Here is a 288,358-nt window from a genome sequence, read left to right as displayed (position 1 = left end):
CGCAGTAACGCAGCGTTCCTACGGGAAAGTAACGGTAATCTAATTACCGTTTTTGCAATAGTAATCCCTTACTTTACTCGTTACTCGAAAAAGTAATCGGATTACCCATCTCTGGATATAATCACAGTCTGCATTTTCACCAAGTTGTGTTGCTAGACTTTTGACTTTTTTTAAGAGCCTTTGTTTTTCTATGGTCCCGGGTCATTTGACCCAAATTACATTTTCCAAACTCCCACTGTAAATATGTTCCTGCGTGAAACTGTTCACATTTACACGCTGCATAATCTTGTGGTATAAAATGGTGTTACATTAAGCTCTCATCCCTCTGCAGTTAATATCTCTTTATAACAACACTGACATAAGAACATAAACATAATAAGTAACAGTTTCTTTGCTTTCTGCTTATGGCTTTGAGTTCATTTGGAAAAGTTTTAAACATTTTTCTAAAGTTCTAACTCGTATTTACAAAAAATATTCATAAGATAAAGATCAGACTTGAACATTAAAGAGGTCAGAAGCGTTGTTATGCAGTTGCTAGTTAGTAAAACATTTTGACCAATCACTGACCAGAGGGAGACTTAAACTGAACCACCTGATGAATGTAGAAATATATAAACTGAATAAAGAAATAAAAAAACTTGTAGTGCAGTTTCTACTTCAGTTTTAGCTCCATCCAACCTCCACCTACACTCTGCTTCCTCATCCAACACAAACAAACAGAAACAGTCTTGTGTCTCGTATCGCACCACAAATTAATTATCTCCGGGCACATATGCGCTCTCATATATACATCAATACACTGCTGTGTGTATACTGGTAAAGGCAGACATGTTCACACACATCCTCTCATTACCTCGGAGGTTTGTGCTGATGCTTGTCTGTTCCAGCTATTACACCTCGGTGTTAATTTCTTCAGGTGTTTGACAAGCCTCGGAGCTACAGCTTGCTCTTTGTGTAAGTGCTTTTTCTGAACTTCTCCCTATCTCTGCAGATTAGTCAGGGAGCAAATTACCTGCCTGGACAAAAAAAGCGCAGTCCTACACATTTTGCTGTGCTTGGTGCACAGATCTCCCTTTGAAGACGGGCCATGTTATTTCCCCTCTCCCTGCAGCAGTCCTGGCATGCAAATCATCACAAAATTACATTAAAAAAAACCTGCGCATGTACTGCGGGTGCTCTTATCAGCGTCTGCACAAACTGCATACAAATCAGGCCAGAATCACACATCACAGCAAAGGTCTCCACTTAAAAGGCTGGCTAATTGCTAATTGAGTAGCAAGGTCTAAAGTGGGCTTGCCTAACAAGAATTAAAATGCGGGGGCGCCTCATGCCTGTGAAGTGTCTCCGGCTTCCTGGTGACATGCCCCAGAGCACAAACACACTGACAAATGCCACTGCCGCAGCAGTAGAGGCTGACGCTTCTTTAGAGCTGTTTAAAAACATTGCCTATATATCACATAATGGATACAACAGGTGAAATGATTTCTGCTTTGCAGCGACGCTGGCACGCAGTCGTTTCACTGTGGTGTGCATGGACAGGCGCATTTATTGTTAGCTGCATTTACACAACCATGTTTACAACAGACATTTCTTTTCCTACATGAAGCCCCCACCCGTCTACATCTTGGAATTAAGCATCTGTTTTATATCCAACTGCTTTAGCACAGGGCGAGATAATGAGACAGTGGGCCCCTGGGCACAGAGATGTAAAACACACCAATCCGCTCCACTTGCAGCTGTTACATGACTTTTTGTCCCTACTATAATAAAATTACTGAATTATGCAGAATATGCAAAGTAAAACAATAAAGACCTCTGCGATATTTCTTGCAATATTTAATCAAAATTTAATTATGTTTTCACAATAATAAATTGGGGTGTTTTAAAGTGCTGTGAAAAAGTATTTGCTCCTTTTGAATATTTGTCCCACTGACATGTTTCAGATAATCAAGCAAATTTTAATATTAAACAAGATAACCTGAGTAAATACAGAAAAGACGTTTTTAAATGAAAGCGATTAAAACCTACACTGCCCTAAAAGGAATTGCCCCCTAAACCCAGTAACTGGTTGAGCCACCTTTGATGGCATTAACTGCCAGTGAGTCTTCCAGACCTCCTTTGTGTTAATTCAGCAGATGCTGTGGGTTTCCAACTTTAAGGTCATGCTAAATCATCTAAATTGGATTCGAGACTAGGCCATCCTAAAACCTTAAGTTTGCTTGTTGAGCCAATCAGAGGACTTGCTGGTATGTTTTAGGACATGGCCTTGCTGCATCACTCAAGTGCACTTGAGCATCAGTTCACCCAGCTGAATATTAGCAGCTGAATATTTTCCTTCTGGATTTTCTGGTACAGAGATTTCGTAGTTCCATCAATTATGTCAAATCGTTCAGGTCCTGAAGAAGTCAAACAGGCCATCACACTGCCACATGTCTCACTGCTGGTATGATGTTCTTTTTATGAAGTGCTGCTTTCATTTTATGCCCGATGTAAACTTGTTGCTGTTGTCTCATTAGTCCCCAAAAGTCTTGGGGATCATCAAGATGTTTTTTGCATTTGTGAGACGAGCCTTTGTGCTCTTTGTGTCCAGCAGGGTTTTCTCCTTGGAACACTTTAGTGGATGCTGATCGTCTTTCTTGTTGTTGAATCATGAACACTGATCATAACTGAAGAGAGTGAGGGCTGCAGCTCATGAGATCATTTCTGGCTTCTTTTTGTGACTTCCTGGATGCGTTGTTGAAGCCTCATTCTAAATGAAATCCTCTCCAGACCGAAATATCTCAATGACTGTTTCTTGAGTTTCTTTGGGTCCTGATGAGATTTGTTGGTTTATTAAACCTATTTAGGCATCTTTACTTTGTCTGACAGACAGTAACGGGTCTGGCAGTGGCCTGAGTGTGGCTACTGAAACTAAACTTGGCTTTCCAACAAAATGTGATCACAGTTGAGTTAACAAGAGAGGGCCACTACTGTTCTACTCATGTACGTTTTAGCTTTCTTCACTTAATACATTAAATCATCATTTCAAAAGCACATTTTATATTTACTCAATTTAACTTGTATAATATAATAATAGGAATCTGATATATCTGCTTTTTTGTTTGTTCTTTTAATTTGTTACTTAATAACAATAAGTATCTGATTAACAATAATTATCAACTAACAGACAAGAATGAGTTTGTGTAAAGTTTATAACTAGCTAGCATTAGTAGCATTAGCACTTCACTAAAAAAAATAATTGTCATTAAAGATTGTCATTATTATTGATACACAATCTATTTCCAAATGCAAGAATGCTAACTGCTGAATTTAAAAGGCTGACGATTAGGGAGCTGATTATTTAGGCCTAGAGACCAGTTCCTAAACGGTTTGTGGCATTAGCTGGGAAATCAATTGCTAAACCCCAAATTAAACAAACCTAGAGACTGCTCAGTGACCACCTGACGATGGGGAAAAGTGTGCACACTTTTGGAGAGTGGTTGCTGGAGATTGCCAGCAGTTGCTAGCTTGAAATTGGTTGCAAAGATAAATATACAGTGCGGCACCCAAAATCTCTTTAGAACTGATCAGATCATTAGCAGGTTTTTGTATTTATCCAGTGGAAGTGTAAGAAGTACGACCCAAACCAGAAGCACAGAGTGTTTGGCCTTAAAGTAAAAACAGCGTCTTTTGAAATGTGTTGGTTACAGAACAACATTTACGTAGAAGGCCAGTGTTCTCAGTTTGCGGTTTATGTCACACGAGTTTCATTACCGATTGAAGAGCAAATGGCAAGTGTTTGCAGACAAGTTGGAGGCTTTCATCCAAATAACAGGCAACTGCAGCAACCACATCAGCCTCTTTGCAACTGATATCACCTGGTGACAGCCAGCAACCACTTGCCAATCAGTCAGGGACAACATGATTTATCCTGCTAAATGAGCTGTCTCTTCATTTCAAAGACTGTGATGTTGTGAGTAGTTGTAGGGAAACAGTTATTTCAACGGTAGCTTGTGTGAGTTGTGTGGTTTATGGTAATCCCACACACCGCACGATTAAGTTGAATTATACATTGTAAAGTCCACTCACTGGAGTTCACAGTGAGTGGACTTTACAATGATTTGTTGATTAAAAATGAAGCGCTTTGTTTGCGTGGTCGATGTGCAGTTGTGTTTTGTAATATTGTTGACACACATTTTCATGGGAATTTGAATGAATTCAAAGTTTTGTTTTTTCGATTACACTCTAAAGAATATTTTATGATCGCCGCCACTCTTTCTGTCACAGGAGCAGCAAGCTCTGTAGTTTAATATGAGATAATAATTGATGTAATCCCAACAGTAATGAGAGCAGTACATGGGGTGCAGACTGTATATCAAGGTCATGTTTGCCCAGGGGAGGAACCAGTGCTCTTAGCTCGGAGCAGGCATAGAGCATGATGGGATGCTATATTAAGAAGCTGCTAAAATAACTGCTAACATAACTGTGCATCAGAAAGGGAGTCTGAGACGAAAAGATCAATGCTGCATTCTTCCATCAACGAGCCCAGAAAAAATGCAAATAAACAAGCAGAGCGATGGTAGGTGTGTGGTAGGGTCACTATGACTGCAAACTAAAGCAATTTCACCTAAATCCTTTTGGGTCAAATGGTTCATAATGATAAGTGGGACATGTTAAAGTGCAAATGCATTAATTCAGTACAATACTTCCTTTTAGGTTGGGGGACTTCAAGGTTACCTCTGGCTCTTGGTACTGACATTTAATGCACTTAATGGCTTAATTTATAAAATGTACGTTAACATGTTGCAACAATAAGAAATGTAAAAGAGCTGCATTAACACACAGACAGCGAAAAACCACCACTTTTACCCAGAAGACAGATTTCAGGGACCGCTACTTGTATTTTTATATTTTACTTTTATTTTCAGCCTCTGTGTTGGTTTGGGCACTAAAGCTGTTGGTTAGGTTTAAGAATATATCCTCACCTCAGCACCTGTGTCGGCTGATTTGCTGAAACAGGCCGCCATCACATTAAAGGACAATATGTTGTAGAGTTGTGCATGCATGCAGTGCATCAATTCTTCTAACTGTGAGGAAGAGGAGGAGGTAACTCTCATTTAAAAAAAACTACAGACGCCTTGCATTGTAATATAATGGGGTTGCCTTGTCATGGTCCTGCGCCACGTTGGCCCAGTATTCTTAGTTTTCGTGTGTTTTGTATTTTGTTCTTTATTTATGCCGTGGTTCCTGGGTTCTGTTAAGATGCTCCTTATTTGATTACCCTCTGTGTATCTGTGAGCCCTCGTCTCTCCTTGAGTTTTATTCCATGTGTTCCCCAGCCCATTATGTCTGTGCTCTCTCTCTCTCCTCCTGTCTGAACCTCTGTGTACTTCCTGTTTTACTTTGACAGTCTCCCGTCAGTGTTGCGTTACTCCTGCCGTGTCTTGTTATGATTATCTGTGTCAGCTGTGTTCCCCGTGTGCTCCCACTTCCCTCGTTAACCCTCTGTGTATTTATGTCTGCGTCTCCCTCAGTTCTGTGTCGTGTTCTCCCGCATTCATGGCCGTGTGTTTCTCTGTGCAATATGTTATAGTTTCCGGTTTAGTTTGTATGGTTTTTCTGTCCAGCAATAAAGCTGTGTTTTGAGTTCAATCCTGCCTCCGTGAGCGCTGCACACAGCCACAACCATGACATGCCTTCACCCAACAAAAGAGTCAAATTGTATAAAAGTATGAGAAAATGATCCTACTGCTCACTTCATTTGTGACCTCAATAAACACTTTCCTGATGAGTTTATGGCCTCAATATTTTCAAGTCATTTTGAATACATGTTTATTTTGTCAATTTTATACACGTTTGTCACGTCACTACCACACTGAGCACGCAGCATCCCTCAGTTTCTGAAGCATATGTCCAGAGTTTCTAAGCTCACCTTGAGGTTTCACAAACAGGATTTTTCTTTCAGTCTGTGTTCGATCAACATCGTTTTAAAATATGAACATGACTTTAACAGTAGCAGCAACACAGCCTGTAATCCATACAGTTTGCAACCACTGAACATAATGATATGAATGAAAGGCCCAAAGGTCCAGGTGCTTCTCTTTTAGATCTGAATGTCCCTCAACAATTACCAATGTTGTTCATGCAAAAAGCACAAAAATCCCAGTGCACATATTCAAGAAATGCTCAGATCAGTTTGATTTATTAGCTCAGTTCTACAGTTTCTGTGGCTTAAAGATGGGTCTCTGTATTGTTGTTGATAAATTTGCTGCTCCGTTCTCCTGTCTGTACTGCTTCCTATCCCTTGTGTTGATGCCACTTTATTACAATCACAGTAACAGTAATTTTATTTTTCAGCAGTTGAAATGATAAGCTTAGGCAACCCCATTATATTACAATGCAAGGCTTCTGTAGTTGAAATGATAAACTTTAGGGGTGCAAGTTCCCTAAAATACAAAACATAAACAACATGGGCTTTTCCAACTACTGCTGATGTCCACTTTCCCCACGTGAGTCATGTGCCACGTTTTCTAAATTGTGATTACCTCTGATTGAATATTTTGACACCCATCTGCGTGCATCGCCCCTTCCTGCCTTAATGTTGCGTGCATTGGTGGTCCAAAGCAAGAAAGAGACTCTGACCTTTCATGTCACAGATATACCTGGATGTTCTCTACATTGCAACAATAAAAATACACAAATGATATTGAATTTTCACTGAGCTGCAGTTCTGGGTTTCTTTTTAACCGTGTTAACTCCACTGGACTACATCATGTGCATTTTTGCTTGTTTCACGTGCTTGTATCACGACCTTACTTTCTTTTTATAAGGCACCAACTGGACTCTGTGACTGGTGCAGCAAACACACGAGCACCTAAGCTATCCACGCGTGTACGTAACTAAAACAAGCTGCGTGATATTTATTGTTGCTTTTCTTTCATTCTTGGCTGCCTTCCGTTAATTTTCCGGTTAAGTATCAAACTGCTTCTAAAGTAAAAAGATATTTGGATACTGGCGGTGGCACTACTGCAGTCTTGCCATTTTCCTCATCAGTGCTCGTGCTGCTGGTCCAATATTCAGTCCAATACTGCAGCCTTTCTGGCAGGGAGCGCGCCTCCAAATTTACCCTCCCGCTGCGCTCGCTCCCCGTACCTTAAAAAACGCGTGCACGGCTGAAGGTCACTTAAACACAAAAGGCTTTCAGCGCTGCGGTCCAATATAGCGCATGCGCGCTGCCGGAGGACTGCTTCACAGACCGCAATATGGCGAGAATGCCTGGCAGCGGAGACACGGAGCAGGAGCAGATGAGCTGCCCCGAGAGGAGCAGGGATGAGGAGGAGGAGGAGGAGGAGGAAGATGAAGATGAGATTCAGGAGGTCCAGATCACCGGGGAGGAGGAGGACGAGGAGTCCGACAGAGATGGAGTGGAGTGGGAGTCAGGGAGCACAGTGCTGGACTCCAGCGGTTCCGCCGCGCAGACACAAGCGGTCGTTATGCGGAGTATGGACCGAAGGGAGGAGGGGGAGGCGGACCCACTCGGCAGCAGCATCCCCTCCGGGCGCGAGTCTCACCCGGAGGGAGAACTTCAGCGGTCAGAGCGAAACAAGCTGAGCGAGAACACCCGCCTGGCCACCAGGTACGCCGTGAGGATCTTCAGGGAGTACCTCAGCGAGAAAGCCCAAAGTCCAGACTTTGAAACTCTGGACAAGGATGCGCTCTGCGCTGTGCTGCGCTCCTTTTACGCCGAGGCGCGCTCCAAAAGTGGACAACTGTACAGCAAGTCCTCCCTCATCAGCATCCGGAGCTCTCTCAATCGGTACTTGAACGAGCCGCCCTACTGCCGCACCTTGGACCTCACCAAGGACCCAGAGCTGCGCAGCGCCAACCTGACCCTGGCCGCGGTCATACGGAGGCTGGAGGAGCAGGGTGCCGGTCCGGTGGTGCAGAAACAAGCCATCACGCGCTCGGACCTGCGGAAACTGTACGAGTCCTCTGTGTTCAACACCGACACCCCGTTTGGGCTTCTGAACAAAGTCTGGTTTGAGACCTGCATGTATTTCTGCACCAGGGGAAGAGAGAACCAGCGGGAGCTGGAGGAGGACTCGTTCGGCCTGGCCGTGGACGAGGACGGAAGAAAGTTTGTGTATTTTAAAGCTCTCGGACCCTATCACAAGTCCCGCTCCGCCGCCTGGACCAAGAAGCGCCCGGACGCAGACGAGGACACGCTGCCGCGCATGTACGAGACGGGCACGGAGCAGTGTCCGTACGCCAGCTTCGTCCGGTACGTGTCCAAACGGAACCCGCTGTGCAGGGCGTTCTTCCAGCGGCCCCGGGACCACTGCTGCGCGAGCGACGTGACGTGGTACGAGAACAAAGCCATCGGGAAGAACCTGTTGGGCACGAGAATGCAGATGTTGTCGCGCGCTGCCAAGCTCTCGAAAACCTACACCAACCACTGCATCGGTGCCGTCTCCATAGCAACCCTCAACAGCATCGTGGGGGCCGCGGGCTTCAAGCCCTCGACGACGCTTTACGTTGCCTCGGAAACGGTCAATGGTCACGCGCAGTCCCACCTCCAGCTCGTGATCCCGTACCTGCGCAGGGTCAGCGACGCTGCGGATCTGAATCAGCAGCAAAGCACAGAAGCAGAGACGTCGAACACATCGCCTACATCAGCAGCAGCAGCAGCAGCGAGGAGGGAGAGCAACGAGGACGACCCGGGAGCTCCCTCTGCCAAGAAGCGCTGTGTGCGCCCCGGGACGCGCGCCGAGTCGCCCGCAGAGCCGAATGAGAGAGAGTCGGTGCCTGCCACAGCCACGGAGTCCCGTCTCGCACAGTCCGGCGCCCGGTCCCCTGTGCCCACAGAGGTAACCCGGAACATGTTGGTCCGTTTTCATCTGTTGGAGCTTCAAGCCTCCCGTGTTAAACCCGACAGCCAGTCAGTCCCGTACCGATGTGACGCCCATCTTTAGGAGGAGAGTTAGTTAAGAGCGCAATAAAATATTAAACTAGTAGGTGTTTAAGGTGGGCTGTAATCTATGAAAAACTTTATTTGAACTGCTTTATTAGGGGCTTAAAGTAAAATTAAAATAAACAGACGCTCAGGAAAAGCATACCTATTCGAGTTGGCTACCTTAGTAAGCACTCTGACTTTATTTCTCTTCTCGGGCAAATACAACGTGATGCCTTTAAGAAGTACATCAGTATCAGGGTGAACTTCCTGTTACAGGGACATCTGGGATCAGATCAGCCTAATAAATACAGAGAAATAAATAAAAACAAAATACAGATGCCGAACCATTGCACCCTTCATTTACAAAGCAATTCATCACTTTTGTGTTATTTTCACGTCGTATAATCTTGAACATGACATAAAACATCTGTAATCATGTAGTTTACTTCAGTGGTGCCACAGTGTGAAAATCGATGCACATAAAGACCTACAAACACTAACCTGGAAGCCTAATTAAGCGTTCAGTTCTTTAGATCTGTTGTAATTGGATACCAAAACATTACACGTGCTCAGTTTTTCAGTGAAATAATAGAATTTAGCTTAAAGTCCTGTACCAGAGTTTGTGCACCCTTTATTCTGAATTACAAACATATAAAACCATTTGCACAACATCAGCTCTAGTGCTTGGTACGAGGGAAAATCATTACTTTGTAGTCACAAATGTTTATCACTAAGGGCTGCACAGAAATATGTACATGCATTTGTCTGTGAAGGTTCTCAGTCATGCAGGTCATCATAGTCTAAGGAGCTTGGAAAGAAAAGCGTCTGGACTCGTTTAAGTTGCTTGAAGATGTTTCTCCTCTCACCCAAAAAGCTTCTTCAGTTCAGTTCCCCCAGATGTACATGCATTTGTTTGTTTTTAAATCAGTAGTAAGTGGATAAAAAATGATCTGATTGTACATTTTTATATTTTTGTTACTTAAGTTGCTCTGACGTAAACATAATGCAGAATTACAGAATCTCACCCTGTAGGAAACTGTGTTGTCCATGTGGCCCAATCATGTGAGGAGAAGCAGTGATTTGTCTTTGGGAGTGTCCCTCTGTTGCCAAGGGTAACTATACCTGCTGATGAATTTATCCACCATGCATTAGTGCCATAGCTGCAGGGTACAGACTGCTTGTTGGGCAGTCACAACACGCACACACGCGCACGCACACGCACACGCGCACACACACGCACACATGGATTATATAGATGTGATAATCTGTACCTGCTATACATCGTGTGAGGCCGGTGTCTCAGCTGTTTGTTTGCCCTTCATGGTGCTTACTCTGATATTTATTCATATGTAATTTGATCATATGTCATATGTACATACAAGCAAAGAATTAAGCAAAATGTTAAAATTATGAATTAGACAGTTGAACTGTTTGCGCTCTCTGAGGTTATAAAATTAAGGTCAAGGGAGACGAGGCAGGAATGTGAAAGGTCACAGCAGAAATCCTTTAACGGCACCGAGTCATTCAGGAGGAGCTCGGAGTAGAGAGACTCGTCCTCCACATTAAAAACTACCAGCTGAGGTGTTTTGGGGATTTATCTAAGATGCCTCTTGGATGCCGTCTAGATGAGGTGGTTCCTGTATGCTCTTCTGTAAGGAGACCCTGGGAAAGCCCCAGAACAAGCCAGAGAAGAGTTTGTCTACTGTCTGGCTTGGAAACACCTCAGTGTCCTCTTCAGAGAGCTGGAAGCACTGGCAGGAAGAGGAAGGTCTGCTTATCTCTGCTTAAACCGCTGCTTACACTCTTACACTGCTGTTTTCTTTAGCAGTGCCGGTCGTTGATTACTTAGCAAGTTAATCCCTTACATATTCATCTGTAGCCCTTATTGTAGAATTGCTCCATATTATCATAACATATAAACTGGCACAGTGCTACAGCTTATGTAGCCAGTAACAGCAAATGTTCAGGGCATATCCTCACTGCAGACCATTCACATTTAGTGTTCAGTGTAGTTGAACTGACATGAACACCATCGTTTGGAGCAGAACAGGTTTGAAAGGAGCCGTTGGAACAGAATGAAAGGAAACGGCGGATCAGTCTAGAAGAGCAGAGTGAAAGCCCAGAGGACGTGTGTTCCCAGCCTGTCAGCCACTGGCCTCCTACCAGGCTGCCAATTGTTTCTTTCAGAGCTTAATGATTTGTTTCGTGCCAGACACCTGGCACTATAACGTAGCCTACAAGGCAGTCAGGAATAGCTCTGACCGAGCCGTATCTGTGAGCCTGACAGGATGTCCTTGTGCTTCTTAGCTTCCTGTCAGGCTCCTGGCTTTACCTGACAGTCCCGAGTCTGCCTGGCAGGAACTGTTCTAAGCAACCAGCTCCTCTGTAAAACTGTTCAGGTCAGGTTTGCCAGCCTGCTTGCAGGTTTTTATACAAACATCGACGAGACCCAGTTTGGCTTCAAGCGCAAAACATCTTTCAGGAGCTGCAGATAGATGCATTTATTATGGAGCATGACTTCATGACAACACGCAGAGATTTCTCTAGTTTAACCTGCAGCAACCAGCTGTTCACATAAAGGTTGAGGGTGCTGCACTTTGGGTTGCAGAGGTGGTTGTGCAGTTCGCCTTGTTGTCTCCAGCCTGTCCAGCTCGGTGGCAGAGAGAGGTTTGCAAATAATTGCTGCATAATTTATAAACACAGATTGCCAACATGTTGCAATCAGTTACATTTGCTCTGCAAGCGGTCGCAAGTTAATACATAACTCGTGGGCGGCGATGAAAATGAGTGTGCTGAAGGGGACAAATCTCCCCTCTTTGCTATATTTCCTGCCTCTCCTCAATCATTTTGATTTATCACAGATTGCACGTAAACGAAAACTTGATCCAAACTGATAGCAGGCTGCCTTGTTGCTGCCTTGTTGCTGCCTTGTTGCTAAATTGTTGTTTAAACAGACACATAGCAGTTCCATGACTTGGTGATAAATATGTTCCAATGTATTAACTGTAAAGATAACCTATGTCCATGGATGTGGAGATATTCATGGCTATGTTTGGTCTTTTTTTCATATACTGGCACCACCATCACTGCAGCGTGTATTTGTGTCCCAGGACAGACGTAGCAGCGGCAGCTGCAGCAGCATGTCGAGTCAGAAGCTGGCTTCTTGGTCTCCGATGTCTCCCCCGTGTACCACGGGAATCCCAGCACCAGCTCAGCTCACCAAAACCAACGCACCAGTCCACATTGATGTAGGAGGACACATGTACACCAGCAGCCTGCCCACACTCACCAGGTACCCCGAGTCAAGGTGAGGCACACATCCAAGCTTTTAAAGTACATTCCCCCCATTAAAATACACAGGATGGCTGGTGGACGTATGAGTAAAGCTAAGGCTGTAATCCACCTCAACACCTCAATATCAAAAGCTCTTAATCAACAAATTAGTTCAACATTACTGATTATTTTGAATATCTGCTACCTTAATTATCACATTTCAATACAAATGGATATTTTTCCTATGATTCAGGAAACAGAATTTTAGTATATTGAGTTGGTTTTAATGGCTTCTCTGCAAAATATAGAAAGAGTTTGCTTTTCAGTTATTTGTTCAGAAAGTTTAAATCTGTGAATAGTTTAACAGGCAGCGGTGATCTACTTCCTGCTTCATGGGGAAAAGGTGGCCTGCTGTCCACACATTAAGGAAAATGCAGATATCTCAACTCATCAAACAGCGAAGATTTGATTAAAAAAGCCTCATAATCTCGATCACTGTACACTGTTACAATAAACTTGATCATCTTTGAACCTACTTTTTAAAATTAACTTAGCATTTACCCTTCAGTGAGCTAGGAAATGATTTAGCTGCAACATGTACATTTAAATTTAGCCACAGCTGAGTGTAGAAACCTGTTTCCTTCTCTTTGGGCAGAATCGGGCGTCTGTTCGACGGCACAGAGCCCATCGTGTTGGACAGTCTAAAGCAGCACTACTTCATCGATCGGGACGGGGACATGTTCCGCTACATACTCAACTTCCTGCGAACCTCCAAGCTCCTCCTGCCTGATGACTTCAAAGTGAGTGCCTGATCAGGTACTTCCACAGTTCACCGCTGCTGCTGCGTGACCTAAAGCAGGGAAACAAATGTCAAAAGAAAGACTTGAACCCCTGTCAGAGTCTCACACGAGCCTGTCGCTTACAGTACTGAGACTTCTTTGAGTGACTCTGTTGCCCTTTTCTGTATTTTCTGTCATATTCTCTCAAACATCATAAAAATGACCAATAGATAAATTGCAGTAAAATAAATGAGTATTTGTTCCATTACTCTAGGAAGGCAACATGTTATGGCAGCAAAATGACCCCAGATCTCAAAACTGATTAATGCATGGAAGGATTTATAGTAGCAGTGGCTTAATGTTTGCATCAGGGAAATTACCTGTTATCAACATTGTGAGACTTCAGGCGAGAAACAGGCAGCAAGTCCGTGCCAAAGACACATTCATTCTCTTCATTAATTCTTCATCACAATTATGACAGCCCAAACAGAAACTGCCTGCAGCCAGCGTGTGCAAACTTCTTCATTGGCTTGTAGCAGCTTTCAAATGAATCAGAAGGTTTTGTATGTGATTTGTTTATAGAATAAATGAAAACGAGAGTCTTCCTTCGGTTAGTGTGTTAGCAGCAGAGCAGCTGCTACCAAGGCTTTAGTACACCTTTAGTACTAAAGTACTGAACGAGCGTTTATATGTGTTAATGCATTTTTTAAACTTTGTTTTTTGCAAGAAAACGTGGAGTTTTCTGCATTTTTTGGTGGGTGTTGTGTACTCATCTGCATGTGTGTGTATTTGTGTGCATTGTGCGTGTTCTTTTGGCCTGTGTAAGTCTGCACTTATGCTTCTGAGAGTGTTTTCTTGTTTCTGCTGTGTGTGTGTTTGCAGGAGTACTCCCTGCTCTACGAAGAGGCTACTTTCTTCCAGCTGGCACCTCTAAAGACCGAGCTGGAGCGCTGGAGGGCTGAGCAGGAGCGCCGGGACGTTTCTCGAGACTGCGAGTGCGTCGTGGTCCGCGTGACGCCGGAGCTCGGTGAGAGGATCAGTGTGAGTGCATCCCGGGCGCTGATGGAGGAGATTTTCCCTGAGGTGACTGATATCGTCTACAGTTCTATGAACGCCAGCTGGAACCAGGACCCCACACACGTGCTCCGCTTCCCGCTCAACGGCTACTGCCACCTCACCTCAGTTCAGGTACATAACATCCTCTGAGCCACACTGGTTTATATTCTCTCAACATGTCAGATGCTGGAGTGAGCAACTCAAAGCATTTAAGTATGTAGACACAGTCAAGACAGCCTGCAGAAGTTCACAGAGTATCGTGGTTGTTGGTGGCAGACGGGCAGCTCAGAGTGTTCCAGAAACTGCTCATCTTACATGGAATGGTTGGAAAAGTCAAAAATATCCAGTTTTTGAGTCAAAATGCCTCGTTAATACCAGACCACAGCTGACAGGAAGAAAACAGGGACTCGAATAACAGCTTGTTACAACCAAAGTGTGCAGGAGAGTGTTTCTGAATGCACAACATGTCAGACCTCGAAGCGGATGGGCTACAGCAGCAAGAGCCCACAGCTGCTGCTGTCAGCTAAAAACAGGAAACTGGTGGTACAGCTCACCTACTTTAGACAATGGGAGACTGAAAAACATCGCCTGCTCTGATGAGCCTTGATTTCTGCTGCAATGTCGGATGGAAGGTCATAATTTGACGTAATCAACATGAAAGCTTATATTCATCCTGTCGTAGGTTGTTTATACACCACAGCGTCTGGACTGTTGCTTCTGTCCATCCTTCATAAAGATGGACGTGTTACACGGGACCTGGAATTTAGAAGTTCACCGTCCAGACACCCAGTGTGAGAGAGTCAAGCTAAACAGCCGCCGCTGTGATAGCTGTGTTCAATGCACCGTCTCAAGCTGCAGCTTAACTAAAGGAGTCAAGATGATATCTGGGACTCTAAAATGTGCCGTCGCCTGTTATCTGTCAGCTCCGTCTTTGGCAGATGCCACCCTTCCACCATCCATCAAAGCCTGATGTGTTTTTATGTGATGTTAGCATACTCTGAATGCTGACAGTCGGTTTGTAACAGCGCTGTGTTGAGGCGGGTGACACATTTCATCACCTGAAGGTCTGCCTTTGTCTCCCGGGGGAGATCTCAGTAAGACAGACCAGCAGCACAGAGAGCAGAAGCCTCCAGAGGGCAAACTGAGATAATGTCACCGCGTTCACCTCAGGAGGAAACGCTCAGAGAGGGGAACTAATGGACTACTTCTGAAGTGTTTGTGTTTCAGGCCAGATAGGCTGATGGGTTTCTTGAGATGGAGAGTGACCCTGGGTCCTGAGGCTCACATGTTGTTAGCAACACATTTAAACGCAAACACAAAAGAAGTGCAGAGAATAACCGTAAATCAGAAAGACACAGATTCGCTGCTTGCTTTCCTTTGTTGTCATACTTACTGAACACAAAAACATCTGGTTTGTGTCAAACACTCTTTCTAATGAAAATGCAATGATTTGACCATTTCATAATAAGTCAGGGGAAAGAACAAAAACAGAGCTCAGACATTAAGTGTTTACGGGAGGTTTATAAAGTAAAGTTAGCCATCATGACTGACCTGAAAACAGTTGGATTGAGGTACTTCACGTGGTCTGGTAAAGGCCTAACAATAATAGAGCAAAAACCCTAACAATCAGATGACCCCGTATGAGCAAGCGCTTGGTGACACTGGCAGGATGAACTTCTGTGGAACAACCAGGCTCAGGGAGGGGCAGCCATCTCCAGAAACTGTACTGAAGAGAGCCAGAGTTTAAAAACAGCTAATAATTAAATGCAGTGTTGGTTATAAACGCATAGAGAGTAAATCCAAACTGGGAGTTGGTACCACAGGAAAGATTGGATTCTGGATTTACCATTGTGTAAAGCACAGTGGCTCCAGCACACAGCCCTGTGGAGCGCCATATTAGCCTTAGTGTGTGAAGAAGACTCCCCATTTACACGAACTGAGTTTATTAGATATTATTCAAACCCCTGTAGAGCTGTACTGTTAACACTACTAGTGTGTTCTGATATCTACAGTAAGTTACTGTGATTATCATAATTAGGGTTGAAGCACTAATTAATAGCTGAACTTCGCCCCAGCCTGCAGGTTTCTTCCACAGGAATGTGTCTTTCTGTGGCAGCAAGCATCTGTAACCCAGTGGGCTATTTATCCCCTTTTACCTACTTTTCCACATAGAGACTTGATGCTTTGATTAAATACTGACTATATCTACAATATCTAACGAGCTGCCCAAGGAAATCAGGTCAGATGAGTTGAAGGCAGCTTACACTGCCTCGTAAACCATACTTTACTGCAGAGGCTTCAATTTCAGAGTCTATTTCTAAACTGTTTAAATGCCTTTGTGTATTGGGGTGGTTATTATGTGCTCTGGTGCGTAAGTATTGATACCAGGGAGTATTTGGTAAAGGTGTGATAAGATATTTGGTTTGTGTCTGACTGCAGGTGCTGGAACGGCTACAGCAGAAAGGTTTCTTTATCACAGGGTCGTGTGGCGGCGGAGTGGATTCCTCCCTGTTTAGTGAATACGTCCTGCGACGGGAGATCCAAGGCAGACGCCCCCTGATCCTCAAAGCAATAAAACAGGAACTCCTGCATTAAATTCAGAAGACCTGATTGCACATCTGTTCTGTGCAAGTGCGTGGACAGTTTGTCACATGACACAGACTCCCTCACTGCAGCAGAACAGTGAAACAAAGCGGGACGTGCAAAACGTGGTCTAATCTTCAAACGTGAACGTAAGGTAGCACCTGAATTAAAAGACAACACGGCCATCCTTTCACCAATTTATTTCATCACATTGATGCAAGATATGTTTTCCTTCCTGTGATCCCCAAAATTGTCCACATTAACTGTCAGTCTGTGTCACGCTACCAGAGTGAAATCCAGCCATTACAGTAAATAAAGATTTTTCAAAGAATAAATGTTTTTAATAAGTTGTGATGAAATAAAAACACGTAAGAGTTGTTTTTTTAGATTTGTTGGAAATCAAGAACTCGATTCTCGCCTTTAAAGGTATTCAGACCTTTAACTCTGCGCTTTGTGAATGCGTCTTTGGCAGCAGTGACAGCCTCAGGTCTTCCTGTCTGCTCTTCTCGAGCTTAGATTGGATGAAAGCATCAGTTCTGTAGTCCCGCACACGCGTGCGTTATATGTAACCAATGCTCATTTTCTCCTTTAATGCACACATATGTAACCATGTGGGCCTCACATCAAATCTGTACACAAACATTTGCATTTCAGATGTGAGGCAGTGGCCCACAGATCGTCAGAAACAGGTTTTCACAGCTGATGCTGGTTTCTGTGCTTTCAACAGTTGCATTGAACAGTGTAAATATGAAGGCATGAGCCTTGCCTGCATGAACCTTTACATTCATATTTAATACTTGCGAAGACCATCAGTTACTTTTACCTGATGCAAGCGTGACAGGTTTATTTTTGGTACGGCAAAAACACAAAAACGTGTAACAAACCGAGCTTCTCAGTTATATTTTTAAGCCTTAATTTCATTTATGGCATGCAACGTTTTTACTGTAGAAGCACAATTTTTCTCCTCATGCTTTGAGAACTTACAAGAATCTACAAAAAAGAAATGAATGCATTTTGTATTTGGTTTTTCAAACGTGTTTTAAGGGACAGCGAATCAGTCCCACATTGTATATTCACGTCATCTTTTGTTTTGCATAATTACCTGTAAGATCATTTTATGAATGAAGAACTGAGACTCTTTAAAAGGCTAAATGCACAAATCTGTCATGAATTTTATTTTGAAGGCAAAACTTTGATTCTTCATTTGTTAGTGGCATCGTGCACTTTGAACAGCTCAGACATTTGGAAAATGTGCTTGTCTGACATTAAGAGGACAGATCGACCTCATATTCATGTACAAAGGTGAACAAACGTTAAATAGAAATCTCCTGCCGCTGTGCAAACGGTTAACTAACACGAGTAGCCATCAATCAGATCACAACAAGAAAACAAAGGAGCACATTTTCCAAACGTTGAGCTAATCATGTAAAAATATTAGGAAAACTGGTTTGATGCTGCTTTCTGGCACTTCCATGATGACACCGGAGTGCAGGGAGGCTTCACGCCAAACAATTATGTAAGAAACCACAAAATGCTCGAGAGGACCTGGTTCAATAAAAGACATTTGCCACATTTCATGTTACTCTTTATTACCTGCTGTGCTTTAACTCTAACAGCGTCTGATGTTGGGATGCTAAGTTCAGCTAAACCAGAGTTTGCAGTTTTACATTTAACCGAACCAACACTGCGTGTGTGTAAATGACATCCTTAAACATGCGTCCACAGCTATAATCACTGCGTCTCCATAATCGACTGCAGTGTTGATCTGTGGTCATGGGCACAGCTGCCTCGTGTGCCACATGTTGGCCTTCAACTAATATTACTGAGAGAAAACGTTGAAACAGATCTATAAAAACAAAGCAGTGGGATTTAAATATGTCATTCTTCATCCATCAGACATGTTTATAACCCTACTTGTCTTTTCTTGTTAGTCACAGCATAGATCTAAAATGGAGTAAGAGCGGGGCGATCGTGGCTCAAGAGTTGGGAGTTCGCCTTGTATTCGGAAGGTTGCCGGTTCGAGCCCCGGCTCGGACAGTCTCGGTCGTTGTGTCCTTGGGCAAGACACTTCACCCGTTGCCTACTGGTGGTGGTCAGAGGGCCCGGTGGCGCCAGTGTCCGGCAGCCTCGCCTCTGTCAGTGCGCCCCAGGGTGGCTGTGGCTACAGTGTAGCTGCCATCACCAGTGTGTGGATGTGTGTGTGACTGGATATGTAAAGCGCCTTGGGGTCCTCAGGGACTAGTAAAGCGCTATATAAATACAGGCCATTTACCATATAAGAGGTGTCAGAAGGAAAACTAAAAGACTCGACGCCAACAAAGAGCAAAGAAATCCCTGCTGTTAGGCTGCTGATGATCCGAGATGTGATTCCACATTTATGTGAACCAGAGAACATTTTCACATTTGTCCTTCACTCTGGGCTCATGTACAAACACCTGTAAGCACTGAACTGGACTCTGCAGTGTAACAAGCAGCAGGATCAGTGCTGGGATCAGCTGTACGTGAAAATAGCCCCGCTGCTTGATCCATTAATCTCAGTCAATGCTTTTGTGATGGAGTTTATGGTCTTTTTAATCTTACAGACCTATTTGTTGCACCACTTTGTTCACTTTCTCAGTTATGGTCTCGTTAGCGTCATAATGGAGACGAGTCGACCGTGGCCACGGTGACACTCGTGTGGTAAAATTCATCTTTTATAGAGTCTATTGTTGTCTTACTGCGGAGGCTGCAGTTAAATATTGACAAGTCATTAGCTAATGAACGTTACGTAGTGTGTTTCTGAGTAGGGCTGCCACAAACGATTATTTTGATAGTCGACTAGTCACCGATTATTTTTGTGATTAGTCGACTAATCAGATCATCATCCATTAGACGTAAAACGTACAGCTTATTGCACCAGCAGCATCTGCTCTTATATAACTATCATTAGCTTACAGCTTTAAGTGTTTAAGGTCTGTGCTAACTAAAAATAAAGACAAGAAGATAGTTTATTGAATTTTAATGAAATTTGCAGATTGTTTCGGTGAAGATTAATAAACTCCTTGCTTTCTAAAATATAACAGGACACCGGAGTAAATTCTCCAGCATCTCACACTTCTGATAATCAGCTGTCTGCTTGACGTTTATTCAGCTGTGTAAAAACTATAACTTTAATCTCAGCCAAACCGATTTACTCAGGAACAAATAAAATACTAAAAAAAGCCAAACAATAACATTTGTAAGTTATCTAAGTGACTCATATATATTTAACCTGAGTAGTGAAAGACGGCGGTGGGTTTGAAAACGATCTGCCGGGAGTCCGGTGTTCTCACGGCGCTAGTGAGCCTAGCCCCCGGCTAGCTAACGAGCTAGTGGGTAACAGATGTCTCTGAAAACGTCGGAGCGCTTTTGAAAATATGTGGTGTCCTGATAAACTGAGCAGATATTTGAGGTTTGCACAGCTACATTCTCGCCTGAAAATATGTTAAACGTTTATTTTGTGACCCAGAAAGAATAATAAGAGTAACATTAAAACTAACTAGCTGCCACCATTGTTGGAAACTGAGCTGGGCCGCGCTATGAATTCTGGGACACAGCTGCTTCTTCTTCTTCTTCGGGGTTTAACGGTAGCTGGCATCCTTGTACATGCAGTGCTGCCATCTTCTGTTTCAGTCCGTTATTACACTCTTAAATCCTGCTACTTATTTCTGCGTCTTTTGGGATCTTACAAAGCTTCAAACGACGCGTCGACTATTAAATCAGTCGTCGACGATTTTGATAGTCGACGTAATCGTGACTAGTCGACAAATCGTGGCAGCCCTATTTCTGAGTCTAATGGAGATTCTGTTTGACAAAAACTTAAAGTTGTATTCAGTGACTGAGCATACAAAGTCATTAGGAGCCAATCGCAGGAAAGCTCAGATTTTTGGCATCTGACTTAATTTTCTGAAGTTTTGTAAGACTAGAAATGTCAGGTTTGTGGGCGCTTCCAGCGGGATGGTGCTTCTTCATGCTACCTGAAAACATCTTGCTAAGGTTATTTAAGATTGTTCCCTGGCTGTTGGTGTGGATGCAAGCGACAGGCCAGAACTGCACCGCATCACTGAGTTCAGCTACGCTTAATTACAGCAATGAGCTATCCGACTGACAGCATCGTGCCAACAGCCCATATTACAAATCAAGTCTTTAAGGAATTGTAGCACTGACCAGCTACACTTACCCTCACATCAAGCAGTCACACAGCTGATCACCTACTCAACTCAGGGTTTCCCAGTTTAGCCAGGTTCATGGACAGGTATCCTGGCAGTAGATCGTATATTTTACAAACTATGAGAAAAATCATGTCATGGTCTCACAACTTGCAGTGAAGAAGAGAAAAAAGTAAGAAGTGAAGAATGTCCTTAATTTCTTTCCTTAATAAGTGCAAGTGAATATTTAGTTGGGCTGCTTCAAGCTACTGACTCCGATTTATTATTTTTTTGAACCTTCATGACCCTAAAAACTCAGAGGTAAAACTACAGTTTCCTGGTTAAGCAACAAAACTTCCTTTGCACTACAGTCTTCTGTCGCAGAGGAAAGAATCTGCAACTGTAGGTAAGAAACAAAGACACAGTGAGATGTGCAATTTCAACATGTTTTTAATCGTGGAAAAAACCCAACAATCCAGCAGGAAACCACAGTCACTTTACTTTTTCCACACAGCTCACGGACACACAGCTGTGCTCACTTTCACATTTAGTTTTTCCAACAGAACAACAGCAAAACCAAAACTGACTGCGATTCAAATGCAGCTGAACCCGACCGTGACAAAAAGCAAAACAGAATATCACAAAACGAGGACTCCAACAAATTATTTTAGATCAACTGCAGGAAGACAATCAGCTGATCAAAGCATGGCTTTGTAGAGGGTGAGAGAGTGACGCAGAAAGGGTTCCTCCTCCATACACACCAGCAGATCCTTCAGGATCAGCCGGGTCACTCTGTGAACACCTGGTCTGGGCAGCACACACACCTGACACACAGACAGTTTCTGTGTTACCCTCCCTGCATGAACCTGCTGGTTGTGTTGCGACATAAACACATGCTCCTGCTCTTCAGCTCGCTTGGCTGCTACAGATTTAATTTAATCTGATCTCTTAAAACAAAGCAGCCCAGAGGTGATGATCCATCCACCAGCAAGAGTACGGAGAGGACGTCTCCCTCGTTCAGTTTTATGCTCGTAATTATCCTGACATAATAAAAATAATCTCATTGGCAGGTTTTAAAACAGCATCTTTCCTGTTAGGTAGCTAATATGTTGCTTTAGGTTTCAAATATTCTCCGCGATCACACTTAAATCAGTCTCATTTCAAACCATGTCTAAAACATTTTAAAATGAAGGGGAAAGGCTTCTTCTGGTTACTGATAACATAACTGATGTGTGATCTGAGCACTAACTCGATATTGAAAAAGAACATCTGTGCAAAGATGGCGCTCTCTCCATCACTACTCCATGCTTCCTGTCAATGTTTGCTGAACTAGCTGAGGTAAAGTCTGTACAGACGTGGAGGAAGGCCTGCAGCAGCGAGAGGAAACAGAGGCGGCACGCAGTCTTTTCCTCTGGGTAATGGAGTTCAAAGGCAGCGGGTAGAGTGTGCAGCTAACAGAGCGTCCCCATCTATAAACCTACAGCCTGAAGTGCTGCGACTTAAACACACAAAGAATTAAAGACTCAATGAGCTAAACTAACAGTCTTATACAGGCTAACTGCAGCAGGTTCTAGATTTGCTGTGTCTTCATCAGCTGAGGAGGGCAGCAGTTTTACAGCAGCAGGTTAAACATTCACAGATATCAAATTAGAAAAGATGTTTCTGAAATGATCCATTCAGACCACAAAAGAATAGAAAACAAAACTTTGTGCACCCACCTGGCTGTCGGCCTGATCCAGGGGTCTCTTCCTGCGAGGGCCAATGGCAGCCAGAGCAGCGAGGTTGGCCTCCCTCTGCTGCAGCTGAGCTTCCTCTATTTGTTGCAACTGAAAAGAGAAGACAACGAATTCGTAAACATTTATGTTTTCACACATATTTTCTGTATGCATACGTGGACACACTGTCATTGTTTTATACATGCAATATATAAGCCAGGGTTTAGAGGCAAATGCACGTTGCTTGATGAGGCAGCTGTAGCTAAATATATATGACAAATTATGGCAAAGATTTGTTAATCAAATCCACACCAACTTTGTTAAGTGCGTGTCACTAAAGGCACGATATTCACCAGTGGGAATCCTTTCAGTTTGTACCTACTCATACTCTCAGTACTTGTGTAGGTACAGACTTGGCAAAGTGCTAGCTTGTGTGCAGTGCAGAGGTTGAGTGTGTGTGTGGGGGTGGGAGGGCATGTAAATGAACAGATTGTGTTGCTGTGGAGAAGCCTCTGGGGGCGTGATGGCTGCGAGCTACACAGCTACAGCTAAACACGCCATGTGTGGCGTTTCCGCCTCCTTAAATAGCCGCAGTGCTACCGCTGCCTTTCATCTTCCTCACACTACTCCGTCTCCTGCCAGCCAAAAACATCACACACACCATCGTATTATTAAACGAACAATTAGCATGAAAAGTAGCAGGGACTTACAGAGTTTGACTTCCTGATGCTGAAATGAAGCCAGCGATAAAATACGAACTGCCGTTCCCACAATGACCCAGATTTCCAGCAGAATAGAGAAGCTTATGGCCTGGAACATGAATGACTGTGGGCTGCATCTCTCCTTCACTACAACTGACAGACTAAATCTTATCAAGGCTTCAGAATTAACAGAGGTGTGGCTACTTCGACTGACACAGGCCTGCTCGAGTCTTCTAGACTTCATCTCCGTGATGATGCACTGCTAGTCTGTGGGACGGGAACAGCAGGTCACCTCGGCCACTCTTACTGCTGTTACTTCGCCTGTCCTTCCCTTTCAGCTGATCTGTATTCAGCCCACATGTAGCATTGTTCAGTTAAGGTTTACAATCCCTCCCTCTGTGAAGTCAAACAGTCTATGGATGATGCGTACTAACCAGTAGTGTTACCTGACACCCTCCTGATAATTTTAAGTTGACTTTTATCTGAAAAGTGGTCACATGTGGCTCAAAAAACAATCAAGCCTTTAAATTTGGACTTATAGTGGCAATGTTCATGTTATATACATGTTCTTTCTTCACAGTTCCAACCTGCAGTCAGAACAACAGTTTCTGCCTCCCAGAGTAAACAGAGCTCACAAACGCCAACATAAACGGGGGCAGGTGGAAGAATGACTCCTGTGGAGGTTTTAGAGAAGGAAACGCACCTCTTTGGCTTTTTGCTTGAGCTGCTGATACTCTGGATCTTCAGTGTGAGAGCGACTCTGTGATCACAACCAGACATGTAATCCAGGATTTAATGCACAAACTCTTCTCAGTAGTTGTTTTCAAAGACACATTGAATCTAAAAACACTAATCGTGTTAGAGTTGTAAAATTCTCGTTTGATAAGAGTGCAGCCTTATTCTGGCTTCACCTACTCTGGCAAAACGCAGCAATCTCTCCCTCTCCTCCTCATCTCTCTTCTTCTTCTGCAAGGTCTCAATTTCCTCCAGGAAGCGAAGCTGAGAACGAACGTCACTGACTTGCGTGTGCCACGAGTTCTGCTGTTGAAAGACAAATTTAACACAAAGGGACCACATGTTGCATTAGTTTGCCACAGGTTCACGGTCCTTTGCAGGCCATGTCTCCATATAAAGTATATGATAGTGCTTCAAAATAACATCTTGTTAACAACATCTTAACAAGTGCCAAGCACCAGGAATGCCACAGTAAACTAGATGGACATTACCTCAGCTGGGTTTTTCAGATGAGCGGCTGATGCATGTATTAACACCTCGTGGCGTTAGTAGATGCATCCCTGCTCGGGTCTTATTCATGCCTGTGTTTTACATCTTTACCTTCAGGGCTGTCTTGCGGTGTTCTGCCATTACAGTGAGTTTCTCCAGCAGCCCACGAAGAAACTCCTGAGTAGCATGAGAAACCAAAGCAACCACATCTGGACCAACATCGGTTACTCCCAGAGCCTGTCCTAACAGAGGGTGCATGACAATATCACATCCTGGGAGTCTCAGAGACTAGTCTGAGACAGTGTCTGTAATAAACATGTGTCTCAGTGTGGATCTTGTACCTGTGTGAAGGATTCTGCTGAGCACCGGGTGAGTGGACAGGAACAGCTGATCCTGACACGACTGCACCACAGCACCAACCGTGCTGGTCAAGATCTGTGCGTTCTCCTCTCTCAGGTTGACTCCAGCCATGGAGGTGACGTCATTAATATCATCATCTTCTCTGGGACACAACACACATTTGTGCTGAGGACGTTTGTGATTAAATGTTGCTGCTGCAGTTAGACTGCTGCTTAATATTCTCTCATCATGCAACATTAGGTGACTGTTGGATCTCAGATGTCACACAACCACCTGCCACAGATGAAGACACCCCCTCTCTGTGACGGCGGATTGTGCATATGAAGGGTGCGAGCTGTGTGAACCAGCACAGCTCCACTTTGAAGGACAAACAGCTGGATGTAGGGCTGCTTTTACACACTTCCTTTCATCCACCCCATAGTGCACCGATTCCAACCACCACAAAATTCCTATTAAAGTCTCAAATGTGTGAACTTTATATCTTACTTGTAAGATCCTGAACTGTCTCTGAATGCAAATTTGGTAGAATTAGGTGGCTCACGAGGGAAGGGCTGCTTTACCGAAAAACCTCCTATAAAACAGCAAAATGCATAAAGAGTGAGAGCACGCCAGGGTCATGCAAGCGTCTCTTGGTGTCATATGGTCTGTACATGTAATTCCACTACACTTTTGAATTTCTAAAGCCTAAAAAACACATTTAGGTCTCCTGAAACATTGTGAGGACACACTGAAGCACCCTGACTGTGTACAATTATTAAAAAAACAAAACAACACCCTCACAATGAAATAAACAACTAGAGGAACAAAAATGAGCTGATTGATCAGTTCTGTGTTCACCTCGACGTGGCTCCAAATCTAAATTTTAACAAAGTTTACCTGAGAAGTTTTTTCCCGAGTATCCCACTATGGGCCGAGTGGTGGGTTTCTTAGATATGCAATTTCTGGACTGGACTAATGTCGTCAGGCCAGGTCTCAGAGCCACTCCTCGAGGCTGGAAAACCTGCATTTTAAAAAAAGGTCATCATCATAAATCCAACACTATGATCATAAAAATGACTCCAGCTGTAAGTTTCTATGCCATCTAAATATCTCATACACATTTGTATTAATACAATAAAAAAGGCTCTTAATATCTTAACTATAATTTCAAATGTTGGACAACAACACCTCTGATTTTTTGTGTGTTTTTCTTTTGTGTGTTTTTGTATAGTAAGATACAACCTGGTTCTCAATTTTTCTAGTAGAACAAGGACAAGGTGTATTTTCATAGTGAGACCTTAGCCGCCACAGGGAAGATAGAGTGGTGATGGCGAAGTCTTTGCAGGGGAACGTTTACACCCTGCTGTGCAGTGGACACTTGCAAGTTTTGTTTTCAGGGGTTTCCAGGTCCAGTTTATGTCGTTCCATGTGTATTTGTATTGTCCGGTGTAGGGATGGGTACCAGTATCTGGTGCCATGATGGCACCGGTTCTGACATAAACGGTAGTAACCAGACCGAAAAGCAGCGCACATTTCGGTGCTTTTTTTTCCTGAGCTGTGATACACTTCTAGCCAATCATTTTACGTTTCCGAGGACAGTAGGCGGGTCCAGGTACATAGGTTCTTTTAGAGCAGAGCTACAGATTAAAAATGTCCAAGGCGAAGCGGTCAAAGTCTGGCTGTACTTCACAGCAAAAGATGCAAACTCAGCAGCAACAAGTGCTTTAAGCTGATACTGTGATACTGTCAAAGGAGGTAACACCTCGAATCTGATGAAACACCTGGCGACGCATAGAGTTTTTTTTTTAAAAGCCCAGAAATGCGCCGTATTTGAGAGCTTGCTGCGAGACCTCACACCGAGCACATCTACTGCGGGTGTGGTGCCTGTTATCGGACCCGGAGTTAGCAACATCCCCCAAAAACCCGAAGAGGAGAGTCCTGGCCCCTAGCCCTGCCAGTGTAGCAGAAATGATGAGGATGATGATGCAGCAGCAGCTGTTCTTCTCTGCGTGAGTAGCTTCATGTTGTTCGTGTGTAATTTACGTTGAGTAGGCTAACCACGTTATTACATTAATGCATGTAAGGTGAACTAGCAAACATCATCATAGCTACATGCGGCTGTCTTCTTGTTTGATGGCAGATGCTCCCTTCACCCTGGCCAAAAAGGCTAAAATGACCAAAGAAAAAGTGGAAAACAGTTAAACATGAGAGGTTTTTGGACAAAGTTTGTGTTTTTTCCATTGTTTAAGCACTGCTTCCAGCCAAGAGTGATACCATATATGCCCCATAGCTGCAGAAAAGGCTAACATTAATAATAATAATAATAATAATAATAATGGATACTTTATTGATCCCCATGGGGAAATTACTTGTTTTTCTCTGCATTTGACCCATTCACTCAGTGAAGCAGTGGGCAGCCCACTAAGCAGGCGCCCGGGGAGCAGTGTGTAGGGACGGTACCTTGCTCAGGGGTACCTCAGGGTAGCCGTTAAGTGGATTCGAACCGCCGACCTTCCGATCATGGGGCGACCACTTTACCTACTGAGCTATCCCTGCCCTGCCTAACATTGTTATCTTTTTACAAAAAAACAGCTGAACATGAGAGGTTTTTGAACCAATTTTGTGTTCTCCATTTTTTAGGCACCGGTTCGAGCACCCTTTCAAAAGTACCGGTTTGGTACTGGTATCGGATACAACCTAAACGATACCCATCCCTAGTCCGGTGTTTTGTTCTTTTTCCTTCCTGTTCACAGTCTATTACCTCAAGTACAGACAGCAGTCTTCCCTCGGCCACTGTCAACTTAGCCAAGTCAACAAATCATAGACCCGTCTGACTACAGTAAGGTATGTTGAACACAATCAGTGGTCTTAGAATCGTCTCCTGGGATGTGAGGGGTGCAGGAAATGCAACCAAAACTAACAAAGTCATGGCGCATTTACAGCAGTTGAAAGGAGATGTGTTTTTTCTTCAAGAGGCGCGTCTCTGCAACAAAGAAGTGAGGCGACTCAAGAGAAACTGGATCGGGACTTATATATCACTCCAAATTTAACGGCAAGGCTAGAGGGACAGCCATACTTATTCGTAATAATATTCTGTTTGAGCAACATAAAGTTATTGCGGACCCAGATTTGTGTCAGGAAACTCGCAGGGCTCACTTGTGTTACTGGCAGCGTGTACGGGCCGACTGGGACGATGAATCTTTTATAGCTAAACTTTTCTCTTCACTCCCAAACTTGGAAAACTATCATCTCATTACTGGAGGTGAGTTTAACTTGGTTCAGGACGCTCTGCTGGATAGATCGTCAACTAAGGTCTGTTCCCTGAGTAAATCTGCTGAAACCCCAGAATCTGTCAAAACTCAGCTGTGGATCCATGGCGACATGCGAATCCTAAGACAAAGGCATTTTCCCGTTTCTCTCATCCCCACCACACATATACACGCATAGACTTTTCCTTATCAATATTAGGTTTCTCTGTAAAATTAGCCACTGGGAGTATCGTGCTATCCCCATTTCAGATCACTCACCAGTTTCTTTTGATGCGTTATTAGCGACCCCGTCTCGACCCATTAAACACTGGAGATTCAACTCTAGCCTGTTGATAAGGGATGACTACACAAAATGTTTCAGATCACAGCTTTCACGTTTCCTTGAATTGAATGATTCCACTGAAGTGTCGAGAGGTGTACTATGAGAAACGTCGAAAGCCTACATGAGAGGCCAGCTTATAGCTTTGTTTCAGCTTTCTTACACGCCCAGTGTGTTGAATAAGATCAAAGATCTAGATGGCAGATATGCATCGAACCCAGATCCTAACCTCTATACAGAACGTGTGAAACTTCAAGCCAGTCTCAATTTAACCACCACCGCAACAGCTATGGTTCAATTAATTAAGACAAAGCAACGCTTTTTTGAATCCGGTGATAAGGCTGGGAAACGTCTGGCTCCGACATAATATCGGACCCAGAGGGAATTAATTAGAGCTGGGCGATAGAACGATAACGATATGTATCGCGATATAACTTTTACTCGATAGAGAAATTAAGCTATCGCGATAGACCTCGGCTCTTGTCCTCTTAAAAAAAAATAAAAAAAAATAAAAAAAGGTCAGCCAATCCAAATTAAGTAGCGCAGAGCCGAACCAATCACAGCCGCAGCATCACGTCGCGTGACTTGTTACGTACAGCACAAGTGCCAAGCCGCACGTGTGTTTGTTTGGGAAGCAGCCAGCCACCGTACCGCCGGGTAATGAAGGAAATGAGTGTGCCGACTAGAGAAATCAACCGAGCGTGACCGAAGAGAAAACAGATGATGGTTCCAACGCCGGAGAGATTGTCGAACGGAAGAGCCATAGAAGCTCCGTAGTGTGAAGGTATTTCGGCTATTTCAAGTCTGACAAAAAACAGAGTAGCGTGCACTGTAAATGTGCCGAAAGCAAGTCTGGAAATACAATAAACTAGTGCATGCATCACACTGTGCGCCACGTTATTGTTTCGGTGAAATGAATTTCTACAATACTGTTAATTCTACTCTCTGCAGTGTTTAAATGCTTACATATACACACAGTTACTGTCCCTCCACACATACGACTCGGTTCTGCTTCTATGCCCCAGCTTTGTTTACTTTTTCCCACCGAGGCTTCTAGACTTCTGATTGGCCAACATTTCTGCACGGTTAGGAATCTAGCGCCACCTGCTGCTTTGGCATGTTCATAGCAGCGTTTTCCTTCATTTCTGCCTTTATGTGTGGACGGGATTATTTTTTAAAACGAAAACGGAAAATCTCCGTTTTCAAAAATACCCGTGTACGTGTGGACGTAGCCTCAGTCTCTGACTGGAAGCGCTAATTCGTCATTCGGCTTTTGTCAGACTGAAGTAACTGTTAAAACTGTTTGAAAAGCTAAGCTATACAACAAGGAGAGATTGAGAATTTCCTTTTAGTTCTCAGTTTATTTGATATTGACAAAAGTTAGTCAGTTTTGTCTGTTCTTCTGTAAAACAAACTAAGATTTATTTTTAGAATTAATATTTTGTTTCTAAGTGGAATTGACAATTTAGTCTGTTTCGTTTGTTCTATTTTGAAACTTAAACGCTTTAGCGGCTGCCTTTTGTGTAGTTTGCAATATTTGCCTTTATTTATCTGAAAAAGTCTCATGTTCCTTAAGTACATCTACCCTGTTGAACTTATTATGGGAAATAAATATTTACATAAAAACAAGCTGCTGATTATTTCACATTTTACTTGTGCGCAACGGCACATTTAAATCTTACAAATATAGTTATTTGGCTTATATCGTGATAGATATCGTTATCGCCTGAAATGAAAAAAACATATCGTGATATGAAAAAATCTCATATCGCCCAGCTCTAGAATTAATGAAGTATTTGTTTGTTTCTATTTCGATCTGTACACTTCAAGCTCTCCACCTCTATCAGAAGAAACTCTCCAAAATATACATTTTCCAAGAATAGATAGAGATCTGACGAAGGGATTAGGGGGACCAATTACTGTAGCAGAGGTGCAAGAAGCCATTAAATCCTCAAACACGGGTAAATTGCCGGGCCCTGACGGCTACTCTGCAGAATACTATGAAGCCAATGCTGATCTTATGGCACCATTGTTGAAAGATATGTATAATGAAGCCTTTTCAAAATGTCAATTACCCAAGACTTTGTCCGAAGCTACTATTTGTTTAATCTTGAGAAAAGACAAGGATCCTCTGTTGTGCAGCAGTTATGGACCAATTCCTCTTTTAAATATTGATTTTAAAATACTTTCTAAATTTTCGCACTTTGGCTACAACGTGTTCTGCCACAAATCATCTCCTTCGATCAGACGGGGTTCACGGCCGGCAGGCACTCATATCATTATTCAAGACGCCTCTTGAATATTATCCAGACATCGTGCAATTCAATTCCAGAGGTTGTGGTATCTCATGACTCAGAGAAAGCTTTCGACCGCGTCGAGTGGAGCTTCCTCTACGAGGTGATGGATAGCTTTGGCTTGGGGGCTGACTTTATTCTCTGGGTTAAGTTACTGTTACTTATTATCTGCCGTTACTCATCATCATCAATACTCAGCTCACCACTCCCTTTCTCTCCGACCCTTGTTGGGGAGAATCCAATAGCTAAGGAAACGGTAACTATTTGGCGACAGTTCAGAAAATACGTTGGGCTACGTGGGCCGTCTTTGCTAACACCTTTACTAAAGAATTGCAATTTTGCACCTTCAAACACTGATGCGGCCTTTAGCAGTTGGAAAGATAAATGACAGGGCTGTTAAGGACTTGTACAGTCAGGACACCTTTCTATCTTTTGCTGACCTATCGTCTAAATACAACCTGCCTGATTCCAACTTTTTTGTTATCTTCAGGCTAGATTTTGTAAAAAAGCAGTTCCCTCACTTTCTCCAATCGGCCTCCAGAAACAAATCTGGATATGATCCTGCAGACGAACCCTCATCAAAACAGACTGATACCAGCCTTGTATAAAATACTAGATGCTTTGGTCCCCAAACCAATTTCTCCTACTAAGCTGAGATGGGAGGAAGAGCTGCCAGAACAGCAGTGGGATTCTGCTTTGAAACTCATTCACTCATCCTCAATTTGTGCCCGTCATGCTTTGATTCAGTGCAAGGTGGTCTGTAAAGCACATTATACAAACACAAAATTATCTAAGATCTATCCAACCATTACTGATGCCTGTAGCAGATCACCTGCCAACCATGTCCACGTGTTTTGGTCTTGTTCTAAACCGAGTGCATTTTGGAGGACTGTCCCTCCTAACCCACTCTCCGCAATGTTTGGCATCCCCCCCAGTTTACAGTAATCTGGCCCCCTTAAAAAGGCCTTGGCCTTTACCACTTTACTGGCTCGGAGGCTTATTCTGTTGAAGTGGAAGCTTCCCCATCCCCAACTCATGACCATTGGGTGAGGGACGTACTCTTTAACTTAAAGTTAGAAAAACTTAGATTCTCTCTAAAAGGTTCAATTAGGAAATTTAACAAAACCTGGAAATCATTTCTCTTACTGGTGGACACTATTACTTTACTTCCTGAGACTGAAGTGAACTGAGCGAGGCGACATTATGAAGTTTCTGGTTTTTTTGGTTATGCTTGTTACTCACTTTCTTTTGTGTGTGTGGGTGTGTGACTGGGTGATGTGGCTTGAGATATTTTTATGTGTGGAGACTGGATCTCTGCCGTGTCTTGTTTAGTGTGGACCTGGAAGAGGAAGAATCCAGGATTGGGGGGTGTTGGAGGGTATAATGGACATACATTGTTCTGAAATCAAAATCGACTTTGCTGTTGCTAACTGTGTGTGTCATGGCTGAAATCAATAAAACAAAGGTGGAATAATTTCAAATGTCTTACTTCAGGTTGCATCATGTTAAGTTCTTCAGTGTAATCAGGTAATTGGAGCACACGCACACGCACGCACGCACACGCACGCACGCACGCACGCACACGCACGCACACACACGCACACGCACGCACACACCATTAATGTGGGATGCTTAATGTAACATGAGGATGTTCCTAAGAAGAAATATTTTTACTGTCAGTCCTGCAAATACAAGACGACCAAAGTCAGGTCCACATTTTAATGCATTTAAAACAGCACGATTCCTCCTCAGTATACCATCTCTGATTTCTGTTTTGACTATATATTCTTGTGCCGACTGCACAGCTGGATTTTTCTTTTTGCATTTCAAGTCAGTGAATTTCACTTTTGTTAAACTGTGAACCTCCATGGATGCTGCAAATACAACAGTGCTGCTCAGCAATGCCTTTAATCACGTCAACATCCATGAATAAGATCACAGATCAGACATGGTTTATGTTTGGTACAATTAATGTCAAATTCCCCCCCATAAAATATTGCATCTGGTTACCTGCTGCCTGTTCTGGAGGGTTTTTCCTATCTCAGTGTTGGACTGCTTTATGCTGGAGGACGGTGTTGAGGGAGGGGGTGTGGAAGCTGAAGCTTTCTGGATGAATAACTGGGGGTCTGCAGTAAGGCAACGCACCGCAGGAAGACTTTTCTGGTGGCAATGAGGAAACAGAAATGTCATCAGCTAAATATGTAACAGTCTAGCTATGATCAATGTGATTCACATCCTTTCAGCAAAGTGTAACGCAGTCTACACAAATGCAAAAAGGTTTTTATTTTTAAATCAATCACAGACATCTGGAGATGAGGAAGCAACAGAATCAGAATCAGAAAGGGTTTTATTGCCAAATGTTGAGCAGGTTTACAACATTAGGAAATTGCTGCTTGCGGCTTTACTTCTCAATACCTTGAGAAAAGGCACCAAGCAGGGTTGTGGAGTCGACTTCAACGTGTCATAGAGCTGCTCCGTAAACGCTTCTGCTTCCAGTTTTCCTTCCTGCAGGTAAAAAAATTCATCAATAAATAAATAAATAAGCTGGTAATTTAATAATGAACTTCATGATAAGAATTAAAAATTACAAACGTGTAGCACAAGAATACAACAACTTATTAACTCTTACCAACAAGCCTCTTTCAGTCTGCCTAGTAACAATACTTTTTGTAAACAAGGTTAAAAACAACAGGAGAAACAAAGTGTCTTCAGAGATGTACCAGCAGACTCCTGACCAGCGCTTGGACATTGTTAGCCACGTTCACAGATCTGGAGTCACTGGAGGCCAGCTTGATCAGCGTTACCAAGAAGTTCTTGCACTTCTTCACACTTTCCAGCGTCTCCTGTTGGTGAAATATTTAGTAATCACATCTCATCTGTTATCTCAGCTGTTATCATCTACTCTAAAAACTCAATTTGTGGCTGCTTTTTGTCGTGTGTTTCGTGAGAGGATATCCCTCATATGGATTCCTGCACTCCTAACTCAAACTCTGTTCTGACTGGCTGTCCCTGACAAAGTTGGTTTAAAGAGGAAGAACTAAGCGGCTACACCAGTATAAGATTACAAAAATTAGTCTGAACTGGAAACTGTGTGAAAAGATTTCCTCTTTGACAGTACAACAAATCCTTGGATTTTATAAACAGTATCAGTAAAAATCTAAATAAAAACTCATTTGATGGCTTCTTGCTGAGCCAGGTCAAGCTGAGTGTGCAGGTGGGAGCTGGGCCTGGTCGCACTCACCTTGCTAAACGTGGGCGCTGATTCCTTTTTAGCGCCTGCTGCCTGAGTGCCAGCATGGCTGCCTCGCTCAGACACCACGTTCACCGTGTGGACAAGAGCTGGTTTGGGGGCAACACCAATGACCTGAACACAAAGTCACCAAAAACTAAAACCAGGAACAGCAAAGAAAAGCCAGCATCACAGCAGCAGGAGCCTCTCTGGTGTTTGTTGCTCATTATTTTTTATGTTTCATTGGAGAGCTCTGCTTTTACTCAACTCGGGATCTTATCAAACTGCAACTTTCCAGCATCATTCTGTTTTCATTAGTGTTACTGATTAAAGATGACATATTGTTATTAACACAAAGTTCAAGCACCGTCACTAAATGACATTTTTTATACTTCAAATGAAAACAAATGTGTCCATCAGTCGTGTAATTATTGCATCGATTTTTTGGATTTTCTTTCTATACCTAAAAGAACAAACTAACTGTCAGAGGTGCACACAGTCATACACTGCATAACATGCAATCAGTGACTGTGAGCTGCAAACAGACTCCTGTAATTTTACCACAGCAGTCTTCTGGACTGGTGCTGCTTGCTGGAAACTGGAAGTAGGCGTCATCTTGATCACTGTTACATTCTCATTCCTTTTACTTTCAGCTGCTGCACACACCTGAACAGCAGACATGCAGCTGACATCACAGGTGCAATCACACATCTGTCATTATTAAATAACATAGAAAAGCAGCCACGCACATGCACCCACCTGCGGTGCAAGTATCCTGGTGGGTTGACCACTGATAAGTCTTTGTCCCTGCTGAGCCTGAACCAAAGCCTGCTGAGATACTAGCATCAGCTGCCCACTGTCACTGCGGATCAGCATCATACCTGCCATAAATGTGGCCCAAACACTACAATAAACTGATGAATTATCCTTGCAGGTGACACGTCTAACTGAAGTGTTTATTAGCAAATTATAGACAGCACATGTCCAACAAGGTTTTGGAATATAATAAAGGAGGATCTGTAATGGGATTACAGTGTAGACTACAGTCAGCGGGTTGTGCAGCTCACCTGGAGGTATCTGGATATTGGCTGGGAGATGTGGGGAGGTGGCCTGTGGCAGTCGAGGAGTGACTGGCTGTGCAGTTGCTGATCTGGGAACAGTTATCAACACCGTCCTTCCTGTGGTTGTAACCTGTTTCACGGAGGCCACCTGGTTCTGAGGCTGTTTCGTTGTCTGTTGGTTACCTGCACTCACGCCTGCATTTGCAACCACCACAACAGGAGGTGAGGTGCGAGGCCCTGACACTGCACAGGTTGAAGGCTGGCCACTCGGGACGACTTTAGGCGGGGCTGAGACAGAGTCACTCTGTGACATGCTTGCAGCTGTGACAGCGACTTGTATCCTGACTTGAACAGAAGCGTCTCCATCCCCGGGTGCTGCCTGGGGTTCCAGCCTGTTAGCTTCAGTAACCACGTTGTTTGTGGCCATGACTGCAGCTGAACGAAAGAAGGGTTCAAAGCAAAAGCATAGTTAAATACAACAAAGGAGTTTTTCAAACGCGCCGTGGTTTGCTAGACTCAATGTCACCCGCATCGTGCCAAAGTGTGTCTAATATCTCAACCTGTTAGCAAACACCTGTCTCGACATGGAGTAGCTAAAGTTTCATGTATTTGCAAACAAATATGAAACCGGCTCATGTTAACCACAGATCTTACCTGAGACACAACCAACCCCCCCACTCGAAAAACAATTAACACGAAAAGAAGGACACCGGAAGTGCGAAAGTACTCGTTTATTCCAGGTTTTAGGACATTTCTGTGAATTTGTATTTCAGCTGGATCTGACCCATGTATGCTTCGGAAAATTAAGACTCCTTGGGCCTGAATCCAAGATCATTTCGGCCAGTTTTGGTGAAAGATTTCTGAATCCAATCAAGCGAAACTGGGAGCCAACCGGTGAAAATGGCGGCTGTGGCAAAATGTAATGCTAATAATTACAAGACGATTTTATCATTTTCAGCTATAATAAATTCAGGACAGCTACATGTAGAACGGTTTCGTTTTTAAAATGTATGCATGTGTTAAACACCAGGAGCATCCGAGGGTAAACCCCGTTTCCTGCCGGGCTCACATACAGGCTGCGCTAAAGGTTTAAAGCGGGAAAAGGTTTATTTGGTCCTACACGTTTCCCCATCCAAGTCATGCTTACCTAACAGTGACACAAAGCGTTACCTGTGTGCTAAATCTCCCACACACCGAGGTTCAGTCACATAAACCAAAGGGTCCAATTCCATTTCTGAGAGCTGCTGTCCTGCAGCTTTTACATGCATCCTTGTTCCGACACAGCTGAACCAAATGAATGGCTTGTTACCAGGCTTCTGCCAAACTCGGTTTCATGCTAAAGAGGTCATCTAACCATTAGATTAACGCTGTGTTGGAGTAAAGATGCATCTAAAAGCTGCAGGACAGCAGCTCTCGAGGACGAGTTGGACACTCGTGACATAAACGTTGGAGGAACGAGGCCTGGCGCACGAGCTCACCTGTGGTAGCTTCGAGAACGGTGTGACGTTCACGGGCTGTCCTATGCTGCATTCAAGGGCTGCAGCTAAGATGACCCAGCCCGAACTTTATTAACAAATCACCGCGAGTTATTTCTTATCGATCTATTCTGAATTTCACTTTAAAGGTAAAATAGATGTACTCTTTGGTTTCTGTTTTATGTAGATTTAGGGCCGTGCAGTATTTAGAGCACTTGCCCTCCTTCTCCATAAAAGAAACAGGTAATTAGGGGTCGATCTTCTAAATTTTATCCCCAAAATATAATTTTAAAGTATTTCATTACTCGAAGCTTTTCAACACAGTCCTCTCTGGTGACATCTGGTGGCCAAAAATATGAAGAGCAGCTTGAATCCACAAAATAAAACCAACTGCTTCATAATGATTGCCCACTCGACAGAGTGGAATTCTGTCTGATATTGGGCCGCCGTTGTGTTGCTTTGAACGTGTATTTTTGGGGGGTTAAAAAATGTGGTTTATTTGTTTAATAAACTCTCCTTGTTTAAACATGCACCGTTGTGTGGTCTTCCTTTGCTTGTGACTTCTTGATGTTGGTAAATAGAATAATTGAAAAATACCACATTACATATAATAAATACATATAATAATGTACAACACATTATGGAGTAGGCTTCTGCTCTGAGGTCCTGCCTCCATGCACTTATGCAATTAACCGCTAGACAGGTATATTTATAAATAATATTACATTAGGGAAATTTTCCCAGACATATTTTTGACCTGGGGGTTAGAACTGATTGTGAACTGGAAAGAGAAAATGCTTATGAACTTGCAAATTAAAAATATGTATTTAAGGTAACCCTTTTTCATTTTTATTTAAAAAGAAAATGTATTCCACTGTGCGATGGCCGAACCTGTTCCTTTTCGTGGAGATAATTTCTCCTGCCTTAAGGGAAATCCCTTCACATGGCACAGAGGAGGCTGGAGTGCAGAGAAACTGGTAGAGATGCAGTTATACAGTCTACCACACAAACTATCAGCTAAAGAGAATAAATACATTCAACTGCTGCACATTTGGCAGACTAACATTTTCAGATTAATTAAACAATAAAATATATATTTTTACAACATTACATGTAAAGAATCAAGTGGAAGTTTTTCTAAAGTTATTTAATGATATTTATATTATGGAAGCAGATTATTGACATTTTTCCCTTTTCCTGTTTTCAGATATAATAAACACGCACAAACAAAATCAAAGGGCCAGAACACAAAGCTGGAAAACCCACCCGATCGACCAAAATCAACTCAAAATTCTCCCACACAACAGAACCTCCTCTCTTCCTCGCTGCCTCCAAATCTCCCAGTGGAATGATCACTGGTTCTCTATCTGTCACCATCAAAACGCGAATGATTCACCTGCTTATAAACCAGGGAATCAGACACCGAAGCAGTTAGGCTCTAAATGAAGCTTCGGACGTCACTGATCACGTGACTCTGGCCAAACAAATCAAGCTTCGACACAGAGCTTCTGAAGCACCGGAGCGTCAGCTTCAAGCGGGCCATCACTACCTTACAGTATAAAGTGCATCAATGCAACTAAAGTTGTGATTTGGCAGTATTTGAATAAAATGTAAATGTATTCAGCAGACCTCAGCGATCTAGATGTATGGTTGTAGTAACTCACTGATGCTGCTATTCATACTGTCATTATATTAATGCTGCTATCCTGTATATATGTATATACATGTTTGAGTACTTACGATTGTTTTTTTTGTACTTTTTATATTTTACATTTATATTTATTATTGAAACTTGCACCAAGGGAGTGGCACTCCAATTTCATTGTACTCTGTACAATGACAATAAAGGCTATTCTATTCTATTCTATTCTGATGTCATTGGGTGAGAACATGGATTGTCATTTTCAAAGGTGATAGTTTCAGGTTAACAAAGAAATAAAATTAATCCACAAATTTGTTCAGAAACTTTTACACATACCAACCCTTCTGAAAGCAGCTGGCTTCCTTTTGTCCTCAGGTGTGTGTTTGGAAAGGCCCGAGACTGGGGGTAACAAGACCTTGATTATACTTCCCTAACCTTTCCCTTCGGTTTGCTCCAGGAGCTCCTTTTACTTTCACACATGGTAAGGAGAAGACAACTAGGTGAATATTGCTAATGTCTAAATTAACATCCACTCACAGTAAACTAAAAACATTTAGGTTTATAAGATAAATAAATATAAGTTGTTAACAGTTCTAAGGTTTTATTTCCAACACAGGCTGGCCCGTCCTCCTGTTTCTTCACCTTCAGCATAAACTGTCAGCTAAATATTACTCTGTAAACTCAGTAAAGGCTCCTTAAACAATAGTTTGTGCTGTTTCATTTAGCGTACAACATTAATCACTCAAACTGTTAAAATATAGGTTAAGCATCATAAATATAATTAAAATCACCCCCAGCTGCAACATTAAAGACTCAATAATTACGATTAAATATGACATGTATGATTCTCCATAATAGGTACATATGAGTTAAATACATTGTCAAGTGTTTAAACATGTAGAAATTCAGATGTTATTTTAGAGCAGTCAAACCAAATTATTGCATGTTGATAGAATAAAATAAAAGACGATTGCTTCATATTTGAATAAGAATCTGAAAGGATTTTTGAGTCTATTGCATGAATTGCTTTGTACGGGGAAATGTAGTGGAACAAAGCTAATTTGTTTTAAATCTACATTTGCACTTTTCCAATCAAGTCTCTTTTGTTCTTGCTCTGCATCACCCGGCCTCATTCTCAACACATAACAGCCCAAACACGTGCATAACCAAGGAGCTGCCGATCACTGAGATGAGCAGCTACTGGGTCACTTTAGCTCCACCTGCTGGACACATGTTGGACATGCAGGGTGTAGCGTCGCATCTGTGGAGCAAAATAAGTGGGAAATCTCAATGTAAATCAATCTGACTGTAATCCTGACATTCTTAATTTTTCACAGAAGTACATGTTTGTGAAAAACAGGCACACACCGAGAGAAGCACTTCAGCTGACTTTAGAGCAGGCTGATCCATCCAGGTCACTAGAATTCACTTGAAATTCCTGGAAATTTACCCCTAAAGTCCTTAAAGTTCAAACCAATGACAAGAAAACTTCAATGATTACAAATATTTTAATAGCATAACTCAATAATCAGACAAGTCAAAGTTGTGACTCTCAGACATGAAATTATATTCATGGATCAAGAAGAAGAAGAGGCCACGATTCCAGGGGTGAGCCAGGGAGCCACAGGGAACATCGGTGCATTAACTAAGCTGTTTAGTCCTTTTGGAGAAACACAGCTCCCCATGGATGCCAAACAGGCACCGCTTGTCCTCATCAGCAGCTCTGGCATCGTGGAGCTAACCTGTTCACATTTAACAGTGGACAGTGATTGAAAACGATCACCCCTCAGATACTAATGTGGGCATCAGAAAACAACTTCCTGTTTGGTTTTCAGTTGAAAAGTCACAGACTACCTTCCAGAAACGGTTTTATCCCACTATGAGTGCAATAACACAATGACCTAGTCTTAACCTCAGCAGCCTAATGGCCATTTTAGCCACTTGGGGAAAAGTAGAACAACAGTTTAAACATAATACATGTAAAATAAAGATGCACTCATTGTCCCTCTGCAGGACCTTCAGTAATGTTGCTGTCTCAAGCTTTATTGAGACTGACCAACCCCGAGCTCGTGTTTAAAGTCTGAAAGTCTGCATTACAAACTGGAATTGACTGTTTTACAGAGAAAGTTACACATTAATGGCACACCGCCATCTTTCTTCTGTTTTGAACAGCTGGGTCACAACTTCTGCCTCAAAGTGAGCTTTTATTTTTTGCTAATGTGCTCTAACATGACTGACTGGTGCTTCACTCTAGGAGCATGTTTGGCTCGTCTCTTTGCTATGACTCTGTTCTTGTGTAAGCCAATCAGGACGGGGCAACATTTAGCAGTGTTTCTTTCACACCCAATGGGATCAGTCCTGATAACGTTTGATGGCAGTTTCTGATTGGAAGCCTCTGGACTGAACAGTCACCTGCACGTTTGCACTGCAGAGTAAAACACTGGTCAGCTTGAGTACTCCTCATTAGAACTGACGGAACCGTTCTGTTCTCTTTGGGTCATCTACCTTCGCCCACCCAGCAACTGTAAGACTAACTCCTCATCCTCTGCCAAAGAGAGACCAGTGTCCAGAGCTGTGTGCTCATCATCTTCATCGCTCACTTTCCTCCTCTTTCCTGCTGTATGCTTCTCATCCTCCTCTTCGCTGTCCTCCTCCTCTTCCTCTTCACTGCTGTGCTGCCGTTTAGACGACCCCATTTCCATCTCGTCCTCCTCATCCTCTGACGACGAAGAAGACGACGAGTGCACTTTGTCGGGATCTGGCAGGGCACTGGGGTCAAACTCGTCTTCGCTGTCATTGGCCAGGTAGGCCACGACCTCGTCCTCCTCGTCCTGGTCCCGCTTGCTTGCCTCCTTCCTGGCAGCCCTCTCCTTCAGCCGCTTCTCTCGGTGTTTGGCTTTCACCTTGCGGCTGTACTCCTGCTTATCAAACTCTTGATCTTCCCGCTTCAGCCTCTCCCGAGCCTTTTCCACATTGATTCCCGAAACGTCCTCCTCTTCTTGCTCCCCCTCATCCTCAGCAGTCACTGCTTGCTGGACTGGTGGCCAAAGCTGCACAGCCTCACCTTCTTCATTGAAAGTCACTTTGGTGTTTACCTGAAACTTTCTCTTGAGGATCTTTTTAGCTTCTTTGTACTTTGTCTCTTTCTCAGTTTTCTTTTCTGGGTCATTTTCAGGATCCTCTGGACTCTGCTGATCCTCCGTCAGATTAAAGACATCCTTTCGTTTGACTGTCAGCAGGTCCAAGTCTCGTAGATCATCATCGTCATCAGCGTCACCTGCACTCGGGGTTAATGTCTTGGACGTATCCAAACCTCCTTCATCACCACCGTCCTCATCCTCACTGGACTCGTCTGACTCCGAGTTTTGCCGCTCCTCACGAGAAACCTCTCCTTTCAGCTGGGCCTTAAATCTCCTCAGCTCTTCTTCTTCCTCAGACTCCTCCTCCTGCACTTCTTTCTCTACTTTCTGTGCCTGAGCTTTACTTAGGAACCGAACCCTTGGGGCCACAGCGAGGCCGAGGGACAAAGCGTACTCGTGAAGCTTGATCTTAAAGGCATCAAACACCTCTTTGTTCTTCATGAGGTACACCGAGCGCAGGTAGGAAACAAAACACCTCTGGGCTCGCTCCTTCTGCTCCTTCTCCTGAGCGAGGAAGGCCTCCAGCTTCTGCTGCACGTTCTGCAGTTTGTCTGGGTTCACCTGGAAGTAGCCAAACAATTAAGTTAATCAGATCTTATGTAATGTTTTGTGACTACACTTAAATCTGCCTGTTTGAAACCACATATAAATGTATATTAAATAAATGAACTATAATAAATATATTCTGAGGAGGTTTCTAAGACTAGTACAGCTCTGGGTGACGAGATGTGCGGACAAAGGTTTTTTATTTTGCAATATTTGAAATATAAGTACCACATTAAGCTGTATCAGCAGTATTGGGTTTAGCATAATCATATTATATCTGCCTGTACTTGTTCCTAAATTTGAGTTGCTGTCACCACTGTGAGTCTTTTCACCAACTTTTCTGTCAGATTTGTAGTGATACTTAAAGTTATTTGACGTGTGCACACCTCGTTAGGACGGCAGTTTGTGCAGATATTAACAGTGTTATACTAACGTGTAGTGCCTACACTACTAAGCTGTAGTGCCTCTGCACCTCACTGTACAATACCTTGTGCAATACTTTTTGTAAATAGTCAACAGTGCAATAGACTCAATACTTGAAATGTGCAATTCACTTGTATTTTTATTTTTATTCCTATTTATTCTATTTATCCTCTTTGTATATTTTATTTATATTTGTCTCTGTATTTATATATATGTGTGTGTGTGTGTGTGTGTGTGTGTGTGTGTGTGTGTGTGTGTGTGTGTGTATATATATATATATATAACAATTCTGTAACTTCGGTCGTTGCTGTGCTTTTTTTTGGAAGTCGAATTTCCCAGAGGAACCCACCCGAGGGATTAATAAAGTTCTATCTTATCTTAATTCCTGAGGAGTAATGCAAAGTACTGTACCGAGGGTTTGAAATATCTCCTTCTAAATGGAGTAAAAACATCAAACAGTTATTTTACTGTTTTACATAAACCTACTGAACAGTGTGTGTGTGTGTGTGTGTGTGTGTGTGTGTGTGTGTGTGTGTAATGGGTAGATGATGTCTCACTTGTATCTTGTTGATGGGAACTTTCTTCTCCTCCAGCTGCTTCACCATGCCTTTCTCCTCCGAGGGCAGCAGCAGCAGCAGGGCCTCTCCACCCTCCTTGTACCTGGCCGTCCGGCCCACCCTGTGGATGTATGTGTCGGCGTCCTCTGGACAGTCAAACTGCAGCACCCAGTGGACGGCAGGGAAGTCCAGGCCTCTGGCAGCTATGTCGGTGGCAAAAAGCACAGCGTTTTGCTTCTTGAGGAAGTCGTTGTACACCTCCACCCTCTTCATTTGCTGCTGTTTTCCATGCAGCGCCAGGATGGGCATGCCTGGCCGGAGACGGCAGAAAGCTCGGAACAGGTACTGCACCTCCTTGCAGCAGGCGAAGAAGACTATGATCTTCTTCTTTAGGTGGCTTCTAATGAATGAGTAGAGCATGTTGACCTTCTGGTGGAGCTCACACACGATGTAGTTCTGCTCCAGCGTGGCTGGCGTGCTGAACTTGGCTTTTTCGTGCACCCACACATACTCCGGATCTTTGAGACTGAGCCGGCCCAGGTCTTTGACTGATTTGGTTTGCGTGGCAGAAAACAGCAGAGTCTGCCGGGACTTGGGGAGATTCTCCACGATGGCATTGAGCGTATCTGCAAAGCCCATGTCCAGAATGCGGTCTGCCTCATCCAGGACCAGCATGTGGAGGTCGGACGCGTGGAAGGTGGCCGTTTCATCCATGTGCTGGAGGAGTCGGCCCGGGGTGCAGATGACAATGTTGGTACGGTGAATCCTCTCACACTCGCTTTTCAGGTCTTTTCCGCCGATGATGAGCCCTGCAGAAAACTCGTGGTTCCTGCCCACCTTGCGCAGGACTTCAAAGGTCTGGTAGGCGAGCTCTCGGGTGGGAGAGATGATGAGAGCACCGAGGCCGTCCATGGAGCTCCATTGCTGGCGGTAGAGACACTCCAGGACCGGTATGAGAAAGGCTAAAGTCTTACCGGAGCCAGTTTTAGCCGCACCGAGAACATCTTTCCCCTGCAGAGCGAAGCCGATGGTCTGCCGCTGGATCTCCGTAGGCTGCCGATACTGAGCCTCCTGCAGGCCCAGCAAGGTCTTCTTAGAAATGGGGAAGTCGGAGAACTTGACAACCTCCTTGAGGTTGATTTCTCCATACCTGCTCACCAGCTTATCGATGTACTCTCGTTCTACCTGCCACTCGGGCTTCTTCTTCTGCGCCCTCTCTTGCTTCACTCGTGCTTTGGTCCGGTTGTACTTTTTCTTCCATTTCTCGAAGTTTCTGACGGGGTCGACGCTCGCTTTCATCTTTTGGGGTTTCGGTTTTTTCCCAACAGGATTTGGGCCTTTTTTCTCCATGACTAAAGACGAGAATCGCAGCAAGATCGAGTCAAAAACACACACGCTGGACTCTAGATAAACAGCATGGAGAAGCCTGCTCGCCGTCGCGTGTTGAATGACGTAGTCATCCCGCGACTCAAATCTTTAACATGGGGAAGCTTTGCCCTGAACTTCATTTGACAGGCAGAACTGCAAAATATTTATTTATGTATTTAAATGTATTCACAGCGCTGTGTAAAGACAACGGGCGAATAACAAAGACAGAAGTGGGTGCAAAGGTCAGCATAATTCCGCAGTGTTGAATATTTTTACCGTCAAAGGTGGCAGCTGCCTTGGCCAGCTTCAGCCATCCTTCAGAAAACGTGTAAAAACAACAGTTGTGGTTGTCATTCTCACAGAGGACTCACGTATTCACATCCAAATTAAACCACGATGTTGAGTTGTGTAAATCTCATTTCGCTGCTTCTTTTGAATCTTCTTTCACTTTAGGGGTTTAGGAGGTGGAAACATACTTTCTCCTTATTATTTAACATCCTCGACACCAAATTCCTTCAGAATATAATTCAACTTTTTGGGTTAACATATATTTCAGTGATTTGACTGCTGCAAATCAGAATTCCCACTATATGTCTAAAAAAATCCCCTAACCTTCGCATTTGACCAGGTCCTCACCTTTCGCTATAGAAATATTGTTTGTAGCACAACACATGGAGTTTGCGTGTTTTCCACATATTTTCCTAGGTCCTCCCACAGATATGCGTGATTGACTCTATAGTCTTGAATGGTAGTATATCTCTATGTTTAAGACCCATGACAGTTGGCAGCCTTTCCAGGGTTTACCTTCTCTCTCACTCTATGATATCTTGTTACCCTTCAGCCCACCAGCTACCCTGAACTGGACAAGTGGAAGAAAGTGGATGGACAGAAAGATAGCCCAATTTAAAATCAAAATGTTTAATAAAGCAGGGTATGGTGTAGGGTAGGTCTGCCTTGGGACCGTAGTTGCTGTTGTATGGGTGTGCAGTGGTTCTTGGTGTCACAATTACATGAACTTATTATGTCAGTGTTTGTGTCACTGAAGTAGCATCAAAACTCTGAGTCTTCACAGCAGGACCTCACCTGAGTGCATCACAGTGACTCTGTGGTTTAGCCCTGTGGCAGACTGGCAACCTGTACAGGGTGTATTCTGCCACTTGCCCTGTGGGATCTGGGATAATGTTCAATGTTCACAGCTAGAGTGGAAAAAACAACTCAAAGAGTGCGAGAAGCAGAAAATATTGTCTTCAATCCATCATTTGTTTTCAACAGACATGATATACAACAGACCTAACGAGCACTAACAGTCTGCTTCTCTATTCACATTTCAAAAACTCCTTCAAAAACTTTTTTGCATATAAGTATCAACTGCTTTTTATTCAGCTTTCACAGCCATCTTATCTACCTCCAATTATTCATAAAGAGCATGCCACAGGCAAAATATGGCAGCAGTAACAGTTCCGCTATAATTTCTTTATTAAAATCATGAAAATCAATTCTGTGTCAGAGAAAATCTAAGAATGATGTTATTGCTGGAGATAGTCCTCGTTTATAAAGTTTGTAAAATGCCCCATTAGTGCTGTGCCATACTGCAGATTTTATTTGGTATCACTCTGATACCAAGCAGGGCCAGTATTGCTGATACCAGTACAGATAGTGGTACTTTGAACTTATAAAGGCAGCTCGTGTTGTGGAGAACAGTTTGTGAGCTTTTTATGTATTTTCAAACTTCTATGAAGACCTGCAATGTAAATGTGCCTGTCTTTAAAGGACTTTGTGTTTGTAGCCTGTAGCACATTTATAAGACAGAAGTCCTATAAATGTGCTACAGGCTACAAACAGCATAGACCTGAGAGTCAAAAAAACATCATATGTCACAGTGCATGTTTGATGTTTATTTTTTTAATTTCTAAAAAATAATTCATTTAACACATGTAAATATTTATATGTATAAATCTTATCACTCTTTCTAGTATTGATCCGATACCAACACCAGCATCGACACTATCGTTTCGACCCGGTCACCTGTAGGTCCCGCTACAGCCCAGCAGGTGGCGGTAAGACCGCAGAGTTTGGACGTCAACTGCGCGAAAACAAGAAGACGAAGAAGAACATGTCGACGCTGGTACCGCTCTACAAGCACCTGATCAGAAGAGAAGACAGATGATAAACAAGTACTAATACAGACCACTTTGCACAACACAGAGTGGATATCCGTCGGCCGAGCCTCGCCGACACCCTGCAGCTCTTATGCTAAACACGGCATGGCAGAGAGACCGGACAATGAGGTAACAGTCAGGGTAGCACTGGTTAGTAAAACATGCCACATTTTAACTTCGTGCTCTTAACACCCAGAAGTCGTTAAAGTCCCTTTTAAAGTGAAACATGAATTTAAATAATCCACAACAGAGAGGCAGAGCTGTTACGTGACGTCTGCAGACGAGGAGAAACTTGTGATAGCTGCACAGCTACACGACTACAGGAAGCTAGCAGCAACTGACAAACTGGAAGTAAACACGAGTCACATTAGTCAGAAGGTTTAAGTTAATTTTGCTGAGTTTCTGGCCTGTTAGCAACTCGGCGATACGTGCCTGCAGATTACAGAGCCAAATAAAACTTTCCTTCAGCATTAAAATAGGCAAAAGGGTTAACGCTCCGCGTGTGTTCGTTAGGAAACAGCTAAAAACATTTAGCCCACATTATGTATTTACAATAAATACAAATGCAGTTTTATGAAGTGAAATTTTAACATGAAAGTCCAGTATCTCAAAATACCAGCTAGCTAAAAGATTGACTATTATATGTTATTTAAAGGCAAGCTGTACATTTGTACTGTTGGACTCTGCAGGAGGAAAGGTGGAGAAGAGCCTGCAGGCAGAGTGCAGCGGGTGGGGACGAGTGTCACGGGTGATTTTTGACAGATGGATAGCAGCAAGAGATAAAGGGAAGATTCCTAAGATGTTAGTTAGACCTGCTATTATGCACTGACAGAAAGACGTGAGGCCGACCTGGAGGTGGCAGAGCTGAAGATGCTACTGAAGATTTTTGTTGGGAGCGACCAGAATGGACACAGAATGGACACAGGGACAGCTCATGAGTGGTTTGGAGTAAAGTTAATGAGGCAGAGCTGAGATGGTGCAGAGGAGGGAGAGTGCATGTGGAAGGATGTTGAAGATGCAGCTGCCAGGCAGGAGGAAAACCAGAGATGATTCATTGACGTAGTGAAGGAGGATATGCAGAGGACTGGTGTGACTGAAGACGATGCTGTTGAATTATAATTACTTCTTATTTTATTTGTATATAAGTAATGTGGAAGCTACAGCTAATGTTGATCAATATACTGCTGAGTGTTGTAATCTATAACTATGTGTAATGATGCACAAATATGTAGGCTAACATTGTTATTATGGACCCTGCTGACTGCCAGTCAGCAAAAAAGCTCACACTTACTCTGGCCTATGTTTAGCTGTTACATCAGTTTAGCATTGGCAAAATGTTGAATTGTGGTGTAATAAAAAGCTGAAGCAGAACAAAAGAACATCAGCACAAAACGTGGTATCAGCCAGATGGTGTTTTAAACAAAGGTAATGATGTCAAACTTGGTGAAGCTTTTATTTGGATTATTTAAATGATAATACTAAAGATTTTACGGTACATTGAAGCACAACAAAACTGATGAAAATGATGCACAACAGCCAGCAAAGCAAATAGGAAAAATGACATCAAATTAAATGCAAAATTAAAATATAGTTAAAAATGAGAGTCGGTGCTGTTCACAGAATCACACCTGTTAACAATTAAAGCTAAAACTGAAAAGGTGAGTTTTTAGTTTCGATTTGAAATCTGTTGCTCTGGAGTTTCTGCGCTGGGACCTCTGAAACATGGAGTGAAAGTTGTGACCCTACTGCTCTCCTGAACTGTGATATTGGTAAATACTTTCATATTACCTTTATAGCCACTCTTGCTAGTTTAAATAGAATAGATCACATAGATCTGTTCTACATGGACATGCTTATATTAGAAAATATGGTCTTTATTATTCCTGAATAATGCTGCCATCCAGTGGGGTTGGGCATCCTCAAACCCTCTCTCGCTCATACAGATGTGTGAACATCCCACATTTATGATTGTGCATGTTGTTGTTAAGGTGGAGGAGGCTGACCACATCTACCTGCTCATGAAAGAGGACTACCGGATCTCTAGGAATGTGCGACTGGCGTGGTTTCTTAGTAAACTTAACCAAATCATCTGTCCGGCTTCAAAGCCTGAAGTGGTGAGTTTCCTCTCCTGTCCTCATGATGGCCCAGCAGCACCAAGATCAAGATTGGCACCCTTCTATTATTATCCTTGTATATGCCACCGATGATTAGATGGTGGCTGCACTGTGACAAATTAAAGGAAAAATGGAGAGCTATTTTAACATTGTAACTGCTGTTCTGATTGGTCTCTAAAAGCTACTGCAAATCATATTTCCTCCCACTTCCTGTTGTAGCTGCACTCTGAAAATGAACTGGACCTGCTTAGCATCTTACCTAAAGGATGGCAGCCAGATATCTCCCCAACTTCACACCCATGCATACTGATGCCTTCCACCCGGGCCACCTTCCTGGCCCGGAGGTACCGCTTCATCATCGAGCTGGACCTGAGTCCCTCCACAGGGATTGTGGTAAGTCTTAAATGCACTGTCTCCTGAATGAGTTCAAACAATATTAAAAAGTGCTTAGTGCAAGAATAGATGTAATATTTAAGTTTGTTATGATTATTTGCTGTGTAAATTATTCATAGTGGACAATCCATTTGTCTGCTTGTCTTATATCAAGTACATCACGTCTCTTTCTGGCTCCTGAGTGTCTCAGTGTGTTTCCATTTGTAGTCAAGAAGGCTTTTAATTTATTCAGACGCTGTTAGAAGAGCAAAAAAATTTAAATTTTGTGAATGAATTTTGCAAATGGTAAATATTTGATCACTTAAAGTGCTTTTTCTTACTCCAGCTGCCTCTTTATTTAACATTGGGGACAACCTGGGGTTCAGTATGTTGCTCAAGGATACTGCAGATGACCCGCTCTGCCTTCTGAGCTCACAATCATTTGCTGCTCTGACTCGCAGACGAAGCACCTCATTAAGATTTAGATTGTTCACTTTTAGTTGGTTGAATGTGAATCGTGCTCGAGCTGTTGCTCAGTGGGATGTTGCTACTCCGTACTGAAACCTCTCACAGAAAACTGGATGCATGGCCATCCATGCATGTGAAGCAGCACTGCATGGTGATCCAATTAACTCTTACCAAGTGCAATCACAAGGATAGAATTAAAGTCTGAAAGCACAGAACTGAGACTGTTGTTGTGCTGCTGAATGTGTTCCTCAGTCTTCACATTTGACCCTTTTTATATGAGACAGCACAGAGTATTCTGTAAATGCACACGCTGCACTGTTGAACCATATCGTTGCATAAGAGAAGGAGCTCATGCAGTTCAGAGGTTTCAGGTCCGCTTCTCTCAGCATGTCTGGTAACATATGGACAACGGATGGACTTATTTGCTTCTTTGTTAGCATGAAGCCCATATCTGGAAAACTGTTAAGCAGTTACCTACAGATAAGAGATATCCTTATATGGTGTAAAATAAGAACTTATTTTTAAGTGCCTTAAACCTGCACGACTTCAAATTGGAACCTCGGGTTGCAAAAAGTATTAATTCCTTTAAATTACAACCTCAGTAAGAGATTTTTCATAAATTTATGTAGTTTATAAATTCACCTAATGTTAAAGGTCCCTATTCCCATGTTGACGTCCAACATAACAGTTTGTCAAATCAAAGTTGCAGACCTGTCTGCTGTGGTGAACCCTGCTGATTAAGAGCAGCTAGAAGAAGCTTTAGGGGCCGTGTGTGTTCTCTTTGGGGATTGTGGCTTCATCCAACAGTCCAAAGACATGCGTAGGGTTAAATTAAATGGGTTGAATGTAAGTGTGACTGGTGGTCTGTCTCTATATGTTAGTCCTGTGACAGACTGGCAACCTGTGCAGGGTCATGACAGCTAGGATAGCCTCCAACATCCACTACTCTCAGCTGGATAAGCAAGTGAGTAAGTAAGTAGATGGATGGATCTTCTAGAGTCAGAAAGCTGAATAAAGGAGGGTTTGCTTTAGTGTGGGCGTGGCTTGTGACTGAAGTTGTATGAGTGCCATGTTTCTTTGTTTCACAGTTACATCAGTGCTGTTTGTTACGTCAGCAGTTTGCTAAAGTAGTGCCAACACAGATGTTCCAGTCTTCACAGCACAATGTCATCTAACATGTGAGTGACATCACAGTGATGTCATCACAGTGATGTCACTCACATGTTGCCTTTAAAAAACAGTTAAGATAAGGCCTTCCTGCAAAGCCTCATCCTGAACTTCCACATCAGCCTGATGTTAATGTTAAAACTGTTATTCAGTGTGGTGAAAATCCATCAGACCGGCTCTTCAGTCTGCACAGCAGAGCTTCTGTGCACAGAGCACCACTGGTTGAGTCAGCTCCACTAGTAACAGACTTTAATTCAAGTTTAACGTTTTTTTGACGTAGACCTGGGCTCTCACAGTGGCTTCATTGATGCATGTAAAGAACATGTGTTCAGTTCAATATAAAACCTCTGCCTAAACTGGGCAGGTATGAATGTCATAGACTGAGGGAAACAGCTCACACTGAGCCCTGCCTCTGGTGTACAATATGCCAGATCATTTGGTGTCTCTGTGTTACACGTTGGTTTTGTGTCCTGCAGGATGACAGCACAGGCGAGATGATCTTTGATGAGGTCTTCCACGCCTTGTCCAGGTGTCTGGCTGGTCTGGTTCAACCATTCAGAGTCCCTGGAACAGATCGATTTTTCAAGCCTAAGATCTTCATCACCATCCTTGCATATTCCTCCATCATTGGCCTCCCTTCACATCAGGTAATGACTGTAATTTACTTTAGTCATAAAAATGAATGAAACAAATGTCTTCGAGAGTAACTTAACGCCAAGAAAAGCAGAGTTTCTCTCTCCAGCACGTGTTTATTGCCCAGCCCACATTGGTGTGGAGTGCTTCACGCTTACTTTAATCTCTGTCTTTACTATGTTTGACTACATTTCAGCCACCAAAGCACACGTTGGGTTAGTTTCTGTGGGAGATGTTAGGCTGCTGTAGATGTTTGTGCAGTTCTCTGACGGTCTTTAATCTTTTGTTCCCTGCAGGTTTTGGTCCAAGGATGCCAGCTTGATAAAACAGACCTGGATGAGTTCTTGCATCACATCTACCAGCAGCTCAGAGCGTTGGAGAGTAGCATCGCAGAAGTCCTGCATCAGCAGCACGAACAGGCAAGTGCACACTAGCAGAAATGACACTGTGCTAGCAAGAATGCTGTAACTATTAGAGAAACACTGCAAGTGTAAAAGCTCTCACCAGCACCCTGTAAAGCTCCACCGTGCCTTACAAGCAAAAATAAAACAACATCCTACTTTATCAGACTAGATTAGCATCGCTCTTCAGTTTGACCCCGAACATCCTCTCCACGATTGGCTTCCAACCACAAGCACCTGTTGTATCCATGGTTACCAAAAACAGCATGGGTGTGATACTTTAGCCAACTGCGGCAGGTTTGTTACGCCCATGGGATTCACTTGTGACTAGGGATGGGTATCGTTTAGGTTTTATCCGATACCGGTGCCAAATCGGTACTTTTGAAACGGTGCCGGTGCTTAAAGAATGGAGAACACAAAATTGGTTCAAAAACCTCTCATGTTCAGCTGTTTTTTTGTAAAAAGATAACAATGTTAGCCTTTTCTGCAGCTATGGGGCATATATGGTATCACTCTTGGCTGGAAGCAGTGCTTAAACAATGGAAAAAACAAACTTTGTCCAAAAACCTCTCATGTTTAGTAGGGCTGAACGATTATGGAAAATAATCTAATTGCGATTTTTTGCCCCAATATTGCGATGCGATATGCGATTATTTTTTAAGGTCTTTGTCTTCTGTATTATTAAACAAAGACAAGCAATACATCATATAGTATGGCCAATACTATATTACATTAATTTTAAACTGTTCTTTCCTGGAAGACAGACCTCTGTTATGATGACATGAGGTGATGCATGAATTGATGACTGACATTTTTATTTAACTTCTTCAATCACAACAGTATATTTGAACATACACAATAGTTTATTTTTAGCTTACAAACATCTGAGCATAAAGTGCTGACAAGGAACCCTGGTGTAAACATTAAAATGAAAGTCAGTACAATGTGCAGATTGCAGAAATATACATAAACAAAATCAGTGGCTTTACCACACTCAGTTTTTCGACATCTGTGAACTACTAGACAGTCATTCAATTACAAAATAATATTAAATAAATAAAACTAATAAATAAAAAATACACACATCTTACTGATCTCTGCAGTCAGTAACATTACACATAAAGTGCAAACATAATAGCAATTGTATAAACACACACACAAACACGCCTTTAAAGTTTAAAGGCGTGAAATTGGACGGTCTAGTTCTGATTAGCGTCACCGCTGTCTCGGTGGAGTTTAATAAACTCAGCCGTCTGCTTCTTGCTGTCTAAAATATAACAGGACACTGGAGTAAATTCTCGACTGTCTCATACTTCTGTTTAATAAGTTTTCTGTTTGACGTTTAGTCAGCTGTGTGAAAACCAAGGAGGAACCCACCCGGGGGATTAATAAAGTTTTATTTTATCTAATCTAATAACTTTAATCTCAGCCAAACCGATTTACTCACGAACAAACAAAACACTGAAAAAAGCCCAACAATAACATTTGTAGGTTGTCTAAGTGACTTATATATTACGTTTAACCCGAGCAGCGAAACTCCGCGGTGATCTGAAAATGATGTGCCGGGAGTTGTGCCGTTCTCGGCCGCATCAGTAACCCTCGAGCTCCCGGCTAGCTGTCGAGCTGGTGGGTAGCAGACGCCTCTGAAAACGTCGAAGCACTTTTGCAAATATGGGATATCTTGATAAACCGAGCAGATATTTGATGTTTACACAACTACTTTCTCGCCTGAAAATATTTTAAAAGTTTATTTTGTGACCCAGAAAGATTAGTATGAGTAATTTTAAAATTTAGTAGCGGCCGCCATTGTTGGAAACTGGAGTTTGGCTGGGCCGCGCTATGAATTCTGGGATATGGTAGTAATTTGGACAGCCTTCGGCGCGTCGCTGTGACGTAATCGGTCTACAAATGCGGCCTCAGGAGGATGCAGCCCATGAATTTGGACATGTCCAGAGTATAATCGCAGCCTTTGCGGTTAGAAAATTGCACTTGATCATGTCACGATATTATCGCAAATGCGATATATCGTTCAGCCCTAATGTTTAGCTGTTTTCCACTTTTTCTTTGGTCATTTTAGCCTTTTTGTCCAGGGTGAAGGGAGCATGTGCCATCAAACAAGAAGACAGCCGCATGTAGCTATGATGGTGTTTGCTAGTTCACCTTACATGCATTAATGTAATAACGTGGTTAGCCTACTCAACGTAAATTACACACGAACAACATGAAGCTACTCACGCAGAGAAGAACGGCTGCTGCTGCATCATCATCCTCATCATTTCTGCTACACTGGCAGGGCTAGGGGCCAGGACTCTCCTCTTCGGGTTTTTGGGGGATGTTGCTAACTCCGGGTCCGATAACAGGCACCACACCCGCAGTAGATGTGCTTGGTGTGAGGTCTCGCAGCAAGCTATCAAATACGGCGCATTTCTCGGCTTTTAACAAAACGCTATGCGTCGCCAGGTGTTTCATCAGATTCTTGGTGTTACCTCCTTTGACAGTATCACAGTATCAGCTTAAAGCACTTGTTGCTGCTGAGTTTGCATCTTTTGCTGTGAAGTACAGCCAGACTTTGACCGCTTCGCCTTGGGCATTTTTAATCTGTAGCTCTGCTCTAAAAGAACGTACGTACCTGGGCCCGCCTACTATCCTCGGAAACGTAAAATGATTGGCTAGAAGTGAAAAAAAAGCACCGAAATAAAGCACCGAAATGTGCGCTGCTTTTCGGTCTGGTTACTACCGTTTATGTCAGAACCGGTGCCATCATGGGACCGGACACCGGTACCCATCCCTACTTGTGACCCCTGTTTGTAGCAGGTCATTGTTTTTAAGAAAAAGATCTTCTGTCAAAGATCTTTATTGAATGGTTCATTTTGGGAAGAAGGGCCAGACTTTCAACAGCTATGTCTGAGTCTTTTTGTGGGTCGACTGATTATGCAGGTCAGTAAAATATCGTCTCTCATCACACGGCTGATGATCCCAGGGGAGCGAGTAGCTGATATCCTGATATGTTAACAAACACACAATTCCCTGCTGACATTATTCACTGTTATTTGCTAGAAAACAAACAGGGGCAGACTTTGCACTGCATTCAGTGCGTCACCTTGTCCACCTATGAAAGCACATGTTGTAACTGCCCTCAGCAAAGTGAACTAAAAGCTCCTCCACCTGGGGGCAGCTTGTGAGTCTACATCAAAGCGTGTCACAGTTTAATGCTGCTTTATAAAGAATGAGTGTGGCATTAAATCCTGCCTTTTAAATGTGTCCTAACACATTTATATTTCCTTTGCTTCTTAGTGCGTGGAGCCGTCACAGAACTCAAGTGACCAGAGCAGCGGCTTGGACGAGCACCCCCACCGGACGCAAAGTGTTTCCATGGTGTCAGCTGAAATGGGGCTGGTCAGCATGGTACGCCAGGGCATCCTGGCCCTTCAGCTGCTCCCTCCCAACTCCAGTGCAGGTTGGTGAAGTTACACTTCAAGTATCAGAGGTGTTATTTAGCAGTTTCTCTTTCGTTGTCGTGCCTTATTTAAAAAACGTCTCTTCTAAGAACAAATCTGTTTTTATGCAGATGATTTTGCACTTGACATCCACAGATCAAGAGAACTGTTTCCTCAGAGCCCAAAAGGTTGATTCTGTTCATCTGCACGTTTTCAGTGGGGGAGGAGTTTCGTCACTAATCTCAGCTGACTGCAGGTTTCAACCTTATAAACAGCACATTTCTGTGAAAAGGGAACGACCACCTCTGAAGCAGAGGGTGCATCTGTCTCCATCTTACATGCTGTGATTGCAGCCGTTCCCCACCTCTCTGTGAATGGGACTCATGGACATTGATCAGTGGTGATGAGGATTTGCATAATTATGATGAAGGTGACCTCCCAGCCCATTGTTCCTTCAGTGGGCTGGTTTCAGTCATTATGCAAATGTCCTGTTTATAAGATTGAAACCTGCAGTCAGCTGAGACTGAAGACGTGAAAACGCTGATGAAGAGTATCAGCCTTTTGGGATCTTCTTACCTGGATGATTGTTTCCTCAGAAATAACCGTTAACATCTGAAAGCACACAGTACTCCATCAGATATTACTGATGTTGTTTTCCTGCTGTATGGGTCAACTTATTGATCTGATGTGAACCACTGAAGTCACACATCTGGGACTTTGTCATGGCTTCCTTTATTCTGCAAGCCAAGAAACTGTTGTTTTTATTGAGTTTATGACATGATTGATGGAGGAAGAGTGCACACTCTCAGACAGGTTAAATCACTGATGCACTCAGTTTCTCTTCTGTAAAATGACAGGTGTACTTATGAGAGAAATAAAAATAGAGAGGTTGAAACTCTGCGTGCATTTGTTTTTTAACGTTAAGTTTCATTGATGAACAAGTAAATGCAGTCGCATAAAGCACACATAAGCTTCCTGTAACTTTTAAAGGTTTTTAATGAATGGTTTTGTACCACATGACAGTCATTTATGTGACGATCCTGGAGCGATGGATATGAAGTTGCCGACTCCTTTCTTTACTTGTCTTTCTGTCAAAGGCATCATTATAATCACGGACGGGGTCACGAGTGTTCCTGATGTGGCCATGTGTGAAACCCTGCTGAACCAGCTCCGGAGTGGAACCATCTCCTGCTCCTTTGTACAAGTAAAGACAAGAATCTAACTCTGTATTCTGAATATACATTTTTGTGTGCAAGAACTGTTATCTAAAGCAGTCACAACAATCGTTTTCCACAATAGAAGTGATGATGATTATTATTTAAAGATATTTAGGGGATTCTCCAGCTGCTCGTCTCTGAGTCCTGTTTTTGCATGCACAGGTTGGCGGGGCGTACTCCTACGACTGCAGCTTTGGCTATATCCCCAACGTCGAGCTGATGAAGTTCATCTCATTAGCCACTTTTGGCTCCTACCTGCCCAGCTGTCCTGAAGTGGACCTAAACAGCGAGGAGATGAATGCCTACCACAAAGCATTTCTAACATACTCCTTCCTCAAGAGCCCCGAGTCCATGAACTCAGAGTATTTCTGTGGTGAGACAACGATGTACAAGTCTGATGCTAGTTTTTTCATCAGTCCTGTGAGCACTGGTTCAGTGACAGGATGCAACACAAATGAGCTCTGACAGTTTTTAAAACGGTGCAGAATCTAAATATTTATTCTTTGTTTTGAAACACAAAAGCTGTGTTTTTTATTGTTAACGTTTTTTTGAATCCTCAGTCTCAATGACTCATTTTACATGAATATATGAGCGTTCCCCCATCAGGCCTCACAGGACAGCACTCTGGTTGACACCACTGGTACCAAACGACCGGTACCGGTGCGTGAGTCGTTTGGTACCGGGCTGCGAGACTTGAGGCTCCGGTGTGAAGTTTATGGTTTTCAGGGTTTTTATTGTTAGCTCTGGTTCCCTGGGTCTTTCCTGTGTTGTAGTTGTGTCTTATTTTGAAAGAAATATTTACGCGTTACCATAGTGACCAGAGAGCATTAAGGGGCAGAGAGGAGGATGTTACTCTCATGTTGTTGGTGCGTTTCAGGAGGACGCTGCTAATAAAGTTACACAGTGAATTAATATTTATTCTTATATTTACAAAACACCACAGTTTTTGTCTCGGTCGCATCATTTTATTTTGTTGTATTTATCCACAACACCTTAAAAATATTGTCTGACATGAAACCGTCTGTGGAGCAAAAAAGGTTGAGGAGCGCTGATTTACACCAAGCCTTTTTTACATTTTACTGTCAGTTTTTACAGAAAAGCAGCTGCTGAATTATAATATTAATCTTAAGCGTATCACAAATACAAGATATGTTGAATTCTCTTAGTTCCATAGATTGTTAACAGTTACTTACCTGGGATCTCTTTAGCTACATTATATGAAAAACCAGTTATATTTCAGGTCATATGAAGGAATACATAGAATTACAAAAATGTCCGAGTAGTTCAAACACTGCTGCATTTATCGCTAGTCCTCTTGCTCTTCATTGTCAGCTTATTAGCGTTTGTAGGCCATAATCTCTTTATTGTTAGTGATGAAGACGATAGTGATGGTTCTAATCATCATGACACATACTAACTGCTTCTGTTTTTTGCAGTTTCCCAGCACAAGCTGTTCAACGAGCACCTGGTGTCGGCCAGTGGAAACCCTGCTCTGGTCATGAGGAGGAAGAAGCACACGGAGAAGGAGGTCCATGCTCATCTAATCAGCGTGCTGTCTGTGAGACTGAGAGAGGGCTACACCATCACTGACATCAGCCTCACTAAAGGTAAACGGCTGTGTGTCTTTACTAACATCTCACACCAAGTCAGGAAAACTGAATGTTTGTGTTGAGACTGAAGCTGCTGGTGACATTAGGTGGGACTCAGCTGGAGGTGAAGCTCGTGCTCTTATGGAAACACAACATGCACATTGAGTATCTCGCGGCTGCCTCCTGGCCACTGGACCCCTCCAAGAGAACCACCAGAGTGGAGGTGACGATGGAGGGGAGCTACGACATCTTGCACGACATCAGCTGCACCCAGAGGAAACCCATCACCAGCCAGTACCGCACCTCTGTCATCCGGCGCTTTTGGAACACACTGCAGAGGTACGACATGAGGACTGGAATCTGGTTTCCAGTTAGAGACTCTGTGCGATCCCACCATCATGTAGCCATATTGATATGAAAATCCATGTGCTGTTTGTCCTTTCCAGCATCAACCAAACTGATCAGATGTTGGTGCACCTGCAGTCGTTTAACTCGATGCCTGAGAACTACATGATTCCTGAGAGCACCAAAAATGGAGTTCCCCTGTTCTACATCCCTCCTGGCTCCACCACTCCGGTCAGCCTTGTTGCTATACTTCACACTATGTTGGGAACTTACCAACTCTTATGATCTGTGTTGGTGCAAGGTTTAAAAACTCTGTGTGTCACAAAGTGTTGCTTTTGCGTAGTTGCATTTTTTCTTGGGAAACTTTCATCCCGAATGCTCCTAAATCCTGCAGATTTATGAAGCAAGACACCAGAATGGACCTAAATATTCACAAATCGTTCTTATTGTTCCCGCTGTGTGGGACCTACTAACATGTAGTGTTTGTAGAGACCAGCTCTGTTTATCTGTTTGTCTCTTAACGCTGTCGTGTCTCTCCTCCTCCTCCAGGTCTTGTCTCTGCAGCACAGTGGATCCAAAGATTCCTCTCAGTCCCAGTTTGCATCATACTGGAAGCCCATCCTCTCCATGGACGCCAACTTCTGGCAGAGATGGCTACACATGCATCGCATTGTCATCATCCTTGAGCATGATATGTAAGAATAATGAATCTCCAAAAGTTGATTCTGTTTATCTGGACGTAGCGTTTTGTGGGAGAAACGTTTCGTCATCATCAGGTGACGTCTTCAGTCTCAGCTGACTGCAGGTTTCAATCTTATAAACAGCACATTTGCACAGTGACTGAAACCAGCCCACTGAGGGAACAATGGGCTGGGAGGGCAGTTCCTTCATCTTAATTATGCAAATCCTCATGACCACTGATCAACAACCACTGAGATTTCCTTACCTGGATGATTGAGCTTGCATTAAGAATAATGAAGCTCTTGTATTCTTTTTATCAGCCATATTTGTTTATATCAGCTTGTTTTTCTTTGCCAGTCTTTCATTGCTACCACAATACTTTGACCTTTGCAGGCCTGTCCCCAAACATCTGCACACACCTGGGAACAACGGGCGCTACAGCACCATCCAGTGTCGCATCTCCCACTCGGCCCTCACGTCACTGCTGAGGGACTGCAGCAGCTTCGTGCTGGTGGAGGGTTACTCGTATGTAAAACTCATATACAGGTGAGACGACAGGTGGTGTTGGCTGATGATGTTTAAGACTCACTGCTTCTGCCTCAACGCTCTTTGTTTTTTCTCAGCAGCTCTTCTGATCAGCCTCCCACCTCCTTCTACTTGGTGCGTGTCATCTCAAAGACCCCCTGCATGGTCCTGCGTCTGGGTTTCCCCATCGGCACACCGGCCCACATTAGGAACAAGGTACTCAGTCAAAAAACATGGGGCCAATACAATATCAGTGTTATGATCCATAGCTGTTAGTAGATGACAGTATTGTATTTTTCGTGCACTGTTTTTATAAAATGTGGTTCTCCGTTTCTTTTATGAGCAGTTTTGTAAAAACATGAAAGGAGGTTATAGGACACATGTATGCTCGGGGAACAAACTGCCCCACTTGTAACTCTCTGTGAGACTCGTGTTGTGCTTTGTTTTCTAAAATCAGATTGTGGATGAGCTGCGAGAGCAGATCCTCAAGCTTCGCTTCCCTCATCGTGTTCAGAACAAAGAGGCAACACCCAAAACCAAGAGGAAGGCTGTGGGCCACCCGTCTCCATCCAAGTCTCCCTCCATCCCTGCTCCCAAGCCTGCGCTCTCTGACAGACCCTGTGTGGTGGTGGTCAGTAAGCCTCTGGAAAAGCTGCTAATCAGGTCGGTCCATGTCATAGTAGGCCACCAGAGGAAGGTCATGTAATCTAATAATAAATAAATAAATGCATAACCACTTAAAAGTACTGGTTACACAGTTTGCTGTTGCTACCAACAGCAACTGAATGGAGACTAACTGCTGATCCTGTGCAGGTATGACAAGCTTCCTCTAGACTTCAGGACTCCCTTCATCTTCAACATGGAGACCTTCCCACTGCCCTCCAACACCGCTGCACCCCTCAGCGTGGCAGCAAACCGCACAGCCTCCTCGACGCTGGCCTCTCTGTCACGTTACTTCCTGCACCAGCGTTGGGTGTGGGCCGTGCAGAGCAGCCAGGGACCGGCTGTAGCCATGCAGGCTGTTGCCCATATCCTGTCCGTGCTCTCGGAGTAAGTTCAAACTATTAAATGTGATCTATTTAAAAATACCACAGCTACGAATATAAATGAGCCAGAGGAAAAAATGCACGCATTTGAGCAGCAGTTTTTCACCGTGGTTTTGATGGTATCTACTCTGTGGTTATGCAGCTCTCCCATAAATCAAACTGGAACAAACAAAGATGATTCTGATCTAAATTCAGGATTCTTTAAGTGCCGTGTCTCTCTTTACAAATTTCTTCTCTTTGAGATGCAAAACCTTAAAATTGTCCTGATGTCTGCAGGATTCGCCTGTCAGAAGGCTTCAACTTTGCTGCCAGTGGCGAGGGCATTATAAACCTGGTGATCGAGCTGCCAATGAAGGTAAAGAACAGCAGGACAAACTGCTCTCCCAAAGTGATTCTCTGTGATCCTGATTTGGTTTTATTTGTGTCTTCAGGGAACATCAGGAGACGTGGACAGAGAGAGTCACTCTTGCATTGTTCAGTATATCCTGTTTCCCCCTCACTCTACCTCAACGAAGGACAGGTAAGCCTGGCAGTACCCATAGTTTAGACCAGGACACGCTGTTAGGACGCAGCTTTTATTAAAAGCAACAGGAATGTTTGTCACTTGGTTTGAGTTCAGCGTGATCAAAGTCTACGTTTACTTCACCTGTTTATTAAAGCTACAAATAAGCAACAGAAACCAGAAACGGTGGATTTCATTTGAACCTCAGAACCTCTTAAAAAACAGTAACATGTACATAATGCAGCATTTTACATCCAGGCTCAGTTTGACTGATTTATTCATGTTTATTGCAAAGCTGCAGCTGGTCAGCGTGTGGTATCGACAGTGATGAGGAAGAAGCTGTGTGACTGACATGTTTATGTTCCGCCAGCAGCGTGTCGTTGTCATTTAATCTGAGATACCCTGATGCTGTGTCGATGTCTGCAAAGTATTAATCTAACACGAAGCCCTTTAACACAGTTCAAAATGTTTGTGCAGCTCAGCTGAACTCTTCAATTTTCAGCATTTTGTTTTGTCTTTCGTGGAGTTCTAGCTTCTCCACCGACGACGACAATGACACCGAGGTGGAGGCAGTCGACCTGGACACGGAGCTGAACCTCGTGACCGAATGCTGGGTGGAACCGCAGTGCGGCACGGTGAACTGCACGGATCAGCACCGCTCCTTTCAGGGCCTTAAGTACCAGGAGCTCCCTCGAGCAGTACGAAAAGCTGGCTTATACAAGCTGCTCTCAAACTAGAGCTCAGTTTGCTCCGTTTGTGTACGTGAAGCTTTGCTCGTCAAAAGCAGCAGGTTTGGTTTACGCATCCCTGTTGTGTTGCAGATCTTCCCGAGGGACTTGGCCTGCATGTCCACCATGATGACCTTTGAATATCTGAGCCAGCTGTGTCAGAATAAGGATCAGGTCTGCTCTCTGCCAGCTGGACTCAAGGATGCACAAGGTAACAAACGTAGCTTTTAATCAGCGTTAGCAAAACGTCTCACATCACAGAAACGCCTGCAAGAGTCGTGCCACGCTGAAGTGTTAGCACTCAGTCTGCCGTTGTTAGACGTTTGTTGAGCTCATTCTAGTCAAACATTAAACTAAAGCTGAATACATTAAAGCCTTGATGGCTCAGCGGATGCGATTCTCCGGTTTTTGCTTGTTTGAAAATGTGATGATTTTCCATTATGTGTGCGTGCAGGAGAACATCTGGTCTCTGAGGAGAGCATCCACATGGTCCCTTTCCAGTTTGACCTCATTAAGCTGCTCCCAAAATGCCAGCAGGTTGAGCTGTTTTTCGTCACATTCAGCACAGGTATGTACAGCACGTTTTACGTCAACCTGCTTTAGACAGAGTAGCGTACTGTATATGAGGGCTCGCTGATCTTAATGCATCTCACTTCCATCTGTGTCCTACAACATGCATCTATACGCTTAGAAATGATAATAAATAAATATAATAAATCGATTTGAGCGCGTTTCCCTTTTTGTGCTCAGCGACGGGGAGTGAGGAGCAGATGAACAGCTCCCACTGCCTGCCCAATGAGCTCCTGCTCAGCCTCTTCCACACCAGCCTGGAGAACGAGCTGAGTGACAGAGAGATCCCGTTAGCTGACGGGGACCACGTCGCCTTCATGCATCACATCTTGGAGCGGGAACGAGACGGCCACGTCGCTCCTTTCTCCCTGCCGGTTATTAAAGGTCTGTACGAGTCTGTGTCCAAGTGGACGTGAATCTAGCCAGAGTATCTCCTGGAGGTAGATGATCCCATTATAATTGGAAAAGAATGATAGGAGAGTAACAAAATATGAGTGTTTTGTTCTCTGTTTTATCAGTTTCTCTGTCGTCTCGGTTTCTTTAGAGGAGTGCGTCAAGCCTGCAGAGAAACAGGACACGGTGACGTCATTCTACACGGCCGGCAGCAGCAGAGAGGTGATGGGGTCAACCAGCACTTTACAGGTGATCTCCAACATTGGCACAAAACCAAACCTTTTTTATTTATGTTGTTATAATGCAGCTAGTGATGATCTGTTGAAGCCTTTGAAAATGTTTGAATCCTTACAGCCGTTGGTGCCTTTAGGCCACACACGTCTGTGATACTTGTATTGTTTTCTTTCAGTCTGCTGTTTCTAGTTAAATGTACTAAAGTAAATCATGGGATAGGAATGCAAACATTTCTCTAATAAATTGAAATAGTCCTTTTGAGCTCTCTGACTGTTTCTGTGGGTAATGAGGCCACAACCACACTGGAAATCTGCAGTGGGAGCTGCTTCAGGTCCCTCGTTGGTCTTTCCTGTATTCGTGACAAATGTCTGTTGTGTTTGGCAGAGTTTCAGCAATGCAGACCTTGTGGATGAAGAGCCCCTGTTGTTGGAGAGCAGCTGCTCTGCGCCACAGTGGAGATGTTATGCCAAGTGCATCAGCTCCCAGCATCTAATCCTCACCTTCCTTCCTGCTACCTTCACAGGTGAGTCTGGAGTTTGTTGGCTGTGGTGCTTCTAGCGCGCTCTCATGATGTTTGTTATGTTGCAGATGTTCTGATGTTGATGGCTTCAGGAGAGACCGAGCCTCGGAGTAATGTGAGCACACAGGAGGACGACGCTTTGACCCCCAGCAACAAATCTCAGGCTGACTCTTTGTCTGGATCCACTGGTGGCTTTGAAGGGTCCGAGTCTGGACTCAGCCTGCGCTCTAGTCGGCGACTGAGCTCCAGCACCGCCAGGTCCCCTGTGCTCTCATCTCCATCTGATGGCCAGACTGGAGCTGCTGACTCCCAGACCCTGGAGCAGAACAGCTGGGACAGCAGAGGCTCAGAGATGGAGAGTTGGATGCCGGGCTCAGGTGAGCCTAAAACCGCACGTCTGCAGGGTTTGAATTGTTCAAACATTTTGCACAAAGATTTACGTTTTTCTGATGTTTCCAGATGCTGCAGAAAAAGAAGGAGTCCACTTCTCTGAGCCACACAAGTCAGACTTCCATATCAGCCTCAGCAGACAGCTTTCCCAGCAGAGCACTGGTGACAGCAGCCAGCTGAAGTGTCCAGTTTACGTCTACAACTGTTCACTGGAGAATCTGAAAGAGCAGCTGGTTCACCCAAACTCCAGCCGCCAACCCAGGGACGTCTTCTTCAGGTACTGAGGGAAAAACAAGCAAGCATTGAAATCCTGAAAGACAAGGAAGGTTTTACAGTTGTGTTGCCAGTTACAATTATAAAATGATAAGAAGGTCTTATAGAATTATTGTATATATTTGGGTCTCTTTGTAACCTTGGCTATCTCATAATAATGACACTGTTATTGCCTGGAACACAAAAACCGTCACCAAATACTGAATATGGATCATCTAACCCAGTCTTAGAAGTACTAGACGAAGAGGAGCCGTGTTGTAATTAGGCTTTGTCATGATTGTGTGACGCACTGCGAGCCTTGGATTGTTGCAGTGGAGATGTTAACGTGTGTCTCTGGTTGTCTTCACGGGGGAGAATAGAGCCCGAGATGCAGAGTCCTGGGAGATGTGTCAGCAGATGAAGTTCAGGTAGCACACTGTCTGTCTGTCTGCTCTCCTTCTGTCTGCTGAGGGGCTGCTCAGCTTTCTCTGGACACTTCTGGCAACTTGGGGATGCGCTTGTAGAGCGGGACAGTGTGGCTTTCCTAAAACTAGGCTGGTAAAAGCATCTACTCCCCGGGCCTGTCTGTGCTTCCTCCTGTTGCTGCAAACATCAGAGAAAACCACAGACACTCATCAAAGGGTCACATTTCTTCTTCTGTTGCTTATTTGGAGCTCTGACATTGTTGAAGTCTCTTAAAACTGTGGCCTTGCCTTCATGCCTGCTGTCCTGTCCTACTGAATAAGACATAAAAATGATGTTTGGTATCATAAATACCAAGACGTTTTTTTTTTTTTTTTTTTGAGGTTGTAAATCAAAATTGCCTCAGACACTTCCTGTGGGATGGGGGAAGGACTGCAGGTTTAAGACACTTCCAGTTTAGACTGATATTTAAACCTGGGATCTACATCCATGTTTTATATACAAGGTTTTTATCCACGAACATGAATTATGAAAGTCTCAGCGGGATGCTGGCCTCGCTGTATTTATATGTATTAACACTGATACTATCACAGGCTGCAGTTTTGTCTGCTGCTCTTCAGCTTTGTAATTTGTTTTAGTGGAGAACCAGCCTCACTGCTGATGAGCCAAGGATTACACATGAACTATAGTTTTAATTCAAAGAGATGATGTGGACAGATCAAACTTTCTGTTTACATTATTTGTGCTGGTGCGACTGAGTAATGCAATAATTCAGTTTTCTGTGTGAAACAGCACTCACTGCATGCTTGAAGCTGACAGCAATAGTTTAAAATAGTTGGCAGTATTTACTGGTACACCTCAGAAACACTGAATGTGGATTGTAGTGATATTTGAAGCCAAACTCTGTTGGGTCGGCAGGATATTTGTCAGGGATGATTATTGATACCTGTTATTCTATATAAGAGTGTCACACAGACACTGCACTCTGAACAGTGCAGATCAGCCTATTTAACACCACATGCAGTTTACACGAGACAGTTTTATTTCTTATATGAATGTTATTTATTTTAACTGTCATGAACAGGATGTGACACGTCATAATAATAACAACTGTGCTGCATTAAAACAGCAGGTGGGATAGCCAATCGTTAAGTGATGACGTCTGAACAAACTGCTCCGTGTTTATTAAGGCTGCTGTGTTTTTAACATGTTTTAATACTTTGTACCTTGTTCTAATCTCAACAAGCCCATAAAAACAGTCAGTGATCACTGTCGGCCTCTCACTGTTCATTTTACAGCTCAGTGTTTAAACCCTTACGATGTAGCTGCAGCCCAGCAGCAGTATGTTAATGACTAACCTCGTATTGTGGATGGATTATCTCAGTTGTTCTCCTGCTGCAGTTTGGTACGTTTACAGCATCCTGCCATGCCATTACATTTGTCTCTAACCATCAGGAATCCTCAGGTTAACTTTTATCCAGTGGAAGAAAGTTAGCTTCATCCTCCAGCTTCACTGTGTTTATGCTAACATAGCTGTGTGGCTAGCGATCACGTAGCACATCATTATATAGCAGCTAGCCCAACTTCAGTAACCCTACAAACGTCACTGCTGTTTAGTTTTCTGTCTTCATTTATGCTGGAAGTGACAGCAGAGCCGTACGTTTGAACCAGAACGTGCCAGATATCATTTAATCTGGAGACTTCCCACGTACCACTAGATGGAGCCAAAGTACCACCAGTGGTACGCGTACCACAGTTTGCGAACCACTGATGTAGCGGGAATGCAGAGACTGGTGATGCTTAAACTGACAGCATGGGGCCATGACATATTTGTAAACATGTAAAGTTATGCTGATGTTTATAAACAGAAGCATACTGGAGTCTATCCTAATACTTAGAATGGGTTAACTGGGAAACAATAAAAGACTTCCTGTGCTTAACTAACAGTTAACTCTGGGTGTCAATACTGAATTAAGACTGTTGTTTAGATGTTTGTGTCTTATTTTAAGTTTAAACTACAAACCTATAAACACACACAAATAATTTCTACACTTAGGTTAAAAATAGAAATATTGTTAAATGACTCGTCTCTCCCTGACTTTGACCTGATAAATCATGTTTGCTCCTCCCCTAATTCAGCGCTTCAGATGCTTGCTGTGGAGGTTCAGCTGTCCCTCACAGGCTTATTGGCTCCTTTGATGATGCTTAATCCCCAGTCCCAGTCACATAAGCATAGAGACCAGTCAACAACCACTGGTTAACATGGAAACATTCAAATTTATTTGCTTTGGGAAATGCATGTCGGTCATTTAGCAGTCGGTCAGAAGGATTTTGGCTTGTGAGGGTTTCATCGACTGGTCTCTCGGCCTTGTGCCTGGGCTTGTACTGTGGTGCAGATATGGGTTCATGTAAGTGCTTATGCAAAACTAGGTGCAGTGGAACTGTCTGTATTTTAACCAGCACTGTTTTCTACATGTGTGAAATTGAGGTTTTATGTACTAACGTAATCTATCCTTGTGGGTTCAACTGATCCTTCATCATCCTGTCAGACCCGGGTTCCTCTTCTCAGTGTCTTTTCTGTGCTGTTGTTCCCCAGCAGGTCTCTATCTCAGGATCGCAGCAGTCAGTCTCCTTGGACCGACCTCCTGTCTCAGCCTCACAAACACAAGGAGCTGGCCAACTACTGCAGCATGCTGCAGGAGCATTACCACCAGAGCTACGTCAAAGGTGATCTGTGTCCACCAACACGAATGCTTCAAGCTTAACTGAGTAGTCAAAAAGAAAAATCCTTACTCCACCAAAACACACACACAACTGAGGATCTAAGGTTAAGTCCATCACAGCAGTGCAACATGTCACAGTCATCCATGATTTCACAGGTGTTAAAATACAGTGACTGAAACTCGTCCGAGCGTCGTTTGGTCACGTGTCCATGTTCTTGTCAGGTGTATACCGCAGCCTGCAGCAGTCCTACAACATCAGCTCCCAGGACGTCCTGATGGCGATGGACTACTGTGAAGAATCGCTGCAGGAGATCGACATCACCTCCTTCCTGCAGACGCTATGTGGACACATCAGGGTCTTCAGGGAACACGGCAAGACTCCAGGATGGGGAGGAGGGCCTCTGAAAGCTTCAAGGAGCCCTGCCACGTTTATCCTTGGTGAAGCTGAGGGGGAGCAACTCGATGATAAAGTGGCCTCTTCATGCAGGTGAAGCCAATCATCAGAATCAGACACATGCCAGTCTTTGAGAAACGAGTTGCTTCTATTTAACAAAGTTAAGTTACAGCTTATCACCTTCTTATATTTAGCTTTACATAAAACATCTCAGCATAGGGGGTAACCCATGTTTCTGCCCATCTGTCTGTGGATCTGTTTATCTGGGGCTAGTGGCATGCAAACCATCAGCATACAGTTTAGTCATTTGGTAATGATTTAAACTGTCCAGCAGGTGGTGCTGTCTGAGCTGGTGAATTCACATCCACAGAGGCCTACGTCAGGGTTTTCTTCACATGTGCTGATGTTGGTGTGACTCAAACATACTTTGATTCGTTTGTTATATTAATGAACTTTATTTATTCTCCACTTTTCTGTAAAAAGAGGGTTTAGTTCTATTATAAACAAATCTTTGTTTCTTGTAGTCACACTTCTAAGCACTCGTCTTCTCACTGTGCTTTACATGGTCAGGGAAAGACTTAGTAAACTGCAGTAAAAACTATAACATTAGACCTCCAGACCAGCCCCTGCAAGCAAGCGAGCGTGCGGAAGAAGAGCTCCAGTTTACCAGGATGAGATCTCTGACAGGAGCCGAAAGAACGAACACAGCACAAAACTATGATACAACTAAGCAGAGTTTTAGTGTCATTTAGCTTCATGAAAATGTTTGTAATGTAAGAAGTATAGATGGTGTCTGTTTCCTAAATGCAGTCTGCCACCGGTGGGCCTGTGCTCCCACAGTGGGCTGCTCTGTTGGAATAATGTGGCGCTCTGAGACCTCCAGGATGCCAGAGCTGTTTGAGACGTGATAAATGCATGTTTCCCTTTCACCAGTCATCATTCAAATAAAGCAACAAACCACCACACCATGTTGCTAATTGTCCTTTGATGAATCACATCTGTTAACACGTTCCAGTTCATAAGTTTGCTGTCAGTGTGTTGGCTTTTCCCTTCCAAAGCACTTTTATAACGACTGTTTTAAGGTCAGTCTGCAATAAGATTCATGTTAACTGACACAGTTATTAATTGTGTGGTATTTCTGGCTGCAGTACTGAAGTGGAGGACACCAGTGAGGCTGAATCCAGAGGAGTTCCTGATTCCTCTGCTCCTACATCTCCACCGATCAAGGAAGAGCCCAAGAAAGGAGCGATAGCAGAATTCCCTCTGACGCTGCTGCAGACACAACCCGCGTGTGACGTGTATCCAGATCTGCACAAAATAATACAGGTAGTGTCTGAAGGGGGATCCCGTACTCTTCAGTTCCTTAAAGCTGATTCTTGGACCAGAAAGCTAACGGCTTTAAATAATTATCATTTCAATTTTAAACTGTTGTCAGGATAAATTCATGGAGATCCTTTCTCAGTATTTCAAAAGTGTTCCCTCCAACCCACACTACTTCTACTACTCTCCACCTTCATCCAAGAAAGAGGTGAGTTTGCTGTAAATTTGCTACAATATCATGCGTCACATAGCAGGTTAGATGTTATAAAGAGGGATGGATGTCATCAAGGATTTGGACAAATCAGATGTTGGGGGGGAAACTAAAAACTGTTTATTTCAGAGAAGCAAACCGAAGAGAGGTGAGTCTGTATCTCTATATCTGAGCATGAACCTTGCTGCTCTGATTTTCCTTCACAGGAGTCGGAGGACGGCGAGATGAAAAGACGGGCGAGTGAAGAGCTGCTGTCAGAAGCTGAGCCCGCCACTGAAGACGGTAAAGGCCGTTCTGAAACGTTTGCCTTTAGTTTGGGTTTGTTGTTAGTCTCCCGTCAGCACTGTGGTCACACATTCAGTTGTTCAGTGTTCAGCAGTAACAAATGTTAAAGGTGGAGGACCTTTCATGTTTCGTCCTTCATTAAGCACAAGTTGTTATACTGCTAAGCTTCCCTGAAGCTTCTGTGCAGGAGTATCGTAGCTTTTTTGTGTTTGTTGTTTCTTTTCTTCCTCCTGTAGCTGTTGATAACCTGTAGCCAAAAGGCTGATAGTGGAATCATCGAAATTACTGTGAAAACGTGACTCAACAAAAGGGCTGTTGTTGTTGGAGGAGGCTACAAAAGATAAAATGTGAGACTGATAGAAAGGGAAAATAAAACGAGTGAATTTTCAGCAGTCGTCCATCCTGTGCTCTGAGCACAGATATTTCTCTCCAGTCAATAACAGCACCTGCCTGCTCGTGAGCGTTACACAAGTGGCTTTTTATAATGGAAAGCAATCGTTATGGTGACTTCAGCGTCTGGGAGAAAGGTGTAGAAGAACTCAAAGCAGGGTGAAGATGAGGAAGACTCTGAGGCCGAGCCCAGTTAAACTGATCATTTTAGTACGGCTCATTTCACATTTAATATCCAGTTAGTGCTTCATCAGTTAGTTTTTAATCAGCCGTCGTTATTTCAGCGACTTCTGTTTCATGCTTTAGAAACGCGAGACACATCGCCTCCTTTTGAGGTGTCCCAACTTCAATAAATGTGGAGCAATGAAACAAACAGCAGAGGCCCAGAAGAGTGAGGTCCAACGCACACAGGAGAAGAAGTCTGCAGCATCACATCAGCACACGTCTCCTGCTAAGAACACACTTGAAAATGCTTTTATAACATCGGGGTTAACGCCCCTTCTCACGTCGATTGCAGATCAAATACATCGATTGCAGTAAATGGTACATCTTAGATGGCTAAAAACAGACACAGAAGTTCCTCTTTCTATAACAGCTTCCATACATGGCAGTAAATTTCCAGCCTAGACGGTCCCTGAGGGCTTGTCCTTTTCTTGACTTGTCTTCTGTCATCTGTTACCAAGCAAACTGAAATGCAGTTAGAAGCTAAATGAATTTCGGGCTTTTGGCCTGGCAGGATTATGTGTTTGTAAGCGTGTGCGCTGTTTATCCTTCTGTGCTCCAAGTCACCTACACTATAGATTGTGAGGACATAGCGCTTCACAAAGCTTAAAACCTTCTTTAAGAGACTGAGCATCAACTCTGAATGAGCACAAACATGCAATGTGTATAAAATAATTATAGCTGCACCTGTAAAAAAAGGTTAACATGGTGGCAATAACTTTAATAAGCATCTCTAATGCAACATCAGTGCTGTGGGATATATTACTAATACAATGTTAATAATGCAGGTTATATTGTAGCAGTAAATGATCTCTGTACAGGTGTCTGATACTCGTCTGTGTATTCATATACAGTTATATGCCTTTACTGTTAGACACTGACACAAACACATAAGTTATAACTCAGTGAGTAACCTTCAGGGATTCCAGACGTTCATGTGGAGTCCTTTATTTCCTGGAACGCCCAATGCAGTCCTGCGTTATCGAGAGAACAACGTCAAGACAGGGGTCGCTTTTCCCGTAGTCGGCATGTAGCCCACATATGCACAACAATGCATAACAGGCAGGATCCACGTGGTCCCTGCGGGTCAATAAAAAGCCTGAAAGTAAAATAAAGTCTTTCCTAAAACCTTATTTAACCAAAGACGTGAAACAACAAAAAGAGTTTGCAGAGTTTATGATTCTTAGGACTACTTTAAAGTTGTCTTGCTACACTTGCAGAAAATGTGCCGTCTTCCTGCATAATGACGGAGAGCGACACCGATCTGGTGGTGGAGTATGAGGAGCACCCAGGCAGCAGCTCCCAGGGAGAGGGTGAGGACCAGTCCCTGTCTGACTCCAACACTGTGAACCAGGACCAGGACTCGTTCAGCATCCTGGAGGGAGAGTCCCTGCTGGAGAACGAGGCCCCACAGCTGGACATGCCACCACTGTTTGTTCACATCACCTGCTCTGTCAACATGAAGAGCTGCCATGGCTCCGTGCCCATGCAGACGCTGCCCACGTGCCTGGGTGAGTACAGCTGACTGCTTTCCACCTAAGTGGCTTCTTTCTGTGCAAGGAAGCATATCTGAAGCTGTGTTACTCTTTTGCTTCTATAAATCACCACTTTGGACAAAGAGCTTCTTCTTCACACTGTTAATTTTGTTCCCGAGCTTACTTCACAGTTGTGTTTGCAGGTGAGGTCATTTCCTGCCTGGAGAATGCTGAGGCGGTGCAGTCTGTAGATCTGAACGAACTCTCGGTCACGCTGGATATTTTTGTTCTGACGCTGCCTCTGGAGATCGAAGCCATGGCGGACTTCCATCATAACAGGTCGTGTGCAAAATCCAGTTTTTTTAATCTCAATTTTACATCCTGATCGATTGCAGTAAAGATCCTTTGTAGGAGCGTTGGTAGGATTTTAATGAAATCACACTTTTTAAAAGCGGTGACACGGAGCAGAAATAAAGACAGAAACTGGTGACGTTGCTTATTCTGCAGTGAATTTCTCAAATGGCCTTTAAAGAGTTATTGATGCCTCTTTGGGCAGGACGTTACTCACTTTCCTGGATTTGACCACAAAAAGCAAACAGAATGAAAGGAAAGCTGAACATGAACCAAAAACAGACCCTTTCAGAGAACAAAGGATCTTTCTGCACTGCTCTCTGAATTAAAGTGGCTCCAGCACAGATGAACCAGGAACACCTTTGAAAGAGAAACACGACAAACTGGACCACAGTTTGTCAGCGTTTATGTTACCCAGTCCTAGTGCTCGTTAGCTCTGCTGGTGACCTGTCCAAGGTGTACACCGCCTCTCAACCTGTGATAGTCGCAGCCAGATGAAGAGATGAATAAATGTCAGGCAGATGAAACTCAATGAGAGCATTTTAGCAAATCACAAGCTTTGAAAGTAAAAAACAGCTCTGTGAGATGGAGGCGGAGCTTCATTTTAGACACACCCCACTCAGGACCCTGGACCTCTATCTGCCTGTATATAATCATCCATAATGCACATCTAAGAAAACACTGCAGCATCAGTCTGGATCTCACTGACAGTTATAGAAAAGGCTGAACTGACAGTTGGTAGATGGACTCCAACAAGCCTTAGAAAAGCAAAGCAACAGTTGTGGCTGTGTCGGTATTTCACTGATGACTACACCAGCACATCTGGAATATCACTCCATTCATTTTACTACAATTAAACACGTGCTGTTTCCTTTTATTTATTTCATTTTTTTAAGTTGAATTAATTGATTATTTTATCCACAGAAAATATCTTATTTCAGTCATTTTTCATTCAAAGACTGCTAATTTCCTGCTACCAAGTTATTATTGTTTCTATCATCGTGTAAACCTAAAAACCGAGGTGACAAAAATAATCAATTGTAATTTTTGTCTTCATGTTCAGTAGTTATTGCTTATTTTAGATTAAATTGACGGGATTGGAAGTGATGATTAGCAGCAGCACCAGAGTGAAGCTGTTGGCAGGAGACCCATGCACGCACTGCGTCTTTGAGTCAGTCTGAGTGTGGACTCCATGATGTTCACGTCAGCTGTCTCCGTGTGTAGGTACACCTCAGAGAGCAGCATGAATCGTTCACCAGGGCAGCCCTCCTCCTATCGCTCTGACGAGGAGCTGATGGCCGTGCTGGACAGTCTGAGGGGAGGAGGTGTCAACGGCATCTCTGGTGACCCCTTATCCAAACTCCCACTTCCCCACAAGTTGGCAATCCTGGCCACAATGGACGAGGTGAGTCCTCCCACACGTGACAGGTGGGCAGCTTTTCCACATTACTGAAGCGTGCAGCGTTCGTACACTTCACAAGAGCATTTCTAATAGTCTTTGTGAAAGATTCACTGAACAGATATCTGTGCTTCCTGCTGTTCCTGCACACACACACACACACACTAGCAGTGCTGCTCTTATCCTGGTTTCTCTCGGTGTGATTCAGATCCGCTGGCTGCTGGAGGATGAGATCGTCTCTGCTCTGCGTCACTCTCGGGTCATCGGCCCGGCCACGCTGCAGAAAGTGGCGGAGCACGTTTTACGCTCCAGCGGTCGACCGCACTGTCACTGTGAGGAAGTCCCGCTTCAGTTTGTCTTTGGGCCTGAACAGTCGCTGGAAAAATTCAAAGAGGCAAGAAGAACAAACAGGATTTAAACTTGAGACACAAAGTTTCTCCAGGAATGTTCTACAAAAACATGTCTGCACATATTTGTATGAGAACATGATAGGAGTTAATTAATGAATCTTTAATTTTGTTCTTGCATATGTGCCTACAGGCTGATTCACAGGCATGCACAGAGGTTTGTTACTTCTGTATAGATGGACGTATGAATATAAAGTACAACGTTTGTTTATCTTGCAGGAGTTTCGTAGGATGTCTTTCTCTGGCTATGTGTTAAATGGAGAACAGGCCGGCTTCTACTATATGTCTCTGAGCAGACTGCACCCTCAGAGGATCCGAGAGACCGAGAGGCTGTCTGAGAGCACTGCATCCCCCCCACAACAGCCTGCTGCCGCCACCATATCCTGCAGTGCTGCAGCTCAGGCGGAGACCACGACGCTCGAGAGCGAAGCAGGAGCTCAGGCCGACAGTGAGGTTAGATACATCAGTGACTGTGATGTGCAGAGGAGGGAAAATACATCAGATCAGCCTTCATCTGTCCAGCTGTGCATTCAGTTTGTTTTTATGTTATTATTGACATCAGCATAAATCCATGATCGGAAATAAATCAGGTTAAATTTTAAGACGTATAGTTGGTAGAGTTTATCTGCAGGAGTTTATCAGACAGAATGACTCTAACTTTTACTTGAACTCTGTGCAGAGTGAGGACAGGAAGCCAGTCAGTGACACGACTCCGGACGCTGGTGAATCAGTTGCAGCCTTGAAGCCTGAAGCAGATGACTCTGTTAGCATGGTTGGGGACAGAGGTCAGCCCAGTACCCCCCAGCTGCAGGCAGAGAGCTGCACAGAGGCCAGCTCACCCCCAAAGACCCCCTCGAGTGTCAGCCTGGCTGAGTCCGTGCAGTCGGCCTCTCACAGTGAGTTTCACATTCATACCTGTTTAGGTTTGCTTGTTTCACTGTTTTGTTGCACGTGTGTCATCATCATGTCCAGTGATGATGACACACCTTACATTTGTACTTTATTCATTCCAGAAGTTGGTCAGTAAAAAAAGAAACTTCATATAAAAAGATAAATATAATGCATAATAAATCTTAATAAATACAAGTATTAAAAAAATAAAGTCCGTGTAAAAGTAAAATGTGAAGATATTGTAACAGTAACCGATTCTTTCAGCGTGGTGCACCGTTCGGGTTTCAGCTCTGTAGTTTAACCTGCGTAGAACAGAGACGCGCTCCTCTATCACTTCTTGTTTTCTCTCCTCAGGTGGCGGCAAACTCAGGCCGAGTCGAGTCCAGAGTGTCGTCTCCAGCCAAGGCAGCCTGGACTCAGACATGCAGGGTAAGTGCTGCACAAAGCTGAGTGAGAGGCTCCCTGTGGGGGAGAGTCATAGAAACACCTGAAAGGTTCAAAGTGTCTGCTTTACAGAGTCTTAATTCTTATGTTATAGACGGTTCATGTCAATGCGTCTTCAGAAGAATGGTGGAAACATGTTAAATACAGACGTAATGCTGTGTTGACAGGTTATGATGGTGGCAGCAGCGACTCTGAGTGTGAGAGCTCCACCCTGGATGAACAGGAGTGCCAGGCCCGGCTTATGCCAGACTTCTGGCTCATTGTTAAGATCCACCAGGACAGAGTGACGGTGTACTCCCACTCCAGGTCAGAGTCATTTAGTGATTCCCATTTTTCATTCATTTAGTAACAAGTGACCTAAAAACAACTATACAGGTTTTAATTGAAGCAACTGTAACAAGTTTTCAAAGAAGCCCCTGTTTAAGGACCCGTTTTTATTTTTATAGACATGAAAAATCAGAACCGTTTAAAGCAGGGTGTCGGACTCCAGGCCTCGAGGGCCGGTGTCCTGCAGGTTTTAGATCTCACCCCGGGTCAGCACACCTGGATCACATGATGAGTTCATTACCAGGCCTCTGGGGAACGTCACGACCAGGGCTCTAGAGTGCCACCAATTTGGTTGCAAATGCGAGCAAATTTTTCAGTGGTGCGACTAAAAAAAAATATTTGGTTGCACCTGTGCGACCAACTGTTCAGGTAGCAAAAAAAAAAATCTGCAACCTTCCCTGTGGTCAACAACAGACACACATTTTGTCCCTATCGTGGACTGAACCAATCAGAGATAGTCAGGGGCGGGACCTCTCTGATTGGCCGTGGTCCAGTTGAAAGTGCAGGTGGAAGTGGGAGGTGAGTAGCTTGAATAAAGCGATATTATTCATTAAATCCTGACTTTTAAATATAACTGTGTTTTGCCAGAAACGCCAGATTCTCAGATTAAAGCTCACAAAACCATTTCAACAACAACCAAACAGCAGATGAGAGCAGGTACACGGACTCCACACAAAGACGTAAACACAGACCCGACGCATCAGAATCAGCTTTGTCTTTCTCGGCTTTCTCGCCCGACGGCCCGCAGACGGACACGCTGTCGGAGCTCAGCGATCCTGATGCGTCCGGTCCGCGCTGTGTTTACGTCTTTTTGCGCTGATTCTGAGCTGCAGGTTTTGTCTCTCCAGCCAAAATCCACCGAGCCAGCAGCAAAAGAAGCAGCAAACTGCGCTTCACATCTGATCAATGTCGTCATGAATTTTGCTGTTTTGCTTCCACGACTATTAAAGTCACACTCCATGCACAGCTAGCTCTCTCTCTCTCTCTCTCTGTACTTCAAGAACAGTTTCCGTCTCCAATCTCTGTTTTCTGTATTATTCATTGGCTTATTACCCACCAGTCTACCGTTGTTCACAGCGCTGTGGCTGCTGTCTTTTTCTTTTTCACTTAAATGTCCTCGGACAAGAAAGCCTGTTTTTTCTGTTGTTCAATACTGAAGAAATTTAAACTTTATATGCAGAACGTTGTAGAATATTTTTAAGGTTATCTGCTATAAAAAGCCAGACCAGGAAAATCTCCTTCATGTTTTTCTGTGTTTTATTCTCAGTTACTTTCACACAAAGGCCTCTGCTGTGATGTTCACAATTCTGATGAAGTCAGTGCTGATAAATGATCAGAATTATAATATTTCTGACTGTCTGAGGCTAAGTTGAATCGAATCGGGACTTTGAAAACCTGAATCGAATGGATTATAGAAATCAGTGATGATACCCAGCCCTAGTGAGCAGCCTAGGCCCGACAGAAGTGGATGTAGCTGTAATAGGAAAAGAACTATTGCTAACTTTTCTGTTAAGGCCGGATCCTTCTGAAATTCATAGCCAGTGCTCTGACACGGTGTCATCAGTCTTTGAATGCTGAAAAACCACATTATATAAATTATTATAAAATTTGTGTGCGCCTAACTTTTGTGCCGGTACGCCTAACTTTAAAAAGTTAGGCGTACCGGTACGCCCATGGCAAAAAGTTAGTCTAGAGCCCTGACGACATGCTGAGGAAGTAATTTAGCCGTTTAAATCAGCTGTGATGGATCACATCTAAAACCTGCAGGACGCCGGCCCTCGAGGCCTGGAGCTGGACAGTCCTGACTTGCAGAGAGGTAGACGTTGATAAGTCAGATTGGACTTCTCTTTTTTCACATTTGTGCACTCAGATATTAAATGCATTATTCATTTGCAACACAATTTTCACTACACAAGCTTCTCATTTTTCGTTTTTAGTGGTAATAGTTTTTTGACCTGGCTGCTCAAAGATTTGCTTTAAACCTCTCTGAGAAGCGGAGATATTAAACTCATGTAATATTTTTCATGGTTTATAAACATGAACTCTGTGAATAGCTTTGCTCTGACTTTCTGTGACTTCTTCCAGACTAAGTCCAGACTGGTAACCAGTTATTCTTAATTGAAACACTTACTACATACCTTATTATTGCATGTTGTTACTGTAACTTCTAGTATGTGCTTCGTGACCATGAAAGGATTTGATCCATGAAACATCACAGTGCTAAAAGATTTACTTCCAGTTATTTGAAGTTCTTATTATTTAACAGTACAGTCTGTTTGTAGGTCATGTTGTCAGGTGTAATGGTATTTCTGGATGGCTCCCAGTTATCAGCTCTGTAGCTCTTGTAACCCTTGTGGCTCTTCCGGTTTCTGTCATATCAAAGTCGAGTTTGGATCAGAAGTTAGTGATGGCGGTCTCGGTCGATGCATGTACGCTTGGAAAAACAGTCGACTGATATATACTACGGTGTCAAACTCGCCATTAATGGGAGGTCGCCAGATGTTATCTTTATGAGGGAAAGTCTATCAAATACAAATGTTGTTTTCCTTTGACTCTTTCTTATTTTTCATTTTTCTTTTAGTCAAACGTTTTTCCTTTCTGACACTAGAGGCACTAAAAACAAGTCTGAGCTTACTTTCATAACTTTGATCACGGCTGTTCATCCTTTGGGTGTGTTGTGTCGTTACAGATGCTTCAGTGAGGGAAAAGAGGTCGGCACCGAGGAGCTGGAGAAGAAGGAGGAAGAGCAGGAGTTGCCTGAATGCTTACAGCTGCATCAAATGGTGGTCAGGAAGATCGGAGAAATGTGCAGAGTTGTGAATCAGGTAGTTACCTCAGCACCCCAAGCTGCGTCTCTTTCATTGTTTGTAGCAGCATAATGTCCTCGTAAGTGGACATCAGGCCCTTGTAGAGCAAAATTGAGTATTTTAGTCTAAATAACCCAAAATGTGATGTCCACATATGTGGATGCAGGTCCTAGGAGGTTAATTGCTGGATCATTTTCAGACATTTAAGAGGATTGAAACTTGCATTTTCAGTCTACTGCTCGGTGTTTGCACACTCTGTGCTTTTGTAGCGTATGCTGCTCCAGGACCTGCACGACAGCCATCTGTGTAACAAGCTGCTGGTGGCTGAGAGTGAGGAAGACATCTGGAAGAGTGAGCCTCACTGCAGGCAGAGGCTCAACACCGCTGATGGTGAGTGAGAACAAGCTGCAGGTAGTTTTACAGTGTTTTATATTAACGCTGGGATTCCTCACAAAGGGTTTCAGAGCCTATAAGACATTTGCAGTCTTCTGTCATGTTGCACTCTGCAGTTAGTCCTCTGCAAATAAAGTTGTAAATATTGGTATTTCTCTAACCACAGACTACAGCACAGAGGAGAGCTACCAGGCCAGAGATTATCTGGCTGCTACCATGCAGTTTATCCCAGGGCACTTTGCCTGCGATGTGGTTTGGCGCACAATCATCCACATTCACCCCCGCCTCAAGATGGGACCCAACATGGGAGTGGCCAGAGGTGAGAGGAACGTCCGGGTGCTCGGCTTTAAACGCGTGCAGTCATTTCAGTTCAGTGTATGATAAATCTCTTCTTACTCCGAGGAGTCGCTGTGTAGGATTTAAATGGCTCCAAAGCAAAAACAGGATTTGTAATTCTGTTATTAAATGTGCACCCGTAGCTATGAATCCATGCGTTTTAATTAGCTTTAACTGGGAACATGTGGACTCTTTTTCATGGCTCACTGCCATATTTTCGCTCAGGTTATGATCCAACTTTTTCAATTCCAGTATGATACTGAGGGCTGGACTAATCTTTGATACAGAGAGCTGAAGAAATAAGTGCTTGTGACTGAGCAGTGACTCGAGTCACAGCAGCGACTGCTGTAACGTCCTGTTGGACGCTGGTTGTTGCAGTGGGCTGCAGTTGGGACTGTGGTTGTACTGAGTGTGTACTTGATGTGCAGTTCTCATATTTACATCAATTATGTGCTTATTAGAATCTTTCTCTGTTTCAATCCAGCGAAGATGATGTTCCTAAATCAGTGGATTTGTTCTGTAAACGTGGATGTTTCTGTCTTCCTGTCGCAGCGATCCAGGCCCTGCGCTCTGTGTTGAATGCCTTCTGCGTGGTCAACAGGAAGAACATGTTTGTCTACCAGGAGCGTTCCACTAAATCAGTCTTCTACCTCAGGTTTGACTCTCTGTTACTTCTTTTCTTCTCCAGTGGGTCCAGTTTTGTCCCCAAAGTATTTTTCAGCATTTCGCCCCCGATGCTTAAAGAAAGCTCCCAGTATAAACTTCCCAGTATAAACTTTCCTCTATATTGCGAGAGCTTTGTGAAGATTGTTGTGACACGGCTCTCCTTGACTTTTTTCCATCTCGTTTGCTGGAAGCAAAAATCCACCCACAGATGTTCTTACAACAGCAGTGTGGTGGAGGAGAAATCCGACTTCCTGGTAATTGAACTGCTGTCAAACAGGACATCGCAAGGAAACAATTTTGTGATGTTTGTGCCAGATGGAGGAGCTTCCAAATCGCAGTGTTCACTCTGAGGCTGGAGCCAGCGTTTCCTCTCATGCTTGCTGACGCAGTTCCCCGTTCACAGTGAAACACAGTCAGTTAACTTACTGTGTTGTGTTTAACTAAAGATTTGCTGGAGTTGAACACAACACTTTGTGTGCGTGTTTGTTTGATTCATAAGGTGGAGTCCACGGCATTGAAATGTGGGTTTTTGATGTATTTGGAAAAGAAAATATTTTATTTGCATAAGAACCGTCGTCAAATGTTATAAATCGGCCTGACAGGCATGCAGTCATTGTTCTTTACAAACCAGCAGTGTGTCATCCCAACATTAGCATCGAATCTTTTCTATTTAGTTTCTTTGTTTATTTAAGTCGCACATCCTCAGCAATCGCTCTCCTTAGAACGCACCTGCAGCAGACGGTCTTTGGTTTGAAGGGTTTGTCACTGGAGAAATAGCTGAGACGGTCACGATGGTTCCATTTCAGTTGTTATTCAGGACGTCTCTGGATGTGGTGCAGAGGGAAAGCACGAAGCATGTGCTGCTGCTGCACACAGGTGATCAGCTGATGATCGTATCAGCTGTTTCATTGTGTGTTGTTCTGCAGGAAAAGCGCTAAAATCCCTTGTTTGAGAATAAAACAGGAAACAAACAACAGAATACGGAGTTTCATGTAAATCAGTCTGTGTGTGAATGTGTGTATTTATATAGATTATTGAGGTGACGTAGTGACGATAAAAACAGCGGCGAGACGTATGTAATGTTACACCTCAGCAGCATCTTTGCTCCGACATGAATTTGTGATGAGGATTCAAGCGTACGTATTGATTGGAGCGTGAGTGATTAGAGCAGTTTATCTACACTCAAAGTGGCAGCACATCGACGTTTCTCTGCACAGGCAAAGCAGAAAGTAAGTATTGTAATTTACCTCTAATGTGTTTCAGATATGCAGCATTTCTTTAACATCACTGAGAGTGAGTTTCAGAATAGCCTGAGAAGCAGCAACAAATTGTGTGACATTTGTCGTAATGGTGCGGGCAGAGATGGTTCTCTCTTCTTAAATACATGATTATTACCAGCTCATCCAGAAAAACATCAACTTACCTCCTCGTGCTCTTTCCAGACTCTGTGAAACGTCACTAACAGGGAAGTACTCCGACATGGACGGGAACCTCCACGTGCCTCGCTGCATCGGGCTCGCCAGGAGTCAAGAGCCTTCGATGTCCGAGGACTCTGTAGTAAGTGACCAAGTCTGTTCACCACTGACTGCAACCAGTAACAGACCATTTCACTGTGAGATGTGGGGACTGTGTGATGATGTAAGCCAGGATAGGCAAAGTTAGATGCAGGTTCCACACAAACGTCTACATTCTGAAACATTTAGAGTTTTTGTGTATATAAAACTCAAAGATGACGATAAGGTTTTTGTTCAGAGTCTTAGTCGGTTTGAGAGGTGCAGGCATGGGTGGAGAGTGGGCAGACAGGTAAGTATCAAGAGAGGCAAGGATCCAGAAATGAGGCTGACAGTTTGCTGGCAGCCACACGGGGGGAAATTTACTGAACAAGGAAAATCTCCGATAATTGACTGGGAGCATAATTTGAGCCTAAATTGCTTTGACGACTGTAACGTTCTGGCAGAGTCGGTGTATGAGCTGGTCCTTAAATACTGCAGGGTGATGAGGTGGTAAAGCACAGGTGTGCCAAACCTGCCCACAGGCATGAACCTGAGCTGCAGAAGGAGAGAGGCAGAGTATGTGCCAGGCTGGGAAGGCTGGGACGGATCAAACGTATGAGACTGTTCAGCTTGATTTGAATCCCATTTTTCACAGTTTATCTGCAGCACTATTCCTTTAATCTTATCAACGTGTCATTTTATCATGTGTTTCTGTTGGTTGGTGGACTTATGTTAAAACAGCAATTATGCCATTAAGATGATCTCGCTGGAATTTGTTCTCTCTGAGGGCCACAGGCTTAGTTTCCCCGACATGGATTAAGTCTACTCTCGGACTAAGATCTGCTCTTAGAGTAAAAGTTTCACTTGTCAGACCACTAAAGCTGGACCATAGGTGCATCTACTGAAAATCTCGGATGAGTTTGAATCTCAGTGGTCAGGGTTCGAGCTTCATCAAAATGCAGTTGAGAAGAAGGTGAGATAGGCTTTTGAAATTGATACCATAGTTGTATCTACTGGGAGGCTGAAGGGTAGCACTGGTGGAGACCAGTATCTTCCTTTAATTTCCCACTCTTCTGTGAAATGCTTCAAGGACTTCCTCCCGATAATAAACCACAGTGTGCACATGAAGGTTTGCTGCTTAATTGGATTAATAAAACAGGGATTTTAAGTCTTCTGGAAGTTTCCTGTAGTCAAAGGTCAGAGAATTCAGGCAAGTTTTAGTTCAGTGACTGTAATTCCAGGTCCGGTGGTTCTGTGCACCTTATCTGATGTTCTGAAAGGGAGATTATACCCGAGCCTGTCAGTCACTGGGTGCAGTCGATAAGGCAGGAAAGCAAGACGCTTTCAGCTGCGTTCCCTCAGATTCACTCACGGAACGGCTGATGGACAGTTTTGGAAAGCACTTACATTAAGCAGCAGAAGTAAATCTCATCTTCCTCTCAGCATATTTCCAGAGGATCCTGTGCCCATGGAACGGGCAGAAAGGACAACGTGAAGCGAAGTATGAAGGACTGAATATTTGTCAGCATAAGCAGAGAGAGCAAACAGATGTCTATCATAATATGAACATGCACACTGTTTACCAGATTAAGCACGGGGGAGGGTTTTGGTACATTGGCAGGAGGCATGAGCACATTTGATGCCAAGTCCATGTACATATACCTCCCACAGAGATGCTCTGTCACACACAAATTAAAGGATACCAGTGTAATCTGCATTGAGGTTTGAAATCAGAGTACTGTTGCCAAATCTTTGATGTGTCTTTCAGGGCTCCAGGTCTTCTTTGGAGGGCTCTCGGCCAGTTGGACAAGTAGATAAGCACATCCTGCTGCTGGTGCATGGAGTGGGAAGTGCAGGTGAGAACTGGGAAACATCAGGGCTTGAGAATCATTTCCAAGTTGTAATAGTGCGTTCCAAATGAAGTCAGAATTATTTTCCCAGGCGGAAACGCCCTCTCAGCTCAGAAAGTTGGAGCAGCTCCACCAACACGAGTTAATAAAGTAAAAAGGCGGCAATGAACGTAAACATCAGTAAAACTGTGAAACTTTTAATCTGTACAGTTCTTCACATCACAGGCTCTATCCACTAATGTGCTGTTTTATAGTAAGGAAAAGTATTGTGCTGTATTGATCGTAATGTACAAATTGCTCTACCTCGCTAGCAAGCCAAACAAATTCTGTTTTTCTTTGATTTTCTGATTTGGCCACGATAATGAAGCCAATTTGGGAGTGATGTCACTATGAGTAGCTGAGATTTTCATATTTTCCAGGTGAGAAATAAAAGCGCTCATGTGCTAGATTGGACTAAAATGATCAGATGTCCACCGGACAGAGAATATGCTCGATGCAAATCTAAAGTAGTTTTCACCGAAGGTTTTTAATGCATAAAAAAAGCAGAAATCATCCATGTGATGGAGAATGCATATGGTTCAAAGGCTGCCTGCAGTAGTAATAGTGTCCTTTGCTGCAGCCTTTGTGGTTCATTGTCAAACATTTCATTTTAATATTTGTGAAGAAGCAAGCCCAGCACAATATCACCTCCTGTAGAATAATGTCATTAAAAGGCAGCAGCTTAATCTGCTCATCTTCATGTTTGTCTTAAAGACTAAAGCACTGAAACACAATCACCTCCTGATGGTGAACACAACTCCTGCACTGGTTTTAGTGGGACAATATTTAAATAACCATTACTTGAAAAGTATGAGGGGAAAAGCAAACCACAGAATCGAAGCAGCTGATGTCAAAGCATATTCAGCTTTTACACCAATTAAATTACAAATTGGTGACTTAAAGCCTGACCTGCAGATCGCTGCTTCTCACACTATAGACACAGATGCTGCATCCAGACTCGTGAAATGGTAAACGGACGGTATTTCTATTTTCTCTTTTCTATACTTTTCGTCTTTGCTGAGAACTGAAAGCACTTCCTTACAACAAGACACACACACACAAACACTCGGTGCTTTATTTTGTCCACTTTAGGTGCTTTTTACCTGATGCGTGCACACACCCATCACACTCTGATGGTTGCATCAGGAGCAATTTGGGGTTTAGTATCTTGCCAAAAGGCCCAAAGGACTCTTTGTCATGTGGGTTCAGCTCGAACCTCCTCATCTTTAAGCAGAACGTAAGGATGCATTTGTAATGGTATTTCTAAATATATATATTTTATGCAACTATGTTGTAAACATAAGATAACATAAGGGTACACCACATACCCTGTGTCATAAACAATGTTCCCTCTAATGTTTCACGTGTCTGAGCGAACACACAAACTCCCTGAGCCGACACTTGGACCACTGTGAGCAACAGCAGACGTGAGCACTGTGGTCACGCCAGCATCCAAGTTACATGGTTATTAAAATAATCGAATTACAGCGTTTATGTTAGACTACTTTTAATTAACTGCTTCAGCTCACTTACAATGAAATTTAAAGAAGATCTTGTTGATGACCTGTGCAGCATGTTAACACTATTGGAAGGAAAAATAACTTTAACTTTTTATATATTTATAAAGCTCTGACTTGTATTGTGAGTCTGTGGTCTGGGAGAGAGTCTGTAACTCTGTCTGTAAAATACAGTAAATAATGACCAATGTTGGGCAATTAATTATATAGTTACTTCTTCAAAAAAGTAACTGAGTTATGCAAACAAGTGTTTTTGCAGCTGTTTACCTAAAAATGCAGCCAAGGCTTTTTTAAACAAACATTTCAAACTATTTACAGAACAATCAGCTGTTCTGCATCAAATCTGATGCCACACAAATTATTTGTGCCGCTCCAAAAATAATTTGTGTCCACTATGAGATGAAGGAGAACATCAGCCTGATACCTGCAGGCCTGACAGCAGCAGATGTGTCACTGCTGTAACACCTGTAACACTCAGCAGGCGCCTCATTGTTCTGACACACAACAACACTACTAACTACACACTAACTACACACTAACTACACACTGACTACACACTGACTACACACTAACTACACTACACACTGACTACACACTGACTACACTACACTCTGACTACACACTGACTACACTACACACTGACTACACACTGACTACACTCTCACTACACTCTCACTACACACTGACTACACTCTCACTACACTCTCACTACACACTAACTACACACTGACTACACACTCACTACACACTGACTACACACTGACTACACACTGACTACACACTGACTACACTCTCACTACACTCTCACTACACACTGACTACACTCTCACTACACTCTCACTACACACTAACTACACACTGACTACACACTGACTACACACTCACTACACTCTCACTACACACTGACTACACACTGACTACACACTGACTACACACTGACTACACACTGACTACACACTGACTACACGCTGACTACACTCTCACTACACACTGACTACAGTCTCACTACACACTGACTACACGTTGACTACACGCTGACTACACGTTGACTACACTCTGACTACACGCTGACTACACGCTGACTACACGCTGACTACACGCTGACTACACGCTGACTACACACTAACTACACACTAACTACACACTAACTACACACTAACTACACGCTGACTACACGCTGACTACACTCTCACTACACACTGACTACAGTCTCACTACACTCTGACTACACGTTGACTACACGCTGACTACACGTTGACTACACGCTGACTACACTCTGACTACACGCTGACTACACGCTGACTACACACTGACTACACACTAACTACACACTGACTACACACTAACTACACACTAACTACACACTAACTACACACTAACTACACACTGACTACACACTCACTACACACTGACTACACACTCACTACACGCTGACTACACGCTGACTACACTCTCACTACACACTGACTACAGTCTCACTACACTCTGACTACACGTTGACTACACGTTGACTACACGCTGACTACACGCTGACTACACACTGACTACACTCTGACTACACGCTGACTACACTCTGACTACACTCTGACTACACGTTGACTACACTCTGACTACACACTCACTACACACTCACTACACGCTGACTACACGCTGACTACACTCTCACTACACACTGACTACAGTCTCACTACAGTCTCACTACACTCTGACTACACGTTGACTACACGCTGACTACACGCTGACTACACGCTGACTACACTCTGACTACACGCTGACTACACTCTGACTACACGCTGACTACACTCTGACTACACTCTGACTACACGCTGACTACACTCTGACTACACACTGACTACAGTCTCACTACACTCTGACTACACGCTGACTACACGCTGACTACACGCTGACTACACGCTGACTACACTCTGACTACACGCTGACTACACGCTGACTACACAAGATTTGTGCTAAACGTCTCAAATCTCTCACATCTCAAACACGCCGTCACTCCTAAAACTTCCCCCTCCCTAAACAACTAAAGGCCATGTTGCCATATCGTTTTTTGATTGGTCCACATGGTAATTTTTCCACCAATAGGAAAGGCTGGGGGTGTTTTTGTCTTTGCTCACAGGTTTTCGAGCGTTTTCCTTATAAAACGCCGTTTTTACCGTTTCTTCCTGCAGTAAATAGAAACAACGACAGTATTCAGGAAGAAAACCAAACATTGCAGATATTTTATCATAACTCTGGTTTTACGTGGCCGATCAACACAATTTAAAAACTGCTATAAAGTCCACACTTTGTCCGTCAGTTGTTCGTCTGTCCTGCTCACATCTCCAATGGTTGTACACGTTGTCATTAACGTGGCTTCACTCCACATCAGCCGCTTTGCTAAAACACCGGCACATAAGGACGCTGTCATAGCCTGTCAACCACGTTGATTAGCTGCGTATATACGAATGTGAATCGCATCATTGGCTGGACTTTGGGATAAGGTGGCATCGTTCTGATCCCATACGGGAGCAGCCAGTCACTGACTCACACTGCAAAACTGAATCGTTAAAGTTTTCATTTTAATTTCAATTCAGGTTAAATTTGTTTTTTTTGTTTGTTTTTTTTGTGCGCAATGCAGATTTTCTGTGCGCAGAGACCGAGCCAGCAGTGCACAATTGCGCACGTGCGCAGCTTAGTGGGAACATTGGTCATAAATATAACTTGAAAATTCATATTTTTACCCCTCAGTACGGAAGAGGATTAGGGCCACTGGGAAAAAAAAGTGGGCACGTCTTTTTTTTTTCTCCTTTTCCTGAAGTCAGAATTCTGACTTTAATCTCAGATTATTATTGTTTCCAGTGGCCCTAATCCTCTTCCGTACCTCAGCCATAAAAGGCTGATGGGATATTGTTGTCACCCCACTGTGGGGGGTGGGGGTGGGGGGGGTCAGCAGCATGAACATCTAAGTTTGTGAATAACTGGGAACGAGGCAACGTAGGAGCTTCAAATTGATGCCATTGGTGTTCAGATCTTAGTGACTTTGAGGGTTCTGCCAATCTTGTGAATGGCATGTCTGCTGGAGGGCAGCTTCTAGTGTTTTGAGTGGTGTAGAGCCCTCAAACTCCGTAGATGTCCATGCATTAGTAAGCTACTGAAAAACATGGTGACTGCATTGATGCATTGTTTCAATTAATGGCAGCAATGCAGCAACAACTTAACCTGCAGCAGTTAGTTATGTTATCCTGGTGTTAATAATGGGCTGTGACATACATGTGGCAACATTTCCACATATGAACTTTGATTTCTTAAGGATAGTTGGGTCAAATGTTTTTTATAGATGTTCATGTTTCCTGCAGCCTAAGATGTAATGCGCTGTTATCTGTGACCATTGTCAGGCGCAGATTTTGCACAAAGCAGTTCTCAGTTTCTGAGGAGGCTTTTTAGTGCTGCATAGCATTATGAAGGGCTTTGAGTGCTCAGGTCCATTTACCAGGAAACATAAATGAAGGCTTGTTGCACTGTGTGGCACCCCTCAGTGCAACAAGCCGGTGGCTGATGCTGCTCCGCTGCACACACAGTGGTGAGGGGTGGAAACCTGCAGACAGTTTTGCTAACACCCTTCACTGCTCCTCTTCTCTCACTGAGTGTGACTTGGGGCGCTGACAGAGAAGGCAGTTGTCACCTACCTTGTTTACACATCTTTTGGGGAACAAGGGTTCTGTAGTCGAGGGGTGTGACTCCCAAATTGGACTCAATTTAGAGAGAAATGTTTTTCAGCCCTGCACACAACACAAACCCAACTACTGTGTGCACCTTAGTTTCATCACACTGAATAATCCCACTGTGTGTGTGCTTTAAACACGTCTTCCTTCAGCTAACTCATGTTAAAAATAGAAAGTCGAGACGTTTGGGTGTGAAGAGTTTCTGCTGCCCGGTGCTGTTCCTCCTGCGGACATGTTGATGGGGCTGTTGCACTGGGAATCTGTCTCAGGCAGACACGCTGGCCTCACTTCATGGTTTCTCAAAGCATAACTCATTAAAATCCTCCTCTGCTTCTTCCACTCATCATAGTCTGAAATGATCTTTATTCTGCAGTATCACTGGATGGCTGTATTAAAGTCTCCTCCATGTGTTTGTGTGATTAGTTTTCTTTTGTCAGCAGAAGAGCTGCTTTATTAAAGCAGACCCAACATTACTCCTTTACATGTTTTTTCTTATATAGAGTGCCACAGTAGTATCATGGTAATAGTTTCCAATATTGAGGTTAACGTATGTTTAAGCTGTGCGCCAGAGATGACCATATTAGGAATGTCCCCTCTCTGTGACATCATACAGAGCCGAAAGTAGAAAAAATGCCTCTGTGTTTAGAGCAACCACAGGGATTGATTGTGGATAACCTGACCTTGTTATTTGAAACCAAGGCCATGTTCAATATCAACATTCACCTTGGAAAGTATAAATATGTCTTTGAGAAACAAAGACGAGGTTCCCTTGAAATGCTCAGCAGAAGCAAACAAGAATAAAAATGTTTCCGTCTGGATTTGAAAATTCGTTTTCGAGACGTTCCTGAAACTATCATGTTTTTTATGCTGCATTATATGTGAAAGCTGCTTCCCCATACTTTGGTTTTGCCCTTGGCACCACAGGCAGTCCACTCCCCATCGATCCAAGGCGTCTCACTCACATCAGCAACGGGCCCATCTTAGCATCTTTAAGCAAAGACTGATATTTTTTCCCCTTGTTTTCGATTTCTTCTTTCTTTTCTCATTTGTTTCTATACAGCCAGATCCAAGCAAGGTGCTGTATCCTTACTTTATACTGGGTTTCTAGGTTCATACAATATTAGTGAGACAACCATCCTGTGGCAGAACCAGTGTCTGCAGGGTGGTGCAGTCATGTGCTTCCATCACAGGATGGTGAACACAAAAACATCGGGCTATAGACGTGACGTTGGCATGTTATTAGAGATCAATATCACATAGCTGGAGACTTTCTAAACATCTCGCACAGCTTGAAAGTTTCTGAACTTCACAAACAAGGACAGTCTTAAACCACTTGGACGGTCCCTTTGTAGGCAGAACCTTTGGATTATTTGACTTTGTCACAGGGGAGCAGTTTGCCTCATGCACTCGATCCTCTGAAGACTTTAATCGCTAACTTTCCGTCCTGTTTCTAATGCACTGGCAGAAGAGGTGAGGGTGACACAGGGCTCTTTTATCACCGTTTGTTCAGGTCCAGAGATCACAGACGAGCTGGTGAAGGTGCTGCGTAAGCGCCTGGATGAAACCACCTTGGACATCATCACTGTCATGCTTGTCAGGAACTGCAAGCTGACGCCAGCTGATGTGGAGGTACATTATGATTTTCACTTTTTAGGGGAACGTTGCTTTTGTGTTTCTGTGTGTGTGGTGTTCTTCTGTAGTTCTGTGTGCAGCGACTTGTACAGTGAAATGAGTAAACTGTGTCCTGCGTCTGGGTTGTATCCACCCTGGGGAATGCAGAAAGCACTTGTTTGCACTCAGACTACTGAAAATTGCTTCAGATAAAAGCCTTCACCAAATGTTGTCTGGTCAGTTCATCCAGCCGTCAGGATCTCCAGCCACTGAGGTGATGACCTTCAGCCTCCCCCAGTACTGTCTGCCCTGGCTGTCCGCTGTGGCTCACTACCTCAAACAGAACCTCCTCATCTTCCTGCACGTGCCCAAGTACACGGACATGAACACAGCACATCACTTCAAGGTACAACCTAACATTTCCCCTCATGCGTTCACTTTAATATTAGTCTTTAAATCTTTAATAATACCTGGAATCAGCATGGTGTTAGTCAGGTGAGCAGAAAGAAATCTCGTTTGTTTCCAAAGGTTTTCAACCACAGTGACACTCTGTGATAAAACGCCAGCCTGTGGTGGAGAGTAATTACAAAAGACCTTTAATGATGGCTGCCTGTCATTACATTTCTATGTGAGCTGTGACGGTGCACCAGTATGCGCAAAAACAGAACACCCTTTAAGTGGAGTTGAGCCTTCATTAAAACGCGAGTCCTCTGACACGTCAAAGTGTCGGCTGTGCAAGTGATCGTCTTTGTAGTTCTGGCTCTTGGCAGTTCTGTCACTTTCAATAACTGTTTACACCCCAAATGAAAGGCTGAGTTCAGGCAACACTGTGACATTGTTACAATAAAGTCTGATGGCGTGAAAAAAGCAGTCGGATCAGAAAGCTTGTTGTTACTTTATCGTTCACTCGGTCTGCTTGTTTGTATCTCTGTTTATTGGTTCTTTAGGCTTATTGAACATTGGGACTTATTACAGTGTTTTCTTTACTAATAATTATAGACTGTGTGTAAAATAGATTATTATGTTAATATTTGGTATCAAGTTACACATGAATAAACTACTTGAATGCTCTTGTATGGGCCATTAGTCCAGTTACCTCCCACAGCAAACAGTGTTAGTTCTCAGATAATTAAAAGGGACCCCAACACATTGCTGTGGATGTGCAGGTTAAAGACAGTTCACAGGAATTTGGAGGCAACACAGAAAACTTGAAGAAACTGTCAGGAACTAAAGTCAGGTTTGAAATTCTGGAAGTTGCCTGAAAAGCTCTGCAGTTTATCCCTGTGGGCCTCGAGGAGGCTGTGACGTGAACCACAGACATGAAGAATAGAAAGGGACCACCAGACATTCTAGTGAAAGAAACCCGCTTTGATAAAATAAATAAAAGGGTAATGTAAATATGTCCTAGCATGTCTACTAAGATCGTTCTGTTTGAATAGATTAGCCTTTATTTTACTGGTAAATCTCACTGAGATCAAAAATGTATTTCATAAGAGACACGTGTCCAAGGAAGCAGCTAAACAGGCTCACAACACATAAAGATACACGAGCGATAAACAAGTGTTCACTGGTCCACTGCAGGACACCAGCTGCCTCCCAGTAAGAATAAGAAGCAGGCACTGTTACTGGTTACCTGAGCATCTGATCGATGTAACCCAGCTTCCTGTAGTGTGTACCTGTTCAGGTCTTATCTCCACACTGTGTGTTTAATTTACAGGATTTGTTTTGTTCTTAAGAAAAGAGAAAAGTCAGCAGATTGTGTGGTTACTCATTCAGCAGCTCTCTAATCACTCACCATGAGATCGTTTCTGACAGTTTAACATAATCCAAGAAACTACTGCTGCTTGATTAAACACCTGAGTAAACAGACTTTTTTGTGTCCTCCGAATACTTTGAAAGATTTGTTGACTTGTAAAAAATAGGTCCGTGCTCCCTGCAAACTGAGGAAGGCCTGCCTGCATTGATAGATGACAGGCCGACATGCGAGTGCACTACAAACAGCACTGTTTAAAGTGATCGGGATTAAAAATGAATAAATCCTAGATATGGGAGGCTCTGCACAACTGAGGCAGACACTAAAATCATTTTGACAAGTCTCATTGTGGTGTATGAAATAAATGCTGACTTGTGTGGTTTGAGCTTCCAGGGACTGATTTGCTCTCCTGTTCTGTCTGCAGCACTACTTTCATTTGAGCAGTGACACGGCTGACGGTGATATCTACCTCTACAATAAGCCCGGAGGCCAGGGGACGGGAGGCAAAGGTAATCACATTCTCCCAGCCCAGCACGTCAGTGCCACCAGGCCTCAGTTACTCTGTGTTTGAGGGGAAGGTAATCCTACAAAGACAGTCAACAGCACAGTAACCTCAAACCTGTCACCTGTGAATACCGATAGCCTAACCTTATCCAGGTGGGCTGCACTACTGTGTTCAGGAAAATCCAGCTTTGACACATGACCAGAGCCGGCGGTGTCTCTTATTGAGGCTGTTTGCCACAGCCTGTCTCTCTGATAGTGATGCAGGAGTCTACATGTAGGTTATTGCTGCTGTGGTGCTGGTTGCACCTGCTGGAAACCTGTAAGTACCTGGAGTCTGTATACTTACTGAGCACTGCTGATGTTCATTCCTGGTAGCCAGGACTAAGTCTCAGCACCTGGCAGCCATCTCGGCAACACCAAAAGGATGTCAGGTGATGTGAGACTGAGCGCCTGAACAAAAAAGAGGAGAAGCATAGACTCAGTTTCATTTGTCACAGAGACAAGAAATGTTGCAGCCTTGCCTCAAAATAAGGTTTAAAAACCTTTATTCTCTGATCAGACAACATTATGGCCCCATTAGTGTTCAGACACGTAGCTTCTCCCAGCTGAAAGCTGAACCCAGCTGTGGGCTGATACGTTTCTCAGTTTTTAAGCAGATCTTCAGTGCAGTGCGTCACCTTTGGCATTACGTGACACGTCTCTGTCCTCGTACGGGGTTTGGTGGAACCTGTGACACTAAGGTTAGAGTTGGTTTTGTCCACTGAAGTAAAAAAGGTTTTGTGTCTAACTGAAGGTGCAGGCCACCTTTTCTTCTGATTGGCTGTCCCTCAAAACAAGAAGCTTTGAACTGCAGGTGGGCGTGTACACAGCTTCCTACCTCAGATGCCTGCACGTTGCATGTTTGCACTTGTGGACGCTCAGAGTAGAAAAAGCAGTATGAAACTAAAAAGTGTTGAAAACAATGAAGCCTGAGCTTCGGCTCACAGGGTGACCTTTCAGTCCTCTGTCCTCATTATTCGAAACCTTAGGCCTTAAGTGGGCATCCACTGCCGTGACCACATATATGTGAGAGGAAGCAGAAAATGGCCTGTTTAAACACGGATCCATTTTCATAAACTGCTTTACAGCACTGACAAGTTCTCCTTGTTTACTGTGAACAAATAATGACTTGGAAACTTTGCTGTAACCTCAGCTCTTGGCTCCGTTTCCTTTGTTAAGCTGCAGATGTGGAGTCAGTGTGATATCGTCAAATTCGCTGACATTCTCTGTTTTTTGTCCTATTTATAACTCCCACATTAAATTCAGGAGACATTTCCCTGTCCCTGTCTGGCATAACAGAGACCATCACACTCGTCCTCCCTTTGCTGCACACTCTTAATTTCTGTGATGAGAATCAGCACATTTGTTTTCCTGAGGCGGCTCTCTTTTCCCCCTCCTTAACATGCACCTGAAACTTGTGTTTGTGTGTGTCTGTGTGTGTGTGTGTGCGTGCACGTGCATTAAGCTGGGAGCCTAACTTGCTCTTTAACCAGCGGTGACCTGCCTGTTGCAGGAAAGCTTCTCAGCTGTCCTGCTCGTTATGTGGATTGTTGTGAGCGGCACAAACCTTGAGGTAGCAGCTTGTACAGTGTGCTTTATGCACTCATGAATGTAATTTCACACTTGTGTAGAAATTGGTTTGCTTCATGTCAACGGTGCCTCATTTAGCTGTGCTCCTTCATTCAAATCGAGCTGAAGTTCTGCAAAGTTTTTCCACTTTGCTGTCATGCTTTCTCCTGCAGAACTGATCAGTTCCATTTCACATTGCAATACTTTCTTGTTTATCAATATGCTAATGTCATCTACTGGCATTTGAAGCCAGTTAAAGGGGAGTGCTGCTGCTTTGTAACTGAAAGGTTAGCTAGTTCACTGCGAGAAAGCGAATGTATAACTCTCCAACCAAAGGGCAGCTAATTATCAATGTAAATGATGAGTTTACTGAATTGAAGCGCTTATGTATAATTACTGTTTCTGTGACACGTTCCCTGCCATTGTCAATACAACTCAACGTTTGGCTGTTAATTACACTGCTTCATTTTCATTTGTAGAATCATTGTGCCGCCCAAAGTACACTTCCTGTATTAACCAATAACAAAGATATTGTATATAATCAGACCTTTGGTTGCAAGTATTAAAAAGCAAAAGCACATCAAATGAAGAGGTGGCCAAGGAGACGGCCTGGAAGGGGAAAGTGGCCAAATTTACATCAGGTGTGGTTTTTGGTTTTGTAGAGTTTTGCACCAAATATTGGATCAGTATCAAACCAAGATCAGCAACAACTTCTCCTGGCATATCAGCTTCTTTAAAAATAAAAAAGCCAAGATTTATTTGTTTTGTTTTGGTACCAAGTAACTTTCCAGTGAACAGACACAGCGCTGCTTCCAGCTGCAGAGCAGCGAGAGCTCTGGAGATGGCCTCCTCGAGTCTCTTTCAAACTGACCTCTGCGCGCCTGTCGAATCTAAACATCAAGGCTGATGTGAAGAGTTTGTCCCTCGCTCCTACATTCGCTCCACTTGCCGTCTAACTACTTTTTAATTGCTATGCAGGAAAGCTCTGACTGAATCTCATTAGTCTTAGCAGCTGTGGAACGAGGTCCTCAAGTTATATGATGATATCCAAGCCCCCACTCACTGTGTGAAATAACTCCCGAGTGTCAGACAGCTCGAAAAGTTGCAAAGTGAGAGATACCCTGACTCTCACCTGTGTTGCCTGACTGCTAATTAATGAAATGTTCTCTGATGACTCTTTGCTGCTCAGTCGTTTATCGTCTGAATCCCAGCTGACTAAATTAGGATCGGCTTCCAAACTAGCTGTGAGGTAACAGCTTCTGTTGTAGCTTCAGATTTTATTTGCACTTAAATGTCACGGGCCTTATCAACACTTGTTAATAGATAACATCCTTATAAAGCGCTTATTAACACACACTAGCTGTTAATAATATGCAAATGTGGCATCAGATATCACACAAGGGTTTATTACATGTTATAGACCCATTAAGACTCTAAATAGATTCTTATGCTTAATAGTGATGATACTTTATTATTTATTTATTGTGTTTAACAACTAACTCTGCCTTCATATTCTAAATCAACAATAATACCTTATTAAGAAGTCCTGTTAACATGTAAATTATGTCAGCAAGCATCTTATAAAGACCTTTTTCTAACTTCCAGTCAGGTCATTTTGGTTTGCATCGACCGATTTGTGGTTACATTTCTCAGGAAGTGCACGTCAGGTTACGTGGGAGGTTGCAGCGTAGGGTTAAGTAGGGTTTTGGTTGGGGTGTAATTTACGGCGTAGATTTGACGCAGCAGTAAAACTCGCGTGCTGAGTCCTGTTCTTGGAAACAAGCTGCCTGCTAACCTGCTCAGTTACAAACAAACTGAAAACCTTTTTCTTCACACAGGCTTAGACTTCACAGGTGCTGTTGCTTTGTTTTATTTCACCTCTCAGTGCAGTGAAAGCCTGCACAGCTTCTTCTTTTTTCAATATATTTTTATTGATTTTATAATTGAGCCGTATACAACAATCACCTTCAAAAGAACACAATAGAAGGTGGACGGCAAGTCAACGAGGTGGTAATGCAGCACACATAAATGTTAAGACAGAGCACATTTCACTTAAATTTATCCATCAGGCTAATGACTGGTTGCCAAATCTTATAAAACACTCTCTCTCGGTTAGACAAGGTAAACCTGATTTTCTCCAGGTGGAGTACATTTCCAAATTCTCTCAACCACATTTCGAAGGTAGGAGGTTTATCAGACTTGCAGCTTTCTTGCTGCAAGTGTGGTCATTGACACAACCTGCGTCTCTGTCTTGTCCCTTGCCCATCCCGGGTCAGACACCCCGAACAATGCTGCAAAGGGGAACATGGGACCTCCCTGCCAAAGGCTTTGGTCAGAAAATCAAACGGATGATTCCAAAAAAGTTAGTTTTTGGCATTGAAAGAAACGGTGAGGTAAAGTTCCTCGACCACTTGAACACTTAAGACAGAGGGCTGAAACGTTCTTGTATATTTTTTCCACTTTAGTGGGAGAAAAAAATACCTTAAATTGGCTCAGACTATGTCTAGCATTTACAGAACTACAATATGTATTCTTAATGCACTCTTGCCAAACATCATCAGTAACATCCAACCTGCCACTGCTCCCTAAAAGTATCAGATGAAGCACTGTATGTATCTAGTAAGGCGTGTAGGGCTCAGCTGACACGGAGCTGTCAACTGCACAGCTTTTTATGCTTTTTCATATGTGTTCAACACACTGAGTTTACCTGTAATGAAATGTAAATGAAGTTAAAGTTCAAATGTCTGTGAGAGGTCACACTCAGCAGGGCTTTAAACATACATTAGATAAAACTTATATATATATTTAAACTGCAGTTTAAACAGGTGCTTGTGTCAATACTTTAAAAACTAAACTATACCCACAAATGACTCTGTTGGTTGCCTCCGAGAGAAGCTCTTGGATTTTCTCAAATCCACACAATTCCCACTCCCGAGTGTCTTGCCTGAGTGCCTCTCCTTTGCTCGTGTCTTTGTCGGTTCTCAGTCCTCTTAAATGCTTAAATAGACGGCAGCTGGACTTCAGTAGGTTTGTGAAAAGCTTCTGCCTCTCATCCAAGAGGCTTATTCAGTTCAACTGTCAGCTATGAGGCACCTACAATGCAGCCTCCAGATCCTCTTTAAACCCCACGCTCACTCCTGGCCTGAGTTGACCTCGACAGCTCACATGAGGGTGGAAATGGGGCGATGTCTTCACACTTTGGCCCCAGTGATGCTCACCTTCTATCACACCGTGGCTCATGTGTATATTATTAACAGTAGGTGTACGAACATCCGGCCCCCGTACAAGGGGTCAGCCCCACCAGGGGATCTATACCTGTGGCTTGGTAACAGTTTGAGAACTGCAGAAGCCTCTTGGATGAGAAGCATCTCCATGAACCTAAAAACATGTAGCTCCCCTCTTTTTAAGCACCCAGGAGACTGTTTTGCTCCCAGCATCAGGACTAAGCAACGATAGTTAATGGTAGCTTAGAAATGCAGTAACCAGCACAAACTCCAACACACAAACACAACAAAGCAACAAGTTTTATTGGTAATGACATAAGCAAGCTATGGTTAGACAGCTGGCTGCTGGGTTGGGCATTAAACAACATGGCAGGCTGTTTTGGTTTGGTGGATCAAATCTGACTCACAACCCTCTTTCTTTAAGCTAATGTTGGCTAATGCTAGTGTGCCTACAAACACAGAAAACTGTCTCATGAAGCCAGATACTGAGAATAAGGCTGGATGACTCCCTGGGCTGATCTGGCTATGTATAAATGAGTTTATCACCGAAACATCAGCAGACAGTGAAGTTGCAGCTAGCTGGCTAATCATGTTTTGCTTGCAAATATTACTGCAAGCAAAATCCCGCCAGTGGGTCGGCTTTACTAGTGTGGTGCCCAACAACTGCCACCCCCTCTTGGAGTTTCCTGGTGTTAAATTGGATAAAAATAAAATGTTATTGGTTTTGCATCCCTAATACTCTCTGTTCTCTGGGTCTTTTTAATGTTGACCCAGGTACCATGTTGGAGCTGGTTCAGCATCTCTTCCCACCTTCTCAGTTTAAAGGTACCTGCCCGTTTCACTCCTGCTGGTTGTGTCGACTGAAGCCTGCGCTGCTGCTGCTGCTCGTGGCCTTTTATTTATTTTCTTTGTAGTGCCCTAACACTGTTCGGCCTTTGTTAGGCTTCCATCAGCATATACATCGTTGTTGTTGTTGTTGTTATTATTATTATTGTTAGCTGCATCCATCTTTTAGTTGGCTTAAGATTTGGCATGGACTTGCAGGGTGCATGAAATGCGGTGTTCCCAGGGTCTCTTCTGCTTACGGACATTAGTAAGAGTTCAACACAACCACAATGAAATGGACCTGAAATATAAGAACATACACTTTAAGTATGACACTGTGTAAAATGTAAACAGAAATGAAACGATTTGCAAATTTCATAAACCATTTTTTTCCACAACAGAACAAAAAAACCATTTTAAAATGTTGAGAAATGAAAAAGTTGTAACAGGGTCATGCTCATTAAGCTTCCCAGCTTTTATAGAACTGTTAGTCAGTCAGGACCGCTTTAGTTAAACACATGTATAGTTCCCGTAAATGTCTGAGGACGCTGGTTGCTGGATTTTTGTGGGAGGAATGTCTGATGGAGGATTCTAGATGCTCGACAGTCCTGTGTTTCTGTCGTCCCTTTCACTTAATTTCACTGCGGGCCAGTTCAGACTTTTGTATTATGAAGCTATGCTACTATATAATAGATGCAGTGTGGGGTTTAACATTATCATGTTGAAATGTGCAAGTCCTTCCCTGAAGAAGTGTCATATGTAAGGCAGCGTACGCTGCTCTAAACACGGTCTCTAACTGTGCCCTTTAATGGCGCCTGATCCCTGGGCACTGATGCACTCCCGTCGCACCAGCAGCAGGCTTTCATCTGAGCGCTGAAAACACGCCCAGTGGTCTCTGCAGGCCAGAGGATCCAGTGTGCATGTTGCGCATAAAGAATTTCAAATTTGGATTTGTTTGACCTCACAGCATTTTTCCACTTGGCCTCAGTCTGTCTTTTGGATCATTTTTCTGCCTCGTGTTCACATTGAGCTTCATTATTGCATGATACGGCCCATTTTTATTCTTTTGAAAAACATTATTCTAAATTTGTTGCACAGTGTTTTGCAGTTTTTTTGCACACTGGTGAACTTCTGCTGTTAAATCAGAAGAAAACAAATTCAGTGTAAATATGTAAATGTTTTCTGTGTTCTGCTGTGAAGGAAATATGGGTTTATGGGATTTTACTTTTGTCTCGTCCTGGGGAGCATTTTATGATTTCGTTTTTATTTGTTGTGTCAAGCTCACCAACCAGTGTCAGTGTTGATAGACTGTGCAGAGGACGGCCATGTGCCCTGAGAATGGAGCCTGAAGTCACTCTGTGGCTGCCCATTAGACACACAGGCCTCATTTCCCAGCTTGATCGTTCGCTCACCATCATGAAGAGCCAGTTACAGGAAGCTTATATCAGTAACTGGCTAATGCAGCATGCTCGGCTGCATGCACATTGCAATGAATAGTCAAATATGAGATGCAGATTCACTTTGATAAGCAGTAAAATTAGCAATTTAAATTGTTTAAAAAATAAGAGTCATCTCGCCCATGGAGATTTTCCTATTTCTCTGAGCAGGGTCCAGTATCTCCCAGTACAGAACAGAGCGGGCACAGGTGGCAGCAGACATGATATTAAATAAGGCGGAGGTGGAGGGTGGAGGTAGGGCTGCAGAGTAGCTTGCAGTTTAAAGGAGCTTAGTTGGAGATTCGCAGTGACGGCTCGGCTGGTACCTGTACTGCTGCGCGAGGGTTTCAGTTGTTGCCGTCTTAGTTTAGTAGCGTGAGCTTTGTTGTCGTCTTTGTTGACTTTGACCCTCGTGTTGACCCAACATAGGCCACTAACACGGAAACACGCTCACAGACAAAAACGGGCCAATACTTGAATAACCTGCTTGATCTAACAACACATGTGAGTTTGGTTTCTTCTTACTGCCTTGGAATAATTACTGCTACATGTGATTGCGTAAGTTTTCATTTACTAAACACCGTGGTAGAAAGAACGCAGCCGCGGATGCCCTCACTCATCCTTCCTTAAGCTTCACAGTATTTCTCAGGGAGTGTCAGCTTGTATGGGTTCAGCTCACTCCCAGTACTTTATTGAATTTATAAAGTGTACATACGTGGTGGTTATGTAGCTGTGTGTTAGCTCAGGAGCTTTCTTTGATAACTAGTATAACATCCTCAGACATGTGGTGGCAGCTATACTTCTGATGAAGCTTGTGCACAACTGTGATGCGTCAGGAAGTATGAGATGATCAATAATGAGGCCTGAAAACCTCAAAGTTGCTGGGAAATTTCAAATAAACATGAAATGAGGAGACTATGAATTGAAAACTAATGAGCGACCCAGACTTTGGTGATTTGAAGTTGGTCGTTTGAACACGTTCCCTGCTCTTTCAGGTATCGCCTGCATCGCCCTCTCCTTTGTCGATGCCCACGGTCGGCCCCTTCAAGTTCCAGCTCAGGGCGGTGCCGCCCTGCAGAAGTCCGAGAACTGCTCCGTCCCCCTGCACCCGGATCGCTTTAATGAGCTGACCGCTGTCGTCAAAGTGGAGTCCATCATTAGCGGCTCAGGTAATCAAAAAGAAATCGCAGTCATTTGTAAATGTTGTATCGATATTTTAGTCACAGCAGAACAAAGGAAACACGTGTTTATCAGAAGGAAAGAATTTGCCATTTTAATAAAAATATTAGCAGCAATGTTGATGACAGGTCGACAAGATTCGTGCAGCAGGAAACGGCTGTGAGTGGTGTTTGGTGCTCGGTGGGTCCATAAATAAGCTTTATTGAAGAGATGCTGGAAACAAGAATTCATCAACACAACAGTGCTGGTTTGGCCTCTGAGGAAGACGAACTGATTTACAATGAAAATGAAAAAATGCCTGCTTGTGTTCCTCAGAAATGAATTTTATTGCTCCTATAAAAGCTTAAATTGACCACCGAGTGAAATGCCCCGAGGAGAGAGGGAAAAGAAATGTATAAATATTCAGTTACTTTGCTCCTTTTTGAAACTTTCAGTGATGTAAAGTATCTGTTGAATGTAACCTGCAGCCGCGCATGTACGTGACGACTCACAAGCTGCAGATTTGCAGCCTGTAAACAGCTGATGCAGCCTGTAAACAGCTGATGCAGCCTGTAAACAGCTGATGCAGCCTGTAAACAGCTGATGCAGCCTGTAAACAGCTGATGCAGCCTGTAAACAGCTGATGCAGCTGTCACTGTCATAGCTGCACTTTTATTTTTCATTTGCTGCAGTTCTAAAAATCTCCATATTGTGAAGCTGCCTTTCTGGTGAACCTGAACTGTGTCTTTGCAGAAGCTGTCCACACACAGTGACTCGAGATCACAGGCCTTTGTATTTCTGCAGTTCAATAAGCGTCTGTGTTATCTGAGCTTTGCTGATATTTTATTGAAAACCCAGCAGCCAATCAGAGCTGCAGACTGTAAACAAATTTGTATCTCAGGTGAAGCTTGATATTGACAGGGAGCCACTTTGATGTGCAGGATGTAGACTAGAGCCTCTTTCAGTCTGACATTATTAAAGGAGGTGATGAGAGGTTTGTAGCAATGCACAACTCTCTTAAAGGTGTGCTGAGTTTATGTTGATGCAGCTTGAGACAGAAGATGTGGCTCTGGGTGATCTTTCTCTTCATCTGCTCCAGAGCATATTTTAATATTAGGTATCACTGAGATCCAGATGTCCAAGCCCAAACTGAGGTAATGACCTGGTCTCCAGATGTTTTCATAGTCTGCGTAGATTAAGCACGACTTGAATTTAACATGTGAAAATCAGTGCAGCCCACTTTTACAATGCCAAACTAATGTTTCCAGCAGAGACTGGGCTCATTGGTTTTCACATTATTCTTCACCCTCTGGAGAATCGTTTCACTGCTGGATTTGTTTATGCAACAAGGTTACAGCACGTCCCAGGAGGCATGTAAACGCCACTCATTTTAAAATGGATTAATTGCAAACATAAACATCAAACTGTGCTGGGGTTAACAGTACAGCCATTAAATTTAGTGTCCAAATATGAAATGCCCCTAAATCGGAACAAGTAAATCTGCCGGTTAATGAATACGAGTCTATTACGGAGCCACTTACGGAAGCTAAATTTGTCAGTGTGACACTGCAGCACACGGCCATAAATCAAAACGAAATCTCATATTTGGGGCTTGTTGTTATATAAAGTGTTAGTCACACTCTGCTGCTGGGATTGGTGAAATATGGGGGAAATAATAACCAAGCTGTTTTAGGCATTAAAAATAGTCATCGTCAGTGCTGTAGGTTTAACTGTGTAGTATAACCTTCACATTACATGGTTTCTATATAGTTTCATGACATGTTCAGTGAATTCTGCTGAAATATGAAGTGTGTGTGAAGCAGTGAACAGAGGCCACAGAGTTCATATGATGTGTCCCTAACAAGCATCTGAACATAACGGGCCATCGTCCCTCTGAGCAGGTGCTTTTTATTCTTCATCACCTTCTGCAATTAGGTTGAATAGATGTGTAGAAGTGACAGAGAGGGATGTGTTAGCTAATCGTTAATGCAATGTAATTTAAACTGTGCGCTACCATGAGCTGTTTTTAACATCGATATATCACAGACAGTTTAATCATGATCCTTGTGAGAGAAATGACACCATGGTGCAGATGATTAATGGCCCTTATCTGAGTCCGACATGGTGCCACAGCTGACCTGATATTAAGACCACATCTCTAAGAAACGTGTGCTGATTACTTCTGAAAGCTTAAGTGTTGGTACTTTTATCTCTACCTGGATTATAAGGAGCAACCCTTTCTGTGTAGGAACCCCTAAGATTTAAAATGACAGAAGCCTCGTGGAAATTACTGAGAGACGAGGGGCTTGGTGTCTACGCAAAACATCTAAACAGGCTTTACAGTTTTGTCACTCCAGTAAACACCTCATGCATGAGATGCAGGTGTTACCATTTCAAACTGAAGTCTCTCCATATAAGTAGCTTGTGCATGTAAATGAAGTATTTAGATATCTGGGCCCTATTTCAGGAAGCCGGTTTAGAAAACTCAGAGTGAAAAACGATACTCAGGGTTGAGTAACCCCGAACTGTCCAACTCGGAATATTCGGTTTCAGAAAGGCTGATAACAATTAGTTCAATCAACGTGGAGTTGCTTTAACCCCAAGTTAAGCGCGCGCACGAGGATACATAAAGCCCTGATTAGTGGAGCACAGATTAAGCGAGTCACCATGGAGACGGAGGGAAAGAAGGCGCGGTCAATGTATCTTACAGCGCTTGAGGCCGAAATTCTGATGGCAGTATAGGGCTTTGGAGCGTGATGTCACGGGGGTGGGCGATAACATGCAAATTTTGCGGAAAAAAAGTAACACAGCCTCAGCTACAAAAGAAAGGGAGCATGCATGGCAAAACATAGCCGACAGAGTCAATGCGTGAGTGTTAATTTAAACATTGATCGAGGGATTTCCACCCATTTAACACGTTATTTTATTATATTTTATTTTATTTTTTATTTCATATATTTTATTTTGTGATGTGATGTGAGCGCAGGTGCAACCCAACAGGCCCCAAACGTTCCTGGCAGCAAGTAAAAATGAAATATAAAAATATAGTCCAAACAGGTAAGGTGTAATTGTATTATGAGCCATAGTGCTTGGTCTGTTTGTCCCATGTAAATCAATTGCAGTTAGAGGCTACATTAATTTCCCCTCTGTAAGCACTTATTGAAATTATCTGAGCACATTACAAGTACATATTTGCTTACTCTGTATGCTCAAATGTGACCCGTTATAGCCAACAGAAAAACAGGTGGGGGTCCTCCACCACCACCACTCACAGAGGCTGAGCAGTTGGCTTCCACATTTGTGATAATGTTGGCAGCATCACATATGATCTTCACAGTGCAGAGAACACAAATTAGCATCCATTACTATAATGAAATAATTTGTTAGTTTGACATGCTACAGGGAACTATGTACCTGTACATTAATGCTGTGGAAAGACTTCCTGTTCACATAGTCTCCTTCATTTACTGAAGGAGCAATGATTGGAATGTGAGTGCCATCTATACAGCCAATCACGCCTGGGAACCGTGAGAATAAATGTAAAATTTAAGTAGTAGTCCAAGTATCACCACATCATGAATTAAGTTTTGTTCATCCTGATACCTGCAATTTTGTGGCATCCCTCTTTGATAAATCTTGTGGGTCTGTGACCGGGGAACACCACAAACGAGTACAGGAGACGTTTCAGTGCAACTGTAACATTCCTGACTGCCCGACAGACGGTAGCCTTGGAAACGTGCTCAGCGTCACCAATATTATACAGAAAGCTCCCGTTTGCAAAAAACTGAAGTGCAATACACCTTGTTCCCATTTTCTTCCATTTTTCAGTGACAAAGTTTCTACTGCAGCTTTAAAAGCGAAGCACAAGCTCACCTCTCCTCTCACTGCCCCTTACTTAGGTGACAAAGCTCAGTCGACCGTTACAGCCACTGCCTGGGAAGCATAAGCTTACATTAAAAGAACAGCAACTGGTATTTTGTCCTACCTGCAAACTGCACCTCACTGCTGCCCTGTGAAAATAACCAGTACTGTGAGTAAATACAAATTATATGATTCATTTTCTTTTCAGTTTGGATTGGTTGAGACTACTTGTTTAGGTTAAGACACTAAAATGTATCTAGTTAGCTTTGGGCACAAACACACTATTGGTTACTTAAGACAGTAAAAACAGAAAGCTCCCGTTTGCAAAAAACCGAAGTGCAATACAAATAATATGTACAGAACTGAGAGCATGTCTGCGATGTGTCACATGAGCAATATTAGGCCTGAGGATGTTATTCAAATAAATTATAGATTGTGCTGAAAAACGGTAACGTTCACACAGGAAATCATCAGGAAATGATAAAATGTCCGAACGCGCTCTAATCACTCTCTCCCGGCGGAGAGCTCTGCGGAGAATTTGGGCTTCAACATCTACTGGCTCTTCAAGGAAGGGACACGCCATGTCTGACACTTCCTACAGTCAGGTTTCCGACAAAGAGGCGGAGAAAGTCAGGGTTAGTTGAAGTAAACCTGCTAGGGGGCAGGTTAGCTTCACGGAGATTTTGGTATCATTATGAGACCCTGAAACTGTGTGCTGGAGGAAAACTCATAGTTTTGGATGTTTGTCCACATCACAGGTGATCACATATCAAAAAGCATGAACGATGGGACAGCTGGTGTCTGCAGTGCTTCCTTTTCATTGGCCGTAACATTTGATGTCACTTAACAACAAAGATGTTTGTTGTTATGACTTCTCTGCAGCAGAGCAGCTCATCCACTCATTGAAAGGTTGATGGTTCGATCCCTGGATGTAATAAATTTACAGTTTACTAACAATAATCCCAAAATGCTCTTTGATATCAGAGTATGAATGTGTGTGAATGTTAGACGGACAGTGCTTGAATAAATGAATGTGAATGGGTGAATGATGTATAGAGTACTTTGAGGGCTTCAATAGAGTAGAGAGTGCCGTATAAGAACCGGTCCATTCACCATTTACATCCTACAGCTACTGAATTTTACTGAAGCCAGTTCTGCATTGGCTTCAGCTACAGTTGAAGCCAATGCAGAACTGGGGGATAAAAAGTCCGACTGCACATGATTAGAAATGAATAGGAAAACAACCTTATTGCTGGCTAACTCGATGACCTCAGTAAATACTTTCTGATTATTTTAGGATCTATTAAAAATGTTTATATTAAATATATTGGACCTGATTAACCTTTAGAAAGAAAAGTATGCTTTATGGCGGGCCTGTCCTGTGGTTGATGATCCCTCAGTGTCACAGTCAGACCTGCCCTGTGCTTTTCATGCATGGGTGACATGAGGCCAAGCCAATGAAAGGGCTCAGTCTTAGGCTTTGCAAACCAGTGGGTGATATCACAGTGGATACAGACACCTTTGATACAGGGGTTAAGCTAAAGGACACACAGCACAGGCATTAAGAGCAGCCTCATTATCAGTTGTTTTACATACTTGTAACACAACGTCCGCTGATGACAGCATTAAATGCTGCCATGAGGCTGTGGCCCTTAAAGGGAAAATAATGATATCTCAGTTTCATTTTGCCACCCATCCATCCATCCATCCGTCCGTCCGTCCATCCGTCCGTCCATCCATCCATCCATCCATGCACCCGTCCATCCATGCACCCACCCACCCATCCACCCACCCATCCATCCATCCGTCCGTCCGTCCGTCCATGCATCCATGCATCCATGCATCCATGCGTCCATCCATCCATGCATCCATGCACCCGTCCATCCATGCATCCATGCACCCGTCCATCCATGCACCCACCCACCCATCCATCCATCCATCCATGCACCCACCCATCCATCCATCCATCCATCCATCCATCCACCCACCCATCCATGCACCCACCCATCCATCCATCCATCCATCCACCCATCCATGCACCCACCCATCCATCCATCCATGCACCCACCCACCCACCCATCCATCCATCCATGCACCCACCCATCCATCCATCCGTCCGTCCGTCCGTCCGTCCATCCATCCATGCATCCATGCACCCGTCCATCCATCCATGCATCCATGCACCCGTCCATCCATGCACCCACCCATGCACCCGTCCATCCATCCATGCACCCACCCATGCACCCGTCCATCCATCCATGCACCCACCCATCCATCCATCCATCCATTCGTCCGTCCATCCATGCACCCGTCCATCCATGCACCCACCCACCCATCCACCCACCCACCCACCCGTCCATCCATGCACCCACCCACCCACCCATCCATCCATCCATGCACCCACCCATCCACCCATCCGTCCGTCCGTCCATCCATCCATGAGATGTTATGCTCAACAAAATATCACAGATTGATGTCAGATATCTTTCTGGCTCTGTGGGATGTGTGTGTTGTGGTGTGAGTCAACAAAATGTTCCTTTTTATTGCTTTTTTCCCTTTTTTCACTTATTTGTCTGTTTTGCTTCTAACAGAAGCACAGCTGTATGTCCGCTTCGACATCTGGGAGCAAGGCAACATTAGCCCCTTACAGCTGAGTGACAAACTGCAGGGGGCACTGCGCCACGCACTGTGTGATGTTGTCATGGAGCTGAGAGTATTGCCAAACCCTCTTTGTGTCGGGGTCCTCTGCCCAGCAACGAAAGCTCAGAAAGAAGAGGCAAAAGGTGAGCTCATTACTGCATCTGTATGCTGGGTCTGTTGTGTCTGCACCTATTTGCAATCAGATTGTACCAAGCAGTCCAATAAAAACAATGCTTTACAGTGTAATATCATTCACCACACTTCTGACACTGTGTCAACAAAAACACTGATGTCATGGCTTATGTTCGAGGAGCAGCAGAGATAATTGGCTCTGTCTACGTCCTAAAAGTTTGATAATGTTTTTGTCTTTAGCAAATCAAATAACAAACGTTCACTGCAAGACAAAACTACAAGCAGATGAACCAGAAGGTTGATTCTGTTCATCTGGACGTCGCCTTCTCATCCTTCAGGTTTCCACAAACTTACAGTCAGTACATTCACATAATGACTGAAAGTAGCACCACTGACTAACAGTGGGTCGTGAGGTCAGTTTCATTATCATTGAACTGTCATGATCATTGATCAGTGGCCATGAGTGGCGTTCACAGAGAGTCGGGGGCTGGCTGCAATCACAGCATTGTAAGATGGCGACAGAGAAGCAGCGGTGCTACAGCCAGGTGTAGGTGTACTCTATATTTGTGCTTTCTTGACCCGCAGACAGTCCTGTTCCTAAACGCGAGTCTCTTTCGGAGTAGTAGGCGACTATGCCATGGGTTTTTTTTTCCCCCATCATTTGTTTTTCAGTTTTTAGTTTAGTGCTTGAATCTTGAGCTGGTACAACTCAGCGGATAATTACACAACCCAAATGGTGTTTGAGTAGGTCTCAAAAATGGATGCAGCTGTCCCTCCAGGACTGCTCTCTGGTATCAAAGGGACATCCTGCTAACCTTTTAACTACAAAGCCACAAATTTAGCTGAGCCTACATTATCAATGCCGTCCTCAGAGCGAGGCGAAGAATTCTGTTTGCTGACAGATTTTCTGTTTGTTACCAACATGGAGTGTACTGCTGGCCTTTGTACATATTCAGTGAGATGGTTTACCTGCTGCTGCATAATGGCCCGTTTGGCCGGATTAATCCAATATTCATGCTGCTTCATCTGTTTGTGGCCTTCCACACTGATATCATGACACAGATCAGAGGTTTAATGATGGTGATGGTGAAAATTGGCAAGTTGTCCTCTGAGCTGATAATATCAGCACAAGCAGACTTAGACCGATGGGTCACAAAGGACTCCAGATTACCCCACACTTTGGAATTTGTCAGATACCCCACAAGCATGGAATCTGTTTTTGGTTAACCCAACATCAGAGGATGACATGGAGGAGACGCAGCAGCACACACTGAAGCTGCAGGGCCTTTGTGGAAAGGTAAAGTTTTAACACGTTGGTACGACAGACTGATTTCCTTTTCCTGTTTGAATGTAGTAAAGCTCCCTCCCATGTTATGTTTGACCCTCATGTAATTGGTCATGAAAGCACTCTATTATCAGGCTTATTTGCCTCACAGACTAAACGAATAATCTAGAAGCGTGTGGGATATTTGGATGCGGGCGTTCGTGACACCCGGTGGCAGAAAGCAGAACAGCATGGAGGATCTCACTGCAGCCATCCTTGGGAAACGTTTAAGACTTTAATTGAAGTTTGATTGTGAAATGTTCTTCAGGGCTGCTGATTCCTTTGGCTGAGGCGAGAGAAGTGAAGGACAGCCCCAGGCAGCGCAGTGGCTCAAGGGTTTTTAAAACCAGTCCATCTCCGATCAGCTTAATCCAAGCTGTAGGAGGCGCCCCCACGACAGGAAGTAGCACACCCGAGTCCACCACGCCTACTGGCAAAAGCACTCGCCGCAGCTTCTGGGACATACTGGTCAGTTACTGGCTTTCTACGTCAGCATTTTGTGATCATTTAAAAAACAATCGTTCCTTTTTTGCACAGTTCCCAGTGCTTATTGACTGTTCGTCTAGTTTCGACAGATCAGACGTGTCGTCACAGACACGTATGAAAGTAAGCATGTTTCTTTCCCTCCATCAGAGTAAGCCAGACTCGGCCGAGCTCGGGAGCCCCAAGACGACAGACGACATTGTGCAGGAGAAAGGCGAGGAGGGCCGAGCAGCGCGCCGCAGACACAAGACGGAGAATGTAAAGCAGCAGTGGAGCCAGGACAAGACGGTGGCTGTGGAGCTAGAGCAGACCCAGAGGTGGGACTCACTGAAGCCACTTTGAGTTATTATACTGAACACTAACTGCATCAGGGAGCTAGAAATCACACAAAGTTGAACCCTTATGCAGTCCTTGGAGAGAATACGGACACAGCGTGGGCTGTGCAGTTCCTCCTTCTACTTCATGTAAGAGTGTGATATCGCAGGAAAAGACCAATTATTACGAATGAAAGCTACATGACACATCATATATGCAGCATTTTTCCTGTGTGGCCCTCAATCATATATTGGCCCCTTGGGTTAACACTTGGACATTAATGCTTTGAGAGCCGCTTGTCTAAAGCGCATTAAAACTTTATATCGAGAGGAAAGCAAGAAGAGCTGAAATCATTCTGGTATGGTTTAGAAGATGGTCACGGTCTTTGGTGCCAAATTTAACCTCCTAAGACACGAACTCCTTCATGGCGTTTTTAATTTCTCTTTGCTGTTTAGGCTGATTGGATGTAAAAGCAAAGAATGATCTTTTTACCTGATGTAGTGTCTGAGAAAAATGAGATCCACATATGAGGACATTCGTTCTATATCTCGATAGAACAGTGGTGAATAATTGTGGTCTAGACAACCCAAAATGTGAAGTCCACATATGTGGACGCCAGGTCCTAGCAGGTGGGTCTGCACTATGTATGGAGAAAGCTGATAGGTGTAAGCTGCTGCACAGTCTTGCTGGTGGCTCTTCAGTCTCAGACTGTACATAGATGCACACAGCTGCTGCATCGTCACCATTTAGCTTCATTGGCATTTTGATGCCTGTTAGATCATTGGCTGCTGCTGTGGTTGCCTTTTGGACTCACCAGTGACTGTATTTACAGATGAAAGACACCAGCTAATACTTGCAAGACTGGTTAGCAAGTTGCTGTGACTGACAGGCTGTTAGCTGGTTAGTGTGCGGTGTCCTTGGTTTCACATCAGATGTCTTCCAGCGCGATCACGATGCCTGGTTTCAGAAAAGGCTAAGACAGCATGATGCTTGAGTGGGTGGAGTCACAGTGCCAGTACTGTCCATTTCATATTTAAAGATTAAATATTTTACCATGTATGGTAGTATTGTCATTTCTGTCTTAGATATGGAGCTGAGAAAGCAGAAATCTTGCCTGACCACCACTGCATCACTGATGGCAGGCAACAAGCCTTTAAACCACCAAAACAGGTTTTCTCTCTGCTGTGAGTCCCATAGAAATGTGGTTTAATGACGTGTGGGGGGTTTGTGGCTGTGCAGGAGGAAGCTGTCTCAGTTTGAGGAGGGAGATGCAGGCACTCTGGACCCCATTTACCAAGATATCTGCCAGCCGTGGATAACTTTCATGGCCAAACTTGGTAAGTTTTATCTCTACATTCATCCAGAATCTGAAAACTTATTTGAGAAGTTGGGGGTTTATATTCTGCGAGCTCTCACACTCTGTGTTACTCGCAGGTTGCCCCTCCATTCAGCAGTGTACCACTAAAACGGCCTCACACTTCCTGCTGCCTTCCATCTTGGCAGAGATTGTCAGTTTGGTCAGTTCGCTGGCCGCCGACACAACAGTGAAGACATTTCGAAAGACGAGGTGAGTTTTTACATCGTGTTTTTCTTGGTAATCGATCATCACTCTTACCTTCCTGATGTTGAGAGCAATAAAAAGTAACACTGAGTTGTGATATTTTTTGTTGCCGAGGTACATGAAAGCTGTTGTTGTGCTCTGACATTCAAAAACACCTCAGCTGAGACTCTTCAGCTTCAGCTCAAATGTCGATTGTTGCTTCCAATGCAAATGACATTTCCACAGCTTTCATTCACTTTCATCTCTGCAGCTGATCTTCCAACTGCTGTCTGCACTTCATCAAATGGCATTCCAGCTACTTTCAGCCTCCTCATGCTTTGAGTCATTTTGACTCTTCAGCTGAAATTTGAATGACTTTTATTGGTTATAAGTCCAACTTGCTGTCATCTCTTTCAGTGCAGACCCCTGAAAGCGAACAAATTGTTCTCGCAGACTTCTTAGCAGCCTGCTCGTTAGAAAACACTGTGAATAAGAAGTGTGCGCTCTCTGGAGCCAGACAACTTCTTCGTTCCTGATTGTTGCCACACAGATACCGAGTCACTGTTGTGATCGCACTCGAAAATCAGTTCTCCTTTAGACTTCTCAGACATATAATCAACGAACACGACTATAGACACACAGTTTTACCTTATAGAAGTTAGGCGCTGTTTTTGGGTTACCACCCCCAGTTCATCCTCTGTCAGCCATGAGGCCTTTTATTTCTCTCCCTTTACTGCAGCATTTATTGTGATTGGCTGCCCCTCACAAACTAAAGGTTTGACGAGCAGGTCGCGTTGGTGACGTTTCAAAAATAGAAAAAAATGTTAAACTGAGGATTTTGAGCAAACAGCTGCAGCTTCGGGTCACACTCAGAAACACTTAGACTGAGCTCAGGGGGCCGAGCAGGTCATCCACTAATCAGAAGCCTGGCTGCTCCAGTCTACATGCCAAATGTCTGTGCACAAGATACTGACCCCAGGTTTCTCTCAGCTTCATCCACTGGAATGCATCCAATGCACTTAGCCATAGAAAGCAGTGCTTCTATGACTGGGACTGAAACATTAAGACATGTTGCATGAAGCACTTTGAGAGCTCAGAGAGTAGAAAGGCATATTTTTGGAAACTGTTAACAGGATATATACCATACCTGGTGGGCGCCCTCTGACTGCACACTGCCATTAAAGTCGTTCAGCTCTATAATATTGCACCTGTATTATACTTTTTGCAGCTGCCCCACATCTGGAGACCATTTTGTGCCGCTCCCTCTTGGCCAGAACCTCAGCCAACCACCGGACGCTGTGAGGAGCTTCATTCTCATCGGCCGCAACTTCCATCAGTGGCACTACAGCACAGAGCAAGGTAACCGCTGCAATACCAGCCGTTCACATTAGCCCCTTACTACCTTACCCTCTGCACAGGCTATGCATCACTACCTCAGCTCCAGTGTGTTTTAAACAGCCTGTTATGGTTGTTTCCTTTTTCTCCAATTCATCAGGAAATCAGAATATTTGATTAGAAATGAATGCCGTTCATAGATTTGTGCAGCCCTGATATAGATGTAGTAAGTGATGAGTCTTTCTGTAAGAGTCCATGTTTGGAATTGAACAGCCGTTCAAGTACGAGTACATCGGTGTCATCCATCAGTTTTCCAAAGCCGACCCCAGCTGACCTTTAGGTGCGAGGTGGGGCGCACTGTGGACAGGCCACCATACTTGCATAGAGAGACGTTCACACATTCATTCACACCTACAACCAATTTAGAAACACCAGTTAACCTAACATACGTGTCTTTGTTCACGGAGAGCCACACAGGCACACGGAGAACATGCAAACTCCCGCTGACCCCAGCTGGCCCCCAGCTTTAAACCCAGTGACGGCGACCACCACATTATATTATTGGATGGCGATATGTTCAAATGACACATTGTTAGATTTATATTTTATCATCTACAAAGTACCAGAGTTTTTAGAATAAAAGTTAATTACTTTGTCTCCCTCCTGCTTAATTACCAAACAGTCAGTTGACAGATGAGCAGAATCAAGGCCAAACAAAACAAGATGAAGGTAACGGTGAGAACGAGCTGCAACAAGACTGCACAATGCAAAACACAGAATAAATGTCAACAACAGAATAAAAGCATTTAATGAGAAATGATCAAGAATAATTGAAAACAATAAACAGGCTTATAAAGACAATGAGAGCGAAAAAGCATCACATAAAAACAAGTCCATGTAAAGTGTTGTTGCTGGTCCTGTGAGCCTGTTATGTGCTCGAGTCATTCGTTGCTTCTAATGAGCAACAGATGACCCCATAATAAAGTAAAATAGAAGTCCAATAAACACATTATCCTGTGATGTTCTTTTGTTTCCTCATTATTGTAATCAATCACATTTCAGTCTGTAGTTCGTCTCATGCAAGTAAGTGCAGTTCAAAGAGCTTCACAGACGACTGAGAAGCCGACGATGAGACAAAGCGAACTGAAACCAAACAGAAGGTGGAATAAAAGGACGTTAAATACAAGCGCGCTCAGAGTTCAGCACATCAATGAGGATTAGCCCCAAGTCCAGTGTTGTGGTTCTACGGTGGAACAGGAAGGAACGTGCGCTCCGAGTGTGGAGGAATTTAAGTTCATGTTAACGTCTTGTTCATGAGTGGAGTGGGAGACTAACGTATAGTCAGACCGTCCATCCTGGTGAGAAAGAGCCGAGTGTGGAATCAATGCTCTCAGCTTCCTGGTCTGTCTACGGTCCTACTCATGGGTGAGGCTACCATAGAAAACACAAGTAGTGGAAATGAAGGGTGTGTGTCTGTCTCACCCTCAGAGTGGGGTGAGTAACTTGGCCATGGGGTAAAGACCAGCAGCTGTTTGATATCGAGGTTGTTTAGGCATCTGACCTGGATGCCTGCTGGGTGAGGAGTTTGTGGTTGACTCGGTAAATGAAAGCTGTGTTTGGTTGCACCGAACATTATGTCAAACATTTCCACTATAAGCAGCAGAGGATGGAAACACAACAAAATGACACGAACAAAAAAGAAACCTCTGAAAAGTTGATTAAACAACATATAGTTGAATAAAATGCTACATTATAAACTATAGTAAATAATTACCAAAAACTAAAAAGAATCAACATGAATAAAACTATAATTTACATATAACAAAGTCAACAAACATGATGGCTATAAAACATAAATACAGTTTAATTTGAGATATTAATGTCTAACTGTAGTGTAGTTTATATCTTATGGCACAACATATGAGTCCTTTCAGGTGTCCAGTGAGTGAAGTCTGCTTTTGTCTCGTGCAGAGCTTCTGTTTCTAGTTTTTTCTCATTTATTCGACTGCTGCAAAATAAAGTTCGGCCTCATTTCTGTTGCTTTTGTGTCGCAGCAGCTAATCACACACTGCTAGTCTAGTGAGGATATTCTTGAGGTAAAGCTGTTCGGTATATTAGGCTGGCATAGACCTGTCTGCAGCATGTTGCTAACACTTGTTTTAACACCATGAGTAGTGTGGAGGAGACGCTCCACGTGTTTCCTGTTGAAGCTTTGAACGTGCTCTGTCCTCGCCACCGCCGCCGCTGCTCTTTGATTCTGTGTTTCTCTGTCCGTGCTCGCTGCTCTCTAACATCTGTCTTATTTTTGTTTTGCTTACATCGGTTTGTGTCGAGCTGTGTTTCACTGTCCACGCCGCCTTGCTGTTTGTACCTCCTCTGTTTACCCACAGAAGACAGTTCAGATGAGGAAAACAGCCCAGTGCTAAATAGGTTCACACGTAAGTTTGCTCCTCAGCTTACCAACAACTTTCATGGTAATAGGATTTTCTTTATGGCTGCGTTTTGTCAATATATTGGTTTGTTTGTTTGTTTTTCTATATTCTCAACAGCTGAAATATATGTAAGCGAGCTTTCACAGAGAACAGCAGAATACTTCACATGTTGACATGAAAGTCTTAGAGAGTCAGTGTGATAAAAAGATGTGAGTGTGTTCGCCTCTTCAGTTAAACTGAATTTTTACTGGTTCTTTAAGACCTGCAGTTTTTTAAGATCCATGATCTGAATTTAAGGCATTAAAATGTCTTAAATTCATTTTTAATGGGTCTCAAACTTAGTTGGATTTATGAAATTTGTTTTACATTATAAATAAAAGACGACTGAAGTTGCATTAACTTCAGTCGTGTTTTTAATTGTATCGATCACCCTGTAACAAAGCTACAGAACGGAGCCATCATAAAACGATAACCACGAATGCTAACTATGTCGCCTCGCCACTTTAAAACACATCAGTTAATCAGACTAATTGTTATGCTGTGATAGCAAAGTTTTTAATGTGGACTGTATAGAAAACATGGATCTATTCATGTGACGTCCTCTTGTTCATCCTCGAGCTACGACTGTGAAAGCCGCGGGATACTCGATGCTCATTGGCTAACAGCTCGATCACAATTTAGAAAATAAATGTATTTTTACTTTTGACTTCTTTACAATCAGACTTATTTCTGCAGTTAGTCCCCTGCACTGGAACCCATGTCCGGTTCTTATTACACTACATGGCTTCATGATGTTAGCAGTTCTCTTCTTGAATAGTTTCTCCATAGCTTCATAGTTTGGGGCTGAATATTACTAATTTATACTTTGAGGTAACAAATAAATAACTAAACCTGCCACAAACCAAAGTGAAGTAAAAGCAGCCCCGTGACGTTGTGTCTCACACTGACGAGAAGAATTAAACGCACACATTGAGAGAATAGCACTCATGAGCTTTTATAAAGCTGCAGCACCAATACGTTTTGTTTAAGCGCACCTTAAATCATCTTGAAGCTGAAATGCTGTTTGACCTTTCTGTGGTAATGATATTACTTCATCATTCTCTGCTTCCTTTCTGCGGGGATATCACGACCGCCGCTCGCAAACAGGTTTACATCGGTTTTAAAAAATAACCACGTTTCTTCACTCCTGATAATCAAGCCAACACTGTTTTTGTGGTCCATCGAACGCTGTGATTTCAGAAGCAGCATCACAGTAAAGCTTTCGCTCTCGTCAGTCAAACCTCAGAAACCCCAAAACCTCCCAGGAAGTGAAAAACCTGCGAAGCAGCTGCCCAGTACGTTTGTATTTAAAACTCAGTTATGTTCATCTGACAGTTCAGTAAAGATTGTGATCAGAGTCAGCTGGGACTCTTTGTTGAAGGACATAGCACAGCCTGCTGGGCAGCTTGGACTCGTATTGCTTTGCTGTTGCACTGACTTTCTGTCTTTTCTGTCCAGCTCATAAAGGCTTCCAGCGCTTCGATGCTCTGGAGCAGAGCGATTCGGTCGGTCCGAGCCAGGCTGGGGTGGGAATGGCTCCTCGCCAGAGGTTCCTCTTTATCAGCATCCTGGACAAAGAGGTGATTTGGGATACGGAGGCCTCTGTACACTCTGTATATCCCTCAGGCCGGGCAGAGAACAAGATCCCAAAGGGTCCCATTTGTAATGGCTTTCAAATACATGAACTTGTCCTTAGATGTATTTTTGTCAGTGGGTGCTTGAGCAAATAAAGATGGTGCTCTGACAGCGCATGTGTATAAGCTGCCCACAATAATGAAAATGTGTGACATATAAGCCTACGTGGTAGCCAGGTTACTAGCCCAAAGATCTTTAATCCTCTGGGTTTTTTACCTTTATTAGTGTGTTTTTGAAGCCAAATGCTGTCATTTCTCTGTAAAGCAAATTTCTCTGATATCTTTTCAAAAAGGTAGCACACATATCCTCATTGTGCTTCATAATTAAGCTGTGGGATTATGTTTCTAAGTACAAGTGTGCTCTTTAAAACATGATTGTAATACTTCACCGTTGGTTCTTCAGGTGACGCTGTACAGCTACAACTGGTCCGTGGATCTGGGCGCCTCTCTGAATCGCGAGCTGGTGCGTCTGGTGAAGTGGCAGAATGCGAGGGCTCACGTCGTCCACTGCCTGTTCAATCAGAAGATGGGTCTCTTCCATCACTACTGCTTTTCCGATGCTCCCATCCATGAAATAGACTCCAAGCAGGTGAAAACACTCTGGTGTATTGTAAGCAGGCCAACAGCAGTACAGGAAGAAAAGCATCATGGGATCACTTCATTGTTAGTTATTTGTGAGGGACGTTTTGTGCTGAGTCAGAGAGAGCACACAGAGGGTTTAAGCACTGAAGCACCATTTAGTACATAAACTGTACCTCAAAGATGGCCTTAACTGGTTGCTGAATGCCCGTTTTAAAAGCAGGACAGCCTCACTGTGTCTTAGGTTTTAGGTTATGAGCAAGTTGTCGTCTTATAAGTAATCAGGTAATCAGACTTGGCAGTCAGACCCACAAATGAAAGCTTACTACATTGTTTTTTTCTGTGTATAAACAATGTAAAATACTTTTTGGTGACTGTTTTGTTTACATACACGTTACCAAAGTCCGTCTCTGAGGATACTTCAGTCTCCTCTGATATTTACAGGTGCCCAAACAGTCCTGTTGTTGTCTGCGCCACCCCAACATGCTTTGCTGGGTAGATTGCACTGCATGACTGGAGCGCAGCATCAAACTGTTAAACTGTACAGTTGCACACTTCCTACAAAATCCAGCAAAATGTAGTTTACGGTCCAGTTACCCCAGCAGGTGTCTAGCAGCTTAGTCTGCCCTCACCTGTCAGTCAAAGCTTTCGATTCTTAAAAATAGAGATCAACGCATTTTTGATACAAATCTGTTGATGTGCTTTTTGGCCGTTAAGCACCGACTTCATTTTTTAGCCCTGGAGTTTTCTTTTGGGTTCAATATCGCATACTTTATTCTAACGTCATTTGTGTGTGTGTGTGTGTGTGTGTGTGTGTGTGTGTGTGTGTGTGTGTGTACATACATACATACATACATACATACACACACACACACACACACACACACACACACACACACACACACACAAATGAAGTCAGTGCTTAATGGCCAAAAAGCATATCAACAGATTTGTATCAAAAATGCATTGATCTCTATGTATGTGTGCATACATATATATTCATATATGTATGCAAGGCAGTCAAAGCAGTCAAAGTTGAAGGTACAGTGCTCTGACAGAGGAATCAGTTCCAGCTCCAGTAATGCTGACTTTATGAGAGAAGCTGCAGTATGGACTGAAAGTAGTATTCGAGTATTTGATTTGGAACCCAGGGCGTATTTTTTATTCATGGTATTTCAGCAGCTGCTGAGTCACCAGCAGCTCTCACAGTCAGTGCTGTGCTTGTCCTGCATTAGAGAAAGAAAGGAGGCAGCTGACTACGATCGGCCATCATGTGTTCACATGTGGTGACAGCAAATGACCAGTGTCAAACTCACTGCAGAGGTTATGTGGCATCAGCACTGTGGCAGTCACCGCGTGCTTCCTGTAATGACACGCTGTATTAACTGAGTTCTGCAATGACAGGCTGTGCCGCTCAGTTATTGTGCAACTGTGGAATATGATCTGCACAGGGGTGTTTTTCATATAAAAGCAGGACGATTAATGCTGCTTAACATGTCTGGGAGAATAATCACAGCCTTCTTTCTTTTTATAACAGCAATATAAAAAATGACATCAGAAAAACCTCGGCAGCATTTTCAGGCTCCCCCTTAGACCTCAGACTTGCCTCTAAAAAGCACGGCTGCACCTTCTGTTTCTGCTGCTCTGCTGCATCTGGTGGGGAGCTGGTGAGGAGAACAGGATGCTAGCTCAGGTGGAATCAGCCTGGGAGGGTAGCATCTGCACTCGCGCTGTCACAGGAGGCAGCAGCTCCCGGAGCACACTTCATGCAGCTGTTGTGTCCCGAGGACGAATTTGTGTGACTCCCACATGGATGGTGATGTCATTACTTGATCCAGCCTGTTAGCGGTCCTCGTGCTATTTATGAGTTTCAGTGACGATGTGTCACAGTAATGTGTTTTCATCTTGTACTATGATACAATAGTTGTATAGAGAGCTGCAGGGCTGCATCTCTGTGGTTCCTCTTACAAAAAGCTGAAATCGTCGCGGCTTATTACAGTAAATAAGCATCGTTTATCATTTTTGCAACATGCACACAAAATGCTAATGTTAGGCTATGACAGTTGTAGCCGTGGGACTATAACCACCTCTTAGCATGTACGTAATTAGCCCGAGAGGTTTGGGATTTATCTGAGTGTGAGTGTCATTTTTAAATGAGCATTTCTTGCTTTTGCATCAGAACCATTTCTGCTTTGCTCCGTTTGTCCTCCTGCAGCATTTTCTGTACGATCACTGTAAAGTTTGGCTTTTTAGATACAAGAGGTGTTTTTTAACTTTGGTCTGCTACTAGTCGCCCCTACTACACTTATCTCGTGTAAAATATTCAATATTTGGGAGATGCTGCAGTGTGCAAACTGTTTTCAGTTCAGTCGATTGACATCCTGTGTAAATATTGGCAGGCAAAGACTGTCACTGAAGCCTCTTCCATATTTATGCCACTTGCAGCTTCATCAAAGCTCGCTGTGGCTCGATTCAGCTTTGTTTTCTGTTTTGCGTGTCTCAGCAAAAACTGCTGGACACCCTTTATTAAATATGGAGTTTTGGATCAATATGCAGTTGATGGTGTTGGCAGCAGAAACCAAAACAAGATTTTTCAGCCACACGACTAAGCATTTTTATTCTCCTTGATTATTACCCTTCTCTATCTGCTGTCTTCTTATGTTGTCCGGATCACATCCTGGAAATATAACCCTGTCACATCAGCGGCCTTGTTTTCCAAAATGGAGGACTTAACCACCTCAGTGCAGTTTAGCCTCTGTCAGTTTCCATTCATCCTCCTCGATTATTTATGATCCTCTCTCACACAGAGGGCTTTGGGTTGTAGGTTTCTGTAGTCTGCTGTGCCGCCTGTTTAATAACTGCTTGCAAAGCATCTTTTACATCCCATCTTCCCTCCCACTCAGCTGTCACATCAGCTTCGCTGCTCTGAGGACAGCAGTGCAAGAAGGCTCCACTTCTACAGCTACTGATTGATTTTACAATCGTTTTTCCTGGTGAGATGAAGGGGGTGTCATACGTGATAGTGTACTACAGATGGCTTGAGAATTGGGCGACTAAAAAGGCTTCTGTGTTGGAACATCTGGAAAAATGTAGGCAGAGAAAGCAGAGTGACGGCATCAGCGACTGCTGCTAAAATACAAGAGACATCATGCAAATGATAAAGCCATCAAGCCACAGAGCTTTTCAAAAATCGATTAAAACTAGCTTGCATCGTGCAGCATTGGCGTAGATCAGGGGTGCTCAATCCCAGTCCTCGAGAGCTACTGTCCTGCAGCTTTTAGATGCATCCTTGTTCCGACACAGCTGAATCAAATGAATGGCTTGTTATCAGGCCTTTTCCAAACTTGATGGCATGCTGAACAGGTAATCAAACATTTGATTCAGCTGTGTTGGAGTAGGGATGCATCTAAAAGCTGCAGGACAGTAGCTCTCGAGGACTGGGATTGAGCACCCCTGGCGTAGATGGAACATTGATTTGTAACCTGTGATTCAATTCAATTCAATTTTATTTATATAGCGCCAAATCACAACATAAGTCGCCTCAAGGTGCTTCATAGATACAGAGAGAAAAACCCAACAATCATATGACCCCCTATGAGCAGCACTTTGGCGACAGTGGGAAGGAAAAACTCCCTTTTAACAGGAAGAAACCTCCAGCAGAACCAGGCTCAGGGAGGGGCGGGGCCATCTGCTGTGATTGGTTGGGGTGAGAGAAGGAAGACAGGATGAAGACATGCTGTGGAAGAGAGACAGAGGTTAATAACAGATATGATTCAATGCAGAGAGGTCTGTTAACACATAGTGAGTGAGAAAACAGTGATGTGAGGACACTGCAGTTTATCAAGTTTAGTTTGTTTACAGATGTGAACCTCACAGATGTGCAAGACTACTGTATAAACATGAAAAAGGATTTGAAGAGACATGAAAAACGAGGCACAGTCAAAAACTTTTATTTAAATATGGTCTAATCCGGCGGTCCCCAACCGGTTTAATGTCAGACGGTATTTTCACAGACCGGCCTTTAAGGTGTGGCGGATAAATACAGCAACATAAAATAAAACCCGAGCCTCAACTCTCGTGGCCCGGTACCAAACGACCAGTGCCGGTCCACGGCCCGGGGGTTGGGGACCGCTGGTCTAACCTTGTGACGAATGGATTCAGAAACCCTCTCATATTATTGAAGGAGTGATTATTTAAAAAGCTGCCACCTCATGTTGCACAGCCATGTTTTTCATGTCTTCTTTTCAGAACAAGAACTTTTGAATTGTTTCGTTTAGGGGACATCTGTAAACTGTAAAACAAAAACCTCTGTGAACAGGCCCCCTGCTGGTGGTGGTAGATGTGAGGAAGAGTCCTAATCTGAGCCAAAGCGCTGTCCACGCAGACTAGCCAAAGGCCCAGCTACAGTGGGGAGCGAGTATTTTGGGATCGTTCGATTGGAGGAAAACTCCTGGAGTAGATGCGTCTGTAGAACACACTAAGGGACGAGGTCTTTGGTGACTGTTCGGCTCTTCTGGCTCAGATCGGAGATCACTGGTTGGATAATCAGCATACAGTACTTTTCCAGTATGGAGAAGTATACCGAGAGCAAAGAGTGCCACCCTTCCCCACCATGTCAAGCTGACCATGGTGTTGTTTAAATAAATCATGTAATGCTGTTTTAGTTTGAATGAAAGTTCAGTAAAATCCAGCAAAATGTCATGCACAGTGTGAGCAAAACAGACGGACGAAGGGACTTATTAGACCCCGTTTTGCAGCCGAGAATGACACCAAATGCCCTTTCAGTCTTCTCCCTGTGGCCAACAACAAAACAAGCGCAAAGAATAGAAAGAAGCAAACTTTTCCTTTCCCTCCGATGGCCTCGCTCTTCATCACGGCATTACTAATGAGTGCGGACAGAAGGCAGAGTCAGAGCAGCAGAAAATTTGCCTGAACAGAACTTCATCTGTCAAGGTCCTGATGAGAAGCAGAGGGAGCACCAGTGCACGGTTTGACCCCCCAGCCTGTGGGCATGGTGCAGCCAGCACTGCCACACGAGGGGCATCTGGGCCCTGAGCTGCTCCGCTGAGCAAACTCACCCAAAAGCTCCTGTCAACAGCAAAAAGAGAAGAACAGACAAAACTAATATGCAGCGCGGTGACTGCAGCACGTCGCTGCGTCATGTGATAGAAGAATGCAAATGTGCTTCCTGTCTGTGGTGTCCAAGGCTTGAGCATCCTCAGGTTAAGGCAGAATTAATCACCTGATGAACACAGACTAAGATTTCACGTATTAAACTCTTTTAAGATGAGTTTTAATGGACCATACAAAAACAAGACCTTTCCAGATTATTGAGTTCCCTCTTGCTGCTTGTGAAATGACTTCTTGTGAAGGACTTGGGCCCAGACTTCTCTTCTGCTGTGAGCAGCACTGTCTGAGCGATGACACCCAGCAGTCACCACCACAAACATCAAACCCTCCAACACAAGCTTCTCATACAGAAACGCCAACCTGTGGCTTCAGACAGTGTTTTAGTGGTGACTTTAAAAGCTGCTGTGCTGTGCTTGGCTCAGATATAAGCTAGCATTTGCTAACAGTAGCCCGGTGAAAGCCTGCTTGGCCAGACAGGAAACTGCGATTCACTCGACAACTATGTAATAAGAGTGGTTTCCTGAGGTTACTCAGGAGGTATTTAGCTGCTAAGTGAGGTGATGGCGTCATTAATTGTCGAGGTATTTGATTTATTCTCTATCTTGATCAGGATCCCAACCCATTCCTCGGTCCCTCCATGGAGCCTGATGCATTGCTGCGTAGCGCAGTCCCTCCTCTGCCCAGTAAAGAGCAGGGCAGACTGGGAAACTCTGGTCGAAGTCTTGCTCCCCTCCACTTTCCCTCCGAGTTGCTTCCCTTTGATGAAGCTCTGAGGGACGTCTGCACCATTCGGCCTTTGATGGACGGAGATGTGGTGGCTCGACATGGCAGCCAGCTGTTGGAGATCAAAGCTGCTGAGCGGAGAGGTGAATAGTTTGACCTGTACATTAAACATGATGTCAGTTTGAAAAATTAATGGCTTTGTTTTTATTCTTACAGAATTAGAGAAGCAGATGAAGATAGAGAACCTGTTCGTGACCTGGCAGCAGAGGTCAGCACAGTCCAACATGCCCATTTCAGTAAGTATTTTCAACAGTGTTTAACCCTTTAGAGCCGGTCGCTGGGGTCACACAGGCACCTGCAATGTTTTTATTAAACATCTGTAATTCCCATAACTCCTGAAGCAGTTGCTCAATTGAAAGAATTCCCACGCTTCCTGAAAGCAGCGGCTCAGCAGGGTCAACGTAAGTAAATGTAGCCTTAAAGACAGCTGTTCTTATAATGGAGCCTGTGGAGTGTGAGGAATGCAAAACAAAAGAAAGTTAAAAGAAAAGCAGCACACGTGTCGTTATACTTTCTGAAAAGCCTGCCCCCTGGTGGTGATAGTTTTAGTTAACGTTCATAAAGGGGAATCACAAAATGCACCTTTAAGTTCATAATGATGATGGATATTTAAAACATAAACAGCAAATTGTATTTGACCAGTAAATTCTTCCACTGTGCAAGCAGCATAATCTCAGATGGAGCTAATTGCACTCGACTAACCCGGGGGAACAGCGTCTCACTGCTTCATGTCTTTGAGGGGCTTCAGTTACAGCTCACTCCTCGGGGAAATCATTTTGCATCGCCTTGTTTCAAAGTGGGGAATATCCGAGCTAATTAAAAAGGTTTCTATCTGACACCGTGACATCTCGAGAGGTTACACGGTGGCATTAAATTTACAAATTTGATATTTCAGCAGTCGCCCACATGGTGCTCTTACTGAAGCACATCCAGCAGGAGGTCTGCAGCCTGAGCTGAGTCTGTCGGGGCCAGGACCCGTGTCCAGTGCAATAAACAAGCTAAATTACCTGTTGGCTGTAGTTTGAATGCTGATCTGCTGCTAAACGTTCAGCCTGGTGTCATCTTTGATGTTGCTGTGGTCTTTTATGTCATCCCACTTGCAGTTTCATACTTTTACCATTTCAGTAAGAGTTACCTTGGCTGTCTCTGCAGGGGACAGATTTGGAGACTCTGAAGCAGTCGTCCCGACTGGTCCACTACTGTGCCACCCCTCTGCTCTTTGACCCCGTCTTCCGCAAGCAGATCCAAGAGGAACAGATTATTCAGCCTCTAGAAAAGGTTTGTTTTCCATGCAGCTAAAGGCAAAGTTACTGGCAGATTCATTTTTCACTTTAGACATTTTATTCATATGAAGACCGAATATAAATACAGTCTTCAATTTCTGATCCTGTGTTTAATGTTCCTCTCTTACTTCATGGTAAACGCAGTGACTCCAGGTTAGGAATCCTCTGTTTTACATTCATGCTTGATTTGAGATGTTCTTTTACAAAAGGATTTGCTTTAACGACGACACAGAAAACACATCAAATATTTAGACTGAGAAAATGGATCATTTTGGTCCAGAAGAGTCATTTTCAATTCAACGGCAGGAAAAATGTTTACAAAACTGGAGCAGGGCGACGTGTAAACAGTGTAGCATCGCCCCTTCTTTTAACAACAGTCCATAAATAGACTTGGAGCTGAGGACACCAGTTGCTGGGCTTTTGGAAACAAATGCTGTCGTTTATTTTGGTCCCTTTTTTTAACTTTCCCTACGCACAGCATTATACATCTGTAAAGACCAGAAAAGGGCTGAGTGAGGATGGGCAACTCTCCGTTTAATCCATTTATTGTGCACAGATAAGACATCTGAGAGCATCATATCACAAAAGGCTATTCATATCATCAAGTATTTCCAACACTGAGATCCAGTTTGTTCTTTCTATGAAAAGGCCTCAAATACTCCAAACGAGTGAGCGGGTAACCCTTTAGCTGAGGAGAAAACATGCTTTCATATTAGTCCTGTTAGTCATTTGTTGGATATAAACCTTTAAGGGCCAGAAGATATTTTCACTGAGACGAGATCCTGAATGCAAACTCCTACTGCTTCCCAGAATGCATTTATTCGAACACACTGCTAATTATTTCCACATTAAAGCATAAATGAAGCTATTCTTTGCTCTGGTGCTCCGTAGGTTCATGTCAACCAATTATTTTTGCAGTAGCCTAAAACATGCGTTGAATGTGTTTTTGAATGAGCCTTGGATGCCTTCCTCCACTCTTCCTGGGAATATCGTCGTGTTAGTCCTCTGCAGTGTTTTTACAGAAGACTCAGAGGACTCGTCTGCTAATAAGTGATATAGTTTACATATCAACCCCTTCCCAGAAGACTAGTTTTTCTATTATGGTCAAAGAGGGAATAGATAGTGACTGATGAAGTTAGTTAATTGTAAGTATTTAAAGCCTTTTTATTGTTATTTAACTCATTCACTGCCAGCCATTGGCAGTGAATGAGTTAACAACACAATGAAGGTTTTAGAGGAATTTATTTCAGAGCCTGATGTTTCCTAAAGTATCTCAGTCTGGCCCCAAAGTGTGTGACTAGATTTGCTTAAGTCTTTAACAACGACAGTATCATCTGTGCAGTGTTCGATGTGGCGTTCAGGCTGCTGAGCTGTACATCCTGTTTCATTACCCACCAAATGTGTTCAGTTGACGAAAGGTCTGCAGACACTTCAGTTCAGCATACTAAGTGTTTGCTTGGGCGCGTGTGTTGCTCTAAAACCTGCATATGCTTTCCAGCATTGACGGTACCTTTGCAGAAGTGCAAGCCACCAGTTCCAGCACCTTCTGAACTGATAACTAGCAGATGGTCCCTCTCCTCGTTAGTCCAGAGGAACAAGAATTTCAAATTTTGCTTCATCTGATCACAAAACAGTTTTCCATTTTGCCTCAGTTCATTTTAAATGAGCTTTGCTTAGTTGAAGATCATCTTCTGTGCCTCTCTACATCTTACTCACCTGTATTAAAGGAACCCAGTTAGCTGCAAAATGCTCCTCCGGCTGGTTTACCCCACCAGCCTCGTGTTGTTGTCATGCTGACAGATGAGGAGGGGGCTGTGGACACCCGACTTCCTCAACATGAGCTCAGCTGCAAAACGAGAAATGGTTTTTCATGAAAGAGTAAAATGTCTCAACATTTGATATGTTTTCTGTGTTCTGTTGTGAAAGGAGTATTGATTTACACAGCACTCCAGCATGTTTTATGTTAGTGTTGTAAATTTATTCCCTGGAAGTTCCTTTCAAACCTCAGGAGGAAGTTTTGTAGGATTCCAGCTTCTTTCATCTGAAAAATCTCACAATCGGAGTCACTTTGGTCATTTTCAGTACAGGAACATGTTGTATGTATGGAGCACTTTGTGGTCGACAGGCTTCAGACAGATTCTGGGATGTGGATCAGTTTGTGACGTGTATTTCCACATGTGAGCCCCGGTGCTCCTGCTTCCTGTCAGAGCTGACAGCAGCCCCCTGTCTTTCTGCCTGTGTGCTCTAACTCTGCACATGTCGCTCTTTTCAAGTTAAACAGGCCTTCATCAAAGTTCAAATGCTCTTTCCATTAGTGGTGCATTGATCTGGATTATTCTTCCACGGCTCAGACGTATGGCTTCTTTGTTTCATCAGGCTCAAAATGAAAGTTGTGATTTTCAGTCATCTTTTAGAATTTTGTATTCAAACATGGTTCATTTCTTTGATATGTATTCAGGCCATGTGCACTGTACTATAAATTCTTCTGAAACTGTGTGTGTCAGAAAAGGCATCGCTCCAGTGATTCCACGGCATCAGGTCGGGACCGCAGCTACAGCACAGACTCAGCTGACATGCTGCCCGGCCGACTGAAGGAAGAGTCCTGGCTGCTTGAAATTTCCAGCACCTTCCTTCAGCAGTATGTCCAATACCTGCAGAGCATGGGCTTCATTTTGGTGCAGGTCCGGCCTCAGTCTCCAGCTCGCAGGTGTGTTGGATGTGTGCTTTTCAGCTGTTGCTTCCTTCTAATGTACCCTCAACCCTTTCAGCACCTGTGCGTCCCCCTCCATGAGCTCAGACGTGTTAATCAGAACTTTACGTTGAATCCGGGCTGCTTGTTCTCAGAGATTTCTCTTTAATGCCCCCATTTAAATTCAAATTGTATTTGTCACATACACAGTGAAGTGCTTAGACAATGTTGCGAGATCGATCAACTTTAGACCAGACAACAAACGATGGAGGCTCCGGAAAAGTGCAATCAAACGATGAGTTTTATTATCACAGGAGAACAACCAACCGTCAGCATACGGATTGTTTTGCTCTGACAAGAATACACTGGGTTCTGGTTTTATAGGACAAGATAGCACACCTACGTCAATACAGTTCAAAAATACATGGTGACAGACGGACAAAAGTTCAACTCGTACAGACAAGGGTACATCACGTACATATAACCTTACACCGACATATAACTTCTCCTTTCTACATTACTTGCCTTTTAAGGTAATAACTTCAGGTCTTAGCATCTCTGAGAGCTAATAATGGACCCTCGTCATTAATTACTAAGTAGAGTACTTTGCAGCCAGTCTCAAACTGAAGTAGAAGACGCTTAGGCCTTCACTCAAACCTGCTACTAGATTAATATGTGTATCGTAAGCGTGCATGCAATTAACCTGCTATGTTCTCATCTCCCCTCAGCATGTATCATCTGGACACTCTCACCAGTGAAGCTTAAAACCTTCTAGAATGGAACATCAACTCTAACCAAGCACATTTATGCATTGTGTATAAAATGAACTCAACCTGTAAAAATAGAAAGGTCAATGTGATGACAGACATATTCAATGCAATTTTATAAACCCTGCAGGAAATATTACTGATAAATGATACTGTGAAACATGTTATTAATACATTCTTCATAAGGCAGATTATATGGTAGCAATAAAAGAATCTCTGAATCCCCACAACAACTGCTCGTGACCTAAAATAAACGACTATGAATAGGATAGGAAATAAATATGAAAATAAAGGGTAAATTTAACTAGGAAAGAATAAAGTAAAATATAAAAATTAAAGTTAAAAATAAAATAACTGTACAACAAAATACACAATATAGAAAATATATAAGAGAATATGAAGAAATATGGAACAAAAGCAGCTGTACGAGTATTAAATGGTAATGAAAGAAATGTAATGTCCAGGGTTGGGCACATGTTTAAGTGTCTTGTGAGTGATTGCATCTAAACTGGGGCATGTCTAATGGCAGCAGTTAAAATAAAGGCTTTCATGTGTAAGTCCATATTTATGTTTATTAGATAAGAATAAACACGTTTCATAAACTGTTTAATTAGTAAACGGGTGTTTAAATGTAAGACAATCAGGAATCATTAACCTCCAGTCTTCTCTCGCACTGTCGTGTGTCATACTTGTCTATTAGTCATCTAATCGCATATGTTTTGATTCTCCTCTGACCTTTGACCTCCATCCACTGAGGCAGGAAGCCTGAGCGTCCTGCCTGCTGTCACTTTCTCAGTCTGTGTGTGACTCGCACTGAATTGTCTTCCTGCTTGGATATTTGCTGCTGGCTCTCTATGAGCCTTTGTTGGGTTTTTTATAGTTTAAGCAGATCTTTACTGACCCCTGTCCCCCACTCCACCCCCACCCCCTGTCCTGCAGCATCGCCCGCGCTCGTGCTGCCATGTTGAACTCTATGTCATCAGAAGGCAGGATGTCTTTTTCTTATGTGAAGCAGAAGAGCGAGGACAGCCCTAAGGTTAGTGTTCACCTTGAAAATGCTCTTTTATTCACAAAACTTGGGGATAAAGTCAGACTGTGCTGTGGGAAAACGGGTCCAGTGAATTTCTAATGTGTCAGTAAAACTAAAGTCTCCAGCATCTCCAGAGACGGGTATTTCCTCTACGTCTGATTTAAACTTTTTTTATCAGATTTGACTGAAGAGCTGCCACAGCCATGGTTTGAGCTGTGGTGAGGCAAACTCGAGGAAGACTCATGTACTCATGCACGCTGAGAAGTTGACAGTTTTAGATCTTTCTGTATTTTTAAAAAACAGATGCGAGTTCCCAAAGACGGTGTAAACATGTGTGTAATGATGCAACAATGGAAAAAGACTGCAGCGCTGCTTCAGGGGGTCAAGAAGCTGTTTTGTTTGTACTCAGGCAGTGGTAACCTTTTCATTGCTGCTAACTTTAATGAGTTATGGCGTGTAAAAAGTTCCTCTGTGGCACAACTTCAGCACCTGGCAAATATGGACGCTCTCCTCGATTTAACGGAACATCAGCCTGATTTAAAGTAGGAAACAAAATGTGACGCAGGTTTAAATGTTGTCCTTTCATTGTGTGTATTTATTGTAAATAATCACACTGTTTAGGCACCAGCAGCTGCACATAATCAGACACAGTAACGTCTTATTGGGCAAATATAAACCTGTTTACCTGCTGGGTGAGACTAACATGCACACCTGCATCCTGAAACAGGCCACAGTGAGAAATCACAAAATTCAGTTTCATCACTTGTGATCCTGCAACAGCAGGCGGAAAATCCGGATCCCTTCTGTCCCAGCTTTTAATGACGTCACCTTCTATGTCGTTGCTATTTGAACATGAAAACCACAGCCAGCTACGTAAAAAGAGAAATGAAAAAGATTCGCAGTGGCAGATTTTACAATATCAGCCACAAGCCTGATCATCTGTCTCTTATTTACAAAGCTGAGGTCTGAATTGCTCTTATGCACTGGACCTTTCACGTGCTGCAGTTAGAAAGTTACCTGCATGGTTTGTTGGCTTTGCAGCCACACAAAGATCAACCTGACCTTCACTCACTGCATCAGTCAGGAGTTTCAAATCTGTGCCGTGATGCTGTCCAACACAGAGCTTTGGACTCGTTTGCATATTTATTGACTCGTCGCCCCCCTCCATGTCTGCAGATTTACAGAGATGCTAAAACAAAACTTTGCTTTTAGATTAGAAATTAAGACCTTTAAGTGTCTCCTTGTGAGTGATGTCACAACATCAGGCCATGAAAGTTTATTTGCTTTGTTTATGTCTGAGCTAATCCACGGCAGGGACGTCTGACTGGATAATGATCGAATCCAACACCGGTGGGTTTTTGTCAAACAAAAACATAATGCGGAGTGAAGGTGTGCCTCCTGTGACATCGCATGCTTCTTGCAGCAAGCACGTTGGCTCCACTGGGGCAGCATGAACCTGACGGACGTCTCTACAGGTTAGATGAGCCTTCTGTGAAACAGCGGAGAGACGGGCAGATGGCTTCAAACCTGTGGGAAGCAAGAGCACAATAATCATGTTCGTCAGCTTCGAGGAGCTCGGTAGCATAGCTACGTTTGGTGCTGCCCCCCCCTCCACTGAATGCTTTGTTTGGATGCGCCCTGGTGTTTCGGAGACCATGAAAGCCTCTGTGCACAGATGGAGGTCCACACCACATATGTGCATAAATAAGACCTAAATCCCATTAGGCTGAGATGACAGCCCTCGCTTTGATATCAGTCCTTCCCTTTGCTTTCCAAACCTGCACAGCAGTCAGTCCACACAGCGGGAACAGTTTGCTTTAGAAACAATATTGTGTTACAATAAAGAATATCTACCATTATAACATTAGTGTTGATGAGGGTGCTGGAGTAGTACTATGCTACACATAAAGGTGGTGTGCATTTAAAATGTTACAGTTACAAACTGTGACTGTTGTGACCTTCAGACTGCGGCGTCTGGGACCACCGCATATCACCTGCAGAGGGCGCTGCCAGGAGGAATCGTGTTGATGGAACTGGCTTTTCAGGTGAGAAGCGCTGTCCTCACTAATAGTATGTGCTAAAATCACAGTGGTATGATTCTTTCAGTTCTTTGAGACAGGCGAACAGTTTAGTTTAGATAATGATTAAAAATCTAATGTGATGGTTAAATGTTAAATAGTTAAAGGGATGATGGGTCACAGCGATCAGCGGCCAACTGGCTGTTCAGACGAGGTCCATGTGACGCTGATGGGGATCGTTTCCAAAGTTCACAGTTATTCTGTTCATCCTGGAGAGATCCGGTCTGAACGCCAGCATTTCTAACACTTTGTTTCTGGTCGTGTTGGTTCTGCTGCAGTGTTGAAAGATGCTAAAAAAGGCAGCAGTGAGAAGAGAAGAGGTGCTGAGCAAGTCGAAAAGTGTTCAACTTCAGATAAAAACGCTGAGCTTGGTGTCACTTTTCACCTTGCTGTCAAATTCCTGCGAAGGAGAGCGCGACACACTGACCAACAGCCACATCCTACTGGTAGCACTCAACAGTAATGACCTGCTTAAAGCCCCAAACTCTTACAGTAGTGAAAGGGAAATAATGCTTGGAGGAACTTTTTGTTTGCAGTGCGTCTACAGCAGGCAGTTGGTGTCAGGTACTTCTGTATCATAGGAGTGTGTCAGACAGTGAAACGCTGTGCTGCCAGAGTGCTCTCGAGCATCCCCAGTAAAGCATTTGTACCTGTGGTCAGTGTCTCAGTGTCAGCAGCGCTGCCACTGCAAACACTCAGAGTGAATCAGTATCAGCCTGCATCGTGGGTCCCACTGAGTAACTGGTGTTTCCCACACTAGCATCTTTCGTTAGGCCTTCAGTCGTGTTCAGCTAAGGTCTTCCTCCCAGGTTGTTATGGCAACCTTTTTGTTTACTGTGTCCCACACTTAACGTACAACGAGACAGAACACAACTGGTGTGAGACGAGTGAAATAAGCCACAGTGTTTGCCAAAACCTATTACTGAGAGTGGGAGGAGTGGGTAATCACTGCTGTGATGTTGTCGTCGCAGCGCTGTGCGTTTGGCCCCGTGCTGTGTGTGTGGTCTGATATCCTGGCACTATGTGTTTGTTTTTGCCGTTTGCTCATCCTTAGCTACACGTGAAACGTTTTGACCTTTCGACATATTGTTTGTTGTGATGGTGAGGATAGATTTTTTCCACATACAAGCCTTCAGCTCTCCTGAAAAACAGCACATTGACTCCCTGTGTGCAGTCTTACAGATTATTTTACTCTGGTGTTGAGTAACCTTGTGGTCTTTGTGTCACTCCACCAGGGCTGTTACTTTTGTGTGAAGCAGTATGCACTGGAGTGTTCCCGTATTCCCATGGGCCAGACCGTCAACTCGCAGGTAAATGCTTGACACTGATCTGCACTGCTGTGTGGACACACAACACTGAGCTCCGTGTCCTCAACAAGAACATAAAAGAGCGAAAAGGAAACACAAACCAGAACACAAATGATCACAGTGGGAGGGCAGGAGTGCCGATCTGTGTGCATCATGTAGGTTTGGGGTTCTGACTGGTGTTGGGCTGCTGGGCTCTTTATGATCATGGGCTCAGTCAAATTTAAATCCTTAAATCTTTGTTTAAATCAGTTTTTGTAGGAACTGATATACTTGAAATTAAAGCCGTTTTTAAAACACCTAAACTCTTTCAATATAAATGCTGAATAAATTCCTTGTAGTCTGAGTTGTTTAAAAACCACATTTTTTGAAGCCCTTCACACCATTAGTGCCTCACGTGAGTCGACATGTAGACTTTATCACTCTGACTACATTTTCCCAGCTGTTAGCAGTAAAGCAAAATAAAAAATAAGATAAAATAATCATTTGAAGCAGCCAGTTCCTGACAGCATGATGGGAAGAGGTGAACCACACGTAGCTTTTATGCTAGCTTTACTGTAGTTTAGTGTTATTTTGCCTCTTCTGTTCGTGCTGCAGTTGAATATTATTATTGCTCTGATGCAGTTTAAGAGCCACGTGGTCAACAGCAGCTGTTCAGTCTGGTTTACAGCGTGTTCGCCCATTTCTTTACTTCTCGTCCGATGTAATTTCCACCCTTTGTCTGTTTATCCACCGCGAGCAGAAACACACTTATTAATAAATAAGAAGCAGATACAGATTTGAAAATAATCCTCTGGCTGAGACAGAATAACCTCCACTGTTAATTCACATCTACTAGTCATGTCAGGTCCAACTAGGGTAAATTTGTCATCATAAGGTGGCGCAACTTAAAAGTGTCGGCCGTAACCATCTATGAGAAACTACACTGCAGTGACCAAACAGGCTACAGCTATTCAAACACTCGTTGTTGGAGCCAAAGCTGCTCTCTGACATCACTTCTCTTCATAGCTTTCATGGACAGAAGCTGCAGGTTGAAGAGCATCTATCTATGCTAGCTTTTAGCAGATGACCTGCTTATCTTGGTTTCATTGACCTCTAAGTGGGAGGATCCTAGGATTGGAAATTTAGCACTTTCAAGTCTGAGGCCTCAGACTTGAAAGTGCTAAATTTCCAATCCCTTTTATGGTACAGGATTTGTGGCAGTAGTAGGTATCTGTGTATGCAGAGCTTAATCATGGCGGTAAGTAACAAATGCAGGCATGCTGGCTTCCAATGACCCAACAGTATGTAGCCTGATGTGGATGATGACGTGTGTAGATTCAATGCTGGTTTCATGGGAAATGTGCTGGAACAAAAAATGAGTGTCAGTGCAGCAGTACAACAAAAACACCTAAGATTTAAAAAACCTACAGCAGGAGAAGCTCACACGGGAGACTGCAGGGGGCACGTTTCTCTTGGTGACAGTAAACAACTACAGCATGTAGGCAATAATGTCTGTCTGCAGGCTGGGTGGAGGACCGCTGCATCATTCAGCCATCAGCTGGAAGCAGGTAGAGCCCACTCAGAAGGTTGCTGCACCTGTGAAGGAGATGTAGTATTTCAAGGCCTTCACATAGTAGAGTAGAGTAGAACCGTACCCTGTGGTAAAGACAGAGTATGAAGGCAGAACTGTAGATTTGTATGGCAGTCAGCATCACACCTTCGCCTATGGCCACGAGCAAAATAATGCGAGTCTGCGAAAAAGCACGACACAAGCTTCCTCCAGAGGATGTGTGGACACAAGAACCAAAGTAGAATGTCAGCAAAAACAGCAACAGGTCAGTGAAAGTGGCATTTATTCAAAACACAGTACAGTAGCAAGGACATCAGCCAGTTCAGGAAGTGATCCTGTCGAGCACTTCTGACCAATCAGTCTGGTTGTTTTAGACTCTCTGTGGAAGTCCCACTATTTCCTGTGTAAGCAGCAGTCTCTCAACTTTAAATTGAGTTGAGTGGACAAATTTGTGTTGTAGTGTTAAGTAAAAATGGTGCCGCTGTCTGTGCTGTCACAGGACAACCACAGGCAGTCTCAGCTGCAGGGACAGCATCATGGAGCACAGTGAAATGAGAAACATGTTCCTGGACTCGCCTAACCCACCTTTAGGCTCGTGAAACTAAACTAAACTTCTCAGCCACAGAGGGAGGAAACAAGAAACTGCTCCAAATGTTCCAGTTCTGCAGACTCGTGCACCTCCAAGCTTATCGACTCCTTTTATCAGTGCTGGCATGTTATGTTCTGATATTTGCATAAAAATGGCATCAAGCTGGTGTCGGAGAAGCAGCAACAATGAAGCTTTTTTTCTTTCTGTTGAGACTCAGATAATGAAACATGAATCTGGAAATATTGAGGCGATCGATAAAGAATCGGACCTAATAACAGCATTCGTGTCTTACAAGTCCCGAGCTTTAGTCTTGTCTTCGTTTTAAATGTGTTTTATTTATGAACAGACAGAGCGGCTGTAAAATTCTGAAACAGGATTCAATCACAAATGATTTTTAAAAATATATCCGCATTTTCTTGATCTGCACATAAAAGCTAACAGCTGTTTGTTGTTTCCATCCATAGGTGTGTATATTTTCTGTTTTGAGTTCACATGTTTTGAGTAACTGCCTGTGAAGATGAAATCCTGACGCTGTCCAGCAGCGACTGTTCATCTGGAAAGAAAATCACTTTGCTCCAGTACTTTCACCATCCAGGGTGTTTTTCACACTGTGTCACTTTTCAGATTTCATTGGGTCTGCCGCTCCGTGCTGTTTCATGCTGTGCATCCCGAACATGTATTACTGCAAGGAGGAAAAGTATTTTAGAACAGGCACACATGGCCTGCCTGCTTTTAGCGACAAAGTGAAGTGGAACTTTTTAAAAGCCCATTTCAATCTAAGTGGGTGTTAATTCAACTGTTTGCAGAGCTGTTTAGTTCTGCAAACAGTCAGCTGGTTTTTATTTATTTCTATTTTTATTTAAATTTGCCTCCAGTTTCAGACCCGCTGTTTCTAACAGTTGCTGATGTTTAGCTGAAGGGAGAAATAAGTCCAAGTTCTCCTCTCTGTGAGGTCTCCTCCGATCATGCACGAGTGACAGTTGCTGCCATCAATCTGGACGCCAAATATGTTAAAGCAAATTCAACATTGGTGGACTGTTTCTGACAATGTGTGGCTTTAGCCTGCAGCTCGGCCCCCTGACAGTATTTTACTATCAGCCATGTTGCACTTCCCATCTCATTTCACCTCGTCTGTTAGAGCATACTCCACGTGGTTTAATCTAAAGATGCATTATTTATCAAATGTATTATTGTCTGATGCATAAAATAATATGCTTACAACACAGCCTGAAGAAACCAGAGTCAAAGTAACAACAAAAGTACTTTGGAAATAATTCAGGTGGAACCTTTTCCAAGTTTTAGGAACAAAAGGATGATCAAACAGCCTTTTGATCCTCTCATCATTAGTTGTTGTACTGGTCCAGCGTCAGAGGAGCATCCTTTTAGTTTTTGGCAGCTTCACTATAAATCATTCAAACATACAAAAGTTACTAAACTCAAAGGATGAATCAGCGTTGTTTGTTTGACATATCACATAAACAGCTGTGCAGATGACACACAAATATATATCACAATGTCACCAGGAGACCGAGGCCCTGTACAGGCTCTTGGTAAATGCATTGAGGAAATCAATGACTGGTTGTGCCACAATTTTCTCCAGCTAAACAAAAACAAAACTGAGGTAATAGTCTTTGGCGCCAAAGAAAAACGATTACAGGTCACCAGAGAACTTCAATCTATACATCTAAAAACCACAAACCAGGCGAGAAATTTGGGTGTAGTGATGGATGCAGACCTAAACTTAGAAAAACACATTAAGACAATAACAAAGTCAGCTTACTATCACCTCAAGAATATATCAAGGATAAAAGATCTGATGTCTCAACAGGACCTGGAAAAACTAGTCCATGCATTCATCTTTAGTAGGCTTGATTACTGTAACAGCATCTTTACAGGTCTACCTAAAAAATCAGTCAGACAACTACAGCTCATTCAGAACTCTGCTGCTCGAGTCCTCACTAAGACCAAAAAAGTGGACCACATCAGTCCAGCTCTGAGGTCCTTACACTGGCTGCCTGTCCGTCAGAGGATAGACTTTAAAGTTCTGATGCTGGCCTATAAAGCTCTGAATGGTTTAGGACCAAAATACATCAGTGACCTCCTGACCCAGTATGAACCTTCCAGATCCCTCAGGTCATCTGGATCCGGTCTTTTATCAGTTCCCAGAGTCAGAACCAGACACGGAGAAGCTGCATTCAGCTTTTATGCTCCTCATATCTGGAACAAACTCCCAGAAAGCCTCAGATCAGCTGAAACACTCAGTTTATTTAAATCCAGGTTGAAGACTCACCTGTTCTCAGCTGCATTTGAATAAAGCACCAAATCCACACTTTAAGCTTAAATTTCAAAACTTACATTTTTTTCATGCTTTTTATTTGTTTTTGTTTTTTAATGTCTCTGTAAAGCGCTTTGAATCACCTTGCTGTAAATAAACTTGCCTTACACTTGTACAGCTGTTACTGCAGCTGAATCTGTGCAACATGTGGGGTTTGTTCCAAAAATGGATTTCCAAAGAGCTGTTAGCTGCATACGAATGCATTTATTACATAATAACAAACACTGTGATAAAATCAAAAAATGCAAATATTTTAGAAATTTATCAAAGTTTAAAACCAAACAATTATGTTATTTTTTAAGGCAGATAACAACTGGCACACTGGACTTCTTTATGGTTATTTAATCAAGTATTTATCTGTAATTTGGCGTCTTATAAAGATCATAATATACTTCACTATTTTTTTCTGTTTTTTGGTGAAAAATGATCATTTAGATGAAAGAACTTGCACATAGTGGTGGACTAACTATTACAGAAATATGTCAAAAAGGATTTTAATGAGCAATACTGCTGTTTTAGAGCAGCTGCAGCTTAAACCGCACACTGGGGTGGTGCCTGGCATGGTGTGCAGTGTGTTCTTAAAAATACTGAGGAAATTAGATAAATGGAGGATTCAAGACTACATGATCAGAAATGGTGTCAGTGGAAAATTTAACTGTGAAGGAGACAGGAGCAGGAAAACATGAAGAAAAGGTAACCAGCGGCAACCAGAGATAAAAAAATAAATAAATGAAAATCCTACAAGAATACTTCTGGGTGGAGTCATGAATCAAACCATCAGTTTTTATATCGAGTAACAGGACGTGTAAACATGAAGGGAAATAATGAGACCTGCATTAATCTGCCTTGTAGCTTAGGCATGAATTTTAAAGCCAAGTTAGACGCAGCAATATTCAATAAAAAAAGACAACATAAGCTAATCGCCATTAGTTCTGCTAAACTTTGTTTATATGGACTTGTTAAATGAAATGTCCTCTATCTTGTATAAATGCCATTTCTACTTTAGGATGGCTCACAGGAAGTACCAAAGTACAACTTCATGGTGTTCCCTTGTGCACAAAGCTGCGATTGTTTGTTCTGTGCATGAGCAGAGGTGCTTTTTCACTTCTGTTTATGGATTTTTGAAGAATTTCCGACCTTGAAGATTCAGCTCTTATCCCGAGTGCCAGCAGCTTCGGTCCTTGTTCTGCTTCTATATTAGGTGAACATCTCTCCCACTTGTGACTGATCCATTTTCAGATTAGGGGGTCGGTGCACTTTGATGTGACGAAGGCAGAGAAAGATGTTTTGAAAGATGTCATGCTGTTTGTTTCCCTCCCGGTGGTGTCAGGATGTCTACAAAGTGATGTGAGAGGTTGACTGTGTTGAAAGAGCCTGTGCCTCTAAGCACAGTGGGGAGGCCAAAGGGTTTAAGTGTTGAGAAAGGAAGAAAGGTGCATTCGCTGCAGCTATTGTGAATTAAAGATGTCCATAAATCCTCAACAAAAAGCTTGACATTGAGTAAATTAAGCGTAAACAATGTGTTTTATGTTTAAAATGAATTATCTCTGTAAAGCCCAGAGATGTGTTCCCTGTGTTAGAGAGGGAGTCATAACTGCAGTCAGTATTTACAGGTGAGAGCACGTTCTGAAGTGGCTCTTCACATTGGCCCAAACATTATACACAAAAGCAATGAATTGCTTCCTAATTAATAGATAATTTTAAACAGTTTAGAATATGATTTACATTTAAATGACGATGTTGCTGAAACACTTTAAACAGGAGACTTGTTGACATGTGAGAAACACACAGATATAAAAAGAATGAATGTTCATGCTGGCCACATTAAAGGGGACCCGTTTATTTCCAGCCTTTGTCCTTTGGCTCTGTTACAGTAGCTTTGCATGATTTGCAGAATAAGCCTTGTTAATATCAATAATATCAGTGCAACCCCTCAGTTCATCATCCGTCTGACAAAACCTCCCATCTTTCTCCTCATTGGATGTCCCTCATAAGCAAAAAGATTTGATTGGAAGGTGGGCTTGATCTGTGCCTGAGACAATAATATCAGAGTAAATAGTTTCATTCTTTTTATTCAGATCTAAGAGGTGAAAAATGCGTCTGGAACAGTGTTTCAATACGCCATCATAATAGGCTGCATGCAGAAACGAACTCTTCCCCGTGTTTTTCCTAAATGTGAAAATACTGTGGGATCTTTTCCATTTTAAGATGCAGATTTTTTTCTACTTTAATTTGTTCAAATATTGTTTCTCGTGTTCCTCTGATCATCAGTGAATTTAATTGCCCAGTACACATGCAAAGTTTCAGGCGGTGTTCAGGACGAGGACTGTGGTAATTCATTCGTTAGCACTTGTTAGTGCTGTCAGTATAAAATGTCTTTATAAATAAACACAAATTAGTTGCATTAGTATTTGGGGTTTACAGCAGCGTGCATTAAACTTAATGTGTTACTGCTTTGACAGTGTTCTGGTAAATACTGAGAAATAGGCAGGCAGCTTGTTAGTGAAGTGACACCAACTTAATGAATGAAGCGTAAAGTTTGCTAACAGCTATGGATCAGCCCAACATTAGAACCACATATCATGTGATTATTATAAGTCCAAGCCCAGGTCGTTGAGCTGGCCTCCTAACACGCCTATCCCAGTCTGACGGTGCATCTGTGGGAACTAACCTGATCCTGAGGCCAACAGAAGGATGTGCAGCTTAACCACAGGATGGTGGTTTTAATGTTGGGGCTGATCGATGGATATATCAGTCTTATGATGCTTTACTGAAGTCGTATTATCCACAAGTAGTTTCCTACTAACCAAGATGCATATTACTGTGACTATCAGCTAGTCAGATTAGCTGAGTGTTTAGCTGGTTAGTGTCACACTAAAAACAATAAACACATCCAAGTCCACAGTTCTAGAGTGTGTATGTAATGTGGATATTTGTAGTCTGAAATGGTTTTATTTGATCTCTTAGCACATCTTCAGTCTTCCTTTCCATCCATCTGTCTGTGTCTCTGTGTCTGCCTAGTCCCACCTCATGTCATCTCTCCATCAGGGCAGCCTCCTCACCAAACCTCGTTGCAAGCCGTTTCCAGATGCCACACCAGTATCTGACTGTGCGGTATGTCCCAGCCATTCTCAAGGGAGGGGTGTCTCACTACAATCAGGCTCCACCCCTCTTCGCCACTCTATGCTTGCTCTCATCAGTCCTGGTCTCTTTCCTTTCAAGTTTACCTGCCTGTCTCTGTGGGAATGATTGGGTTTAATGTTAAATCAAGTGCACTGTGGGAGCTACTGTTGCTGCAAACTACAGCTTGACTGTAAAAACGCATCTTTAGCTTAAGGCAGGGACTCAGACTTAAGTTATGCAATAAAAATGATGCATTTATACCTGATTGTGTTGAGGATCAGGTGAGGGCCAAGCACCTCTATGATTTTCTTTTCCTTTTCTGTTTTCAACAGGCTGTCTTCTCTGTGGTTGTTGGTTTGGTGTTTTGGGTGTTGGAGCTAATTTTTTATGCAACCATGTTTTTCTTTTGCCCTTCCTCTTCTTCCTCTTCTTTAGTAGCCAGGTGGTGATTGGAGCTAGGGTCTGTGTTCGTGTGTGAAGGTTCAGTCTTTGAATTACACAGAATGTAAACTGCTGCTTCTGCTGCTCCGCTGCTACAGATACAATACTGGAAAATTCTGTATAATTTCTATTATACAGAATTTATACAGAACTATTAATTCATTTAAATTGTTAGTGACCACTGGGTGTTTATAACTGTATGTCTGAGTAAGTATATGTTGTTCCCCAAGGCTCAGTTATTGGGCCACTTCTGCTTAAATGCTGCATGTTTAGCAGCGTGATGGTAGCTACAATTGAATCATGCCATCAATGACTCATTTCATTGATTTTTCTTCTAATATTTTCAGACTATTTTGATATATTTTCTTTGTAATGTAAAGCTAAATGAGCTTGAGTCGAGTATTAATTAACAGTATAATGGTAGGTTGCAAAGTGCAGGCTGTGAGGGTGCGGCCACAAGGAGTTTGTTTAAATATTATATTCTAGATTTTAAAACAATCATTAAAAAAAAGTTTATAGGAGAAAAAGGTCAAAGGATGAAAATAAATCACTGAAAGTGCACAAACTTTACAAGCTTGTGTGGTCATCCAGATTGTGATTATTAGGTTATCGTGAGCTGAAAAAGATTTTTTTAGATTTTGAAATGATCTGTCTTAAGTTTGAGTATTTGATAATTATTAGTATCCATCCATCCATCTTCATCCGCTTTATCCGAGGCCGGGTCGCGGGGGCAGCAGCCTGAGCAGAGAGGCCCAAACCTCCCTCTCCCCAGCCACCTCCTCCGGCTTATCCGGGGGAACACCAAGGCGTTCCCAGGCCAGCCGAGAGATAATCTCTCCAGCGTGTCCTGGGTCTGCCCCGGGGCCTCCTCCCGGTGGGACATGCTGGAATCGACTGGTAAATTGAGAGCTTTTACACTCAGCTCCCTCTTCACCACGACGGACCGGTGCAGCGTCCGCATTACTGCAGCTGCAGCCCCAATCAGTCTGTCGATCTCCGGCTCCCTTCTCCCATCACTCGCAAACAAGAACCCGAGATACTTGAACTCCTCCACTTGGGGCAGGAACCGATGAAGCCAACAGAACCACATCATCCGCAAAAATCAGAGATGAGATTCTGAGGCCACCAAAGCGAAAGCCCTCCGCCACTTGGCTGCGCCTAGAAATCCTGTCCATAAAAATTATGAACAGAACCGGTGAAGCCCATCACCCACCAGGAACAAATCCGACTTATTGCCGGCAATGCAAACCAAGCTCTTGCAATGGTTGTATAGGGATCGAATGGCCCGTAGCAATGGGCCAGACACCCCATACTCCCGCAACACCTCCCACAGGACACCCCGAGGGACACGGTCGAATGCCTTCTCCAAGTCCATAAAACACATGTAGACTGGTTGGGCAAACTCCCATGCGCCCTTGAGTATCCTTGAGAGGATAAAGAGGCTGGTCCAGTGTTCCGCGACCAGGACGAAAACCACATTGTTCCCCCTGTATCCGAGGTTCGACTAGCGGACGAACTCTCCTTTCCAGCACCCTGGCATAGACTTTCCCAGGGAGGCTGAGGAGTGTGATCCCCTTGTATTTGGAACACACCCTCCGGTCTCCCTTCTTAAAGATGGGGACCACCACCCCAGTTTGCCAGTTCAGGAGTACTGCCCCTGATCTCCACGCAACATTGTAGAGGCGTGTCAACCAGGACAGCCCTACAACGTCCAGAGCCTTCAGGAACTCGGGGCGGACCTCATCCACACCAGGGGCTCTGCCACCAAGGAGTTGTTTAACTGCCTCAGTGACCTCGCCCCCGGAAATTGGCGGGTCATTCCTCTCATCCCCAGACTCTGCTTCCTCCTCGGAAGACGTGTCAGTGGGATTAAGGAGGTCCTCAAAGTATTCCTTCCACCGCCTGACAATTTTCTCAGTCGACGTCAGCAGCGCTCCGCCAGCACTATACACAGTGCAGGTAGAGCACCTCTTTCCCATCCTGACGGTTTGCCAGAATCTCTTCGAGGCAGTCCGAAAGTCTTTTTCCATGCCCTCTCCGAACTCCTCCCACACCCGAGTTTTTGCTTCAGCCACTGCCCGAGCCGCATTCCGCTTGGCCTGTAAATACCTGTCGGCTGCCTCCGGAGTCCCACAGGCTAACCAAGCCTGGTAGGACTCCTTCTTCAGCCTGGTGGCTCCCTTCACCTCTGGTGTCCACCATTTGGTTCGGGGATTACCACCACGGCAGGCACCAACCACTTTGCGGCCGCAGCTCAATGCAGCAGCTTCGGCAATGGAGACGCTGAACATGGTCCATTCGGACTCAATGTCCCCAGTCTCCCTCGGAATGCTGTTGAAGCTCTGCCGGAGGTGTGCGTTGAAGATCTCGCGGACTGGGGCCTCTGCTAGACGTTCCCAGCACACCCTCACTACGCGTTTAGGTGCACCAGGTCTGTCCAGCGTCCTCCCCCGCCACCTGATCCAACTCACCACCAGGTGGTGATCAGTTGACAGCTCAGCCCCTCTCTTTACCCGAGTGTCCAGAACATATGGTTGCAGGTCTGGTGATACGATTACAAAATCGATCATCAACCTGCGGCCTAGAGCGTCCTGGTGCCATGTGCACTTATGGACAAACTCTTATGTTCGAACAAGGTGTTCGTTATGGCCAAACTGTGATTTGCACAGAAGTCCAATAACAAAACACCGCTTGGGGTCAGATCAGGGAGGCCATTCCTCCCAATCACGCCCCTCCAGGTCTCGATGTCGTTACCCACGTGAGCATTGAAGTCTCCCAGCAGGACAACAGAGTCTCCAGGTGGAGCACCTTCCAGCACCCCACCCAGGGACTCTAAGAAGGCTGGGTACTCTGAACTGCCACTCGGCGCATAAGCGCAGATGACAGTCAGGCCCGTTCCCCGACCCTAAGGAGCAGGGAACAAACCCTCTCATCCACCGGGAAAAACCCCAACGTACCGGCAGCAAGCCGAGGGGATATTAGAATACCCACCCCAGCCTGTTGCCTCTCACCATGGGCAACTCCAGACTGAGACAGAGTCCAGCCCCTCTCCAGGAGACTGGTTCCAGAGCCCAAGCCATGCGTAGAGGTGAGCCCGACTATATCTAGCCGGTACCTCTCAACCTCACGCACTAACTCAGGCTCCTTCCCCACCAGAGAGGTGACATTCCATGTCCTTATTGCCAGTCTTGGCAGCCGGGGATCAGTCCGCCAGGGCCTCCCCTCCTGGCCGCCACCCGGCACACAATGCACCCGACCCCTATGGCGCCTCCTGCGGGTGGTGGGCCTGCGGGAGGATGGGCCCATGTCTCCTCTTCGGGCTGTGCCCGGCCGGGCCCCATGGACTAAGGCCCGGCCACCATAGGCTCGCCCTCGGGCACCCTCCCCAGGCCTGGCTCCAGGGCGGGGCCCCGGTAACCCTATCCCGGGCAGGGTAAACTGTTCCCTCGATGTTCTCTTCATAAGGGTCTTCTGAATTATTAGTAATGTATGTAATTATTCTGTGCCTAAACCTGACCAAGCAGCCAGAGAAAGCAAACGTACTGCAACACTCACACTAACATATCCTCAGGGTGTTACGGTTAAGAAAATCAGGTACTAAATACATAAGCAGAGAATCAGACACTCACCAGCCACTTTATTAGAGACACCAACACTGCAAATACTAATGGGCCAATCACATGGCAGCAACTCAATGCATGTAGACATGTAGGCATAGTCAAGAAGACCCGAAGTTCAATCCGAGCATCAGCAAATGTTATTTAAGTGATGAATGTGCGATTTTTCAACACAGACACTTGTAGGCTTTACAGAGGATGGTCCAGTAAATGCCAGTGGTCAGAGGAGATTGGCCAAGCTCCTGTTAGCTGATGGGAAGCCAACAATAACTCGGTCAATTGCTCATTACAACCAAGGTATGCAGAACAGCATCCCTGAAAACACCAAGTGAGAAGCTCTACAGCAGCAGAAGACCACACAGAGTGCTGCTGCGTGCAGGTAAAACCAGGAGACCACGGCTTACGATTTCCACAGCCTCGCCAATAGTGGACAGTTTGGAAGCTTATCTGCTCTGATGAATCTCCTCCATGTACCCGTCTTCCAGCTGGAGAGCATGGCACGTCAGGAAACTCTCATGATCTGAAACTGGATTCTTGAACCTGATTCTGCTGTAATCAAAGGTTCAAAGTGTTGATCCCACACAGCACCTTTAGGATGTGATGTAACAGGAGACTTCAAATCTACAGCATGCGTGTGACACTATCATGTCAGTGTGAACCACGAGGAATGGTGCCAGCACCTTGTCGAATCTGTGCCACAAAGCACTACGGCAGTGCTGAAGGGGGAAAGGTGTACCTGGTAAAGTGGCTGTGAGTGTATATTTGCAGTTGTAATACACACATCACAGCTGGATAACTGCTGTTACTCCTGTTGGGTTTCAGATCACTGCATTGTGATAGTACCACTGCAGAAATGTGAGTCTTTTTTCCAGGAGTGAAAATGCAGAGCCTCACAGGGACGCATCGATGGATGTCACAGTCTGAGAGCTTTCCTCTCGTCGCTCTGCTTGTTTTTCTTTCAATCAGCTTGCTTTGTATTCTCTTCTTTTTCTTCTTCTTGTATGACCTCGCTGATTGCAGCTTCTCCCGTCAATGCAGCCGCTGTCATTAATTTCACTTCCACCGAGTGCCGCTGACAGGAGACGAGCTGCAGCCCCACGACTCAAACTGGCAATTTGTTCTTGTCAAAGTTACACGGAGTGTTTAATTAACTAGAACATGAACCATTTGGGATTACAGGTTAGGAAATAATAAATGTTAGCGTGATAGCAAGGAGGACACACACACACACAGGAACTACCTATGAACTGAGGAGAGCCGCGCAGTCCCATTGGCTTCCAGGCTCCATAGATAACAGGCCAGGAGGTCACACTTAATTTGTCTGCCAGACTGCAGGAACACCGCTGGGGAGAGAAAAGTTAATATTCATCTTTTCATTCCTGTGTGCAAAAGAATATTCTTCCTCATTCTTATCTCTGCGGTGAGGGTGTTGATGAAAGTCTTCTGCCCTTTTGCCAGTTTCTGGACAAGTGTCGAGGCAGGAAAAGGTTCCAGACGGCGAAGAGATGAAAGTCTGTAGCTACAGAACGCTGTGCAGTCTTTTCTTGGCTCTTTGATATAATGAAGCTGCTTTTGTGCACGTTCCAGGCAAATGGTCCAGATCAAAGTAAAAGCAGGAGTAGCAATTAGAGCTCCTTGTAAACTCTTATTGTGCTGTAATTAACTGCACAGCACAGCCTCTCACTGCAGCCATTTGCATTTGCAATTATTGCTTTTGTCAGCTCCCTTTTGATGTTGATTTAATTAAAAAGGATATTATTATGAATCTGATTGATATCAAAGTTGCTTACAAAAGCTTCTCAGTAAGGAGCGATGGGAGTCACAGTGCAGCAGGGCCTTAAGGTGTGCTGTACAAAGCAGTCTCTGTTGGAGTGGCTAGAACAGCAGGTCCTTCCCCTTCAGATGCAAAACAGTTTCATACATGGCTGATCGCACAGATAGACATTCAGAGTTAGCGCTGTCTGCCAGATCAGTTTTGCAGAGGTATTCAGACTGACTGAGTTTGGAGTTAGAGTACCTCCTTCTTTTCCCGTCTGTGTCAGTGAGTCATGCTGTCCTGGTGATGACCGTCTCACAACCTTCTGTTGCAGCTCTCCATGCTCTTCACTGAGGAGTGTGATAAAGTCAGGGACACCATGCACGTTCACTCCTTCAGCTACGACTTCCACCTGCGAGTGGTTCACCAGTACCTGGTCGGCTGCCACATGACGCTACGGCAAGGCTACCAGCTCACCGACTTCCTGGACGACTTCATCTCCCATCACCCGGACATCCCCAAGTTCGGCCGCAACCACGTCTTTCAAGGTGATTCTGGTGTTGCTGACTGCATCGAATCCCATGTGATGATGATGATAATGTTTTTTTGATTCTGCCATGATTTCTAGCTTTTCAACATTTACAGCAGCCGCCAGAGCAGCCAGTGAAAGTAAACAAAAGATGGCAACACAGTGAACGGTGTACAGAGCATTTACTAAAGGGAACAAAACTCGAATTCACCAGAAACAAAGACCAGAAAAAAACAAACTGACAAATGAAAAATAGGCCCAAAAATCATCATGTGATTAGAAGCATTTGGACTGTGGGTCAGTGCCCACACAAACACACACTGGTTCTGATGGGAAATACAAACTAAGGATCCAGTTATATCCACCATATAGCTGCACGTCCTCACTAAAGTGCGAATGGCATTCCCCATTTTTATGGTGCGATTAGGTTTATCCAACCTTAAAAAGTGCAAGGTTATAACTTTAATTTGTATTCTTTGCCTCCGGCTTTCAACTTCCCCCTTTTACCTAATGGTCCCTGATACATGAGATGAAGTCTTTCCACCAGCTTCATTTAACAAAGACTTGCATCTGAAAATGTGTCCGTGTGCTGTGACTTCACTGAAGTTATTCGCAGCACGTTTATGGAAGTTGTGGTCATTTTAAAAAACAAACTCTGCTGTCTTGGCTTAAACTATGCAGACGTGCAGAAAAAAATAAGTGCACCGAGACCTTTGGGAGGAAGTGGTCTGGATTAAATTCCAAACTCCAAACAAAGTTTGGGTTAAACTCCTGTAGCTAAACAGGTAAATCTGAATCATCCACAGTGATGGTTCATGAATTTTTTTTTTTTGTTCTGAAATAAACAACTTTAGCTCACCTCTTACACCCCCCCACCCCTGTGGTTGATTTAGCACAGAGTTTATTCGCTAACCTCTGCTAGCACGAGTACTGGAAGTCTACTCAGGTGAATTTGTGTTCATGTTTAGCGTCTTCTCCAGCTCCCTCTGGTGGTCAGTGCAAACCAACTGAAATGATATTCAGAGTAAATATTTGAAATTGTTTCACTGAAAGACGAGTTCAGTCCCTCTGTGTCCCGCCTCCGTTCGGGCGTCACCAGCAGCGCTCTCTGAGCCGTTCTGGATCGATGAGCAGATATTTGTTTTTCCATCAGAGCTTCTCGGGCTCTGTGTGTGCACAGGAACAACTGTGTTTGTCCTTCTGAGCGTCTGTCATTCTTGTGTAAATCAGGGAGCTTCTCCATCTCCACGGGGATGATAACGGCTCACCAGCTCTACAACTACATCACCGACCACGCCAGCACGTATGGCATGAAGCCGCTCCGCATGTCGAAGGCTGCGGTCGCCACTGACAACAAGAAGGCGATGCCTGACCTTCACGAGTATGCCCTGGTGGCTCTGTGGAACAGGTGGAGAAACAGCTCTGACCTCAGAATAAACCTTCTCTCCTCATATCTGCGGCTTAACTTTACCTTTGTTGGCTCCTCTTGCTTTAGTTCGGGCTCCTACAAGGATCTGGACGGTCTGCCCCACCACGATGACTTCGATGTTTCCCTGGTGGTGTGTCACAACGCTGCTCCGTTTGAGGAGCAGTCAGACGGGGAGAGGCATCTGCTCAGGTAAGATCTACAGACTGCAGCACAGAGGCTGTGTGATAGTTACTCATATCTGGGCTGACACCATGTTTGTTTTATCTGACATGTCCTGACACAACCTAAAGAGGACTGGTGGACGTTTCACGGGCCAAACAAATGTGTTAACAGTACATCACTGAAGGCACTGGATAAACTTTTGCTGAGTCTCGTCTCGTCCCCTTTCATAGGCTACGCTTCTACGTGATCATGACCAGTCAGCGGGAGCTATTCCCACGCCTCACTGCAGACATGCGCCGCTTTAAGAAGCTTCCTCAGATCCACCGTGATCCCGGAGAGCTGGGGGGACGGCTCTCCCAGGATCGAGCAGAGGCTTCTGGGTCACGTGGTTCTGAGCAGGACCTCTGGGAGGAGGGTTCGTCTGAAGCTTCAGCACCCTTGGCTCCAAGTGATGGCAACGAGTTTTACCCTCTGACAGGCGGTGGACCAGAGGCTCAGGGGCTCCTCTACGCCTCCCCTCTGTTCCCTCTTCTCAACAACGAGGTGGCGTCTGCCCGCAGACAGATCCAGATCAGCGTGGAGCAGGCCATGGGTCACTGCCGCAGGGACAACCTGTGGAGGAGGCTGTTCCACGGCGAGCATGTGGCCCTGGATAAACTGAAGCTGGCCAAGTTGTCGTTCAGCGAGCTGGAGGAGCTGCTGGAGGCTGTGCAGAGCCGATCAGTGGGGGAAATCGACCCGCAGCTGGTGAGACTCTAATTTTAGCCTTAAAATCAAGATTCAGTTATGACCATCAAACATCAGCAATACCAAACACCTTGATTACTAAGACCACAGCTCGACACAAATGAACCGCCAGCAGCTCGACACCCTGTCATTTGAAACGCAAAGCAACACCAGCACACAGCTAAGCATCGGTGCTCCCACAGTATGAGAAACATTTGGAGGTGATCAGGCTCTCGCTGTGACCTCAGCCAGCTGCAGGTGACCTGCAGATCAAACATCAGCTCGCACATACATGTTAGCAGGAGCTGTGAATGGGAGGTAAATGTTCCTAACACATCAGGAGGCTTCAGGATTTTGTTAGTTAAAGGAGGAGCTTTTAAATGATACATCTGCAGCTTGAATATTTGACTTTGCAGGTGAAACCCAGTGAAAGTTTCTGATGGTCAGTGTTGTAACTGTAGTGTGAACGTGTTGCTGCAGGACTGTTTCCTGACCATGGGTCCAGCCTGGTACCAGAGTCTCATCAAGGTCCTGCTCAGTCGCTTCCCTCAGAGCTGCAGACACTTCGACGACAACGGCATCCAGTATCTGGTGAGAAAAAAAGAGTTCAAAGTGGCAAACCCACAGGCCCCTGTATCCATGAGTTTCCCTCTGCTGTGGCTTCACAAACGGGCAGCAAAACGTTACCAGCCAACAACCAAATGAAGGCGTTCCCTTTAATGCTCAGGGTCATCGAGATCCCTTTAAAAAATATTGGAAACACGACCCCAAACGTCATCTCTAAGCACAGCTCCGTTAGTCTCTAGTAGCATTTCTCTGGACACAAATGGGACCATTTAGCAGACTCGAGCTAGAAACACCTGCGACACGTAATGCGACACTGATTAGTCTCACTCGCGTTCAGACTCGATTGTTAGATCAGTCGAGTCAGAGTGTAAAAGAGACCTCGAGTGACTTACAGGCGAGAGGATGGAGCATCGAGCTCAGAGTGAGAGCTCCAACACATGAACTGCAGTAACACATATTTCTTCTGTATCTGTGGAGACAGACTTTAAAACGGTGACGTTTGTGTTGCACACACCTGTTCACCTCGTTCCAGCTAACGTCCACTCGTGTCTTTGTACTTCAGGCTGTTCTGAACCAAAAGTTCACCGACTGCTTCGTTCTGGTATTTCTGGACAACCAAGCTGGAAAAACTGTGAGTTCTTATACACGTCTGACTTATTTTTTCTTATAATAAAGTCATGCAAAGTTCTCAGATTTCATCTTCCTCCCGCAGAGTTTAAAGGTCGTGTTTCGGGAGCCGCTGCCGTTGCAGCCGCAGGCCGGCAGCAGCCCCCCTCCTCAGCTGGTGTCCATGTATCATCACCTGGAGTCTGTAATTAACACCGCGTGCTACAATCTGTGGACCGGACTGCTATAGCACCCGGACCCGAGTCGTGTCTTTAACACGAGACAAATGGAAATGAGAAGAGAAGCTTTCTGCATAACGCTGAGCTCACTGAGTGGGAGCAGCGACATACTGGACTCATGTGCAAGAAACAGTTTTAAATGTTGAGGATCATAAAGTTGAGCAGACACTACGATGGGTTCCCTCGCAGTTACTGTACGAGCCTTCAAACAGCACCGTGACCACGCCACAGCAAAAGCACCTTCCTTACCACTATTGTCAAGAGTCAGACGGGCGATCAACATCCAGATAAAGAGAACTGCAGGCTGTATGCACTTATGGGTTGGGACAGTCCCTTTAAATCACAACGTACAAAATCCTGTTTAAAAAGTGATGTTTTAGATCTTTGTAGCAGGTGAGACATGTCAGCAAATATCTCACATCCTGGAACAGATTCAAAAAGGGGCTGAGGATGAAGATTTGGCCAAAGCAGCATCACTGGCTCCTGGTTCCTCGAGGAACTTGAGGTCATTTGCAGTGCTTGATAAGATTAAGTTTGATAATTTAATATGTAGCATATATCAAACTGAGTCCTACTCAGTCCAAATACTTGGGGCGGTCTGAGCTGAGTAGGTGAGATGATCTGCAGCTTTTCAGGGCTCATATCTTTAACCTTTAACCTCCACCAACGTCGTGCCAAATCCAGAACCAGTTTCACGTATTTCCACCTCCCTAAAAATGTACTGGTACTAGTAAGCATGGCACCACAAACTGATGATGCCTTGCTGCCTCCAGTTCTTCCAGGAAGTGAGGATAATGAGACGTTCCCGAACAGCTCAGCTGTGTCCCGGGTCTGCAACGGGGTCTCCTCCTGGTTGGACGTGCCCAGAAAACATCACCGAAGAGGAGACGACCTGAACCTCGTCATCACAGACGCAAGAGCTCTGCTGCTTTGATGGGATGCTTTTGGTCACCAACCAAAGCTGGTGTCATAGCTGAGAGTAAGGACATACCTTCACCACCACAAGCTGCTGCAGCTCCATCTGTCAATCTGGAAACAACTCGGAGCATTCGGTGCTCAAAGGCACAAAGGTAGAACGGGTGGACGACCTGGAAGGTGCTCTTTAACACATTCTGATGGATATGACACGGCGAGGACGCCGTCGATGTACGGACAGAAACATCGTGAGCGTGCAGCGGCTGTTTGACATCATTGAGCCTGAGTCAGTGGTCAGAAGGCAGCACTTACATGCATTCTGCACAAATTTGAAGCTCCACATCTTCACTAATGTCTCAGCGTCGGTTTGGATCTCGTGCCTTCTGACAGTATTTAGCTTCACGCCACATCAGTGTTAAAACAAGAAGAGACAGCCCAGATGCCGGTGCGCAGAGTGGGAAGGCTTTTATGTTCAAATGCGTCAAACCTGTTTCCACTTGAACCCCACTGCCATGTCTGTTGCCCTCAAGTGCCTTTCTCTGTTTATTATTTTCTCCCTTTTTTCATTCCCAAACCTGTGAAGTGACGCCGTTGTCGCTCTGGCAGGAGATGTGTGGAAACACACTGCTGGTGTTATGCAGCGAAAGTGCCTGAGTCCGTTTGGAGAAATGTGACAAAAATTGCCTTTCATAAGCAGGAAAATTGGTCATATTAACTTTGGTGATTTGCATAATAACATGCCACATGTCATCAGCGCCGGGTGGTGGTGTGTACTCTCACACAGTGTGGCTGGTAGTCATACCTCAGCCTGGCACAGGACTGTTACATCACAACAGGAAGGCTCCGTGTCCAGTGTGGCTCCTGTAGGAGTCGCACCCGTTCTGGGAGGGAACCAAACAGGTCTGAGCTTCACCAACTGAAGAGGACTGAATGTTAAACACTGGATTATTCATCATGCAAAATGTGAACTGTAAGCAGACAGCCCTGTAAAATAAAACCTGCACTACCTGTGTCGTGTATATTGTGTATATACAGAACACTTTATACAGTATGTAAAGTTAAATAAACAAGTTACAGAGTAAGAGTGTGCTGAACTGTTCTTCACTGTGCAGCTTCGTGTCGTGACAGAAGCTCCGGACAAAACTTTAGTGCCGGACTGTCCAACGCCAGGCCTCGAGGGCCGGAGTCCCGCAGGTCTCAGATGATCCAACACAGCTGATTCAAACGGCTGGATGACCTCCTCAACATGCCGTGAAGTTCTCCAGAAGCTGCTAATGAACTCATGTGATTCACGTGTGCTGACCCAGGGTGAGATCTAAAACCTGCAGGACACCGGCCCTCGAGGCCTGGAGTCGGACGCCCCTGTTTTAGCATCTTCAATCCTGCAGACGCCAGAATCATCGGCATAAAGCACAAAACGTTTGTTATTACAGTGTGTCAGAGCATTTATTATAGTTCGGGTGTTCAGTCAGTGGGAATAATTTTAAAAAGGCGCAGCTAGTTGGGAACACTGCAAGTAAAAGATTTAATGAAGGCGTTAATACCAAAGTCAGCATGAGTCAGTCAGGCGTGACAACAATTCAAATTCTGGCTCATGTCTATAAAACGTACTGATTTGTGGTCTCACTGAATGAATCCAGAGTGGTTTTGACACTCATGCCATCCATGTCACATTTTCATGTCTGTGTTATTTTTAAATGTGTTCACTAAGGGTGTGTATCAGAGGTCATTGGGTTAAAATGCAACAGCTGGGATGAAATAGAAAAAGCTTCTTTCAGGTTTCACACGCGCATCTCTGCAACCTTTAGAACAGGATCAAACAGATTTGTTTTTCACCACTATTAGTGTTTTTGTTTAGAGACTGCAATGAAGGGGAAAAAACGCAGATTTAAAAAATAATTTCTCTCGGACGTGACTCTGCAGTACATATTTGATCTCCTCCAGTGCGTCAAATTGATGATCCTCTGACTTCATTTCCATTTTTAAGATGAAGTCACGCTGAGGAAAGTCTGCTTGCACCCACCTCATTTATCAAAGCCTGTGTCAGTGCAAAAGCTGAGTATTTACCCTAGGATGTCTCCGCATTAGTCCACGTGCACAGTTTCACCCTGGGAATGACCTCGGTCACAGTCCCATTAATGTCACACACAATTATGAGCACAGTCCTGGTCTCAGTGCTCACCGCCCAGCATCCAACCAAAAAATAACCAGTCCACTGAAAACCGTGGAAGAGTTTTAAAGAGGATGCTTGCTCTCTGCACAATGAGCAGCATGTTCTGGCCAACAGTTTACGCCAGCTGCCCATCCTGATGCAAATGTCCTGTTTATAAGGGGAAACCTGCAGTCAGCTGGGGCTGCAGAAGCCACCTGGATGAGTGAGAAACGTTTCTCCCACTGAAAACGCCACATCCAGATAAACAGAATAACTTTATGGGAACCGCCTCGGATAAGATGCAGAACATCTTCAAGAACCTTCAACCAAGCTCTCAAATCTACTCGTGCAGCAGAACAACAGGAAAAAAGTCTCCAGAAAATCCTCAAAGATGAAAAAAAGAAACAAGCTCGTGGATTGTGTCACGTCCGTGTCACTCACACCTGAGGAAGAGGAAGAGCACCGTAGTAACGCCAGTAAATAAAGACTGGTGGGTGTCTCTGGTGATGCAATTGTCATAGCAACACAAATCGCTCACGCGGTCCTGGCTGAGCTTCAATTAGCACTTGGCACGAGCCGAGGTAGCTGCCTCTTACAGATTCAGCTCATGTACACAGCTGAGTGACTGCTCACTGCAACGATCAACTCTTCCTTCGTTTTGATGCTGAACTGCACAAGCAGCCAGTCAAAGCATCACCTGACTGCTCGACACGTGAAAAACATTTTCTCAACTTTGAGTGCAAAAGCAAAGCAGCAGGTTCACCGTTCAGTCGACAGGACGCCATCGCCATAAATACGTCGCGTAAGTTACGACGCGAAGAGGCTGAAATGCGTCCATGTGGAGGCATATCGATTATTAACATAACGTGTTAATAATCAATACATATCTGAAATGTGAGATGGACGGTTAAACCATTCATTTACCTGAGTGTTCATCAGTATGTGCACCAGTCCAGTGGCTCCGTGTGTGGAAATATTTCTTAAGTGTACAAAAGCTGCTGTGGACGCAATCATCTCAGTGTAAAGTCTACAGGCCACGAGGGTCAGGACGATGAACACTAATGAGCTGCGCGCTGAAGCAAACCAGAAGACAGAATGGAAAATGATTTGGTGTCGTTTGTAATTAGGACTCCGAGCTGAAAGAAACCACGAAACATGAAACCCGTGGAGTCAGATCGACCACCGCGGACTCACCAGCCTCAAGCCACAGGAATGATTGTATGTTTCTATATTACAGCGTGGAGTGTATCAGCAAACCTCAGAGACTGAGCGTCTGTTCATACATTAAACCTCACAGCAGGACAAACAGTTGCCTTCTTTTATTCTTACGATCTCCTCAATGTAAACAAGTTCGCCCAAACAAACTGAAGGTAGCCAGGACAATAAACCTGATCAGACACTTCAAATGACTCACACAGCTGAACATTTTACAGGAGCTAACAATAGCAAAGTGGCTAGAGCCAAAGCCTCGGTATGAGCAACGCATCACAGCATAAACGCTCTGGTTCTGTTACATTAAGCAATAAACTTAATGAAAGTACCAGAAATTTGTTTTAATATATAAATCTGTCCCAAGTCTGAGTTTGTCAAATTCATCAGCTAAATGTTCAGGAAATCGTTTACACTTCATTACTTGGACTTCTTCTAGTAGCAAAGCACTTAATCAGCTGTAAATATGAGAGGACCTTAATGCAGTTTGGGGCAAACTGGAAAGTTTATTCATTTCTGAAAATACTATTTTACATCGAAGGAAAGTTTATTTTTCTAATATCTCGGCTACACGTCTCGGAAAGAAAACCCACTTCAGCACTTTAACTTTTCAGCCCTGAAGGTCATTTTCTCAGACGCCAAAACTTCAAATATAACATTCATTAGTTCATTATTAAATGTCATTATGTTGCAGTTATTTGTTTTAAATGTCGTACCAGGAGTCAAAATATTTCATTCAAAAACGAATTCTGAATCATTTGCTCCATCAGGCTGCTACTCTAAGATTTTTTTCTTAAGAAACACCTTTGATGTCGAGCTTGCCTCTCACAGTCAGTATTTTCTACTTCTGAGCCTTCGGCAGCTCTGCCTGCTCCGTCCTACGTTCCTTCCACCTGATGCTACGAAGAAACTTATGGAAAAAATGATTTGAACTTTTAAAGAACAACATTGCCATCCTGAATCACTGCTGTGAATGAACTGAGTGCACCGATGAAGAAAGAAGCCCAAACCCAGCAACGATGAGGAGGAAGTCGTGTATTCACTTCTTTCTACAGTGTGGAAACAGATTCAGAGAGGAGGACACAGGAGTCTGTGCAAAGTCCGCGTGCTGCAGGTGGAGGTCCGTCGGGCTCTGGCAGCTTTATGCTCCGTCACCTCCTCTCAGCACTTTCTGTGAGCCCAGTACTCTTTGATCCAGCCGAGACCCTCGTCTGTGGAGCCTGCAGTGCAAAGAGAGAGTTAATTACGGCTGTTTTCTAAGTCCTTTTCATAATCATTCCTTAAATCACACGAACACTCACCTTGCGGCTTGTACTCACACCCGATATAACCCTGGTAGCCGATGTTTTCCAGTGTGTCGAACAGGTAGCTGTAACTGAGCTCTCCGGCGCTGTCGGGCTCATTTCTGCTGGGAACCTGAGCAATCTGGACGTGACCTGAGAAACGTGGCAACCTATCATCTTGTGATGTGTTCACACGAAACATAAAACCAGGTTTTATGTGTGAAACTGCCCAAATTTGTGTTGGGCAACATAAAGAGCAGAAGTCAGCGCCTGACCAGATACCTACTGTGGATAGGATTACCTCCAGTAACACGGAGGACCTGGGAGTGCTTTTGTCCTTCAATACAGACACGAAAGAAACACGTAGGACTCTTTCATCTGTGCAATGATGTGTCAGAGTGATGCTGAAAATCAGCCCGTGCATTTGTTACTTCTACACTTCAGTCGCGCTGCACACAGAACTAAACTAGACAGAAAGACTTCTGCCCAGTGCAGACACAGCCTCTCTGAGTGCAGCTGACAGAGGTCAGTGTCCATATCAAGATTATGAGGTCTGCAAGGTGATTTTAATTAACATCCTTAATGCCACTTGTGTGATAAGACACAGATACCTTTAGTCTGCCTCTGAGAAAGAAAAAAGCATGCTGCTCGATAACAAGGTTCAAGTTTTAAAATGTCATTTACGGCAGCCTACAGTCAGTATCTGATGCTGATGAAGCAAACGACCTGATGGACCTCGTTTCCTCTGTAGCTGCTGTTTAAAGGCAAAGCACATCATCAGCAGGGTAAGTCAGTTCCCTCTGCACATCCAGTTTTTGTGCATTATGGCCATTTCCTGGCTCTAACTCAAGCCACCACGCCGTCACCCCCACGAGTTCGAGCACTTTCAGAATAGAAGAGACAGGAAGTGTGAGTGACGGCAGAAATTAATAAAGAAGAGAAGGAAAGACAGGCAGCCTCTGCAGATATTAACCCAGAAGGATTCGATTTGAGGTCTTGACTGCTATAACTGATTTGAGTTTTTAATACCAGATGAACATTTGCATACTCACCAATGACAGGAATATACTTTTGAATGTTTTGTGTGAGGTTTCCATCCATTATTTGCCAGTGAAAGATGTCCTGAAACAGTGTAGACGGCTGTTACGTTATTTGTCTCCACTTTAGACACATTTTGAAAGAACCCACCATCTGCAGTTTCATATTTGGCTTTCCAACCTTCTCCAGGATTGCAGATGCTGCAGACAGAAAAAAGAAGCATTTACATGTGCTGGAAATGAGACGACATACTGAACGTCATCATTACAACATCGCGCCGTTCATGGTTCAGGGTCACTGATGAATAAACATACCAGCTCACATTTAGGTTGGGATTTTACCGCTTTAGCTGTTGACTAATTTTAATGACACAGTCTGAAGGCCTTCACACACCAGATGCATAAAAACTGTGCAGTTTTTGGACCGATTGTTAACGCAGCAGCTGTAATTTCACTTTTTAACCAAGCTCGATTTTTCGGCTCGGAATAAACCGATCTGACCAATCAGACCACTGCATTTGGTTGGTCCAGCTCAGCGATGATGGAAGATTTCATTGCTGCTGTTGGAAACAGGCTTTTGCATCATTACGTTCACGAGTTAATTTGGAAAAAACAAACTGATGAAAGTCTTTAAAACTTTACCAAAGTCTACAGGTTGCATGTGCAACCACTGCCATTATTCATTTTGATGTCTGAGACTTTTATGACTCTTTGGAGAACAAAAGTAGTGAAACTGGTAACTAAGGTAACAGGAAAAGACGTAGGCAGACACAGCAAAGCAGTGTTAGCATGTCTGCATGAAGGACATATAATACACTCGCATCTAACATGATATCCAGAGGGTCAAAGGTCACGAGTATGACACCTGGACTGAGCCCTGATATTATCATCATTCTAGTCAACCAGTCAACTCTTACTTGAAGCTCCAGCTGAACTCATAGTTTGGTCAGGTCAGCGGTTTTTGATCATTCATATGCAAAAGTAAACATAACGTGTTTCTTGATGTCAGTTCAAGGGTGTTTAGAGTGGGCGGGCTTACCCTGATGAGGAGAGTCCAGAAAATACCCGGGGTCTGTAATCCTGGTGTTGATCGGTTCAATCAGTCCAGTGATTCCTTCCTAAGAGCGATAGTGTGATTGGTGTAACTTGAATCATATTTTTCATTCATTATACACATTTTAGTACCTAACAGGGACTCAAACCAGCAACCTTCAGGTTACTAGTTGCCAGTTTCAAACTCTGGGCGTCTCATATTTTGCTGCCCAAGCTAACATCCCAGACCTGGCTCACCACAACGTACTACAGGTGTCCAAAGTAGTGACTGTTGACAAAAATAGTTACCGAGAAATCCAAACGTTTGGGGAAAAGCCTGCACACTGTCCACAGAAGAGTCGAGAATATCGCCCCCGAGCACAGACCCTGCTGTCCTGTCAGAGGCGCTTCTATCTTTGCTTTTACTCTGCTCAGTAAGTGCAGAGTGGAAAAGGTTTCAACAAAAATTCAACAAAAACACATCATTTTGAGTCATTTTACACAAAACTATAGCAGCCGCCCCCCCAAAGGAACAAATACAATCACAGCTGTTGGCTTTTACGCTGATTTTACCAGATAATGCTGCAACTACTAGAATCAGGATTTCAGCAGAGAAACAGCAAGAATAAAACTGGAGTTTTAGTGTGTGCCAGCTTTGGTCTCTATTAAATTACAGTATACGAGCACATATACAGCCTCACATCATGGCCTTACTTTCAGCAAACAGTTGGTATAAGCCAATGTGTCCCAGTGCCAGCCCTGGAATGGATTCAATTATGTTTTATTGTAGGTCTATTTTGCAATGACTTCTAGAAGCTCCACACGAGTGCAACTGTATGTATTAAAGGGATAAATTGAGCATGAAATATTTGAAATATCAAGATATAAACTGTCTATTGTGGTATAGCCTAAAATCATTGTCCACAGGCCATTACACCCAGCTCCATCTCTGTTCATATCTGGCAACAGTGCAGCTAGAAACGATACAGAAGTGCTTCAAACGCTGTCGCAGGTCAGTGTCGGGGCTCGTCCACGTGGATGCACATGCGGTTTTCAGAGTATTTCGCTGAAAAGCAGCCGTGTCTGACACCGGAGAGTGGAGGGCTGGGAAGCGGTGACAGGGACGCCAGCTGAGGTGGAAAGTCACTGACTGATGTCGCAGTGGGCGTGGCTCTCAAGCAGAAGTTTGTGGAGAAGCAAACGGCTACAGAGCACTGAGTGACTCTCACGTTAGCTCATCTCTGTGCGACAGCTTCAACCACTGGAACAGATCCAGTTGTTAGCGTGGAGATCCTCTTTCTCAGCCACGACACCAAACCGCCTCCACGTAGGCTCAACCCACTCAATTAAACATATATTTACCTTTGCTGTGCTCATCACGTGCACTCTGAAACTCTGCCTTTACTCGAGTGCAGGGATTAAATCCTTTTTCATGCCCAAAGGGGAATGCATTCATGAAAGATTTATGACTGCACTGCCGTGACAGTAGTGGTATGTTGGACAGAGAAGGTCACTTACCTTTGAAAGGATATCAGCGGCATATTTCAGGTTCTGCACAAAGACCGCCTCCATTTCCTTAGCAACCGTCGCTCTGTCAGAGTCCACGGGAACTCTCCCAGCCATCAGGTGAATCCTGGAAAGGAAATGTAGAAAAGATGGCACACAGGAACATCTATTACTCTATTCTAGCTTTTAAAACACATTTATAAAGACTGCTTTTGTGCCAGACTTATTAACTCATTCACTGCCAGCCATTGGCAGTGAATGAGTTAAACCCATTGACTCATTCACTGCAATTGACGGCTATAGATGTCAATGGCAGTGAATGAGTTAAGGGAGCTGAGCTTGTCCCAAATTGGTCTGAATCGACCTTTTTCACAGCAGACACGTTGTCTGGTTAAAGCAGGTGTCATTAACAATGCCTGCGTTCTGCTGAAATGTGACAATGAGTCTGCACGAGCAACACCAGCAGCTAAATGGATTTGTATTTTTCACACACTGTGCCAAATCAACATGGCTTTGTTCAACTCTGTACCTGCAGGGCAGCTTTACACACCTGAGAACAAAAGTGACACACAAAGATCTCCAAAAGGTGCGTTTGTTTGGTTTATCAACCATCTAATCAAACTGGCTCAAATTATGAGATAACTCGGCGGCAATTACAAGAATTAAGAGACAAACAAGCTTTTCAAATTTACGTTGCCAGCTGCTCGGAAACAAAACAGAAAAATGAGCCGACAGATGTTGAAAAGAGACGTTTCCAGCACATTCCAGGGAACAGCCGGGCGCTCGGACACAAGGGGCTGTTTTATGACTCGCATTTGGCAACATGTCTCCTTGTTTGCAACTGTGGTCAGTCTAACACGCAATGATGTCCAGTGAGGATCTGGAACCATAACGCCATGTCACAGGTCAGCCAGCATCCTCTACATGAACAAAGCAGTGGGGATGATGTACGCTTTAAGTCCAGATCAACACACAATGTCTTCACTTAACCTTTAGTGGAAACGCGACGCTCCCGTAACTGGATAAGACAAAAAGGAAACGCACACTGGTGGAGCCACAGTCATTCATCCAGCTGCTCGTTTATTTAACACACGCTGTCGTTGCAAACGCGTAAAACACTAAAACTGGTAAAAACAAAACTTTGGAAACTGAACAGAGCACTGCAACATGAAGTAGAAATTTCTGCTTTACATCTACGGAGCATCAGCGAACCTCGGCGGACCTCTCTAAAATCTCGCACCATTAGACAGCACCATTAAGAGGCTTAGCCCGCCCCAGAGCGGTCATCAAGAACCTTACGCTGAAATTTCCTGTAAATTACTCCGATTGTATCAGGGGACAACGCCAACGGGCGGAGTTATTGATTGCTGTGACGTCACGCCTATTTACATGAACTGAATTGACTTTTCCTGGTGGTACTTTGGTCCCGACCACAGTGGACTCTGGTGTCTGCTGCACACAGCTGCTTCTGTTCGCTAAATCTCTGCAGCCTCTGAAGACAGCATATGTTGGCAAATCTGTAGCCTCAGATGCCAGAAGTGTGATTAACTTCATTATAACACATCCAAAAGATATCAGGCAGTTAATGCATTTTATGAAAAAGTCACAAAAACCAGCAAAGCTGTGACTGAAAGCTTCCAGTAACCAGAAAATCTTCAATGCAAATTTTGAAGATGAACCAGAAAATCAACAGGAAGTTACAAACCAACTGCTTTGACTGTGTCCAGAACATCTGTGCACGGTGCTGAAGAGATATCAAATGAAATTAAGTTCAACTATTGCTGAGCTTTACTTTCATTAAGTACCAGTTGGTGTGTCGTGACTTAATCAGACGATAACATAACAGAGCGACAAATGACAACAACTCTCGAGGAAATGAGGGCTGTGCAATAAAATGCAAAAACAATTCAACACATCCACCAGTAAATCACCTGCTGGCTGAACCTGCCAAAGCAACCGCAGCATGTACCAGTAATGCTGCGGTTGTGTCACTGCCAGCACAATGAAAATGACCTTTGATTTTCTTATACTTTGTATAACATTTGGCAGAATGAGTGGACACCATGTGGAGAAAGCAGTCTTTGTGTTTTAAAGTAAATGTGTTTCGGCTGCTGAGAGCACAATGTTTTACTTAGTGAAGGAGCACTTACATTTACAGAGTGGTATTACTAGGCCATAAACGTTGCCTGGTGTTCAGCAGACAGTGTTTGGGCTCTTGCTGGCAGCCATGCCTCTTACTAAAGTGCCTTTCTTCTAGCTGCTCTATTATCATGGCCCGAGAAACATCTGAGCCTGGTTGACTTGCAACTGTAAGTAAGTTAATTTTATTTATGCCGCACTTTTCAAGAACAAAACACACAAAGTGCTTCACAATGTGTTATAAAGAAAGCGCACAGATACAACAATTTAAACCATGTAAATGGATCCAGCTAAATAAAGGCAAGCTTGTACACAAAGCTGAAGTCCACCGGGAGCGAGTTCAGCCTGGACTCACTGCTGGAACAACCAGCATCACTCAGTACAGCTCACTGAGAGAGACAGCTGACCCCAGAGAGCAGGGGGGGTGATAGTGTCCCATTTTTATATTTACAATATTTAAAAATACTGTTGAAAAAAGCTACGAACAGCTGGGAACAGCAGCATTATTGGTGCAAACTAAAACTGAAATTCAAACCTTGGTTTTGATGACTACTGTCAGTGATGACAGACGACCTGTTAGTGTGAATTTAATGTCACAGGCTGTCAGCAGAAGCATCATAGTATAACAGCAGTGACACAGTAACAGATGCAGTTGGACTGCAAACATTCAGCGAGTAATTTGAATAATTCCATCGTAAAAAATTCTCGACACAAATTCTTTGCTTCGTTTAACACACGGCTCTGGAAATGTGAGCCACTGAGAACAGAACTGCAATACAGGTAATACAACTTAGGAGCAGCAAGTAAACAAAAGGTTAAGTTAATTAAGTTTATTAAGCCCGCCAATACTGACAACACCACAGCAGCAGAGATGATGATGGTCTAACATGGAGCCAGAGTTTACACACTGCGAAGAACAAACCTCTGAGTCCAAAGACGAGGAGTATGTGGTCAATGTCCCCGCAATTAGCTGAGCTGACGACATGGAATATGTTGACGGGTTAACCAGAGATGAGCCGGAACCACGCGGGTGGCCAGCGCCCCCCAGGGAGACGAGGACGTGCTGGACGTGTGGTTTGTTGAGGGATGAGCAGGAGAGCCTATCGCAGTGCGCCGCTACTGCTGCGTCGGCCGGCCACAACGACGTGTCTCTTTTTCCCGTGCACGGACCCTCTCCTCTGCCAGCTCAGGACACGTTGTAATTCTTATCCTCCCACCGGAGCCCATGACGGCCAAAAACTGGCGTCCCATGTTCCCGACTTGGTCTCTGAGCTGACCGCATCATGCAGCAAAATACTGTCACCTGTGTCACTGTGGACCTGGATGGTGCTGAGGAGGCTGGCTTAGCTGGAGCTGTCCCTGGCTGCTTATCTGCCCCCGTCTCACAACCACGGTGACGGTTGCCCCACAACTCTGCCGTTCACGCACTGCAGCTTCAGCACGCGCAGCTGGACAAGATTTATCGGGCTCAGGCACTGCCGCTTCGTCACAGTGCTCCAGACGTACCAGGCGATGTCCCTGGTGGTGCTCGGGCTGCTGGTTCCTGCAGACAGCCCGCTGGCACTTCTCCTTAACAAGGTGGCGGACTCCCTCAGGTGTCGGTGTGTTGGTGGTTCTTTGTGTCTGGGGGTGGGCGTCCGGGTACACACCGGCTCACTCCTTGGCGGCCGCTTGTCGGGCCTGGGGCCTGGGGCTCGCTCGGGCCCCTTTGGAGGTGGGGTGCCCCCGGCCTCTCGGCCTAGGGCTCGGTCACTCAGGCGCAGCTGGGGGCCGGCGGAGCTCACGGGCGCGTCACTGCAACTCCCCCTGGCTTCTGCTCCGCAGCTGCTGGGCGAGCCCTCATCTGGGACTCTCCTCAGCTCTTACTGGGACAGTGGCGCGGCTGCCCCTCTGTTGGTCTTCCATGGTCTCTTGTGTTCTGGGGGCCTCTGGATGTCTGGAGTTTTGATCTCCTCCATACCCGCTTCACACCCTGGAGGACGGGGCTGTGGCCCCCCCACACTCCCTAGCAGATCATTACATGGAGAAACCTTTGGAATGCAAGCATGCTGATCCACACAGGTATGCACACATGGGTATTCACAGACGCGGACTAAAGCTTTCTTGGCTGCTGCCTCAAAGCACACTGTGCGCTGTCTATCTTGCGTGCTGCACAATATCGTTTATTATTTAGTAAATATTGATATCTATGACTAGCTAGTTTATTGTGATGGTGCTTTGTTTTCTCTATTATTATGTTGCTCTTTGTTGTTTGCTGTCTCCTCTGTTTGTTTTTGTTTGTTTGTTTGTTTTTTTTTCTCTCCATACAGGTGACCCAGGAGTTTTTTTTTTTTTTTTCTCTCTCTTCCCCCCCCTTCTCACCGTCTCTTCTCCCCTTTGGTTTTCTTTCTTTCTCTCCCCCTCTCTCTCTCATTCATTCCCCCTGTCCTATTTATTTAAAAAAAAAAAAAAAAAAAAAAAAAAAATGACAAAGGATGAACTGAAGCTCTGCCATCACGTAATGTCGCATACTGCTGTTTCTGATGTCATTTAAGAAAAAAAAAAAAAACAAGGTCATAATCGCCACTGATTAGATCCTTCGTGCGCCCCGCTATGCAGTAGTGGTATGGAGTGCTGCACCCTATGCAGCACTGCCTTGGCAGAGGGATGGTGTTGATGGGAGTGGCACAGAGGTACCTGTGGCTGACGCTCTTTGATTTCCCAGACAGGGACAAGGCTGTGTATTTGATGAACCAGTGTCTGCTGCTGGGCTATTCGGACCATCACTGGAAGCAATGCAGGCTGGATTTGATCTGAGGAAGAAGCAGCTCTAGCTCTCACAGGCCTGCCACTCCTCTGCCGACCTGCGAGAGAGCGGCGCCCACGGCTGCTGCGGGTGACCTTGCAGCGAGCGCACAGCCTCCGTATCGACTTCCACACCAGCAAACCCTCGGGCCCAACAAGCCTCAGCCCTCCTATCTCTGGGACCGAGTGGAGAATGGGTCCAGCGGCAGGGAAATGCTGCTTTTCCCTCTCTGTTGCTGTCCAAGAGGCACCACTTAAGTTGTGTTTAGGTTGTCGGCCCCAGACAACACTGCACTTTTCTACCACCGTCTACGAAGCACAAACCCCCTGCACACGAAATTTCTCAGGTTGTAACTCCAAGTTTGGGTATATTGAATTTTCAGGTGACCAAATCAAGTGTTCCTGCTGTGTTTCATTGCTGTGCCCCACCAAGGTGTCTCCAACAAACTGTATTAATGTACACGGTCCTGTGTTACAATCAATGAAAAATGCTTATTCAAATGCTCAGCCTGCAAGCGAGTGAGCCAGGCCAGGCAGGTGATGCATTTCCCCATGAACACACTGGCAGCGTTAGCACCCCTCAGAGAGATGGGTGTTTGCATCTTATCTGGACCACTGGGCTCTCGTAACTTGCTAAACAGAGGAGGTGACGACATAGCTTTTGCTGGAGGATGCTGACGGTAACCACAGCTTGCATGTTAGCTCTCTGTCCCTGGAGGGAGCCCTGGCTGCTGCACCAGGGCTCTCCGACTGGCAGTGTTGTTTCACAACGTGGTATCCACCACTGCTTCTCTGATGGGGTGGGGAGCTCTGTGTGATGGCGCATCAGTGAGAGGGATCTGGACCACAGCACAGGCTGCACATCGATCACTTACTAGCAGTGTTCTCAGCTCTCAAGCATTTTCGTCTGATTCTGAGGAGCCAGAATATCCAAGTCAGGATGGTCTCTTATATAAACAGGCAGGGAGGGGTATCTCCAGTTCTAGAGAGAGCACATCGGCCCCGCATGTCCTCAGTTCATCATGATGACAGGTTCAATTTGACAGCTAAGGGTCTGCCCCCAAGCATGGTAGCAGCAATCAGGAGCCTCATATGCTTACAAATGGGCAGCCTTTGAGGAATGGTGCCAGGACCATCCCAGTTATCCATTTCGACATTCCTGCAGGAGCTGCTGGATAAAAGCATTTTTTTTCTACAATTGAGGCTTATTAAGCAGCAGACAGGGTGAGAGCAAGTGCACCTCCCCTTGCTATGCGTTTCTTTGAAAGGGCTTCACGGGCTGAGACCCGTGGTTAGGGTCCGCGTCCCTGTATGGGACGTCTCTTTAGTGTTGGAGGCCCTCTGTGTATGCGAGTATGTGGATATGAAATGTCTTTCATATAAGACTGCATTACTTCTTGGTTTCCCTTTTGTAATTATTCTGATTACTTGAAGAATCAATGCAGCCCTATTACACAGCACAAGACAAATGCAAGCGTTCGTATGACTACACGCTTGTTAATAATATATGCAATTTCTTTGTTTCTCAGGTTGGAGGTTAGGGGATAAAAAATGGATTTCAATTTACCTCTTACAGTCCAAAGCTCTGGCATACTTCACACTTAGATCCAGTCCCTCTCTGAACTCTGCTTCTCTTCCAGGAACTGCTCCAAGACCGAGATCACCTGCCTTTATATCTCCTGCAACACACACACACACACACACACACACACACACACACACACACCACTCTTAAGCTTAATTTCTGTGTGTTGAATGCCTGCTGTAGTGGGTGACATCATTGTTAGTGTTTATGATGCGTCTTCATTGCTCTGCCTCCATAAGTGAAACTGATGATCTTGTTGCTCTGGGTGATTAATAATCTTGAACGACAGTTACTTTTAATAAAACCCTGAGGAAGAAATGAGGACTTCAAAACCAAAACTATTCACAAACTGTCAGAGCCATGAAAATAGGGAAAACTGTTTGTCTATGCTGGCAGATTCCTACCCAACATATCCTTGTTCTAATCAATATACTGTGTTTACACTAGAGATGGACCGATCCGATATTACGTGTCGGTCCGATACTGACCTAAATTACTGGATCGGATATCGGAGAGAAATAAAAAATGTAATCCGATCCATTAAATATCACAAGAGCACCTCACAAAACTTGCCACATGGCATAACTCTGCTCATAACCGTAGCACGTCGGAGCAGTGTGGTCACGTGATAGAGCGGCTGTGGTGCGAGACCTGTCGGCGGTCTGGTTGAGTCTCGCTACCAAACCAGCATTTCATCTCCGAGGAAGTGATCCCAGAGAAGTAAAGCAAGTGTGTAAGTCCATCTCTGAGTGTTTGTAAAGCATTCCAGCGTTAAGCTTAACAACCGATATATGGAGCGACTGCCTCCCCCTCCCTCTCCTGCTGCTACTTCAATCAAGAAACTGATCAATGATCAGCTGATCGGCTTTTCTCTCGTTTGTTTTTGGCCCACTTTGCTTTTCAAGAGACAGCAAAGGGCAGCTCAGAATTGAAATGCACACATGTTCATATCTCAGATTTGCTCTTTTGACCAAATTGGGACTATGCATAAAAAAACAAGTTAATGCAATTGCATCCATCCATTATGTTCCCCTCATTCAAATTTGGACACCTCTGGCAGCAGGGTATTCCATACATCCTTCTCCCCAGTCACATTTTCCCTCCGGGGGGGGGGGATTCCCAGTGCCTGGGAGACATCTTAACCAGTGCCCAAGTCACCTCAACTAGCTCCTTACAACATGCAGGAGAGTCAGCACCTCGGAGTCAGAGTCTGAGTCCTACAAGTCTGAGGCCACAAAAACAGTGGAAGTCTCCCACTGTGTTGGAGAAGAGACGCTGCCTCAAGCAAGAGAGTTCAAGCATTTTGAAATCTTATTGGACCAGCAGATTGGTGCAACATCAGCAGTATTGCAGGTATTGTATTGAATTGTCAAGGTGACGAGAGCACCAAGCTGAAAGACTGAGACAGTCCATCTACGTCCCAACTCTCATGGAATTTGGGTAATGACCAAAAGGTCGCAAACTCATGCAGTTGAAATGACAGTATGGTGGCTGGGTTCATTCTTAGAGAAAGGGTGAGAGCTCAGATGACTGGAGGCATAGTGTGGAGTAGAGCCGCTGCTCCAGCATATCGAAAGAAGACAATAAATGCAATACTTTTGTTAACCCCTTGAATTATAGCTTAAAGTCTACACTTCAATCAGATTTTATTTATTTATTTTAAATGATCAGTTTCTCCCTTTATTAACCACCTCTCAGTCAGCTGAGAGGAAACATTAACACGTTTCGCCAGAGAGCCACAACTATAAGGCCACCCTGCCTCCCCCTCAATGACATGTGGGACAGGCTCCGGCCCAACTGTGACCCTGAACTGGATAAGCAGATGATGCATGGATGCGGTAAGACTAGGGGTGGAACAATCCTCAAACAGACTGAAACTGTGACACAAACACAATGCAGCGCTATCGTCCTGTACTCACCCTGTACTGAAACTGCATTAGTTACATTAGAATAGCTCAAATGTAGTATTTTTGGCTTTGTAAAACATGCCAGTAGTAGTGGAGCAGTAGCACTACCTGACACAGGCCTGACTGGCTTTGTATTGGATTTAATTTGTATTTTTAATTTTCAAATTGGCTTATTTAAGAATATTTGTCATTAAAAGAAAAACAATTAATATTTATCGTTTTAAGAAGGTCGTGGGTTTTTTCTTTTATTGTTGTGCACTTCCACCCGGGAGGAAGTTGCTCTCCACGCCATTCTTCAGCATTGGTAGTTAACATGAACAGCTGCGTGTAACGGTGCGACCCCCTCTAGTGTCTACCTGGCGGGGTGTTGATAAGGACGACCTCCACCCCTGTGGCCTTTCTGACTCTCTGAAGCTCCTGTAGATCCGAATCGTACAGCCACGCTGCCTCCACAGCCTGAAATCCAGCCGCGGCTGCTGCTAATATTCTCTGGCTGAAGTCCGGAAGCTCTGTGAACAGCCACGAAATATTCGCACAAAACTTCAGTGGAGCCATTCTGTTAAACTTCCGAGGCCAACGACCGAGTTCAGCCGTCCAGCTGAACTTTCTACGTGCTAACAGACAGGGAGGAGCTACGCTAAGCTAGCTACATTTCCGTCGGTCTGGACCGGAAATGGAAAGCAAACCTTTCAAAATAAAATAAATATTATTTGAATTTTTATGTATATAGAACACAGTTCCTTGAAAATGTTCTGACGTAAAGCTAAAATATAATTAAAACAAATCACCATTGATATTCAATTGTTTTACACCACATAAAACCATTCGGGGCCGAACAAAATTCATGAAATAATTAGAGCCCTTTATTGTGAAAAATAAACCGGAAACGTTAATCTTAGAACGTCAGAGGAGACCGGTGTTATCGTCACGTGATTGGCAGCGTGCGTCCTTGCTTGTTTTTCTAAATCCAGTACGATTATAATTTTATTTAATCTTATTTTATTTTACTTTGTTCATTTTATTCTACTTTATTTTACTGTAAAATTATACCTTAAAGTATAAATAATACAAAAATAATAATAAAAATGTAATATAAAAAACTAAAGAAAAAGTACAGCAAAGAATGACTTTTAAATAAGATTGTAAGTATGCGGATAAATGTAATCTCAGGTAGGAAAATACTGTTTTCCCAAAGTTTTAAGTGTTTTAAAATACACTGTCTCCAAAACAATAATGAGTTAAAAACAGTGTTAATGTAATATGTTCAACTCCAGCATCTCAATGTTTATGTTTTCCTTGTTGCTTTCTTTTCTTTTCTTTGTTCGTTTTTTGCTTGTTTGTTTGTTCTTTTGTTTTATTTAAAGACAAATCACAAATGCAAAAAAACGTATTTCAGGACAATGTTTTTGAAATAAAACTCTATTACTGAACTGTACATTAATTTACTTACCACACACTTACAAAAAACTGATATCATACATTATTGCTCTGGTTCATTTGATTCTTTATTGTTTGACTTATTTCAGTCTTTTTTCTTTCCATTTAGCAGTTTTGGTTCGTTATAAAACATCTGTCATGTTTATCATTGGAAACCTTCAGATTGTGAGGTTTGGCAGCTCAGTTTATCCCCAGTTTGTGCTCTTACATGGGCTTCTAGCTAACAACAGCTATTCACATCATCCATATGTGACATTTTTCCATTGTGAAAAGGCTCTTTTAGTAAGTTCTCAGCTTACATCTGTGTTTCCCATCCTGGATTCCAGCAGGCTGCTAGCTGTGGTTTGATTCTGAAGCAGAGGTGGACCTTGGGGTTACAAATATAGTTTTTGTTGTGCTCTGAGCTGAATGTTTTTTTCTCAATCCAGATATGATATCCAGCAACAATATCAACCTTCTGGGTTTTCCAAACCCTGCAGATCTGTATCTTTTAGAGGAATTGGTGCTTATCTGTGGCCTGTCACCTACTGATAGGCACAAACCAGGGTTATCTTAACTTGAATTCACAGTAGCTTACTTTCTCATTAAAAACATATTAATAGACTGTAAAGGCTCAGAAACAATCATGGTCTGCTATCTCAGTTGTAAATAACTGGATACAGATATTAACCTTATGTATAGTGTTTTGACTAGAACTGGTCCTTTAAGTTGAACATAATATTAGTGTCTTCTTTCACCTGTGCGGTCCTGTCACCGCTTTGAAACATCGTGTGATGTTGCCCTGGCAATGAGTCTTTACAGCACCATGGAGGAATTTTGTCTAACTCATCTTTGCTTAACTCATTGTTGTAATTGAGCAACACTGGAGTGTTTTCAAGCATGGACTGCATTTCCAAGGCCATGCCCCAGCATCTCAGTCAGATTCAGGTCAGGGCTTTGACTACGTCACTCCACATACAAGTCGCACATACATGTTTCTGCTAAGCCATTCAGAGGTAGACTTGGTGTGTTTCGGATCATCGTCCTGCTGCAGAATCCAAGTGCGCTTCAGCTTGAGGTCACAAACAAACTGCCGGACAGTCAGCAGAATAACATGGTTCAGTTTAGCACAGGAAGTCTTCCAGGTCCTGAGGCAGCAAAACAGCTGCAGACCATCACACCACCGCCATATTTGACTATTGTTATGATATTCCTTTTGTGAAATGTTGTGTTAATTTTACGCCAGATGTAATGAGCCACACACCTTCCAAAAAATTAAACTTTTGTCTTGTCAGTCCTAAAGGTTTTGGGGATCATCCAGATGTTTTTGGCAAATGTGAGATGAGGTCCTTTTTGGTCAGCAGTGATTTTCTCATTGAACTCTGCCATGCAGGCCATTTTTGCCAAGTCTCTTTTTTATTGGTAAATTATAAACTCTGACTGTGACTAAGACATGTAAAGCCTGTGGTTCTTTAATGTTGTTCTGGGTTCTTTTGTGACCATCTGAATTAGTTACCTTCTGGACTAAATTTGGAGTAATTGTGGTCGGCTGGTCACTCCTGGGAAGGTTCACCCCTGTTCAGTGTGGATAATGGCTCTCTCCATGATTAATTGGAGTCTCAAAGCCTTAAAATGGCTTCGTAACCCTTCCCAGGCCGATAGATGTCAGTGACTTTGGTCCTCAGGGGTTTCTTTAGATCGTGGTATGATGTGTTGCTTTCTGAGATCTGTTAGTCTGCTTCACTTTGTCGGACAGGCACCATTCAAGAGATTTCTTGATTCAAAAACTGCGTTTTGTGTTTACTTGAGTTATCTTTGTGTAATATTCAAATTTGTTTGATGATCTGAAATATGTAAGTGTGACAAATGCAAAAAACTAGAAAAGGGAACAAACACTTTTTCACACCACTGTATACCCCTCAGCTCCTAGTAGATGCTCCTATAGTATCAGTCCTGCGTCGCCTCATTCTTATCCCAACTTAAAAGTGTCCATGCCACCTCCCCGCCTGGCAGGTTGACAACAATACCCCATACCCTTTTGCAGCTGAGAATGACCCTGAGAATGACCCTTATCTCCATGCAGTCAAATGTGATGTGTTATTAGAGGAAAAGCAGAAGTCAGAAACGCTCTTACAACCAAAAATCTGGTCCATTTATTCATATCAAGATTTATAAAGATGAAAAATGATTTTATTGGCTTAATGCTGCTTTTCTGAAACTTACCAAACTTGTAAAATAGATTCTTAAAACAAAAAATAAGACAATTTTTTTTTATTTGGGACACAGAATACACCGTCCTAGTGAAAACACTACCCTGTGTCATTTTGGAAGGGCTGACCAAACAAAGCCTTTGGTATAATTTTAAAGGACTTCTCTTGGTGCTCGATCTGCTGAGCCTGCTGTTCAGTGCAGCCATATTTGGCTGTCATCAGAGGCCTGACCTGTTTTAGGCTTCCCGCTTACCTTTACAGGTATCCTTCATTCATTATCTCTGAGCAGACAGTCCTGCTGACTAAGGCTAATGCATGCAAAACCAATATTATTGCACCTCTGACAGCAGCTGATAATGGTGCTCTAGCTGCTGATGTGTTATTTATACTTTGGCATCCACCTAGGGTGGGAATTCCCTGTGAATTCAGAGCATTCTCAATAAAAACCCTTCAGGCTGACTTACAAACAGTGATCACTGTTTAATAAAGCCAACAGGAAAATATCTGCTGTGAGATTCAGAAACATGATTCTAGTTTATGTTATTGTCAGCAGTGCACACCAAGCTCTTACTGCTTGTGCATGACTAAACAGCTTATTCATACACATATTATATTATATATCCTGTAATCTAAGAGAATATGGCACAAAGTAACAGCTATAGTTATACAGAAACATCCTTAAGATGTTAATGTTTCAGAGGAATGACGCACCTGTTTCAGAGCGCCAGATGTGACCAAACATCCTCTCAGTGCCGTGCTTCATCGGTGTATCCCTGAGAGCGCTGACACTCCTCCCTTTAATTTAACATGAATGCAGATATGAGTCACCTCCAAAATATTGTAAGGCAATGAATGAATGCATGCAGTACGAAGATTTTCACAGCAAATCATGTTAGTTAGATCAATAGTAATAAAGACTTTCTAAATATTTATAATTTTAGAACATTTTGTTCCCATATGGTTCAAATTGTGCTGCTGATTTTTTTCTCTATGGTAACCTGCTTTGATTTTAAGGACTCAACATCAAATGACAACTCCAGTAAACACTGCTGTCACCAGGGATCATTGTCCCCTCACACCAAACAAGTCATGAAATAAAGAAACCAAAGAGTGAAAGCACGCTGGTCTACACCATATACTCCATATTCTCTCAAATGTCAGCAATCCACACAAGTGAGGCAGCTGCTTTGAACTAACTTAAAAAATATTGTGAGTCCAAACGACTGCCAGACTGTTACACAGCTCCTGATGAGCTGTAGCTGCTTATTTTATCCATAGTTCCCCCCCATCACAGTCATGCCAAGTCAAATCTTTTAAAACATCAACATGTCCTAGTTCATCAGAGCTAGTTTAGTCTCTGCCTGGTCCTCAGGGAAATATCTTTCTTGTTAGCTGCTAAATGCTCCCACTGTTCACCAGCAATTTATAAAATTGTAAACATTAAAGCAGCTGCTCATGTTACCCAATATAAAAAAACAGAAGCAAAAAAAGTGAGTACAGAGCGATCACGCTATGGTGAGCCTGTGGGCGCTCTTTTATCCTTCAAGCTCAGGCCCTCTACCAGAGCGCCGGGAGCTTGAGGTTCTTCAGTATCGGGACAGAGGTCTCAGATGTTGTTGCAGGATCTGCTGGAGCCACTCCCATAACCTGGGGGGTCACTGCACCGAGTGCTCCGATTACCACTGGGACCACACTTACCTTCACTCTCTACAGCTTCTGCACCTCTTCTCTGAGCCCTTGGCACTTGTACAGCTTCTTGTATTCCTTCTTTCTCACGTTGCTAACACTTGGTATAGCTACATCTATCACTATGGCCGTCTTCCTCTGTTCCTGTGCTGCCATGATTAGTGCCTCTGTGCTGTCTTTCAGTCCACCTTTTCCAGCCACTGGTAGGATTTCTGGATGTCAGCCACTTCTTCTATCTGCGGGTGGTACATAGCATGCGGGGGCCTGTCCTTGCATGATGGTTCTTCCTCTTGCCTGAGGTATTCATGAATCACATGGTCGTCTGTGATCTTCCTGATGTCCTCGTGGATGTTTGTTTTCTCATCTTGGGCAGTGGTTTTGCTCAGTGTGAAGTCTCAGGGTGCTTTATTTGGGGTGAAATTCTCCATGATTGGTCAGGAGCTTCCCTGTCTTGATGTCAGTGGCCTCTATAGCCTCCTTTGGTCATCTTACTATCCTAGCAGGGTGCTTGATCAGCAGCAGGGCGTAGGTGTGGATTCCCTAGATCTTGTTTTATCCATTCAACTGACTCCTCAGCCTGACCCTCTGCAGGTCTTGGGTGGTTGCGGCTTTCCCAGCGGCCTCTTCATTGGTCCAATTTTTCACCCCTCTGGTATTCCTGCCAACTCCTTTCTGCGCCCCGCTTATGCACTGAGCCGTGTGTGTTCATCTTAGCCACTATGATACCTGACAGGAGCTTCCATGTGGTACTGAGGCAGGTTATTGGCTGGTAGTTGGATGGGACAGGGCCTTCTGGGGATCCTTGGGGATCAGGACTCTCCAGACATCAGTTAGCCAGTCTGGGTGTCTCTTGTCAAATATCAGCTTGTTCATTTGTGAAAGAAAAGAAAAAAAGCAGGTGTAATATATATATTATATATCTTCTGGCTCTTGGAGGAGGCGGACACATCTTTCACCCTCTCCTTCCCTTATCTTCCCTGCTGCTGCTTCTATGTCCTTGTCTTGTCTGACTCTAACCCTGAGAGAGTCTCTTTCTCACTCTTGTTCTCTAAAACTAAAGAAGAACTATGGATTTGATCAACTGGTCCCTTAATGCAATTGACACTCTATTCTTGACGAGAAGCCTGGGTTCGGGAGAGCCCGAGTGTCACTTGCTGGATACACGATGGACGGGTGGCAGAAGTGGCGTGTCCTGGCGAGACTGTCTATCGAAGACATTGAAGACATCCACTTATTCGGACCCATGATAACAGGGCTCTTGGCTACAGGATACCACTATGATACCTGACAGGAGCTTCCATGTGGTACTGAGGCAGGTTATTGGCTGGTAGTTGGATGGGACAGGGCCTTCTGGGGATCCTTGGGGATTCAGACATCAATTAGCCAGTCTGGGTGTCTCTTGTCAAATATCAGCTTGTTCATTTGTGAAAGAAAAGAAAAAAAGCAGGTGTAATATATATATTATATATCTTCTGGCTCTTGGAGGAGCGGACGCATCTTTCACCCTCTCCTTCCCTTATCTGGCTCCAACACCATTGTGAAGTTTGCTGACGACACAGTGGTGTTGGGTGCCATCTCCAACAACGATGAGGCGGCCTACATGGATGAAGTGAAGAATCTGGCATCGTGGTGCCAGGACAACCACCTCCAGCTGAACGTCAGCAAGACCAAGGAGCTGGTGGTGGACTTCAGAAGGGGTCAGCACAGAGACTACAAGCCCATCATCAATGGAGCTCCAGTGGAGAGGGTGCAGTCCTTCAAGTATCTTGGTGTCCACATCTCCTCAGACCTGACATGGGCTGCCCACATTCAGGTCCAGACCAAAAAGGCTAGGCAGCGCCTGTATCACCTACGACAACTGAGGAAGTTCAGGGTCTCTCCAAAGATCCTCAGGATTTTCTATACAGGCGCTGTGGAGAGCATCCTCACACAGAACATGACATCGTGGTTTGGGAACAGCTGTGTGAAGGACCAAAAAGCTCTCCAGAGAGTGATCCGTACAGCAGAACGCTGCTGCAGGATTGCTCTCCCCCCGCTTCAGGACACCTACACCAGGAGATGCCGGACGGAATGATGATCAAGATGGCGCCGAGTATGGCAGCCTCGTCGCGAGCTCCCCCAAGCAACGGCTTTCTTCTGTGTTTAATTTTACTTTTCCTTTATTTTTTCACGAGCAGCACTTGTCTCCTTGTGTACGACCGACAAACCTTACTGGACATAAAAGACGGTCTTTCTTATAACTTTCCGGGGTTCAAGTTTTGCAACACGGACGCTCCGTTTGCAGACCCCCCATTCATCTCACCTGAGACGCCTTTGTTCTCTGGCCCTGGAGGCCGCAAACGCCGACGCAGAGGGAGAAGATCTGGCGTTCTGGTTCGACTGAGACGGCGCACTTACAGACCACCGTTACCCAGTTTATTACTGGCTAATGTGCAGTCTCTGGAGAACAAGCTGTGCGAGCTTCGGGCACGGATCTCATTCCAGCGAGAGATGCGGGACTGCTGCGTGATCTGCCTCACAGAAACCTGGCTATCGGACAAAGTACCGGACTCTGCAATACAACTACCGGGGTTCTCTGTGCACCGCGCGGACAGGTCACAGGATCTTACTGGGAAAAGCAGAGGCGGTGGTGTGTGTTTCATGATCAACAACAGCTGGTGTGATTATGCGAACGTGCACCCGGTCAAATCCTTCTGCTCACCGGACCTGGAGTACCTGATGATTAAGTGCCGGCCATTCTGGCTACCGAGGGAATTTACAGCAGTGATCATTACGGCTGTTTACATTCCCCCACAAGCCGACACTGACCGAGCACTCAGGGAACTGTACAGCGCGATCAGCAGCGAGGAAACCGCACACCCAGAGGCAGCGTTTATCACAGCCGGAGACTTTAATAAGGGAAACCTGAAGAAAGTCTCACCAAAACTCCATCAACACATCCTTTTCAACACACGTGGAAACCGGCTACTCGACCACTGTTACACCTCTTTCCGGGATGCGTACAAAGCCCTCCCCCGCGCCCCATTCGGCCAATCAGATCACTGCTCCATCCTGCTCCTGCCCGCCTACAGGCAGAAGCCGAAACAGGAAGCTCCAACCCGGAGGGCGGTGCACTGTTGGACGGACCAATCGGAGTCTGCGCTGCGGGACTGTTTTGATCACACGGACTGGGAAATGTTTCACGTGGCTGCCAGAGACATTGATGAATACACAGACTCAGTCTGTGGATTTATCAGGAAATGCGTGGAAGATGTCGTCCCATCCAGAACAGTCAAATCCTTCCCAAATCAAAAACCCTGGATTAACGGAGATGTTCGCGCGGCACTGGCGGCACGGAGCACCGCCTTTGCCTCCGCGAACACATCGGACTACAAACACGCACATTACCAACTCCGGAAGACGATCAAAGCAGCCAAACGTGAGTACAGGGACAGGGTGGAGCAACAGTTTGACAACCCTCGGAGTATGTGGCAGGGACTAAACACGATCACAGACTTTAGAGGGAAAACCAGCACACCGCAGACCACGGCCTCTCTGTGTGAGGATCTAAACGTATTCTACGCTAGATTCGACACAGCGAACACCATGAGACTGGACAGTGTGCGCACCGCGGATGATGTCAGTGCGCACACTGTGTCTGAGGAGGATGTGCGGAGGTGCTTCAGGAAGGTGAACGCACGCAAAGCTACTGGTCCGGACGGGATTCCCGGCCGCGTCCTCAGGTCATGCGCGGCTCAGCTGGCTGGAGTGTTCACGCACATCTTCAACCTTTCCCTCTCTCTGTCTGTAGTCCCAGCCTGCTTCAAAATGGCCACCATCGTCCCTGTACCCAAATCCTCCACCATCTCCTCATTGAACGACTGGCGACCTGTAGCCCTGACCCCCATCGTGAGCAAATGCTTCGAGAAGCTGGTCAGGGACTTCATCTGCTCTGCACTACCCGACTCACTGGACCCTCTACAGTTTGCATACCGCCACAACAGGACCACTGATGATGCCATAGCCCTGACACTACACACTGCCCTGTCACACCTGGAGAAGAGAGACACGTATGTGAGGATGCTGTTTGTAGATTACAGCTCAGCATTCAATACCATCGTTCCCTCGAAGCTGGACAGGAAACTGCAGGATCTAGGACTGAGCAGCTCCCTCTGCAGCTGGATCCTTAGCTTCCTGTCTGACAGACGCCAGGTGGTCAGACTGGGCAGCATCACCTCATCCCCCATCACACTGAACACTGGTGCTCCACAGGGGTGTGTACTGAGCCCTCTCCTGTACTCACTCTACACCTACGACTGCACAGCCACTAACAACTCCAACATCATTGTGAAGTTTGCGGACGACACTACAGTGGTGGGTCTTATCACCAACGGTGATGAGACGGCTTACAGGGAGGAGGTCAGCGCCCTGACCCACTGGTGTCAAGACAACCATCTCACCCTCAACGTCGCAAAGACAAAGGAGTTGATAGTGGACTTCCGGAGGTGCAGAGAAGTACACACCCCCATCACCATCAACGGCGCTGCTGTGGAGAGAGTGAGCAGCTTCCGGTTCCTTGGAGTACACCTGGCTGAGGATCTTACGTGGTCAGTACACACAAACAAAACAGTGAAGAAGGCGCAGCAGCGCCTCTTCTTTCTCAGGAGACTGAAAAGATTCGGCATGAGCCCCCGCATCCTCAGGACCTTCTATCGCTGTGCCATTGAGAGCATCCTCACTGGATGCATCACCACCTGGTATGGCAACAGCACCGCCTACAACTGCAAAGCTCTCCAGCGAGTAGTGCGGTGCTCTGAACGGATAATTGGAGGTGAGCTTCCCTCCCTCCAAGACATCTACAGGAAGCGCTGCCTGAGGAAAGCGGGGAGGATCATCAAGGACTCCAGTCACCCCAGCCATAAACTGTTCAGACTACTTCCATCAGGAAGGAGGTTCTGCAGCATCCGGTCCCGTACCAGCAGACTGAGAGACAGCTTCTTCCACCAGGCCATCAGACTGCTGAACACGTCATAGACACCTCAGCTTCACTACTGGAACTTCAACATTATGCACTCCACACTGTATATAAATGTTCTGCACATATTCAACTCTGTATATTTTATATATTTTATTATTATTATTATTATTATTATTATTATTATTATTATTATTTTATTTTATTTTTTTACTATTTAATTTGTAAAAATGTGTATACACACACACACACACACACACACACACACACACACACACACACACACACACACACACACACGTAGGAAAATATTTAGTATACACATCCAGAAATGCATACACTATTATATATTGTACATATATTTATTAGTTTCAGGTTGGCCATTCTTGTATTTTGCTCGTTTGTGTTGTTGTGTTTGCACATCTCTGTTGCTTGTGGGGCTCGCACACAAGAATTTCACTCGCATGTGCTGTGTCAGTGTGCCTGCACATGTGATGTGACAATAAAAGTGATTTGATTTGATTTGATTTGACTAGAGCAGCGCAGATACTGAAGGACCCGTCCCATCCTGGCAACAAACTGTTCCAACCTCTGCAATCTGGTAGAAGGTTCCGCATCTTCCGGGCAAGGACAGAGAGACTCAAGAGGAGCTTCTATCCCCAAGCCATCCGTGCCCTAAACACACACACCCGCCCTCTCACATCATCTATAACTGACTGAGACAGGACTCTTCCAGACACTCTAAACCCAGGCACAATGTACATTTCAATTCCTTTAATTTTAAATATGTTTATATTGTCTATCCTGTAAAATAGTCAGATATCTATTCATATTAATGTACAGAATTCACCTGCTTGCTGCTACTACTGCACATTCACCCAGTGTATATACTATATGTGTATATATATATATATATGTTCTTCCTCTACACACACCCCCCCCAATTTTTGCACATGTCGAGGAGCGTGTCAGGCTACATTTCACTGTGTGTTATACTTGTATAACTATGCATGTGTCAAGTAATATAGAACCTTGAACCTTGAACCTTATCTTCCCTGCTGCTGCTTCTATGTCCTTGTCTTGTCTGACTCTAACCCTGAGAGAGTCTCTTTCTCACTCTTGTTCTCTAAAACTAAAGAAGAACTATGGATTTGATCAACTGGTCCCTTAATGCAATTGACACTCTATTCTTGACGAGAAGCCTGGGTTCGGGAGAGCCCGAGTGTCACTTGCTGGATACACGATGGACAGGTGGCAGAAGTGGCGTGTCCTGGTGAGACTGTCTATCGAAGACATTGAAGACATCTACTTATTCGGACCCATGATAACAGGGCTCTTGGCTACAGGACACTTTCTCAAGCTGAACCGATGGAGACACCCGCTCAGCTGGAGGCGTACATCGGCGTACCCCCGCCCTTATGTTGCTTGTCTGTGTTTCATGGCGTTACAGTGTGATGATATCTGTGCTTCTTTATGTGCTATGGAGTTTTTGTGTTTTCTCCTCATGATGACTCACTGGTTGGAAGTCATCATGGGCAGAACCCTTTTTTTCTCCTGACTTTGCCCCCATATGTTACATATTTCACTGTCTATCCCTTTTTTTGCTGCCTCGCCTGACCTGTCTCCCCAATGTAAGTCTGTATATTGTCTGTATGGTCGACTGGGTCTGTCATCTCAGCTGCAGGCAACTGCAACTGACAGATAAAGCGTATCCTTATCCTTAATGAGGTATCAAAAAAATATTTAGTAAGAATATTAACTGATGACATGTCACATTGCTGCGTTTTTCATCTACAGGTGAAGGACACCTGTCAATGGGTTTGACTAACTGCACCTTTATTCTTACTCTTAATTCCTCTAGATTTTTCTCCACATCACTGTAGATAGATCCCAGAGGTCTGCAAATCCTTATACCTGCAATCTTTCTTTTGCAGGGACGACTTCTCTGGAAGTTATACAAAGTATGATTGCATAGACGCCTACAAGAAAGTTTCCCTGCTGCTCACTTGACCTGTGACCTCAGTAAAAACTTTCCTGATGAATTTATTCGGTCACTTGCTAGTTTCAAGTTACTGGATATAACATGATTTCCATTTCGTAAATGACTTTCACATTGAAGGTAAAGAAATGCAGTAAAGTCGACTGTGTTTTTAGTGTGACTGGAAATGTTGGTGCACTGTAAGCTTGAAGTTTCTGCCTGTTTCATATTCAGATCTGCACATTGCTCATCGTGTCCATGCAACATCAATATACCCAGAAGGTGATGATGAAAATCCTCAGCTCGAGGTTTCAGAATTGAGCTTCACTAATCAATGGCTGACATCATGATTGCCATGTCTACCTTTTATTGATAGTCTATCTGAGCGCTACACTGCTAATAACAGAAGGCACAGTTTACAGTTAGATCCAGTTGTTTATTTTTTTGGACACCGGGATTGTTTTTGTTATTTTTCTTCTATACATCACTTTCTGCTTTATTACAATCGACTTAAGTTCCACCTTAACTGTGTGGTAATTACAGTCATTTTTAGACGGTCCCACATTTTCTTGTGGGACAGGTGAGGCCTGTTACCTTATTTTTGTTATTTCATAACAAATGTGGAGAGAAAAGAGCTACAGTTGGTTCCAAGTGTTGACGCTGCAGCTGGTAGCGGTTCAGTGGAGCTCCCAGTGTGACCCAGGATCAGGTGATTCGGTTAATCCATCACTTTTGGCAAGGACCTCAACAGCTACAGGCCGGTGGCTCTGACATCCCACCTGATGAAGACCCTGGAGCGGTTGGTCCTGGCTCAGCTTCGGCGCCTAACAAGCTCATCACTGGACCCACTTCAGTTTGCCTACCAGCCCGGCATTGGAGCGGATGATGCCGTCATTCACCTCCTACATCGTTCCCTCGCTCACCTGGAGACCGCTGGAAGCACTGTGAGAATCATGTTCTTTGATTTCTCCAGTGCCTTCAACACCATTCTTCCCTCGGTTCTAAAGGACAAGCTGGTGAACTCTGGAGTGGACCATCACCTCACTACCTGGATTTTGGACTACCTCACCGACCGACCACAGTATGTGAGGACTCAGGGCTGTGTGTCGGACAGGGTCGTCTGCAGTACGGGGGCCCCACAGGGAACGGTTCTGGCTCCGTTCCTCTTCACCATCTACACTGCAGACTTCTCCCACAATTCCACCCAGTGCTTCCTGCAGAAGTTCTCTGATGACTCTGCAATAGTCGGCCTCATCACTGATGGGGACGACAAGGAGTACAGAGGTCTGACCCAAGACTTTGTGGACTGGTGCCAGCTGAACTACCTCCAGATCAACACCAGTAAAACCAAGGAACTGGTGGTAGACTTCCGCAGGCACAAGCATTCTCCACTGCAACCACTGAACATCCAAGGTATGGACATTGAGGCTGTGGACAGCTACAGGTACCTTGGTGTTCATCTGAACAACAGACTGGACTGGACTCATAACTCAGACGCCCTCTACAGGAAAGGCAGAGCAGGCTGTACCTGCTGCGGAGACTCAGGTCGTTTGGGGTGGAGGGCCCACTCCTGAAGACCTTCTATGACTCTGTGGTGGCTTCTGCTATCTTTTATGGTGTGGTCTGCTGGGGCGGCAGCATCTCTGCTGGGGACAGGAAGAGACTGAACAGGGTGATCCGAAGGGCCAGCTCTGTTCTAGGATGCCCTCTGGACCCAGTGGAGGTGGTGAGTGACAGGAGAACGGCGGCTAAGCTGTCATCCCTGATGGACAACATCTCCCACCCCATGCATGAGACTCTGACAGCACTGAGCAGCTCCTTCAGTGGGAGACTGCGGCACCCACGGTGTGGGACGGAGAGATTTCGCAGGTCTTTCCTCCCCACTGCTGTCAGACTCCATAATAAAGACTTTAACTGATCAAGCACACACATCCATACATATGCAATAATACTAAGTGCAATAATCCTTTCTGTCATCGTTGTATTTTTACTCAGTTGTATATAGTATTTGTATTTGTATTCTATTTTTATCTTATTGTATATTTATTTTATTTTATTCTACTGTATATAGTATTTTATTTTATTCTATTCTGTACAGCTGTGTACTGTATTTATTCTTATTGTATTCTAATTTTTGCCTCATAACTTTTGCACTGTCCACTTCCTGCTGTGACAAAACAAATTTCCCACGTGTGGGACTAATAAAGGTTATCTTATCTTATCTTATCTTATCTTAAAGCCCTTAAATTCCAGCTGAAAGTCTTCAATCACGTGTTCATTACTTGGTTTTAAAAGCGACTGTAGTGGTGTAAAGAAACTAAATTAAAAAACAAATGTTTCACTGTCCAAAAGCTTACAGACCTACCTGCGCATGACATTATAGATGTGGTGTTTAATGATTGTCACCTATGTGATGGAGTTTAATGCTAAAGACAACCACTGCTCACGAAGGAGCATGATTAAGCAAATGTGATGGAGCAGCAGAACCATCGGTTGGATTAAACCAAAAGGATACTTTGGACTTAAACGGGTACCTGACTGGCACTACTGCAGTGACTGTGCTGAGTGCAAAGCATCGGGTGGGAGTGTGCTTACGTGGGATTGCATGGTGGAGAAATGGGGAAAACCCCTCGTAGTTTCATGAAGCTTGAAAGAAGAGGAACATCATTTTTTACAAAGATCCCAAAAACACTGAAACAGCTGAGACTGTTTAAAAGGAGGGAACGTGCGACCTGTCATTTGGCTTGAATCTGAACACTTCTGGTGTTTTTCAAAGTGGAAAGCAGAGCAACAAAACCTTGTGTGAGAGATTGGTATCACCCATCCCCAAGAGGGTCCAGTCTGTCATCAAAAACTAAAAGACACAAGATGTTTGTCGTACTGAGGTCGCAGTTTGAGGCTTAGCTTTTTAGTACACCCTTTCTATGTAGTTTTTAAATTTATACATACGGTTTTTGCACTCATCTTCTGAAGAAGCTCAAGATGTAAATAAGAACATGACAAATGTTTTCAGAGCAGCATTTAGCCTTGATAAAGAAAATGTGGCATTAAATGCTGTCTTTATTTTCTTCAGCAAACCTTCCCTTATTCCTCATGTAGCAGCAAATTCATGTAAAACACTTGTTAGAGGAGGGTAGCTGAAGCCAAACTGAAATAAATATCCTGACAGAAGCAGGTTACAGTGGTGAAGCAGCGAGTGCCTCTGGAGGCTTAACAGCACACGACCCAGGAGGATTAATATTCTGCTAACACACAAGTTCTGTCACACTGAGGTTAGCAGCAGTGAGGAGTTATTTCTCATCCCAGCACAGAAACTGCTGTATGTGAAAGAATATCACAGATCTGATGAGGTCCTAACGAGAACACCGTTGTCTGCAAACATCTTTTTTGTTCTCTCTAAACGGTCGTTTTTAAACAAAAAATTACTGAACTTATGACCAGCGGCCATGTATAGCTTACAGGCAGTTAACTGAATAATTACTGACAGCTGTTTTGTCTATAGCACTTCATCGAATGACTTTAAAGTTGAAAGTAATTGTAACAGCAGCTGTAGAGTATTTATACTGCTTAAACAACACGTGTGTGTCAATATTTACCAAACGCCGTGTATTCATTGATTTCTCGTAGGTTCCAAAGTAAACGCTCTGGTTAGTGTTGTGTGATACAGCAGCTGGAAACATGGGCCTCAGTCCTCAGCTGGTTCAGCCTATAAATCAAAGACGGGGGCTGTGCTGCTGTTTCTGGAGCCCATAAATACAAATCGTTTCCAGGGGCCTCCACACGCTCCCTTTAGGTTTCTTAACGTCTGATCATTAATGACAATAATGTTAGAATATAATATATAATATAATGTAATATCACAGCTGTGCAGACAGCACTGCTCCCCACTGAAAGAGTTTAGAGAAGAGTCTGAAAACTGAAGTGTAATTCATTGTTCCTTCAGCTGAACCTAATGTGTCACAGACAATCTCTTCCTGAACTCTTTCTACACTAGTTTGGCAAGAAAAGGATGATTTCATGTGACATCCAATCGTCAACGTCCAGTCTCTTATTTTATGTGAAGACTTTTCCTTTTATTTCTTTGATTCTAAATATTAGAGCCGGTAAAAATAGGTGTCTCCTGCTTGTCTTGTCAGCTTTCCTTTTGCTATGCCAGTCTCTGTTAGCAACAGAGGTGTGCTTGTCTCGCTGGAGACCAAAATATATCAAGAACCTACATTAACATAGAGGTTATATTAAACCTTATGACAGGCTGTATTTGGACGGTGTGACATGAGGTGAAACTCAAGATCTTGTTTAGGACTTAAATCCACCAAAAGCAATAACAAACCAATATTATGAGCTACTTAGTCATCAGCTAATGCCAGTTTGCTTGTCATACACATAGACTGTACAGGTGTAACGCACAAACAGAGACACCTGCTAATTAATGCTAAGAAAGAGACTAATAAATGCTAGAACCTCACTCACCAAAGCTAGAATTCTTGGAAAGGCTGCAAACTGTGTATTAATTTAAACACATGAAGCATGGTTGAAAGAACCAGTTTGCAGACTTGAATTAATGTAGCCCACACGCCGAGCTTTAAGCCCAGACGTACAGAGATTTTGGGTAGTGCATGAAGAGCTCAGAAGGAGATTACCTGCCAGTCACATTCGACTGATTTCAGACTGAACTGTTAATGTATTCCACTCAGTTTCAGTTGTTATGAAGAGTGAAATTAGCTACAACAGAGCTTTTAACAGAGCTGTAAGATGATTTCTGATGTTGACTCCATTTAGCTCCTGTGATGCCTGACAGAGAGCACCCTTTGACAGCACCCACCTGCCATTCAAAGATGCCATACTTTTAATTATGCATATTCAAGCCCTCATACAATTTAAACAGGTGAGTTAAAAATTGACACAACAAAGGAACATTTTTATACCAGACTTTAAATCTGATTATTTCTGCTCTGTGCGTTTCAGACAGGAGGTTATGGCAGCACACTTGGTTTTGGCAGTTCTGTGTTCAGTTTCATTACAAACAAACATAGTACACGTAACATAGTATTCTGCTGTATATCCTCCTGAGACCCAGTAATTCATTTTTGTGCACTGTAGTACACATTTAGTTTTTGCTTGTACCTCTCATACTCTACTTGCCACTCTTCTAAGTCCTGATGTTTCTTAGAGAGGACAACAGTACCTTTAAAATGATATCACATGTGTGGGGGTGTGGCCTTGCCAATTGTCTTTTTCCCACCTTTTCAAAATGGCTGGCGTGCCCACAAGAATATTTTATGGAAGAAAGAAAGGTAAGCATGATATTTACATTTAAAATGTTTTTTAAAATCAGATTTTGAGTAATTTTCAAAAATAAACATCTAGTAAATAATTTGAGGGTTTTTTAAGAATTAAGCTTATTTAGTTTCACAGAGGAAATGACTAATTTATTAATGTGTACTCTGGTGCACGTCGGGACTTTGTACTTATATTTATTTCACTTTTTAGTAGACAACTCTTTGACAAAGGCAGAGAGAATTATTAACAGAATCATTGAGGGAGATTCAAACATAGATTCTTCAGAAGATGAGTCATGTGAGCCAGATAGGAGAGGGTGAGAACCGAGGAGGAGCCACACGAAGATTATCGAGATGCAGTGGCAGATGTAATAGAGAAAGACACAGGGCCACCTGAAATCTGTCGTCCTATCTGGTCCAAAACCAACATGTAGGAGAATCTGGAATTTTTGATTTTGAGTTAAAAATAAAATATGGGTAAAATGCAGAAATGTTTTCCAGTAAAGTAAAAATAAGAGTCGCATTTATAAATGAATCCATGACACCTGATTGTTTCTACAAGATCACGTCGTTGTTAAAAGTTGTCAATGATCTCAATGTGCGAAAAGAACTCACAGTATCTGGAGTTCAAGCTCCTCTTGGCTGAGAAACCAGGTACAAACATGTGATCAAGACCTGATTAATACCAGTAATGAAGAGTTCTCTCCAAAAATCAAGAAAAGGAAGCCCCAACCAGATGAGAGTGTAACAAAATATGGTTCACTCCACTTGCCTGAAATGGTTAACAGTCCAAGGCATTTCATTTGTAGAATGGTTGGGTGCAACAGTAAAACACATGTGGGAAGTGCCAAATGTTGCTTTGTGTCTCCAAATAAAAAAATCACATTACTTCCTCAGATATCATAAATGAATTGGCTTTTGTGAAATAGAAAGCCCAGTGCAATCACTTGTTCCTGAACCAATGGCTTACAGCTAGTGAAGTGTCAGTGACTTCTAAGTTGACCCCTGATCGACATTTTAATGATATTGTTATATAAATAAGTTTTAATATCCTGCTTACAAAAAATTCAGTGGAGCATTTAATTTTCTTAAATAGCTCTTGAATTTTGTTAGTTTCACATTCGTGATCAATGAACTCCCCTTGTGCACTGAAGTGCACATGTTGTAAAATTTAAATAAAGTTAGTTAAAATTAATTTTGTTTTTGTAATGTGTTTTTTGCCATCCCAACACTTGATTTATCTGAAAAAAATCAAAATCAAAATACTTTTTTTCCCTGGGTCTCAGGAGGATATGAATAACAAATCCCAAAAAGAAAATACCACTCAGTGAAAAACCGCTGCTCTTGTGTCAGATGTGTCTTCAGAACGAGCAGGATCACAGCAGAGGAGCCATTTTAAAGCAAGCACAACTTTACCTGGATGATCTCTGCAGTGCAAACTGTTGCCTGTTGTGATCAAAGGCATCATTTGTGCCAATAATTGAGGAGCTCTTATGCGTGAGAGTCCAGATTTCTCTGTTAGGTTATTTGGTGGCTTTCTGCACAGTAAAGGTCTTTGAAAGCAGAATTGCCCAATCATCAGCTCCCAGGATGCTGTTCAAGAGGCTTGTTTCAAGAGCTGACAATCTTTTTACTCATGCAGTGTTTGCCAGCATGTGTATATACTTTTAACACCACCCTGTTTCACATTCATATAGTCTTCAGCATGGCCAGGTTGAACCACCTGCTTTTCCTGCTTAAAATGTCAGTCATTTCAACATCACAGCATCTACTTTCAGCAAGTGCCTCAGAGTTGTTTATATTCAGCTCCTTACTGCCAGTTTTAATTTAGCAAGCCAGCTTCAATGAAATTAGACTAGCAGCATAGGCTTTAAACTCTTGACCTTGCAATCATATGCTGTATATAAAAATTGTTGTTTCTACATGAATGTTTCTGCCTCAGAGGGATATTAGATAATGTAAGCAAGCCTGGTTAGCCACAAACTTTATTAGTAACCCAGTGGTGATCAGTGCGGACAAGCAAGGCAAGCACTGCTTGTCCAATCAAATCTAAACATAGGCATCAATGAAAATCAAATGAAGGCGATCCATCTCCGTTCACCTCAAAGGGTGATAAGAGCCATAAGCTTTTCTTAATGGCTGCTATTGCATCCACACTTCAAACTACTACTGTCTGCAGTTTGTATCAGGAAGCAGCCTCTGATTTCACTGAAATATGGAGCTTCTCCTGATTGCGTTGACACATCCTGAGAGGCCAGCAGCTTTATCTGACTGTTTGCACAAATGTATTGTGAATAAAGATCTTGTCTTTGATTAATGGGAGACTTGCATGCTAGACAAGCTGCTACTGGCTCTGCCTTCACTGCTCTGAATCAGTTATTCAATTCAATTCAATTTTATTTATACAGCGACAAATCACAACAACAGTCGCCTCAAGGTGCTTCATATTGTAAGGTCGACCCTACAATAATACATACAGAGAAAAACCCAACAGTCATATGACCCCCTATGAGCAGCACTTTGGCGACAGTGGGAAGGAAAAACTCCCTTTTAACAGGAAGAAACCTCCGGCAGAACCAGGCTCAGGGAGGGGCGGGGCCATCTGCTGCGACCGGTTGGGGTGAGAGAAGGAAGACAGGATAAAGACATGCTGTGGAAGAGAGACAGAGGTTAATAACAGATATGATTCAATGCAGAGAGGTCTGTTAATACATGGTGAGTGAAGAAGAAACACCCAGTGCATCATGGGAATCCCCGGCAGCCTATTGCAGCATAACTAAGGGAGGATTCAGGGTCACCTGGTCCAGCCCTAACTATATGCTTTAGCAAAAAGGAAAGTTTGAAGCCTGATCTTGAAAGTAGAGATAGTGTCTGTCAAAGCAGACAGCAGTACGAGTAAGCTACTGTAGGAGTTTGGCAAAGAGAAATGTGGCAAAGTCAAAGGACTCTAAGTACTGCTCGGTAAAGAGACTGAGCTGGATAAGCAGCAGACTGAGATAGAGATAGAAATATGCTACCGAGCAGTGTTGGGTAAATTACTTTAAAAAAGTAATTAATTACTAATTACTAATTACTTAATCAATATTGTATTTAAAATACTTATCTAATTACTGTGTCTGAAAAGTAACTTAATTACTCAATAAGTAATTTAACTAAATACTTCTTAAAATCCCTCTAAACCTTGAGTGGACAAACAATAGAAATTAAACTCTTTACATAATAAATAAATTTTTTTTAAAGACGGAGACTCTGCAGAACGCAGCGGCAGCATCTCTTCCACAGTGTAGCCTGCAGTCATTTTTAAGCTCACCTTCAGACGCTTTCTGTGCTGCTGAAGTAAAATCAGGTTTTGCTGCTTAGCGGGAGTTGCGCGGTGTTATGGATGATGAACAAGGATCACTCAGAAGTGTTCGTCTATGCTCTGTGTCAGGCGCTTCAGTAGATTACTGCTGCTGTTAACAGCAGCCGATAGTTTTTACATATTACTGTAATGTTCGTGTCTGCTTGTTTCAGAAAAGTGAAGAGACGGGAATATGTCCATGTCATAAAACAGCCACTGCTTCAGCGAGTCCGACAGCTTCTGCTTTAGAAAACGACTGTGCAGCAAACTGGCGCGAAATGACGCGCAGCTGCACTCTTCTGAGAAGAGAAGTGTACTGGTTCCAGTTTTTAAGAACAAGGGTGATGTGCAGAGCTGCATAAAACCATATGATGAGTCACAGTTATGCTATGGGAAAGGTGACAATTAGTGAGCATCAGTACAGAGGAGGCCAGAAGAAATTGCACTGTTTCTCTATGGATCTAGAGAAATGCGTTTGTGTCAAGAGTGGGACTTCATTGGAGTCACGTGGGACCGCCGAAGAAGATGGCCGCACACTAGAGGCGCTCCTAAAGCCTGTTGATTAATGTTCTGAATCTGGAAACATACACTCCAGCTGTAGTCGTAAATTGGACGCCCTTTGTGGACTTTGAAGCTTTTCAAGGATTACCGTCTTTGGAAAATGGCAGGTAACAACAAAGCAAACTTTTTTAAGGGAGCTACCACGAGGAAGAAGCAAGCTAGCATTAGCCTCGCTCCGGAACCACCCGAAAGTGCATCTGCATCTGAGGCCGCCTCTCCAGTAGTTGAGGACGGTATAGGGAGCGAGAGCAAAAAAGACATTTTTGAAGAAATTAAGAAGATGAACGCTACTCTTCAGGTCGTAGCAAAAGATGTCACCACTATTAAAGAGGCCACTAAAGAATTGAAAGATTCGGTGGAAGATATAAAAGTGAGGTTAGGGGAGGCGGAACAACGTATATCAGACATGGAAGATGCCAGCGTGCTTACCGAGGCAAAAGTGGACAAATTCCAGAAGAGGATGGACGCGTTGTGGTCGCGAGTGGAGGACCTTGAAAACCGTAGCAGGAGGAATAATGTACGGATCATTGGACTCAAAGAAGGTGTGGAGACACCCGGGAACGTGGACAAATATGTGATGGAGATACTGGCCAAAGCATTTGAGCTTTCTGGAAGTGAATTTGAAATTGAACGTGCCCACCGTTCCCCGGTACCAATGCCGGAACCTACCGAGCCTCCCAGGGTGATACATGTCCGCTTTCTACGTTCATCTGCTAGGGAGAAAGTGCTTCGGGTGGCCAGAGAGAGGCATGGAGTCGATTGGCAAGGCTCCAAGCTTTCCTTTTTTGAAGATGTTACAAAGGAGCTGGCGGAGAAGAGGAAGGCATTCAATCCGGTGAAGAGGCGTCTTCGGGAGCTACAAGTGAAGCATAGGCTGATGTATCCTGCAACGCTCGTTTTCACGTGGAACGGACAAAAGAAAGCATTCAAAGACGGAAAAGAGGCCGAGAAATTTCTGCAGGAGTCGACTTAGAGGAATGCGGGACATGATGTAACAGATCGGAGTAGTGTATGTGGATTTTGAAATAAGGTAACAAACAAACAATGGGCACAATGGGGCTGCGGCGGTGGTGCTGCTGTCGGATGATTAGCGTGTCTCACGGACCACGAGCAGTTTGGGGTCTCAAGCTAAAGTTAGTTAGGCTTGGGTGGGAGGGGAGGGAGGGGGCGCTTAGCAACGTTGTTCAGAGTTGCTATGCAAAGAAGGGTGTTGGTTTTGTTCAGGTTTGTTTGTTTTTTTGTTGTTTTTTAATGACGGCTAGTTTGATAAGACCAGATGGATTTTGTAATATTGAGTGCCTATGCATGTATTTGTGTTGTGTTGTAAAGCGCACAAGGTGTGCCTTACCCCATTTCTGTTAGAAAGCGATGAACAGGTATACTAAAATAATATCGTGGAACATAAACGGATGTGGGGACCCAATCAAGAGGAGGAAGGTTCTAACATGCTTAAAATCTAAAAATGCAGATATAGTGTTTATTCAGGAATCCCACGTTGCGGGGGAAGAAGAGGCGAAAAAACTTAAACGAGACTGGGTGGGCTCCGTTTTTCATAGTTCATATTCGAGTAAACGAAATGGTGTATTGATCCTTGTTAATAAGAAATTAAGCTTCGTGTTGCTGAAGAAGTATAATGATGACGAAGGACGCATTATATGCTTGGAGGCCTTAATTAATGGGGTTCGAACAGTTTTGTGCAATATTTATGCACCTAATAAGGAAGAGCCAGTTTTTTTTCACAAAATGAATAAGATAATAGGGGATCATGTGGGGCAGGTGATATTGGCTGGGGATTTCAACCAGGTGATGGATGGGATAATTGAATCAAATCAAATCAAATCAAATCAAATCACTTTTTATTGTCACATCACATGTGCAGGCACACTGGCACAGCACATGCGAGTGAAATTCTTGTGTGTGAGCCCCACAAGCAACAGAGATGTGCAAACACAACAACACAAACGAGCAAAATACAAGAATGGCCAACCTGAAACTAATAAATATATGTACAATATATAATAGTGTATGCATTTCTGGATGTGTATACTAAATATTTTCCTACGTGTGTGTGTGTGTGTGTGTGTGTGTGTATACACATTTTTACAAATTAAATAGTAAAAAAATAAAATAAAATAATAATAATAATAATAAAATATATAAAATATACAGAGTTGAATATGTGCAAAACAAGTGGCATTTATATACAGTGTGGAGTGCATAATGTTGATAAGAGTAATCCCAGGGGTACGTCTACACCCAGGGACAGAGAGGCTGTTCATTTACTGACAGAGGATCTTTGCTTAACGGACATTTGGAGGTTAGTTAATCCCAGTTCAAGGGAATACACGTTTTACTCCAACTGTCATAAAACATATTCGAGGATAGATTTCGCCTTAATATCAAAGTCTCTGGTCGATTCAGTCGTAGACTGTGAGATTGGTGCCATTGCTATTAGTGATCATGCCACAGTAGAGTTGCAAATTGACTTGAACACAGATAGAACGAAGAGGGGCCGCTGGAGGCTTAACACGATGTTGTTGCAGAACAAGAGTTTTAGTGAGGAGTTAACAAAGGATCTCAAAAATTTTTTCGAAATCAATATGGGTTCCACAGACAAAGTAGCCACAGTTTGGGAAGCGTCTAAAGCATATATAAGAGGAAAGATGATTGCATACGCATCAAAAGTTAAGAAAAGTGATCTAGAACGGGTAGAAACCTTGGATAAAGAAATACGGGAGTTGGAGAAGGACTTAGTGAGTCAATATTCAAATTATAAATATCAGACTATATGTAAATTAAAATACCAGTTGAATGACATTTATAACAAAAAGGCGGAATATGCCTTATTTAGGCTCAAAACAAAATTTTATGAAGGTGGCGAAAAGAGTGGAAGACTGTTGGCAAGACAACTGAAGCAGCAAGATAATTTGAATAATATATCTATGATTAAGAAGGACGGCCAAGTGATAACCTCATCGAAGGAAATAAACTCAGTTTTCCAATCATTTTATCAAGATTTGTATACGTCTGCTGGTGCGCTTGATGAAGAGGAGGTGGAGACATTTTTTTCAGGTCTACAATTACCTACTCTCTCTGGGGAACAGAAAACGAGACTGGATGAGCCTATAACGGAAGAAGAGGTCAGGGCTGCGATCTTATTAATGAAGAATGGGAAATCGCCAGGCTTGGATGGCTTCCCGATTGAGTATTATAAGAAATATATCGATATTTTAGCCCCAGTCCTGCATAAAGTTTACCTTGAGGCATTGGAGATAGGTTCCTTGCCGAGTACGTTTAATGAAGCACTGATCTCCCTTATTCCTAAAAAGGATAGGGATCTGTCGGACCCAGCAAATTACCGGCCTGTAAGCCTTTTGGGCGTTGATTGCAAAATTTTGACAAAGGTTTTGGCCTCCCGCCTGGATCAAATATTACCAGATATCATTAATGGTGACCAGGTTGGCTTTATTAAAAATAGGTCCTCAGGTGATAACATTAGAAGACTTCTTCATCTCATGCACAGAAGCGAATCTAACCTAACCCCGGTTGCGGCCTTTTCGCTAGATGCTGAGAAGGCCTTTGATCGGGTGGAATGGGGCTTCCTTATGACGACCCTCGCAAGGTTCGGGTTTGGGCCTGGGTTTTGTAATTGGGTCAAAACTGTATATGCAAGTCCAAGGGCAGCGGTTTTGACAAATGGATTGGTGTCAGGGTTTTTTCATCTTACTCGCGGGACCCGACAGGGGTGCCCTTTGTCCCCGTTGCTTTTTACAATATTTCTGGAACCGCTGGCCTTGGCTATTCGAGCAAACAGGGGTGTCAGAGGTGTTCATGCAGGGGGTATGGAACACAAGTTGTTTCTATATGCTGATGACATCTTAGCAGTATTGACGGATCCCATGCAGTCTCTACCAGCGCTACTCACGTGTGTTGAGTCATTTTCAGGGTTGTCAGGTTATAAGATAAAGTGGGACAAGTCAGAGGGCATGCCATTGTCAGCATCATGTCATTCTGGATGCGTTACTCCATTCAATTTTAAGTACTCACCTTCAGGTATGAAGTATTTAGGAATATTATTAAAACCTGACTTGGAGGATATTATGCTTTCAAATGTGGAACCTCTCCTCCTAAAGATAAAAACAAATCTGGATAAATGGGGTGAATTGAATCTTACACTATGGGGTAAAGTTAATGTGATTAAAATGATGGTGGTCCCACAGTTCAATTATGTTTCCATGATGTTACCTGTACGAATTCCTTTGCACATATTTGGTCAAATTGAGAAGTTAATCAAAGATTTTTTGTGGAATAACAAGAAGCCGAGAGTGAATATAAAGAAAATGTGGGCCTCTAAAGACATTGGGGGAATGGCCCTCCCAAATGTGAAGTTGTATAATTTAGCTTTTGAATTGTCAAGACTGGCCAAATACTGGACAGGATCGGGCTCTGAGCTGAGCTGGATGAAGATCGAACAGGAACTAGCGAGCCCCTTCACACCTTTGGATGTTCTCTCGCAGGGCGCGGCAACTAATGGACAAGACTCTCATGATAACCCAGTGCTCAGGTATTCCAACGCTGTCTGGGTGGAGGTGCACAAGTTGTGTGGAGCATCTCATCTAAGACAACCTTATGCCTCGCTATGGAACAATATTGCTGTAAGGATTGGGCGGAAAACTGTGTTCTGGAAGGAATGGCTTGTCAAAGGCATACGCAGGATAAGTGATCTTTACTCAGGGGGAGTGTTTATGTCATTTGCTGAAATAACCCGAAAATACGGTTTGATAAGAGAAAATAATTTTTGGAAATATTTACAAATAAGGGATTGTGTTACCAAAGGAAAATTTGCTCAAAGCTCGAATATGGTGGTGGAGTTTTTAGAATTGTCCAGTACAGCACATAGGGCGGCGGTTTTCTACAAACTGTTTAACAATCCAAAAAAAGAGATATGTGAAAACTTGAGGATTATATGGCAGAGGGATCTGGGTTGTGCAATTTCTAAAGAAGACTGGCGCAGAATTTTGTCATTCTCTGATAAGTATATAAGAGAGGCCAGGGGTAAATTTACTCAGTATAAATTAATACACAGGTGGTACTTCACTCCATCCAAACTTTATAGAATGGGAATTAGTCCCAGTAATGTATGCTGGAAATGTAGTTCAGATCCAGGGACATTTATACATGCTATTTGGGAATGTGGGAAAGTTTATCCCTTTTGGCAAAAAGTATTGGACAAAATAGGAAGGTGGATTGGTTTGATGATACCCCTGTCACCAAGACTGTGCTTATTAGGGGATCGGTCAGTATTACCTGGGGTTTCAAAATATGACTTTGTGGTTATAAAGGTGGGGGTGATCGCAGCGGCTTGAGTTATTCTCAGTGTATGGAAGGAACCATCTCCTCCAGAATATAATAGGTAGAAAGAAAATATGCTGAAAATGGTGTCGTATGAAACTCTTGGCTAGGATTAATGATGATAGGGAGGGTTTTGACAAATCGTGGGGACGTGTTTTTGGCTGAGATGGTTGGAACTTATTTGGTCAGGGCAATTATCTTTAGTCATGTTGTACGCTTGCTGCACTGTTTGTTTGTGTAGGCACTCAGTAAGGGAATGACTTAAAGATTTGAGTTAACTGATTTGAGGGTTTTTTTTAATTTTATTTTTTTTATTATTATTATATTTTTTTTTATATATATATATATATATATTTTCTGTTGTTGTTTGTTGGTTGTTTTGTTTGTTTTCGTGTTGTGAAATGTTAAAAACAAATAAAGACTTCAATTATAAAAAAAAAGAGTGGGACTGCATTAAGAAGTCAGGAGTGGCGGCGAAGCATGCGACGGTGGTGCAGAACATGTTTGAGAACAGTGAGAGGTGTGCGTTCATGACCTGACCCTGTCAATCCAGGACTGTCACACAAGAGAAGGTGAAATGGAAATAAAATAACTCAGGTTAAAAAAACGACCACATCAAAAGAAAAAAAAACAAGAGTGAAATCAAACCAAACACTCTTTCAGATGAACTGGAAAGCAAAGCTTCAACTCATCTATTTTGTACTGATGATTTTTGTATCTGTCATAAAGGTGCTGCCCTCAGTGGTGTCATCTTCTCTGCGCCCTCGAGGGACTATAAGTGGTGCTTTACACTTTAATCTTTTTGAATATCCCAGACAAGGTATACTGCGACGAGGTCTTCTCTGTGCTTGATAGCACAGTGATGAATATTTTCTGTATTTTAAGCAAAGAATTGAGTCACACATTTTTCCAGATCAGTTCCAGTTCAATTCTTAAAGCTTCGTGATTTTGAGGAATGAGCTGCAAAGCTACATTTCTCTTTGTGTCTGAGTTTCTTACGAACCTTTGATCCCTGAACAGCAGACAGGCTCTAAGTACTCCCACACAAAGGCGCTGTAGAGACATGGCTGCTTTAAAACAGAACCTATACGAGAAGGACAACTTCTGAGGGGCAGCTATGTTTGCAAGGACTAAGTTTAGAAGCTGCAGATTTACAAGTGCAGCCAGCTGCAGGCTGAATAATATTAGCCATAGGATTAGTTGAAGGGGATATATCCTAGTCATTCCTGCTCCATATTATTTTTATTCTAATACTAGAGTAGCTTTGCATGATTTACTGTTAAAAGTCGCTGTTATTTCACTTTTACTGGGCTTTGCCTGCAGTTTATCCTTTGGCTGAAATAAGCTGATTAATCATGGTTATTGATATATGTACTACTACTGACAATAGTAGCATTCAAATCTACAGAGGAGTGAAAAGAAGGAAGGATAAACGCTCAATTTTTTGTATTTATTTATTATTTCTCCCGATAAATTGAAGCTATAGCAACATAAATGAAGGACTTCTTAAGGTCATGTGACCCAGCCCTATCAGTCTCATGTCTCCAGTGTCCTGAACCCAAGCTGAACATAACATAACAACAGTTCAATTCAATTCAATTTTTATTTATATGGCACCAAATCACAACAAAAGTCGCCTCAAGGCGCTTCATAGATACAGAGAAAAACCCAACAGTCATATGACCCCCTATGAGCAGCACTTTAGCGACAGTGGGAAGGAAAAACTCCCTTTTAACAGGAAGAAACCTCCGGCAGAACCAGGCTCAGGGAGGGGCGGGGCCATCTGCTGCGACCGGTTGGGGTGAGAGAAGGAAGACAGGATAAAGACATGCTGTGGAAGAGAGACAGAGGTTAATAACAGGTATGATTCAATGCAGAGAGGTCTATTAACACATAGTGAGTGAGAAAGGTGACTGGAAAGGAAAAACTCAATGCATCATGGGAATCCCCGGCAGCCTACGTCTATTGCAGCATAACTAAGGGAGGATTCAGGGTCACCTGGTCCAGCCCTAACTATATGCTTTAGCAAAAAGGAAAGTTTGAAGCCTAATCTTGAAAGTAGAGATAGTGTCTGTCTCCTGAATCCAAACTGGAAGCTGGTTCCACAGAAGAGGGGCCTGAAAACTGAAGGCTCTGCCTCCCATTCTACTTTTAAATACTCTAGGAACAACAAGTAGGCCTGCAGAGCGAGAGCAAAGTGCTCTAATAGGGTGATATGGTACTACAAGGTCATTAAGATAAGATGGGGCCTGATTATTTAAGACCTTGTATGTGAGGAGCAGGATTTTGAATTCTGGATTTAACAGGAAGCCACTACAGGAGAAATCTGCTCTCTCTTTCTAGTCCCTGTCAGGACTCTTGCTGCAGCATTTTGGATTAGCTGAAGGCTTTTCAGGGAGTTTTTAGGACTTCCTGATAATAATGAATTACAGTCGTCCAGCCTGGAAGTAATAAATGCATGAACTAGTTTTTCAGCGTCACTCTGAGACAGGATATTTCTAACTTTAGAGATGTTGCACAAATGGAAGAAAGCAGTCTTACATATTTGTTTAATATGTGCGTTGAAGGACATGTCCTGGTCAAAAATGACTCCAAGGTTCCTCACAGCGTTACTGGAGGCCAAGGTAATGCCATCCAGAGTAAGAATCTGCTTAGATACCATATTTCTAAGATTTTCAGGGCCGAGTACAATAACCTCAGTTTGATCTGAATTAAGAAGCAGAAAGTTAGCAGCCATCCAGGTCTTTATGTCTTTAAGACATTCCTGCAGTTTAACTCATTGGTGTGTGTTATCTGGCTCCATGGACAGATAGAGCTGGGTGTCATCTGCATAGCAGTGAAAATGTATGCTATGTCTTCTAATGATGCTGCCTAAGGGAAGCATGTATAATGTAAACAGAATTGGTCCTAGCACTGAACCCTGTGGAACTCCATAATTAACCTCAGTGTGTGAAGAGGACTCTCCATTTACATGCACAAATTGGAGTCTATTAGATAGATATGATACAAACCACTGCAGCGCAGTACCTGTAATACCTACAGCATGTTCTAATCGCTCTAATAGGATATTATGGTCGACAGTATCGAACGCTGCACTGAGGTCTAGCAGGACAAGCACAGAGATGAGTCCACTGTCAGAGGCCATAAGAAGATCATTTGTAACCTTCACTAAAGCTGTTTCTGTGCTGTGATGAGCTCTGGAACCTGACTGAAACTCTTCAAATAAACCATTCCTCTGCAGATGATCTGTTAGCTGTTTGACAACTACTCTTTCAAGGATGTTTGATATGAAAGGAAGGTTGGAGATTGGCCTATAATTAGCTAAGTTAGTTGTGGCTAACATTGAGTTTCAAGGCTCATGTCAAACTCAAACTGTAGTATATGCCATATAAAAACAGTCAAACATCAGAGGACCCAAATGCAGAGCATAGGCAAGTTAAACAATGAAAAGCAAACTGTTATTGGGCGACCAAAGAATACAATATACAGAAAATTCAAAGAATAAAACAAGCAAAAGAAGCCCATTAACTGAGAGGTGGACCCACAAACCAGACAATCTGACAAAGACAAAGACTGGACTACGTACACACATTAGAGAGTGGCTGAGAGGCAGCTGAAACTACAGTGCTTAACAACCAACTTTCATAAAAACAAAAAAACATTATTTTAGAAATCCTTCAAAATCTGTTTAAAACTGAAAAGCAAAGAAAAAACAAAACCTTAAAGTGAGACATGACAAAACTAACCTTCAAAGTAACACAGAAGGTAAACAAAATCATCACAACAGGCACAGGAAGAAACGAAGACAAACTAAAGGACATCCCGGGTACCATGTCGCTGTTGGTTTATCAACTTTTAGCTGAATGCAAGTTTCATTTTAAGAGCTGGACTCAGCTGCTGTGATGACTTTTTACAGGAATCACACTAACTGTTACCTCCTGCTTCACTATGTCCAAATCTCAGCTTTAAACATCTGTCAGCCTGTCAGCTGTCCAGTGCTGAAACGCACTGCTTACTATAAACAGTGCAAACAGTAACTCTGCTTCTGTGCATCTCATAAGCCTAAAGCCATGAAATCTGGAAAACATTGTAGCTACAGTGACCATCACGCTGACTGAACGAAAACAGCAAAGTGACAAACTGCAACGCAGTGGCAGAGGAAACTACAAAAATCAATTACAATGATGTGGCTTTGTAGACGGACAGCCTGCTGCAAACTTGGTCTGTGTGCTTCGGTCGGTCTGTAACTCTATTTCACTTCTTGGGGATGGTGGTTACAGTTTGGGATAAATTCTGTTTTCTTGCACTGACATTTGTGCAGAGCTGTTTATCTTTGGTTATCGATTAGAACTTTAACAAAAAGTGAAAACACATTTCACAAAATGTTCTGTTCAAAATTGACAAAAACAAAAGAGAAATAATAATGGCGCATTTCTCCAAACATTTCGACAACCTCCTGTACAGTGCACAGATGTATCTTTAATTTCCAGCCTACATTTGGGCTCTTCTCCTCTGTGACACCCCCCCCCCACTAACACATCCTCCAACCACACACGCCCATATTCATCCATTGCGGTTTATTTCACACCTCAAACATTTAGTAAACAATTAAGCAAATACAAGTAACCTGCAATAAATTACAGGTGGTAATAAAAGAAACTACTAACTCTTTTACGCTGCGTCTGCACCTACACGGGTGATTTTGAAAGCGCAGCTGTTTCGTCCACGTAAACGGCGTTTCCAATCACCGAAAACGGAGATTTTTAAAACTTGTTTTTTGCATTTTACGAGGAATACAGAGTTCGTCTGGCAACATCAAAGGTATGAGCCTTTTTTCACGCCACGCTGTGGCCACGTTATTGTTTACATGAGATGAACTGCAGAATGATAGAGACGAAATACTGTTAATCTGACTGTCTGCAGGTTTTACACGCAGTTACTGTCCCTCCATTTACAAAGGCAGAGGCGTCACGGTGTCATTATTTTACTGTAGTTGTTTTTTCCTGTGTAATAATGTTCAACATTGCTGTCAATACATTTAAAAAAAAAAACGCCTCTCTGTTCAAAATGTGTTCAAAAACATAAACAGCTGTGGGATCCTGTTAGTCTGTGATTTGATGGTATAACTACACATGTTTCTTTTTCAGCTATTTATTTATGAGTGACGTATGTATGTATGTATGTATATATATGTATATATTGTACTATTCTTAGTTAGTGTATTGTCTGTCTTGTCTTAATGTTGGTTTATAATGGAGCACTGTAACAAAAAATAATTTCCCCCAGGGATCAATAAAGTATTCTGATTCTGATTCTGATTCTGATTTAGACAGGGGCGGACAAATCGTGGCAGGATCAGCCTGATGTTATTTGTATCCAGCTGTAACTTTACTGTATAAAGAGCAAACATCTCCAACATGTCAGGAGCAGTTAGTCATTACAACAAGTGTTTGTGAACTAAAAATCAAGAATGTGGGATCCTGTTTGTCCGTGATCTAAACAGCCCAGCGCTGCTCCAGACACAGGAAAGACCAATCCTGCAGGGAGACCTACCTCAGCACCTGTGCAGGTGAAACCAAAGGGAAGAGTTGCTTCACCGTATTTTCTAGTCTTTGGCTCAGAATGAAGTTGGTTTGGAAACATATTCAGCTTCATCTCCTGCTCTGCGTTTGTGTGGGCGCCCGTGCTAGCAGTGTCCAAGCGTTTTTTGTTTGTTTTTTTCCCTCTTCATACCGCGCCCCCCCTGGGGCAATGGGGCCCCACACTTTGGGAAGGTCTGCCACACAGTACACCTGCAGCTATTATCAGCTTATCTCTGCAGCACCAAACTTGAAAATGTCCTTTTTCTCCCTCCCATCCACAGACAGCAGATATTAGAATAGTCAGCTGTTATCACCCTGTCACATGTGCCAACGTGCTTAAAAAACCTGAAATACTGTAATAATTGCTGCATGAAATTCTTGCACCCTTCCTGCTAAACATACACTGACCAGGAGAACTTCTTCATTAATTATTTTCAGCTTAACTATTTTGAGGATTTAAAGTCTTTTAACTTTCAGACTGAAGAACTAAGCCTGTAAGCAAAACATCTTTGCTCTGTAATTGTCTTCTTATCACAATCTGCTGTTAGAAGACAGCTGCTTACTATACTCTTCAAACACTAACTTATTGACAGGCTACATGAAAGACGTGTCGTTATCTGGAATTAGGGGTCTTATCCAAGAGCATCTGGCTGCAGCCACTGTGGAGCTCCACAGTGGCTGCAGCCAGACCCTTCTCGTCTTATCTCCTCTGCTCTGCTGTAGTAGGTTTAACGGTTCAAGGCCTGATATTAGACCACTATTAAGGGCAAAGTGTGCGTGCCATAATGGCTAATCAGGGGCATCACACGAAAATTCACAATTTCATAACCTCATGGATAGAAGAGCTTTAAGTATATATAGCTATGGAGCTATCTGAGCCGTGGTGTTATTGTGTATACTGCAAATAAAAAAATCTGATGTTTGTCAGTGAAAAAATTATATTCTTCAGATTCTTCAAAATAACTTATAGTCACTAAATGCCTCAAAATCTGGAAGTCGGCCTCTCATATAATTGTATATCAGACTTAGTCTGATGTGGCTAACTGGCACCACTGATAATCTGTAAAAACACCCCCCAAATGTAGTTTACAACAGCTCATTATTTTTGTAAAACAGCTGGTCACAATAGTTTTTTTTCCTAATCTTTAAACATACAGAACAAAAGCTATGTTACCTCAAAACAGGATTGTTGACCTTAAAGGTGAGAGCAGAGAGTGCTGATTATGGCAGAAATCGCAGGGCTAGCTTGAAAAGAAGGTGAGTTGCAAAGCCGCTTGCAGAGGCAGCAAAACTACAGGCAGCTGAAGAAGCTGAGATCAGATCGATGAGATTTGCCAGAAGGATGTGCAGAAGGGTATCAGCCAAAATCAGCTGATGTCTGGGACTGAGCTCAGTGTCACACTAACGTTATGCTCAGTTTTCAGTAAGTCGTTACAAAAAGCATACTTTCATTTACTATTTAGCATTAATGCTATACAGTTGGCCATGTTTAAGCCACATAAGAGCAATTAGAGTACCAATGCACATGTTTATCAGACGTTTAACAGACATGTCAACGAATATTTAACAATATTCTTCCTATCTGCTGTCGCACCAGAGATGTGAATCTACTCCATGAGAGGCCAGATAGCTGCACAAAGACTGTAAACCAAAGGTGGGCATAGCCATTAGCATTACCAGCTAATTTTTAGTCCCATTCTGAAGCCTCAGTTTGAGTATTTGTTGCCATCTTGTTCTGTGAAACAATTAAAAATCACAAGAAATCTGCTTTTAAAAGAATGTGACATCAGCAGGGGCAGACTGACCATTCAAATATACAAGCGCACATTCATGGTTGAATAATTTCCGAGGTGAACAGGTTCTGCTGGAGCGTTCGAAAACAAAGCTGCTGTAAAAATCATAATGTGAAAGAGTTGGACGGTCGTGGGAAGCTGTTTGAAAGATATAACAGGTACTGTTATTCTAAGCATCCACTGGTGAAACTGCCACGTTACTCAATCTGATGACAGGTCTCTGTACACATTTGTACTCATCTATGAAGAACTTTACTTATGTGCTTCTAAACCAGATTTTGTTATACTATAAATGAATGATCAGCTCACGGTTGTCTTTGTTGTCTGTCTTTGATTTGCTCCTGTTCTGTTCCTTTGTGTTTGTTTTGTTATTTACTTGAAATAATTTTGATGAGTCTGAAACGACGAGCTGTTTTGTAACTTCAGCTGAACGTCCTGAATTGTACCTGATTGTGTTGAGGTATCTGACAGACTTGCCCAGTACCAGCCTTACTGACTGAGTAGATAACTACACTGCAATCTTTCCTATTGTTCTTGAGGGAGGTACAACAGCTTAGAGTACTTACAGCTGCAGGCTCTGCACTGTTGAGTCTGTCAGCTCGCAGATTTTGGGTGAAAAGGTCACTGATGGCTGCCATGACTGGAATACAGTGTGCCTGAGCCACAGACGTGTAATAGCTTTTAATGCTTTTTCAGCACTGGACTCCAATTCATTTCAACTCTGATAACATGTGAGAACCTGGTCATGTCTGGTAATTGCTTCTTTACTTCAAACTTGGGCTTTTCCACTGGAAGCTGTTGTTTCTTAGAGATGGTTTTTTTTAGTGTTTGAGTACTTGTATCCAGAAGAAAACAATGAAGTTTAAAGTGCAACACAGTCTTATTCTTTAGAGCTGTGGGAAGCAGCTGCGTGTTTCTGCTCGGGGTTCGGTTTATAGAATTGGATTATAAAGTTTACCCACCAATCATGGACACTGAAGTGCTTTATAAGATCCCTCCTGAGTGGATTTATAACTCTAGCAGTTCAGTGTAATTCTCATTATTTGTGAACACGGGGGACGGACACACCAATCCATTATAGTAAGGTCAAAATGAGACCCCAAAGGCAGGTTGCAGGATATTGCAGCCAGGAATGATGAGCCAAAAGGTAACTTTAGTTAAAACAAAAGAAAACAACTTAAAACAACAAATATTGGTGGAAAGTGTTGGCAGCACACAAGGTGACTGGAGAGTTTAGGAAAGCCCAACAAAAATTATATTCTGGAAGAAAAGTCCCACAAAACTGAAACATGCTGGGAAAGTGAAAAGAACCAGTTTGAACTTTAAGTATCTCTTCAAATAAATTTACCTCACAATCAATCATATTGTAATTTCAGATTGAAATATGACAATAGTGATGCAGTCTGAGCTCTGAGATAGACTATCCTCTCGTCCCGTCACAGCTGGTGGGCTGCAGCATCCCCTCAACCCTGAGCTAGATAAGAAGACTGATGGAGGGATGGGTGGGTGGTCTCAGACAGAGAACCTTTAATAGAAACGCACAGAAAAAACTGAAGAACTTTGATTATCATCACCAATAAAGGTTCTCTTTTTAAGTTTCAACATTTCCTTCTTTATGTGTGCATGTTTCTGAACTTTGCTTTTGAAAGGCTTTATTCAAGTCTGATTAACTGTGAACCAAATATACCGTTGTCAGCTTTTGCTTCAGGCACATTGGCTGGCTTATGCTTTTTCAATTAATGGCTTTAAAACTTTTTTTAACCTTCCACATTTTCTCTGCATTCATTATTATTGCTGCCAGTTTTTATTTGCTTATTCCTGCCTGCTCCGCTCACACATCTCCAGATCTGAAAAAGATAAAAACCCGACCTAAATGAAACAGGCATTAAAATGTCATTATTCTACGGTGTTATTCGACCTGCCGCGGGTTGTTTGTGCACATGTTATTCACATGGTAGGAACTTTTTGTATGATCTTACGGTTGAAGTATCAGAACTGATGCTTTTGCCAAAACCAGAGGTGTAATAAGTCCAAATATTTTAAAGGTAAATAAGTGTGAGAGGACTGTTGAAGCACTTCTTGTTTATTTCCACATCAAACTTCTACAAGTTCAAGAGAAATCATCTGTCAGACTCCAGGTGAGTTCTTCTCTCGTTTCAGACACCCCGTATCGTTGTTTGCAGGAGACTCTTTCCACCTGAAGGCTGATGACATTCAAGGACTCCTCTCTGAGCTTCCCTTGGGCTCGTGCTTAAAGTCGCACACTGCCTGCTCATGTCATCTCTGTGACACCGACTCAGAAATGTTTTCCTGCTCTGCTCACATGTGCAGCTGATGTGCAGATACCAAATGCAGCTTTAAAAAATACCAAGGTTTTTAATCTCAGGACAAGCATTTCTTCTGAAAGACCTCTTTGACTTCCGCTCAGTTTGGGATCGGCTCCTGTCCTTTGTGACTCAGTTTTACTTTGCTATGTTACCCTTTCAAAAAACTGATGAAGGTTTTTTGACGTCTCATAAGGACGAGTAATAATTTTAGAGGTAAAACTAGAGCAGTTTTCCATTTTCAGTTTTGTTATTCCTAATGTGGATTTTCCCGCCACTCTTGATTAGAGATGGACCGATCCGATATTACGTATCGGTATCGGTCCGATACTGACCTAAATTACTGGATCGGATATCGGAGAAAAATAAAAAATGTAATCCGATCCATTAAATATCACGAAAGCACCTCACAAAACTTGCAACACGCCGTAACTCGCCTCAGAACGTTAGCACGTCGGAGCAGTATGCATCACGTGGTAGAGCGGCTGTGGCATGCGGGACCTGTCGGTGGTCTGGATAGCATGTGGAGCTTCGCTAGCAACCCGGCATTTCATCTCTGACAAAGTTATCCCCGAGAGAAGTAAAGCAAGTGTGTAAGTCCATCTCTGAATGTTTGTAAAGCATTCCTGCGTTAAGCTTAACGAGCGATATATGGAGCGACTGCCTCTCCTGCTGCTACTTCAATCATGAAACTGATCAATGATCAGCTGATCGGCTTTTCTGTCGCGAGTCCGTGTCTCTTGTTTGTTTTTGGCCCACTTTGCACCAGAAAGAGGAAACCATCGGCTGAACAACAGCAGCACGTTTAAGCTTGATCAGCTGTTGTCAGAATTTATTTAATATTACTTTCTACTCGAGGATCTTTTTCTACGTAGCTGACGGCTGGTAACTGTGCAGGGGCGGATCTAACAAAGTTTAGCCAGGGGGGCCGATAGGGCATGAACAGGGAAAAGGGGGCACAAAGACATACTTTTCTTTCTTATTCTCATTTAAAATGTCGAGCTTTTAATTATTTAATATTTATCTGAATCTTACACCCAAAGTTGTAATCTGATGTAAAATGAATAGAAGTCAATTACTGTATATAGTGACTATTAAGTCTAATATATATACCCTAGTAAGCTATAGTACTTTTTCCTTTGGGAAGGTACCATCTGTGCAGTCTGCAATTTTGTTGAAGAAAGATGTTGAATCTATTTAATATTTCTTGAAAAATAATTGATTTCTGTGCATTTTCTGTGCACTGCATCAAATTAAGGTTGATTACGTCGATTAAGCATCATGAGGTGGAGCGTGAGGGGTGGTTCCCTATTTTTTATTTATTTATTTTTGTTGTTGCTGGTGTGGAGCAGGGAAATTATTTTACTGCTATTGTTAAATAATTGTCATCATTACCATTGCATTAATAATATAATCTGGAGTTTATATTGCATTCAGATGTTTAAACAGTGTGTGTCTTTCAGAGAGACTAAGTTGCAGGCTGACAGGAAGTTGCAGGTTTGCAGAGTGTGCCTTTTGCAGAACTGAAACCGAAAGCAGAGTCTAAGTGTAGGTTATTTTGAGGAGCATTTGAGGACGAGACACAGACAGTTAAGAGGTGACACAAAGAGCATGTGAGGTCAACACATACACACATATTAGTTAGACTTATTTAGAGGAGAGATCAGTTATGTCTAGACAAGAAAGAGGAACAATTCACTTTGAGACAAGAACGGAAAGTACCAAGCCATGAAAATAGAAGATGATTTTCTGGGTGAAAAGTCATGATGATGTTGATCTGATCTATGTATAAAATGTACCGGTGACGCATGAAGGGGCGTCAGTAAACAAACCCTGATGCTATAAAATATCTGTTCATGCTTTGATTAAGTCGAGGACTACTGGCTGTCTGCGTACAGAGTGTCTTCCCACACGTGTGTTCATTAAAATCATTGTTTGACCAAAGAGCTTCTGGACCAAGGCTGGTTTGTACTCTCCTTCCTCAATTTTGAACCTCAACACTGGGAGTTGGAACCCTATTAGTTAGGTTGCTTAATATTTGCGCTAAGTACTCTTTAAAATACCAGAATAGGGAGGATGGTGTAGGCTTAAGTTTATTAGATTGATCAGTATTGCTGAACTATGAAATAATTTTTTTGCATACAGGTATAACAGAATAGCTTTAGTGTAGTTGTTGTTTTAAACTTGAGTATGAACTTATACAAAATGCAGCAAGATATTTAAAAAACAGCTTTGTTGATTAAAAAACACTATATCGGATTCATATCGGTATCGGCAGATATCCAAATTTATGATATCGGTATCGGACATAAAAAAGTGGTATCGTGCCATCTCTACTCTTGATATCATTAACCACCAAACCTGATGTTTGGATGCAAACACTGACTTTAACATAAAAAGAGTTGATGCAGCTCAACATATGTGACAGTAGACGCACAGCACAAGTGCATTTGTGTGCTTGTGTTTTGAAGACAAGCAGAATATACTAACCACATAAAGCACAGCTCATCAGCGACTTTATAGATAAAAATGTTTAATGAGCAGGCAGAGAAGAGCAGAAGTAACGTGTCAGCTGCGACCCTCAAGGCTGCTCGAGAACCATGTTGACAGAATAATCTCAAACCAGTGAACCGTGTCGGGCATGTCATCTACTGGCACTGCTCCTCAAGAACAAGTAAATAAGTGCTTGTTTGTTCTGAAGCCACAGAGCTGTGTTCCTCTGACATTTGACTTTGCATTAATATCCACATGCAGAGCGGCGCACGCGTGCAGTTAATTACTCTTAACAAGGCCTGTGTCCATTTTTCCGTTGCATGTGAAATGAGATCGGGCATCCAGCTGAAGGCTTGTCAGTTGGCTCTGTGCAGCTCTGCCCAGGGACAACGGGGAGGAGGCCTTCATGGTCGATGGAGCAAAATGAACTAGAACCGCAGTTTTTCACTGCTGTGTACAGATTTCAATCATTCCTATCGTTCAGTAATGCTGAACAACGTGTCAACGTGGCTCCTGTCAGGTGATCCACCTTCACCATCAGCTGAATCACTCATTTGATTATTGTAAATGTTTTATAGCACTCTTTTGTATTAAATCACTTTGTTGCCCAAAGCCAGAGTGTGTTGCAGTCTATTCTAAGAAAATGAGGCCTTGCCAAGCTCTCGTGGTGGCCTCTAACAGCCTGTGGAATGACTTCTGTGAAGTACTTGGGTTGGATTTCTGCTCAAACTCAAAGGATGTGGAGCTTGTACGTGAGCCTCATTGCCTGTTTTCCACTCCAGCCTCAGCGTATGCAGCCCCAGCTAATGGTACTGTAGAAACAGAGCTTGGCAAATTACTTCACCAGGTAATTTGATCTATAATACTAACTTATATGTAATGTCACTATTGATTTTAGCCATTAGGAAGCTGTGACACAGGACCCACACACACACGGGTTATGCATGGCGTCTTTTTTATTTTGACAATAATCTGCGGCTTTTTGGCACCCGCCTCGGACGCAGCCACCCCGTCTCCCTGCCAGCATCATCTGGTCCATCCCACTGTGGGAACACAAAAAGACATCTCCCTCATTAACGCAGTCCCGTACACCTGTTGCCTCCCCGCCGCCCAGAGAGCTCACTGTGTCACCCCTCCTCTGCAGCAGGTCAGCAAACCACGCCCCCGCCACAGAAGCTGTTTATGATTACAAAACAAAAGATTGCTTCTGAGTACTTGCAAGCTTTCCAGCGTGATAAATTTCAGGGTTGAGGGGCAAACTTGTAACTACTGGAGAGGAACAGAGTGAGAAACTTCAGAAAGAGAAATGAACCAAAAACATGGGGGAGACATCACTTAGAAAATACTGCAATGCTGAGTACGGCGCTGTGCTGGAAACCAACCAGTTTAAATGAACTCTCCCAAGAAGAGTAATATCAAGACTTATGCCAGAAGCTTGTTAATGACTATTTTATTAGTCCTTTATTTATCCAGGTAAAAATCTGAGATTAAAAATCTCATTTCCAAGAGAGACCTGGCAACAAAAGTCACATACCACATAAGTATATAACATTTAAAACAAATACAACATCCCATACCAACATGTGTAAAACATACAATAACAGTATCAACACTATCAAGAGTGTCTGACTAAAGTAAGATTTAACCAGATGCTAGAGAGGGTATATGTTTATATTTGAGCCTGCATGAACGAGAGAAAATAAATAAATTCAAACCCAATTCTTGTTTTTTTAAAATCAGTCAGTGATGTGATGCTGTACAGTCTCTCCACCCAGGAAACAGAGCAGGTCAAAGAAATCGCTAAAAGCCCAAAGTTACCATGAGATTCATGAGAGCGTAAGCTTCTGAAACATGTGGAAATGTTAATTATGAATTTTAATCTACTACTGTAAAAATCGCCCAAATATTTATTGCAAAAATAGTTGAGAAATACTGAATATGTTGCTAAAATGAAAAAGCTTTATAAGGAGGAGGGGTAACTTATTATCATCTGCTGTTCATTATGGATGATGATGCTGTTGGCATTTCTGCTGTCAGGTTATTCTGACCCAGATATTTCTATTAAGGACAGAGCAGATTCTCTGAATCACTGTCAGGAAGAGAAATGCTCCTAAATATCACAACTGATGAGCTGCTAAAATGCAGACCACCCTCATATTTAACTCTGCCGTCTGTCACCAACACATCAGATAGATGACAGCTGTGATAGTTTGTCACGGGGTCCTCTCGTAAACTTGTCCCGAACAAACAGAAGCGTAGTCAGTAGGGTTTGGGGCGTGTACCTTATTCCCAAGTGCACAAAGGACTATTTACCAAAAGAATAAACAAGGAACTTGTAAAAAATAGAAAAATAAAAAAATAACCTATTCCCGAAGCTCAAGCGGCTGAACCAGCCTACATGTAACCACGTTACCATCTCACCCAGGCCCAGGTATAGCCTCCCTTGCCCCTCCCACTAGGCATTTATCCATCAAGGGGATTTTCTTCACAAAACAATACTTTTCTTATTTCCAGCCATATTTTCCATAATAATCATATATGTGTTTATTTATGATTTATGACAACGTACAGTGTCTCGTAATAGGAGAAAAACCCAAACAAAAAATAATGTGGTTCACGTGACCGCGCAAGCGCGCGAGAACCCACTATTTAACTAGGGATGGGTACCAGTATCAAGGTACCGGTTCTGACATAAACGGTAGTAACCAGACCGAAAAGCAGCGCACATTTCGGTGCTTTATTTCGGTGATTTTTTCCCCTGAGATACACTTTGGATTCCAGCCAATCATTTTACGTTTCCGAGGATAGTAGGCGGGTCCAGGTACGTACGTTCTTTTAGAGCAGAGCTACAGATTAAATGTCCAAGGCGAAGCAGTCAAAGTCTGGCTGTACTTCACAGCAAAATATGCAAACTCAGCAGCAACAAGTGCTTTAAGCTGATACTGTGATACTGTCAAAGGAGGTAACACCTCGAATCTGATGAAACACCTGGCGACGCATAGCGTTTTTTTTTAAAGCTGAGAAATGCGTCGTATTTGATAGCTTGCTGCGAGACCTCACACCGAGCACATCTACTGCGGGTGTGGTGCCTGTTATCGGACCCGGAGTTAGCAACATCCCCAAAAACCCGAAGAGGAGAGTCCTGGCCCCTAGCCCTGCCAGTGTAGCAGGAATGATGAGGATGATGATGCAGCAGCAGCTTCTCTGCGTGAGTAGCTTAATGTTGTTCGAGTGTAATTTACGTTGAGTAGGCTAACCACGTTATTACATTAATGCATGTAAGGTGAACTAGCAAACATCATCATAGCTACATGCGGCTGTCTTCTTGTTTGATGGCAGATACTCCCTTCACCCTGGCCAAAAAGGCTAAAATTTCTTTTTAATTATTTATTTAGGACAGTGCATGTTAATGAACATAAATGTAAAAAAAAAAAAAAAATTACATGAACGTAAACATACCAGATTATAGCCAAAGGCTAATTTCCATCTGTTGTCCTTAAACATAAAAAAATAGACATAATAATTCATAAAAATTCATCATTCATTCATAATAAAAACTCCATCACCAAACTCACACATACACACCATTCTGTTCCCAAATAAAACATTAAAACTATACAACTCATACATGATCACACACTTGATTTGTCCATAACCAGTTTTTAACCTTTGCCTTAAACAAATTGAATGTCGAGCGTTCTCTAATGGGCTGAGGAAGACTGTTCCACCGATGGCCGCCCTTAACAGAGAGGACGTTCTGCCCAAATGCTGTCCGTCTGTGGGGTATAAACACGTCTCCTCGGATTGTAGCTCGAGTGGTCCTGTCTGAGCTTTCTTTATGCCTAATGAACTGCTTCAGTGGTGGAGCAAGGGAGTGTAAGACTTTATATATTAAACACACTCTTTTAAGTTTCACTAAGTGAAAATGACTAAAGAAAAAGTGGAAAACAGCTGAACATGAGAGGTTTTTTCCATTCTTTAAGCACCGGCACCGTTTCAAAAGTACCGGTTTGGTACTGGTATCGGATAAAACCTAAACTGTACCCATTCCTATATTTAACCCCGAAACACCTTCGGCTTGCAGCTGCTCTTGCAATCTGAGACCGCAGCGGGGACCGCGCGCCCGGCTTTAATTAAGGGGAAGTGACAATACATGGTGGCGGCCCGCGCACCGCTGTCACCCTTCCCGTTTATCTGACCGGTTGGCCTGGCATCGCTGGACTGGCCATCGTGGGCCGATGGTGATTCTTCATATTTATGGGCTGATGTTTTTTTGTTTTTCTCTTGTTTGTTTGTTTTTGTGACGGTATAAACAATGAAAGGTGGTGGGTTGTCCAGATGCTGGCAGATGTTTAAAAATAACTCTTTTGGCTCTCCGGTGACTGTTTCCTCGCGGCTGCGTGCAGCGGGGCTAGGGGAGGGTCTGTGCTGACGGACGTGGGTTACTGACCTGGTAGCCTGGCTGCCCCTGGGTGGGTCCGGGATGGGCGTGAGGTTCTGGGGGCGCTCCGTCTCTGGGCTGGGGCCCTGGCCGGGCCTCGGGGCCTTGGGTCCTGGTTTGTGTGTTGCCGGGGTTGTGGGCGGGTGGGTGCATGGGGGCCCATCCCTGGCGCAGGGTGCCGCCGGTGCGTCGAGCCGCCTGGGGGGCTCTTCAACTGGTGGGGGAGATTGTCACATCTTGCAGGAGCTTTCCTCTCCTCAGGAGCTCCCTCTGCAGGAGGGGGAGATACAGGAGAGGTGGAGGAAGATCTCAGCCTGGGCGTCTATTGTCTCATGTAGTCTGGAAGATGAGTGGATGGTGGGGTGGGTGCAGTTTTCTCTGTGGTGGGGTTGGGTGGACTGTCCCGGGCTCTGTGGGGCCGGGGGCGCTGCTGCACTGGTCCCCGGTCTGGATGGGCCTGGGCCCCCTTTCCCTGACGGGTCGCGGAATATGGGGGTGCCTACTGGGGTCAGCGGGGGAGCTGGCCCCAGGGAGGGGTCACTTGCCCCTCCCTTCCTTCCCTCCCCATCTCCAGCTGCCTCCCTCTTCCCACTCCACCACAACCACCCACACATGCAGGGCCTTGGAGTAGGGGTATGTCACCAGGGTGCAGAGGAGGCTACCCCCCCCTCTGTCCCCTTCTGGCTGCCTCTGCCTCAATTTTATCCCACAACTTAGACATTCACATTACTCACACTCTCATTACACATACATATAGGATCTTGGGGGTGGGCACGATACACGGAATCCAAAGTACCATCAGGGTGTACACCCCACCCCTGGCGTCGTTGCCCACCTCTCAATTTTAAATACACTAGACATTGAGGGCTAGCAGGAGGGACCATGCGCTTACCTGCTGCTCTCTGGCAGGTAGCTCCATGCCCTCCTGGGTTTTAAATGCACCTTAGAACACACATGCATCAACATTACAATGAGGAGGTTTGGAGTCTTCACACACCCCCGTTCTCTGCGACCTGCTGGAGCGGGGGGGCTAGGAGGAGGAGTTGGCCGTCCGACTGCGGTCTGGAGTGTGGAGCCTTCCTGCTGCTGCGGAGTCGGGGCGGTCTGCCTCCCCCCACCGCAGGGAAAAGGGTAACACCACCTGGGTCTGGGTGCAGTTCCCCCTCCAGGGGCAAGGGTACCTAGACCCGGTTTGTAGAGTACGCTTGGGGAGTGTGATCGTGTGTACAGTGTCTCTTTATGTCTGTCTCCACGTTGGTTGAGTGTGGAGTGAGTGCATATGAGAGCATGAGGGTGGGAATGGATGTTTGTATCTGTGTGTGCCTGTATGTCTGTGTCTATATGTCAGGTTGGGTATCAGACGCCACCTCTCTGGGGACATCTCAGGCCCTCCAAGGTTTGGAGGCCTATCTCCCCCCACCACCACTTCCCCTGCAGGTGGCGGACCCCCTCAGACATTGGTGCGTTGGTGGTTCTTTGTGTCCGGGGATGGGCGTCCGGGTACACACCGGCTCACTCCTTGGCGGCCGCTTATCGGGGCCTGGAGCCTGGGGCTCGCTCGGGCCACTTCGGAGGTGGGGTCACTCAGGCGCAGCTGGCTGCCGGCGGAGCTCATGGGCGCGTCACTGCAACTCCCCCTGGCTTCTGCTCCGCGGCTGCTGAGTGAGCCCTCATCTGGGACTCTCCTCAGCTCTTACTGGGACAGTGGCGCGGCTGCCCCTCTGTTGGTCTTCCATGGTCTCTTGTGTTCTGGGGGCCTCTGGATGTCTGGAGTTTTGATCTCCTCCATACCTGCTTCATGCCCTGGAGGACGGGGCTGTGGCCCCCCCACACTCCCTAGCAGATCGTTACATGGAGAAACCTTTGGAATGCAAGCATGCTGATCCACACAGGTATGCACACACGGGTATTCACAGACGCGGACTACAGCTTTCTTGGCTGCTGCCTCAAAGCACACTGTGCGCTGTCTATCTTTCGTGCTGCACAATATCGTTTATTATTTAGTATCTACTGATATCTACTGCTAGCTAGTTTATTGTGATGGTGCCGTTTTTTTTATTATGTTGCTCTTTGTTGTTTGCTTTCTCTTCTGTTTTTTTTCTCCATACAGGTGATCCAGGTGTTTTGTTTTTTTTGTTGTTTTTTTTTTCTTTCTTTCTTCCCCCCTTTCTCACCGTCTCTTCTCCCCTTTGGTTTTCTTTCTCTCCCTCTCTTTCTTTCATTCTTTCTCCCTGTCCTATCCCCCAGTCATGTTTGTCCCGTTTGTAGCAACTGAAAATAAAATAAATTCATAATTATAATAAAGGTCAATCAAATGGACCAATATGGCAAGGCCATGATGATCCACTTGGTAAAATAAATCCGCTTGGCATCTTTCTTGGCCTTAAGACAACAATTCTGATGCTAAAGATCCAAACGGGACACAAAAAAAAGAAAAAAAGAAAAAAGAAGTTATGACCTGCAGTCTCTCTGGGTCAGATATGAACCAAGTTTAAGTGGAGTTTATTTTCGTTGTGCTGACTTTTTACAGTCAGTTACAATAGCCTGTACTGTGTGCTAGCTAGCATGATGGAGTTTCTATACAGCTGGGTGGGTGCTATGATGTTACTGATGTTGAACTTTATTCATAAGGTTAGTTAGTAGAGTTGCCAGCCGTCCCGTAAAAGACGGAATCGTCTCGTATTCAGAGAAATTATTACGCGTTTCGTGTTGAGGTGAAAAGGAACAGTTTGTCCCGGACTTCAGCTAGAATGAAAAAGACACAAAGCTGGAGTTATTCTGTCTTTACACTGTCAGCTGCCTCTTCTTCTCTCATTCAATCATGAAACTGATCAATGATCAGCTGATCGGCTTTTCTCTCTTGTTTGTTTATTGTTCACTTTGCGCCAGAAACAGGAAACCATTGGATGTTGCGCTAAACAACAGCAGCACGTTTAAGCTTGATCAGCTGTTGTTAGAATTTATTTAATATTAATTTCTAGTATCAGCTGATGTTTGCTGGAGCCACAGCTGTAAAGCTGCTGGTCATGATGTCGGTTTGGATATGTGGTGAGAGGGAAACATGAAGATGAAACCAGGAGATGTCCTTACTGAATCATCAGAGCTGTGATGGAGAAACAGGTTTACCTTTTAGGTGACATGGATGAGTTGAAGTTATGAACTGTTTCTGAGAGACAAATAACACTAGGGCCCTATTTCAGGAAGCCAGTTTAGAAAACTCAGAGTGACAAAAGATACTCAGGGTTGAGTAACCCCAAACTGTCCAACTCGGAATATTCTGTTTCAGAAAGGCTGATAACAATTAGTTCAGTCAACGCGGAGTTGCTTTAACCCCAAGTTAAGCGCGCGCACGAGGATACATAAAGCCCTGATTAGTGGAGCACAGATTAAGCGAGTCACCATGGAGACGGAGGGAAAGAAGGCGCGGTCAATGTATCTTACAGCGCTTGAGGCCGAAATTCTGATGGCAGCATATGCCGATAACATGCAAATTCCGCGGAAAAGAGTAACACAGCCTCAGCTGCGAAAGAAAGGGAGCATGCATGGCAAAACATAGCCGACAGAGTCAATGCGTGAGTGTTAATTTAAACATTGATCGAGGGATTTCCACCCATTTAACACGTTATTTTATCATATGTTATTTTATTTGTTATTTTATACATTTTATTTTGTGATGTGATGTGAGCGCAGGTGCAACCCAACAGGCCCCAAACGTTCCTGGCAGCAAGTAAAAATGAAATATAAAAATATAGTCCAAACAGGTAAGGTGTAATTGTATTATGAGCCACAGTGCTTGGTCTGTTTGTCCGATGTAAATCAATTGCAGTTAGAGGCTACATTAATTTCCCCTCTGTAAGCACTTATTGAAATTATCTGAGCACATTACAAGTACATATTTGCTTACTCTGTATGCTCAAATGTGACCCGTTATAGCCAACAGAAAAAAAGTGGAGGCCCGAAAAACAGGTGGGGGTCCTCCACCACCACCACTCACAGAGGCTGAGCAGTTGGCTTCCACATTTGTGATAATGTTGGCAGCATCACATATGATCTTCACAGTGCAGAGAACACAAATTAGCATCCATTACTATAATGAAATAATTTGTTAGTTTGAAATGCTACAGGGAACTATGTACCTGTACATTAATGCTGTGGAATAAATGTAAACTTTAAGTAGTAGTTCAAGTATCACCACATCATGAATTAAGTTTCGTTCATCCTGATACCTGCAATTTTGTGGCATCCCTCTTTGATAAATCTTGTGGGTCTATGACCGGGGAACACCACAAACGAGTACAGGAGACGTTTCAGTGCAACTGTAACATTCCTGACTGCCCGACAGACGGTAGCCTTGGAAACGTGCTCAGCATCACCAATATTATACAGAAAGCTCCCGTTTGCAAAAAACTGAAGTGCGATACACCTTGTTCCCATTTTCTTCCATTTTTCAGTGACAAAGTTTCTACTGCAGCTTTAAAAGTGAAGCACAAGCTCACCTCTCCTCTCACTGCCCCTTACTTAGGTGACAAAGCTCAGTCGACCGTTACAGCCACTGCCTGGGAAGCATAAGCTTACATTAAAAGAACAGCAACTGGTATTTTGTCCTACCTGCAAACTGCACCTCACTGCTGCCCTGTGAAAATAACCAGTACTGTGAGTAAATACAAATTATATGATTCATTTTCTTTTCAGTTTGGATTGGTTGAGACTACTTGTTTAGGTTAAGACACTAAAATGTATCTAGTTAGCTTTGGGCACAAACACACTATTGGTTACTTAAGACAGTAAAAAGTACCTTCAGGAAAAACTGATTAGGAACCAAACCTGCTCGGCTTGTGTTTGGACACTCTAAACTACAGTTAGTCTTAGATACTGAAGACTCGCTCCTTTATTATTTATCACCAGGACTAAAGTACCACTTTTCAGGATTCCCTCTGTGAATGGATTGACTTGTTCAGCCTTCCTGTTTGCAGAGCACTGAGCTGCGTCTAACTGTGTGAACCCAGAGAAACATTTGCTTAATGTGACACTCTCCTGGGAACTCGAGACTGCTGCTGTGCTGAGTTTCATGGAGAGAACTGTAACCACTCCAGACCATGAGAGGGCTGCAGGCAGCATCTGCTGCTCCTCTGTTGTTTCATGCAGTATGCCTGTTTCATCATCCTTGCAGTGTGCTTTTATGTGAAAAAGTCAGAATTGTAGTTTTATTTACTTTTACTGTGTGCCTATCCTAGAATGATACTTTTATAGCACCAGTTTCCAACAACGTTCATTTCAAGGTGATTTATATTGTAATGCAAAGCCTATAAAGACCCACAGACGAGAGAGAGAATGCTAATGATCCAATTATTCTCTGAGCACTATGAGCCAGTAAGGCCCCCTTCTAACAGGAGCAGCCATCACAACTAACCAAAGCAATGCGTTTGAATACCTGAAAGCATGAGGTGGCAAAAGAGTACCAAGTCTACCTATAAGCATCTTTTTGGGAGTTCTCTAAAGCATGGTCAAACAGTTCACTGAATATTATTTTAGCTTGAAGGGCTCATTCACAATCTAAGATTTCTAAATCCATCATATATCCTCTATAAAGGTAGTGCACCATTGTTTGAGCAATAGATGCACTGCAGATATGCCTCACTCTATCTGTTGTTAATATTTCTCCTCATGGAGAACCCTTATTTGCCGAAACAATTACTTGGTTTATTAATAATTCATCATTCGCCGGTGTAATTAGTGATTCGGTTTACCTCCGTGGTTGGGGAATATCTCCCATTTACCCCATGTGTATATATTGTATCAGCTTTTTTAAAACCGAAAGCACTCAGGATGAAAGCTCCTGCCTGTCTGCACTCTGCTGCTGCTCTCACTGCTTCTTTGTAGTTTGTTTTCTCTTACACAACCTCAACCTCGAGCTGCCACCGGCCAACTCTCGCTCACCTCTCCCTCACCTCTTCCATCTGCTTCATCTGTAAAAATTAACGCTAACAGAAGTTGTATTCCTTGTTGACACCCATGCAAGGTTTTCCCCTCACTGACCTTGTGTTATCTGCCTTGTTTACAGAGGACACTTAATGGATCTCAATCATTTCTGTTATTGGGGGCAGAGATGTCGTGCTTCAGACACATCAGCTGAATTTAATTTCATGTCTCCTCTTCAAGCATCAACCTGTGGGGCTGAAAAATGAAACAAAACTAAATGCCACAGACTGCAGTTCCTCTAATGCCCACTCGAGGCTTGTCTCAACAGTGAGTCATATAAAGTCCTACGTCCAAATACTCCACTTTGTAGCAGAAATAAACATGTTTGCTTCAGATCTGGTGAGTGAAACACTACCATTATGTTACTATGTTACTTATCACTAATTCAGCAGATACCTGTGTTTGTGCAACAGCAACTGTACAGTTCATAAATGCAACTTATTAACCAGCAACTTTACTCTCTGGTCTAAATACTTTCACATGTACTTAAAAAACCAACATTAGCACAAAAATAATTTCACCAACTTCTCTCTGTGTAACTTGGATGATGTATTATAAAGTGCTACCAACCTGACCTAGAGTCAGTGTGCACAGGATGGAAATCAGTGGCCTAAGAATCGAGCCTTGATGAACTCGTGCAGTTTGTGGGATATGATCATCAGAAGCAACAGTCTTACATAGTCTGAACTAACTGTGGCAAACACGTCGCCTTCTAATCAATCAGGATGTTTTGGTGGAATCTGAACTCAGATGATTCCACACAGTACAGGAGGTGGTGTTCGGATTAGAAGCTGGCAGTAATTTTCCAGTGGAAGGCAGATTTGAGATGAGTTTATAATTATTTAATATTGTTAAGTGTTGAGGAGTGAGACATTTTCAGCACATCCATTTACAAGCACTTAAAAATGTTTTAAAAATCTGGTTGTCATGGTGAGAAAAGGAGAGCACTGATTAAAAAAGTCTTTTTTGCACTTTTAGTATTGATTGCATTAATATTGGACAAATTATTTCTGTGCGTCAGAAGAAATCCAGTTCAGTCAACACGAGAGAAACCTGATGTCTCCAGTTTAATTACAAAACAAAGAGATGGAAGTGAGGTCGACAACAGACAGGAAGCTAATGGGCTCAATGGCACTTGTTAATACTCATGCTGATTATGTTAGATAAACGCACATCTACTCATCTTTGGATTGTAAACCAGGCGTTTCTCTAAAGATGAATTTGCACCATTTGTTCTCAGCTTCCTGACTTGTGACAGCTGGATGGTTTCTCCACGGTGCTTTCTATCTGCCAGGCGCCAAAGTGGGAAATAATATCACAAAGCAAATCTCCAGTGTGACACATAAATTAGTATTTATTTATTTAGGTTTTTATATACCTGTGTATCTATTTGTACTTAGCTTACCTGCTATGTTAGTGGGTTTGCAAACTTATCAACAAAATTAAGAAGAAGACAGTTCAGTAAAATCTGTTTTAGAAAGAAGCTGAAAAGGAAGTGGCTGAGCATGGATCCGGTTCAATAACAGCTAGTGTCAAAGGTTTCCAGTATTCAGTCACACCTGGAGTGGCTCCTACTTAACTTTATACAATCAGGAATGTGTGACCTGATGCTACCAGAGTACATTAGAGCGGTGCTGACCCAGAGGATGAACAGAAAGTGGAAATGATGGATCTTGTAAACACGTACCAAAGGGAGTCTGAAGTGGGCTTAAATGGTCGAACACAGAGCGAGTTACTGGTTTGGTTAAATGACAGTAAACAGGGTTTGGTCTCTCGTTCCAGGTACAAGGAGAAATACAGGCTTCAAATATTTTTCTCACTGTGTATCGATGTCAAATTGCCGTCCTTGAACTCTTTTGCCGTCCTCTCAACTTGGTTTGAAATTACTTTTTACAAAATGTGTCTGCAAAAGCTAAAAACCAACAGCAGCCCACATATCCATGCGCCTCGGATGATTCTCCCACTGAATCTGGGAGAAGCCGTTTGGTAGCACATGTGATGAAGCCACCAGGACTTTAGACACTCATTTGAAGCCGTACGTCCGGCGTCTTTATGGTGTATAGGCAGTGACATACTCCTACCTGCTGTTCAAGGACTTTTCCAAAGTAAAGTTCTAGGGAAGGCAGATTGCTGTCTCTGAATCGCACTGACAGTAGTGCTGGCAATGGCTTTGGGGTAAATACAAACAAAGTTGTTGAGCAAATTTAGAAAACCCCTTTTGAGAAACGGAAGAAAAGACGAAGGAAAAGAAAAGAGTTTGAGAAAAGGAAAAAGAACTTAAAAATACACCAGTTCTTTAAAGAAAAACCCTCTGAATTACTGGGTCAACATACAGGTAAATATATAGTGTTTTGCAAATGAGATAAATTCATCCATAAATTCATCTTCATATATCCAAACAGTTAATCCAGCACATCTGATAATCAGAGCTAAGTGAGTGCACTTTCAAAGCTACTTAGTCATGATAATGTGTTTTGAAACAAAGCCTGAAGACTGGCACATATTCAGATACGCTCCTTGACAACCTGATAATTTGGTGTCCAGACCAGCGCTGGTCTACATGTAGCACACACAGTAGCATCAGGAAGAATCGATGGTTACAGGTGATTGTTTTGCCTGATAGCAGAAAGCAGTTTTGTTCCTGGGACATCTACAGTTTGAAAGTGGTTTTCTTTCTGACATCTGGAAATATCATTATTTCCATTTTATGCAGAAAAGTGAAACATATGTACATAAACATACATACTGTATACTACCACAGTAATACTAACTGGGAGGGAGACTTTCATGATGACTTTATGGACTCAGTCACTTGTGTTAAGTCTCATTTGATGCAACTTCATACATTTTAGTTTCATTTACAGTAAACTAGAGTGTTTGCTTTACAGCATGCCGACCTTGGGATGTTACAGATACTGTATGAGTATTTAGGGTTGCTTGGTTTCTCAGTCAAGTTAAAGCTGGTGGCAGAGAAAAGGCTCACCTTTAAGCTAGTTCCTGACTAACCAGTGCGTCACACGGCTACTTTTTTATTTTACATACATGGAATAAATGCAACCTAATACAGAGAGGTCCTTGAAAAACAGTGTGCAGCGACTCAACCAACTCTGAAGAATAATGATTTAAAGGATGACCCAATTACTGCTAACTGCCGAGCGCTGAAAGCCAGTGTGTAACTACTTGGTTTATTTTGTGTTTATAATCACTGAGTGATCTGCCAGTAAGTTGGACTTTGCATGAATCATTATTTTGAGCAAGTTGTGCTTGATAACAGATTTTTCAGGACTGATTTGACTCTGATAACTGATATTTACTCAGGAGATGCACTTTCAAGGAGACACCGTGGTGAGGATCAAATTTGTTTCAAACTATAAAAAGATTATTATCAGTAGGGTATCCTTTCATCTGCAGTGCAGAGACAGAGCACCGAAAGCCTCAGACGTGAGTGGCTGAGACTAAAGCGTAGTTCAGATTTGGGCTCTGGCAGATTTATATTTCACAGCTTTGAAAACCAGTATTCCCAGAGGACCCAACCAGCGGAGATACTGGGTTAGCACTGCAGAGACACTCAGCCCCATTACACTGCTGCTGCTGCCTCTCATATACAAAAGGTCCTGTGACCTTGACTCACATTTTTATCAGCAGCCTAACCCACATTGATAGTTAAAATATTATGTGTCTTCATTATGTTCATGCTATGAATTTATTTTTGCCACAAAATGCAGGAAAGACAAATGAATTTGCCCGTCATAACACGAGACAACAAACACACACGAAGTTCATTCAAATTATACAGAATGAGCTATACTTCCAACACTTCTTGTTCATCAGCACGACCACACTTAAAGTTTCAAAACTGGGCAGATGCTAATCAGCATCAAGCTGTATGCTGGCAGCGATGTCCAACATGCAGCTTGGGGCCAGAAGCAGCGTGCTGAAGGGTCCAGTTATGCCAACTGGATGACCTTGCAAAAGGGGAAGATGGCAAAGTTTTGCAAAGACTTTGTGCATTTAGAGTCCCTCTATACTGTGTGCCACGTTAATTGTAATTATGCCAAATTATGACATCTTAACATATATCATATTGAAATGACATGCTTGTTTTTTAAAGACATCACCGTGTGCTTTATGTAAGCATTCTTTCTTCCTTTCGTTCTTTCTTATTTGGTTTTATTGGTATAATTTTCTGAGCATCTAACTGACTTGTACATTGTCCACAAACTGAATGGAGTTTTGAACCGTTGCTCTGGGGGACTGTGCTGTCAGTATGCATCAGGGGTCTTCTATCACTCCTGATCTTTGACACTCATGTAAAGCAGATCTTTAGCACCTGTTTCTCATATATGAAAAATATTATTAAATTGAGATGCACAGTTTCTAATGAGGAGCTAAAGATCCTCAATAGTGCATCCATCTTACCCCTTATTGACTATGTTATTCACTATTTTCCTCACTCGATGAATCTGCCCTGAATCTCTTGCAGATAACTCACACTGCTGCTGCTGGGCTACACACAGGTCAGACAGACAGTGTCATCTGGGGGAATACATAAAGAAGTGGCTGTAGTTCATAATCGGCTAATGCAAGGCATTATTACAGCCCATGAATTAAAGATGAAAGTCTGCACTTGTATTGCATCTTTTTAGTGTTTGATCTAAAGTCTAGTGTGGAGTCTACAGAGGCAAAAGTACAAGAATTGTGTAACTGCCCAAATATTTATGGCTCTAAATGTATTTTTACTGGTTCTCAGAGAGCTCCTGACTTAGCTTAAACTATTAGGGTTTATGATTTCTGACAATGCCTAGAACAACTCTGAGCACAGAAACTTAAACATCACAGTGAGGAGGTGTGGATGGAAAATTAATATCAACAGATGTGATCCGGTGATGCAAAGACAAAAGAAAAAACCTGAACAACGTGCAATGTTATTAAAATTATGGAGCACTGACCGATCATGGAACTTACTATATTTAATGATGGACTTCACTATTTGATTTCACTATTGAATAAACTTTTATGCTTCTGTGTATGAAACTCTTAACACTTCACAGCTCTTCACCTGTTTGGTTCACCTTTGTTTAAAAATGCTTGTGAAAACTAAACCCACTAATACACGAGCGAGTAACAGACAAAACCCCCAAAAGTGAAATTAACATTATTTCAAATCAAACATATGCCTCTTTAAATGTATACATTAAATACATACAGTTATATGTATTAGTATTACTTCTTCCAGTAAATAAAATATTATCTGTAATGAGACAGAAGACTGTCCTCAGACCCTCAGGCCCACACTGATCTCACTGATGCTTTCCACACTGTACAAATTCTTGAACATTCCTATTTTTATTAGTTTGTCTATGAAAAGCACTTTCTAAACAAATATTGTAAGTTCAAGTTCATTAAGCTAGTTTGTTGTGCAACAGGTTGAACAGCTCCAACCCCCCCCCCCCCCCCCCCCCCCCCCAAAACAAAGCAAAAGGGAAAAAAAGGGAAGAAAAGCATTATGGGTAATATTCAGAGTTACCATTAGGCAGGTAGAGAAAAAAAAGGTCTGTAATGACCAGGGAGGTCGGTAACTACCGGGAACGGATAAGGACCGCTAGCAGCAGTCCGACTGTAGTGTCAGAAGCAGATTCCCACAGTGTTGCTTCAACATGTCATTCAGCGTAAACATTGCATTGATGACTTTTATAGACGCTGTTGTCAAAGAAATTAGACTTCAAAGGGACACAAAGGGGCAAACAGGATGCTGGTGGTGAACTGCAGCTAATCACGATCAAAACCACATCAAGTCTTCCACTGCATGAAGGATGCTGCAAACAGTTATGACTGAACTATAATTGGGTTCCAGAGAGTAGATCAGTCTGTAGAATCCATGCTTGTTATGGCAGTTGCAGTTTACTGAAATAAATCTGTTAAAATTATGGCTGAAAGACGAATAACTGATTAGGCTGTTATCCTGATGGGACTTCCAATCAAAATGAAAAGCAGCAGCACATCAGGGCTACAGCCAAGGACCTAAAGATCCAACTGGAAATGCAGACTTACTCTGCGAGCACAAACTAAGGATCAGGACTTTTGTATTTATGTTTTTTTACACTGCATTGCCAGAAGTATTCACTCATCCATCCAAATCATTGAATGCAGATTTTCCAGCCACTTCCATGACCGCAGGTGTATAAATCAAGCACCTATGACGAATGCTTCTACCAACATTCGTGAAAGAGTGCTGAGAGTTCATTCCAGAAAAGGGTCAAACATTCCCATGAACACATTCCTAAACCCTGTGGAAAGCCGTCCCTGACAAGACGGACTGACATTATACTAAACCGTTTGGATTAAGAATCGGTCGTTATGAAAGTTATGAAAGGCAGATGAGCGAATACTTTTGGCAGCATCGTGTAACTCACCTGTCCATCTGTTAGCTGTCCAGCACCCTGAGCTGACTGTTCTTGTCAGTTGGTTCAATAGGAACAAAACTGATATTGAACTTTTATTGGACTGAATTAAAGTTGACTGATTAAACATGTTAAAGTGAAAGATGAAAAAATTTTAAAGATTATTATTAATTTCATTAACCTCATGGTTTGTGCTGCTGTGGAGAGGAAATGCCCTGTCAAACTGAACAGATCACTAATGAGCTGTTTGTATGAAATATGCACTGGTGTCCAATTTGTGTGGAGTTATTCTCTTAAAATGGGTCTAATTTCATTATCACAGACCCATTAATGTCTTTATTTGTCTGTCCACCGTTTAACAAGAAGACCAGGGAAGTGCACTGCACAAGTTCACCATCGCATCTCTTACCTGACTTGACAGAACCTGGAACCCCATCAGAGATAATGGTATCACAACAATAGTTATTAAGTTTCTATGTTAACTCGGGCTTTCTGCTTCAAGCTCTGTGTGCACTCACATAATGAGGGGTGGCTGACACATCATTTCACTCCTTTTCTACACAAAATCAATCAGCCGAGCTAGTCAGAGACATTATCACAGGGAAACCCTGAACGTGATCTGGTCCACACCAGCTTTACTGCACGTGTTCAGAATAAGTGATCAAAGGAAGAGGACGACCTGTCACAGTGAAACGTTTGACGTTAGGCTCAACATACCTGTGCTGGCTGTACACTCCATATGACGCATAGTGAGGGCAGTAAATGATAAGATATTGATATATTTAAATATGTAACAGTAAAAAAACAAAAACAAACAAACAATAACTGAACTCTATTCACTTGCTTCATTTTCAGGGTCCTTGTATTGTTGCGTCATGCCGTGACTCACATTAACGCCACGTGGGATTACGAGGACGCTGAACTACAGCTGAGCCATGGATACAACTGCACATGCTACAAATACAGCTGCTATAAAAAGGCTACAACTGAAAACTAGGCAGTGACATTTATTCATTTACAGGTAATAAATAAATAACAAATTAGAACAAACTGAGCAGTTTGTGAAATGTTTACCTACCGTCTACATTATCAGCTGATGGATTTCCTTTTGAAGTTTTTCTACACATATAAATGCAGGTTAGTAGTGAAACCAGTATACACAGAAACTGCTAAGTGAATTATTTTTCTGTTTAATTAATAAAAGAAGTCTTTACTGTCAAAGCTCAAACTTCATCGGCTCCTTTATGAAGGAAAATATCTGTACCAACGTTTGTGTTTAACTTCCACATAATCCTGGCTTTTCTGTTCTAGCTCTGGGGTCAGCAGTGTCCCAGCTCAGGACACAGTCAGTATAATTAACTCCCACACTGAACCTCTGTTCTGCAGAAACACACATTTCTATTCAAACTGAGCATCCCACACTCAGTTCAAGGGAATTAAGCTTGATTTCCTGCTGCCAGTGACCCCACAGAGATTACCGTGACACTGTGATGGTTGCGATATGTGCCGCATGCTGCTAACAGCTGCATTTCCACAGAGATTAGCGCTCCACGCTGAGCAGATTGTCTTCTGTTCAGGGTGGTCTGCACAGGACAACAGTAAACAAAAAGGTGGGCTGCTCTACTAGTCACGCTTGGATGCTCCTGGAACATACAACAGAAATCAGCCATGGCTCAGGCAGGACAGGGCAGTCCTATTTATACTCAGTTTTTACTTACAGTTACTGATTACAACCCTTTTGTTAATAGTAACTTGATTACTTCTTGTGAACAAAAGCCACAAAACAATTATTCTTACTTAACTTCCCAACATCTGTCAGCGTACATGCCCCTGTCTGTGCTACATCATTTTTTATGGCTGCTAAAAGTCCTGTTGCTCTTTGGATGGATGCCTTTGTGAAGTTTTGCCTTGTCTCATTGAAAACGGGTGAAAACAAGGTTTCGTCTTAGCTAAAGCACGTGTTGTCTGGTGGTAGTGCCAATGACCGTGGTAGTGTGGAGCACACCTGGCGGTCTATGGAGCAATCCCCCCTAGATTGTTGTTTTTTAGATGTGACGATCTTCTGGATGGTCAGCCTGACACTCACGCCACCCTTCAAAGACTTTTCAGCCCTCTAAAATGAGGCTGTTACCTCACAGCAGCCAGTGCGTCAAGATATACACGTGTAAAGACACGTTGTGCGTAATGGTGAGACGCAGGCGGCATCTGACAAAATGGCATTGTGTGTCACCCTGGGATGAGAACGCGTTGTCTCCGACCTCGTAGTTAGACTTTGGCAGCAACCAGCACAGTCTGCTGTCTGCTGGGCCCACTGTCAAAATATCTTGAAAGAAAAATTACTCTTACGTCTAGAATGCTTTCAGAGGGCTCGGACTATGTTTAGCCTTAAATATAGAGTGCTAGAGTTTTCATAGTGCTGCGCTTGGTTAGATTTCACTCACATTGTGCTGTGAGTCAAAGATGCTCTCATGCCATCTGTCAGTGGAAGTACCTTGAGAAATGCTCCAATATGTCTAATATTAGCTGCTTTTCCCAGTGTACATCCCCTCAGTAGCTGTATCCTGGGGGTGACCATCTGGTGGCTTGTTTTAGGATTTGTACAACTGCCCGGGGGAGGATGGAGAGGCATTCAACACTGGGCCTCTATAGCATTCATACTGTACATACACATACGCATATATTAGATTTGCTTGTGTTTTACACACATAAATTGATATTTCTTTTCTAAGCTAAGGAAAATATAAGCTTTTCCATGCATTTAACAAACACTGCACTGCTCCTGATTATTGCAGTTCTTATGCACTAAGAATTTATTATATTTGTGGAGGAGAGCACAGAGAACACAAAACCTGAGGCTCGGCCCCTTGAGGAGAAATGCATAATCTGGTTTTAGGTGAAGTGTACACTTCTATTGTGTTTGGATTTCTTATAACAAACATGCATAAAACATTTTACCATTAATCTGCTATTTATTACCTTACAGTGCTAGTGTGAAAAACAGACACATTCAATGTCCACAAATCTAGAACAGAATGATTTAAAAAGCTCCTGCAAAGCTTTAACTAATTTTGCTAAATATTAGCCTGAATGTTGTGTCGTGCTTGTTCTTGTAAAAATAATTGCATTTGTCACACAGGTTCCTTTTAGATGGGCAGCACAGCGGTGTGGTGGTTAGCACTGTTGCTTCACAGCATGAAGGTCCTGAGTTTGACTCCACCATCTGGACAGGGACTTTCTGTGTGGAGTGTCTCCCTGTGTTTGTGTCTTTTGACTGCAGCTCCCTCCCACAGTCCAAAGACATGCAGGTAATGGGGTTTGGTTAATTGGTGACTCTAAATTGCAAGTAGGTATGAATGGTTGTCTGTCTCCTTTTTTTTTTTTTTAACATTTGTTTTTTAAAATTCGCGTTAACTTGCTAACGGAGATTTGCACGTATGTATGTGTGTGTATATATTAGGGGTGCAACGATACACAAAATTCACGGTTCGGTTCGATACTTTGGTGTCACGGTTCAATATTTTTTCGATACAAAAAAATGTTCATGCTTTTTTAATTTGTCATTTATTAAAATTATAAATATATATTTTAACTCAAAAGTAGTTTTTAAATTAAATGTTGCTGAAAAAACAAAGTAATAAAAAAATTAATCTGATTGAGGAATCGCTCATCTTTGGAAAAGAGAGTTTATTACAGAGAAATGGCTCTTTCAAAATAAAAGCTATACTATACGCTTCTTCTGGGCTATATTCTCAGCAGCATATTAAACATATCAGGTCCCCATAAGGAGAATCCTGTGCTAACGGCTGTCTAAACGACTCGGGTAAAGTTTGTAGCATGCGTGCTTGTTGTTTTTGTCTGCTTCCACTTGTCTTTGCACGAGGATGATGTCGGAGTAAATGTGCAGTCATATTCGTTGTGTTCCCACTAGTGCTGTCAGCCTTAATCTTGTTCAAATGACATTAACGCCATAACGTGGGAAATCTCTCGCCCCGTGCGTGGGGCTGGACGGCGTCAACACCTTAACAAGCTAACTGCGCTAACGCACTAGCTCCCACCCATGTAATTGAGCATTGCGTGGCACATCCAACATAGTGTTTTACTTTAGTCCATGACTCGCTTACCTTCAGGGTCATACGTCACATGAAAACCAAGATAGTTCCAAAGGCCAGATCTAAATGAGGGTGGGGGAGGTTCAATTTCGGGAAGCGTTGAGGCAGTTGCCATGTTGCAACGAGCTTAGCTTCTGTCTTGCTAGCTTGTGCTGCGCTCAGATCTGCACTCGACAGTGCAGCCTAAAAGTTTCATACATCTCCGAAAACGTCGGAGCACTTTTGCAAATATGTGATGTCTTGTAAACCGAGCAGATATCTGACATTTACACAACTACATTCACGCCTCAAAATATCTTAAAAGTGTATTTTGTGACCCAGAAAGAGTAATATTACAGCTAAGTAGCTGCCGCCATTGTTGGAATTCAACTTTTGCGAGATCTCGCAAAACTTTTGCCGTCTTAATTTTTTTTCTCCCATGTCCCCTACGGGGCTCCGTACTCAACACAGACAGCATCATCAGAAGAAAAGTTGATAAAATAAATAAAATTTTTTGTATTGTTCGATACATATACGTACCGAACCGAAAGCACTGTATCGAACGGTTCAATATCAATACGAGTATCGTTGCACCCCTAATATATATATATATATATATATATATATATATATATATATACAGGTGTGACTGAGCATAAATAAAATATATATTATTAATCATTTTGAGAATAAAGTGAAAATATTGAGAATAAAGTCTAAATTGTATTTTAAGAAAATTTTGACATTACAGTTGTTGTTTCAAGACAAACTGCCACGGTACCCTCTGAGCTAGTGAAATTGTACTTTAGAATCAGTTTTAGTAACGAGGAACGATTTACAGTGTGGTGATAAATACAAGGACGACAGAAACATGGTGCAGAAAGCTGCATCTAGTGAAACTGAAAAACAGAAAAACATGGAAGAGTGAATTTATGCAAAATGAAATGGTTGGTAATGGACAGATGCAAGGTTATCGATGGTTAGACTGGTGCAATAAAGAGGATGTATGTTGTATCACGGCTTATCAGTCTGTTTCATTAAGTCATCTCCCTTTATATAGAGGGTATAGCAGCAGTGGCAGTTTGTCTTGAAACAACAACTGTTATCTGCATATTTTGTCTTTCTTCTTGAAATGATCAATAAATGTTTTTTTCTTTATGTTGCCCTAATAATCGTTTGTATACAGGTGATCCACAAAGGTTGTGTTGTTTTCTAATCAAAGCTACAGTCACTTCATTTCAATAAAAAGCTCAAAAATAATACATAGATTTTTCTGTGTTACTATTGGCGTCATTAACTATAGATTGTGTTGCACAAATGTTAGCAAATCATTTTGTACACTTGATTATATATGCTTTCAATAACTGAGAGGTTCCTGCCTGTTACACGCAATCTTGGCACTGTGCTCTTTGTAAATACCAACATTTGCACTGACACAACACAGCAAGTCTGGCCCACAATCTACTACAAGGGTAGCCTGATTGCTTCTTGTGAACAAAAGCCATGAAACATTATTATTAGTTAATTTCCCAGTACCTTCTGTCAGGGCACATGCCCCTGTTAGTACTACATAACTTTTTATCGTTAGTGGGGATAAAAATATGCCGCTCTGATTTAGTGCTGTATCTTGAAATAGTCTACAGCACAAACGTCAAATCAGAAACTGCCTTTCACTGTCAGCACTCTTGATCTGGTGAAAGTATAGATGAAACTGCCTTTGGTTGATTCTTTTCATCTCGGTAATAAGCAACAACAATGTCTGAATAAAAGCTACAAAAAACTACAATATTGAGAATTCCGAGTGCCAGGAAACTCAGGAAATGCTAGAAACATTCAGATTGTCAACCCCTTCACTAACTCCTGAAGAATTCTCGATAGGTTTATGTTAAATTACAGCTATGCAACATTCCTGCTCACTGCATCTCAAAAGACACCATACACAGTATTTTGGACTTGAGATAATAGAGAGAAGCAGCCACATTCTGGTGTGGACAGAAGCCACTCCAGCAGACTTTGAACACAGATGTATTGGTGTGGATAAAAGAGGGTGACACGCTACAGCTGTGAATATTCATAATCGTTTGAGTTGACCACATTTTGTGCTGTTATAATTTTAGATTATTTCATAGTAAAAACTGATGTTAGATGTCAGAGCTGGAAAAATAGTGCTAAGTGTAAGAGGAATGGTTAAATCATTAGTACTGTCACATTTGGTTGGATCATCTATATCTGAGGAAGAAAACCAGAGCCTGAGGATGCTGTGTACATTAACATAATTAAACACATATATGCTTGTAAAAGCTGAGTTATGTGTTTAAATACTGAACGTGTTTGTAAATGTTACATTGATAGCAGTGGATGAGTACAGTACATGTGTAGCTTCACAGTATATGAGACCAGTCCAGTTCATGAATTATTTTCCCAGGAGGAAAGAAAACTTTTGTCTTGCTGATGGAAAACTGACAACTTGCCGTGTAATCGGCTCATCTTCAGTTCTTTTACATCAACTTTACACAAATCTTTTACAGTAAGTAAATACAGCCACTGACATGTTAATTTTTTGCTAGCAATGGCTGAACACCACCACTCAAATCCTTACAAATTATATATGCTATGTGCACTGACTCATCTCTTTAATATTATGAGTACGTTCCAGTGCGTCTGTGAACTGTGCATGTCAACAATGAACTGCAGGATTACAGCAACTCTACGTGCATGTTGTTGAGATTCCCTTATTATTATCCAGTTGGCTAAAATCCAACAAACTTGATTAAAAGTATTTAATTTAAATGTCAGTTTCAAACTACAGAAACTCTAAAACGTGATAAGTCATGTCTCGCTACATATTAAGCAGGGAAAACATTTCACATCTAACATCAGCTCTTGTAAACATAATGACAATCTGCACGTAATATCTCAGTGCACCTGCTACCATATGATGTTCATTTGTTGTGGCATATGGTCTGCTTCAGATAGAATTAGCACCACATTTGCATCTAATTTACAAAGAACTTCCTGTGTTTATAGTGAGCCAGCTCTGCTACCTGAGAGGATTACAATCAATATCGCACGAAGAGGTTTTTGTTAAAAGCAAAGATGCATAAATTAGTGTGCAGTGCAGCAAATCCACAGACGTGTGCCAACGTCTTCATTCAAGCATACTGGTCTGACACAAAGAGTTCCTTATAGTTTTCTAACCCGGTTCATTGTTAACTGCACATACATACACAATCATGTAAGGCCAATCAAGATACTGACAATCCATCAGAAACAAGTGGAACAAAACAAACAAAATTCAATGACAGCAAAAAAGAAAAAAAGATGATTTGTGATATCTCTGAGTGTAATCGAGGTTTTCCAAATCCATTAGAGTTAAAAAGATGATAAATCATCAAGGGGATAAATATGATGTCTCATGTTTATTACTTTCACTGTCTCATGATGCTGTAGGTCTAAACTTGTCTGTCGGTAGTTGTGATGTTTAGATTCTTCACTGAGCTGTCATGTCTTATATGATTGGCACAAAGTGATTTAATTGGCTGCTGATGAGAAACTTTTTCACAGACTTGTAAAATAAAATAAATCAGAGTGGCATGCTTTCTGAGATTAATACTGGCGTCAGTCTCTCCTTAAATATAAGTCTGTAATGTGAGAAGTTTAACTCCAAAGATCATGTTCAGTGCAATCACAGTTAAACCTGAGCACAGTTATGTTGTATTTTGCTCTCATTTTCTATCTCTTCCACTAAACAGAAATATCTCTGATGCCCAGTGAATAAATGCAGAATCTTTGTTGTACAAAACATTTTATGCTGCTCGGTGAATAGTTGTCTGCTGGCCATTGGATTCAGCACCACATTAAAGACTAGATTTCATGCAAAGGAGCAGTTTGCGTGCGACATGGCTTGGGAGGCAAACGTCTGAAGCCACAGTGGTGGATTGCTCCCTCTGGGTTGATGCCCAAAGCCAAAGCATTGAAATATCTTGGGATTATATATATAGGATCTTTGTTGATGGGAAGGTGGAGCATGATGATGAGGTGTCAGGAGGCATGAAGGTGTTGGGCTGGACTGTTGTGAGGAGAGGCTTTAGATTTACCAGTCAAGCGACCACTTTCCCTCATTGGATGGGCCTAAGCCTTAGAGATGGTTTGAGTGCTGATCTTTCATGTTGAAAGGAGGCAGCTGCAGGGGTTTAGCCATCTAATCAGGATGCCCCCTGAGCGAGGTCTTCAAGGCACGTCCAACTGGGAGAAGACCCCAGGGGAGGATTTTCTGGAGAGATTATGCGGCTCTTCTAGTATGGGATTGCCTTGGGATCCCCCAGGAGACACTAGAAAACATTGCAGGGGAAAATATCTGTGGGATAACAGACTTTGGTTATGGGGAAGAAATGGATATAAACAGACAAATGCCAAAGAAGGGATTCAGAAGAGATGATGATGGCCCTAATACACGTCCTCTCTCTCCCCTGTTGGTATTGATCTGTACATTACTGTCTATGACTCAGGGTTTTACTCCTCCAGTTGTTTCTGGTCTGGCTGAATGAGCTGGAGAACAATACAAAGGAAACAGAAAGTTCTCTCTCTTTTTTCCTTATTATTATTATTATTATTATTAGTGAGTAAAATAGTACCATTATCTTTACTCCCCCCTCCCCCCTCTGATTGATGCCAGAGGGAATAAAAGCATGAATGATGGTCCGAATGGCACTAAAATGTAGAACGGATCTTTTCCTCACCATATTCCTCAGGTGGTAGTAGCAGGACTCGTTGACTATGTTTATGTATTTCTAAAAATAGGGTACAATCAAATAGCACACACGTTTCTGACAGAGCGAACAAACTATTGATGCAGAAATGCCCTTAAAGAGGTGCTTTTACACAGTGTTCTGCCCTTGATCAGATCAGCAAGTTGTTTTTCTCCACTTTCATACAAAAGTCAGATTTCCACTGAGATCATGGAATGAAACAGACTGAAGCAGGTAACGTTGAAATCTGCTCCCTTCAGGTTATGCAAACACTCGTTTTACAATTCAAGCTGCTTGTTTAAGATTCCAATAATGTTTCACATCCCCTGTTTATTCGAACTTACCAGGTTTATTGCGTCTTTGCAGAAGCCAGTTTACTGCTGCAGTTTGGATCTGTGTAACAGTTTGAAAAAACATCATTTCCATACATTGCCTTTACCCTCACAATGCATGTTCCAGTGGGACAGAATTAGAATGAATTAGCATTTAATGCATCAACTATAGGGATGTGAAGTAGTCCCAGTGCAGCCTGCAATGCCTGCAGCATGCCCAAGCACACTATTTGAACATTGCTTCATGCGGGGCACACAGGTTCATTCATGTAGAAGTTGACTTTAATTGCTGCTATTTTTTCCCCAGCAGTTACTTTAAGGCCTAAAGTTGACTTAATATGCACGCAGTATGCATGATTTGGAACTCAGACAGTAGCTGGTTTCTTAATTAACTTTCATCATTGTTCATCATTACATCCCAGACCCAAATATATGTTAATGATGGAACCATTCCTACATTTAGCATCTGTGAAGATCACTGCTGCTGACAAAAATTCATGTTGATCAAAATCTTTGTCGCTTCTTTCAAAACAAAGATGTTAGAAATTCTGTCGGGGAATTTCATTAATTACTCTACTTCTATATCAAACTGCTCTTCCTGACTGGTGACAATTCAATCCAATTCAATTCAATTTTATTTATATAGCGCCAAATCACAACATAAGTCACCTCAAGGCGCTTCATAGATACAGAGAAAAACCCAACAATCATATGACCCCCTATGAGCAAGCACTTTGGCAACAGTGGGAAGGAAAAACTCCCTTTTAACAGGAAGAAACCTCCGGGTTTCTTCCTGTTAAAAGGGACAGAGATTCAAACTCAAAGCAAACATCAAAAGGTTTGAGTTTTTCATTCAGTGCATTCTTGTCTCTGAGCAGAAAACTTAAACCTCTTTGTGCCAACACACACACACACACACACACACACACACACACACACACACACACACACACACACACGCACGCACTCACACACACACACACACACACACACACACTCACACACACACACACACTCACACACGCACACACGCACACACACACACACACACACACACACACACACACACACACACAGCACAAGGAAATCATGTCACTCCAAGATTCAAAGTTATATTGCTTATTGGAAAATGAGATTCATCTTAGTCTTTAGAAAATTTGATCTTACCAGCAACAAATGTATCTTGTTAACAAATCATGTGTGAATCCAAAGCCTGATCTGTCGTGTTCCTCTGTGCCCCTGAGCTCTGTGCTTATCAACAGGCTTCACTGTTGAGTGCATTTCTCTTATTTTGACTCAATCCCACGTACATTACACGCAACAAAACATCTAGCAGCAGTGCCGACATGCCTCAGATGACTGCGAGGACGTTTCAAGATGTCGGAATGTGAAGTATTTTTATTCCTTGACGCTGCAGTAATAATAACCGCAGGTCATAATGCGTGTTCCCAAATAGCCTCTCAGAAGATTTAACACTGATGGGAAAAACTGGACTGTGTTTTGAAATTTGGAAACGGTACTCTGACATCGTGACATCGAACAATATCAGCAGCATACAACTACGCCCATGGTGATGTCATGGCCAGCTGATCACAGATGTTATAGAAACGTCAGAGAGAAGTGCAAGATTATCAGCTGTAAATGATGCTCAGTAACCAGTGACTGATATCACCACGGCTACAATCAGGTGATCAGCTGAGTTGCATAAAAATAAATCTCTGTACAGTTACTGAAGGTAGAAACTGAACACAAAAGCATGTGTGCACAGGACAGTAAACTGATTTATTTTTCCTGCAAAGTTGGACATTTTAACCTGGAATTTGTGAGGACTGACTTGCTTTTAGAGTTGCGTTCAAGAGGACATTAGAGGAACTGCAGCACTGCAGTGTTTCATTTGTTTGTGAGTTACAGAGGTTGCTGCTTGGATGATGCACCAAACATGACAGGAGCAGGTGGAACGTTTTTAGCGATGCCCACAAAATAAAGAAAGAAAGGAAGAAAAGAAAAAAGCTGCAATGTAAAAATCAACCAAGAAGTACTGAAGGAAATTCACATTTTGCCCTTGAAAAGAGTGGGAAGTTTTAAATTAGAGGTACACTGCCAACTGCTCTTGCTTAATAGTAGGAAACTCTGCCTGCAGGTAAGCGTTTTTGGACTGGAACTCAGCAGCAGTCGGACCGGGTTCCACAAAAAGCTTGTTGTGCAGTGAAATGAAGTCTGGTGATACTGTACCCACTGGACAGCAGCCCCCCCTCTGCAGTGCTTCTTCACAGTCTGCAAAGAGATACCTTATCTGAGCCATTAAAGTAATTAAACATTGACCAGTCACTGTTGTGTGCTGTCTGCAGCAGAAGAGGACGGGCTGGAACGGTTCCCTCTGTAAACTCGAGAGAAAGAGAAAATTAATCATTTACGCAAATTCTGATTGTTAGAATTTGCTACATCTTAAACTGCCAGCTAAAGATGTAGCAGAGTGGCACAGAAATGTGGACAGCAGTGACGGCCAATAATAATAAGGGGGTGACAAGCTAAGTATGAAAAAGCTGTGTCTAAGTCCCAGTGTATTTCTGCAGTGTGGCAGCAGGCAGTATCAGGACACATCAGCCCCTGATTATCAAGGCTGATCTCTTCAAATTAGCACCTAAGAGTTGCCGTGGGCTGTGGGCTCACATCACAATGGAGCATTTGCTGACTTCTGTCGCACTGTCAGGGAATGATGTCCTGTTGTTTTTCTCAGCCCGCTTACTCACTGATTGCTGCAAGGTTCAGCGTCAGCTCGTGTTAGCGGGAAGTCACTTCTACAGTAAAACACACTGTTGACTCACTCATTTAGCTGGGAGTTTGTGTCCTGTCCAGTGCACAAAAACAATGAATGGAAAAACTGCCTGTGAGATTTTGTTACGCTTCTAGTAGAGTGGCTCAGGGAACACCAGTGACAGCCAGCTCTTTGATCAAGACAGAATCCTTTCAAGAACAGCTGCTTGTTAATGTAAATATAGATCAAAGTCCTGTCCTGCCACCCATTCTCTGTTACTCAACACCATTGGCCCATACCTCCACCTTCACTTCCTGTTTGCCATTTGTTTGGAAGTTGTGTTTTGATCGTGTCCTGTGGATTTTTGAAATTTGGCCATCAATTTCTGGAGCAAAGACTACTCACATTGTTGGAACTTTTGGTACAACCCTGTCTGGATTACGACTTTGATACAGGATATTGGACTGGACTAACGGAGTTAACGAGGTAATTGCAGGCTAGCCAACGCGTTACCAGGCTAACAGCTGACTGAGGAATCAGCTGACCGAACCTGCTACCAGGGTAACCAGATAAAATGGGGCCGAAGAGGACACCGACAGCTGAGGAAGTCGAGGACATTAAAAAGTCCCTTGACTTCATAATGGAGGAAATTTCTACTATCAGGTTGCAGCAGAAAAATATCATTGAAATTGTGGAGGAGGTAAAGCTCCTCCGCATCCAAAATGCCGAAAAAGATAAAAAGATTGCATACCTGGAAAGTAAGGTCGCTGACCTGGAACAATACTCCAGGATAAACGACGTCATCATCACTGGGCTCCATATTAAACCCCGGTCATACGCTCAGGCGGTGACCGCTGACAGCAACGAGGAACCTGGAGAGCTTGACATTAGCTCCACGGAACAACAGGTGGCTGCTTTCCTGCGGTCCAAAGGGATTGCCCTGGACTGTAACTCTGTCGAAGCATGCCACCCTCTTCCCAGGAGGAACGGCAACATACCGGCTATTATATTAAGGTTTGTAAATCGAAAGCACAAGATTACGCTGCTGAAACAAGGAAGAAAATTAAAAGGATCTAATGTCTTTATCAATGAACATCTAACCAAACACAACGCTGAAATAGCCAAAAAAGCGCGACACCTTAAGAAGCTGGGAAAAATCCAAGGCACTTGGACAACGAACTGCAAAATATTCATTAAACTAAACGGATCACCAGAGGAAGCCAAAGTTCTGACCATTAAAAATATGGCGGATCTCGAAAAATATCAGTGAGCAACACGATCTGGACGGCAAACAAGGTAACAGACAACCACACACTCACTTATGACACACACTGGAAGGAAGAACTCAGATACATCTGGAAGAATCAGCTGCATCAGTCAGACAGTTGCAGAATATGATCAATTGGAACTGAAAACATTTAACTATATGGATCACAATACACATGACTTGGAATATGAAATAGATCCAGACAACAACTTTTTCTCATCTAACAATAACAATTGCTGCTACTATACAAATAAAGACTACAATCAGAGGATTAAAACTGAGAATAAATGATCAATTATCCACTTTAACTGTAGAAGTCTCTATGCTAATTTTAGTCATATCAAAGAATATCTTCAATATTGATTTGCTAAACCCAAATAAACATAAAACCACTGAGGAATTTATAAACACAATGCACTGTATGAACCTATTCCCTAAAATTACTAGACCTACCAGGATTACATCACATTGTGCAACTCTCATAGACAACATTTTTACAAATGACATTGAAAATAAGACTGTAAGTGGACTCCTGATTAACGACATAAGTGACCATCTTCCAATTTTTACAATCTATGATAGGAATTACAAGATCAATAAAATGGACAGTAAAAAAGAGTACAGACGAGTAAGAACAGAAGAAAGAATGAATGCATTTAAAAAAGATTTATTGAAGGAAAACTGGGGTGAAGTATATCAGGAACAGGACGTTAATAGTGCTTATAATAAATTCCTTAGAATATTTACATTACTGTACAATACCAACTGTCCAATAAAGCAATATAGTAGGAAACAGAAATATATGGACTGTCCATGGATAACAAAAGGTCTGCAAAATGCATGTATAAAGAAAAATGCTCTATACAGAGAGTTCTTAAGAACGAGAACTAAAGATGCTGAAATCAGATACAAAAGATATAAAAATAGGTTAACTAATATACTTAGATTTAGTAAAAAGGAATACTATAAGAAGCAATTAGATATAAATAGAAATAATAATAAAAGATTATGGGAAATCCTGAACAGTGTTATAAAACGTGGGACTGGACAAAAGAACTATCCCAAGTATTTCATTTGTAATGACCATGAAGAATACAATATGGATGTTGTGGCAAATAGTCTCAATGAATTCTTTGTAACTGCTGGACCAAATTTAACAAGAACAATCACTCATCCTGGGAAAGCACAGGAAAAACCCGATACACTGATTGACAGAAATCCATATTCTATGTTTCTCACAGCCGTTGATGAAAATGAAGTTCTTGAAATTGTCAAAAAATGTAAAAATCACAAATCTTTGGATTGTAATGATATTGATATAATAGTGGTTAAAAGAGTCATTGAGGCTATTATAAAACCATTTACATACATCTGTAATTTATCATTTCAAACTGGTCGATTTCCAGACAGAATGAAAATAGCAAAAGTTATACCTCTATACAAATCTGGAAACAAACACCATTTCACAAACTACAGGCCTGTCTCTTTACTACCTCAATTCTCAAAAGTTCTTGAAAAACTGTTTAAAAACAGACTGGAAAAATTTATAGATAAACATAAACTACTCACTGAGAGTCAGTACGGATTCAGATCAAGCAGATCAACATCATCGGCACTATTAGATTCAATAGAATACATCACAAATTCCATAGACAAAAAGCAATATGTGGCTGGGTTATTCATAGACTTGACAAAGGCATTTGACACCATAGATCATGATATATTAATAAGAAAACTGGAACGTTATGGTGTCAGAGGGGTAGTTTTAGATTGGGTCCGGAGTTATTTAAGTGACAGAAAGCAGTTTGTGAAAATAAATGGTGGTTGCTCCTTATGTATGGACATTGCTTGTGGTGTACCCCAAGGGTCAGTTTTGGGTCCAAAATTCTTCAACTTGTACATTAACGACATCTGTAAAGTGTCCAAAGTATTAAAAATGGTTCTCTTTGCTGACGATACAAACATTTTTTGCTCTGGTGATGATCTGCAGAATTTATTGGAGGATATGACTAATGAAATAAGTAAAGTGAAGTTCTGGCTTGATAAAAACAAATTATCATTAAATTTGAATAAATCTAAACTGATGTTATTTGGAAATAGTAGTTTAAATACAAATGCAAAGATTCAAATAAATGGTGTTGATATTGAAAGAGTCAGTGAAAATAAATTTCTGGGGGTAATAATAGATGAAAAACTTAACTGGAGAGCTCACGTAAGATATATTCATTCCAAAGTATCACGAAGCATTGCAGTACTAAACAAGGCAAAACAGGTATTCGACAGAACATCACTTCATATTCTCTACTGTTCACTGGTTTCACCATACTTAAGCTATTGTGCAGAGGTCTGGGGCAATAACTATAAAACCACATTACATTCACTTTTTACTCTTCAAAAGAAAGCAATTCGAATCATCCACAATGCAGGTTATAGGGAACATACAAACTCACTATTTTTGCAGTCTGAAATATTGAAAATTGACGATATAGTGAAATTCCAAACAGCACAAATTCTATTCAAAGCAAAAAATAAAGAACTGCCAGGTAATATTCAGAGTATGTTTTTTTTGAAAGAAGGAAGTTATAATTTAAGGGGTTTTTGTAACTTCAAAACAATGAAGGTACGTACTACAAGAAAAGGCTTTTGTGTTTCTGTTCAAGGAGTGAAACTATCAAACAAACTGAATATGGAATTAAAGCAATGTCCAAACATAAAACTGTTCAAAAAGAGTTATAAAAATATGATCTTCTCGATCTATAAAGAAAAGGAAAATATTTAAATTAAGTGAATGTCTCTATTTAAAAACAAACAAACAAAAAATTCATGATGTGATATTATAGTATATAGTATATCAGAAATCTGTTCACTATTTTTATTACAAATTATATCAGTAAGGAAGCTGACTAAATATTCACTGATAATTTATGGGACAGGGGTGGGATTAAATAAGTGTATACTTCTTCCCTTTCAACATGTAAATTAATCAGAATGTTTTTTTGTATGTAATTTGTATAGTATTTTTTTTTTCTCTCATTTCTTTTCTAAATGTACTTGTATATTGTTCACATGTTGAAATAAATTACCAATCAATCAATCAATCAATCAATCAATCAATCAATCAATCAATCAATCAATCAATCAATCAATCAATCAAGATCTATGAGCTCAGAAATTGTTTGCTTCACATGCTCATGAACACACGCTTTGTCATTGAATCACTCCTGCCCAGAGTGATTCAGGCTTCACACTGGAAAAAAATGCAGCCCTCTTATTCTCTTGAATGGAATCAGTCCTCAGGGAAGCATCCCCCAACCAAGCATCAACCTCTGGGGCTTATGACAGCAAAGTGAAATGGCCGGGTGAGGCTGGCTCCAAAGCTCCAAATTATGCATTTTCATGTTGCATAACGTCCTGCGAAACAGACTCAACTATACTGAATCTGTGTTGTTCAAATGTTGCAAAATGGGGAGTTTTGTGCAGGACAAACAGGTCTGCTTGCATTAATGAGGTGAATTCACAGTAAAGCTCTGTGTTAGACTGGTGCACAGTGGCTGTGGTGCTCATGGTCAGATTTAGGTTGCAGAGATGAGTTTGTATTTAATGATGCTTAGATTAGTTCCAGCTTCTATTAGTCCCCCTCTACAACGTAGGCTACAGACAACTGTTATTTTCTAAGTTCTCTTGTGCTGTATGTGTCCTACATAATAAATCCTCTGGTGATAATCACAGTTTAGATTAGAATAGTATTTGTATTCTCGTGCACTAATATTTTATGATTATATCAATATGGCACAAGATTCAGTTCCCTTTGTGCAAAAAGAGTCAGTAGAATTTTTCTTCAAGTAGCTACTTTTTTACTTTGAGTACATTTCAGAGTCTGTACTTTTTCACTTTTATTTGAGTAAAAAAGTTGCTTCCGTACTTTTACTGGAGTATTTTTTAATCCAGGTATCTGTACTAGTAAAGAAAGTCTGTACTGTTGTCACCTCTACTCTGCAGGAGAGGGTTTCTCACTAACTCATCCATCTCCATGAGAGCGACTGACAGGTGGATGCAGACACGGGGGACGGTTACTGCTAAGGTTTCACCACAGCTAATTGGAATCACTGAACTCGACCTCGTTGTGATGCTGGTCCCTCTTCAAACATTTTGGTTGCAATTCTCTGACAAATAACACGACTTAATACAGCTTACCTTAAATCCGTCACCTTTGCCTAAGCTGTCTGAACCACAGTTTAATGTGCTTGGTCTGCAGGTTTTGAAAAATATGGCCAGATGCCCTGTGTTCTGCCTGTGTCTGATGTTCAACTCTCTCTACCCACCACAACTTTTTGCAACACAGAATGATCAGCTGCTTCTGAGAAATGGTTTGGAGACCAAGGACCTGCAGTCTGAAGCCGACTTTCAAGCTTATCAAGGTTGAACCCTGGGTTTCACTGTCAGAAGGACACTTTACTTCTTGGAGCACATTGCCATGCTAGCAAAATGTTTTTTGAAATCCAACAGCCCAGGACACAAACGATGTTTGGGTTCTTTAATCGAATTTATAAAATTAGTATTCAGAACAAATACAGATTTCAAAATAAAGTTTGAAAAGCCAGTTCTCACAAATATACAAACAGCGCTCCACACTGTTACCCAACATCCACCACAGTTTGTATTATCTAAACTTTCCAGTGCTTGTCATGTACAAAGACGATGTGCTATTTGGTGCGAAGCCCTAAATTAAACAAAATAGGAAATGCTAAGAGTGACGGTAGTTTCTTCTGCCGTTCAGTATCAATCTGGAAGACTGGGGAAATGGATTAGACAGCTTCCAAGGTGCGAACAATCAGGCTGGCCTCCTTCATAAGCGATGGCTGGTCCAGTGTTCTGTCCAAGCCCATATTCTCTGGAAACATCCATTCTTGTTAACCGAGCTAACCCAATATTCTTCATGCAATATTGGCTTATTGTTCCTCTCAAAATAAATGGCAAATATGAACATAAAGCAGGCTCTGTTTAAAGCCAGAGTGTGATTAGTCAAACAGATCAGTTTAATATTAATAGAATTTCTTAGAAAAAGAGCTGCTTTTTTTCTGCTGAGGCACATTCAGAGACAATTGCAGTGACGGCCCCACACTGATGCTGTTCTAGCTATTTACAAATTAGAGTCCCAATTAAATCCATTTCAATTAAATTCTTTCTTCACTTGTTTCAATGCAAACATAATAAAGCCTCTGATTATCAGAGTCAGCCCAAAAACACCTCAGACAAATGAGCCACAGTGATTCGGTTAGCAGCCCGGACTGTCATGACCACGGCGTTAGTAAAAGGGCATCCGGCGTCATGTTACCACCAGCGTAGTTTCAATAATAAACAAAGACAGAAAGGTGTGTTTATTGTGCACTCGTGACTGGAAATGATCCCTTGATGAAATGATCTTTTTAAAGGAGAAAAAGAAAAATGAACTGTTTGTAAGTGAGTCCAGTCATTGAGTCCGTGGGTCAGATGTTTAAAATACCTGACTTCATTCATTCTCTTCACCTGTTTGGTGAAGAAAACCAATTTGTTGAGCGTTTGTTCAACGGGCCAACAGCAGGGTCAGAGGATGATGATGATGTAGGTCAGCAGCGTGCATGTTTGTGCACTGGTGGACTACAGGAGGGGTCTTTCAGTGCTGTGGTAAACCCAACCCAAAAGCTAGTATTAACATAGTAAACGTACTGGTGCTTACACAGCACATCTGAGCTTTCAAAGCACTTTTTCCTACAAGCCTCAGTCACACAGTCATGCAGCGCTTTTCTTCTGTGCCTCAGCACCTTGTCTAACATTCACACTCAGATGGATCCTCACCCAAGGATACTTTGAGAAGCTGGGGGTTGACCTGGTCTACTTCCTGATCCACAGCTACCTCAGCTTCGAGTGTTCATTTTCATTGCATATAGATCCATGACAAATTGTTCCTTGTCATGAAATAGACATCGAACAGAAATCCCTCAGAAAGGTCGTTTCAGTACAGTGTAGGCCAAACAAACCCAGCAGTGCGACATTTCCTGTGCTGTTATCAATGGTTTTTAATTTCATGTTCCACTTCCTCTGTGAAGTTGAGTTTTGCCCACTTTATGATTCCCTTAGGCCAATTACCCCACAGCAGCAGCTTGTTTGACACTGTGTCAGAGAGAGTGAACGCAGGGAGCTAAATGGTGAGAGGCAAGATGGACCAATATATGAAACCATATGTTCTACCAAATAAAGTGTGTGCATGTATTGATACACGCACACGTTTTGTAGCATAGCATAGCATAGCATCTTTATTTATAACGCACTTTACATCCAACTATGTTGACCAAAGTGCTACAAATATAAAACAGAGAGGAAACAGTTTAAATTACATATAAAATATCTTATTGCTAAAAGACTGTGCTGCGGACCTGGCGGACGTCTTCACCTCTATATATAACACCTCGTTGTCCTGTTCACTGGTACCATCCTGTTTCAAAGCAGCAACCATCGTTCCCATCCCAAAACAGTCAAATGTCACATGTCTGAACGATTTCAGACCTGTGGCACTCACCCCCATTCCCGCCAAATGCCTGGAGAGACTGGTCATTAAACACATCAGAGCTGCTTTTCCACCATCCCTGGACTCGCACCAGTTTGCATACAGGGAGAACCGGTCAACCGAGGATGCGATCGCCACAGTGCTGCACACATTACTGAAGCACTTGGAACACAGGAACACCTATGCACGGCTCCTCTTTGTAGACTACAGCTCGGCTTTTAATACCATCCGGCCATACAAACTCCGTCCCAAACTCCACCAACTGGGACTTAACTCCTCTCTGTGCAACTGGATTGTGGACTTCCTCACTAACCGTAGACAGAGTGTCAGAGTGGGTAAGAACACCTCTTCCACCCTTGTGGTCAACACCGGTGCCCCTCAGGGGTGTGTTCTGAGCCCTCTGCTATACACTCTCTTCACCCATGACTGTTTTTCCTCCTGCGCGTCCAATCTCATTGTTAAGTTTGCAGATGACACTACAGTGCTCGGACTTATATCCAACAATGATGAGACAAACTATAGGACAGAGGTGCAACAACTAGAGTCATGGTGCCACGACAATAACTTGGTCTTAAACACCAAAAAGACCAAGGAGATCATTGTAGATTTCCGGAAGAGGGGTCATAACAACCATCTGCCTCTCTTCATTGGCAGTGAGGCGGTGGAGAGGGTGAGCAGTTTTAAATTCTTGGGGGTAACTGTGACCGAGGACCTGTCCTGGGGCAACCATATCACCTCAGTTGTACGGAAGGCCCAACAGCGCCTCTACTACCTGAGGAGACTGCGGAGCGCACACATTCCCAGATCTCTGATGTTGAACTTCTACAACTGTGCCATCAGCAGTGTTCTGACGTATGGATTTCTAGTGTGGTTCCCCAGCTGCACCAAGGCCGATCAGCAAGCACTCCAGCGGGTGGTGAAAGAAGCTGGCAGAATTATTGGAACAAGTCTGCCAGAGATCAGTAATATCTTCCCCACTCGCTGTCTGAGGAGGGTGCACAGTATCCTGCGGGACCAACATCACCCTGCGCGCCACCTTTTCCATCTGCTGCCCTCAGGGAGAAGGTACAGGTCTATACAGGCCAGAACATCCAGACTGGCCAACAGCCTGTATCCACAGGCTGTGAGGCTCCTGAACTCTCTGCCCCCCTCTCACGGACAATAACCATATCCAACTTCTTAATAGCAATGAACTGGTCTGCATTGGTGCATCATATCTTTATTCTCTTCCCCCTCCTGCCCCCCCCCCCCCCCTCTTTCTTAAATAGATAACTATCATATCTGATATCATATCTCACAGTACAATAATATTGAATGGGTTGCATTGTTGTATTTTGTCATGTTTCTCAGGTCTTTGTCTGAATTTCTACGAACATTATTGCTAAGGATTGTCTTATTGCATTGGAGTCACACTGGGTTAAATATGTACACTTGGGTTTTAAGGGGTATTTATTATTTTCTTCTTTTTTTTGGGTTGTATGGAAGCCCCAAACGCAATTTCATTGTTCTTGACAGTGACAATAAATAAATAAATACAAAATACAAAATACAAATTAAAATTAAAAGTAATATAATTAATAAGAAACGTATTAAGAGACATCAACAAGTCCTGCTGTGCTAAAAGCCAAGGTAAATAAATATGTTTTAAGACGTGATTTAAAAACAGATAAGGAAGGTCCTGTCTAACATGTAAAGGCAACTCATTCCACAATTTTGGTGCTGCCACAGCAAACGCCTGATCCCCTCTGAGCTTACGATTAGTCCTGGGCACGCTCAGGAGGAGCTGGTCTGCCAACCTGAGGGACCGGGAAGGTATGTATGGATGAAGAAGCTCAGAGAGGTACACAGGGGCAGCATTGGACAAACATTTAAAAACAAATAAAAGCATCTTAAAATGGATCCTAAAATGCACGGGCAGCCAATGAAGTGAATATAAAACTGGGGTGATATGCTCGTATCTACACTGTAAACCCGAACAAGTTGACTGAACTTAAAACTTTTGTGGAAACTGATTACCTCAAAAGATTTAAGTACAAAAACTCATATCTTCTAAGTATGGGGTACTCAAAATTTGTATTTATTGTTAACCTAAAAATTTTAAATTATATTTTATATTTTATTAATTGAGCTTTACTCAAAGACTGTATACTTTAATTTCAATATTTTTGTGTTTCTTGTAGTTTATTATTTTGATGCAACACAATGCAATTATATTACAACCTAAACTCAAATTATCTGATTATTAATTAAAAGATATTTATGTTGTGAGTGTAGACTACTAAAAAAAAAAAAAAGTACGGAAATTCAGTTACTTTACATTTTGTTTATTTAACATTTTTTCATGAAAATTTAAAAACATCACAAATGTTTTTATAAAACAACTAACATGGACATCGGCACCATAAAGTGAGCATTATAAATTCTGTGTAGAACATTTATCTTTTTATAAACTCACAAAGGACGACATCAGTCCTAATTGCATCTTTCTCAAAATACACAAAAATGCAAAACAAAAAGTCAAATACTAATCACTTTTTTTTAAATAGAAATGAAAAACAATTTTTTAAAATGGGTACAAAGACGATCAGCTTCCAAATAACCAGATAAGGCAGTCAAGTATAGGAAAATTAGGTAAACTGATGGAGTTAAATCCACCCAAAGCCTGTAGTAAACTTAAAGTGCTTAAAGTGCTTCAAACAAAGTGCTCAGTAACAGAGTGCGTGTCCTGACAAACATTGCCTTATATTCCTTAACAGCATGTAGGCAGGGGTTTCAGGGGTTTGCCGTCATCAAGCCCCATGAAGATATTTTGGACAAAGGCAAATGTGTGAACCAGCTTCCTGGGGTAGTCTAAATGCAGAGCATAGATCAAGCCAAACAATAAAGCAAATGCATTTGCAAATCTGGGAATATCACGCATCACCTAGTCGCCTTTCACCAAAACAGCCATGCTTGAGGAAGTAAAATGGACTGGACTGGGAAGCGCCGTCGGTAACCACTGTGAGAAGGGCAACTGGAGTGTCAATGAGGGTCGACTCATCCAATGCGTCCGCCTGGAATAGACACAGTATCAATGGTAAATGGCCTGTATTTGTATAGCGCTTTACACATTCAGTCATCCAGACATTCACACCCATTCACACACTGGTGATGGCAGCTACATTGTAGCCACAGCCACCCTGGGGCGCACTGACAGAGGCGAGGCTGCCGGACACTGGCACCAGCGGGCCCTCTGACCACCACCAGTAGGCAACGGGTGAAGTGTCTTGCCCAAGGACACAACGACCGAGACTGTCGGAGCCAGGGCTCGAACCGGCAACCTTCTGATTACAAGGCGAACTCCCAACTCTTGAGCCACGATCGCCCCAATTAAATGAGTAAGGTTGGTTTGAGAGAATGTGACAAGCATGACCTGTAATCTAGCAAAACATTCAGCAGTGTAGTGGGTTACTTTGTAACGAGTTAGGGTACTCTACTTTTTTTGAAAAATGTACATTAACGTGTTAGCTTCTTGCATTACATAATTTGTATTTTTATTATTTTTCTAAAAAAAAAAGTAATTTTTTCATTTCATGACTTTATCTCAAAAAGAAACTAAATCTTGACTTCAGCCTGGTTTTTGGGCCACCTGCAGCATAGCCATAGTGCTGTGATACGCCTGTGCCCTGCTCCTGACCTGTGTGTGTGTGGGTTTTCTACAGAGAGGGTATTTTGTTTGTACAATTTGGTAGCTGCTAGGGTATTAAATTGTATTTAAAAAAATCCATAGCATTTTATCTTACTGGCAGAATTTAAGTAATGCAAAAATACACTTACATTACATGTCTAAAAGAATTCTGGGTCCTCCTCCCGCAGGTATACAGGAAGGGCACGAAGTACTGCAGTGCGTTTCACGTTGATATCAGGCGCCTCCTAAAAAGGGAAAAGAAAAGTTCATTTAACGCAAAGTTTTCAGGTGTCATTCTTTGGGGAGAATACATGTTTATGAAACTGCATGACATCAGACTCTACTAAATTTTGGAGACTTTTCTTTTAAGATACAACCTTTCTGTCTCTTGTGACAGAGAGTATGTTTCTTAATCATTTGACAAAAACCCTACACAGTATTTTAAAATAGTGTTCTCCAGATCAGAGCTGTGATCTATATAGAACATGGGGTTCAAAGCAAGGAAAAATTGTGTGTTTATCAGTGAAACTTTTAATTTGTGTTAATTTTATCATTATCAATATATGAAATCTTCACCTTAAGGGACTTAATGAATGGTTTCTTCAATAGATCTTTCAACTCACCTGTGTTTACTGTCTCCACCTGAAATTAATTGCAGTCTGAATTTTTTTTTCTTCTGTCTTTTTGTCTTTGGCCTTCAGCCTTGGAAGAAAAAATAAAAATATTGAAAACCTTATCAGCACACTAACTATACAACACCTTGCTATATTTCAATTGTTTTAGATAGAAGTTGCCACTGCTAGCTAAGTCACTTTTGAATGATGCTAATGAGAAGAAAAAAAAAAAAACCTGCCGAACAATGAGGCTGCTGTTGTAAAAACGCCAACTTTCTTGCGTTGTGTTTTAATCGGTTAAAACTGTAAAACTGACGACATAATCTATGTTTGAAAAAGAGCGCGAACAACTATTCACCACCTGGGTCTGTGCTTTTTAACACAACAGCGCATTCGAAAACAAGTTATTGGCTGCAACATATTAATATACTTGCTTTTTTACGGAAAAAATAAACATAACGAAGGTTCCGTTTTACTTACAAGTTTCTCCAAATGTGTTCTCCAGTCGCTCGAGAAGGGCAGCCATATTGAACAGAATTTTCTGTCAACGTCGTTCAGGTTAGAGAGAAGACGTCATGACGTCCACATGCGGAGCTCGGAAAAAAACATTTACTCAAAAATCATAATTAAGAAAGCAGTATTTACTCTTAACTTCTAAGCCATGTACAATTATAACTGTTTGAATCGTTAACCGAACAGAAAAGTTTTAAGTTGTTTCAACTTTGTGAGGAATTTTAATTGTTATATCCACAAACTTTATAAGTCAGGTAGACTGTTGGGGTTTACAGTGTATGAGTGCCAGTTAAAAGGCGTGCAGCAGCATTCTGGACTAACTGCAGTCGAAAAACAGAAGATCGACTCACCCCAAAATAAAGAGAATTACAGTAATCCAGCCGAACGGTTACAAAAGCGTGGATTACTGTTTCAAATTGCTGTCTCGTAAGAAAGTGCTTAATTTTGGCCAGTTGCCTCAGATGAAAGAAACTAGACCTTACAACCAACCCGATCTGGCTTTCAAGCTTAAGCTCAGGATCCATTTTAAAACCCAGATTAACAATCTCTGGTTTACAGAATGATTTCAGGGATTGCAAATCAACACACGGAACAGCAGTGGAGGCAGGTCTGAACACCATTACTTCAGTTTTAGAATCATTAAAACAAAGAAAGTTTAGCGCCAACCACGACTTGACGTCCTCCAGACATGTTTGTAAACGATTTACAGACGACCCATCTTTCTTTTTAAGAGGAACATAAATCTGGCAGTCATCTGCATAACAGTGAAACGAGAGTCTGTGCTTTCTAAAAATTGAGCCCAATGGAAGTAAATAAAGTGAAAACAGGATAGGGCCCAGAATGGAACCCTGTGGTACTCCATGAGACAGCGGAGCTCGGGAGGACTCACAGTTTCCTAAGCAAACTGAAAAGGTTCGGTTTGTTAAGTAAGACCTGAACCATTTCAGAGCCACACCTGCTATACCGACACACTGCTCCAAACGTGAGATTAAAATTTCATGGTCTACAGTGTCAAATGCAGCAGTTAAATCGAGTAAAATAAGAATGACACTTTCACCAGAATCACATGATAAAAATATATCATTAAAAATTCTTAAAAGTGCTGATTCAGTGCTATGCATTGCTTTAAAACCAGATTGAAAAATCTCCTGAACATTTTGTGCATTCAAGTATGAGATCAATTGGTCATATACAATTTTTTCCAAGACTTTAGATAAAAAGGGCAGCTTAGATATTGGTCTAAAATTCTCAACAGCGTTTGTATCTAGCCCAGGTTTCTTAAGAAGTGGTTGCACAATTGCATCTTTGAAATTCTTTGGAACCACACCTGAAGTAAGGCTGTTATTTAAAATGGTTAAAATAGTTGGACCTAAGGTAGAAAAGACTTCTTTCAGAAAAAGGGGAGGGATAGGATCATAAGGTGAGCCTACAGGCTTTAAATGAACCACCACCTCCTGTAGCTGAGCAAGAGTAACCGACTCAAACTGTTGAAAGACAGCTGAGCAAACTGGAAGATCAGAGGGGTCAGATGTGGGCAAAATAATCTGCGCCCTAGCCGAGGCTACCTTGTTTATAAAGAAGTGCAGAAACCTTTCACACATTTCAAGTGAAGGCTCAAAACTAAGAGCAGAGGGAGGGCTTAAAATAGTCTCAATTGACTTAAACAATATGTGTGGTTTCTGATAATTCACCATAATAATGTTTGCAAAGTGTTTCCGCTTTGCTTCTTTTATTGAAAGCTGATATAAGGCCCAGCACTCTCTTAAACGTTGTAAAGAGAGTTTTGTGACAATATATGGACTGGATGTATCGCACTCACTGATTTATGCTCACAGCAATGGAAGCATCAGACCAGGATTCAGCACCTTGGACAAGGAGATCAGGAACAAGCCACGGACCTGCTCTACATCCTGAGGCACAGCTGCTGTTATGTAACAAAGCAATAACTAGTTGCCTCTCCAGGACGTTCTTTATCACCTGGACAGATTTCAGCCCCACCATCCTGTGCTGTAGCTGGGGAGGGTAGAGCCTGCTCCGCATCTTAGCTGAGCTTGCTGTGAGTCCCTCCAGCTCGCACTGGATCTCCAGAGGATATATCTGTTTATTACCAAAATGTTTTTAATGTAACTCTGGAAGTATAATATATAGACGAATGAAGTTTAGCTGTATGTGAACATAATTGTTATGGAGGTGCAGAGTAAGAGTAAACAAATCCTAAACTTTAGATTTAAGACAGTTTGCTCGTACCCACGTAAGAGCAAAGTTTAGCCCATGGTTCTCAAAATGAAACTTAAAAACTGCAGGTTTTAATTCTCAAACAAAATGAGTCACTTCCTAAAACAGCTGCTCACTCCGGCAGCAGACATCACAGCAGCGAGAGAGAATGAGATAATAAACAGTGACTGTTTTTAGCCGTGGATTAATCCATGTTTGTTGCTCTGGGGAGTTTTCCAACAGTGGGACACTTTATGTGGGACTGAGTCAAAATAAAGTAGTTTCTGTTGATAATGAGGATCCTAACACCCCGTAAAACACTGAGACTCACTGATATGTTTTTAATGCAGCAGAGCCCTGTGGCACAGAGGCATGGATGTTTAAGTGAGACGTGCCAGTCATAAAATCTCAAACTGGCGTCTTTGGGAGGATTTAAAAACTGGAAAACTGGTGTTACAAGTGAAAATTAAAGAAAAAAAGGTTTTTAAAACAGTATTTTGGGTTAAAGTTAGGAAAACATGGTTGAATGTGTTTTTACTCTCTTCTTTTTGTCTCTTGTTAGTGTCTGATAGAGATCACCAGTTCCTTATTAGCTCGTGTAATTAGCCTGTGTCCAGTCCATCGGTCTTTGCCAGGTAGTTAGTGGGCTCTTACTTTAGTGTTTTGGTACTAACCTAACTCATGGAATAATTCTTGTTATGGTTAAAGTTCCTAATTTTTCACCTGTTTTTCTTTATCCTTTGGCATACTGGGTCCTCCACAGTTTAATCACACAAAAAGACTTCTTAAAAAGGTAGTCAAGTTAAAACCATACTGCCTCTAAAATGCATTCATCAAAATTGTACATAAAATTGCATGAAGTAGTAATTTTCAAATCTTCATCTTTTGTTTTTGTAACAATTTTGACATCATTAACTTTAAATGAACTGTTGGAGCCAAATGCAAACTGCAGATAAGTGAAGCTTAGTTCATAGTTTTATTCACTGACTCTGCAGGCTGGGCTGCAGGCAGTCAGAGCCTGAGGTGGTGTGGAGTGGGAGTGAGCAGACGGCAGTGGGGGCAAATACAAGGAACATAAGTGTGTCTAATGTGATACAACTCTGACTAATGTAACGTCCTAATGATAAGTTAGTGAAAGAGGCAGTCGTTTAATACAGGTGCAGGTGATTAATCATGTGAAATAACCGTGTCAGAGATCCAGCATGAACCAGCAGCTACGGGTGGCCCTCAGTGGACACCACAGTCCTGAGGACAGAGCTTGCACTGAAGGCATGTGTGGACCAAAGTCTAATTAAAGACATTTAGAAAGGCTACAGACAGGAGCGTCTTTGGTCACATGTCCTCTGAACAGGACAGCTGTACTGAATGCATAAAGCAGTGTTAAATATTCTTACTTTGAAACCAGAACATTCTTAAACGGCCCTGAAAAAGAAACGAGACACCGCTTAGTGTCAGGCTCATTAGCTCCTCTGTGGAACAAATGTCACCGTATAACTGGGTCAGATGTGAAGTGTGTGTTTGAAGGAACATTTTAATGCCTGAAACACACACACACACACACACACACACACACACACACACACACACACACACACACACACACACACACACACACAAATCCTATAAAATTGCTACCAGAGAAAAAGATGGGGGAACATTTACAGTTTTTTCTGATTGCTTAAGCCCTTTTTTTGTAACTATTGGCTAATTTTGCAAAACTCTTCACACAAACAAGAAAACCTGTCACCCAATCATCAAAACATTGTAGTTCTCTTGCAAAAGCAAACACAGCTAGATTAACTCTTCACACCTTCGTAAAAATGGTGTTTCCGTATCAAACAGTAAACACAAGCCATCATCTACTAAGCACACAATGCGCCAACTGCACACTGATGGTATGAATACAAAACACATCTGGCTTTTGCTTTCTCTGTGCACAAGGTAGGCTATGTCAGTTTGAGCTCATACTTCTGTCATAGATCCATAAGCATAGAGGGATCCAAACTTCAAGTACTGGTGTTTATTCACACACATCAAAACAAACACAAGTGTTTATTTCCAAGTATAGGATTATTTGCAGTCGCCATAATGACTATATGGGTTACTTGGTCTGCAGTGAACATGCTTCCTCTGCCCCAGCATCTGGTCATCTAGCAATTCTGTAAAGTAACAATTTCAGTATTTTTACATCAATGGTATTGGTGTGTTTCTCATTGGCATATGGCAGTGCTACAAATCTTTGTGCGAAGTGACTGTACTAACCGATTCTCAAAATGTCCTTATGATGCTTGCTACAGTGTAGCGGCTCGAGTTAGGCTGGACCCGTTGGCCAGCTACCCTCAGGGTCATTCCACGGTTGATTACATGGTCCACTATTGTAGCTCTGATGTCATCAGCAATTCTATTTCTTACTCTTCCTACCCTTCCTCTCCCCCCTCCTCGTCTTCCACTTGCTCCTCCTTGTCCTTGTTGTCCTCTTCATCCTACTTCTTCACCTCCACGTCCTCTTCCTCGGCCTCCTCTACTTCTCACTCTTTCTGCTCCCTCCATTGTACTCCGCACACACAGCTTACCTGTATTATAGTGCTTAGGCTGATTGCAAAGTGAACTAATTATCTAAAAAAGTTTTCACATGTGAAAGTGTGCCAGACAGTTGGCAAATTAGTGTTAATGATAGCCATACATGTGTGTACTTTTGCTAGGAGTGTGTTGGAAATTTGGTAATTGAGTGTTGTGCAGTGAATTGTGCCTACAGTTTTGCAAAGTGTGTGTTACAAAATTGCAAACTGAGTGCAAAGCAGTTTTTGTGCTTTTAGTTTTGCAAACTCAGTGAGTGGTTTTGCTATAAGTCTGAATAGTTTTAGAGATTGTGCTACAGGAATCACAGTTAGGGTTTAAGCATTCAGAAAAAACTGTAAGCTTGATTGTTGCAAATGTGCCTCAGTGGTTATGAGCACAAAGTAATAAAGCCACTGAAATACTGCAGACATTATTTTGGTTTCGAATACTTTATCGCAAACAAGGACATAAAGTCCTTATATCCTACTTCAATGTCACAGTACAATTGATTATGTCTTGCATTAATACATATTATATGTTAGTCTTTTTTGACCCACCCCTCCTTTTTCTATCACACTGCTTTTATCTTTCTTTATGAGAAAGACAGGTGGGGTAGATGGATTGTATTTGCAGCCTGAATTCCTCCAGCACGTTTGTATACTACACCCTGTGTAAAGACCAGGGTTTTAATAGTTTTGCAATTTTCATTAGTTTTTATTTTTATTTAGTTTTGACTTCAGATTTTCAATTTTATATCAGTTTTAATTAGTTTTTACCAATTGTTTGCTAGTTTAGTTTAGTTTTTAGTTTTTTGAAAATCCTTAGTTTCAGTTTAGCTTTGATTAGTTTCAGTTATAGTTTTAGTTGTTTGCAATAATTAAGTGTAACAAAATCCCAGTTTCATCATATCAGTCATGCTCTTCTGCTCATCCTTGGGTATGTTGCTATTCCAGCTACCATACCCTGCACCCTGGACAGGTCGCCTGTCTGTCGCAGGGCTAACACGCAGAGACAGACAACTCACATTCCCACCTATGGGTTCTTTAAATAAATAAATAAATAAATAAATAAATGAATAAATAAAGGCAGGTGAACAACCATTGATACCAGGCAACTATAAAATGTATATCTTGGCCCCAATGAGACTATTACAGTTTTTTACAGACGCTAGGACACATTTCTCAATACTTAGGTCACGTTTGTAAAACTCCTCACACAGTGAGCACAACAGAAGTCTATGTGGGCTAAACTGAGGACCAGTTATCATTGTTTTGGCACAAAATGCATTCAATGACTACATCTCTCAAATTTCATGAATTATCTTCTCACTCAGACGCAACAACTGCCAAAAATCTTTGTACGTACAGGACATTTTGCATGAGCTTACATACTGTTTTCAAAACTGTTAAACTTATGGCCAAAACAATAACACAATGCAAAACTTAAAAAGAGCAAAATCCAACAGCAATATTTTATTGAAACATATTTTAAATCTAAAAATGCAGTTTAACCAGCCACAGCTGATTCTCATTGTAGATGAACATCTACACAGGTGTTACTCCTTCAATTTTTCAACTCCTTCAATTCTGGCAGCCAGAAGATTCTTTCCTAGGTGTGTTGCCCTAGATGACATAAGATGTGATGTGGATGAGAACCTGTGGCCAAATGGAGAAGACCGAGTAGATTAGCATTACTATTGTATGTGTATCAGTGGATGGTGTGTATACAAATTCTTGTATTTTGGGATTACTTAGTGCAGAAAAATAAAAATACATAAACAAATATTAACGAATTCTGCATGATGTCTGATTCATTCCAGTAACATATATTGAAATTATAAACAGAGATGTGTCCTTGTTTTACACAAGAAAACACTGTGTAACATGTTGTTAGTGTTTTTTAGGTCATTGTTTTGTGGGTGACAAAGTGTGTTTGTCGGCTGTCAACCTTTGCTAGTGTTCTGGAAGAATGAGTTTATTTGAGACCTGAATAAAGTGTTTTGGTAGTTGTAGTGCATTTTGAATGTGAAATGAACTGCTTTGCCAAGCTGACGGTCAGTTAGGAGGATTGTGTGAAGAGTTTTGCAAAAGTGACCTAAGTATTGGGAAATGTGTCCTAGCGTCTGTAAAAAACTGTAACTCTTGCAGCACCGGGTGTTCCTAATTTTGGTTCAAGTGAATTGATAAACTTTTTGAAGGCAACTGACTCACACAGTTGTGTAGATGTCCCCGTCCTGTTGTCTCGGGATGCATCACGCTGCCTTGCCTGGGGTTAGCTTCTGTTTCTGGGGATGAGGTTTGAGTGCGCTCCCTTACCTTCTCAAGGTAGGCTAGGTTAGCCTTCTTGTGTGAGCTTTTCAAGTGCACTTTGAGGTTTGTGGGATTTTTTCCCCTTTAGAAATGTCCCTCATAATTTGTCTCTTTCCACTACAAGACACTTGCTTTATCCAAAGCACAGTCATATTCAAAGTAATCCCAAATTGGACTCTGGCGCTTTCTCCCGACTTTTCCTGACATGATTCTGCGCGTGGACGGAGCAACACAGACGACTCGACTAACGTGCTGCCACCTGCTGGCATAATGAGACACAGCAAGAAAAAATCTGGAAACTAAACTTCATCTTCACCCTCGACTATTGTAGGACACGCACACATCAATGAAAACTAAACACATTTTTGCTATAAATTCAGTTAATTTTAGTTAGTTTTGTGAGCACTCATTACAGTTTTAGTTAGTTTTCCTTTTTTTGTTTTTATTTTTATTTCCGTTAATGAAAATGTTTTTTGCTTCTAGTTTTCGTTATTTCGTTAGTTTTCGTTAACGATAACAACCTTGGTAAAGACTGTGTCTGTATATGGACTGTGAGCTATGAAAACAACAAGAATATACTTAAAAAATAATAGCATTGTAATTTTTGGCATTTTGCTGAAGCTGCTGACTTCTCTGAGGCATCCTTTGATTTGATGCACTATGGGAGGAATACTGGACACTGACAATTAGTGCTTCTGCATGAAAGAGCAACAAAATAAAAATAAGGAGGCACAAGGGTGCCGTGACTACAGCACTGTTAATCAGGAGACTGTGTTTGTGTCCAATCTGCACACTTTGTCTCTTGCATTGGGTTTGAGCACCAAAACTGCTTTGTTAGGTTTATCAGTCATGATTAGGGTTCAAATTTTGCCATTCACATTTTTATTTATGTCTAAATGTCACGCCAGGGGGAGCCGGCCATGTGTCCATGCGTAAGTAGTCGGGAGTGAGACTGGATTCATCACTGGCTGGTTCCTTCAATAGTAGATGTCAAGTAGAGTTATTGGAGATGAGGTCAGCAATCTATAATCCACCATCACTTATACCGTCTGCTTTGAATTGAAAACAGCTCAAAAGGTAATTAGTCTAGACGACATATTGACAAGGTGTAAACTGTAAATGTCCTTGATCGCATCACTGGAGTTGAATATCCATCAATAGCATCATGCTGTTGGTACTAGAGACAAGAAAAGAACTAAATAACCCGATGAACTCTCACTCAATGTGCTAGACTCCTCCCGTGTGAAGTATGGGATGAGGTTCCCTGTTTAAGAGAGATTTAAACTTTAAGCCCCTCTGTAGCCACAGGGAAATGTGAGGTTACTGCTGAGGATCGATGAGTCCTCTGCCTCAGTCAGGGCACAGTGGGAATATCAACCACCAAGTCCAATTTGCTGTACAAAGGCTTTGTTACAGGAGGATACTGCAGACTCTGTCATCAGTCCTGTTTTCAGCGTTCACCGCTGGACCGAGTGTGGTGAGAGAGAGGGACGTTTTTATTCCAGTATAACTTTCTGTCTACAGCCAATAATCCAACTCTCACTGCCACTGTGATTTGGATTTTCATCGACTGATTCAGCGAAAGTAACAAATAGTCCACACAAGACAATTACTTCAGTAACATTTATGAAAACAAACAAGGAGTAGCAATGAAACGGTTTCAGTAATGCAGCGAGTGGATGAGTCAGTGCTGTAAAAAGAGTGGATGGATGTGGTTAAATAGACAAATTCTTCAGCGCCTCTGTTTTTACCCTCTGTTACGATGAACCAGAGCATCATTTGTTAAACATTAGAAGATAACAAACAATCCAGCAGTTCACAGTGACACGTTATCAGACTGTTCACAATGAGCCTCACTGACAACTGAAGCAGATCAATATACAATCACAGGTGCCGTTTCCAGTTTATAAACCCACAGGTGAACTCATTAAAATCTGCTTGTTGCTTCCTTCTGAGACCCACTTTGCAACACGGTGTTCAAACAGGTGCGTTTTAAACAAAGACGACTGGCTCCATCACAAAGTAAAAGTAGATGATCGCATTGTTTACAGCAGAGGCTCCTTTTGGACGTTGCCTTTCTCGTTTGGATTATCATTAATTCATTTGACTACAGACACACTGAAAACTGAAACTGAAGATTGTATGCAGTAGTTAAAGTAGATGCTATGTGCCGACAACATTTCATTTAAACGCTCTGACTTAATATATTCTTCGTTTTTAAATTGCAACCATGGAAATGAATGAATCGTACAGTGGTTTCCATGTTTGTGCAGCTTTCATCCTCACAGTAAGAAGGCTGGGATAACGTATTGAAGTCATTTATGACAGACTGGTGTCATCATCCATCCACACATGATTAAGCAGTATAGTGTAAATGCAGTCACCTTCTCTGAGCAGTGCGGTTCTTCAGACTCCTTTTGAATTGGCTTTTACAGCTTTTCTTGACCTCCTGACATTTTCCATCAGGGTCAAGAAAATTTGATGTGAAAAAGACATGAGAGGAAATGAATACTGACTTTGACCTCAGCTAGAGTGAAGCCACAGGCCAGCTCTTACCCAGGCCCAACTGAGCTGCATTAGTGTTTGAGCCCATTGCTCTCCAACACTGGATCGAACTGACTACAAGGAAGTGGGCGGGGCATCACATTGCCCTTTTTTGGCCCCACTTATTATTACATATGGGCGTGGCTCCTGTGATGTCGTGCACTGGTTTCTCAAGTAATGTTTGAAGCATTGAAATGAGCATTGCTGCTCTGACATAGGATTGGATGAGCAAAGTTCGGATACTCTGGTGTGTAAGTTTCATTAGATAACCACTTAGTATGAACACAATCTTCAAAATGGTCTTAATGGTTATTCAGTATGAGTGACTTAGCCCATAAACTCATCAAAGTGTCCACAGAGGTCAAGTCAAAAGCTTTTTTCCCTTTGTAGGATATCTATAGGACCAGAAGTCTGTAACCAAACAAATCACCCCCTGGTGGATATTATAAAGAATGCAGATTTGAGATACTTATGCATCACCGTCACTTTTCAGACCCAGAAGCTATGTCCATCTCTTTTACTATCTCTGCTTTTGCACATACCTGTTGCCACAAATCGTTATTTTATTTCTAAATCTGTCTTCCAAAGAGAATAGAAATGACGGACACGTCTTTTGGATCTGAAGCCGACCTGGAAGTGCCTCAAAAACCTTTTGTTTTTACCAGCCAGCAGGCTCATCACAACTTGTTAGTCAATGAGTGTGTAGCTGCAGAGGCTTATCCACCGCTCATTTGGTCCTGACAATGCTCAGAGAATGCTAACATTACCTCAACAACCACTTGGTGATGTTATTGCAGCAATGTCAATCTTTTGTGCTGTGGATCAGAACCATAATAAAAATGTAGAGCAATGAATATTACACAAAGTCGTTGCTCTCTAAGGTAGGTGCCACGTGCCTCTGACTGTCTGTAGCTCAGCTGAAAATGTGCGTGACAGCTGATTCTTTCAATTATTTCTGAGAATTAACAAGATGCAACAAGACTTGCTGACAACGGCAGGTTTGGTTACAAGGGAGGAGAGTTTCCATTATTGATAATGCAAATGTAAAAATTAAAGGCCTTAACTGACACTTGTTGTTCATGTCAATAAATCATGTGGCTTGTGATTAACACTCCGGTGTGTGTACGTTTCAGATTCCTCTTTTCTGTCTTTGTGATGCTGTGCTTTGAAAGAGACAGAGCGTGTTTAAATGTCCATATTGTTGAAATGCTTTCAAAGCAATTATTATTGTTATTACCATTTACAACACAAGATTGAGTAACGTAAGACTACAATACATGTGGCACAACAGGAAACACAGGAAAAAGCTTCTTCATAAATAAATGCATTTAAAAAATCTTTATCTCGTGTTGTCCTGTCATTCATTGACAATTTCAAAAGATTTGGATGCAGAATGGAATAATTTCCAAATTTCAAAACCCCAAATTTTACAATTCTGTGTTCACAGCAGAACGTAGAAAACATCAAATGTAAGATGAGCTTGAATGTGTTCAGTCGCCGCTGTGAGGAGTCTTTCTCTTGATGGACAAAAAGGCTCCTGTAGCGCTGAGTTGATTGATGCAACTTTTCACTTTTGCAAAACTGATGTGATTCACACTGATTTAAACTGACTGGAGAATGAACATTCATGTGTAACTCTAGCTCATTCCACATGTTTATATTTGCAATTTGCTGAATTTACCCGTTGTATTCACACAATTTAAATATATAAATTTTTTTAAACTGCAGATTTCCCCTTAATTTAAAAGCCGTCCCCATCCACCTCACGCTCAGCCGATCCTGCTTCCGACTACAAAACTCTTGAAAATACAAACTTTAGCTTCAGATCAATCAGACTTCTTCCAGTAAAGTGTCAGTTTGTGCAGGATTTTCCTTGAAGATGTGCTGCCAGTGTTTCGCACTGCTGACTCACACTGTGGTTCAATCCCTGTTAAGCTTTGTGGTTGACACATAAGCTCCTGGTAACATGGATTTGGTATGAAGTTGGCTGATTGGACAAAACTTCTTCCTTTCACAAGGCTATCTATCAAAATCTGTCCCCTTTTACCCTTCACTGCTCCCAAATCAACACAATTACTGGCGCTAACTCCTAGAATTAGCTCTTAAAGTCACACATCAGTCTGTTTTTGGGAGGACTTTTTGGTTTGTGGTTAAAAAAAGTATAAACTTTCAAGAGTGAAGAGAAATCATATGAAGTTGTGACACTGAGCATAAAGGCTACATGTTTGAAAGGTAACAAAACCGGTGCATGTAGAGTTAGAGAGAAGTGCAGCACTTTGATCCTGTTGTTTTAACTATCACATCGCTGATGTGCTCATACATGAAAGTGTGATCTTACACAAAGCTTCTCAAACTTTGTCTGGCATGCACATTGCAGAAGTGGGGGGAAATAGGCTAACACCCCACATTTTTTACAAAGTACAAAATAAACTGGATTTTTGTGACATGAAGATCAGCACGACTGTGCTATTTTATTTTCTCTGGATTCGTTTAAATTACAATAGTTTCACTCTTTGATAAAAGATGTAAAGAGGTCGGGTTTCTCAGGGATCCTCATCTTTCTGCCACAGTCCTCGTCGTGTCCATTTACAACACTGCAGAGCCATGAAACACTCAATCCACATTTGCCTTCATTAGACGAAGAAATATAGTGAAAGAAAAGAATGACATGCAAGAGGTCCAGCCTGCAACACTATTAACACTAATTCCAGTTTTACCTGTAGAGTATGACACCTGCCAGTCAGGTCCCAACAAAGGAAGAGCTATTGTCATGATGCTGATGTGGTAAGACCACATGTGGACCCAAAGGACCTGAAAGCTGCTGGTCCTTCACCAGGTGTGACCCAGGTTAGATAGATTTTCAACTGTATGTTTGCAGGACTTTCACCTCCTTCCTGCGTGCGCTGTGATTTCTCAACACTGAATGTTTTATATTCACTGTTACAGAGACTAGTGTGTAGAATTAGAAAGAGGCGGGATCTTAGGTAGTCTTTCTTCACCTTGTATGAAACTGGCCAATCACAGTTGATGATAATTCTCTAAATTAGCTACGGCTACACTGATACTGGATTCTCTTCTTCTGTGCTGATCTGTGGAGAACCTCGTTGCTCCAGATGAGGCTCTGTTACATTGTCACTTTATCTATTCGTCATGTTGTATATTCAGAACCTATAATATACTCATACCACAGTCATGCTGACAATAACCAGCTATACTGATCCAGGCAGCTCTAATTCCCTTCTTCACTGTAAGATTCAAAATCCTTCAGCTAGAACAAAATAAAAAAATAAGGCAGCCAGGTTTCCACCACAGTCACTGCCCTTTGTCATATAAAATCTTAATCTGTGGTTTAGAAAAATGTGGACCACCACCATTTGTTTTGGACTAAACATTAGCATTTGTCTTGATGGTTTTGGGGCAAAGAATTAACCAGCGAGCAGAAAAAATGAGAGCTGAACCAGAGCAGCAACGTTTCTGATGCTGCTTTGTTATCTCTCCCACCTACGTCCTTGTTAGATTTTCTAGCAAGCTAAAGTTTGTGTTCAAGAAATATTTTCTACCAACTTTTTATTGATTAAGATGAAACACACAAAAAATAAAAAGCTTTAAGCCTCGACTCTGATGCCAGACCTCTTTTACATCCACCTCTTGTCCCGTTGAGCTAATTAGCTTCATAAGTTAAAAAGCAGCATTCCTAAGTTTATGTTGTGGATAAACTGAATCAGAATCAGACGTGTTCAGTTTAATTTTATTTATATATTTCCATTTCACAACAGTCACCTCAAGGTGCTTTATATTTTAAGGTAAAAGGAAATCCCAACAATCACACAACATTGGAGCAAAAGATGATGCTTTAAGTTCACCATGTCACAAATGAATTACACTTGAAATGTAACAAACTGTTAGTGGCGTAAAGACATTTTACTTATATATTTTATTTATTGATTTATTGAGTAGCATTCAAATATCTCAGTGAATACAGCATAAAGATCTACCACAAAGCATGAAAGCACGAGACAAGGCTAATTAAAAGGTATTGGCTGAAGCATATATGCTTATTACGCCAACTCTTTTAACAAAAGGTCTTTTAGCATGCAGCTCATGTACACAGGGCTCGAAGCAAAGAGTGAAACAAACAAACAAACAAACAAACAAACAATGCCCTTTTCATTCTTGATGTATGCTCACAGCGCAACCACGTGCTGACCATTTTAGTTAAAAAAGACAAACAAACAAACAAAAAGCACAAATGCATTGAATTCCTTCTTTGCAACATCAGCCTGTCTGCGGTGCTCTGCTATTGAACTGCAGCCATTTATGACCAGAGAGACGATGTCAGGGTTTCAACCATGTTTGCTGGGTGTGTAGCGAAGACGTTATAGTACTAAGTTATCAGCTTATGTTAGCAAAAATGATCAGCAAGATGCAGCTAAACTATAAGCAGTATTGTGCAGACCACATATGCAGTAGTCATGACTGTATTTGAAGCTATTTTTATTTTTGTATGATTTTATATGGAATATGGCTGAAGTAAACTAAAGCCTAAAATACTTAGTCAGCCATTTGTTTAATACTAATTTAACATTATAAAATTCACATATAAAACTATGAATTGTAATTTTAAATGGTTTAAAAGCAGGTAGAATAGCACATGTAGGCAAGTATAGAGTTAGATGAGGCGAAGCCACCGAGAAGTTTAAAATATATTTGCATAATAAATAAATAAATTGCATAAAATAAATATTTGGCATGATTAAATTTGGGTATCACTGGTAATTGGCCAAAGTTAAAAAGGTAAGTTGTACAAAATAAGTAAAAATATTCAAAATAAATGTTTGTACCACAGTTTTTCGTCCCGCTGTGTTTCCTCGGTGAAATGTCTCATTATCGCTTTCAGTGCCAGAACTGTAGGAAATCCTTTTCTCCATAGATGGCACCTCTGCACTGTCACAGGCTGCAGCAGGTCGATGGTGTGGTGTTAATTACTGCCGGGACCTCCTCTGGAGCAGGTAGCTTATCGCTCATGGGCTCCGACGGGGGAGCTGTCAGGGGACAGCGTTTTCAGTGCGGGAATCGAACCAAAGACACAGCCTGGTTTTGTGTTTTAAAGTGTGTGTAAACGAAATTTCTATAGAAATAAATGTCATTATGAGCGGGATGATTAATACGATTCAAGAGGAGCCTGTCAGTGTGTAAATAAACTAGGACGTCTTTGACAGCCTCCACCCAAGAGCCTATAATGTTACCGGAAACAGCCGAACACAGCCGACGCCTCCCGAGAGTGTGTGTGTGGACAAAGTGTTAGGGATGCTGCTCTTTCAGAGCGCGGCTACCGCGGACGGTCAGGGAGCAGACCGCTGGCTTACCGGGAACACTAACCAACGCTGAGGCGGGGGAAGCTCCACGCACGGCGGCAGCTGAGCGGAGGATTTACCTGACGCTCCTCACGGTGCATTTACGGACCTTTTTCTTATCCACCTCGGGGAATTAGACCAAGTGTTGTGGGACTGGAGGAATTCCAAGACTCTTCGCTAACTGTCTGTAATCTCGGGACCCCCGTGCATTCATTTCTTCAACATCTTCTCCGAAATGCAAACGTCTAGGAAACCCTAGAATATGGTGAGTTTAAAGGTCTTTTCCCTTTTAAAACTGCTTTTTCGTGGAAAGTGTCACAAATGGAAGAAATGCAGCGCTGTGTGGTGACAGCTGTTAGAGAGGAGCGTCCTGCAGAATGGACACACTGAAGGCGAGAACGAATTTTGTATTCACACAAGTCCGTCAACTCTCACTCACACCTAACAATGCAGTCTGCACAGAGGGAGCACAACAACACCCAAACTATGTTTTTTTAATCTATAAGAAGCATATAGAAATCATCTTTAAATGAAACAACAAAGCCTGCCTCCAAAATCTCAATTGAATCATTTAATGTAAATGTGAGAATTATATAAATGTAGCTATCATATGTCATATGCAGGTACAGTATGAATACTGAATTACAGTCATCTTTTTTTTTTTTACCATTTATTTGTAAATTATATACGCATTATATATGATTTGTATATTATGCTTTTCTGCTAGATGATCATATTGCTGCTACAGTTGTGAAAGTGTTGCCCACATTTATGGGAATATTTGCGCTGTCACGAAGACTGTCACAGTAGTTTTTCCCCTATGGTGCGCTGTTATTTTTGGAATCAGGGTTTTTTTAATGCAGTTTGATGGGAGCATCTCTCCGTACAGGCATATAATGGCACAGTTGTTCTGCGCACTGAAAATCTTTGCAAGTCAGGGCACTGCTCCCTGTCCTTTTGTGTAAGATGTCATTTCTGCAGCAATGTGCAGCACCCTCATTAATCTGTCATTATTAAGTTACCTTATTAGTTTCATTAATTGCAGACTCACAAGTCTTTCTGTTTAGACTTTGTCTTGGTGACATTAATTAAAATGTACAGTTTAATGCGTTTTGCACGATTATGATAAATGCACGTGTGAGACTAGAGCGACCTGCGGACTTGTTAACGGAACATTTTAGTGTGAAACGGTTAAATGTGCCAAAGCATTACGTGAGTGGGCTTTCTGAAAATAATACAGGCCTAGTTCGTGCACAAGTCTTTCTGTATTCTACTCTACACGTAAATTCAGTCTCGGCTCTGTTGTGGCGTCTGTGTGGCAGCCCGCGTGTCCGCTTGCTTATCCTCGCACGGCTTCATACTCAGCCTTCATTCTTCTGGCAGTTTCCTAAAACAAGAATAGCGAACTGTTCGTGCTACTGATGCAAAAAATCAAATTCCCGCAAGGCTAAAAAAGGGCAAAAGAAGAGGGATGGGAGTGCATGACTCGGTGTGACAGAGTGATAATTGGCTGTCAGCTCACCTGGATTTGACGGAGCTCTAATTAGGCTGGATGGAAAACAGAGACCGAGCGAGGCGGGTGGAGTGAAGGAGTGCAACAGATGGAGGGAAAAGGGGTGAGGACGGGGATGCTGGATAGCAGGTGGAGTCACAGAAGCAAGATGCAGAGAGAGAAGACGTGGAGGGAGTGTATTCTTTGTATGTGTGTTGCTCATAAATGCATCAGCTGAAAGCCAGCACTGTGGGTCTGCGTGTTTGTGTGTTGCTCCTCTCACCCTAGTGAAAGCAGCAGGAGGCTTGGCCCTGAATGCTGAATGCTTCACTGCTACACACACATGCATATACACACGCACACGCCGGTGGCATTTATAGGATTTCTTAAATTGGGTGGCACAAGGGGGCCGAAGAACATCAGATTAGAAATGATTACAGTGTAGAAAATTGGTTTAGAAAACACCGAGCATCATTTTCAGGCTAACACGCAGCTCTGTGCTCTTGTACAGATGCATTACATGAAAAGTGACATTGCCCAAAAGTTTAAATGTTGTTTCACAAAACAAGAAATTAGACTCTACATGAGTAAATGTCATGCAGGTTTTTCTCCTGACATATCCTGACAAATAATAACCATCTAAAGCTGTTTCTGCATCAGACACCAATTAAAACATTCCCTCCATTATATCAGTCACATTTTCACATGTGAACTTTTCTATCGCCATTTGTGAAAGAAGTGAATGGATTTTTCTTCTTTTTTTTGCGGCTACTTCTCAGAAGCTGTAGCTTTGAATGATTCCAGGACCTTGCTGTTCCCTCAAAAAAGGTCATATGAAAGCTATTCACAGCACTGCAGGTTTTCAGTTTGCACTCTTCAGAATTGCTAATAATTACTCACTTAAACCACCTGGACCTCAAAAACTGGGTTTAAAAGGCTAAAAGTTTGCACATTGCACTTTGTCTGGCAATGAAGGCAGAAACAGCGACACACTTCTTTGTGTTTATAGCTTGGCACAAACCAAGAAGGGCTTCAGCCGATTAAGTTCAGGTCTGGAACCAGAATTAGCTGTTCCATCAACCACATGAGCAACGTTACAAATAAACCAACATAAATCCAGCTGGATGCAGCACACACACACACACACACACACACACACACACACACACACACACACACACACACACAGACAAGTATGTCATATTTGAATCATACACATCTTTTTCATTAAGTTATTCGAATGTGATATTCTGCTGTGGAAAAACTAACTGCAGCATCATCTCCCTTTAATAAAAATGATTACTTAAGTGAATCATTTCTGAACAGCTGACGTCATCTTGTTGAAACTTTTGGGCAGTCTTGATGCTTTTCAGTTTGAGGCTTCACTCTGGTGTACTTAACAGAGTTGCTAAAAAGTTTTTCTTGTAGTTAACTAAAACTAACAAAACTTTTTAGGTGATTAAACAAGAAAACAAAACAAAAGAAAAATATGAAAAAACCTGAAAAGTAACTGAAATGTTACATTTATAAAACTCCCTGAAATAAAATAATAAATAGACATTACATTGCTTTAGATTTAGTTTTTGTAAATTTGGTCTAATTTGTCAACACAGCCAGTCTGAGGAAGCTTCCCCTGACGAGCAAATCAAAACTAACAGCGAAAACTATTCAAAGACGAAACTAAAGCTGAACATTTTAAAATAATTAAATCTAAGCTCTGGAAAACTGCCCACTCTGGAAACGAGCTAAAACAAATCTAAATTACAAAGAAAAACCCTGAAGTCTATCAAACTTTGCTGTGGCCTTCATCAAACACGCCTGCTGTCAGGTCAGGAAACTCTTTGATTCCTCTGTCCAGAGCACATTATTCTGAAAGGCCTGGTCTTTGTATGTTCATGAGTTTTGGAAGCACCTTTGTTCTCTTTGGACCTCAAAGGATTTTTCCCTGAAATTCCATGAAAGTCAAATGTACGCAGTGCTTTTCTCATAGTAGATGTATCTTCTTTGGCAGCTTCAGAGTCGCCTACAAAGGATGTGAAGACATTTTCGAGATCTTGGTGATTTCTTTTTGCATCAGTTTATCTGGTCACGGGCAGAATCTTGTGGAACAAAGTGAGAGCTGCTTCAGATGTACTTGAAGATTATTTCTTTCAGTGAATTTATTTTACAATTTTAGGAGAGCCCTTTGGAGTGCCAAAGATAGCCAAGTGGTCAACTGTTTAAATAAATTAACTCCCTGATGAATTTCTAATGACTGGTACCTGATAGGAGTTCAAAGTCGTTATAAGCGTTTTTTTAACTGTGTCATTTATTGGATCATAATAGCTTTAGCTGTAGGTACTGTTTCACAGACGGTCGAGTGCTTGTTCAAATATGTATGAAAGAGGCAACATTTTCAATTAAAACATGTTTTTTTGTCCTCGACCTTTAAATCCAACTCAAAGCTTTTTTCTGAATGAGATCTTCTACTGGTGGCAAAGGACGTTAGAAGCAGAGTTTATAATAGAAAAGGCAGCAGCATGGCCTATGTTAATGGCTTTGTGGCTCTCTAACTGTGTCATGTCACTTCCTCTTCAGTCATAATTACTAAGACCATTAAAGATTAGGCCTAAAAAACTCTTAATGCTAATTCATGACATGGTTTAGTAGAACTCTACATGAAAAAATATATATATACAGTTGAAAAGTGACATAAAAAGCCTTCAATGGAACATTAATTTACTTATGTAAAATAAATAATGTCAAATCACACTTTTTGAAAATAAGATTGATTGAAAACCAGGTGTTTTTATTAGATGGGATTAAATAACTTCACATATCTGAGCAAGAAGCTGGGATTCTTTGTCTTGATCACAGCTCCATCCGAAGCTGCTGGTATTACAGCTGAATGTAGGCTGGCTCGCCTCCATTTCTGCTCACACTCAGCCATCCTCTGCACATTGATAAATTGTGTGTAATTTCAGGGATGAACAAGCATGAAAACATATGGGTGGAAAGGGCTGCTATGTTTTGGCATTCTGTATATACAGCTATTTTATCCAGGTTAGAGAGACAAGAGGACTAACCAGGGCCGTGCTCAAATAGTTCTTTACAGTGACTTTAAAACTCTATTTTTAATGAATTTTAAACACTTTTTAAACAAATTCTATTCATCTATCTATCTGTGATATTCAACATGACAGCTGCTATCATGAAACCTACCAGATGAAATAATCTATTAACTAATTAATTGTTAGAGATTAAAGAAGTGGTTTGATAATTAAAAAATCAATCATCAAAAAACGATTATCTTTCTCCAAAATACAAAACATTTACACACACACACACACACACACACACACACACACACACACACACACACACACACACACACACACACACACACACACACACAAAGTCTTTTTAAACTGTCTGCCGATATAGGTGCCCAAGTTCAGTGCCCTCTAGTGGCCTTGTGAATAAGTGCATATAAAATTGTCACTTCCATGAACTTGGTAGAAACACTGGAAACATCCCTATCTATGGTAGGTGACAGTGACATTGGTTGGGCACAACCATGCAGTTATTTAGCTGAAGGGCTTTTTTTCATTTCATATGACACAATTAAATCAAAGTATAATGAGAAAATGTTCATTGCTGCAACTTAAATTGTTTATTTTGTAGATACTACAGGCTAATGTGTCCTGGGTCCAAAGTAATGGATCTCAGTCTCTTCTGACCTCTCTTTCTCATTGGCTGCTGACTGGTCTTGCACTTCTTGGAGGAAAGATATATTTTCTGAAAACTTGTCGTATTGCACGATCTGATAGCCCCTTGTTGGTGTTGTTCCTTTATCGTCATAAATGAACCAATGACGTTGTCTTAGTATTCAGTTAGCCAAGATTAGCCAAGAAGTTAGCTATTGCTATTAAAACCTACATTTGGCTAACAGAAAAACTGACTTGATATTATATTGATTAAATTAATCAAGAAAATAAATGCAATATTTACACTTTGTTCTAGGAGAGTTTTTTAAAAAAGGGCTTTTTTTTTCTTTTATCCTCACTTTGCAAAGCTGTGACATCATTGGTCAGTTGCAATGTTGGTGAACCAGTATTACTATAATAATGCAAGAACCACCCCAACACGTGTTCATCAGTGAAATCTGGGTTTACTTTTACTGTAAGAGTGTTTTTCAACTTGGGATTGAGCCATTGCCCACTTACTATGCTAAGCTGGTCCGAGCACATCCTGCCTCCACCTGCAGCTCTCATTGACCTGAAACTGACCCAGAGAGTCTCCTACAGTCTGCTGCCTGGTATGGATTGATGCCTCTGCTTCTCAGCATCAGTCCCATAAACCTAAATGTTTAAAATGTACAAATACATCACTCTTTTTAACTTAATTGTTTTTATTTTTAATTAAAAAACCAAACAAAATTAAGGCAATTTGATTAAATCTGAGATGACAAACAGGCCAAGCAGATGGAGAATCTTACTTGCTCTCCTTGTTGACAGTTTCTTGAAAAATCTCCAAGAACACATCTCCCACTCTGCTGCCTCATTACCATACTGTGTCATAGACCAAAGCAGGAGATTGTACTGTCTTAAAACAGTGCCTCGTGTGGGTCTTAAAACCTGCTATGTGAAATCATGAAAGACGTTTTCACTCCTGGGACCACTATCTGGGCCCGAACCCAAAAGATTCCTGTACATCCTTCCCTCAGCAGAAACACCGGTTTTTCCTTCTTTCCTCCTGTGAACATGAAAGAGAACAGATGCTTGGCTCTGTTTTTATTTGTCTGGAGTCACAGTTGCTTTAAGAATGAGATCAGATTACAGCAGGTTGCGTTTCCTGCTGCAGCACCTTCAAAGATAAACATGTTTCTTAATCATAAGCTTTGTAACAACACAGACGGCTGCTCCCTGCTATCATCCCATCTCATCTGTCTGTAGTATACACCAGTTGTTTATGGGTGTTTTCTGCCAAACTACAGCTGAGGCAGAGAAATGTGATGAATGCAGTTTGTTTGCCTGTTTGTCAGCACAAGAACAACCAAGCTGAAATTCATCAGCTGTGGTGGGGAGGCGAAAAACCCACCCACATCTCGGTGTGGATCACGATGATTTTCTCTAAAACTGCAAAGTAGGGCATTGGCAGTGTCCTTCTAGTGAGGTACTGTACAGGGAAAAGCTCTTTTTTATTTATTACCTTTAATTTCAAAGGAAACGTGTGTTTAATGTAAAACACAATGTTATTGTTGGTGCTAATTTTAATGTGAAAACGGCAGAATATTCAATATTAAAAACAGTTAGAGGTGCCACAGCTCTAAAAACTTAATCTGCGAACTAATTTTAAGGTCTTGTGTCTGGGTTCAGTTTTAACGTGCTGAGAGTCCTGAAAGTAGTCATTTTGTGGTAAACACGCTGCGTCTCTGCAGAGAAGAAAACTGATAAGATAGCAACAGGCTGTTTGGCTTCCTGTGGACATGATTGGATGCGAGTTCAGCTTGTCTCCTGTGTGCTGTGGCATTGTTCCTGTGCTGATTGACCCATCTACTGCACAGTCCAGTTTGTCTCCTTTCATTCCCACAATAGAACTGCAGTACAATAGCCAGGTTTTTCATTCAGACTCTCTATTATTTTCTGTGATTTCCCCACTGTGACACAGGATATTTTCTGGTATCAAAAATGACCTCTGCTACGGGTATTTGGCTTGTGTGGGTTTTGTGCACGCTGCAGACGCTGTATTCATCATCGAAGGAACAACCCGCAGAGAGAGTGTTCACAAATCGAGAGCCATGTGACTTAAACACACACTCAGATCACCTGCCATACATCCTGGTGACATCAGGTGGTACTTGTATCATTAACGCAAAAACTCATGCACAGAAATTACGGATGGGTCACAAATGTGAAAATGATTTAGTAAGGTGCTGGGCCACCATGCGCCTCCAGGGGAGTTTTAGTGCTCCTGTAGTTTTCAGGTTTCTCAGCTTTGCTGGAGGGATGCAGCTTCAGTGTGCTCAGGATTACTTCTTTGCTTTTTGCAGACGTTGTGGTGCTTCTTTTTTCATCATGCAGCCTGACTTCCAGCCTGTGCCTGTGTGGCAGGCATCTATGAGGATTAGCACTTCTAAATCAGATGCCAAAGGGTGGAGCACCCACTCCAGGGTTGGAGATTACTTGTTGCCAGAAGAGTGTAGGGTAGTGACCCAAAGAATAAGAAGGATAAGACTTCTTCTGTCGGGTGTCTAGGCCCATCCTTAAAAATTGGGTAAACAAATTACCAATAGCTAACCATTTAATCATCAGGAGATTTATCACTCCAATAATTATCACTCTTTCAGTGTGCACGGGCAGTAGTAATGGCACTTCATCTGAAAAAGCTCTGCTATGACCTGCCATGGGTACCCCTCTGTCCTCCTCCTGTGCACATGCTGGTCTTCAAGTTGTGCTGTATCTGCTCTGTCTGTCGGTTATGGCTCCATCACATGCCCGTGCTGCTGTCAGAATGATAAGCTGCTCTTTACTGCAGTGCATCAATTAATAAGGCTTCAGAGGCTGATAGCTGAGCTGCGGGATAATGCCACATATTCTTGGAAGATATTTGAAATTATGGAAAGGAATATAATGTGAAATTTAGAGTACAGTGGGGTAAAAAAGTATTTAGTCAGCCACCGATTGTGCAAGTTCCCCCACCTAACATGATGACAGAGGTCAGTAATTTGCACCAGAGGTACACTTCAACTGTGAGAGACAGAATGTGGAAAAAAAATCCATGAATCCACATGGTAGGATTTGTAAAGAATTTATTGGTAAATCAGGGTGGAAAATAAGTATTTGGTCAATAACAAAAATACAACTCAATACTTTGTAACATAACCTTTGTTGGCAATAACAGAGGTCAAACGTTTACTATAGGTCTTTACCAGGTTTGCACACACAGTAGCTGGTATTTTGGCCCATTCCTCCATGCAGATCTTCTCGAGAGCAGTGATGTTTTGGGGCTGTCGCCGAGCAACACGGACTTTCAACTCCCGCCACAGATTTTCTATGGGGTTGAGGTCTGGAGACTGGCTAGGCCACTCCAGGACTTTCAAATGCTTCTTACGGAGCCACTCCTTTGTTGCCCAGGCGGTGTGTTTTGGATCATTGTCATGTTGGAAGACCCAGCCTCGTTTCATCTTCAAAGTTCTCACTGATGGAAGGAGGTTTTGGCTCAAAATCTCACGATACATGGCCCCATTCATTCTGTCCTTAACACGGATCAGTCGTCCTGTCCCCTTGGCAGAAAAACAGCCCCATAGCATGATGTTTCCACCCCCATGCTTCACAGTAGGTATGGTGTTCTTGGGATGCAACTCAGTATTCTTCTTCCTCCAAACACGACGAGTTGAGTTTATACCAAAAAGTTCTACTTTGGTTTCATCTGACCACATGACATTCTCCCAATCCTCTGCTGTATCATCCATGTGCTCTCTGGCAAACTTCAGACGGGCCAAAAATGTCCCGGAGATGCAGTACACCTCTTCAATCTGTTTTCTGGCTGTTTGTGACCAGCAGACACCTGAAGGTGAATAAATGTCCCCAACAGCCTCTAAGTACTACAAAACAGGGCCGTACACTGTGGACCGTCAGTTGTATATATATGATATGATATCTAATATGAAAATGAGCAGTTGTGCTTTCCATTAAAATGAGTACGACTGTTGTTATTATTTCGTTTCTTATTTTGTCTGGGCACAGTCCCACATAGCAGACACAGTATTTTGTAATGAATGTCACAACAGCCTGCCAGTTATTTGCACCAGGCCATGTGGTTGCATCCTCGAGTCGTTCCAAACCCCGGCTCGAGTCCAGCCGCCACGCAGACCTGCTGCTGAAGCTCTGAGCTCGAGCTCTGCAGGAAAACAAATGCTTCTGACAAGCAAACATGGCCACCAGCAGCTAGCAGAGAGTCAAAGCTTTGCCCAGTAAAAACACAAGAGGGAGATTAATTTACATGAATGGACCATGAATTATTTACATTGTTCCTATTTTTGCTGTAACACCGTGAGGCCTTGATATCGGAATTAAATTTTTATTGCACAATAAAAGTGAGATTTTTCTGTTTCTAGTTAATATTCCGTTAATAATAAATGACTTGGGTTTATCTGACATGGGATTTGTTCAAGTTCAAGTTCAACTTTATTGTCACTTCAACCATATACAGTTTAAAAATACACAGTGAGGCGAAACAACGTTCCTCCAGGAACCAAGGTGCTACAAGACAAGTTAGTGCAAAAAAAAAAATAATATATATAATATATCTAGTAATAATATTGTGCAAAAGAGCAATTTGTGAAGCTTATAGGGATTTTTCTTCCAAGTGATTTGTCTTTCAGCATTAACTCGGACATTTCATGGCAACTAAATGAAAAATGATTAAAAAGTGGATTCTCCCAACATTTTTTACTTTCGGTTTTTATTGTTTTGGTAGTTGCTTGTGATTCCAAATCAAATGTGGAAGCCAGGCAGGTCCTTATGATGCAGCCAGCTGTCAGAGAGTGTAACATAAGAAGTGTTTTTAGGGAGTTTAACATTCCCTTTGCATTCCTAAATTAAATCCAATTTTCATATATATGATATTGTTTCAGACCTTAAGCCTTAGATTTGAGCACATTTTTAATTAAATGAAAATGACTCTGCATTGATAGCTTTACAAATAAAATGAAATATAAATTAAATATCTGCAAAGTGTCAAATAAGGAAACAGTGGTAAGAACAAACCTTCACACAGTTTTTCTCTGGTTGCTGTCAGTTGAAATTGATTCCCTTACATGGTTTGAGGAAAGCCATTTACGCTCTGACTGATTTGGATGCTCTTTTCAAATATTCGACTGAAACGTTGTCTTTACAGCACGAGACACTCGCAGACAGACCTAAAGGTTCTCTTTTGGACACCCACAGGCCATTTGTTTGTTCCCCAGAGGAATATTCACGAAGCGTTTTCAGTGAAGTTAATGGTGTAAGACACAGTTGTTCCATCTATAAATGGCTCAAAGGAGTCAGAAGCAAAATCTATGAATAACACATGATTAAGATGTTTTTCTTATACTGATAATTACATGGAATGGCTTATGACTGCTGGTTATGATGAAGACAAAGGAAATAGGCTGGGGAAGTGATTTTATGTTGATGTCATGTAGCTGAAGCTTGTGTTCAATATGCCAAATATTATTTTTAGCAAAAAAGACAAAGTGCTGTAAGTAACTTAACATTAACTGGAAGTAGGAGGAGCTAAATGAAGGCAATTGCAGCTCTTTTTATAATGTGGGCCAAACTACAATAAGACATTACCTGCTGCACAGCTGTTACTGCACAGTTTATTGAGATTAATAAATACTTTGTCTTAAAGACCTCTGCTTTCATCATCAAGCTCGTCAAACTATCAATTTAATGACACAGGTTTAAGCAGCAGTCGTGTTTAGTCCTCTCTACTACTTTTTTTAATCCAAGTCGGTTTTCACAGAATAAACATGGTCTATAATTACCGCTCTGTGGCTGAACTGCAGCTTGTCAGCTTCTTCTGTGATCAGGGTCATGGCCACTGGTTTGCTTTACAAACAGCTGGTGTGCTGCCCAGCAGGGGAGCGGCTGATATTTCCATCTTTCACGTGACTTTCACTTGTTGTCTGAGGGCTTTTAAAGTCCTCGTAGGCCCAGGATTCAGTGTTAGCTGATAACCAGCAGCATTTCAGAGCTCTTTTAATGCACTAAATACATCAAATGAATGGGAGAGAAGTCTAATAACACAGCTAGAGGTTTTGTCTTCATCCACAATCACTTTTTCACGTCTCTCTCCTCTTTTTATGGATGGGAAAGCTGTCAGACTAATATCCCTTCCTGTGATGATAGTTTGGGAGTACCTCCGTTTTTAATCAATGGTGGTACTCCAACGTAACTGTGTTCTTGGCCTTAATTTGTATTAAACACTTTTTAAAGACTGAGAATGATTAATGTGTTTTTAACAGTGTGTGCAGCTAGTACAGACCATCGCTAATATGTATACATAAATATAAAGCCCAGAAGTTGAAGTCGTGACGGTTCCTCTTAAGGGGAGTCAAAAAACATGAAATACACTGCACTGCAACTTGTAGTATATCATGCTGCACTATAATGACTTCAGTGCTTGAGCAGTGGTCTTATTAGCTGCATTAGATGCTTCATTTTGCCTCATGAACAATATTTCATGGAAAGCATTACCCAGTCACTCACTGGGACACAATCCATCCTCAGTGACTGGTTATGTAATAAGGATTGATATTTATGGCTATGTAGTGCAGAGCCAGTGGCAGCAGTATGAATGCTATAAAAGGCAAGTGTATAGAGTGTCTTTTATGGGGTTTTTACGGTGCTTCCTCCTAACGGCACACAGAGATGGGCGCTGAAGTGGGCAGTTATGAAGGAGGTGCTGATATTGCTTCTAGATTGGGACTGTAGTGACTGTGTGTGTTTAATAAAGATGTTCACCCAATGCTAAAAAAGAAGCCGCACGCGTGCAGTTTGCTTTCTGGAAATATAATCCAATAGGTTTCACTTCACAGTTGTATTCGTTTCTGGAGAAACGCTGCCTGAAATTCATCTGGTAATCACTCGAATAACTTCAAACAAGAAACACTGCAACTTACTGAGCGCGTCTTAAGATGACGAATTTCTTTGATGTCCAGAAAGTGTGTTTCATTTGATGCAGGCATTAAAAGGGTTTGACTGGTCTGTGCTTTATTAAAGCCACAGAAAGAGCAGCGAGAGAACTGTTTGTTTGGATTTCACGTCTGACTCAGAGTCTTAACTGTCACATAACAAATGCAAAGAGATTCTTCAGTATTGTAGCGAACACATTTATTCTCATTTATTACAATCACTTTACATCGCTCCTCCACGGCCAACCAGTTTCTCCAAACGTCCAACGACAACTAGACTAGATTAGACTTCGGCTGTGTAACTCTCTCTCTGTGCAGAGAAGAGAGTGCAGGGGTGGATGTGAGAGGACCGGAGAGGAGGGGGACCCCCTATCGATGTGGCCAGACCATCTACCCTGACAAAAAGCCTGATTTCATTTGTAAGGCATCAAAAAGTGACTTTTTGCCAAAGCCACTGGCATCGCAATAATGCACACAAGGTGTCCTTTGGCTATGACTCACCGTGTTCTGGAAACAACATAGTGAGAGACAATCATCTTCACATATGGAGGTCTTTGGGTGTTCTCGGGCCACACAGCTAATGCACACACTTGAAAAGTTGTGAATAAAAGCACGGCTGAGGTCGATTTTGAAACACGTGCCACTTTATGCCATCATGCTCTCCTGCATGTGGGCCGTACACACAGATCTTACCTTGCAGTAAGTGACTAAATATGAAATAAAAATCATCTAAAATAGTTTTTAAACTCAAGTGTTTGTAGTTGTGGCCTAATAAGATCAGTTGGGGCTCACGTGGGGTAAAGTTGTGGGACTGGGTGAATTTTAACCCCCAGCTGTAATATTAGTAGTTTTTAATTCTTCAGTAAAGAAGGAGGTCACAGTAATTACACTTATAGGCAATGGAACATTATCCTTTAGCTTTCAGTATCTGCAGCTACGCCAGCAGACGCCTTATGCGTGTTTCGGCGATGGAAGTGTGATAAGCTCGAGATAAATGGCAACAAAACTGTTTTTCCAGACATCAATGAGCAAAACTCCTTTAATAGAAGATGAGCGAGTGTATAGCGTTTTGTTTTTAATGATTTAAGTCTCAGGCCCAGTTTCTACTGCATGAAAACCAGACTTTGTCCCTCATTTTTCATGTCAGCACTTTGCTCGTACGCCGCACTCTTTCCTGACACCCAGCTGAGGGCTTCAGCTGGAGGATGGAGCAGGTCTGCTTATTCATGAAGGGATCTGGCTGTGTCCCCTGGAGGCCCACTGGAACAGCAGGCATTATCAGTGGTAAATGGATGTGAAAGGACTTGGGTCAGGACAGCCTCACAGCTGCCTGATTTATGGCTGGCGATGTAACAAACAGTTTGCCGTGTTACCAGCGGGGATATAAGCATTTTCATAGCCACAGTTCAAGTTTATTTCAGCTATAAATTCGAAAAGATATAGAACAAAAAGAGCCGTGAATTTACGACACAGGAGATGTTGTTTGTGAGCTGCCAGGGAAAAGTGTGTTTTAATACCCCGTGGACAAGGATGAATGGTCATTTTGCTCTCTTATCTCAGCTTTTTGTCCAGCACAGCATCAAAATAAATATTAATCTCCAATCCTGTAAAAAGCATCAAAACAAACCATAAAACCCCCAAAACAAAACGTTTTTCAAGAGTAGAGGTGTTCAAAGCTTTTATCAAAACCAAGTTATGTTAACCCCTCCAGCCATGAAGATCTCTGAACCAGCACCAGGCTATATCTGCTAGATAAACAACGAGTGGTGCAATTTTTCATATGCTGCTAAGTGAAGCACGGCTGGTGCTGCTATTATGAAAGTGCTGCATTTCTGTTCTATCAACATCAGTACAGTTAGGAATTTTTCCAACAGGTTCAGTAACAATGGTGTCATGATAGTGAGTAACAGGAGCTGCTGGAGAGCTGCTTCACACGAGTGTCACACGCTGCGATCAAAGATAAAACCCGTGCAGCAGCGGGCACAGACGCGTTCTGATTGGAAACTTTTTCCGGAGCAGGATTCAGAAATGCTCTTCTTAAAACTAAACTGTTAAAAAACCAAAGCCATTGTCCATCAGCAACACAATGGTTCATCATAACTCAGGACCATTAAGAAAAAATAAAGCTGGATGTCATCTGGAAATAAGCGACATGCTGTTATTTGTCCCAATGCCAACAGAAATAAGAGCCGAGCCCCAGGGCTGAGCTCTGAGCGATGCCACAGCACAACAGTCTTCCATGCAGTGAAGTTTCTGTCCACCAAATACAATTCAAGCATGCTTTAACTGAAATGCTCATCCAGTTATGCAGCCTCTTAATCTCTGTCGGTCTCCTGCATCTATTCCCAAACGAATGATTGCTGTGGCCACTTTCACAATATTCAGATTTTCTGCAGTTTGACCGGCCGTTCATCACAACTCTGATTTCTTCACAACTTTAAACTAGCTTGTAAATTTTTAATTAAATCTTCTTTTTGTGTAAATGAGTTATTGTGCACCAGCAGAGTGTTCCAGCCCACACTTTGGGTATCATTGATCGAGGTCTAAGAGAGCGGCCCCCGCCCCCCGGGCCACGGACCGGAGTTGTTTGGTATCGGGCTGCCAGAGTTGAGGCTTGGGTGTGAAGTTTATGATTTTCAGGGTTTTTCTAGATTTTTATCTTCATTTTTTATCGTTAACTCTTTTATTTTGTTGTATTGATCTGCGACACCTTAAAGGCCAATCAGTGAAAACATTGTTGGGCATAAACCGGACTGTGGTCGGGGCCCGCTGGTCTAAGACTTATTTATGTTTTACTTTTCTCAATCTTATTTTAAATGTTGAAAGAAAAACACTCTGCAGTACAGACACATTTATTGTTACTTTAATAAATATTTGCTAGATTTAGGCAACAAAAGTACTTTCTCTTAGTGCTGAGTCAGTGTAACAATGTAAAACACTTTTAACGACACTGAAGCATGTGCATGAAGCAGGGCTCAGCTAACTGACTAAAACCTCTAAAATCACCTCACCAATCAGCAGGTGCCTGTTGTACAATCAAAGCTTTTCTTGACTGCTGAATACTTGTTGCATAATTCAGTGTGTCACATGAGGGGACGCTGTGTTTCCTGTATATTCTCTATTGCAGGAGCTGTTAGGTCTGATGGCGTGTGTTCCAGCTCCCCCATGGAGAGGCAGTAGATTAATGAAAGTGATTAACCTCAGTGTGAATCACAAACAGCAGGCCGGATAAAGGGAGGTGACAGGCTCTGAATTCAGCCTCTCTTTCTCCTTTATTACTCATTAGGGAGCACAGACGGTAATCAGCCCGACGTTTATCTGCTGCTCTACAGCCTGCCGGACAGGACCGCATTTCTGCACAGGTTTCCAGGATCCCTGCGGTTTGGTGAGCTGGATGGAGTGAAGTGTTTTCTAGACAGACAGGAAAATTAATTGTTTGATTAGTTTTACAAATCCTGTTCAGGGCATCAGAGAGTAGAAGCATTTACCGCTGCATGAGGCACCGAGCCCAAACCTCCGTTACTGATGAGTACAGTGCTCGTCACCTTTCCATGTTCTTGTATTTGTACTGAGTCTTGTCATGTGACGTTGCTCAGGATGGGATTTATTCTCTAGGTCCCACATTGTCATTATGATCGTCACACATCCAAAACGGCCAAAAGGTTAATGTCACATTTTGTTTGTGTAAAACCTGCTTAGCACCATTTCACAAGAAGTCCTGTCTTATACTGTAAACACTGTGTACTATGTGTAAAGACTGTTGTGAGGAGCATGAGGAGGAGATGAGGAGAAAGAGCTCAGTTTGTAACAGGAGACCTCCAGCAGAAGAAAGCAGAGCGATCTCCATCAACTGGATGGAGAGATGGAGAGAGAAGATAGAAACGTTGAGCATAGAATGACTATAAACAACAAACTGTGGGAGAGAGTATACAGAAGCTAATGACATTTAATTGTGATACATATAAACCAATATGGTGCGAGAGGTGAGAAAGGAGAAGTTCATTATGGGGAGTCCCCCAGCAGCCGAGCCTGTAGCAGTGCAGCAGAATCGAGTCTTTTCTACATTTGTTTGTTTTCCATACATCAGTTTGTCATTGCAGTAACCCAAACCAGCTTTCAGTCTCATCCTGTTCTCTTTGATCACTTTCATTTGGCTTGTATTGGAGTCGAGTGCATGAAATAGCCATTTAATCATGAGTAGTTGATTAAAGATCAAGCCTCATGAATACTTAGTTGACCATCAGTCATTACTGAGCTTCTGAGCTGCTGCAGATAAAATGATTTTGTTATGATTGGAGTAAATAAAAATCTGGTCAAGGACAGCAGTTGACGTTTAAAATGTGTGATAACAAAGAGGAACAAAAGGTTGTCACAGTCAATGCAGCCTAAAAGCATTGTTCCTGTCTCAGTGCACCGCTGTGCTAATGCTTGTTAAACACAAAAAGCAGACAAAACAAACGACATTAGAGATGCGACAGTGCAGCTGGCCTTTTGATTAAACAGGACAGTGTGCAGCAGGCAGTAACGTGCAGGGGGAGATGCACAGCAAACAGCTCGGGACTCAAACCTGTGACGCTGCAGGAGCACTCCAGCCCATGCTACAAGGATTGCTCAAACAGGTGAGCTGTGGCGCCACATACACATACTCATTCTATTCATTCAATATCTACAACACGAGCACACACTTCTTTTATAAATCAGCCACAAATGTTGAACATAACATTCAATTCATTTTTTTTACATTGCACCAAATCACAACAACAGTTGCCTCGAGGTGCTTTTTATTATGAGCTAAAGTCCACACAAATATAGGAGAAAACCCCAGCTGTCACATGACCTCCTGTGACCAAGCACTTGGCAACAGTGGCAAGGAAGAGCTCCCTTTTTAACAGGAACAAGCCTCTTACAGAACCAGGCTCAGGGAGGGACATCCATCTGCCATGACTGGATGGGGTTCGGGGAGGGAGACAAGACAAAAGACACACTGTGGAAGAGAGCCAGAGTTTAATCATAGCCAATAACAACAGCTCTTAGTTTCCCTTTTTTAGCACTCACCACTGGTTGATGGGATATTTGTCGTTTCCAACTCAAGGCTCAGCTCCACCTTGAAAGAAACGCATAGCGTGAGAAGAAGAAGAGAAGTGCTGATAGTAACTAATAATAATTAGTTTAAACTAAGAGCTATTCTGAATATAATTTGTGGATTTCCTTAACTCTGACTATCATCACGTTATTTCCCACATTTAATATCTAATGTGTGAACCTTTATTTTCTACCACACCTCCTGCATTGAGTTATGTCGCCTTGTCTGTATCAGACATTATTTTTCATGCTAAAAAACACACAAACAGTGTGAAGTTTGACTTGTGTGTGATTCTGCCTGATAAGCAGAACTGTTCTACAGACAGCAGGTAGAGCAGCTGATAAGCAGGACTGTGGCAGCTCACAGTTGTTGGATTGTCTTAAGAAGCTGACAGTTGTAGCGGGCCTGTTCGTGACTGATAGAAAACCATCGAGCTCTGAAAGTTTTGCACAGAAATGGGCCCAAATGTCTCTCTGCTGCTGCCAAAAACCATGTTCCTGCAAAACTGACAGCTTCCCCACAACAGACACCCTGAAGCCATCGCAGTACAAAAGAAACTCCCAGCAGAGTTCACTCTCACTTATTTTCACTGCCACTTTGCTGCCATTTTTCACATGAATTTATTTTATTATTCCGTAAAAGTTCTTCTTTTGCTTCAAGGACCTAAAGATTCCCAGAGCGAGTTACAGAAGGAAACTGTTTAACCATAGATTGTATTGTAAGGGTGGATGTAGTCACTGCAATGGCACTCATTCATTAGTGAAGCACTCCCATATGGAAAAGATATATATAAATCTTATAAAGTTTGTATGTGTCTGTGTGAAACTTGTATGAAAAGCATACAAGAGTGAAGACACATATAAGATCCCTTGAAAAATTATATAATGAAACTTGTATGTTTTGGATACTTAGTAAAATAATATATGAAAGAAATGAGAAAGTGGCCACTTTCATGAGTGAATCATATAAGTTTTTGCTATTTCTTTTCCATATGGGCTGTTACGAAGCCTCGAGCTTCAGTTTTCAGTGTCGAGTGTTTTGAAACTGCATACAAAGAACAAACGGTAGATCCGACTGAGCGACTGAGGGACAGTGACACGATTGGGCAAGTTGTCATCCTGCTTTTTGGCTCTAATGGACATAATTTCTCCAAAGATTTTCATTTTGTTTTCAGCAAGACTTGAACGTAACGTTTGAGACCATAAAGTCATCATTAAAGTGTTTACTGAGGCCATAAATCAAGAGGGCTGAAAGTCATATTTTACATGGACTTTTTGAAATATTCTCACTACATTTTGAAAGTTTAAAGCACTTCTGCATCAGCTTCTCTTTTCATACTCAGAAGGTTTTTTGAAATCCTCTAGGATTAGGGAAAAATAGTGTAACTCAATATGTTTTCTCTTTCTAAAATTCTCTGGCTTCAGGATTATCTCATGAAATCTGTCATTTATGGTTCTCAGGAGGAAAAAGGTGAAATGCCCACTTTAGACAGACTGAGAGCAGAGCGCCTGTTCCCGGACAGCGAAAAGGAGACAGTTAAGTGGTTCAGGTATTTCACTTGGATGCCTCCTCGATGTTTCTTACGTGGGGTTTTCTGGACATGTCCGACCAGGAGGACCCAGGGCATGCTGGAGAGATTAACCTCCTCATCTAGCTTGGCAAGGAAAGGGAGGTCCTACACTTCTGCCCCTGCAGGCTGGCCCCTTATAAAGGACAGAGGCTTTTACATTTTACTTTATTTACATGGAAATTGTATAATGAGCGAAACACGACTCTAAATATAATGAATTATATTTTATTATAAGTAGACTTTTACCAATATTTGTTTAGAAAAGTGACGAACCTAAATGCTGTCCCTCGTCTTGTGTGGTGGTTTCTGTTTAAATGCATTATGTGATAGTTTCAGCCTCCTGTATATTTCAGTGTACTTATTGTGTTCATAATGACCATCGGGATCCCTCTGTGCTCCTGCATTGCCTGAGAAGTCTTTAAAACATGACTGCATGTGGAGAGCTGCAGTCAGGCTTTCAGTGACACCTCAGGTGGGCTGGTAGCTGATGCATAACAAACGCGGCCTGAGGACATAAAGAGTACCACCTATGAAGAAAAAAGTTTTCTGCTGTTTGTCTCAGCTAAGAGCACAAACTGCAAGCCAAACAGAAACATCATGCAAATGGAGTGTGCTGTTAGTTACTAATGTCACATCTAATGCAACAAACAAACTCAGGAGAACTTACAACCACTAGCTGCTTAACATCCCAAACGTTCTTTCCATGGATCCTCTTCCTCCTTTCCTCTTGTCCTGCACCTCCATATTCAACATCCTTTGTCCAGCATATCCACCATCCCTCCTCTGCACATGTCTAAACCATGTCAGTCTCTAACTTGCTCACCACTGAGACTGTCTTCTTCACCTGTTTGACCCCAGGTATACAATCTCATCTACACTTGCAGCTTCAGTGTTGCACCTGTCTCCCTCATTCACACATCTATTACGGCCTTCTTCCACTGACTGTTATTCCTCTTCTCTCTGGTGCGTACTTCCACCTCTCCAAGCTTTGCTCCACCTTGTTCCTGCTCTCACTACAGATCCTAATGTTGTCTGCAAACATCCTAATCTTTTGCAGATCCATCTGTTTATCACCACTGCAGACAAGTAGGGGCTCCCAGGTGATACCTTCTGTGATCCCACCCCAACCTTGAATCCATCTCGCTCCTCCTCAGCACCACTGTCTCGCTGTCCTCATGTCCTGGACCCCCCTCACGTACTCCTGACTTCTTCATAGGCTACCACAGTTTCTCTCCTGGCACCCTGACTTCTGTACATCCACAAAGACACAGTGCAACTCCATCTGATCTTCTCTAGACTTCACCATCAACAAAGATCTGTGGCGCTCTTTACGTCACTGATTGTCACCTCTGTGTTAACCTACCTTCAGCAGATCTTTCCCCTAGCTTCATGGTATGACTCATCAACTTTAGTCTGCACCTGCTGACAAAACCTGTTAGGAAACCAAAACTGGACTGAGACGCTCCAGACTGATTCATCTGAAGCATTTTTCTAGCTAACAAGGACATGTCAGAGCAGTTTACAGATGAGAGGAACTTATCTTTTAATGCATGTTTAATGAGATGAAAGGGTGCATTTTGGTAAAAGCACTGGTTCTTGTGTTGCTCTTTTCTGCTCTACCTGAGCACTCAAAACGCTTTATACAACACGCCTAATTCACCCATTCACACCCACTGCAGAGCACAAGCACTTTTTCTATGCTTAAGTGCTTCCTAACAGTCAGACACGTTCACACTCAGGCTCCGATGGATGCATCGGACAGTAACTTCGGGTTAGTGTCTTGCCCAAAGATATTTGGCAGGCGGACTGGAGCGGCCACGGATCAAAACCTCCACCCTTCCATTCGTAGGTGACCTGATGTAGCTCCTGAGCTACAGCCACCCCAAGCATAATCAAATCTGTTAGCGTTCACGTGATTGTGTTATCGATTTTCCTCCAGTCTTTTTGTCGTTCATCATGTTTGAAATTGATGCTAAAGGGTTTATGTTGCAAACAAATACATAAAATGGGTGTTAAAATATGACAAAAAGGAATTGCAACAGTCACACAGTCACACTTGGGTATTGAATAAGAATGTACTGCTCTCATTAAGCTATGGACATGGACAGATTTCCATGTAATACGATTAATATATTGAATACCTAGTGTACCTGGTGTCTGCAGTGGAGTTTTTTGTTCTTGCTCAAAACAGCTGCGTGCTGGAAATTAGGTTGAGAAACTGAAAGCCATAAACACAGTGGAGACATGAAAGATGCTGAACTGAGGGAAGAATATCAGATAATTCTCTGTTGGGATGTCACGGCGAGCAGCACCTTTAATGCCAGACTCCTTCATCTATTGTTAATGAGAAAAATATTTAAAAATGAGACAAGAGGACATAAAGAAAGACTGTATTTCCTTATATATTTGTGTTTGTAGTAGCCCTGTCAGATAACACATGAAAGGAATATCAGAGAGATAATGAAGGATGGGAAACAAAGACGGGAGAGACGGCGTCGCTGTCACATTCACAGTGATGACATTTCTGGCGCACACAGCACCTCAGTTCCCCTTAACCATCAGCACCAAACAAAGATCTTTGATACAATTAATTGTATTTCCACATCTATCACAACCTGCAGCTTTTCATATGCTGATGTTTCAGAGCTTTTTCCAGCAGCAGCAGCAGCAGCAGCAGCAGGCGGCTGTGAAAAGCTGCTCGGTGGATCTATCTTTGAGCACTGCAGCACATGGAAGTGTGAGCGGCTGCGTCGTTGAATACTGATGATTCTCTGTTGCTTTCCGTCCAGATTTGTTAATTAATGTTTAACTCAGCTGCCATGAATAAGAGGCTCACTAATAACTCTCTGTAGATTATTTTCTCTCGCTGGAATAAAGTTCACACAGTACCGTGTGTTTTCCTTTAAACTGTGTGCTAACACATTTCATCACCATTCAAATGAAGGAGACGAGCAGGCAAACAGCACTTTGCTGTGGGTTTGAGCCTGACTAACAGGTCATTTTAGATTCTAAAGAGCATTTATTTCTGCCTTGTCTCTACAGCCACTGTACCATTGTTGTGTTTACAGAAGGATCTCCTGTAAGTGATGTAAGGAAGCTTGGTTAATAGCACTGATCGTCCACCACCTCATATTAAATGTTGCGTTTGACATGACAGTCAGGCTCTGACATCCCTCTGCATATTAAAGGCTCCCTGAGGAGACACTGATGCTGATTTGTCTCCAAGTCCAATTAAACTGCAACGCTGTGCCTGCGGCATCTCTGCCACATGTCAAGGGTTTAGGATGAGCCACGGCCTGTTTGTCACTGTTTCCTCTTGTACATCACAGCATCACAATTTTCCAGAGGGTTAATACAGCCGATTGTCAGAATAACAAATACCCAACCTATCAATACTGATTTTGTTTTTAAAGATACTTTGCACGCAGGAAACCCCATTTTACCATTCGTAACTTGTTGTTTTTGGGCTAATTGGTTAGCTCATGTAAGATTACTATAAGCACCAGAGGCTTTGTGAGGGTGTGGCTTGACTAGGGATGGGTATCGTTTAGGTTTTATCCGATACCGGTGCCAAACCGGTACTTTTGAAACGGTGCCGGTGCTCAAACGGTGCTCAAACGGTGCTTAAAGAATGGAGAACACAAAATTGGTTCAAAAACCTCTCATGTTCAGCTGTTTTTTTGTAAAAAGATAACAATGTTAGCCTTTTCTGCAGCTATGGGGCATATATGATATCACTCTTGGCTGGAAGCAGTGCTTAAACAATGGAAAAAACACAAACTTTGTCCAAAAACCTCTCATGTTTAGCTGTTTTCCACTTTTTCTTTGGTCATTTTAGCCTTTTTGGCCAGGGTGAAGGGAGCATCTGCCATCAAACAAGAAGACAGCCGCATGTAGCTATGATGATGTTTGCTAGTTCACCTTACATGCATTAATGTAATAACGTGGTTAGCCTACTCAACGTAATTTACACACGAACAACATTAAGCTACTCACGCAGAGAAGAACGGCTGCTGCTGCATCATCATCCTCATCATTCCTGCTACACTGGCAGGGCTAGGGGCCAGGACTCTATTCTTCGGGGTTTTGGGGGATGTTGCTCCGGGTCCGATAACAGGCACCACACCCGCAGTAGATGTGCTCGGTGTGAGGTCTCGCAGCAAGCTATCAAATACGGCGCATTTCTCGGCTTTTAAAAAAAACCCCCTATGCGTCGCCAGGTGTTTCATCAGATTCGAGGTGTTACCTCCTTTGACAGTATCACAGTATCAGCTTAAAGCACTTGTTGCTGCTGAGTTTGCATCTTTTGCTGTGAAGTACAGCCAGACTTTTGACTGCTTCGCCTTGGGCATTTTTAATCTGTAGCTCTGCTCTAAAAGAACCTACGTACCTGGACCCGCCTACTGTCCTCGGAAACGTGGCACCGGACACCGGTACCCATCCCTAGGCTTGACACACTGATGCACAGAGCTAAAGCAGTCATTATGGGCCTGCCAATGCCAGGCTGAATTGGGCACCTTTTAAGTGATGATATAGTCACATGCTGCCTTCCTCTCAGTTACTTTTCTGACTTATGTGGAAGAAGAAAAAGTGGGAAAATATTTTTAATTATTCTTCAAAAATATAGGTGTCACATGGATCAGGATTTTGTTTTGTCTTGCAAAAAGCATCCAGAGGCCGAGTGGGCAGTAGCAGACACTAGACTATCCACTGAGTTCCAGTACAATATTCACTAAGGGGGAGTCCTTACGTTGGGTGAGTGCTCAGTTTTTGTATATGTGAGCATGAGGGTGGGAATGCACGTTTGTGTCTGTGTGTGCCTGTTTGTCTGTGTCTATATGTCAGGTCGGGTCTTAGACTCCACCTCTCTGGGAACTCCCAGGCCCTCCAAAGTGTGGAGGCCTATCTCCCCTCACCACACTGCCTGCCGGTAACTGATGCTGCCTCACAGGCCTAAACAAAGCTGTCAACAGGTTTCATGTTTCTCTCCAGATGTGCCCACGCACAGCATATTAGTATGTGAAGAATAAGACACACCTTATTGACCATGGATTTTGCACATTTCATATCCAGATCACATGTGGAACCAGGTGGAATTAGGGCCTACATCTAGCACTGAAGCAGATCAATGAATAAATACCAATAATAAAAATCAGACAAAAGTTGAAGTGCATCTGAATGCTGGCTGACAATCCCTCTGGAAAAGCAAATATTTTCAGATTTTAAGGACGGCCTCCATAGCAACGGGCCAGCGAGCCAGCAGGTAGCAGTGACTGAACTTTAGAGTCAGAAAAATAAGAAAAGGTCATCAAAAGATTTCAACAATGGAAGATCATTTGCTTTTAAAAGATGCACAGCTGCAACATTACCCTATGCAAAGACATCGAACGAGATCATTAAGTGTGTATGTATATAAGATCAAAAGATCAAACTATCAAGCTCCTTCTTCCACATGCAGTTGTAGAGTTAAAAAATGAAGTCTTCTATCTGCATATACATAACTCCCGTCTATCTGTGGTAACCTTTCAAAACCACTGGTCAAGCTGTATTTTGGCCACATATACTTGATCTGCTAGAGATTTGTATTGGATCGAGCTTCTTAGTGCAATATCAATCTTTTAGTTTTTCTATGCTCAAAAAGCTTTGGCTTCATCTCGTCTATTTTCAAAGTGTTACTCTTCTTTCACATTTTTTCATATAAGAATACTTGGACATATTTTTCATGTTGGGTCGAGATGTTGCCAAGATATTCTCCAGGATGTCTTCTAAGTGGCTCTTTTCTGTGTGGAGGTGTAGTAGTTGTAATCTCCTGCTTTCTTTCAAGCTTTTCTTTTGCTTCCTCTTCACGGTGAACGACCACTGTCACTTCCTTTTCTGTTCAGGTTTTCAACTGGTCAGCATTCTGGCATCATCAACATAAGACAGTGAAAGAGCATCTGCTCAGGTACAGCTGCACAGTTGTACCATGCACAACCATGCCACAGATGCAGCTGTGCCATCCAAGGCTGCAGTCATAAGCACAGCCACAATTTGTCTTATGAGGGGAGAACAGGAGAACCGACTTCTCTAGCTTTCTTTGGAAAATTCAGTGGTACATGCATCTGCCTGACAGCCACAGTTTTGGGTGCACTGCCGCTGTGTCATAATACAGCTCAGTGCCTCTGTGTGGGATGCAGGGAATGAAAACAGTTGTTGGGGGGCCGAGTATTGTTTTGTTTGCTGGAAAACTCGTTGACAATCAATACAAATAAAATGAGGAAAATTGATTTTGCAATAATGCAACTGAGTTTAACTTGCTGGTTTTAATTGGAACTGAAGTCATTTAGCTAAACCTTTATTGTATATGATATCAATAATTAGTCATTTTACAGTAGTTAGCCTCAGTCATAAGAGTTTGGAAATCTGCACTTCCAGTATTTGTAGACGCTTGCAGACAAAACAGCTGGTCCACTGAGGCAGAGCATGAACTCTGGTGGGGAGTGAGTGGGCCTATTCACATGCCACTGCACTGATAGTGAATTGAAAATGTGGTTTCAGGTGATGAGGAACTGTGGGAACACAGGTGGCATTACCAGACAGGAACTGAAATTACAGGAGAGTTAATACAAGAAGACAACGTGACTGTGACCAATGTAATAATAATTATAATGCTAAGAATGTCTTTACTGGCAAGTACAGAGGGTAAAACTCTCTCATGACCTCACTAACTAATAACATCAACTTTTCTAACTTGCTTTCTTTTTATCTTTTTCCTTTATCATCTGTTGGCTGCCCCAAACCAAAGACCACATTCAGTAAACCCCTTCAAGCACATAAGTCCATCCTCAATTCTCTTTTCCTTCAATTAGTGACACGTCAGTTTGGATGCTCCTTTCTTGGCTCACGGTTTTAACCTTCTTTGACCCTTTTGTTCCAAACTGGGTTCACTGTTGACTTCACAACCCTGGATTTTGCCCTGTACCTCACATCTGTGTCTGACCATGAAAGTGAGTCACCGGAGATCAGCTGTGATTACTGCCAGCAGCCCATCCAGTTTAATTAATCCATTACAGCCAGGTTTAGGCATACTGCACCCAAGCTATTGGTATACATTTGATTTCAATGTGAGTCTGAGAGCAGGCCTTAAAAGCATATTCTCACTGACATTGCATGAATAAGTGAGGGTTTTCAGCAACATTAGCTCTTAGAATCCTAAATAGCTCAGAGACTCGTTCATACGTCCACAGCAATAACAGAAGATGGCGAGGTTTCTATCTGTTGACATCTATTTGAAATTCTGGTTATTTCTACCTCATTGGCTGCAAATCTGCAGCCAGTCTGTCTGTTGGCCTCATCTCTGCATCTCACCACTGTTCTTCAGGTGTGGTTACTGTGAAGCATTTTAATGGATGTGACTGATGATACGTCTCGATGTGTGATCAAGACAGACAGAGACGTTTCTGCTTCAGTTTCACTGAGTGAAAGTTTAGTATTTCAGTAGTTTGTTACTAATTAGCAGATATACGACATGTATGTGTTTGTGTGTTGCGCCTGTACAGCTCATGTATACTTGCATACAAAGCTAGCTAGCATTAGCTAATAAGTTCGACTTCTATCTTCTAATCCAAATAAGTCCTGGGATCG

General features: G+C 42.8%; 6 protein-coding genes and 1 long non-coding RNA gene across 21 annotated transcripts in view; 3 read left to right on the top strand and 4 right to left on the bottom strand.

The window, feature by feature from the left end:
- Positions 1 to 7,226: 7,226 nt before the first annotated feature.
- Positions 7,227 to 18,186, top strand: LOC146693075 (uncharacterized). 3 transcript variants are annotated; one of them, XM_085433450.1, is made up of 5 exons: positions 7,227 to 8,846; positions 12,025 to 12,239; positions 12,861 to 13,005; positions 13,867 to 14,172; positions 16,480 to 18,186. In XM_085433450.1, the coding sequence occupies exons 1-5, from the start codon at positions 7,242 to 7,244 to the stop codon at positions 16,633 to 16,635; spliced, it is 2,427 nt and encodes an 808-aa protein (XP_085289576.1). In that variant the 5' UTR covers positions 7,227 to 7,241; the 3' UTR covers positions 16,636 to 18,186. The 3 variants fall into 3 exon arrangements, with proteins under 3 accessions (XP_085289576.1, XP_085289573.1, XP_085289575.1); XM_085433447.1 differs by having other exon boundaries at positions 7,242 to 8,846; positions 12,043 to 12,239; XM_085433449.1 differs by lacking the exon at positions 16,480 to 18,186 and having other exon boundaries at positions 7,252 to 8,846; positions 12,861 to 13,021; positions 13,867 to 13,926.
- Positions 18,187 to 21,221: 3,035 nt separating this feature from the next.
- On the bottom strand, positions 21,222 to 36,477 carry LOC146693074 (transcription initiation factor TFIID subunit 4-like). 9 transcript variants are annotated; one of them, XM_085433439.1, is made up of 16 exons: positions 36,419 to 36,477; positions 34,947 to 35,375; positions 34,639 to 34,760; positions 34,441 to 34,545; positions 33,892 to 34,014; positions 33,371 to 33,493; positions 33,066 to 33,155; positions 32,661 to 32,810; positions 25,666 to 25,789; positions 25,276 to 25,360; positions 24,771 to 24,931; positions 24,541 to 24,671; positions 24,121 to 24,243; positions 23,909 to 23,965; positions 22,508 to 22,615; positions 21,222 to 21,613 (listed from the first exon to the last, which is right to left on the bottom strand). In XM_085433439.1, the coding sequence occupies exons 1-16, from the start codon at positions 36,468 to 36,470 to the stop codon at positions 21,488 to 21,490; spliced, it is 2,109 nt and encodes a 702-aa protein (XP_085289565.1). In that variant the 5' UTR covers positions 36,471 to 36,477; the 3' UTR covers positions 21,222 to 21,487. The 9 variants fall into 9 exon arrangements, with proteins under 9 accessions (XP_085289565.1, XP_085289563.1, XP_085289566.1 ...); XM_085433437.1 differs by having other exon boundaries at positions 24,121 to 24,246; positions 36,419 to 36,469; XM_085433440.1 differs by lacking the exon at positions 36,419 to 36,477 and adding an exon at positions 36,088 to 36,385 and having other exon boundaries at positions 24,121 to 24,246.
- Positions 36,478 to 39,546: 3,069 nt separating this feature from the next.
- On the bottom strand, positions 39,547 to 44,157 carry ddx10 (DEAD (Asp-Glu-Ala-Asp) box polypeptide 10). Its single transcript, XM_085433436.1, has 2 exons — positions 42,724 to 44,157; positions 39,547 to 41,758 (listed from the first exon to the last, which is right to left on the bottom strand). Exons 1-2 carry the CDS (start codon positions 44,071 to 44,073, stop codon positions 40,559 to 40,561), a joined length of 2,550 nt encoding a protein of 849 aa, XP_085289562.1. The 5' UTR covers positions 44,074 to 44,157; the 3' UTR covers positions 39,547 to 40,558.
- Positions 44,158 to 46,194: 2,037 nt separating this feature from the next.
- On the top strand, positions 46,195 to 151,078 carry szt2 (SZT2 subunit of KICSTOR complex). Of its 2 annotated transcripts, XM_085433432.1 has the most exons (75): positions 46,195 to 46,379; positions 48,239 to 48,364; positions 48,584 to 48,757; positions 50,848 to 51,018; positions 51,301 to 51,423; positions 54,700 to 54,862; positions 55,940 to 56,046; positions 56,222 to 56,432; positions 57,496 to 57,666; positions 57,756 to 57,987; positions 58,095 to 58,224; positions 58,543 to 58,688; positions 59,068 to 59,220; positions 59,298 to 59,415; positions 59,657 to 59,862; positions 60,013 to 60,249; positions 60,522 to 60,600; positions 60,677 to 60,765; positions 61,274 to 61,445; positions 61,569 to 61,686; positions 61,930 to 62,043; positions 62,226 to 62,429; positions 62,590 to 62,687; positions 63,057 to 63,195; positions 63,261 to 63,569; positions 63,652 to 63,859; positions 64,215 to 64,262; positions 66,857 to 66,984; positions 67,203 to 67,467; positions 68,523 to 68,700; positions 68,810 to 68,902; positions 69,112 to 69,187; positions 71,023 to 71,313; positions 71,481 to 71,616; positions 72,853 to 73,033; positions 73,236 to 73,421; positions 73,654 to 73,887; positions 74,114 to 74,330; positions 74,680 to 74,754; positions 74,937 to 75,075; positions 77,786 to 77,921; positions 78,173 to 78,293; positions 78,463 to 78,615; positions 79,185 to 79,287; positions 80,741 to 80,855; positions 82,560 to 82,647; positions 89,424 to 89,542; positions 89,766 to 89,930; positions 91,702 to 91,786; positions 97,388 to 97,438; positions 99,870 to 100,043; positions 106,485 to 106,676; positions 108,258 to 108,457; positions 108,623 to 108,789; positions 110,027 to 110,124; positions 110,222 to 110,354; positions 111,556 to 111,686; positions 114,053 to 114,100; positions 115,592 to 115,713; positions 116,171 to 116,356; positions 122,087 to 122,342; positions 122,416 to 122,495; positions 123,412 to 123,537; positions 126,047 to 126,249; positions 127,938 to 128,034; positions 129,993 to 130,073; positions 131,342 to 131,416; positions 138,935 to 139,000; positions 145,158 to 145,371; positions 146,583 to 146,760; positions 146,848 to 146,970; positions 147,174 to 147,690; positions 148,150 to 148,260; positions 148,799 to 148,867; positions 148,949 to 151,078. In XM_085433432.1, exons 1-75 carry the CDS (start codon positions 46,356 to 46,358, stop codon positions 149,090 to 149,092), a joined length of 11,196 nt encoding a protein of 3,731 aa, XP_085289558.1. In that variant the 5' UTR covers positions 46,195 to 46,355; the 3' UTR covers positions 149,093 to 151,078. The 2 variants fall into 2 exon arrangements, with proteins under 2 accessions (XP_085289558.1, XP_085289559.1); XM_085433433.1 differs by lacking the exons at positions 64,215 to 64,262; positions 97,388 to 97,438 and having other exon boundaries at positions 59,301 to 59,415; positions 61,280 to 61,445.
- Positions 151,079 to 153,452: 2,374 nt separating this feature from the next.
- hyi (hydroxypyruvate isomerase) lies at positions 153,453 to 167,304 on the bottom strand. 2 transcript variants are annotated; one of them, XM_085433434.1, is made up of 8 exons: positions 166,987 to 167,304; positions 164,706 to 164,817; positions 158,228 to 158,342; positions 156,717 to 156,795; positions 155,829 to 155,878; positions 155,693 to 155,762; positions 154,659 to 154,793; positions 153,453 to 154,577 (listed from the first exon to the last, which is right to left on the bottom strand). In XM_085433434.1, the coding sequence occupies exons 1-8, from the start codon at positions 167,183 to 167,185 to the stop codon at positions 154,519 to 154,521; spliced, it is 819 nt and encodes a 272-aa protein (XP_085289560.1). In that variant the 5' UTR covers positions 167,186 to 167,304; the 3' UTR covers positions 153,453 to 154,518. The 2 variants fall into 2 exon arrangements, with proteins under 2 accessions (XP_085289560.1, XP_085289561.1); XM_085433435.1 differs by having other exon boundaries at positions 155,859 to 155,878.
- A 77,157-nt stretch (positions 167,305 to 244,461) lies between these two features.
- Positions 244,462 to 247,211, bottom strand: LOC146693070 (uncharacterized). Its single transcript, XR_014915343.1, has 4 exons — positions 246,915 to 247,211; positions 246,444 to 246,522; positions 245,970 to 246,065; positions 244,462 to 245,206 (listed from the first exon to the last, which is right to left on the bottom strand). It is a non-coding gene; the product is annotated as an uncharacterized LOC146693070 (long non-coding RNA).
- A 14,552-nt stretch (positions 247,212 to 261,763) lies between these two features.
- ptprfa (protein tyrosine phosphatase receptor type Fa) overlaps positions 261,764 to 288,358 on the top strand; it is a 385,056-nt gene continuing 358,461 nt past the window's right edge. For 2 of the 3 annotated variants that reach the window (XM_085433427.1, XM_085433426.1), the window contains exon 1: positions 261,765 to 262,192. The gene's annotated coding sequence lies outside the window, so the exon portion shown is untranslated. Of the gene's footprint in view, positions 262,193 to 288,358 lie in introns of all 3 variants that reach the window. The other variant, XM_085433425.1, reaches the window with a different exon arrangement.

The sequence above is a fragment of the Copadichromis virginalis genome, linkage group LG15, assembly GCF_057382275.1.
Source record: "Copadichromis virginalis isolate Kocher_CV1m ecotype Utaka linkage group LG15, C_Virginalis_male_GT1.1, whole genome shotgun sequence".
In the NCBI taxonomy this organism is placed as follows: domain Eukaryota; kingdom Metazoa; phylum Chordata; class Actinopteri; order Cichliformes; family Cichlidae; genus Copadichromis; species Copadichromis virginalis.
The sequence above is the reverse complement of the archived record's forward strand: the minus strand, read 5'-3'. Positions and strand labels throughout refer to the sequence as shown.

What these genes read in the sequence shown, in the direction of transcription:
- LOC146693075 (XM_085433450.1), top strand. Translation starts at nt 7,242, where the DNA reads ATGGCGAGAATGCCTGGCAGCGGAGACACGGAGCAGGAGCAGATGAGC. An exon ending in GGTCCCCTGTGCCCACAGAG is followed by an intron (nt 8,847 to 12,024) that starts GTAACCCGGAAC and finishes CCATCACTGCAG; the next exon opens with CGTGTATTTGTGTCCCAGGA. An exon ending in ACCAGGTACCCCGAGTCAAG is followed by an intron (nt 12,240 to 12,860) that starts GTGAGGCACACA and finishes CTCTTTGGGCAG; the next exon opens with AATCGGGCGTCTGTTCGACG.
- LOC146693074 (XM_085433439.1), bottom strand. Translation starts at nt 36,470, where the DNA reads ATGCAGCATAGGACAGCCCGTGAACGTCACACCGTTCTCGAAGCTACC. An exon ending in ACCGCAAGACAGCCCTGAAG is followed by an intron (nt 24,244 to 24,540) that starts GTAAAGATGTAA and finishes TTTCAACAGCAG; the next exon opens with AACTCGTGGCACACGCAAGT. An exon ending in TCAAGCAAAAAGCCAAAGAG is followed by an intron (nt 22,616 to 23,908) that starts GTGCGTTTCCTT and finishes TTCTCTTTTCAG; the next exon opens with TTGCAACAAATAGAGGAAGC.
- ddx10 (XM_085433436.1), bottom strand. Translation starts at nt 44,073, where the DNA reads ATGGAGAAAAAAGGCCCAAATCCTGTTGGGAAAAAACCGAAACCCCAA. An exon ending in TTCCCATCAACAAGATACAA is followed by an intron (nt 41,759 to 42,723) that starts GTGAGACATCAT and finishes GGCTACTTCCAG; the next exon opens with GTGAACCCAGACAAACTGCA.
- szt2 (XM_085433432.1), top strand. Translation starts at nt 46,356, where the DNA reads ATGGCAGAGAGACCGGACAATGAG. An exon ending in ATCATCCTTGAGCATGATAT is followed by an intron (nt 58,689 to 59,067) that starts GTAAGAATAATG and finishes TGACCTTTGCAG; the next exon opens with GCCTGTCCCCAAACATCTGC. An exon ending in TGATCGAGCTGCCAATGAAG is followed by an intron (nt 60,601 to 60,676) that starts GTAAAGAACAGC and finishes TTGTGTCTTCAG; the next exon opens with GGAACATCAGGAGACGTGGA.
- hyi (XM_085433434.1), bottom strand. Translation starts at nt 167,185, where the DNA reads ATGGCTCCACTGAAGTTTTGTGCGAATATTTCGTGGCTGTTCACAGAG. An exon ending in AGAGCTTTGGACTGTAAGAG is followed by an intron (nt 158,343 to 164,705) that starts GTAAATTGAAAT and finishes TTTCCTTTCCAG; the next exon opens with GATTCACCTGATGGCTGGGA. An exon ending in TCTGGACTCTCCTCATCAGG is followed by an intron (nt 155,879 to 156,716) that starts GTAAGCCCGCCC and finishes TTCTGTCTGCAG; the next exon opens with CATCTGCAATCCTGGAGAAG.